General features: G+C 29.3%; 3 protein-coding genes across 4 annotated transcripts; 2 read left to right on the top strand and 1 right to left on the bottom strand.

Annotated features, from left to right (window-relative positions):
• Window positions 1–39,881: 39,881 nt before the first annotated feature.
• Window positions 39,882–72,066, top strand: LOC136974705 (homeobox protein EMX2-like). The gene is made up of 3 exons (XM_067269644.1): window positions 39,882–40,530; window positions 59,619–59,791; window positions 70,943–72,066. Exons 1-3 carry the CDS (start codon window positions 40,098–40,100, stop codon window positions 71,171–71,173), a joined length of 837 nt encoding a protein of 278 aa, XP_067125745.1. The 5' UTR covers window positions 39,882–40,097; the 3' UTR covers window positions 71,174–72,066.
• A 9,684-nt stretch (window positions 72,067–81,750) lies between these two features.
• Window positions 81,751–190,103, bottom strand: LOC136974738 (uncharacterized). The gene is made up of 43 exons (XM_067269684.1): window positions 190,064–190,103; window positions 189,695–189,868; window positions 189,478–189,627; window positions 180,245–180,429; window positions 177,012–177,195; window positions 172,653–172,813; window positions 164,473–164,895; window positions 164,156–164,390; window positions 161,879–162,055; window positions 159,499–159,725; window positions 159,280–159,436; window positions 153,095–153,183; window positions 150,720–151,027; window positions 149,152–149,320; window positions 147,218–147,446; window positions 140,400–140,590; window positions 140,172–140,331; window positions 139,598–139,760; window positions 136,610–136,806; window positions 134,899–135,165; window positions 134,672–134,820; window positions 134,422–134,587; window positions 132,926–133,092; window positions 127,948–128,070; window positions 127,751–127,873; window positions 125,638–125,746; window positions 124,092–124,174; window positions 123,881–124,011; window positions 118,371–118,494; window positions 114,761–114,928; window positions 112,406–112,634; window positions 111,818–112,050; window positions 111,014–111,238; window positions 110,244–110,345; window positions 108,695–108,810; window positions 102,080–102,245; window positions 101,720–101,998; window positions 101,524–101,650; window positions 97,141–97,427; window positions 96,938–97,067; window positions 88,452–88,699; window positions 88,213–88,384; window positions 81,751–83,249 (listed from the first exon to the last, which is right to left on the bottom strand). The coding sequence occupies exons 1-43, from the start codon at window positions 190,101–190,103 to the stop codon at window positions 81,820–81,822; spliced, it is 8,973 nt and encodes a 2,990-aa protein (XP_067125785.1). The 3' UTR covers window positions 81,751–81,819.
• Window positions 190,104–194,450: 4,347 nt separating this feature from the next.
• Window positions 194,451–270,966, top strand: LOC136974708 (uncharacterized). 2 transcript variants are annotated; one of them, XM_067269650.1, is made up of 14 exons: window positions 194,451–194,720; window positions 204,341–204,477; window positions 209,221–209,344; window positions 210,567–210,619; window positions 212,064–212,264; window positions 215,557–215,685; window positions 215,786–215,826; window positions 227,437–227,548; window positions 228,910–228,983; window positions 233,549–233,561; window positions 240,378–241,239; window positions 256,960–257,063; window positions 264,461–264,564; window positions 270,555–270,966. In XM_067269650.1, exons 2-14 carry the CDS (start codon window positions 204,343–204,345, stop codon window positions 270,562–270,564), a joined length of 1,962 nt encoding a protein of 653 aa, XP_067125751.1. In that variant the 5' UTR covers window positions 194,451–194,720; window positions 204,341–204,342; the 3' UTR covers window positions 270,565–270,966. The 2 variants fall into 2 exon arrangements, with proteins under 2 accessions (XP_067125751.1, XP_067125750.1); XM_067269649.1 differs by having other exon boundaries at window positions 215,771–215,826.
• Window positions 270,967–281,661: the final 10,695 nt, after the last annotated feature.

The raw sequence follows: 281,661 nt of genomic DNA, 5'->3' as shown, positions 1-281,661 counted from the left end.
TTCACTTGTGCTGAACACCTCCCGCTCGCTAAAATAATTAACATCACAAATGTATAGAAAGTCTATAGGGAGGTACGAAGTACTTAAACTATAGTGAATTACAGCTGGCACTTGTAAGAGTGAAGGTTGTAACATTAAGTTACTGGCGTGTTTCTATTCTCTGTAACCTAACAGCATGTTGTCTTCGATGTTAGCAAGCCGGCATCTTCCTCTGTTATTTCGATATGCTTAGATTATCTCCTGGTGTGAAGGAACACCTGCCTATCATGCATTATGCCTACTGCTGTCTTATACCTATCACTATCTAAGTTAATTTTTTCTTTATTCTCTCTAGCAATTTCATGGTATCATCATAAAATAAGTATGACTCAATTGGTTATTATGAAACGAGCTGATCTTTCGCCAGATCTTTAACCTGTTGTGTAGCAGGTGTGCATAAAATTCGTATCTATCTAAATGAAAAATATACATTAAAAAATAACTCTAAAATAAATTTAAGACCATGAAGGTATGATACTTTTATAATTTATTTGACTATATATTAATAAAAGTAGGTACTAGTTTATTAGGCGCTTATTAAATACAGTATAATACCAGTGCTACAAATTTACTATAATAGTTCTTTGTTTATTTTAATAGTGCTGCTATACATGGAATAGCTGACTACTAGTACTGTACACTAGTAGGATACATAGAAGGCAAGTAGTATAGGTAGGCATACCTATATTCTACTACTTACCTTCTCTATAAGTACTATCTATAATACGGTAATACGGTAATACTTAATAGTACAGTATCACTTGCCTACTGTATAGTACCTATACAGTAGGCAAGTGATACTGTACCGAAATCTATAATATCTTTACAGTATGCCTGTGGCATACGTACTGTCTGCTGTATAGCTATTTTACAGTACCAAGTACCTATATAGTAGACAGTACATAGTCAATACAATTTCTATATTTATAAAATATACTACAAGAAGTATTACTTTATTAGAATTACACTTAAATTATACTAGAAATATTAGAAGCACTATATAAAGATAGAGAACTATTAGAGGTTATTCTATGTAGGCTACTGTGAAATAAAGTATTTTATAATCTTCTATATACTTCTAAGAGAATATACGCTATCCTATGCTGTACCATAACAAGATATAGAACTATTATAAGAAATACTGTATAATGTAGCCCTCTACACACTTCTAAAAGCACTATACTGTATACTGTGAAGGATAGTGTGTATGTATTAAAGCATTTTATACACTTTCAGGATCGCTAAATAACTTTCATTAATAAATGCGATAAGATAAAATGTGACCTTGCCTGTATAATTTATTAATTCGTTCAAAACTAAAGATTAATTAAAGTGTAGAACCTTTATGGAAGAAGAAGAAGAAGATATTTTAGATGGCGTGAAATGATAAGAGTTAATGATAAACGTATTAATTTATTTGATGACGTTTATGGAGTGTTTTGACATCTTAGATTATATTATTTGACAAGTTAATTTATGTTATTTATTTATTTCCATAGTTTATCTTAGCAGCAGCAGCGGTTGCAATGACAAAATGGTGATTGATTAGCTCATTTTTGTAAGAAGTCTGCAACTCTTACTTTATATATAATAAATTATATCTTTCAAAATAAAATAATAATAATTCATCGGTTTTTTTTAAATATAATTCATTCTTCCATTCTTCCTCTTTTTAATTTAACTGATATTTAAATATTAATTAATTAAATTAGAGAGAGAATATTAGTTTGATGTAGGCCTATAGATTTATTATTTGTTTTAATTTCAAATATATCGTAAATGTTTAAAATTTAATCTAAAAAATTCTTATATTTTTCTAAAAATTGAAAATGTAGATTTATTGATATTTTTAGTTTTAGATTTATTAATAAAGTGATTAATTTAAACAATTAGTAACTTAATGTATAGGATATTTGAAAGAATTCCAATTTTTTCGGCTGATTCACTGGCTCTTTTAATGACTTTACAGAAAAATATATTATAGAACCTAATAAAGCAAGTAATATGTTTAGAAATATTATTTTTATTCATTTCTTAAATTTTATAATAATTTAAATACTAATATTTGGACATTTTAAGGAGCAAAATCGTCTAAAGTGGACAAACTAATAAGTGTTTCTTATTATATTTTCTCAAAAAATAATTTAATTTGCTATTTGTTTAATTGAAAAATTCAAAAAATTATCTGAATTTTCTAAAGCTTTTAAATAAATTAACCCAAAATCCTTTAATTAAAATCTTTAAATGGTTAAATATTTATAACTTAATTTAATTAAAATATTCATTTCTTTTTTTACTTTTTAGTAATATGATTTAATAATAATTGCTTTAAATACAATATTTTTTTAGCTATTATGTTAATCTAAATATTACTAACTTAAACATAATTAACCTTGTCTTAAATATAAAATTTATCATTTTAAAATTATTTTTAATATAAAATCGAATAATTTTATTCTGGATATTCTATAATATATTTTAATTAATTAATTTTTAATTTTATTATTTATAAAATTATGTTACATTGTATATGAATTTCTTCTAGGTTTTAACATAAAAATACATTTTATCTATAAGAAAGTGTATATATTAATATATAAATTTTTAAAAAAATAACCCCAAAGAATATAATTTAATTAAATTTTATTAGAAAATAAAAATATTTTTTAAAATTAATTATGTTTAATTTTAATGTATTATGCTTTGAGAGAATTGCATATGCACATCTTGCCTTCATACACTCAAATTTTTCAATTTATTTTTTTACGACTTTTTAATGGTCCTGCTATTATTTAACTAGAAAAAAATACATTTTTATAAATAATTTTACTTAATTTATAGAAATTTTTGCGTAAAACTTAGATCTATTTCTTCACACTTTCTCCTTGGAATTGTAATTACTCTTAGAAAATTTAAAATTAATTAATAAAATATTTTAACAAAAGTAGGTTTAAAAGTCTACATAGGACCTATATATTTAATTTTAATGGTTATTTTATATAAAAAATGTACCTTAACTAATGTATATATATCCAAGAATTTTAAAAGCTTCATTCACTGTTTATAACTTTAACCTACATTTATACATTAAAACACAAGGAAATAATCTTTTTAAATACAAAACGTCCTAGAAAATATATAAAAAAATATCAATAATGTGATTTTTTGGGTAAAAAAAATAATAAAAATTTATGTAAATCTAATTAATTTTACACTAATTCTTGCTTAACTTCAGTGTAACTTAATTGACTTTGCATGATTTAATTTAGGACTTTTATCGAGTTAAATATAATTTAATTTAATTTTTAAAATAATAAAAAAATAATAATAATTATTTGTTATAAATTATTTTAAATTATTCTTTAATTGATTAACTAAACTTATCATTTATTTATAACTTATATAAATTTATTTAATTAAAAGTTTCTATACGAGCAATTTTTATTTGAAATTTTATAATTTCTTTTTTAAATTTTTTAATGAAAAATTAATTAAAATGATTATTTTTCATTTTAAAAATGAATTTAATGTAGCTCATTATCCTAATATCCCTAAAATTACCTAAATTATACACCATAAAATTACTTCCTAAAAATTAAGTTAAGATAAAAGGATTTAAAATATGCAAATAAATATTGTAATGTCTTAAAATTAATTTTTATATTGCAATTTTATTTACATTTTAAAATAAAAATTCCTTATTCTCATCGATAGTAGCACATAGGCCTATACACGTGTAATATAACTTATATAAAAATAATTCATTAAATATTTATTAAAAATTAAAATAAAATTACCAATAAATGTTATGGAATTTCCATTAAATTCCATAACAACTTAATCGGATTACATATCAAAATTGTCTAATGAATTAAAAAATAAAGTACGAAACCCGGTCTAACGAGGGAGTAGAGGCGTGGTATATAATGCAATTATACTTCATATTTGACGAATCATAGTAAGGTTCATGGGCTTAACCAACGTCATTTCCTCCCTGCTGTGTTTAAACAAACTTCTCACGACGTTCGAGAATCGGACGGGAATATATACATACATATACACTCTTTTTTCCCCTCCCCCTACGGTGTATACCAGATCAAATATTAATGACGTAGACCTATTACTATAAAAATAGGAAGAGATAAGAAAAGAAATTGGCTCAGACGCCACTATGCTTCACAGTTGGCGCCGTTCTCAACTGTGCCTTAAACAAACACAATTAAGTCAGGTGATAATACCTGACCTAACGCGATTCATCATTCAACTTACCTACACCCATCCCGCCTCCACAGGGGGTGCACCAGTTAGTCACGTGCTCACAGTCAGCGGTGCGTGATTCGTTCGATAAATAGACCGTTAAATCTTACATAAACATAACCGTTAATTCGGTTGATAGTTTATGAGTCTTTATAACTACCCCAACCCCACGTTTTTTTAAATACTTGTTGCGATTTGAATTTATACCGTTGTACTTATAAATGGATTAATTTTACATTTAATCATGTGTAGGGTATCATCTATACATTTTAATTTATCGTATACAATCGTCATTAGTGCAGGATCTATTACGTCATAAATTGGTGTTTAGTTTAGGGTTTATTGTGTTATAAACCGGAACTTAGCTAATGACTTATTACTAGATAAGCACCAGTTTATATCACAGAAGCGTAATTATATTCTCCAATTTATTACATAGAACACTCTTTAATATTTTTCAATTTAAGCATAGAATCATCATTAGTATGTTCATCATTAGTATAGATTACTTTAAAATAGACTCATCATTATTGTGCTCCAGTATGTAACATAGAATCATTGATATAATACAATTTAGAGCATAAGATCTTGATCTGCTTCAACCTGTAATATAGAATCATCATTAGTATGCTCTAATTTATAAGTACAAAACTGCCAATTTATAGCACGTACTAGCACGATTTTTAACAGCTATTGCATGAAAATCCTCGAAAATTAGTGAAGAAAAAAAAAAGAAAAAATTAGTGACTGAAGAGAGCTAATTTTATAGGTTTAATGCTTTCATCTATGGGGATTTCCCCGCATTTTTTACAATATAATTAATCTACAAAATAAAATAAAATTTTAAGTCTCTAACCTCTTAATAAAAATCCTTCAAGATATAAAGTCAACATTTTATGGCATTGTACTGTAAATCAACATGTATGGACTTACTCAAAAATTAACCTTACATTTATGAGTTTTTCTCAATTAAGAATCAAATTTAAAATAAAAAAGCATCTTTTTAAAAAAAAAACATAAAAATTTCATTTAATTAATAGAATCCTCATAAATTTAATTCGTTGCTACACATTAATCATAATCATTTGTTTAAATTCTGTATACTTATACTTCTGTATATTTAATCTTAAAAATTAGTTAAGAGTGTGTAAAAGTATGTACAATCACCTGTCTTACAATCACGTGATACAATTGACATCATCGAAGATTAGAAAAAATCAGTCACACGACGTCATAACTAAGCGGAGAAGCTGTTACTTGTCAGAATTGCCATCTATATCTTTACGTTGAGAACAATCATTGTATTTTAGCTCTTTAACATTAAAGGTAAAAGAACTGTGGGTTGTAATTTTTGGTCATTAATTTTCTCGCCACTGACGGGAACACCGACGCACGTTCTACCTTATTTCACCCCCCCCCCTGACTAACGTCTAATGATATGTAATCTACTAGATGATTGTATTCGATACTGTACTACAACAATCGATGATGACAAAATTAGTTTAAGAAACATCAATAAAAATAAGGATTTTCTTTTATAATATATGCAAAAAATTCCACCTAAATTCCAAGAACAATACCCTTAAAAACACTGATAAAAACTATGTAAACTTGTCTGTTCCTTTTGAAGTTTTCACTTAACTTACTTTAAATTATATAAAATGATTTTTTTATTAAAATTAGCATAAAATATATTCAAATATAGGCCAACTATAAATCTTAAAAATTTTATAGAAAAATAAAACATAAATTTTATACTTTACAAATTTTTCCGTTTAGAATTTACAAGATGGCCCAAAAACCAGTTAAATGAAATTAAATTGCTCTTATTCAAAGTTGAATTTACAATTGTCGAGACTCTAAGCTATAGTATAAAAGGCCATTCTCTACTAAATAATTATAAATTTAAAAGCGTGAGAATTTGAATTGTAACGAAGTAGCGTAAGGCCTTGAGATATTCGTTTTGCTTGTGTGTAAATCAGGCCTCGTAAAGTAGCAAAATAAGCATAATTTATACCTCTGTAAAGTTTAATAAATATTGAAATAATGTATTTTTATTATGTAAATTAAAAATAAAAAAATATTTTAAATTTTTATATAATTAATATTATACCGAAGACACATAAAATTGATGCTATCCAGCATTACTGTAACCATAAAAATTACTAATAATACTGATATATTTAATAAATTTCCAATAAAAATTAATTTAAATTTACGTAGAAATGTGCTTTTTAATGAAAAATCTTAAACTCCCATAAATTTCAATAGCCTATTTCTTCGTTTGTTACATAAATAAATTATAGTGTATTTTACAATTTATGCACTTATAGGCTAAATAAAAACACGAATTTTTAAAAACAAGTTAATAAAAACCCTTATTTAAGAGCTAATTTCTTATTTTTTTATAAGTTAAATTAAATTCCTACTAATTATAAACGAAGAAAAAATTACATAAAATCAACGTACAAAGCATCGAAGAAATATTGATAAATCTTAATTTAATAAATTTCCAATAAAATTTATGCGCAAATTTCTAAGCATACATTACTAAAAACACTGCCTAAAATATATTTAGGCTTAGGTCAAACAAATTTTCTCCCTAAAATTAAAAAAATCCCCCCCTAAAATCACCTTGCATCTAATAAATAACTTTACTCCGCAGCCCATTAAAATATTATCTGAAATAATTTATGTAAATTTTTAAGCGTAAATTATTTTAATAAAAAGCCAAACTTAAGAGAAAGTTCTCCATTCTTATCCCTAAAAAGCCAAATTCAAGCTCGGTTACATAGGAAAAGAAGAAAAATTACAAGAAGAGAGGTAAGTCATATAGAATTGAGTATATCATATGTCAAATTACGTAAAAAAACTGCAGGTATATCTCTTGCCTATTATCAAACCCCATGATTAGGTACGGTTTAATTCAAGCGACTTTTAAGTTTACTTGATAGTTCGGTGATAAATCCATTTTTGTGTATGGTTTCATTGCTCCTTTAGAACCTCCTGATTACTTGGCATCATTTATTATATAGTTCTACGCCCTTTATCATAACGTGTAAAACGACAGTAGATAATAATAGTTTTTAGTTCCCATTAAAGTCATTTTGATTCTCCGTGATCAAAATGACATTTTGGGAATTGAATAGGCCATCTCTTTCTCTCTATAGGCCCATCATAATAATGTTTTGAAGCTTAAGTTGTGCAACCTATTGGATAATTTATATGATAGACAACGAGTGAACTATGTAATCGCCTATTCTTCAACCTTTACTTTATGATTGGTTAATGGTAATCGCTTTATAAATTGTTAATCGTGACGTACATGAAGATCAAATTTTTTTTTTTTGGTTTTTTTTTTTTGAATGTCAATAACTCTTTCGTATCGGCTCCAAGTTTATAAAGTCTTTTTCTTCTGTGTAATTTATCATGTTGCAACACTCAAGTTAAGTTGTTTAATTTGTTAAAGAGTCTCTCTTTTTTATCTTTGGCATTAATGTTTTATGGTAAAAATTGAAAAATGTTTTCGGAAATTGCTTTGGATATTGAAAGAAACTGAATAATTTGAGTAGAAAGATTGTAAAGTTATGCTGGACTAGCGTTAAAATATTGTTGAAATTTCAAGAAAATATGTCGAAATTGTCTTGAAAATTAAAAAAATAGCAGTAAAATGCCAAAAAATTTTTAAAATTTTCTTATAAAAATTGAAAATCGAGTTTACATTATCTTAAAAATTAAAAAACAAAACCAATTGCCTTTAAAATTGAAAAATTTCATATAAAAACTGATAAATATATTCAGATTTCTTTAAAAGAAGAAGTAACAAATAAAAAGCCGTGTAGAAAATTGAAAAATACTAACCATACACTCTATAGGACTATATGCTAACTTATACGAAGAATATACAGCAACCATGGACATGTATTTCTCTAAAATGCCGCATATACACATCCATAATACATCATTAAATAAATCAATATACATTAAGTATTTTCACACGCACATAAGCATACATAACAAAAAACATATAACCTATAACTTTATAAATTTTAAATATAAAATTAATTACTTAAGACGATAGTGATCATCTGATCCAGTAAATAGGATTATTAGGTATTTTATGTATCGGCATCAATAAATAACTATAAAAAACATAGATGTAAATGATCAGATATAGGTTAGGCTAATTTAAAATTTTTCAGCATCTCATACTTCTACAGAAAAAAATACTTCTATCATCAGTGTCTGTGTCCGCCAATGTAATTATGCTGTTAACATCTCTACACACTCAATAGACTATTTTATGCAATGAACATAAGATCACATCTTATCTCTTGTCTACTTTATAATGATTCCCTGTTAAGATAATGCCTCCTACATTCAAATGCAGCTTGATATGATTTGGTAATTATACTTTAAAAAATTAAAAAAAATTAAATTAAAATTTAAAAAACTTTGTAATATATTTTTTCTATTAAAATATCTTAATAGAATTTAAAAAAAAAAATTAAAATTTGACAGCTTGAAATAGCGCTAATTAGCTTTATTTTAAGCTATCAAATTTTCTTTAATTTGACTTTCAAAGAGTAAAATTTCTTTAATTTGTTCTTAAAAGACTTCGTAAATCTCCATGAATTCGCTCTTCCAAAAGCGCACAAAATTCATAAACTTTCTTTTTTTCATAATAAAAACACATTAAAATTCATAGAAAACTTATTAATTTCCTACTCTTCATCCTTTTTTTTTTTTAATTCATCTTATAGGGAAAATTATATTATACCAAATGTATACGAATTAGTGGTTACAAAACCATAGTTAATTAAACGAATTTACGCGGGGTATTATAATGATAATGTTGTAATCTTAACCTTCTTTCTTACTAAACTGACTGCTTTAAGTGGGAGGAGTGCCAACATTCCCTGGAGCAACAGTTTCAAAAATTACAGGTTGTGGCAGATGGTGATAAATATATATAACCCAACTAAGACACTCACACTTGTTATTAGACTCATTTTCGCAAGATACGACACACAATTGACTGCTTCCAGGAAATACCAGATCTTCTCCGATTGTGAGGGAGTTAAAAAACAAAAGCATGAAGCTTAAAAAACATTGATAAATTGATGTCAAAAGGCTCTTATACACAGATTTCGAACTTTGATACGTTCAAAAATAGGCTACGAGCTATTGTTTATGTAGTATAATGTATATTACTTTCTATCGTGTTTAACGTAAACTTATAGATCAATTTCCCCCCCTCCAAAACGAATTAGCCTCTTTACAGATAATTTAAAAATTTTCGAAATTAATTTAATATTCTTTTATCTTTAAAAAAAATGAAATATTCTACGTTCTCGCCCCTGTATAACCTATTGTTTATAGCCTATATAAGATTATGTATACTAACTATACAGTAAATGCCTACCTACATAGGGAAATAGGGAAAATTTAGAAAGTCATAACACTGTATAACGTTTTTTTTATTTAAAATTTAAATACTTATTTACACACACATATATATTTTTTTTAAATTAAATTTGTGTGTATATGTATTGCGTGGTGTATTGGCCTGTATTTTGCTTTATCCCATGGACCAAATAGTTTGTAATTTGGCAAGAATACGTCTATATATGAGGCATTGACGCTACTATATTTTGGAGATTATAATAAGTCAAGGAGAAGGGGGAGCTAGAAAAGTATAAAAGATCGTATCTCTGTGGTCCGACTTAATGAAAATTTTGCTCCAAGTTTTTTATCTTATTAAAAGCAAATACCATTGGCATTTATAACTTTTATAAACTTGGCCCTCTTCAAAAATAAAGCTCTCTGGTCCTTCCACCTGTTCGAGTTCCGGAAAAATCGTTTAAGAGCCGTTCTAGCTTTTCTTTATTTTTTATTTTTTAATTAAATTAAAAGTTATTAATTTTATATAAAATTATATATAAGTACTTTTTATAATTTTTATGCAAGTTTATATATTAAATTATTCATATAAGTGCTTAATGTCTACAACCGAAGCTTAAAAGATTGCTTTCCCCCATTTTTTTAAGGTAAATAATATCGAATTATGAATAATTCACATTTTCTGAACCAAAAACGCTATTAAAATGCTAAATATTTAGAAAAAAACATATAAAAAATGGAAATTTACATTTTAAATCTTTCATACTCTACACAAAAATATGAATAAAATTTAATTTAAATTCAATAATATTAACTTAACTTTCTTATGCATCGCATGATCGAATAACCCCCCTTTTTGCTAGAAACAATCAGATAATACTTCGCGTGTAAATCACTAACAGGACGTGAACAATTGCCTCATTTGTATAACTTAAAAACACCCTGCAACTCTATTATTCAAGCGATAATATAATAAATATTTAAAGAATTTTTATATTAGAATGTTTGATTTTTACAGTCACTTGATTAACAATACGTCAAATCTGGCAGTTGCCTGTATTGTTGGGATTACTTTTTTTATTTTATTTCAATGCCCCACCCTCTTTTGGTAGAGCCTATTCTCTAAAGTAAGCTTAACTTATAATAAAATATCTGGCTTAATAATTCTAGTTACATCAATCAAATTATAGATGTGGTCATTATTTTTTTTTTAAATAATTACTAAAAACGCAAAAAACTGTTGTATTTCCTCTAAAAATCATTAAAATTAATGCATTTTACATGCATTTAATATAAAATTAAACTACATTAAAAAGCGTAAAATTGCAAATAATTCTGAAAAACACCGCAAAAAATTGTTGTATTTTCGTAAAAAATTCATTAATATTAATGAATTGTCCACATTTTAATCTCAAATGTTAATAACTTAAATGAATTTAACATGAATTTAAACTGAATTAACGGGTTTAAAACACAAATTAATTTATATAGTCGTTATTTTAATAACGACTGTATTTGAATTTCTTATATTAAATTTACATTAACCTTTTCTAAATAGAATTCTAATGATTTCAAACAGAAATTTCTCTGTAATTTATAATAAAATTTTAATTTTAAACAATTCTTAAAGTTCTTAACTATGATTTAATTTAATTATTCGTATTAATTTATGAATGGATCTGTATATACAAGAGATTAAAGTGAATCTATTCCTTGGTATCAGCGTGAGACATGACACCATTTTGGCATATGAACCAGAATATATCTATTCTTCAATATAATTTAGATACATATCATCAAGTAAACTTAACTAGAATATCAATAAGTAGGCCCAAAGTTTAAACTGTTTTACTATTCAAATCATTGAGTCTATCTCTCAACCTAAATTACCGTTAATCTTCTTTATGTGACTAATCGAAAGAAAATGCTCAGATTTTTGTATAAAAATTTACATATATCTACATTCTAACATTTAAATTAGCAGATATTCTTTTTACAAGATTTAAATTTATAAAATTATTAAGAATTTAGTCTCATTAAGAGATCGCGATATACAGATTGAAAATAACATTTCTGAGTTAAATTTTCGTTAAATAATATGCTTATATGCTAAAATTAATTCAAATTCTAAAATTATTTAAACATTAAACACATACTAGTGCTAAAAACATTAATATTTAGCGATTCTGTTGCATAATTCAGCATAGTTGCAATATAAAAGTTAAAACCTTAATTTCTAATTTTAAGCTAAATTTAATTAAAAATGAACAATGTTAAGCTTAAAAATAATAATTTAACATATTAAAAATAACATAATTAACAATTTAATTAAAAATTTTTAGAATAATTTAAAGAATTATTCCAAAAAATATAAAGAGTATTTTTATATATACTTTACACGTAAATACATAAATAAAACTCGAATTTCAGTTAATAAAATCAAAAATTTCAACACCAAAAGCTACCTTTAGTAACGAAATGAAAAATAAATAAGGAAATAGTTTAAGTGATAACGTGAGTATATTGGGATACGAAAAGAAATAAACAGAGAGCGAGAGAGAAAGTTGGTTTTCAGAAATGATGCCTCTTAAATTCTTAAAAAGTTGTTTTTACTTTAACTAAATCTAACCCCCGCCTGTCTAAAACTGTATCTGTCAACACGCCACTCTCTTTCCATCACTTCCTATGTACAGTACCAACGTCACATCGATAATATCAACAAGAGTGGCCACACGATGTAATGGAACTTGGCGATAAACATGTCGTCCATCTCTTCACCAAGTTTTAAATAGCATTCGAGAAAATAGCCCACTAGCCAGAAACCTCATAACCAAATATCTATATTTATACATACAGTTCCTGTCGAGTATATCCTTGTTTGTCTTCTAGAAATGAATACAATGATAAAGCATTATTTCTTGATTAAATAAATAAGTTTTTAAAAATACAACGTTATAAACTTATTAAGAAATAAAATTGGAAATAAAAATATTTAAATAAAATTCTAAAAATATCGCATTTCATTTGTGTGATATTTTTTTAAATTCTAACGAAAAAGTATGTATTCTATTGTTAATAATTATAATTTGCTCGTTTATTGAAATTTTGGAATGTTTTTTAGCCATTTATAAATTTAAAATTTACAAAAATCCTCACTTAAATCTTATTTATTTTATTTGAAATATTTAGCTTTTTATGCCTCTTGATTATATTTTTAGATTAAAATAGATTTTTAAAAATACAAAATACTCTAATACAAATCTTATATTATTTATTGAAAAATAACTAAATATGTTTTAAAAAATTAAAAATTTTGGAATATTTTTGGTTAAGATATTCTTTAAAAATCTAGAATCTTTAAAAACAGATCGAATTCGTTCAGATGATTGGTTTCGCCAGCTAATAATAGGCGTGGTTACTAAACAATTGTTAATGTTACGATTGGTAAATTAGATATTCAATTAAACCAATCACTCTTCCAACAATCAAACTCATTGTTATTTTGTTTTCTACATCAATCCAATTAGATAAACGGATACATTTTATCGATAAAATATCCTAAATTATACAATAAACATAGCCGAAAATTTTCGTTAGGAACAACTTTCTAATTCTCTTAAATTTAACTTTAAAATTCTATTTATTATTTAAATTAATAGAGATATTCAAACTAGATATATACCATTTATGTTTATGAAGAATTACAGAAAATTATAATTTTCTTGTTTCAGATTTCCAAATGGTGTTAAATTATAGAAATCTTTCTGTAATTTCTATAGTAACATTTCTATACTTTCTACGGAAGCATTTTTATAGTTTCTATAAAAATAGGCCTTACATATAGGCCTAGTATCTATGGTAACATTTCTCTAGTTTCAACACCGTTTGAAAATTGCATTGACGACATTATTAAGATTGAATATCATTTTAAGATGAAGATTTATGTAAGTAGATTAAATCAAAGTAACTTAATGATGACTTACTAGAGAAGAATATTTACTTTCCTAATTTAATTTTTAAATCAGTTTTAATATCTAAAATAAGTTTTTCACTTTATTAAACCTTCGTGCTATAAGAGATTAATCACTATATAATCTGATATTATTAGCGGTTTCCTAAGTTAGATCATTACTCATAAGAGATATTTATCGAAAATGGCCTACTTGATGAAAAATTTTCACAAATTCTTCACAAAGAAAAAATCAACTAGAAAGTTATTACTTTAACTAGAAATTTAAAAAATAAGCTGTCTATTTTTTCATACAGTCGAACTTCCAATAACGGCCACCTCCCTTAAAAAATGCATATAAAATAACCTCCAAACGACGGCCACTTTCAACAACTGCCATTTTTTACGTTCCCGTCAGTAGCTGCTGTTCATAGGTTTGACTGTATATTAATTTAAATGAAATATAGACGTACTGTACTGTTCAGACGAATAGGACACTTACAAAATAAATTTCAATAATATTTTCCTTCAGTTTAAAAAAATAAAATAAAAAATATATTTTAAAATATCTAAAAATATCAGTTTTAACTTGTTTTTTAATGCCAAAACTATGTAATTATAATTTAAAAGTGATCACAATTTTAAAAATAATCGTATATCCCATAGTATACCAATAAAACTATTCAAAAATATGAAAAATTTAAAAAAACAATTTAATTTTTTTATAAATTAGCTTTTAAAATAATAGAATTTTAATAAATTAAATTTTAGAACATATTTACTTTAAATCCCTCGCCAAATTATTAGATCCATAATTAATTTTTTTTCTATTACAGTCGAGCCTCCAATAATGGCCATGTCAACCTCTAAACGGCGGCCATTTTTTCATGAATTTTTCTTTTTGAAATGCACACAAAATGACCGTTGAACAACGCCATTTTTAAAAAATTTCCGTTAATGGCCGTTGTTCAGAGGTTAGAAAAATTATTTTTCAAAACTTCACTCGGAAAAATCATATTTTATGATGACTTTTTTCAAAAATTGGATATTTCTACATACAAATACCGAAAAAATTCCATTTTTCAATATATTTTATTGTTTTATTCAATTATTTCCTTTAGCTTCTGAACGGAGTCTTTAATATTCAATTCAATTTTCATTCTAAATATCTTGATACTGGAGTTTTATATATTTTCATTCATTTTTTTTTTTTGGCTCATGTAGACGTTGAAGATCGATTATGAATTTATGTTGAATCAGTCGACACAAATTGTGCAGTTGTCAACTATCTTTTCTCTTTTCCTCCCTCTAAAACTCATCATCTAATGTCAAAAACTTCATTCAGTTGCTGAAAATGTTTGTTTAATTAAAGAAGAAACATTAAATTCTGTCCTAAATTTGATTCTTTTTTTGGAAAATTAAAACTTTACAAACCATCTCATTAAGTTAATAAGCTAGAATCAGTTAATATTTATTTTTACTGAATTTTTCCACTTAAAAATAAGGAGAAGTAACATATGATACTCTATGATGATCATGAATACTTCAACACTGTAATAAGTTTCGTCCACTGAAGCTCGTTAGTTGAAGTTTAGGATACTAATTTTTGGTATCCTTACTTTCGCGTGACACTTTTTGCATACTTTCTATAATCTAGACGTATATAAACACTAAAGAAATTATCTAAAAAATTCTATTTATTTCCCCTCTTTATCGGTGTTTATCAATGAGTTATGTTTAAACATAAAATATTACTAAAAATATGCCCCAAAATGCTATACAAGCATCTTTATCTTTACTCGTGTGATATTTTTTTCATGTTTTTTACAGTTTAGACTTAGTAAAAACTAAAAAATTATTTTAAAAATTTAACTTGTTACTCTCTTTAACTTAATAAAATAGTACAATAAAATAAGTTACAATTTTTTTTTTTTTTTGCATATTTTCCAGTTTAAACTTATGCAATAACTAAAACATTATCTATAAAATATAATTTATTCCTCTCTTTACCAGTATTTATCAATGAATGATAGATGCAATCAGCTGGAACTTGTTAAATCTTTATTAAAAATATGCTGAAAAAATATCTTCACCTTTACAAAAACATTTAAAAAATTCAGTTTAATTTAAGATTTTTAAAAGTAAATTATTAAAAAATGCAATAATGTTAGGATTTCTAAAAATTTTTAGCGAGTAAATTGATAAATTTCTTAAATTCTAAGGCCTCTTAAATCTTGAATTCTTAAAAAAAAACCTGATAATTTTTCTTACAGAATGATTACTCTTTAATAATTGATTACAGACTTAAACAAGATCGCAATCAAATTGAGAAATTTAAAGTTATACGACTGCATCGTTTATAACTTAAGACATAACTATTGTACGCGAAAAGAAACATAAATTGTCCCATTAAACTAGATAACAAACTCGAAAATCTTAATTGGATTCAATGGCACAACATTTTCTACTGATAGAAATGTTGAATGTTAATTCTTATTCCGTGGGTGTACAAGAAAAGATTTCAAACTTTAACGAACTTAAAAACATCAAATCTTTATTCCGGGTCTATCTTGAGACTACATCAACAATGAATTGTAGTTCTTGATAGGGTATAAGAAAGTTATATCTAAGTTAACTATTCAATGGTTGTTTGTTTCAAAATGGGGTCTAGAAAGAAGAGTACTGTACATTAAAGTACGGGGAATGATCGCTCCTGCAGAGTGACAAGGCGTTTCCCAACTTGATTCATGACGACATTTAAGAGACATATTACGTCTTACGTCACGGCAGGAGTTGCACTTCTGTTTTTCGCGTGTTCATTTTTGGAATGAAATTTCGTGCTGAATTTTTTATTTTTTCATTTTAAATATTAAATTACTATTTAATTTTATTCTTTCAAGTACAAAGTCTAGGATATATTAAAACAATTCAATACGATAATTAATTAATTTAAAATTCAGTTTTAGATCGAAACGATCAAAGATGAAATGTTTTTAAATGTCGATTTATAAAAGAATTAATTAAAAATATAAATAAATTGAATAAAATCCAAAATTTTTGGAATTTATTTAAATTATTTATTTGCATAAATTACAATTATTAGAGTTAAATGAACGAAAACTGTGTAATTAAAGGTTGTAGTTATGAATAGAGACAAATTTAGTTAAGATATACACACTTTTTTCTATAAAAATATTAAACTAAATAACCCCAAATTTCAAGATTTATTGAGAGATCTTATTCAAAATATTCTTTATTAATTAATATTTAAAGAGTATTCTATTATCTTCGCATTCTTAGATGAATTTTTTTAGCGGAAATTCCGTATAACGCGCGGTGTTATCATTACGAAACTCAAAATTACAGACAAATTTAAAAAATTAATTTTCCAAAATAAAGTGATAATATAATAAAATCTAGTCCATTAAACCTATAAACTGACAATAATAAGGAATATCTAATTAATATTTTTAAAGATTTAACTTAAAACATTCAACTTAAAACTAGTCTTTCAAGATCCGCATCATCAATACTAACATGTAGACTTAAATTGGTACTTATCGTTGATATTGTATAACATAAAATATTTGAATTTTTTAAAACGAGAGTGAAGTCAACTCCTGAAAATCAGATGGAAAAAAAGGGACATAAACCTATGTTGACTTCCAGCTGGTTTTAGCCCGGCAGCTATAAACTCCACCCTAATCTCCGAGACAGGTTTAGTACCTATCGCCATAGCAACTAGATCTTTTCCTCGTTAACCATCACCTCGTGATACTAGACTTGTCAGCTTGCGTAACCTTGACCGCTGTAAATCTGCAGCGCCACCTGACAGCTGTCACCAGCGCCTCCAGCGGCAGTTACTAAAACTACGACAGCGTACAAATCTCTTTCATGTTATATTGACAAATGTACGTAGATTTGTCTAAACTTTTGCTGCATTGCTTTTCACATCGTTTCCTACATCTATGATCTTGCTTTATACATTTATATAACACTTATCATTTTAAAATGCTATATTCCTACCCTTGATATATGTTTATTCATTCTTCCGATACATTTATATATTTAAGCTCCTCATATAGGAAGGGTCAAAAGTCAGTTAACCGCACTTTACTCACGTTACAGAGATGCACCTGTTCTTATGAATTCGTAAGCTGAATTTAGAATAACAACAATTTAGTCTTTAAAACGATTAACCATTCTATACATCTATACGAGTATCAAATTTCCTACTAAATTCATAAAAATACTATAAATTAAAATTAAAATTTGAGACTCCATATAAATTGACGAGACTAAAACAGTTCTCTACACGAATTCGTTGTCAGGATATAAGAATTTCAGCATAGTGTCAGAGGGAATGACACGAGTCAGTGGAGTAAAGTCACGAAATATCAAAACAAACTTCATTTTACCAAAGCAGGACCACCCGGTAGTATTCGATTTTCGCATCTTTGTAACTGGATTCCGTTTGACATTGTTTACTCGAAGAAGCGGTCACTGTAATCCTGGCATTTAACAGTAATCTCCAACTGGCACAAGAGAATGGATAGGGCCAAAACAGTTTCCTTTAATACGCTATACATTCTACTGTTAGAAAAAATATTTGTTACTAATTAAATTTAGTTCTAAAGCAGAGTTCTTATAACAAATAGGCCTACAAAATACAGCAGAAGTATAGATATACAAATATATCAGAAATATGAATATATAGCCTATACACGCATTTGCAGCATAAATCTAATCAGGAGGATCAATAAATACATATTAAGAGTATAAAAATGTGTAGTTGCATTAGAAACATGACTACGCAAGTACTGTGCTGTATATCAGAAGCATGACTATATAAATAAATTAATTTAGCTTAGGCATTAATTTATATAACAACAATTATAATTATAATTGTCTAAGAATAATTTCGAAAAATTTCAATAGAAAATTAGTGAAGTGAGAGTATTAATATTTTATTTACTTATTTTTTGTCTAAAACGATATAAAATTTGAATTTTTTCCCCCGATAATAATTTTAAAATAAAAAAAATTGCCTAAAAAATGTTATTTTCACGTCAATTTTTCTTATTTTCTTAGAAAAATCCGTGATAAAAAATAGCCAATACATAAATTTTAAAAGTATAACAAAAAACAATAACTTATGTAGTGTTATATATATATTGAAACGTTATCAACGTGAGAGTTTATTTGATGATCAGAAAATTTTCTGTCTCAATTTAGTTGAAAGAAAACAAGAAAAAATCCAATTAAGTTCCTGATCCGTCTTCTTTCGATCTTTGAACAGAAGGCGGTTTGAAGAAACCAGATGATAGGTTAAGTCAAACAATGGGCGTGGTGACGTCATACAAGAGCCCAGGGCGGTTCTATTTGACAGTTGGAACCACCTTCATCCCTGTGATTATTACTTCGCAGAATTTTTCTACTCGTCGACGATTTGTTCAGATGACTTTTTAAATCTAGAAATTAAATTTTTTTTTCATTTTTATTTTCTAAGTTTATTATTATTTCATACTCAAATATCTTAGAAGTTTATATTAATTAATTATGGCTTTATATAATTTAGAAAAAAATTTATTAAATATTATAAAAATGTATATATTTTTTAGCTTTACATGTTAATTTTTTAAGTTTTTTTTAAAATATATCTTCATATTTCCTCCTTGTGGCTTAGAAAAATAAACTTATAAAATAACATAAACATATTAAAATATTATTATATAAATAAATATCATTAAAGTATTAATATTTATTTATTTATTTTTATATAAATAAAATATCTAACACACACTCCAAGCGATAAACTTATACTAAGATAGCCTTAATTCTCACTTCTTAAAGCGCAAAAATTTATTTTAAAAATACGTAATTTTTATTTATATTTTAAATTTTAATTTTTTAGATTTATAAATATTTAATTTTTATTAATATTTTATAATTAGTATTTACAATATTCACTTATTAATGTATGATAAATTCAGGTTATAAATTTATGTTGCGACTCTAAAAACCTATTAAAATAACCTCATTTAATTCAATAAACGCGTAAAATTTAATGAAGTTTGAATAAAATTAAGCAAAATAAACAACTTACTAAAATTTAATTTTCTTAAAATATTTCAAATTTATTAATTTAAGCAAATAAGAATTCATACGTTCATTAACTTATAACTGGATCGTTAGGTAATTTATATGGATTTACACTTTAAAATGGGCCTAAAAATCTTAAAATTATGTAAACTTTTGAAGATATATAGGGCCTAATTCAAAATGTTATAGTTCTTTTTAAAATTATCAATATTCCTTATTATAATTAGGAAATTTACGATAGTTTTGATAGTTAAAACCTGTAAAACGTTGATAAAATTATAATTAAATTTAATTGAATAGTATCATTTATTCAGTTTTATCTACTTATTAAAACAAAGTATCTGATTTCATTTATTTTTATTTTTTAATTTGTCTTCTGAAATGATCCAGAACACGAAGCTTTTTATTTTTCGTTTTTTGGTAATTAATTTTTTGGTATTTCTTCTGAATTAGTGTTAACTGTGCACTTTATTATAGAATTTAATGTAGTTAATTATTGTTTTATAGTAATTAGAGTGTAAAATTTGAGTTACATCCGTAATTTTAATGTAAAATTGGACTTGGATGATACAAGAAAGTGAATAAAGTTTAGTAGTAGTTACAATGGATGAGGTGAATTTTTAACGAAAATGGCCATTTCAATCAACTTTAAATAAGTTATTTTGACTTAAAAATGTATAAAAATAAATATAAATAGTAATAAGAATAAATCAACTCGTAAATTTAATTATGATTAAATTATTTGCTCATAAAAGAAGCTCATATAGGCCTATTAATAGCGCAAATTTTATATCTTAGGCCTATGCTTACAATTAGAAAAAAAACACACATAATTTAAAAGTATAATCAGAAGATAAATTTGGTAATTTAAATTGAGAAAATAATACGTTATTTTTCTTTATTTTACGGAAGAAAAGTACATGTCTTAATTTAGAAAGAGCATTCACAAAAACCAGCACATGCGAGTATAAACTGTAGATGGGATGTATATAAACATAGACAGAGTTATCGACTCTCGTCCGGTGCACTTAACAGAATAGAGAGTGGTCCAATCATCACAGTTCACCAATCAACTTCAATAGTATGTTTTCTTGCCACTTGGCGCCGTTAACAGCAGTCGACTCGGCTTCCATTTACACCTGTCACTCTCCAGTAACTGATGATGTACTTCAGCAAATCGTTTCTGTTCTTTTTTTCAACATGTTCTTAAAGTTGAAACGAATAAAACAAACATTCTAACCTCCCCCCGGTATTGTGTTTGTTTGAAAGGAAACCGCTTAACTAATCTCTGTTGGACTGTTGACTAGTTACGATACGTAAACAACAGCTAAAGTAACTACGAAGTCGAATACGTATACAATATGATGGTGTCGTTGAAAATCCAGCTTAACAATGGTTTTTGCTATGTCTGTTGGTGTTTTGGGTAGCTTGTATTTTTCCCAAAAATGTCAAGAGTGTTCTAAAAATGCAGCTTTCTGTGAAATTTATATTGTTCTGAATTCATATTGTTGTATCATAGTAGCAAACAATTTTTACTTTTCTGTTAAATTATCAATAAATTTGCTTTGTAATTATGAAAATTGTTCTTTATTCGATTGACATTTTAAATATTTATAACAAATATAAAGCAATTTTTATTTCGTTAAAGCATCAAGAAATTCGAATTGTTTCTTATAAAATATAGAAAAAATTTGTAGTTTTTTAAAATATAAATTTAACAAATATTCATATTGTTTGATAAGAAACATCAGAAAATTTGCATTTTTTTTTTTTTAAATTTCAAAAGAAAAAATAGTTAATTTTCCATCTTTACATAGAAAATGTCAATTAATTTGTGTTTAAAAAAATAAAGTTCATATAAAAGATTAAGAAATTTGAATTTTTATCAAAAAATACAAACAAAAAAAGTTGTATATTTTATTAAAATATCAAAAAAATTCGTATTGTTTCGTAGAAAATATCAAAACATTTGCATTTTTAAATATAAAATCATCATTAAATTTAAATTTAAATGAAATAAATTAATCTTTAGTACCTAAGAACAAAACGATAAAACTTTTATAATCAATCTAAAATTATTATTCATATTCCATCGTTAACTACACAATTTAATTATAATCGAGAGCGAGGGATCATATATTTAATTTTGATGGAAATTAAACGAAAATAAATTTATCAACATCAATAAATTACATAGAATTGATAAAAGTGTCCTATATTTGATTAATATTCTTGACATGTAATTGGTTTAACCTTTCTTAACCTTTCGAAGCATCTCACTTAACAGATTGACCTTAAATTAATCTAAAAGAATCTTCAACCTATGAATATCGTGAATATCGTGACATCTTTAGTCACGATATTCAAGTTTTGATTCTTCCATTAGCGGATGCTTGTCTTTTAATTGAAGAAATTAGAGTTATTTTACTTGTCATCAGCAATTACACACATCAGATACATCTATTAAAGGCAAGTCGTGCTTCAGTGGTTTTTATACACATAAAATTCGAAAAATTTATAGTTATTTTTTTATCTTTTAGATATAAAAATCATTTATAAACCTTTCCAAATTGTATATTTGAATAATTATAGGTCTGGAGATAAATTTTAGCAGCATAAAAATCGAATTAAACAACATTCCTCCCTTCCACTCCATCACAATTTAGAATTGAAAAATTCGTGTTTGTAATAATAAATATGTAAAAAGAAAGCTTAAAATTTGTTTTTATGAATGAAAATTAATTAAATTAACCATATTTAGTCATTAAATTTAGCTTCTTTAATAGTTTAAATACCTAGTTTAGAAAGTACGAGCCCGATTGCTGCACTTTTGCATATTGAGCAGGCCATATACAATACGAAATTTTTCTTTAAAGACTAATATTTACGATCTAGCTAACTAAAAGAAACAACTGATTAAGTAGACTAACATAAAAGATAATCAGGAAATAAATTCAATGAGTTTTTGTAATCCCATTTCCTGATATTCCCTTAAGGAGAGGCTTGTAGACACACCAATTATTCACTTATAACCATTAACACACGTGTCTAAAGAACTACATTTCTGTATATCCTTATAGAAGGGCAATGTGGGGTTTAAAAAAAGGAGGCACAAGACGCTCGCCAGATGGCTAGCGCCCTTTTTTCTTTCAAAACTTCTTCTTAACCAATCGATCAAAGTAGGTCTCGGATATAGTAACGTAAACATACACCTATCTTTGCAGTTTGTCACACGAAGAACACATCTTAGAGGCCTTTTACCAGCCACTTGACATCGATACAAACTCCTTCTCGCTCACTTTACATAGTATCTGCGGCATTTCGGTTCTTGGCAGCTGCATATTGGGTCTGTCAACAAAGTCATTGACTAACCGATTTTTGTTTTCTTTTACTTATTTTCTTTACTAAAAACAGTAGTTTTTCAAATAAATAGTTATATCAGTAAAGCTGTCACTCTTCAAAATATATTGATAATTTTCTTGGATTCTACTCAAAAGTAATAGAATTAATTGTAGAAAATTCAACAAATAAATACATTTTTTGATATTTATATGAATAAAATTGATTAAAATTTCATTAAATGATGAAGGCCCTCTTCATAATGCAAGTGAATATGCGGCAACAAGGATGATGCTAACCTAATTAATTACTTTTCTGTTATTGCTTATAAAAAGTATTAAACTTTATTAAAAACACAAATATAGTCCGCATTTTTTACATGTTATTTTAGATTTTTATGCTCGAAATTTCCTATAGGCCAACTTATTTTCTGTATAACTAAAGATATGTAAGCACATCCCTATATTAAGAATTTCAGATGAAAATAATTAAATAAGCTAACGTTATATCCGTATAATTTTACTTAAATATTTTGATATTTAAGTTATGTTAAGTGATAATTTTAATTTTATACAATTAGTTACAATAGTTTCAAGCCAAAATAGCCTAATACGTAAGGATTTACCATTATAAGTTACACATCATCCTGTAACCCAATTCATACAGTAAATCAAGAATTTACTGCATGAATTAGAATGTAGGACTAAATTTACAATGTTTCTCGAGCTATAAAAGTGGATCGCATTATTATAGCATTAACATTATGCAAATAACAACTCAGATTTAAATATTATAGCCTAATGTTTAAGGATTTTGGCGTTGTGAACAGAATCCTGAGATTAATTGAGTAGACCTTTACTCTGTTTTCTAAAATTCTTTCAGTTCCTATAAGTAGTATTATCCGAATTTTAAGGTTCTGTAGGTCTATATTATATTATTTTCCTTCTAACATAGTACCAAAAATATCCTATTTTCCAAATGTATGCGTGTAATTTTAAAGAATTTAGCGCCTGTTATCCAACTTTACGCGTAATAATTTTTAATTTTGAAGTAAAATTAAATTAAAAAAAATTGAAAAATAAACTAAATATATATATAAAAAGTTCATTTATAATACACAGAAAACATTTCAGAAAATTTCCTTGCTTTAGCGATGAGAAATTCTTTCGAATACCATCAGTAGCACGCGTACTCCAGTTTGAATATTAAAGATGTAATAATTAAACCATCGTATCTATCAACATCCGTAAATCTCCTCACAAAAGAAATGAATAATTCTAAAATTAAATATATATAAAATATTTTAAAATGATTGCAGGTGACATAACAGAAGCATGTTATTTGGTGGTTATGATTCACAGTTTTGTTAGTGCCTAAGGGAATATACTTCCGGCCATTTCCCCAGGTGGAGTTCCATAATCGCTGCTGTTCCGAGTGGTTTTCATTTGATGGATGGGAGTCGCCTCCCAAAATGGGAGCGAGGAACCGCAAATTTTTTTCTATCATCGTTCTCATTAATTGCTAGTGTGATGGATTTGATAGAAAACCCTTCAAGCTAAGAGTGGAAAATTTACCACTTACAGCTCATGAACAACTCATTTGATAGCAGCAATTTTATAAGCCCACAATTGTAAAAAGTTTTTTTTCCCTACCCTAGCCTAGTATCGAATTTAATTAACCACACTTTTATCATAATTTTAAATTAAATCTTTCTCTATAAATAAATTTTAAAATTATTTATTAAGTCCCCTTTCGACCATTAATAATTTATAGTTTTTAAGCTTAAAATATTAAAATTTATAACGTTTACTAATTTAAAAAAATGTACTAAGTAATAATTTTGGAAATTTGGCTTATATAAATTGATAATTTGGTTATTTTTTTAGCTACTTTTGCAAGGTTTTTAAGGGTTGTTACGTGTTAGAAAAGAGCAAAATTCCATTGTAAAATGTAAGTTTAGAAGGTCTTGCATTTATAAGAAAGTGAAAAATTTGGCTGGAAGCGTATAGGATTGAAACTTTTTACGAAAACAGCCAAGACGGCGACCCACTTCAATAAGGGAAGTCAGTAAAAGTCTACTGAGTATCGGCCCACCTGCTGCTTTGTGATGGATGAGTCCAGGGAACAATGTAGATAGAGGTATTGGGGGGCAACCTTTCTTAACTATCCCCTTAAGGGAAATTTTGACCTAACGATGGACTCAATTACACATGGCACTTGTAAGTTTAGCACACCATTTGACAACTAACCGGGTTTCTTTTAACTATACCTTGCTTATTTGTTAAAAGTTCCTGCAGCCACAAGGTACGAGTCATTTCTCTTTGAAATGATGATCGAATGTTTTCTTATTGATTTAACTCCGCTGAAAACTTTTGATAAACATCTTTATTTGATTATTTTTAACATAGTTCTCTTATAGATATCGGCCTAAAGTATATACTTTTCTATATAATTTCGAGCATGTATTCATTATAAAAATTCATTTTTAAAGAATAAAATTGTGTTATAAAAATAAATATATATATTCAAATTAAAAATTTAATATATTTTTATTAAGATCGATCAAATTTCTAATAAATTAAATATAAAATTTAAAGAGAAACGAACACTTTAAATAGATGAATTGTTATTTTTATTTAAATCAAAATGATGAAATTAATGACTTGTTGCGACTATTAATAACCTATGAGGGCTATTAAGTTGCTCAAACAGTGAAAGATTTGTATTTAGAAGCAGTACTTCCTAGCGAAACGATTGAGATAAGAAAGAGCATCATCATCAATAGACATATATGAAACATTAGACACCGAATAGATCCGGATGTCCCCCTTAGAAACCCCCCTAACACTTGTCCAACATCTCATATTAATTTACGATTATGAATGAGTTGGTAGGTTTTTTCATAACGAAACTATTGTTCTTGTTTCTGGAGTGTGACAGACTTCCATTCGACTAATGCAGAAGCGGTGATGTATGAGCAACAAAAAGAAAAACAATAATTAAAAGTCACAGGAATCACTTTTCTACCTTGAAGGGGCGTCGACGTCTATCAAAAAAAAAAAAAAAAAAAAAAAGAAAAAAAGGTCCACACTCGATTATAATGATGGTATCTATATAATTGAATGGGGGGAGATATTTGTTACCGATTTCTCGTTTACTTCTACACATAACATACAATGGACGATGCTTTTGTTGCTGTGATATGATGAATTAGGATCTGGTTCGCTTGCCTTCTTCCCATGGGTGGCATCGTGTCTGACGTCGTTGGCCTGACGAGGATAATGGATTGGGAGATTTCAGCGACACCGGAAGTGACACTAACACAGCGGATATTATATACTCGTCAGTTGTTGAAAAATGAACCCGTTTTTTTTCTCCCCTCCCTTCTCTCCCTTTAATATCGATGTTGTTAGTTATTTCGGAATTACGAAAAACCTATGCCTATGTTCTATGATTGATTAGCAACACCTGGCTGGGTTATTCAATACTATGATTATAGTTATCATCGTGGGATATTAGCAACAATTGGTCGTGACTAAAATGCGTTTATTCGACCTGGATAAAATAAGGCTGTCATATATGATGAAAAACGATTCATTGAACTATGTTCCTCGTACGTACTATTTCCCAGAAGTATCAGAAATCTACGTAATTGCTTAACTGTTAGAAATGAAATTGTTTTTTCATGAAATTCTTAGTAATAAAACGATATTAATCAACGTAATATTCCAAATTTCTATACTTTTCTTTTGTTATTAAAGGCGAATCGAATGCAAAGATCGTTCGCTTGATTCGTTAATTAAATCGTTTTATATGTAAAATAATAAAAGAAAATGAATAAATTTTAATATAAATAGCTCGAGAAATGTTTTTCAAAATATAAAAAAGTTTTATTATTAATTATTATTATTATTTTACCGTATGAAGTTCTCTAGTTTAATGCGGGTTTCAGTTAAGTGATTCGATTCTTAACTTAATTTTATATACATTTAACCATTTTATAATTGAAAAGTAAATAAATTATTAGAAGTAAAAACATGTTATTTAGCTTATATCAAATAAAATTTGATATTTGTAAAAGGCCATTTTATTCAATAATCTCTTATACTTCTAGAAATCATTCTACTCCTCTAAGCTATAAGAGAATACTGGAGAAGAAGGTTCTTCTCTTCCCACATACTACTTAATGTCACTTATTCTGTGTTATTAATACTTCTTCTAATTCTACGTTTAATTATATTAATTTTAAGAAAATAAAAATTAATCTCAATCACTAATCTAACATATTAACCTTCACTATAGCGAAACACTCCATTAGATCAAAACACAAACACAGACATTTCTCAATGGCGTGGTTATCAGAAAACTTCTAATTTTTCTCACAACAGGCCAGTTCTAGATATAAATAAAGTCGGACACCTGTGTCCAGTGAGAAATACCAGACACTATAGTTCATAGGTCACGGAGAAAAGACAAACTTTGCGTGAAACAAGACTCCAGTGCAACAAGGGTGGTACGCGGCACTTGACTTCGTTCACCCCTAGCTTTCCCATAAATCTCCGTTCCCCAGAGGAAGCGCACGTCGAACCGGAAGTGATGGGCACGTGACTTGCCAAATTTTCGTCAAAACAAATTAAGAATTAAATAAAATAAAAGCCTTGCTTTTGTATAAGAGCCTCGTAATTGACGCGCATTGTTATCGGTTCCTTTAGGACCATTAATCGACCTTTATCTCCACCAAAATGATGTAAATGTCTTAGCTCCCGTCTAGGTAATGGTTACCATGACAACCAGCCAATGAGACGCTTGGGACATACGCTATAGCTTCAATGTAATATGGCATAATCATCATTACGATTTCTAGCACTTTGGTTGATTAACACGAAGCATTAGCCCAGAGGTAAAGAACCATCGAGAGGTACTTATCACCTGAGAAATTAAAAAAAAAAATAATAAAGTGTATGTATATATATATGTATGTATGTATTTATACCAAGAAAACATAATTATTTAATAAGCAGTAAAATTATAAATTGATTACAAGCGATTTTGTAATTACTTTAAAGAGATTAATTAAAAATCAACTTGAAAATTGCAATATAAAAATCTTCTTAATTTTCTTAATTACTTTAATGCAGATAAAAAAAATAAAAATTTCAATTAAAAATATAAAGTTAATTGAATTTTTTATGCGTTTAAATTCACACAAATGAATACTTTTTAATTTATTTTTTTTGTATTTTTTTAAGTATAAAACACTTAATTAAAATTATTTAATTTTTAGACATTTAAATACATACAAATTTAATTTCTTTTATTTTCTTAATAATTATTTAATAACTGTTTATATATAAAATGCATAAAAATGAATATTTTTTATTAAAAATTTTTCATTTTTTAATATATAAAACTTACAAAAAATTATTTAACGTTAAATAAATTTAAATTAATTAAATTAAAGATTTAAGTTAATACTTTTAAGTTTAACTTTTTAATTTTATTGATTATTTTTGTATTTTTTGTATAATAAATTAAAAAGCATGTGCTTTTTTATACAAATTTATTTTAATAATAAAAAATAAATTTAAATTAATTTAAATCTTAGAAAACTTCGATACTTTTACAGCTTCACATTTAAGTTAAATTTTTTTTTATAAAATGGACTTAAATATTAAAAATAAAAAAATTAATAATTTTTTAAAATTTAATTAATTAATAAATTAAACAATTAATTTTTTAATAATAATCATTAATTTTAATTACTAAATAAAATATAAAATATTAAGTTTATTAATTAATTAAAACGAAAAATAAAGTAATAATTATTATATTTAAATATTTACGATATAAAAATACACGTAAGTAAGTTAGAATGAGTGATATAATGAGCGTAAAATAGCAGAAAATAACGATAGAACTTTAAAATATTTAATATCTTTTCTTAACATAAAGTTATGATTAAGTAAGGATCTCGACATCAATTTTAGGATAAGAAAAAAATATATATAAATAAATAAAAAATAAAAAAATAAAAGAAGTATATATATAGCTCAATAATTCTTAAACGGAATGGCATCAATAAAGAAGTCCATTCGAGTAGAAAACCCCGAAGGAAGAACGGAAAAGAGTAACCCCAACTATATAAAACACACAATCACATTAAACCTTTGCTAGAACAGAAAATAACTACACCCGCGAGATGTATATAAAAATTTTGCGAGTTAGACGTGTAAGACACACTTCTAAACAAAAAATAAAAAAATAAAAATAAAAATAAAAAAAAGTCCAATTAGAATCATGTGCTTTGGATCCGCCCAAGGATACATGCACCTAATTAAGTTGTCACAGTCTTTACGGACCTTCTAAGAGCAGAAGGCTGATTGGATGTCTATTCTGTGGCAAATCAAGCTTCTGAAACGGTAGAAAGAAAAGAAAAAAAAATAAAAATAATTCCCTTGTGTCAGGATGGGAGGAAGACCTTCTCATCCCCTCCATCGTTTGATTGCAGGGGGTATTGTAAGTAATGCATTAGTTTATTATACGTATGTTGTCACGAGATAACGTGTAATTCGAAGGAATTTTATTTTTTATATATATATTCTTTACGCTTCTTAAATAATAATCATTAAATATTATTTTTCTTTTTTAAATTAAGTAATATAATTTATTTTTTAAGGTTTATTCTAGAAGTTCGGCAAGACTGCATGACTTACGAATGATACAGGTAAGTTACTTTCTTCTTTACTTTGTCTACAGAATATCTTACAGTTTCTTAGAATTATAGTTAATTTCGAAGTGAATTATATAAACTTTAAATAACAACAAAGAAAAATTATCAAAATATGTATTTAAATCGAAAAATTTGCTTGCAAAATCATTTCGATAACTCAATTTAAGTGGATCTGGGACATGTTTGAACGTTTTATTCAGCGATTTTACTTTATAATAAAAGAATTTATATTTTTAACTAATTAAATAATTAATTAAAACATTACTTAATAAGAATTAATTATTTAAATTACAAAATTTCAGATATAATTCCGAATAACAAACATTGAAAACGGTATAATTTTTTAATTAGAATTTATTGAAACATCAAATTTAGCAAAGTAATGAAGTAGAATAATAAATCAATATGTTAAAAAACTAAAAAAATATAAAAATATTACGGTTCTTTTAACTTATAAACGGAAATTCCAGTAGGATTTCCGTGAAGATGAGTCAGTACATAAATTCCGTTCAGGAATCAACTGGAACAATCATATTCGAGAAAACAGACTGAAAATAAAAGTAATGAGGCGTAGAGGGAAGGCGAGACGATCTTTGAGAAAAGAATTGTTGTCATGGTAACGTTATTGAGAGGGATTATTGTTTTTTTTTGCTTTTCCCTTTTGCGCCAGAGAAAGAGGAGGAGCTTAAAATCGACCAAGCCCATTTTGTTTTATGGGGCGGGGTTTGCTATAAAAAAAATGTTATTTTTTTGGATCGATATAATTTTCACTCAACTCAGTTAAAAGTTTCTAATAAATTCATTTTTAAATAAATATTTTAATTCTAATTAAATTGTAGCTATATGATTCTAGAATTCTAGAAACGGCGAGAATTTATTTATAAATTTATTTCTATTTTGATGGCAGTTTATGTATAGAAATTCAGTAAATAAATTATTCAGTAAAATTATTTAAATTACCTTAATCTTTACGAATTTTAAAGATTAAAAATAAATATTAATATGTACTATTACTATTTTATATTAATTTTATTAAATAATATAAGAAAATAAATGTTAATATATTATTTAAAATTATTTAAAAATCTGAAAGAAAAAACAAAATATGTATTAGCCTATACTTTGAGATAAAAATTCATTTATTTAATTCCCTGTAATATTTTATATAAAATCAACTTAAAAACTGTTATATATATGTTAAAATGATATAATAAAAATTTTAATTTTTTTAAATAAATATTTATAGAACATATTTATTTTAACACGCATTTTAGCAAAGAAATTTTAATTTGTATGCAAGAAAGTTTTCAAAAATTCATTCAAATTTATTTATTTTTTAAGTTAGAAAGAAAAAAAATGATGTGGAATTTGCACCGCTTTGATATAAGGCTTCAAAAATGTTAATGTAGCAGCTGGATACTGACATTCTCTACAATAGGATAAGCAATGATTGATATTAGATTGCAGTAGTTTTAAGTGTAAAGAAAAAAAAATCTAAAAAAAAGTAGAAGATAAAGCGAGACCTTCGATTTATCTTCCTTTTTCTTTTGTTAGTTCTTCTAAAAATCGTGCCATTTTATTTAAATAAACATTTGTTTTCTTTATAAGACTAGGCTTATTTATTTTCTAGTGAAGTGTGGTGATGACTTTAGATCAATTTTAAAATATGATTTTAACGTTAATCGAAAGATTATTTTTTATGATAAAATCCTTATTATGTGATGTATAGAATGTAAGTTAAAATTATAATTAAATGTTTTTAATAAAAAAATTATAGATTAAAAAATTAAATTTAAGTATTTTATATATCATGGTGTAAATAAAGCAATAGTAACAACTATATTTTAATGATTATTGAGCATATTCCAATAAACATTCGGAAAATTTATGTAAAAAATGTTTTAAAATTTAATATAAAAATTCAATATAAAATTTTCAAAAATCACAAAACTTTTAGATATTTAAAAAATTAATTTTTAAATAATTCTATTTGATTTCTTTTATAAAATTACAATTACAAATTATACTAAGAATAAAAACTAGATGTTTCTAATTACAGACAATTAAATTATTTTAAAAAATTAAATAAAGATGAAAAAAAATTCTAGAAATTTTTTAAATTAGAACATTTATTGTAATTGTTTTCCCCCTTCTGAACAATAAATCCTATTCATTAATCTTTCTATGAATTACAATAAAAGGAATTAAATAAAATTAATTTTAAATCAGTCTTTTTTTTTCAAACTATTTTAATGTCACATATTAAATAAACGGCTCCAACATCTAGTGACAGGTTGTGGGTAATAATATTAATGAATTGTCAATTATATAAGGGAATGTCAGATAAGGTCAAGGTGTTTGAACTGTTTGATAAAGTTAGCTATTCGCTTCTCGACATTTAACTGACAGGCATAATTTTACCTGTAAAAATTTTAGCATTTTATAATTGTATTCGTATGACATTTAGACTTATTTGTGTTCTTGAAGGAAGTAACAAATTTAACTTGATTTATGTACCTATATATAACCGTATTTTTTTTTTTTTTTTTTTTTTTTTAAATATAATTAATTACGTGCCTATTTTTATATAACTTATACAAAATTGAATGTATAATCCTAAACTATAGATGTAATTTTAGTTAATTGCTTAGTGTTTAAATCAATTCCAAATGATATTTATTGTAATTAAATGATAAATTAAATGTTAGTTCCTGGTAGGGCAAATAAAAAAACTTAATTTAGATTTAAATGAATTTTTGCACAATTTTGATAAAATGTTTATAAAAACAGATAAATGATTATATTTTCTTAGTATAGTTACATTATAACCGTGTTTTTATTTATTTTTTTAAATATATTAAATACTACTTTTCTACCCTTCTTCACTTCAACTTTGGAGGTTCATATATAGTTAAACTGTTGAGAATTTTTATGAAATACTTACTAAAAAAATTATAAAATATAATTTAATATCCTAATTTGCTTGAAATATTTATAATATAAACTTATTTTAACAATTTTCTAGATTTAAGAAACGCTTTTAAGATTTTTATGTAAGCTAAAGTTATTTTATAGAGGGAAAGGGCCTTTTATGTTAAACCTTAAGGCCTCAACATCCCTAAATCCAAGTGAACACTTCCACTCTTCATTACTTTCCAACTTTATAGACTGATATATACTTAAATTTTTATGGCAGAATAATTTAAATTTTTTTGTTTTATATAATCTTAAAATTATTTTTAAATTGTATTTAATTTAAATTATGTTTACAGGAAAAGATATTCATAGAACCCTAGTTAGAAATAAGGACTATCAAACTGTAAGTAGGCTATACTTTGACCTAAACTTTGATCTATATTATAAAATTTAATCAAGAAGCATTTAATTAACATATTTTAACGAAAAATTAATTAATATTTTTTATAAACTTATAAAACTTTAAATTATAAAATTAAATCTTATTTTATACGCAGAAACTTAGATACACTCACACGCACATAAATATATAAATAAGTTATACATTTATTAAAAATAATTTAAAAAATTTTTATGGTATAAAAATTATAATATTAGTCTAAAATTTTTAATTATAGTATTCATTAATCGTTAAATTCATTTAAAAATTTAAAAATATAAGCATTAATTAAGGCTTAAAAACAATATTTTGGAGTAACAGTGCACACCATCCGTAAATAATGCGGTAAAATTTAATGGTGTATACACCATTTTTCAAAAATTTTATATAACAAACTAAACTTTTAAAGATTAAATAACCGAACTTAAATATATAAAATATTAATTTATCGCTAAATTAATTTTAAAGAGTTAAAATATAAACATTAATTAAATTCTAAAAAGTATTTCGGTGTAAAGAAGATGCACACCATCTGTAAATAATGCGGTAAAATTTTAATGGTTAGTTCTATACGCCAATTTTTAAAAAGGGGAATTTTATACGATAAACTAATCTTTAAAAGATTCGATAACCAATTTTTAATCTTTTGCATTACTTAAAACAAAATCTCCCCACTTTCTCTCTCTATATTGACACAATGCTTATAAAATTAGCCAAGATCGAACCAGATATTGTGGATTGAAATGACTTGCTGTTTATACATTGGGAGAAGATAGTGTGTATGCTTGTGTATGATTACAAATACGACGTGTTTATATAAGTTTTCTGGAAGCGAAAAGGCTTTAGGATGTTTACTAGATGTTCCTTAATTTGAAACCCTTATCTGCTGTGCTTGATGATACGGCTTTACGCAACAAGCCCATTTCGTTAAACTCCTTAATCCCTACAGTTATCTATCATAATGAGGAGTTTATTGAAAAATTTTCCACCCTTTGTTTAATATTACAAACTGTGTTTTATTTACATTACGGATTTTCTCTTTCCTGTGATTTTGTTGGATTTAAACGAATTCCAAGAATTAACCTGGTGTTAGGCTTTAGATCTATAAGCTTTAAATGAATTAAAATAAATAAATAACCTGGTGTTATGTATGTATATAACCTTTTTTTTCTATTTTGTTTTCGAAACTTTTAATGTATATAAAGCTTATTATATAAATATAATAATAATTTTGTAGATTTTTCTATATTAGAATTTGTTTTAATTAAATTTTGTAAACTAAATTAATTTATCTTTTAATTGCGAATTGTTTAATTTAAGAATATAGGCTATATTTTTATAAAGATTTTTGTTTTTAATTTAAGAACTTTTAATTATAAAATTCTTACGCCTCGTTATTAACGTTAATTATTCTATATTTGGGACCTTTAACGCGTTTAAAAATGGTTAATATTATCGTTTTATCTGTCTATTTGTATATTTGGTAAGTTATATACAGACAGACAAATCTAAGAGGCTACCTTCTTACACTAACTTGAATCAAATGGACAAAGTAGTCGTTGTAAAAATCTTTAAAATATATGAATAAGTTTTAAATATTTATAATATAAATAATTTAAATTTCATTTTTAAATGATTTACATTTCTTTTTTTACTCCGATTACTTTCATGTTTTTAATTGTTTGTTTACAGTTAACTACACTAACAACGGCTTTTATAGAAAGTAATAAAATTAATTATTCTATTCAAAACTAGAATAATTTATTGTAAAAATTAATTATTCTATTTTAAGAACACAAAGAAAGATATTGTTAAGTAAATATAATGCTTTAAATCTATATACTATCCAGAATATTACATTTTTAACTTTCAAAAGAGTTGTAAAAATTCGACTTTTATATTTATTTCATATATTTTTATGGAAATAAAAATTTTAATTCGAATATGTTGTTAATGATCTATAATATAATTTTCTTAATTTTGAGCTTTTGTAATCCTTAGCATCTAAAGATGCGCCATTTTGATCTTGAGATTTAAATAAACTGTCTTTTTGTAACTCACTCTAGTTAATTTTCCTAAATACACAATTTTTTAAAATCTTCTTTCTACGTATTAGTAAGCATAAATAAGGAATATGGTAATTTTAACAATTGAAGTGACTCTTAAAATCTGCTTCTTCTTCCTCTTCCTGCTCCTCCTATGAAGGAGTAGGAGGAAGATTTTAAAAGTCCTCTGTACGTAGCGGTTCTATCAAGCTTCCTTTCCTATGAAGAAGAAGGAGAAAGCTTTATGGAATCTCTATCTATACAGGAAACCTTTAGATCTTTCTCCTATATATCTGTTTTGGTTCTCCTTATAATCTTCTTTTCATCTATAAATAAAATAAATTATGACTAATTTTATCCTGGTTTAGTTCTACTGAATAATACTTCAAGTAATTATAAAAATTGAATACTTAACGTTAAAAATATAAAAGAAACTTTAAAAAATTGTTATATATTTTACTGGAGATCTAGTAAACTTTTACTGTTAAAAAATTAATTTTAATTATAAAAACAAATTTAACACATTTGTATAAAATTTCTGCAGAAATGATACAAAAGAAATCGAACTTTTGACAATTTAAATCAATTTATGTTAGTGAACGGATTGAAATGTAATTTATAATTTAAAAAATGACAATTATTTAATTAAAATTTCCATTAAAGTAATGGAAAAATTCGAAACAATAAATAATCTTTAATCGATTATCCGGGTTTGCCTTCTCGATCAGTCGGTTGCTGACACATCGATGGTTTAGTTCCTTATCAAAATATTTTGAAACAGTTTGGGCTCATTCTGATACAATGTAAGGATATGTGTTATCACGTTTTCATCTTGTGTTGTTGATGGTTTAGCACACGTCTTTCATTCACATCACCCGCTGCCATCACGTGACCGAGACGATCTATGTCACAGTTGAGTACAGTTGGCAAAGCGTGTAATGTTTTCCTGTCACACCAACAGGTGGCGAATACTTCCGGTTACAACAATCCTACGTGTGTCATTTGTTGGACACTTATCCTATTATATCACGTGAATTTACTGATATAAAAATTACGTCATTAGTCTATGACGTTTCCTTGCATATATATGCTTTAATATGAGATCGTACCAATGAAACTTATTAAATTTTAATTTGTAAAAAGATTATATATTTAATTTTTCTTATGAAAACAGAAGTTTCATTTAAAATACATTTTTTTTCGGAATAAATATATAGTAAACAGTTTTAATGTAAATAGTTTTGCTGATCTAACACGCACCAATGAGCATGATATTTTTACTTTTTAAATGAATATTTCTAAGAAATCGAAAATTAAAATATAGATTATTTGAAAAGTTATCTTATAAATACATAAAATACTGTAATATATAAAACGTAAATAATTTGAGAAAATCGCCTGAACAACCCGTAACCTCGTTTTTTTTTTTTTTTTTTTTTTTTTACAAATGGCATCCTCCTCAAACAGTGGTTTAAAATTGCGGATAAGGTAATATCACTGTGAAAATTACCTCACTATAGTTCCAATGTAATATAAAATATAAAATTCAAAGAGAAAACCCCAACATGGTTCTTGTCTTTGTTCTAAAGGATCCTTATCCGAAACAGCAGGAGTTTAGGGAACAGCGTGTGTGGTCACCCCTCCCATCTCACACCAGCGGCTTCTTAGTTAAGTTTAAGGAATCCTGAAAACTGATCGTTTTACGACCTATTAGTTAACATCTAAGTAATTACCTTCAAATTGGAACACGCCTTACTTTGTGCAGTAAGTGAGGATGCTGTCTCAAATGCGTTACTCTGCCTACGGCTTCGACGTTACACAATAAAAATACGCACAAAATGATATTAAATTTATCAATTTTTATATATTAACATTATAATTTTACACATATTTAGCTCTTAAAATATTAAAGAAGACGTAATGATCATGAATTTAAATATAATCAAATATGTTAAGTAGAAACAATGACTATACAAGATTTTAAAAAGTAAAGTCATCAAAGATTTCTTGTATATCAACGTCAAATAAATTAATTTAAATAATTTCATAATTTTCTTATCGTATATATTCATTTATAAATCGATAAAAATTTGATTTCTGGAAGGATAAAACATAAAATTATCTCCCTTTACAAATTGTGATAATTTAAAGAGATATTGGCAACACTTCTATTTCAGCATAGCCCTATCCACGTCAACACAAACAATACGATATTCGATACCCTGCTTAGAGGCTAACTAAGAAAAGATCTCGCGATTGGTCGCTACAGAATCTCGTGCAATAAATCACCCCCCAGCTTGTATTCTTAACGCCGTCTGGCGAGAGAAAAACAAAACACTAACCTATCTGAAATGATGTGTACTTCTCCCGAGAGGCATCAACCTATCTAGAATTGGCATGTCAATACTCCCCAAACACAAAAAAAAATTTCTAGAGTCGAGTGTAAAATATTGCACAAAATATACACGATACAAAGACTATAACATTCTCTTATACGCAATTCTTTACTTTATCCTCTTTTATTTAATGTTGGGGAATTTTCTTCGTGTTTAACAACGTAACAATTCTTAAATTTAACATGTTACCCTCTCCTATATATAAGGGAGTAACATACTGCTTCTTCTATATATAAAAGAAAGAAGTAACATATTTAAATTATAAATTATACTTTAATAAACATAAATATCTAAATGTAGGCTTATAAAAATAAATAAATTATAACATTTTTGAATCAATTTTTTAATTAAATTTATTATTAATTTATATAAAAATATTACTTTAATATAACATGAAATAGACTGTATTTTATGTTATATTAAAGGAAATATATCTTATTTTTTGTTCTATAAATTTATATATTGAGAGAAAATTATATTGTATAAATTTATATGCATATATATTTTTTTAATTTTAAAGCTATAAATTAAATAAATTAATTGATTTTATAGACTTGAAATGTATCGTTTAGTGTTGATTAGTATCTACATTGATAGTTACACGATACTCTAACAAGATTTATATTCAATTACTGATAATAAATAGCTATCAGTAATTATTTTTATCTTAAATCTTATTTATTTATTTATTTATTTAGCTATAGGGGCGGCCCAAAAGTCTTGTTCTTTTCTAGCAACTCGCTATCGTATTTAAGCGTCGTAATTTGTAAGTATTGTACTTTAAATCTGTACAATTTTTGCAAAGGCTTTCAAGTAATAAATTAGTTAAACAAGACAATAATTTAGTATTAATAATGATTAACCGACTTTTGGTATGTAGCTCCATCACCACGTACTGTACTGTACTGTACAGTATAGTACAAAAATACAAAAATTTTATCAAAATTAAAAATACTATAAAAAGTAATAAATTATTTTGAATAAATAGACTATATTTAAAATTAATTTTTATTATAATTTTTAAACTTTTAAAAGCTTAAAGAAGTTTTATATAAAAACAAAAAATTCTATAGGGACAAGATTAATCAATTTTATTCGATTTTTTTAAAATTAAATTTAGTAAAAATATAATATAAATATAAATTTATAATAAAAGAATATAAAATATTAAGAGGTCTTTGAATATTTTTTAATTATTTATAACGTTAAATTTGTATGTTAAAAGGGGCCATTTCTTAAGAGAAATGTAGGCTTTAGGTTATAGAGAAGTATAAGATTTAAGTAAAGATATATTGAAAAAATATAAGAAAAATGAATAAAAACTGGGGAAAAATATAAGAAAAATAAGCGAAAACTGAGAAAAATACAAGAAAATTTCCCCTATTTTTTTGGTATTTTTGCTCATTTTTCGTAGATTAAAATTAGGCTAGCAAATGAAAATAAATATATTTATTAAACATAAACATATAAATACTAAAACTTCTAATTAGTACAATTAATTATAAGACTTTTAATACATAAAATAATTTTTTTTAATTGGCTTATAGTTAAAATTTTATGACAAAATCAGAAAAAATAAAATGAAAATTATTTATTAATTAATCAGGTTTTAATTGTTTAAAAAATTAAGATAAATTTAATAATACAATTTTTTTATTTGTAAATTGTTAATAATTTTAATTTAAAAAATAAAGAATTTTTTATTATAATAAAAAGAAAAATTAAAACTAAAAGTCATTTTAGAGTTTTTATTTAGTTTAAATTGAAGTATTTAAAAGTAATTTGTAATTAAATTATAATATGTATATATTTTTTAAATATCAAGTTATACAAGAATTTCATCAATGATATTTTAAAAAAATAAGCAAAAATTTGTCTTTATCATCGCAATATGCATAAAATAAAATATATAGGTTTAGCATAGGTTTACAAGGAAGATATGAGCGTATAACATCATCATTAATATTTATTAATTAGTATAAATGATAGGAAATACATTAAATATTTAAAGAATATAAAAATTTAGCTTATCATAAAGTAATTATTATCTAAAAATATGCAACCCCGTACAGAAATAATTAAGAGTAATGAAGTTGCAATAGTGTAAATGGTGTTATGTGTGAGTATCATTCACCTTCTGTTCGTATATAGGCTAGAAGAGAGAGTGACGCCACAAACTGGTCCAGCCTGACCAGAATTCAACCAATAGGAGTCAAGCAGTGACGCTCCGTTCTCTGTTCTCAGTTAGCGACAATTACCACAGCTCCGCAGCAAATAGCACGTTTCGTATAACGCATTTAGAGTTGGCTCGTCCAATCGGGAGTCTGCATTATCGTCTATAACATTCTTAGTGCGGTAATTAGCCTATCAAAATACCAGAAACGTCGGATAATTATCGACTTGAGCTAAGATGAAGTGAAGCTGAAGCTGAAATAACACACACACACATCAGGGCCGGCAACAGTCGGCATCGCATTACAGAATGATGCCTCTCGCACCCATTCCAGTTCTACCTGTATGCTCCAAACCGAAATTGGGTTTTTCTATTGAATCTATCGTTGGTAAAGAATCGGGAGAAACTTCACCCGTACGGGAATGTAATAGAAACGAAACTAAATCACTGAGCCCACCACCCGCTCACGTTAGGTCGCCAACGCATTGTAGGAATGAACAACCTGTGATTCCTGTACCGACTTTCCCTGTGGTTTCCAACACTCCCGCTGCATACCTGGACAGTTTGTGTGGAGTCAGATCGGGAATTTATGCTGATACGCAGTATGCCGGCCAAGTGGGACTTAATTCTTGTCCACCCCAACTTCAACCTGTGTCACCGTTTCTGCTGGGCAGAGAAACTTATCCCTTATATCCTTGGTTGTTGACGCGGCATCCGAGATTCTTACCTCATAGAATACCAGGTAAGTTCTCCTCCTTTTTTTCAATTAAACACTAAGGATTTTGCTCCAAATCCTTCGTGTCAGTAGGCTACTTTACTCATTAAACTTCACAGAAAAAAAAACTGCCTCACGCTATAGTATAATAAATGAATAAGTAAACATATCCTTATTGCCCGATTGACATTATAAATATTTGTAACTTGTAATGTGTTTCTTTTTTTTCGGTTATCATTTAGCATTAGTGCCAAGAAAAACATTTGCAACGTTAAAAGATAGGCTAGAAAATAGTTGCAACGTCAAAAATTCCCCTAAAGACGTACAGAAACGGCCACAAAACCAACAAAAATACACACTAACGACCATAAAATATATGAAAAACACTTATTAAATCGATAATTTATCCAAAAAATTTAAAAATATTAAGCACGAAAATCTATTTTTGTAAGGTTTGTAGTGGGATGCGAGTGACGCAAATAATTATAAAAAAATAAAATAGAGACTTTGTCACACGTAACCATTGTCAAAATCAGCATGAATCCTTATTTACCATTATATGGAAAAGGTTTTGTTACCATTAAGACGGATACACGCTGTTTGGTTGTGCATGAATAGCCGAAAATAATGAGAATTTTGGTAAGAAATACTTCGCAACAACGCTAGCGAATTAGCGAATTGACGCATTATTTCCGAATAAAATTTCACTTAAATACCGTTTTTTATACTCTATAATAATAGCATATTATATCTTTATACATAGTATTTTGTTATTATAAAATTTAATGAAATAGGCCTATAATAAAATGGTAAATATATCATAGAAGGAAAAGACTTTAACAAGGAAATTTTTATAAATAAAATTTTAAAAAACAATAATAAAATTATTAATTGAATATTTTTAATTACAATAAACATCATTAAAATTTTTAATATTTAATTAAACATATAAGAATGAAAATTAATTAATGAAAATTTATTTATTTTTATGATAAAAGATCTGTTAAATGATCTTTCTTTATTTTGTAATTTTCTATCATTTTAAGAAATAAAAATAACTTTTTAAAATTTTATAATATATAAAATTTAATAATAAATATATTTTAGTACTTTAAAAGCTTAAATATGAAATTAATTAAAAATTTTTAGTTTTTTAAATAGAAGATTAATGCAAATTATAATTTTTTAAGCTAAAAATTGTATAATTTGTGTGAATTTTTAAAGAAAAAATTACTGTAAATTATAACAATTTTTTAAAGATGGAAATTGTGTATATTTATATGAATTTTTAACGATTTTATAAGTTAAAATTATGTATACTTGTGTGAGTTTTTAACAAATTTTAAGTATTATATAGCCATTTAAAAAATAAATAAATAAACAAAGCTGTATATATCTACAAACCATAACATTAAAAATTTATTAATAAATAATATTATTTTATAACACAAAACCTGTCCTAATATTTCGCATTGCAATGTTTGTCTTTTATCTTCTGGATAATTTTTCTATTGTAATGTAAATGGCTTACTGTATAATTCAATAAGACATGATTGTTCTCACATTATATTAATGTCATAGGAATGTATAAGTATGCAATAAAATTTCTTTCATGCGCTTATTAAATAATAAAAATCGCATACAACTAATTCTACATACGAAGGCCTACGCTTTCTAAGGTTACATACTCTAATAGTTCTATACAATTTATTGTATATTATGCTAATTGTTCGAGTCTTTCAGGTTTATTATTTGTGAATTTAGTGCAAGTAAACTCGTAAAAACTGATTTAATTGCGCTAAATTCATCAAATGTTGAAAGTTTTCTCTTTAGAAAACTCACAGAAAATTTGTTTTTGAATATAAAAACGCATAATAACTTTTAAATTTAGTTTTTTTAATACAATTTTAATGTATTTTTAAACGAAAACATATATAATTTATGCATTTAAACACAATAATAATTTAATTGAAAGTAAGTTAATTATAGTTCGACTTATACCAACGAGAAGTGATTAAAAATCGTTAAAATTACATAAAAAATGTAGGATTTAAAGTAGAAAATTGGCTTGTATGTAGTTTAAAAAAAGCTGTAATTATTTGCACTTTGTAGAAATTGAAGAGTAATAGGCAATATAGAAAAGGAAATGAGATGTTAATGAAGAACGTGGAAGCAATCATACCTGCTGAGAGTCATAGATGCACTTTGATAAAAGATGCGCTAACTAACATGCTTTAATAAACAGTACACTTTTATTATACAGCACATTAAGGACCGGAAATAAAGTTAATTTTCTCGTTAACTTTTAAAACATTCTAACTGAATACGTAATGTTTTTAAAACAACTTTTCTAATCAGCATTCACCTATTAAATTAACATAAACTTAAGGAAGATATAGGTCTTACTCCGTTTTAAAACTAATTTTATCTTTATAAAATATTTAATAAGTGAATAATTAATTATATTTAAATAATCACATTTTAATAAATAATCACATTTTAATAAATTTAATTTCCGTGCTAAAATGATCAAATTTTAAAGGGTCGAATACGTCTGAAAATCCACGAGTAGCATCCACTGCTTTAGTATTTCAACGATTAAAATCGGAATTTTTTTAAAGCTTTCCTCTAAAGTCGCTTGTTAACTGCAACTAGCAGGTCATGACCTCCAAATTAGTGTGTAACACGTGGATGAAATTGATACCCGCTTCCGTTCCTGCTAAAATAACCCACCTGAGACCTTACGAAAAATTATCTCGTTTACCTCTGTTAAAATCATGAATATACAACACTCTTGTAGAAATAAGAGCCCATTTTCTAGTCTCTAAACCCCAGTATAAATCTCGAAACGCTAAAGAATATATAATTTTTATTTTTATCCAGAAAATTTAAATACTTATACTCTAATCTATAGAAAAATGCGGGATTTTATATTTTATCGAGGGCGCAATTTAAGCTCTGATTATACTTTTTCTAATTATTCTTATACTATCCTCTCGTAAATTATGTAAAATTTAAATTTAGTAAATAATTTTGATTATTTTTAATATAATTTTTTAATTTATAAGCCTATAATTCTAAGTATCCCAAAGCGTAATAAAGGTATAAATTGCGCTCTATTCAAGAATTAGTTTACATGTTAAAAAACTTGTTAAAAAACTTGTTAAAGTTTTAATTTTTTCTAATTTTTTAAAACTTATTAAAGAATATTAGTTCTTGATTATTGGTTATTGGAATATTGGTTTAAAAGTCTCTAAATTACAATTTCATTTATTTTCTAGCCAATAATCTCATAAAACACAAGTCTATAAAATCTAAGCTAGATTTCTGCATAAATTGGTCGAGATTTAAAGGTATAATTATAGAAAAAAATGCATGTAAATATATATATTTTTAAATGTAAAATTATTACTTTTTACATTTTAAAGTAATTTTACATTAAAAATTTACTTTCTTAATGAATAAAAAATGATTGTTTAGATGCGCTTTATAGTTCAAATAATGCAAATACATTCGAGTTTATCATGAGTATAATTCGTCAAGTTAATAATAAATGTTACTTTAAAAATTAATTTAGAATAATAAATCAATTTAAAAATATCGAAAATGTTAATTAATAATAATAAATTTTATAATAAAATATAATCTTTAATTTTAGCTTAATACTGTAATAAGTAAAATTACATGAAAAAATGTAGACTTCGTTATGGGAGCAAAATAATGTTACTAGGCCTAGTAAAGTAGCTTAGAAAGTGATGTACTGTACTGTACAGCATCTGTGGGCTATGAATGAGTAGAAACATCTATAGAAGTGAGCGCGGATATCTTACAGAAACAGTCAATAACGTTGTTACCCTACAGAAACACTATCAGTAACGCTGGCACCTTATAGAAAACACTATCAGTAGCGCTGGTAGTGTACCTTACAGAAAACACTAGCAGAAATGCTGTTATAATATAGGCTAAAAGCACTGTCAATAATGCTGGTACAATAACTTATAAAAACACAATATCAGTGATGCTAGTAGCTTACAAAAACACAATCATTAACTCGTGTAACGTAAAGAAATACAATCTTCCAAAGAAATATTATTTAACCACACCCTATATACAGCATAACAGCAGTCGATATTTCATAATATCGTCGCTTTATGCTTCATCATTTTAGTATAAACTGGGATGTTACGGACAAATTTAGGACAAATTATTATTATATAATAATATACCAGTTAAATATGCAATTCATATAATATAATTAACACTTCTGTTTGCATAATATATTAAAATATCCATACATTAAATAATTAATACTTTCTCAATATAAAAAAGTATTTACACAAATGCCATTTACTAATTTATTAAATATTAAATTATTATTATTTTAATTAAAAAAATTAAATAAATATATTCAAAGGAACTTTTTTCCTGTATATATATATATATTTTTTTTTGTATGGAAAAAATCACTCTTCCATAACCTATTCATGTTTAATGGAACTTAATCTTTTCACAGGATAAATTATGAAAATTTTTATTTGCTTAACTTAATAACATTCTTTCAACCATTCTAGGTTATTACCACTATCAGTTTCAAAATAACACCACTATTTTTATTGTTACCTTGGTAACGACGTAACATAGTCTATGTATTTTATAGAAACACCTGACCAACAGGCCAAATTATAATTCAGTCACGTAATGACACTACACTATCTTTCTATATATTTTTCTGCTGTTTAACGCAGTTTGTATCTTTCGGTCGTAGTGTACAGTACCACGATTGTTTTTTGATTAACAAATTCTATAGAATCATCTTATACACCTTGGTTAATCTCGAGGCATCTATTCATTTTTTGGTCAATTAATTGTAATTTTTTAGCGTCCATACTGCGTATTTTATTGAATTAATCAATCTTACAGTGTACAAAGTTTACTTTTTTGATTAACCGATAGTGATTTTCAGTTGTTGTACAAAGCGTATTTTTGGTTAACTGTAATAATTTCTTAATGCTTATACCATGCAGCCCAATATTTCCATGGCCATTTACATTATATATTTCCTAATTAATTGGATTATTTCAATGATTATACCACATCAACTATACTGCTTTATGTTTTTTTTTTTTTTTTACTTAACTAATCACAATTTTCAATGCTTTTCTAACGCGTGTATTTTTGGATTAATCCTTCAGTGCACCATGTTTACTTTACGCTTAATTTAATGCTGGTATCAGGTGTATTTTCGGCTTAACCACACAGTCCACTACTACTATGTTTTGCTTAACTAATAATGACTTTGTTCGCTTGTACCACACATATTTTTTGATTAACTGCAGTGTACTGTACCATGCCTGTTTTCCCTCAATTAATAACAGTTTTCGATTGTACGCATGTTTCTGGCTAACATGCCCATTTTTTCCTTAACTAGCAGCGATGTTAATGCTTGTACCACGTCTATTTTTTTAGAAATTCCTTATCACGTTCAGATTTTTTGAACAAATCACTCGTGAACCATCGAAAAAAAGCACATGTCGTAAGAACTGATCTTATCTTCATCAAATAGATTGAAAGACAATTACAATATATTTAAAGAATGCCTGGAGGTTTAACGTTATTTTAACTAATAAATTTAATATTTTTTTAAATGTTCCTATACACAGATAAGTCGTTATTATAAATTTACAAGAAACGTCCTTGAAGAGCCTCTTGTTCTAAATTATAATTAATGCTAAAGATCATAAGTAGTTTTGTGTATAGAAAAGAATTGATGCGTACAGATCACAATAGGTTCTTTTATGTTATGGACCTATATATTCATCTATAGTTCCTGGTAAAGTTATATAGGGGTGCAATCTGTGCTCATTATCCTTCTGTCTAGTCAAAAGACAATACAATATAGAGTTGAATCACTTCTAACTCACCTATACAAGGCACACAGTTGGAGGTGTTATTGTCTAATACAGGTAATTTTCCACCAATTAGTTCATTATACACAGGATATAAGAGAAACTCTGCAGTATTTTAATACAGTTTTTAGGCAATTAAACTCGAAAAACTAACAATTTTACACACAAAATCACCTTAACAAACTTTTGTGTAAAGATTAATTGAAGTTACACCTAATTGTTACTAAAAATTATACAAGAAGAGTTTTAAGGTATATTTTAAAAATAAATTTAAATCTATTAAAGTTATTTTGTTTAAAAATTGCAAGTAATTGCATATTATTTCATCATTATAAAGTAATTAAAATGCTGGAATGATGCAATTTAATGGGCATAAAAATGCTATCTTCATTGTTTAAATAGTGTTTATTATTGTTCAATATTGTTATTTTAAACAAAAAAAGGCAATACTGGATAAGAAACTTTGTCTATTGGTGACTGGCAATTATTGTGCTATCTACCTGACAGAACAGGGTGTGGATACTTACCTCCTGTGGCTACTGGGCCAAGGGTGGGTGTACTGGGTGTTTTATAGTCTCTTTGAAGAGGTACTTCAATTGATAGTCTTCATTCTGTAAATAAAAAACTATTTTAATTTTAAAAAATGACAGATTTCTGCCCCGCAAAACGAATAAAAGTTGATTTTTAAACTGGAATTCAGCTTTAAATGAAACAAAGTAGTAAAAATTCTACTGATATTATAAGGAAGCAACAATGTCATACGGTACCATAACGGTAAGTTCTGTATTATTTGCTCGTTATTTAATTTACAAGGCAGTCGTACACGTGGGAACACGAGAGATAACAAACCATAGCTGTGTACACAAGCAAAATGCACAACCACACAAAAGTGTTCATTCTCCATAGATAACACTTATCTTCCACACGTTTTGTGAAGTTCAAAGGTCAGGTCCGCAGGCCGTTTGCTCGACGAATCTCACCTACACCTATCAGGTTACGTGGGAACGCGTATGACGTCAGGCGGTCATGTGACGTCTAGGTAAAGAGGTTCCTTTGGATATACGAAAGGGGTAAAGAGTCAAACTTAATAAAGAGGAAATTTATTACCTCGTTTTAACAAACTGGAAAATGAAGCTTGACACCAGCGCATATATCACTCCCCTTTACATTTGCAACATTGGAAGATAGGAGAAAGTTGTTTTGACAGAAATTTGTCTTTTATTTTATAATTTACAAGATTTGTTAGATCATTAACTTTGCTCCAATCCACCAGTTTTCAATACATCTTTTAATCTACCCAATCAAAAACCTGTTTAAATAGAAACTTGTTTTTTTTAAAAAGTATAACAAGTTACAATATCATTTACAGAGTTAATTAACATAAAAAAATCGGTATTATTTTATCATAAAATTAGCAAAAAAATTAATATGTAAATTAGAAATAACACCGCACGACAAACACGGATTTTTCTTTAAAAAATAGCACACTAATACCTTAAAAATGCAAACATTTCGTTTAAAAATATAATCATTAATAAAATTTTTACGATAGAACGTGTTAAAAATGCCTGAAAGAAGAGAGGAGGGACCTAATCTTCGAGACAAGTACAGTACCTATTGTATAGGTCATATACGATATATTGTATAGTTATTAGAAAATAAAAGGTAAAGAAGCAGTTCCGTAAACTGGATTTAACCATTGGTTCAAAGTATACTAGACGTTCTTTAATCGTATTTTATTAAATTGTTCTTTTAAATAAACAATAGTAGAAAAGTCACGGGCTGAAGATTTTTAAACTTGTGCTTCCGCACCATTCTTTTGTGTTGTATATGCCACTGAATGAGTGTTTATTTTATATATATTATAAAAACCGGTTTGCCTGTTATTCTGATACAATACAATGTCAGTGGGTGTTAAGTTAAATGAATTAGTTTCACGTCCCTTCGAACTGGAATTACTCATATGGTCTGGTTTAATGATATAAGGTGTAAAAATAGTTGCCTATAGGCTATGAAAGACATTAGAGAAAGTGCTTTTTTAACTTTCTAAATCACCGTTTATTTATAAACATTATATAATTTATTATAATTTATGTCAATATAAGCCTTATAAATTGTTTTATTCTTTAATTCTTAATAGTAAACGTGCGTACTTATAAGCAAATTTTGGTTTCAATTGCTAAGATTATTCCAAACTCAGGATTATCAAATAAAATTTAATAATTCTAAAATCTGAATAAATTAATTAGAATTATTAATCAGATAATTTATATCCTATTTGTAAAGAATAAAAAGTATATTATTAACTATTTAATTAGCTAATTAGGATTCTATATTAATTAACATCTTTAATATTCTGTGTACTTAATAGATATAAAAAGTATTCCCTATTTCCTATACTTAATAGAAATACAAAAATATATCCTATTAATATTAGGTATCCTAATTTAATTACTTGACATAGTCTAATAGGATTACTGAGGATACAAAATATAAAATAATTTAAAAAATATGTTTACTTTTCCAGAAAATAAGTTCATTTGTATGCAGCAAGACAGGAGTTTCGCCCTTCGTAATGCATTTAAGACGATCTTAATAAATTATAAAGGCGAAAGATACTCGAAAACACAAGAGATAAGTTCATGATTTAATGTTAAAAACTAAGGGGAAAAAAGATTTATTTATAAATCTTTATATTAAATAAAACTTTATCAAAACATAAAAGAAGAAATGATGAGATAGTCGAGTTGTGTGTAAGAAGTTCGTTTCCTTTTTTTTTTTAAATTTCTAAAGTCGACCCCCCTCTAAAAAAACAAATCAAACAGAGTTATCACAGCTTTATTCAGGTTAGAAGACATAAAATATCGACTTGACACCAGATAATACATTATTTTGTCGTTTCTCTTTGTGATACAACACATTATAGTTTCGTCACAGGTGTTAGCAACTATCGCTAGGAATTCTAAACACTTTAGTTCCGGTCAATCTGTTTTTTCCTTAATCTGCTTGTCAACGTCCATCTTGATTGTATCGTTTCTTGCTATAAATTACGTTACACACTAAGAACAAAGTGTGTCAATTGTAGATAGATTCCATATTTTATATAAAGACTATTTTATTTTTTCGATTTAATTAACTAACTAATGACCTTTAATTAATATTTTAGACTTGGAAATTTAATAAAAATACGTCTGGTAGCTGTTTATTTGAATTTATGTTAGCGGGATACATCCGTTCTCCCTTTGATATCCGGATTAGATTCTTCTACTTGATAATATAATAACATCAGATTTTAACATTAGTATTTACTTATAAGTCTTTTGTATTTATTATCTTACTTCATGCTTGATTATTATTCACTTTTTTTAATTTCCTTTACTGCTTTTTTTTTCTTTTTATAAAGGAAACTCCTCCCGTTCTCGAAAATGTTACAGATATTATCATCGTCATCCTCATATAAGATTATACTACTTTGTACCGGTACTATTTTCTTGTTATGGTACCTTCTAGCATCTTATGTATTACTATAATGTCTCATAGAACCTTATATATTGTATATTATTGATTGTTATATTACTACATGTTATTATAACTGTAAGATACTAAATTATATAAGGTTCTATAAGGTACTAAATATTATTATAGTACACTCTTATAGTGAGTTATCATGATTTTCTTGTTATACTCTTATAGTATCTTTCATTCTTTACAGATTTATATAAACCATAAAAGGAGAAATTAGATTAAATTGAATTTTTCTAAAGTTTAAAAAATATGTAAAATGACCTTTACATTAACTTAGACTTAATAAATTCCATCACTATATTTGATTAATTATAATTTTTAACACGTAAATTTGTATTTGGTCTTATTTAAGGCTTAAAATCTTGTTTATACCGTGTGAAAATCTATAATGAAAACGCTCTAATATGGTGATGTAAGAATATAAGACACTATAACAAGAAAAATTATAAGGTACTATAGGAATGTAAAGTATTATAATTCTACACAGAGTTATAATACTGTATATAGACCTGTATATGCAGTATACTATAAGATATAAGCCTAATAAGAAAGTCACTATAACAAGAAAAATCATTATACGATATTATAGCCATGTAACGTATTGTAATGATATAGCCTATAGAGACTATAATACTGTAAAGTATAATACTGTCTGTAGAGTAAGCTTACTAAAAGATAATAATTATAAGCTTCTATAATGATATATATAGGGCACTATAAGATATAATAAGAAAGTTATTATGACGTATAAAAATATAAGGTACTATAGCAAGAATTTTTAAGTAGTAATTTAAGGTAGTATAACTGTATAAGAATATAAGATACAGTACTACAATCTAATACTTTTTGTTATAAAAGTAGGTACAGTATAAGAATTTAAGATACTAACTTACAAGCTAACTGTAAGAAGTAAACTCAAAATTCTTTTATAAATATAGATTAATATCAAGTAAATTTGAGAAAAATTAAGTTTAAATCAATAAACTATTAAGCTGCAAGTTGTATAAATCGATATCTTCACGATCAAATTCTCACGGTTAAACTGTTTGACCGTTAGTGACTTTCATAATCAGAAGAAAAATAAACAGTTTATATGTTGAAAATATTCTAGATAATCGCTTCTAAGAAAAGCTACATTCCTAATAGTAAAATTAAACGTCTCATCAATTTTTTCTTCAAAGCGCTAAATGATAAATTTACCACTTAAGAAAAGATATAAATTAATTACAATTAAGTCTATAATTGTGTGTTTATTTCATTAACAGAGTTTTCTATGATTTTGTTTATTTTTATAAGCTTTAAGAGTATCTCTTCGACTTCAAATAACACTTATAAAAATAAACACTAATAACACATAACCCGACAAAATGGATGTATTTGCTTGGATAAGTCTCGATTGGTAAATGAGACCTCCGAGTTTAAAAATATAATTTATTTTATTTTATTTTTAAATAGATTATGATTATGTTCATCATCATTCTTCATATATTTAAATTTTGGTAGGCCCCTACATAATAAAAATAACCATGAATAAAGGTTAAAAGTTATCAATGTCATCATCATTACTTCATGTAAGATATAAACTATAACAGAGAATTTATTATTGTTTTTAAGTTAAATTTAAAGATAAAATTGATAAATTTTTTACAAAAAATTTTAAAATAACGTTAAAAATTTATTTATTTTATACTTATTTTAATAGATCACCGTCATCATCATTATGATTTTTTGGACATTTAAATTTTATTGTAGAATAGTAAATAGAGTTATCAGTGTCATCATCATTACTTTATATAAAATGTAAACTACAACATTTTAAAAAAATTTTACTTAATTTAAAGATAAATATTTTATTAAAAATATATAAATTAACGTTTAAAAAATGTATTTTATACTCAGTTTAATAAACAATTATCATTGTTACTTTAATAAGAGATATAAATTTTTATAACAATATATTTATACTATTTTTTAAATTAAATCTAACGATAAATTTTTCATAAAAAAGTTATAATGTTGGAAAATTAATTAATTAATTTTATTCACAGTTTAATTATCACCTGTTATAGAATAATAAATAAAGTTATCATTCTCATCATCATTAACTTTATGTAAGTTTATAATATAAACTATAAATTTTAAAGCTAAATTTTAAGGATAAAATACTGTTTAAAAAATAAATAATTATATTTTCAGCGTAAAATAATGAATAAAATCTCTAAATCGAGTTAAAATCAGGAATAAAAATAATTATTTTCTGCAATAAAATATATAATAATATTTAAAAATAACACAATCAATTTTATTTCCGATTTTAATTTTAAAATTAAAGTTATATATACAGTATAGGCTAAATGCCCTATAATAAGGTATACGAGAGAAAATTTGTGCAAATCTCGATCGACCTCGATAAAGATAAGCAGTCGTCCTTGTTGTCAATGCCGGGTATTTTAACATTTTAAATTGAATTTCCTGTTCAAATAGCCCTTTAATTAACTGTTAGCGATCTCCAAAAAAGATAGAAGTAGTTGACCCTGAATAAATGTCTGTCTGTAAACTTGTTAAACGTTGATAGATAAAAACTAACAATATAGCTAGCGAAGTATATACCAGTGATTATAAACTCCTATTTATATATATAGTAAATATACTGAATAGAATATAATTTCTCTGTATATATAGTAAATATAAACCCCTCTATAACCTATATAACAAATACAAGTGAGTATCATATCGTAGTATAGTGAATAAAAATTCCTTTATATGTAACGAATATAGTAAATATCAACTTTATTATAGTAATTATTATGGATATAAGCACCTCTACATACAAACAATATAGTGAAAATATATATTATTTATAGTACAGTAGACCTACTTATATATATGTAATGTAATCTACTCTCTTATAAAGAATATAGTAAAACTCCTCTACGTATAGTAAATATAGTAAATAGAAAAATGTATAGAGAATATAAACCTCTATATATAATGTAAGCTATATAATTAATATATGCTCCTGTATACGTAGTGAATATAAACTCCTTTATATATAGTAAATATAAACACATACTTTCTCTATCAGATAATTTATCTACACAATATTTCACCTAGTTTTATCTCACGAAATATTGTTATAATTATCGTTTATGTTAAATTAATTTCTAAATAAAAAATTAATGAAATTTCCTATTCAAAGTTTAATCATTTATCTTCTACTTTTATAAAAACTGGATTAACTAGAAGTTAAAAAAAAACTTGTTAGAAACGTGTTTCTAGATTCAATTAAAACAAATTCTCTTATTGAACATATCATTTATTTCTTAATATATATAAATAAAAAACTAGTTTCGTTTATTCTACTTGGTTTCGGGTGTTTATAAAGTAAATTATTCCATTATTAAATTTATTTTTATGTAGTTATTAGATGTGGTATATAATATCTCTGTTACAGTTTTAAATCTAAAAATCTATTCTAAAAATTAAAAATTAATAATAATATTTATATTAAAATTTTTATAATTATTACACAAGAGTTAATTTATGATAAAATAAGTTAATTATTATAGTTTTTTTATATTAATCTTTTATTTTTCTGCTTAAAAACCTTTATTTTGAACTTCATTTTTATTAATTTATTTAGATTTAATCCGTTTATAATAAAGAGGATTAACTTTATAAGAGGCTAAAAGTAACAATAAATTATTTATAATTATAATTTATAAAACTAAAATAAAAATATTAAACTTAAATCAAGGTATTTTTCATTATAATCCTGTTTTTTCGACTTATAAAACAGTACCTTTTAAGTCTTAATTATTTATAGATTTAAACTAAATTTTTTAATATGAATTTAATTCACCTAGAAAAAGAAAATTAGTTTTATGAATGTATTATTTTACTAAATTAAAAAAAAATATAGGGTTTAATAATTGATCAAAGCACCTCAACTGTTAAGTTAAAAAAATCGCTCTCAAGAAACTTATAAAAATATTCCAAAAGTAACACTAAATTGTTATTTAAATAAAGAATAATTAAAATTAAAAACGATTTTCTAAAAAATTGATAGTTAATCAAAAAATAAGCAAAATATTAAGGTATTTTTAAATGATAATCCCTCATTTTTCTGCTTATAAAACAATTTTTAAGCTTAATTTTAACAAATTTAAACTAGTTTTGAATATTAATTGATATAAGTTTAATTAATTTATAATAAGGAAATATTAGCATTTATAAGCATGTTATTTTACTAAATTAAAAAAACAAGGCTTTAACAATATAAATAAAGCAAAATATTATATTTTTTAACGATAATCCCACTTAGAAAACCAAGTTTTAAAGCTAAATTTTAACTTATTTAAGCTAAATTTTTAAGCTTATTAATTGGCATAAGTTTAATTCATTCATAATAAGGAAAGATTAGCTTTATAAGTGTATTATTTTACTAAATTAAAAGAAAAAAAGTGGGTTGTAACAGTTGATCAACGCACCTTATCTGTTAATCAGCTCTTAAGCTGATTAGCTGTCGAATGTTTTAGCTTATAATTCATGAATTATTCTAATTGATTTAAACGTCTGACATCTTTTTAATATCAGAAATAGGCATTTCCAGTTAATTTACTTCCTTGTATCGCAAGCTCTCTTTTCAGAATTTTAATAAATCTTCCTTTATATTATATTAATTCCTAAAATAATAATTTTCCTATTACATATAAAATATATAACCTATGCAAGTACCAAAATATTAATTTTTATTAATAAATTTTAATTATAAATTATTAAATTCGTTCCTTTTTTATGAGGTAAAATTAGATTTTGTACTTCTCAAGCATGTATTAATTTATCAAGATAATTCTTTTTTATTTCTTAATACTAAATTTATATAGATTATAAATAATAAATATCTTAGAGATTTTCTGAATTTATGATATTTATATTTAAGATCGAAGGATTAATAATATTTGATAAATGATCCTTAATTAGTTTCGTGTTTAATCTTATGATTTATTGACGTTATCTGATGATTCAGAGGAAAAATTATAATTATTAATAGTTAATTCAATTTTGTAAGTAAATTTTTAGTAAATTTTTTTTAACTTACTACGTCTTTCTTTCAATATAATTAGGAAATTTAGACATTAACAGTAAATAATAACATAGTTAAACGAGGTATAGCGTAGAGCCTCACATTATATGAATATAATTTAAGGCTACATTCGTTTAAATGGAGAAAAGAGGCCTCTTTTATATTATAAATTAGGATCACAATAAGACCTAACTTGATCCCTATATAAACGAAGGCTTAAATTAAGGCAAATGCATAAAAAAGGATCATTACATTTCAAATGCTTAAAAATAAAGTAAATTACCTTAAAAATTGGAAAAACAATTAATTTTTAACATTCAAATACTTTATCTATCAAATTTTTAATAAAATTTTCATCCTGATGAGCTACTTAATCGTTTATAAATCGCAAAAACATCAAGTTTAAAGTAGTTTTTAAACTCAAAATTTAAAATATTATTTATAAAAAAAACTTTTTAAATAAGGAAGATTGGAATTTTAAATTACAAAATTTAAGAATTAATATTTGTATAAATTATAAACTTAAGATTTATACTGTAACATGTCGACTTACACAATCGTCATCTTATAAATCAAAATTGATAAATAGGTTAAGTTTTTTCTACGCTTAATATTATAATAACCTATTTATTTTATAGCATTCATTACATAATAACAGGAAATATTTAATCATTAGTTTAGTAATTAATTTATATTCTAGATTCGCGCTTAAATTGCATTTAAAATAAATGATTTTAATTCTATAAATTTGCATCGAGTCACAACAGAACGCTACGAAGAATTAATGTGTACAGTACATACTTCCTAGCATTACAATCTTATATAGGCTACTTGGCGTTAAAAGAATACGCACCGTTTGTACAGGTGCTTTATGACGTTACAAGAATAAGCTATATACTGCTTCTGTATATGCCTCCTGGAATTATATTACTTACATATATACGTGTTGGCGTTATATTGCTTGTATGTATGTCTCTTAACGTTACAACAAAATATACTGCTTGCGTATGTGTTTTATGAAGATTCAAGAACATATTCTGCTTGTATTGTTATGCTTCTGACAAGAAACATAACAATAAACACCTAAGAACTTTCTGTAATAGGAATGTATTCTGCTTGTTGTAATGTATACATTTATATAGCTTATCTAGATATGCTTTTAAGCATTACAACAATGCATAATGCTTATACATATGCTTTATTGCTTTTAAAATAATGTATATTATATGTATAGGCGTTTTTTGATGTTATAAGAATAAATAGAAGCAGTTTGCTTGTATATATATAATTGTTTTACTGTTTCTAGGCGTTACAATTACTATATTTCTCGTTAAAAAGCGAACTAATTGCAACACAAAACTGCATACTGTTCCCTTGTAACATTAACTTTCTAAACATTACAAAAACTCATAAAAAATCTAATAAAACTGACTAATATATATTATTAGAGTGAAATTATAATAAATATTCATTTATTTGCACAAATCCGCTTGGTCACGGTTTATTTAAAGTCACATTTTGTCATTTAACTGATTAAAATCAACGTCGTAACGCATAGAATACGTTTATATCGATCGTGTTAAAACGTAACATCTTTACACAAATGCGTTTAATCTCCACTAAAATTACATTAAAATACCTTACAAGTACCCATAGTAAATTATACGACCGAACTAAATAAAATACCTGTAGAAAATATTTATTTTATTATATGTAACGTAACTGACGTTACAAAATAATAAAAAATAAAAAAAAATCCGGATCCTTACGAAAGAATGTCACGTGTGGTGAGTGAACATACCATTTTCTGAGCACACACTGCTAATCAACGGCCTTACAATCAGTTTAATGGCAGTTCATCAGATGAGACCATGAATATAAAACAGAGCCCTTGGCAATATTTTCTTTACTAAAAACAGGGTCAAAATATAAAGAGGTATAACTTTTGAAGCGTATATACACATAAGATATAAAGCCAGACTTTATTAAGTCATAGTGTTTTATGTAAATAAACTGTTAAGCTTTCTATATACATGAATATATAATCTCTATATTTATACATAAAGTAGCTTAGTGATACAATTGATCAAAATATAGCTAAAGCTGTCAACATGTGATGTGCGTGGTTCTTGTACTGATGAGAGGCGTTGGCAATAATTCCAAAATATGTATTGTCCTTTACGAAAATTATTATATAAAGTATATTAAGAATGGTAAGACTATGTAATTTAAAATTTGACGTTTCCATATATTACACTATCTTGTTTGATGATGCTTAAAAATGATGAGCTTTTGGAAGTGAAAGATGATTTAGTCCATATAACTAGAGTTAACTTATTTAATAACATGACTAAAGGGCAATATGGTATACTATTGTTAAAACACGACCAATTTTTAGAAGATAAGATACTTTTCTTGCTTCTGAAAACACCATTTTTGGCAATTTTTGGTTGTTTTACTTTAAAAAATCGTTCTTGTGGTGTTATTTTTGTATAGAAGAAGCAAATATTTGTAGGTCTTTTGTAGTTAAGTTAATTTATTAATGAAAAATATTTTTTTAGATATAACAGAAGTGTATTTAATTTTTTTTATAAAATTAAAGAGAAATTTAAAAGATTTTTAGCAAAATTCGTCTAAAACAAAATGTAAATTTTGTTTAAAATCTAATTAATTTTTTAGTTGACTTTTTAGAAATTTTAACGAAATTTGCGCTTAAATTAATAAAAATTCGGCTGAAAATCTAATAAATTTCTTTATTAATTTAACAAAAAAAACTTATCAAGAATCTAATAAAAAAATTTTTTTCTTTGATTTTTAACAGAATTTCTTTTAAAAAATCTAAGAAATTTCTTTGTAATCTTTTTTGAATTTTTTAAAAAATTAAACAAGCTTTTCCTTCTATCTAAAAATAGTACTTCTATTGATACTAAGCGCAAAAAAAGGGCAGAAAAATTCGTAAATGTTTGTAAAGTCGCTACATAAGCTAAACATAAATGACTAGAGCACACAATAGCCATTTTGGAAATGCGTTTGTTGTATGTGTGTGAGTAAAAATACGTGAAGAAATCCGAGCACTTAGTGTTGTTATCTATTTTATCAAGTAAATTTTTCCTCCTATTGTTCTTTCGTTTATAGAACCAATGACGAGATGAACTTTAATTTAATGCCTGCACCAATTAAATTTACCGACTTTAAAGTAAATTTTTCTCTTTTTTTGGTGTTGTTTAGTTAATTTTTTTATTTTTATAAAAGATAAATACACAATAATGAAGAAGTTTTATTATTTTTAAAAAAAATCCTTTGAATTTAAGTAAAATTTTGTCACGTTTTTTGACAAAACGAAGCTTTTATTTTATTTTTCCTTTTGTGTGTTTAAATAAGAAAATTATGACTAGGATTTATATTATTTTTTATTTATTTATCTCTACTATTGTGCATTATGATTTTACACCTAAATTCCCACGATTTTGTAAGAGGATAAGAAATTTTTAGCATTAAAATTCTTTGTTAAACACTTCCATTTTACTATTATTACTTACATTTTTTAAAACAGTTTACTATTGATATAAAATACACATTTTCATGGTAAAAAATTGATTGAGAGAGTATTCTTTAAGTAATTAGTTCTATATTTAACACCGTTTTACACCTAAATTCTCACAATTTCGCATCGGAATACAAAATTTTAACATCGATATTCTTTAAAATTATAGTTTAGAAAATAGTCAACAACTTTATGAAAAATTTTCCTAATTTTACGACAAAATATGGGATTTTAAGGCCAAAAAAAAAAAAAAAAATTTAGAAAGTTCACGTAAAGTAATTAACTCCACGTTTGTTAATTTTAAAATAAATTTTAATGAAATATTAAGCAGTAAATTCTTAATTTTTCTTTAGTAATACTTAAATTCCTTAAAGGGTTTTATTATGATTTTAAGGATTGGTTCCTTAAGATCCTTCAAAATGCTTATTATTATTTTAAAGATTTTCTACTTTAAAGATAAAGATTACGATTTTTTTTAAAGGACTTTTAAGAATGTAAAAACATCCTTAATTATTCATGACATTTTACTCTGTATCACAAGCTAGTTTTATATAGAAATAAGGAGAAATAAATGCAATTATAAAATTTAATTTTCTTATAAATAAATTAATAAAAGACGACAATTTAAAATCCATTAGTTAATTTTAAAATATGTAAATATTTCTTAATTGATAAAGGAAATTATGATTTTGTCGAGGGATGATGAAGCTAAATTCAAATATAAACGGGGTGACAAAACCAAAGTTTGGTTTACTCTTCAAAATGGATAACACAGTTTTGCTTTTATGTCACTTTGCTCTTTATTAATAAATGTCAGCAAAGGCTGTCAAATCAATGAAATATTTCCTTCAGGGTAACTCTCCCTTCAAGTGCTAAGAAAACACACAACACTTTCCGAGTATTCACCATTAAAAAATAATAATAATAATAATATTTTTATTAACTTTAACACGAGAGAAAAAAAACCCTTATACACATTCTCCTCCGCTTGTAACTAGTTATAAGGTTAATGTGTTGTTGTTGTTTTTTTTAAATTTAATTTTAATGTGTTTAGGTCCGGATGGATCAGGTTTTCTTCTACATCCGTTCAGAAAGCCAAAAAGGATCAGGACAGCATTTTCACCCTCTCAATTATTGAAATTAGAACATGCATTCGAGAAGAACCATTACGTGGTTGGAGCTGAAAGGAAACAATTGGCTCAAAGTCTAAGTTTAACCGAAACGCAAGTGAGTTGGCCCCCTATTTTTTTTTTTTTTTTGCTTAAATTTTGGTGATTAAAATTAATTTTATATAAAATGGAATTTTTTCTTATAATTTCGAATATTTTCTATATTACTTTATCATATTTTCTACTGGATTTAGAATTGCTGTGGCCATATTACAGGCCCTTCCTTTTCAGCAAATAATGATGCATGTAAAAATGCGAGTCCCATAAGCTAGCTTACGTACAGTACAGTATAAATCAGGCTCTACGTAGGCCTGTGTAGTTGATGTAAAATTAAGCATAAATTATTAATTTTTATATATTTATAATCTTCATATTAGTTATTTTTAGTTTAAATTTTATATTTTAGATTAGAAAAAATGATAAATTCTAGTGAGCTCTCCAAATTGGCAGTTCTATACTTATAATCTTAGCCTGTACAGGCTACAGATAAATAAATAATCTCTATTTTATAGTTTTATTGTAAAATTACATAATACAGATGATCAAATTCCATTTAATCCTGGGTAAAGTAGATTAATTCGTTTAAGCACAACTGAAGAAAAAGAGGATGAAAAAGGATCACGCTTGAGTACACAATCGACAAACTTACAAAATAAAAAAATAATAATAATTAAAAAAAAAATGTGTTTTATAATTTCTAGTAAAATTTTTATAAAATAAAAGTAAAAAAAAATTAATTATACTTATAAAAAATCACACGAAATTATAAAAGAACCGTAAAAACAGAGAAGAAAGTAAACGAAACTTAAGCTTAGAATAGGGTTGAGAAATTCAATTTAATTACATATATATTTTTAAGTTCTATACTTCTAGTTTATATACAATTTTTATATATGAAAAAAGGCACTAATCCGGGATCAAAGTTCGTTTTTTCAAGACAGCTATCCAGAAAAAAACAGCTTAAATCTTTGATCAAAAGATAACAAAAAATCTAGAGGTGTTACTTCTTTAACCACAACGTGTCGCTTCTAACACCCAAAATTTCACGCATGTCAATAGTCTATGGTGGTCCCAGATTTCTTATCTTATCCCTGTCAATCTTTCTTTCATCTAGGTCTTATATGCTGTAATTAACTAACGAAATATTTGGAGTTTGGAATGTTTTGTTTGTATCCATCTTCTATACTTGATATACGATAAATAACTTTAAATTCCTTTAAAAATTTTTATAAAAATATATAAAAATTTATATTTAAGAGCTAAAACACTTTAAAAACCATTATTTTCTATATTTTTGCATACCATAAGGCAATGAATTTACACAATCCGGTAGTAAAGTTTCGGAAATTTTGATGATTCATTCGATTTTTCTCAATAATTTCTTTTAAAATATAAATTATATGTATATATATATATATGTATTAAATAAATATTAAACACTATAATTTGTTATTAATAATGTATCACTATAAAGTAATTCATTGTTTATGCTTTTCATATTTAGATATATTATACAATAGAATTATAGCCTATATAATGAAATATCAACTTTATTAAAATATAAGCTGTAAATTTTATTATTTTTTATATAATTTCTTCTAAATATTAAAATTTAATATATTTATTTAAAACAAAATAAAGCGTAAATGCAAAATTCGATTTCTAAATCGTGCTTCAATATGTCCAATTTTTAAATGTTTTTATTAATAAAATAATATTTTAATGATTTATTTTAATAAAATTTCATAATCTAAAGATTAAAATAAACAAATTTATTATAATTATTATTAATTTAAATTTTATATATTAAGTTTGAGTCATTCTGTGATATAAATTTGAACGTGATGAGAGTACTACTTAATACGAAAATTTTGCGAATGATTAAATTAAATATTTAATTTACATTTAAGTATTTAATTTAAAAAAAATATATATAAATAATCAATTAAGGAACAGGTGAAAGAATGCAGGTGTAACACTAATTTTTCCATATAAATTTGCACCTGTATCATTATACAACTAGCTTAAACTCTTTTAATATCATTTCTAAGATATCAAGGAGTTTAATTATAGACGCTTTTCCAACATCTGCTCATTAAAAAATTCAATTTTTATCTAAAAAATTGCCCCATTTTCTTCCAACTTAAGCAACTTTATCAACTCCAAAACCGCTTTAAAAAAATCAATAATTTGATTATGCATACCTCTATATAGAAACTAATTTATGTTCTATAACTACATTAACAGATACAGAATTAATTTATGAGAATATAAATCCTTGATTCATATCATAAAAGTGATAGAATGTCAATGATTCCACTTCAGGTAACAAAAATGTGAACTACTCCTCCTATAAAATGAACTAAGTTAAATCAATTTAAGCATTTAAAAAATATATTAAATTTATATAAAAATCCTAAAAATATTATAGATTTATTTATTTTTTACTTCCCTAAATTAATTACTTAAACAAACTGGGGGTTAGTACGCGATATGAATCAATAATATCTTGTTAATCTGAACGTTAATTAATAGTTACATTGAAGGAAGTAGCTTTACCTTATACACTTCCTTACTTTAGGCCCTTTTTTTCGTGTTGTTTAATTGTAACCTCAAATTGGCGATAATTTAAATCTTGTCTTCACCTGTCAGTAAATTTACCGAAAACATCGATTTTTTTAATCTACTTGATCTAAGAGATTATATTGATAATGATCTAAGCTATCTTTTGTCATTTTAATTATCTTTATATCAAATTTCCTCCAGATCACGTTGATATGATCGACGATAGTTATTGATTTTCTCACGTTTTTTTGTATTTTTACATGTTTAATATCTTAATATTGAATTTTTTTTAAATTCTTGCTTTAAAATTCTTCTACTTCAGTAGAATCTTCTAGTCCAATTTTAGAATTTTGCATCCTTATATACTTTTGTATTCCTCGTTTCAGAATACTTGCATCTTTATAAGTTTATTACTACTTGTTTTAGAATGGTTGTACTCTTGTGTTGTTCTCTATTCTTTGTTTTAGGATTCTTACACTCTTGTATAATTTTCTTTTCGTTATTTTAAAATTTTTAGATCTTGAATCCTTAGATTTTCTATTCCTTATTTTAAGATTCTTGCATTCTTGTACGATCTCTAGGATTCTTGCATCTCGAATCCTTATTTTAAGATTCCTGTATAATTTTCTCTTCCTTTATTTTATAATTCTTTCATCCTTGTAGTTTTTTCATTCTTTATTTTAGGACTCTTACAATCTTGTACGGTTCTGAAATCCTTATTTTAGGATTTTTACCCTCCTGTATGATTTCTCTTCCTTATTTTAGAATTTTTGGATCCTTATAGGTTTTCTATTCCTTAGTATATAATTTTTTCTCCTTATTTTAGAATTAATGAATACTTTCTACTTCTTTACGAGTACTTTCTACTTCTTTTATAATTCAATTCATTCACATTTTGTATGGTCCTTATTTTATAATTTTTAATTTTTTTCGACATTTTCTCTTCTTTATTCTACAACTCACATTAACTACTCCACATTTCACAATTATCATGTTAAAAAACAATCAAATTTAATTAAAATTACGTAACTTTAAACTAGAATTGATGATAATTAACTTGAATGAAGATTAAAATTAAAAAAAATTAAAAAATAATATTCAAAATTGATGAAAATTAGGCTAAATTTTGAATATATTTCTTTTTAATTTCTATCAAATAAATTAATATAAATATATTGAAATATTTTATAAAATATTAATTACGAAATTTTTTAATTAAAAAATTTAATTATTTTCTAATTAATTTGACATTTAATAAATATATTTAAACTTATTAAAAGTTTTCATTTTTCATAAATAATTTATTCAATTAATTCTTATCTGATTCTTGTTTATTTTTCGTAAATTAAATAATAGAATAAAATAAAATAAAAATTTTATTCTTTTATTTATTATTTATAGAATATTTTTTAAAATAATTTTTCACATCTTTATCTATATAATTTATATTTTTTTATAGATTATTTTTTCCATCAAAAATAAATAAAAAAAAATCAGTTAAAATTGTAAAAAATTCTATAGAGAAATAATAAATTTTATAGAAGAAATCATTTAAAAAATGTTTGTTTATAACATTATTTCTCTCCATTTTTTTTGTTTACATTTAAGTAATGGTTTGATGTATTAATCTTCATAATTCTCTATTTCTCTCTACATTAAAAATATTTAATCCATAATTTTTTATTTTTATTCATATAATTTTTTATATGAAATTCTATTTAAAATTTTTTTATATTTCTTTTTAAATTTAAGCATTTTTGATATTCTTATCGTTAAAAGTTTTTAAAAATTTACTTATATAATTCATTACTTTTTTATATACATTAAAAAATTAACCGTTTTTCATTATCTGAATAATTTCCCCATTTTTCTAAAAAATTTAGCCAATTTTTAAGGCATTTTTACCCAAATATTTCCTACTCTTTTATACATTTTTCTGAAAAATGTAACCATTTTTTAAAATCTATTTTTATCTATATAATTCACTCTTTTCTATACATTTTTATGTGTCTATCTATAGATTTTCTTTACCTAAGAGTTGCTTACTTTCGTATATCGATTCTTTTCTTTAAGTTTACTTTTTATTCCATTTTGAATTTTATATATATCTATATAGTATCAACATCAACACGAAAAAAGTAGAAAATTGAGGCATATGTTCGGGTCGTATTCTACCTTCCACCATACACAAAATTGCATGATTTATGCTTTAAAATCTTAATTTATACCCATAAAATTAATTAAAAAATTTAAATTTATTATAAAATTAAAATCTAATTACTTTTAAAGGCATCTTTACCTCACTTCACACGATATTTATGCGCCTTATCTAACTTCATCTTCTCGGCTTTTTTTTTGAAAGAATAATTAGATTCTTCTCATCATTAACCTCAATTTTCTACACTTAAAAGTGTTTAGATTATTATCATAATATAGAAATTTAAAATAGAAATCATTAATAAATTTAATAAATTATTCTTTACACGTCATAAATTAACGATAACTAATATAGTTAGCGCTAATTTCTTCATGTATAAATATAATCTGTTAAAGTTATTAATGATTTCTATATTATTTTTTCTTTGAAGATAAAAGTTTTACTCAAACTAATATTTCCTAATTACTATGTTTCAATAATTCTCATTAATTTTTAATGTATTATAGAGTTAATAGAAGGTAATCTATCAAAAAGTTCGTTAATTATTAGTAGATTACACATCTTTTTTTCTCCTGAATAAATGCTTAAAATCGATTAAATAAATTATATTTTTGTAAAAACGTTTAATGAAATTAATTTTTAAGCTATTTTAAAATAAAATTATATAATATTTTATATAAAATTTGTTTAAAATTGATGCTAAATTACTCTATTCTTATTGAGTGATAAAGAAATTCTCTCTCTCTCTCTCTCTCTCTCTTTTTCTCTCTCTCTCTCTCTCTCTCTCTTTTCACTCAATCAAATGCTTAAAATCTATAAAATAAATTATATTTATGTAGAAGATTTTTAAAGAATTAAAAATATAAATTACTTTTTAATAAAATGTGCTTAAAATTAAAGTTTAATTGTTCCTCTGAAGCTCGTTTATTGCTCTTACAAAGCTCAATGAATGTTGAAAGAATTGAATTTGTTATGGAAATTTTATCTTAATTTTATTTAATTCTTTATTATAATTACTAAATTTATGAGCAATTTTACATAATTTAAAGTCTTTGACTTAATTCTATACATTTTAATATACTTTATGCACTTTTATACGCTTAAAATACATACAATTTTAAACTACTTGTGTACTTTTATTCATTAAAATGCATACAAGTTTGTATAATTTTACACTGTTATGCATCTTTAAACACTTATTTACTTATTTTTGTATACAATTAAACAACTCGAAATGATATTTTAAACCGAAAATAACTTTCGTTAATCATCATTATTAACACTTAATTTTATTTATTTATTCTTTAATTATAAACTAAACAATTAAAAATAAAGTGGGTTGAGACGTTTTATATTAAAAAAATTATTTCCTGTTCTTAAAAAATTCTTTTATTATTATTATTTTTTATTTACTTATTTCCATTCTTTACTATCAAAACTATCGATCCGTAGAAAGTTTATCTTTATTTTTATATAAAAACTTTTTTAATTTGCCAGTTCTTTATCCAACCGTATCAATTATTGTTTTATGTATTAGTTAACGTGATTGGACGAAATTTGAACCTCTTTTTCATAGATATATATCTGTTTATATTTGTGTAATTGGGTGTATCTGTAAGGTATAGACTTTAATTATTAATTGTTAAATGTACCCATTGTTAATCGCCCATTTGAGCCCTTAAAAAAGGGCAATCTCATAAACAATCTATTAACATAATTTGGTTAAACAAAGCTTTATATTTTAATCAAAATAGCACAATTGACTAACTTGTTCGTGTTCAATCAACTCTGTTTTAGTTGTACTAAACTCTATAGAGGTTAATACACCCCGTTGTGATTACATCAATTGTATGCTTAGGCTGTATAATAGAGTACAAAAATCTCAAAATATTAATTAAATCAATGTATAAAATAGTCTAATTAATTGTTTATAATAATAAAAAAATATATTTATAGGTCCTAATTAATTTCAATTAATAATTTAGCTTACGCAATTATAATTAAAATAACGTCAAATTTACTTAATTCGTGCTTATTTAATGTTAAAATCTAATCGAATTTAGTTATATATTTTTAAAAAAGTGTAAAAATATACTAAAATGGCGCTAAAACTTGGTAGCTTCCAACCATTTTGATTAAAATTCTAGCTTAAGATACAGTAAATTAGACTATAAACCCACTAAGTTTCGATTAATTTTGTATAATTCTCACTTAAAACAGCGTTAAAATCTTATCAGATTCGATTGTATTTTTAGAAAACACTTTAAAAATGACAAAAAAAGACATTAAAAACTTATAATTTCGATCAATTTCATTAAAATTGCCAATAGGATCGGCGGGCAAACGATACAATATAAATTAGAATAAGCAAAGGGGATGACTATATGACCTGGTGTGCCCACCTTTGCAAGGTAAAAGACCCATGGTAAATGTTCCCACGCAGCTTTAGCCACAAGAGAAAGCAGCTCATTAATGACGTTCCGGTTCGTCTCTTAAACTGTCGTTGGCATTAAAAGTGTGATGCGAATCTCAAGCAGGGACCTTCGTTGTGTCCGGTTTTAGTAAAGACGAAAAAGGGAGTGAGGTATGATACCCCCTCGGGTCGGTAAGCACCGATCAATTAGGATGGTATGTGTTAAGAACCAAGAATAAGGGAAGTCAACAGTTAGTGGGTGGGTCGCATACTTCTGATTAACTATAATGAAGTGATTCCAGATGACGTCGAACTGCCAATTAAAGAATTATCGTATCTTCTACTCGTTGGTGTTTCATTCACTTCACGTTTCCTTAGTTTTTGAAATTGCTAGACCCGCAGGGGGAGGGACGAACTGATTTACTGCGTCTAAGTACTCGACCACGTACCCATAGTCACTGTAAAATTTGGAAAGACGATAAACTAGTCAGTTACCGGACCGAAGACTGTAAAGATAAGGTTACCCGGATGTAGAGGACCCTTCCCGTCATTCTTTGCTTTAAATTCGTTTGTTTCCCCCTTTTATGAAATTTCTTCTACGGAGAATCCTAAATTTACGTTATCTAATGCTTTCGTCTGTGTAAGATTTTATCAACTTTTTAAAGCCTTTATGAATTAAATATTATAATTAAAGGTTATTTATGAGTAAATATGCAAATTAACTTCAAAATTAATGATAAAAATCGCTTATATTTCCTTCTATAAAGTACACTACGCTATTCGGAGCTTACTCATACAGTTTTTCTACATTTCAAAGTTAATTTAAATGCTCATAAATAGATGAAAGTCAATTAAAATTTAATTTGTTTTTTTAATTTAGAGGTTTAGAAGTGTAATTTTTTAATCCTAAGCGAAAAAATTTACATTTTTCTCACTGAAGTAAGCATATTCTAATGCTTCATCCTTAACTTTCGTACGGGAAACATTATAATAATAATAGCGATATAATGTTAAATATTTAGTAATTTTTGCTTAATTTAAGGTTCCCAAACAATTTATTGTGTAATTTTCAGTATTTTAAAAAATAAATCCACCCAAATTGCCTACAAAACATCAAAATTTGAAGATATATTCAAGCGTTTCCTATATGAATCAAACACATCCAGACAATAAACATAGGAAATTTAGTGAATCACGATCATGAATGATATTATAGTAAACTGTGAAGGAAAAGTGGAGGAGGAAAGGAGCGCATTGGTTCCTGTTCTGTTGGTCTAACAACTGCATAGTTGTCAACGGCCAGTTAGATATCACAGGCAAGTAAATTGTCCTCGAGAGATGGGTAGATCCAATACTGTTAGAAACGAGAAGGGACAACGTCACACTCAACAGTAAACAATACCAAAATCGGTTCAACAGGACCTTATAGCATATTCTAAATCATTAATCTTAAACGCGATTAAATAAATAAACAAATTACACCCACACCAAAACCTGCATAAAATCGAGGATGAATTTACTTAAACAACAACCCATAAAAACTGCGTAAATAATTTTAAAAAATGCCGTTAATTGTATAAAATATTTAAATTTTATGATAAATTAAACAAAATTGTGCTTAAAGCAATGAAATTTAATTAAGAAAGGCGATAAAGAATTAAATTATTCGCTCTTTTCTAAGCTCAAGTCTCTGGTTATAGTAGATATTTGAGGGTACGCTTTACAAGATAGTAGGCTGGCCATTCATTTAGTTAGTCTGTCTGTCCGTGTGGTTCCAAGCTAACAAGTCATCGGTAACAAAATAAACATCAAGTACAGTGTTTATCTGCTATGTTATTTATTATACCTAATGGGACATAGTTGGAATATAGAGATTTATTATCGTAGAGGGTAAGGAAAAGAAAAATTTTCACTCAGTGTTAATTACATGATAGCAATAAAAACCTTAAATTACCAAGGAGTGATTTGTTGTTGGTCGTTAGTTCTTTTAAAAATTTACCAAAATTCTCTTCCAAAATTGCCCTTTTCTATCATATTAACATCATTGTGGGTGTTCTAATTAAAGCTTAAATCCGCTTAAAATACTTCCAAAATTTAATAAATAAATCAAATATTTTAAATTGTAATTAAATTTAAGCAATTAAATTAACTAAATATTAAAGTATTTTACGATTTTATTTATAATTTTTGAAGATTTAAGCGATTATTTTTGATAAAATCACACACTATATAGTGATATTTTCGAGTCGAAATAACCTAAAAATTTAATGAATTAATTAAATATTTTAAATTATAATTATATTTAAACAATTAAATTAATTAAATATGAAAAAATTTTACGATTTTGCTTATAATTTTTTAAACATGTAAACAATTTTTTTAAAAGTATAAAATTATACGCTATATATGGCATTTTCGACTTGAATTTTTGTTTATTTTTTGTCTAATAATCAGTGATGAATGGGCACTTTTTTAATGACGTAGTTAGTTAAGAGTGAAATTATTTATCAAACGAAAATATCCCAAACGAAAATAGAGTTAATTGGTATCGAGAATTGTATATTCTAATCTTATCAGTTGTTGATTTAACAACTCTAGATAAACTTTAACTCGTATAAAATTAGAAATGGTTAAAGAAAACTTTACCTATTATCTTCTAGAAACGTATTTTTTTTTTTTTAAATCAGAAATGAAGATGCTTTTGCTCATCCAAAACGGTCTTATTTATCCTTTATCAATGCATCCGCATCCTCCGCATCCCCAAACTGAATTAACGATTTAATGATAAAAATGATAAAATATAGAAACTTCTGGCAATTAATTTGTTTATAAATATCATAATTATGCAAATGTACACTTACAGAAATTTTTCTAAGCATTTTTTCCAGTAATTATAAGGATAAATCGTAATTATTTTACTTGTTTACATTAAGTGCATCCTCATTCTCCAGTTGAATCGTCAATTTTTATTAGAAAATTTAAAGATTTTTAACAATTAATTGATTTATACATATTATAATTACCTTAATTTACAATTATAAAGATCTTTTAAGACAATTTCTCAATAATTTCATGCATAAATCTCATTAAAAAATAGATCTCTTGCATTCAAAACTATAGACTTTGAACACGACAATTTTACATGCGATCGGTTTTATAATTATTACACTTATAGACTAATATAAATTCGTTAAAATTCTACCTACAGACCTATATTTATAAGCATTATGTTTAAAGTATTCACGAATATGGATCGAATTTAACAAAGTGCACATTAAACATTAAGGAGGATTATAGACTAATTTTTTTGTGCGATGCTCGCTTTATAAATTTTAATCTATAACCAAGAATTAAACTAAGACAGAAACTATTGTTTAAATAATTCATAAATTATCCAAACACGAAATTTATTATTAAGAAACAAGGGCTTGGATATCAGATTTACAGTACGTGATCACGGATAGGCTATTCGAAGTCTCATGATTAAATAAACAAAAGTATGTCCACGTTTCTATTGTTTCATCTTCTCTATAATAAGAATGTTTGTAGGCCAATCAACGAAATCGTTTCTTGAAGTGTTTACCATTTTGGGATCAACTCGAGAACACCAGCATTAGGGCCAAGTTCCGGACCGATGACATCGCTAACGGTCCGTATCACATACGTTACCGTCAGTCCGGACGTTGGACTAATGGACTACCGGTTTGTTAACTTCCGGTCCACATGGGTGACGTCAGACAAGAAGCTGGACACTAACTCTAGAACTGGACATAAGAGTGGACATTGTAGTGGACAGATCAAAGATATACAATTGGACGTTAACTTCCGAGATCAAAAACATTTTTCATATATAACTTGATAAAAATTACAGCTTTTTGACCATTCAGAAAGGGCCTAAAATACGTATAAATTGTTTTAAAAGTAAAAAATATATATATATTAACTTAATTCTAAATAGACAAAATTAATATTTTTACTCACTTTATAAGTTATAAAACTATATTTTTCTTCGATTTATTTATAATAAAATGCGGTATACTTATCTTAAATACCTTTTTTGTATATAAATTTAGGTTAAAGTATGGTTTCAAAATCGCCGGACTAAACATAAGAGACAGAAACAAGAAGAGGAACAAACCAGTCGACAGACAGATCAGAAATCATCACAGAATTCTTTAAATTCTTCCGGATCTAGTGACGATCACCAGACAGCTACTTCACCAAAGATACACACAAAATGGAAAACTGATAATCACGGCGAAGATTCACCCTTAGAAATCCAAACAACGACACCACCTCCGTGAGAATAAAGAATAAAAACATTCACATGCTTGCAGCATGCCCCTACTTAAAACCAACGGGCGGATGGATGGTACCCCTGTTTCCTCTTTTCCCCATATTGCCAGTTCCTATATAAGGCATCGTGTACAAAGAAAAACCAAAAGCTACACAAGTCACACACACACACACACATCCCCTCTTTCACCCCCATGTCTTGTCTACCTTTCTGGTGTGTTCCATGTATCCCTGTGTCTACGGTTCAGTGAATCTCTTCTGGTGACTGACATCTAAACTTATGAGACATCATTCTGCTTACGAATACAGATAAAAAACAAAAGTGTTTTTTTGTATAAGAAAAGAAAACACATCCTTGGACTTGTCATCAAAGTGTAGTCCTATATCCTTAGTATATATTTAAAGCTACATAGCTACGGATATAGAGGTGAAAACACAAATAATTATACCAGAAGTAGGAAATTTATAAGCTTAGAACAAGTAGGAATTAAAAAAAACAAGTGTTTTGTGGATAAAAATTGAATATGTGCAAACAAAAATTGGAAAAAAATAGTTTTCTTTTTTGTTACAGACTAGTCGGCCTTTTATAAATTACAATTTTGGTGTTTATATAATTAAAAAAAAAAAAAAAATATATATATATATATATATATATATATAAATATCTATAAATAAATTCAAAAGCAATACACGAAAATCCGAGTTACTACTCATATTTTAATCATTAATAATTTATATTCATTTATATTATTTAGTTTATAAACAATTACTGTCAGTTATCCAGATGTTGGGAGCGTAAAATATGAAGAAAAATTAAAAAAAAAAAAAAAAAAATGGTTATCTTAAAAACCTGATTGGATATGTTATTTATTGTGAAATAAAATGCAAAGAACCAACTGAATTTTATTTATTTATTTACCTTTATATACAGTATATTTACATACAGTTCTCACAGTATACAGCTCCTGCAAGTCCTCTCTCTTGCACACGTATATATTTTGCTTGTTAAATTGAGAACAAGATATTCTTTTTGGCATTTTACGCAGAAGGACCTATCTCTAGCAGTAAAATGCTTAAGTGATTTTATCTATTCATTCCACAAGTCTCCCGGTGCAGCCTATAAATATTGTTGAGTTACTTGATAAGCGTTTACGGTAATGTCGTAAGATACTATTAAAAAGTTATATATTCGTTCGTGAAATAAATCGTAAATTAGCTTAAATAAATCGTAAGAAACTCTTAATTTTTTTTAAAAAATTTTTATTTATAAAAGCCTCATTTATTATTTAAAATAATACAGAAAGACTTGATATACGCTAAAAATATGTTTAATTTACGTGTGGAAGGCCTACGTCTTTAGGTTTTCTGCATATGCAAAGATCTTTAGCACATACAGAGGCCTTTTTCATGTGTTAAAATCATTTCGTACAGGTTATTTTAGAAACCTTTTATACAAACAAAAGGCCCTTCTGTAATTGAAGGTCTTTACAGAGACTTCTGGAAGATTTTATACAGAATCAAAGGCCTACACGTAAAAAGACTTTTTATGCATAATTATTCTGTAACATTTATATTCTAGAAAACTACATATAAGCTGAAGGCTTCTACATACCATAAAACTCAAAAATTAAATTATTATATAAAATGTAAAGCAAATATTATTATGAATAAGTAAAAAAGTAGAGAATTTTCTGAGAAAAAAAGTCTATGAAAATAACATTTAAAACTAAATAAATGAACCGTTTACGTAACAATATTACTTAACAATTAAAAAAAATATGTAAGCTGGTTATCTATGACCCGATTGTTAGCCTAATTTTATCCAATCAGACGATTTCTATGCTAAAAGAGATTTGGTGAAGCGTAGAGGGTGTGTCTATCTTTCTTAAATTAACGAGCCAAGAGAAGCCTCATCAACATCTTAACCTCAACCTCTACTTCATAAGTACATGACGTCACGGACTATCTACGTCCCGGGGTAAAAATTACTCTCCTCCCAAAGTACATTATTCACTCTTCTCCTTCACCTCAAGCTAAACGAGGATCGTTGACGAAAGGAGTCTCATTCGTCACCTATACATTGATTTCAAATTGAAAATAACTTTAATTTGTCTTTATTTATTAAATAAAATTTATTAATTTTTTAAAAATTTAACTTAATTTTTTTTGTTTATTTAATGCTAAAAATATTCACCCTCTTCAGTATTAATCAAGCTTGTTTCTATGTTTAGTCTATGATGAAACGAGACTTCACTTTAAATACTTAAATTTTATGGCTTTCAGTTGGATTTTATTTTATTATTAAATTAAAATGCTTTAAATAATAATTATAATAATAAAATTGTAAAATATTACGATTAATTAAAAATTTTAAATTTTGTTTTCGGATTTTTTCCGTTGTTTTCACTTAAAAAAAATCGTACATAAAAGCATTATTTCTACATTTAAATTAATTATTTATGATTTAAATATAAAATAGTAAAATAAATATAAAATTAAAATAAAGATCTTCTAAAACTCGTGGCGCCATCTGTGGGTGGAATATTTCAAAATACACCGCAAATTTAAGATATTTTATACACATATAAAACACTACAAATCCTTAAATTATCGTAAAATTCACACAAAATAACTTCATCCCTTAAATAATATATTAAAATTCATAAATATCGATAAAAATTCCACGTCTTTATAAAAAAAGCAGTCTTCGTGTTTTTTGATCCGTTAAAGTCTTTTCAAAAAACACAAAAAGTCTTTTATCTCGAAGAATAATCGAACTTGAATCCATCAATTCAAACAATATATATATATGTATTTTTTTTTTTCTAAAAAAGCATTAACTCAGGCGGAGGCATGAATATCAAAAAGAAGAATCATTATAGGCTAGTCTGAAACAATGCAAGTATGACGCATTGTAGATTCATGATACGCACCATGGGGCTGTAATGGGTCTTTTTATTTCTTCCCCTCAATCTCCCAGAGAGAGTGAAGACATTAATCACTCCTTTAAATTTAAAAAAAAAAAAAAATCGCAAACGAATCAATAACAACAAACCATTCTCTCTACTAGAAGTAGGAGTGGCTAAACATGAGTAAGCCGCACCTATCGAGCCTCGGGCCAAACGGGATTGGACGTGTCAAATACGTAGCCATAGTAACTGAAATAAGTTGGAAAATGATTGGTTCGTCTTCTTGACTAACTTCTTATTTTTTTCTATACTTTTGTTGTTTTCTAAAAATAGAAAATGATTTAAAAATTAAAAAAAAAATTAAAGTCGCGTGCTTAATTAAGCTTGACACGTGGATAGTTTTTATTTTAAAATTTGAATGTATGTGTAAATATGTAAAAATTTTTAATTTCGTTTGCATATTTTTTTATTTTTATTTTTATTTATCACGGATCGTTAAAGACTTTAAAATTGTTAAAGTGGAACGATTTCTTTCATCTTTTTTATTGCTTTTTTTAAAAAAATTTATCATGCTATTATTCTTCTTTCTCGCTTTTATAAATGAGTATTTGCTAACTAATTAAGTCTGTAGTGATTAATTAGGTTAATCGCATCGACCTTACATCATTCGATTCTCATTTTTGTCTTCGACGTGATTTTTGTAGGAATGTTTTCTAAATTGTTAACTTTAGAATGTTAAATGAATTGACTCGAATCTTTAATAAAGGAATTTTTTGGCAATTTTACTTAAGTGGCAATTAAATTTGCTAATTAATAAATGATAATTACTACTATTTATCTGGGGGTTAATGATTGATGACATGTAGCTTCGCGCTTTTTTACGTATTAATTTATTCTTTACATTACGTTAATTTTTTCATAGTCACGATCTTTTCTTCTTTTTTAATTTTTCTATCAAATGTTGAATAAATTGATCTACTAAACTTAAAAAAATTGTCGTTTTGGGCAGTGTTTTCCGTTTAATTACGTTGATTTGTGTCTAAATAGCGCTACTTTTGTGTAAAATGTCAACCAAATCTGATTTCTGTAGAGAATATAATGTCGATTTTGGGGAACAGATTGGACTATTTTGTGGATTTTGAATGCAGAGGCTTGTGTCAAGTTAATTGTGTGGACCCTATGTTTTGTGAATCTACCCAAACCATTCGATGAATGGGGCTACTGATGCATAACGCTACTAGCATCCATAGTAGAGAGTGTTCTGAAAGGAATTAGTTGATTCAAGACCACAACACATGGCGGTCCTGTAAGTTTAACACTTACAGTAGGTGTATGTCACTTTTTAAATGTTGTAATTTATTCGCATATTTATACAAAATAGGATGCTATCAGTATTTATGATGGTGAATGCGTGGTCGTATCATAGTTAGGAAGGTGTAACTCTACACAGGATGATTCAGGATTATCTTCATTTTTATAATCTCAAATTATCTTTAGGAGTTTTATTCTATGACTACGGAGACTGTCCCCCAAGACAAACAGTCTCAACCACCTGGGGTAGTTAGTGGCAGGAGACAAATACCTGAACACGACCCTGGGTGGACTTAGATGCGGAGGCGAGGCTCACCATTCATCATTTCCATTAAGCAGAGGTGAAGTTTGTTTTAAGGTTCAGTCATGGGATTTTAAGGGTCAAGGCTTACAGGATGGAAGGGGGAAGAAACTTCTCGATAGATTGGAGAAGGATTTCCAACAGAGTAAAACCATTATTCATTTGGACTTAATAACTACCCGCCTGTGATTAATAAAACAAGAAGGGAGGGATGAAGAAGCAGACCTAAAAAAGGTTTTCAAAAAACATTCGGTAGTTCCGTGATTCCGCACTAGAGGGCAATCAATGAGCGATGACGTCATGCATATTAATTAAGCCAAATATTTGAAATTCCACGCGCTGGTGTGAAATCCTTTCGAACACTTCTTACGTAGCATTTCAAACATTTGTATTGTATTAACATAAAAAAGAAGAAAGCGTAGAGAAGGGCATTAAATCATTTTTAGACATAACCAGCTTTGACTTTTAATCAAAGATTAAGAATTTATAGCCTCTTTAAATAATTCTTATCACGAATTGTGTCGTATCTTTAACGATTTGATAATAATAAAATAAAATAAAGAACAAAAAGATACCAAATATTTTTTGACAGAATGCTTAATAGTTAATGCGTGCATGCATTTAATCCAAACTACTATTTTTTTTAAAGAGTTATTTGAAGTATTTTCCTGATAAGTAATGCCTTAAAAATTAAAAAAAAACAACTTTTATGACATTATCTACTGAAAATGTATACCTTATACCTTTTTTAAAGCATATTCTTATCGAAATTTTAAGTAATTTTATACTAGAAAACGTCAAGACAAGATGTGTATATCCATATCACGATAAGTGGAAAGCATTCAAAATATACGTTTTGAATAATTTATTATTGAAAAATTATAAAAATTTATCATGTAGATAAAGTCTTGATAGTCATTAGATTATAATCGACTTAAAAATTTCCAAAATTTTGTGGAAATTTTTGATTTAATTAGATAATTATATAGCTGTAGATAGGCTCAAATATTATGAAAAAATACGAATTCTCATCTTCGACCGATGATTTTTTTTAGATAATTGTTAAGATATTTTAACTGAAATTAAAATATTTTTTGTTTTATTTATGTTTTTTATTTTTTACACAAATTTTTATAGGAAGATAAATAAGGTAATAAAATGCATGATTTATGACAGTAGATAATGATGTTAAAATATATATAGAATTAATTACAGGCTATTAAATTTATTATATTAATTGTAATTAAAATAAAATTTTTAAGAAAATATTTATAATTAAATCTGCTGAAAATCTTCGAAAAAATTAAAATTGACACAAAAATATATTTTTAAAATTATTTTTAATTGTAAATAAATTCTTTAAGTAATTTAAATTTCATCTAAAATTAAATGAATTAAAATTATTTTGGAGATAAAATTTACATTTAAATTTGTTAAAAAAGCAATAAAATAAAAAATTAATACAAAAAATAACGTGTTTTTTATTGTTTTTAATTCTAAATAAATTGTTAAACAATAAAAAATTTTAATCTCTAAAAAATTCCATTTATTTGCTTTCTTAGAAGGAACTTGAGAACGTTTTTAATTTTGTTCTGCTTTGAACTTTAGGATTTTTACAAGTTTTTATTTTTAGTTTCGGACGTGGAGTTTATAGACCTAGATAGAGGAGGTCAAAGGTTAAACAGATAAGAAACAGAGGCAATGGCTAAGAGCTAGCATCCCTCACCTTGAATAAACAGTCGTTGGCACAGACTATAAACAGTCCATTTATGCCTGGACACACATTATCTATAGAAAGCGTGACACTAACCGTAATTGGCGCTAATGTTATACATTGAAGCAAGTAATGACTTTGGTTGTTGAACGAGCAAAAGATGTCCAAATAGTAGTTAGTTTATGAGCCACTAACTCACGATTTCAGTTTAACTTCGTTGAAAACATTTTATTTTTTTTCCAACCCTCGACTTAACAGCGATGTAATATTTATGCTTTTCAATAGAACAGACGAAGATGCTGTCTGGACGAACCAAACGTTTAGACACACAAACGTGCAGAAAAACGCAGAATTTTTAAGGCCATTTTTCGTGTTTTAACGCAGAAAAAAATGTTTTTGCGGTGTGTTTTTATTAAAAAATATTCCCCAAAAGTGAAACGTAGTAGAAGATAAACGTGCCGAAACAATAAACAATTCAGCATACCCTTATTGTGTTAGGGAAGCGTTTAGGGTCACCCACAGACTATTTCCCTAATGAACTTCAAATGGGCAATCCCTACTAGGATTATCTACTTCATCAAGACGACATTTACAGCACATTTTGTGTATTACTTGACGCGGTCAACTGTCAAGTAAAATAATTTATTACTATCAGACAATTCACGACATCCATTAACCAAAAACGTATTGTCAATGTCCAGACTGACCGTCTGGTTCTGTTACCTAGGATAATGCCCGGGGGGTGTAAAGCGAGGGAAAGAAAAAAGGGCCCATTCCAGACAAGAGAATTAGACAGAAACTAGTTCCACAGTTCGCAAACTTGGATCGACAAGTGACACAGATACCTCATAAATAATGTGGACGACTTGCTGTGAAAATTGGTAGGGAATGAAGGTAAGTCTAACGCCGATACCGCCGACCGTTTTGTGTGTAGGGAGGGTGATGATGGGGTAGTCTAGAATTGGTGCATCGCACGCGGTCTCTGTAGTCGTGTTAACAGCGCGAGAGAGAAATGATGCTAAAGTGTCTCGACAACTGCCAATTGACCGCGTGTCTCCCCAGGCCATATGTTGTCCTAATGCATCTCGTATAATGCCAATAACTAAATTTGCTTCCAGCTTCTCCAGGCGTAATATATAAAATTTTATATATTACGCTTACAAATCTTATACCTTAACGATATTAAAATACAAAAATTTAAATGAAAAAATGTCTTTAAAATATGAAAATATTCTCTAAAAATATAAAAAATTAAATAAAAATTTTCCTTAAAAATCCTCAAAACCCCAAAGAAAGTTAAGACGAAAAAATATAAAAATATATTACTTTAATTTGAGATTATAAACTAATTTTTTGCACTTTTAAGTGTTTAAAACATAACAAAAAAAAAAAAAAAAAAAAAAAAACACGTTAATTTATTTACTCAAAATGTAAACAGGAAAAATTATATAGGACAATATAAAAGCCATAAAATTATATAGGTGCAATATAAATTACATTAGATTTATGAGTTTATATTTTTACATAAATAATAAATAAATAAATAGGTTATAATGATAATAATTTAATTAAATGAGTCATTTATGTAACTAAATTTTTAAATTAAAAATTTTCTAGAAATCTCCGAAAAAGCCTGCCAAAATTTAATTAAATTAATTTTAGGCTAATTTAATTCAAAGAAATTAATAGTAAATAAATAAATAAAATAATTAAAAAATTACAATAAAAAATCAATTTATTAATTTATTTTATTCTAATCAAAAAAGTAAATTAAATTAATTTCTTTAATTACTTTTTACAAAAATTTAAATAAAAATTCCCTAAAATCTCCAAAAAAAACTTAATTAAATGAACTTTAATTTAATTCAAAAAATAATTATAATAATAAATAAAGAAATTTAATTTAATAATAAATTACAATTAAAAAAATCAACTTATTAAGTCATTTTATTATAATCTAAGAAGTAAATGAATTGAATTTTTAACATCATTTAAAAAAATTTTTTTAATTTGAATTTTTATCCAATTTTTCTGTCTTTTCAACATACCTAGTAATGAATGGCGATTTTAAGTGCCCTCTTTAAAATATGTAAACTACTTAATTAACAACGTTAAAATAAAGATGCTTAAACATAAATTTGACATTAATACACAATTACAGAAAACATTTAATAATATGTTAATTAATGAGAGAGCAAATGGGTTATTGCCAGAGCACAGTGTATCAGTTGGTACGAAGCGTATACCTTATATATATACATATATTGCCAAACCATTTGATGATATGGGGGACAGTCAGGGCCAATCTGTCCCTTGAGGGACTTAATTCTCTAGCACGTTTCGCCATAATGGGTAGCCCTGTAATCGTTTGGCGTGGCGTTACATCAGGCGGGATTAAGGAACTATCACAGACAATCGTACCAACCATTGGCCCACGGGTGCAATTGGTGCATGGTGCACGTTTCTAAGTACTGATTACCCGTTTGGTCATAAAACCGTAGCTTTAGTAGACGGTTGGGGATGTTGTTACTATGGTAACCACTGATGAAGTCATGATGGAGTATGTGGAGAGAGAGTCACCCTCCAATGTTTCGGAGTTACATACTCTCTATAAAACCAGGAAGGAAGAGGAACCATTGTTGGAAAATTGGATGGTGCTTTTTTCCTTCTTCGCTCTCTCTCTCTCTCTCTCTTTTTTTTTATTTTCGTCGTGAAATAAAACAATTTTATTACCCATACGTGCTTTGAAAATATAAAATGTGAACTTATATATTCTCCTTTTTGTTTTTTCCGCATGGAAATTAAATGCTAAGCACACATTTTGACATTTTTCGAATAAAAAATATTGTATTTTTTCCCTTCTAAGATTGATATTTATCTTTATTATTTTCACGATTTTGTGTTTATATGAACTGCTATTTAATAATAATAATAATAATAATAATAATAAAAATATATATAATTACATTTTGAGACTTAAAATTAAAAAAATATCAAGTTTAATTTTTTATCCAATGTTTTTTTTATTTTATTTAAATTTTAAAAAACGTAATTTATTTTTATTGAATTAAATTTTATATTATTTTAAAAAATTAATTCATAAAATAAAATAATTTTATATTAAAACAGCAGGCCGTTTTAATGGCGCCATCTCCCGACAATAAAACAAACTTTTTCTTTAAATTTAAATAAGAATAGAATTTCGTACTTATTTAATTCGAACTTTTTATATTTAATAACTAAATTTGAATAAATAATTTTAAAAATTTATTAAAAGTACATAATAAGTATTTATTAAATTTTATTTTCATCTCTACTTAAATAGAAATCAAATACATTAGTGTCTACATCTGGTATCGAAACGAATTATTATTATTAATTTGTCCGAAATTAAAATAATTTGCAATAGAAAACATTAATTCTAATAAACTTTTAATTATCAAATTATTTATTTTTAGCAGAAAAGTTTAAATTTTAAATACATGAAATGAAAGTGATTAATTACAAGCCATAAATTTATTATATAAAATATTTTATACTCTATTAAAGCATAAAAAATAATTGTGATTTTTGCATAAATTTTTGCACATATATAATTTATTGTGTATATTTATGCAATAAATTATTATACAGTATATATATTATCTTTCTCACGTGGGCATTAATTAGGCCTTTAACCAGGCCCATTGTGAGCACACAATAGGGAAAGCCAGGGGAGGATGAAGAACAGGGCCTGACATATCCGGACAGACAACCATCAAAAAATCCCGAGGAGTTTTTTGTCTGCACGGATTCGAACCCGGGTCCTCAGCCTTCCGGTTGGTAATATTGAAACATTATTTTAAATACAGTAGAGCGTCGAAAATTGGAGTCAATTGAGGACTGGGGTTGTTCCAATTAGTCATTTGTTCCGATTTCCGACTTTGTACGAAAAAATATATTAACCTGTCCGATGTTCAAATTTTTCTCCGTTGCGTGTCGCTTCGTGTTGAATTTTCGTCGATTTTAAGCCTAACAAAAATTTTTATAATAATAATCGAGGCTATCGTATCATTAAAAATTATTTCTGCATTTTGTACAAACAAAATAAATATATAGAAGAATATAAAAAACATGAAAATTATACTTTAGAAGTAAATCTAGTATCAAAAACGTTCGATTCAGCACGACACAGTCCGACTGAAAATCGTTCCGATTAACGACGCTCTACTGTACTTTTCTATTTTATTTTTGCATAAATTACTAAGTTGAATTAAAAACTTTAAGTAATTAAATTCTTAAAGCATGAAATGCATGCTTTTTTTCACACTTCACACACAAAAGAAGAGAGAAGAGGAGAGAGGAAAGAAGAGATCGATTTTATAATCTAATTTTTAAAAATTTTAGACAATTTGAAGTGGAAATTTCTTTAAAAAATAATTAAATATCTCCAAATTTTTTAAGAAACATTTTAGAATCATTGGTATTATTTTTCCAAATTTCTGGTTTTCTTTTATATTCACTTCGATACTTTTCATTTATTTTCTGAAAAACTAACTCATTTTCAAAGTAATTACTATTTATGAAATGCAATAATTTCTCTACTTTTTCTGGAAATTCTTTAATTTTATCCTGATCTTTCCTAATTCTATTTATTATCATGGGTTGAATGCGAGATCTACCAACCACAATTTTGATTTTCTCTTTGATCATTTGAATGATCTCTAATTCGTTTTGTTGCTTGCTTAAATTACTCTTTACTTGTTCGAAACTCTGAATTATAAGAGTGAGAAGAATATTTATCAGTACCATTGATGCTACGATAGAAAATATGAAGAAAGCTATGGGTACGAAGAACGGAGAAGCCTTTTCCATGTCCGAATATTTGAATTTTTTCAATAGCATGCTGATACAAGATTCAAAAGAGTGAACAAATGTTGAAAATTCTACCATGACAGTACCTAACAGTATCCAGAAAAGTATTACGAAAGCGCAAAAGACAATCATCAGACATATGCCGTAGCTTCTCAATTCCATGGCACACATCTTTAGAGTGCCGGAAACTAATTTCATTGTGTTATTGTATCGGAACAATCGAAGAAATTTAAGCGTTGCTATAAACATGAGAAAACCTATGGCATAACCATAACTGGAGTCCAGAAGAACTGCTTCTTGAAGTTTCACGTAACCGGTTCCTTTAGTTTTTGTGAAAATATTCAAAATTCTGTAAGTGAGAATTAAGCGATATATATTCATTCCTATACCCGAATATGCAAAGAAGAGATTTGCAATTTCCGCAAGATTCCAATATTCATCAAAGTACGGTTTACCTAATTTAATTATGTTTTTTAATTCTTTTATCGTAAAGTAAATATTAAAAATGACAAAGATAATTTCACAAGTTAGAGTAAAGAAACCAGATTTGGTATGATAGAATAAGAGTCGTATGGGATCAATGTGATAGTATGGTGTAATACCCCCGCCGGGCAAGAATTCTGCTAGTATAGTTACTGCAGTAAAGAGATTAACTTGAGCATTATAAAGAGCTATTTCAATAAAAATAGCTCTAGTATTTTGATTAATCCAATTATCGGCTTTTAATCTGCTGATAGTTTCATAAACTTTTTCCTTTTTCCCAAATAGTGGAACGACATAGCCTCCTCCACCGTACCAACCCATTTTCCCCCAGAATGGATATCCTTTCAGTTGAGATGCAGTCAAATATCTATATTCTGGTGGTACAGAAGTGTTAATTGTGTAATTTTCGTTCCATCCTCTGGCATATGTACTTGAATCTTCACTGAAGATACTTCCGAGTCCTGTGCATTCACTAATCAAACCATGTAGTTTTTTAGATACTTTGCAACTATCTAGAAAGTTAAAAAATTTATGTATTTTATTATATTGTCTAATATAATAAAAAAGTAATTTTTAAATTAATTTAAAATAATATATCAAGTATTTACAGCAATATAATGCCAATCTTTGTTAAACTTCCTAACAATCAGTTAAATTCTTGTTACATGAAACTACTGATTTCAATTATTGTTAAGATTCATAAATATTAATTTAATTAGATATTACATAATCAACTTAATACAATATATTAATTTTTCTTCACTGTAAAAATTAATAACTAAGACTTTTATGTAAAGGAAAAAAGATATGAACTAAGACCGGGATCAGTTTTGGATAAGGCCCATTCACAATGAGTTACGTTAAGTGTAACCTAAAACTTAATCACAGGAAGTTAACATAAATAAAACTTGGAGTTTACAAACTCCAAGTTTTTGTGCTTTTTACTCGTTTAAAACAAGAAACAATCGTAGTTGTCATGGAATTCCTACTGATGAATTTTTCTCTGGGTCAACAGATAAATCCCCCATCACCTGTTGCTTGCATTTTTAAGTTTTCTAATGCAAAACATTTAACATGTTTCGGCGTATTTACATCCATAAACTGCACAGCTTTACTAATTTTATATCATCAGTCGTCATGCAAACATCAATCTGTTTTATAATACTATATTAAAATATTAAATTACATTTGAATTTTATATTTTAAATAGGGTTGCCAACTGGAAAAAATCTCGAGTGATATTCTAGTAAAAATTGTGGACTTTTCACTTAAAATGCAGGACTTTCATATGAAACAATTTATTTCTTAAACATCTATTTACTTTGAGAACGTGCTTCATTAAAAAGCTTTTTATCTTTTATTGTTGCATACATCTCTTCACAGGATGCCTTTGAATTTAATTTAATTGTCAATTCACTATTTATTAATTTCATACAACACTTGTTTCGGTTTTTCGTCTGGAATATGTTCATAAGAGGGAAAAAAACTACAAAAGCATTAGTAGCAGGAACACTCGGTCAAAATGACAATAATTTGACTGAGTTTGGCAATGGTTTACTACAATTCAAAATTTTTACCCGTTTTTCTGGTACACTTAAATTTTCCATCATTACACTTGTGACTTTTTCTTTAACTATAGCTATCTCGTGGTATAGATCATCCATATTAATGTTATATTGTAAATTCAAGGCTTTGAATTTTTACATTTTTATCTATTCACGAAAGGTGTCTTTTTGATTTTATCGTCAAATCTCAGGTTATTTATCAAAGAGGAATGTTTTCTGAGTTGGCTACTTTTACTTTTCTGGCTGATATGTATACATAACAAGATAAAGTATTGGAATCGTGTCAAATTTCACCCTCCGAGTTTTTTTTTGCAAGTTTACACGTTTTGAGACCACATTAACCCAAAAAAGTAAAAAATTTAGTGGATATATATGTATGTATATGTGTGCGTGTAACACACACGCACACATATACATACATATCCACTGAATTTATAACTTTTTTGGGTTAATGTGGTCTCAAAACGTGAAGATGTGTTGGCGTCTATTTCGTTTAATATTAATATCTCAGACGGGTGAGGGTTAAAAGACGAAATTTGGCGCGATAGCTTGTGCACAAGAGGATTGATGCTATTAAATTTTGGTGGTGAAAGATCGAGAGACAGGGGAGATAGAGGATGGTCACATGTCATAACTCGCGTGGGCTTAATGAAGATTTTACTTATTGTTAGCATTTATAGATTTTTATAAAACTCATCTCTACCTTCAAAATTAAGGCCTTTGCTATTTTATAATAATTAAAAATATATAAAGTTTTTATAACAAAATCTCACAATAGATGGCCCACATATAATTTTACTTATTTATTTATAATTAATAATTAAAAAGTGATTTTTAAAATAAAATTTCATAGCAACCGGGAAAGTTATGCAACTCGTTGGTAATTTTTTAAAATTTTGTTTTCGCTGGAAAGCTAAAAACATCTGGCAACTTGAAAGCTTCTTGAAAGAAACGGATTATTATTAAATTCAGTGCTGAAATCACTGCTGAAAGTGTTTTAACAAGGCACACAGAGCAGCACTGCAATTTTAAAATGGCAGATTTCGCTGAAGCTGTTAAAATGTTCCATTTAAATTTAATGTAAGCAGCTTTTTTCTGCAGCATCAAGTAGATGGTAAAACATGATAAATATAAAAGTTTTGTCAAATATTTTATTTTACTGATGAGTATTTTAAAAGAAAAATTAGTCAAATAGAATATCGAATCAAGATGATCAAAACCTTACACTGTTATTGCCACAACGATAAGAAATCAACTTGGCACATTTCCACTGTGGAGGCAGCCATCTTGTTGCAGCGAGAAAAGCAACTGAAACAAGCGCTGCAGATTCCTCGAACCAATGAGACTGCGGCAAGATCGCTGCGCGCAGCGCTTCAAGAAAACGAGTATAGTAACGCTCTCAACAACATCGCTTAGTTAAACAACCCGAAAGTCTGATTCTGTATTCAAGTGGTGGCATAAATCCTTAGGGTCGACTATGCAGACGCAAATTTAGTAGCGAGTGATATAGTTTTCGCAAAGGAAAACACACGCAAGCGAGAAGCGAGAAATATCGCTGGCAAGAGCGAATTTCTGGTTCTCACATATATAAGACAGGGGAGGCCGGATGGCCGAGCGGTCAAGGTGGCAGCCTACCGCTCTGGGGGACCCGGGTTCGAATCCGAACAGGTCGAGAAATCCCCAGGAATTTTTCGGGGGGTGGTCCGTTCGGATATGTCGGGTCCCGTCCTTCACCACCCGGTCGCCCCATTGTGGGCCTGGCCGAACCCATAATGGGCCTACTAAAAGAGGCCCTCTTAGTGCCCACAGGGCGGAAAGAGTTAAAAAAAAAAAATATATATATATATATATATGACAGGATTTGATATTTATCGCGTCTCGATTCTTCTCGCTCCCTCGCGTCTGCATAGTCGCACCCTTACATTACAATGATTGATGTAAACTAAAGGTACGTTCGTTAAGTCAAACGAGTTAAACAAGAATGACGTCATCGTTATTCTTGTTTCGTTAGACTTTTCGAACGATTCGTTATAACTAAATGGCTGTTTCTAAAATCGAAGATACGAATGTTGCTAGCGCAGCCTTATCCAAAATATTTTTCTTAGGTTGCTTCGGATGGACAGTTATTTCAATCATTTCATTTTTTAATTCACAATTTAAACACTCGAGTAATCTAGAAACATCGATATTGTCGGGCGCCATTTTCTTAACGAAGTAAACTAACTCTTTCCTTCGTGAGCTTCGTTAGAGTTTCGTTCGATACGTCATCACCGCGGAGCATGCGCACTGAGCGAGACTACTACTTTTCGAACGATTCGTTACTAACGCGTTTAACTCGTTCGACTTAACGAACGTACCCTAAGTTTGCTTGTCTTATCTACATGACAGTCCCGCACAATGTGGGATAGTTGGCAACCCTGATTTTAAAGTGCATATCGGCCATCCTAAGAATTTGGCCGCCTGCACGCATGTACACCTATCAGAACCGGCTCTGACTAAGGCGAATTAGACAAGAAGCCTAGTCTTAACTAAGGCCGCGACTCCACTAGCGTAAAAATGGCCGTAAAAGCTTTTAATCACGTGACCTATTTGCGTTCGCGCTCGGATTGCGGTGAAGGTCTGGCTAGCGAAGCTTTTTACGGCGACAGTACTATTAGGGTTGTACACGTGATATATCGATATAAAGACAATGATTATATTCTACAGTTTTTTTCTGTGTTATAATTACAAATGTAGTAAAAATAATATCTTTACTTTCATAATATATGAAAGTGTGATCAGTGTTTTTATTATTATATTATCTTAATAATAAAAGCACTTATAAGCTTATCTTTTTTATTATATACTCCTCTAAAGGAAGGATTTTCCTTTGGCCGTCCATATCTCGTGTTTTAGGCATTCATTATTATAATCGGAATACCTCTTGTCGTAGATATAGGAATACTTTCGGATGTTTTCGATAAATCTTTCCGGATCTATTCTAGTTCTTTTCCAAGTAGCCACGAGAGAACGTACACAAAACCTCGTTTTCCGCCATTTTCGTACCGTGTCACAATGACCTAGATTTCACTGACTTTCGGATTGGTGGATGATACTGTTTTACGGCCGTATTCGCTTCGAAAGTTGAACACTGCTCAACTCGCTTTTACGTTGGTTTTACGACCTGCTCAGGCGTAAAATATCGTGGTCACGTGATTAAAAGCTTTTACGGCCGTTTTTACGCTAGTGGAGTCGCGGCTTAATTCAGTAATACCAAACGTTTTTTTGTATCTGATGGAAATGAGAGGTTTATTCTAAGTTAAACCAAATACATGAGATGCTATCTCATACACTTACGTGACTGGCATACAATTCGATATTCGAATGTGTTGCAAACAGTAAACTTGGTGACACCAAGAACTGGTCATGCTTTTTAAGGGATATCCATAAATGACTGAAAGGGAGGGAGGGAGTTATGACAAGTGGGACAGGGAGAAGAGGGGGGTTGTACTTCAATAGAGGTCCGTTTTATTTCATTAAATTTTATACGGTTTATGCATTTTATTATTAATATATAGATAAAGGTTTTGCGGGGGATTTGAGTTTTGTTGGACGTCCAAAGAGGGGAGAGGGTTACGGAAACTTGGACAGTGGAGAAGGGGGAGTAAAAATTTGAAGAAAAATGCGGACTTAATTTATGGGCAGTCCTTACTATTTTGCTAACAATCACAAGAAACATTTGAATCTTGAAAATTTATTTACAATAGATTTGAGGATAACGTTTTAAACTCTAAATAAATAAATCAGTGATGGTTGACCCTGCCTCACCAAGTCTAATTTTCACAACTTTAAACTTTTCATTTGATTACCCATTACATAAACGTGTTTGGGCAAACACCGAAAAACAAAAAAATATTTTACTACTACTTACTAGTTTTAATTCGTACTTGTCTCATAATGGCATAACTTATTTTTACATTATTTCTGTCATCAATAAAACCTCGCAAACCTAAAGGTATTCGATTATTATACCAGTTTCCAATCAATAATTCTGGAATCAAAACTTCAGTAGTCCAATTCCAAAATCGTCTATCCGTATTAACCTGTAAAGTAGCCAAAATTTAATATAGAAAAATACTAAAATAAAATATAGTTGTTTAATATTTATACCTTATTAAAATCATTCCAGAGATCTCCAGGTTTGATAAAATTATTTATCATGTTTAACCTCATATAATAACCGTTTGGATCTCTTTGACCATAGCTTATAATTACGAGAATCCAAAGATAAAGAGAATAAACGACGAGTTCCCTTATTATAGCATTCATTCGTACTTCTTTTTCACGTTTTATTCTAGCTTTTTCTAATGTTTTCTCATCCAAGGGTCGATAAATGTTCCTTTTAGATGTTTTCTTAGCTGATGGAATGGAAATAACTTATTTTATTTAATATAAATGACAAAATATCAACTTAAATATTTAAAAATATATTTCAATTTTCATAAATTATAATATGACGATTTTAGTCTCTGTAATCCAAATTCTTGGTAGACAAATCTCACAGCAATTTAAAACTTATTGGCAAATTAAATTTATTTTGTAAAGACTACATCAAATGCATTTCGGGCTGGTGTAATATCTTCCAGTCCCTCTTCAGTGAATAACCGTTGGAGGTAGTTACTGGAGGATATTACACCAGCCCGAAATGCATTTGATGTAGTCTTTACAAAATAAATTTAATTTGCCAATAAGTTTTAAATTGCTGTGAGATTTGTCTACCAAGAATTTGGATTACAGAGACTAAAATCGTCATATTAGCTAATATACAGCAAACCATTTATATATATTTTTCATAAATTATAATTTTTTCCCTCTCCTTTCATAAGCTATGTTTTCACTCTCTTATAATTTCAAAATCATAACTGCACATCTGCCTATTATTTATTTATTTATTTTTTTAGATTAAGATGACAGGTCATAATGATAGAAAATTTAACCTGAATACTGAATATTAGAATCTGAGATGCATTTTCTATAAACTTTGTGTTGGTAGCTTGAGGATAGGCTAAAATGCACAAAAGTAGAGAATTTAATGTAAATGAATATGTCTTGATCTCCAAAATAGCTGTACATGTTTTAAACACATTTGGAAAAATAAATGTGTGAAAATCTTAATTTTATAGAATAATTTCCAGTTTTGAAAAAATTTCTTTGGCGTTTATAATGATAATAGTAATTGAAATTTCTCAATACAGACACAATGCAGATGATATTCTGATCATTTGGAAGAGAACCTATGCTAGTTCCTTCATCACATCTATCTCAGATAACTCTTTGAGACTTATACCCTATTCACACTGTATATTTTAAGCCAGCTTAAGGTATGAAATATGAACAGAACTGACTTAACATTAAACTGGTTTAACTACCAACAACCGGCTCAGCTTAAATCGCTTTCTCAAAGAAGCTTAAGTTGCTTCAAGCTTTCCCCGAGGTCCGCCACAAGTTCAAAAATAATGGCGGAAGCAGATGTACAAATGTTCAAACAAACCAAGGTCCTAGAACCTTGCAAACAAACGATACTCTTCTCTGTTAGCATGTATATGCTGCTTCGGTACAAGAAGTTTAAATAATAATATAAATTTCTGTCAAAAATCCATTCTTATCACAATTCTGTCACTAAAGTGATATAAACATTGAGAGAATCGTGCTGCCAACAACAACGACATCACTGATAGTAAATGTTAATAATTCCTAACTAACGTCTTATGCATTTTAAATAAGTTATTTATATTTTAAATTACTAAACATAAATTAATTTTTGATCATTTATGAAAAATAAGCAAAAGTTTGATTTTATTTAAAAAGTAATATTGAGTACACCCACTTGAGGGCTAAGCGAATAATTCGCCTTAATTACCTAGTGTGAACAAGTACTTAATCTTGTTTTTGACAATGCGACTTAACTTAATTCTGCTTAAATCTTAATCCCGCTTAAAATGTACAGTGTGAATAGGGTATTACACTCAACATGGACCAACAGTTTTTCAGAAGTGCATTTCTTTAATCTTGAAATAAAAGACCATGATAGATATGACACACAATTGTACAACTCTGTAAAAGTAGCACATTTCAACCAATATATACACACTATATATATATGGTATATTCTGATTCTATATACCTTGATTCCTAAAAAACAACCATTACATCTTTCTAGTATACAGAGCTTTTGGTCTATGCTCTGATTGAAACATTTTATCTATTTTTTCACAATTCTAAATTCTGCATACTCATAACTTTTGGTTTCTAGAACAGATGGATAGAGCTATTGAAAAATCAGAAGATTTCCAGAGGCACTAGTAAGAGTGAGTCACTCCCCCCCTTTATATTCATAAGCACTGGTCCATATATTTCTCATGCTGCTGGAACAAGTCCTATCCACCCATGACCAAGGGCGTCGCCAGAGGGGGGCAGAGGGGCAGTTGCCCCTCCCTAGACATGCGAAAAAAATTATTTAAATGCTAAGTCATTTATTGCCTGATTTATAATTCCCGTGCGAAAAACCCAAGAAGATTATGTTTTAATTAAAATAATCTTCTTAAGCTTCTTAAAATTTATGAATCGTTTTTATTTTACCTACATACAATTCATATCCTCTATCAATTTATATCATCTTGCCCCCCCTGGCCCATTGGCTGGCGACGCCCTTGCCCATGACATTTAGATAGAAAGAGATCAGTGTACCAATTTCCACTCATGATATAACTCATCAAAACTAACAGAGGCTCCTATGATCCTCTTTATGGAAATACAACTGAAAACTATACAACTTGGGTCTATCTCTCTCAGCCAACTTGTTAATTTCTCATCAATAACCAACCTCTCAGCCTTAGTATCTATCAAGCACTTAACTTTAAAGTCGTTGATTATACTACTAATAATTGAGACTCTCTGTAAAGGTCGCCTTTGGCGGCCTGAGTCAAAGAAATCGCCCGACTGAGATAATTGCTCCCACCTGGAGCCGGGGCCATAAACGGCCGGAAGGATCAAAGGTGGAGCGTCCCCACTTAAGGGTCAATGTGTTGGCCACGTGCCGGCCAGCTTGAGAAAACAAAAATAAATAAAGCACGGACGAAAATGTGAGCTACGTCGGCGGGAGATAGGGCGGACGTCTTGGAAGGCTATAAGAAGGGGAAGGAAGTGATTGGTCGCAGGAGGCAGTGCCAGAATCCCTTAAATTGGAAGGGTGGCAAAAAAGCGAGGAGAAAGGGCGAGGGACCTGGTACGTGGCGGTCTCTAACAACAGGCAGACCTTTGAGGCGGATAGAGAGAGTGTTCTCCTCTTGGAAAGTCCTCTGGAGAAAGGTTGTTGTAGAGACGGACGGCCACGAGGTTAAGCCATCTCCAGGAGAGTGACTCGTGTTCCCAGGCCAGCTAAGTCGACGTGCTGCATCACAGCTTCGATACTGTAGCGTACGTAATGTTATCGCATAGTGTATATCTTTGTAAATATTTGTAAATAAACTGTATATAACTAATTATCGAGTGTGGAGGTGTGACTTTCAACGGACCATCAAACGGACAATCTCGAGGCGTAAAGAACGACTCGGGACGGAACATTTGTAAAGATCACGTGACGAGTAAGAAGGATCTTCACTGGCGCAGTCGACAGGATATTCTTGCAAATCTTCAGGAGATTCTCGCAAGACGACAGGAAAGTACTGAGCCCACATTCGAGATTTGGATACTTACGGAAGGAAGAGTAGCCGGAAATCAAGGCGGAACAGAACCCAACATTGGTAAGTTGTTCTTGATTATTTGCATTCAGAATGCCGGGACGCGGAAGGACTCAAGGGTCAAAAAGGGGTATGCCATGTTCTGAGGATCAGGGAGGTCGGGCTGATCTTAGTCAATCCCAGGAAATGGATACGGAGCCGGAAAGGGAAATTTTGGACCCCGAGGTCGAGGTTATGGACAACCGGAATGAAATAGAGGGGCACGAGTCTGACGAGTTAGAGAAATTACGCTTACAGATCAGACTAGCTGAAATAGACTCTAGAAACAAAGAAAAAGAAATGGAAACGCAAATTAGACTAGCCGAAATAGAGTTAGAGAGAGATCGTCTACGAAGTGATTCTAGGACTAGTAATAACTCTGAGCTGGGAGGTAACCTGGATAGTCTAGCTAGAAAAATCAGATGGGCTTTACCTAAAATGCCAGACAAGGAGGCGGAAGTACCGTCGTGGTTTCGGGCCGTAGAGGTAGTGTTACAAACGTACGATGTGCCGGAAGAACTTCAGGGGCAGCTAGTTTTAACGGTGCTATCGGAGAAATGTAAAACGGCGTTAAATAGGCTTACGGCAGACGAGATCAGGGATTACCAAACCTTAAAACAATTCCTACTAGACGAGCTGAGACTGTCTGCCGCTGAGTACCTCAAAGAGTTCACTTCCGCTGAAAAGGGAAGCAAAGAAACGTGGCCCCAATTTGCAGCTAGAATGGAGGATCTGTATCGGTATTATCTGAATAGTAGAGGCGTAGATTCTTTTGGGCAGCTAACAAAATTAGTGGTCTCGGATCACCTTAAGACTAAGTTAGATGCCGACACTAAGCGTTACGTTTTATTGCAAGAAGGTAAAGGCTGGCTCCCACCGGAAGAGATAGCCAGATACGCCGATAAGCATGCGGAGGCTGTGGGAAAGGGTGACTTTAGAGTTATATCTGAATTCGAAAGGGATAGAACAGTCACTAGAACTGGGGGCATGAGCGCGAACAATGGAGGATCAAGAATGAGATGCTATGTCTGTGACCAAATGGGTCATCTCAGAAGGGATTGTCCTTGGAGACATATTAAAGAGGAAGGACTGAAGTCTAAAGCAACGCGAGCGGTTAAAATAGACGAAACGGTAGAATCGGACGAGCAACTAGTAGCGAGGGTAAAGGTGAACAGGGAAACGATCAGCGGAAACGTACCCGTTAGTGTAAACAAAAATCTCCTGCTCGCTTATAAAGGTAATAAATTTTCTGCAATAGTGGACACGGGGGTAGATATGACGGTTATTAGGAAGTCTGTAGTGCCTGTTTACGTGTCGCGGGTAGCGAGAAAGGTTAAGTTGATCAGCGCATTTGGGCAGCAGGTATCAGCAGTGTTAGCGACAATACCTGTAAGACTAGAAGGGAGGTCGAGTAAAAAGAAAAATGATTACGCTCCAGCCTTGATAACTTGCGCATTAACTGACGAACTTAGCTGCGGTACAGATGCATTACTTTCGGCAGCCGATTATTGCGTCTTGAGGAGAGTCGAACGGACGAAAGCGAATAGGCGACGGAAACCAGTCGCGAAGGTTACGGTTGCGAAAGAAAGCGGGGAAAATAGGACGAGCCCCACGACAAATAAAAAGAGCGATGCCAGAAAATATTGTAAGGCGGGTCATAGTCGGCAGGCAAGCGTTCCCCTTCGGCTAGTTGACCGCACGCCTCTTAAGGAACAATCGGTCCCTAGGGCATTGGTAGCGCGGGATGATAAGGCAAAAATCGCGCACAGAAGCGGGAAAAATCGTAATGAGATCGACGTACTATCCAGACGGGAAATCAGGAGCAATCCGGAACCCCCAGATCGTACAGACAAGGCAGTTATGTCGGTATTAAGTCCTTCTGATAGATGTAATCAGTATCTACCAGGCGATTCTGAATGCAATGTGACGGGACAATTTGCCGAAGATGTTATTGACTGTGTAAAATATCTTTTTCTGTAAAATATTAAATACTGTATATTGTTAGTATAGTTTATTATTTGTAGTAACTTGATCCTTGTAACAAGAAAGGAGGAAGTGTAGTGTAACAAAATAATTTGTACGGTAAAGATTGCTGTGTGTCGTGGCAGTATTGTTTAGGTCAAACCGGCTTTTGTTGAAGCGCAGTTTGAACCTTGTCGGTGGGAGGTGTAAAGGTCGCCTTTGGCGGCCTGAGTCAAAGAAATCGCCCGACTGAGATAATTGCTCCCACCTGGAGCTGGGGCCATAAACGGCCGGAAGGATCAAAGGTGGAGCGTCCCCACTTAAGGGTCAATGTGTTGGCCACGTGCCGGCCAGCTTGAGAAAACAAAAATAAATAAAGCACGGACGCAAATGTGAGCTACGTCGGCGGGAGATAGGGCGGACGTCTTGGAAGGCTCTAAGAAGGGGAAGGAAGTGATTGGTCGCAGGAGGCAGTGCCAGAATCCCTTAAATTGGAAGGGTGGCAAAAAAGCGAGGAGAAAGGGCGAGGGACCTGGTACGTGGCGGTCTCTAACAACAGGCAGACCTTTGAGGCGGATAGAGAGAGTGTTCTCCTCTTGGAAAGTCCTCTGGAGAAAGGTTGTTGTAGAGACGGACGGCCACGAGGTTAAGCCATCTCCAGGAGAGTGACTCGTGTTCCCAGGCCAGCTAAGTCGACGTGCTGCATCACAGCTTCGATACTGTAGCGTACGTAATGTTATTGCATAGTGTATATCTTTGTAAATATTTGTAAATAAACTGTATATAACTAATTATCGAGTGTGGAGGTGTGACTTTCAACGGACCATCAAACGGACAATCTCGAGGCGTAAAGAACGACTCGGGACGGAACATTTGTAAAGATCACGTGACGAGTAAGAAGGATCTTCACTCTCTCTATCAGATAACAAAATTTCAATGGCCAAACTTAATAATAGAAGTAGCTGATTCAACAACTGGATCACTCTTAGTTTAACACTTTTTTTCATTTTGTACTATGTGCCAGGTAGCCAAGCTGCCTGCATTTAAAACACCTCCACATTCCCACAGGTTTCTGGGTTACCTTTTTTAATTTGCAAACCTCAATCAATGTAAACATAGACTCCTTCAATTCCTTGCTACTCCAACTTAGAGATTTTACTCGCAACTTCCTTATCAATTTTTGAATCAACAGCACACCCTTCTGTATTTGCATATATATATATATATATACTGTGTAGTTCTCTATCTCTATCTTCTTCAGAGAATATAATTGCCTGATCTAAAGTATCTGGTTGGTGTCTGAGACCCTGACACTTTAATTTGCAGAAGCAAGCCTTTACTATAACAAGTCTTGACAATGTTATCAAACAAAGCTTCTAAATTTTATTGTGTGCCATTGAGTAAACACATTCTCCTCTTCTTTGGGAAATTTTTAGGACTTCTTTAAAAGGATTCAGATCAGAATGTACACTCCAAATGAAACATTTGACAGCGTAGATTTAAATTAAAAGTCATCTATAATCCCATTGATCAAAATAAGTAGATAAAGAAAATTCCTTTAACACCTTCAGGCACAAAAAAGTATGAAGGACACCAAACTAATGGAAAGAGAAAGAGATATGCACTGGAATAAAGTAAAAGTAATGCTCCTGTAGAATCCTTCAAATCCTGTTGCAAATGCCATTGTGATAATGAGATTGTTGATTATACAAAGATTGCCTTGAATAAAAAACCATAATACAAAAATTATTTTTATTCATGTTTCACACCAGTATAATTTTCAAACTTGTTCAAACCAGTATATTTTATATATTGAACATTTTAGACCTGAAGTAGATGCTATTCAGATCAAAAACGTTTGTCATAATGTCTTTATATTAAATTATATTTGGTGGTATATTGTTGGTACAACCAGCTTTCTGAACATTTAGAATTGATTTATGTTTATTCTTTTACAAGTGAACATGGTGCTGAGTAAGGAGAAATGAATTCAAGTTATTTTGATGATGGGGAAGTCAGTGTGAAGTTATCAAAAGTCCATTTAAGAGGCTATATCCAGAATTCAAATATGGCAATCTGGATATAGCCTTTTAAACTCTTCAGTGACTTCATGCTAACTAAGGATCCTTATCATCAAAATAACATAAATTCATTCCTTCTTGTTCAGTGTCAAGTTTCATTTGTAAAAGAGTAAACAAACATCCCTTTGCCTTCCCTTTGTTCAAAACTCCAGTTTTACAAAATGTCAAAACACTATACCTAAACATGCTTACAGTACTATCTTCTTAAAACGTTTTCTAGTAAGATTTCACACTATTGATTCTGGTTATAACTGATAATTATTTAATTATTAGGTCTGTGTTATATTTGTTAACATGTTTATTATATTTTTGTATATGTTATTATAATTTGTTTATTATCTTGCACATTATATTATTGTTTATGTAACTAAAGCTATCAGTTTATCTACTCACTATTTTTATGGTAACTATTCAGTCCAACACAACTTTATTAGCATCTCTAGTAATGTGTTCTACAGATTTGAAAAGTGCTAAGATGTTTATGTATTTACCAAGGATCATCAAGGGGCTTGGGATTTTACCCTGGGCCATAGTAGTTACTACCACTATATATTAATGTTATTTTTACTAACAAAAAATCTTTTATTAATAAAAAAAACTTTATACATATTTCATTTGTTCAAAATAAACAAAATGATAGAAGGGAGCCCTCTGAGAGACAAAAAAGGCCTGCTATACTCCCTGCTCCATACGAGTGCTTATCGGCATTGTGTTTATCTAGTATTTTTGTGTTTTAATATTTATTTTTTTCCATTATTTTGAAGTCATTTTACTTCTGGATTTTAAGAATTAAAATAATTTGTTTTAGAAAAGAATTTTAAAATTATTTTCATACAATTAGGTCTGACGTGTAACCATTCTTCATCAGTACCAAGATTATGCTCTTCTTCATCTTCATCAATGTCATCTTCTTCATAATTCAATTTTTGACATATCATTGATAAAAGACATGCTGATAATAATATCTGAATAAAAAGTTCAAAAAATCAGTACATATACAAAAACAGAGTATAGAGAAATAATAATTTTTAGACTTACTTTCAATGGTTGTGTTAATAGCAGAGATGAAAAAAATGATATAATTAGCGATGTAATCCATTTACATGTTTTTGTATTGCCAAATTGTATTCCATAAGCCCATAAAAAGAAAATTGATGTGGCAATTGAAGCAATTACAAAGAACCATCCGAAGATTATGCACCACCAAGGCAATGAAAATTTCTTTTTTCTTTTCACAATTTTAACTTTTTCAACTTTAGAATTTTCATTGTATGGATCAAAATTATTTTCCTTACTTATTATAATGTTATTGAGTTGGTTAACATCTAAAAAATAAAATTTTCAATTTATTTTTATTAAAAATTTTTGAAATTGTAGCAAAAATATGTAGGAGAGTTGGTGCAAAGTGGGATAAAGAGGCAAAGTAAAAACTTGTGATATATGTGTTTTGATTGGATAATCTGACTTGCTTGAGCATGAATGTGCACAGTGACAGTGTATTTTGCATAAGTTTTGAGGTGATTAAGCAAGCTGTAATACCTACATTATTTTATAGATTTAATTGCAAGTATTATTTTCTAACAGCCATGTATAATAGAATGCAATTTTTGTTACCTTAAATTGGCATATGCTGTCTTTGTCTGAGCATGTGGCATTTTAATGCACGAGTAACTCATAGGACTGAGTGGAAAGGGACAAACTTAAAAATTTTCATCTTTACCCTGGTTTGTTTCTAGTTTTTTCTGCTTACAAGACTATCACAAGTAAATGCTCAATCCAGAAACAAGTTTTCTATGCATAAGTTGAAATTTATTTTGTGACAAATGCACCAACATTGATACACAAGTTAGTGCATTTATGACTATTTCAATGGTTTTTCTTTTTCTGAAGGTGTTTGAGTAACTAATAATGGTATGTAGATACATGAGAAAAATGGCACAACAATTGTGGTTGGAATCATTCATGTTTCAATTTGAAATGTTCGAAATGATATCATGAAACTACTAGCTAACTCATAAAAATAATCTGTCTTGTTAGCCACAGTGCAAGATGACTAATGGGACATCATATTTTCATGCCTTATCATGCCTGCAGAAGGTATTGCATCAATTCCCAAGGCAGATTTGAAGAAGGAGACATTAGGTCAGGCATGGCCAACATACAGCTCACAGGCCAGATGCGGCCTGCGACTAATCTTTCAATATTAACTATTTAACTTCCAATAATTAGTCGGATGGATTCGCAATACTTGTTTTTTTTTTTTTTTTTAAATTCCATTGTAGAGATTTACAACTTTTGTACTTGTCTGTGTGATAGTGCCAGAATAAAAAAAAATGATAAATTTAAAATAATAATATTTATCATAAAATAATATATGTTAGACAGTAATTCAACATATACAGGTGATATTCAATTTAACTAAGTAATTCGTGTGCTTTGCTAGAAATGTAATACTACTATATTTAAACATTTATTTACTTAAATGAATCGTTTTTGTATTTAACGTTTTTTAATTTTAATATTTCGTTTGGCCCGTGAAAAGAGTTTTCTCTCCAATTCAGCCTGGGGCAAAAACTGTTGGCTACACCTGCATTAGGTTGAAAGCAACAGAGAGGAAAAACTGTTATCCTCATAAGTAGTCTCCTTATTGAAGAACTGAAAGAAAAAGCAGAAAAAATTCAAAGTCAAAGAAGCATGTTGCACAAAACTTACTTCCAAACAACAAAACCAAGAAATAAAAATCATCTGCATGAAAGCAAACAGAACCACTTCTCACTCACTCAGCAGACAACTTCAGAATCTGAATAACCTGTTGATTACCAAAACTTCCAGATGATTCTACTGATATGGAAGATTTTACTGACAAACCAGATATTGTGCAGCACATTGTGCTAGAATCAGTGAAATTGAGGGATGTCAAGCCAGGAGACTACTTGGTCATGCACATGAAAGATGGTAAGAGAAACATCAAGAAATTCATTGTTATTGTTCTTTCAGAGGATGAGTCTAACAGTGAATCATACACCAAAGATGTTGTTCATATTAAATTTATTTGAAAATACAGAAATACTGACAACATATTGGTGTTTCCTGAAGTAGATGATGACAGTGTGATATATGAAAATGACACTGATTGACACAGGTATCATTTTTGCTAAGGCATCATGCTAAGGTAATGTTCCAATAAAATTAAGACCACTTGAATAAAAGTAAATTACACTATTCAGAGAAGAATTGCATGTAGTTTTCTCTTTGCCCCACCACAATTTTCACTATGCCTCTCTACTTGGGGCATAGTGAAAAAACTGAAAACATATAGAAAGTTGTCTGTTATACTCATCACCTATGTTCATTTCAGTAACCTTCATTTGTATAGGGACACTAACTCATGCAGTAACTATAACATATTTCCTTTAAGCATTGCAGACAGATTAAACATTCTGAGATATTTTGAAGGAAACATTAGCATTTCTGTTTTGCCCCAACTTCCCCTATATTTAATTTAATAACTTGTAATGTAAGTGTATAGAATGATTCAAAAGTCTTCATACATAAGTAAAAGGCTCACTTTACTATGCAGATGGCTTAAGTCACAAAATATGCTTTATGTCAGTATACTGAATGCACTTCTGCTTGCATTTTTCCATTCATGGTGAATGTACTTTAATATGCTCAGTATAATGGATGCACATGTATCACAAATGCATTTATTCAAATGGTTATTAAGGTTTTTATCCAAGCATGGTAATCAAATTGCACAATTTCAGTTTAACATGGTTGAAAAAATACAACAGAATTTAATTTCCAGCAATAGCATTTTAGTTTAATAACATATCTTAAAATTAAATATTTTCATTGATAAAGTTAATACTGTATTTAGACCTGTGCTAACTACAGTAGAGAGTCGTTAATCCGAACCCTGGTAATCCGAATCGCCAGTTATTCAACCGATTTTCAGTTGGACTCTGTCGTGCTGAATCGAACGTTTTTGATACTAGATTTACTTCTAAAGTATAATTTTCATGTTTTTATATTCTTCAATATATTTATTTTGTTTGTACAAAATAAAGAAATAATTTTTAACGATACAATAGCCTGGATTATTATTATAAAAATTTTCGTTAGGCTTAAAATCGACGAAAATTCAACACGAAGCGACACGCAATGGAGAAAAATTTGAACATCGAATAGGTTAATATATTTTTTCATACATAATCGGTTATCCGAACAAATCACTAATCCGAACAACCCCAGTTCCCAATTGATTCAGATTAACGACTCTCTACTGTATTATGATGTTTGCAAATGCATCACTGCTACTTTCAGAAATGGGATTCTCCATTTCTGAATGGATACTGTGTCTTAATGTCACACTATATGTATTAAATCACTCTGTATAAAGCAATTTATAAAGAATTGTATAGAAATAGCACAAATCTTTGATAACAGATTTTAATGAGATGAAATCATCAATGTTTTCAGTAAATTAATTAGAGAAAAACTGAAATTGAAAAAAATTAGTAACAGAAGATTGTCAATTAAAAAGAAGAGAAAAATTGTTTTGAGGCAGCCTTTGTTGTAAGAGTCCACTAAAGGGTTTGACCCCTGATATAATGGTATGACCAAAAGTGCCTCAGAACCAATGTTCCCTCTAATGTTTTTTGTGGATAAGTGGAACATATACTTCTCTGAGCAAAAAGTTTTTCTGAGTATATATATATACATACTCTTATCTTTTCTATAAAAATTAAAATAATTAATTATAAAAGTAGAGATTAAAATTCATTTTAAAACATACTTCCATACAAAATATTATCTTTTGTCAATGTCTTAATGTATTTAATCGAAATATACGTAGCAATAATCATGTTGCAGATAGTGAGAAATAAGTAAACAACAATTCAAATCAGTGTGCATGCTCACCTGCACAGCACATAAATTCTCGGGTGAGGCAACAATATGAGCAGTGCGTGGCCGCGCAGCTTAGAGGGAACATTGCTCAGAACACAATTCCTTAGCCAACTGGATTAGTGATCTTTCCATCCTACAGTGCTGACATGTCATGTCTACTTTCACTTTCCTCCAATAGGACTACTATACTAAATCAATAGTTACAAATTGTAGCTATTTATGTAGTATTGTAAAATAAACTGTCTTGCTATTCCTGAAGAAGGTGACTTTTTATTTTTGTTTTCAATATTACTTAGGACAAATAATTCCTACATTGGTATCTTCAGTTTCTTTAGCAACAAGCAAAAAAGATATAGAATAAAATTTTATTTTCATTCATACAAAAATGGAGCCCATTCCTTCATTTCCATATAAATGTTAATCTCAATTTACATAATTATGATTTATACAGAATTCATTTATCATATAAATTGAAAATTACATGTATTAGTTATTACTAATATGACTTACTCTGTCTTTGAATGGCTTCCTTAATACGAGAAGGATGAAGCTTTCTTCGTCTTGACTTTCGAAAGAAAAATATCATAACAAAAGTTGGAGGAAATATAATAAAATTAGAGACTACACCAACTGCAATCTGTACAAAAGTTAAGTAACACACTTGTATATAATTAAAAAAATAATTATTTTTATTAATTGAAGTTACCTGTTCGGGTGATAGAATAAATGGACCAAATTTAAAACTGTTACCACTTTGATGGTCAGTTGTTCTTCCATACCACATAGCATTTACTAGCATTGATAAATATAAGACTGCCATACAGCATGAAGTACGTTGTACTCGTGTAAAACGACTTCTGGGAGGTCTTAAAAATACTGATAACCACAAATGTCTATCCATTAATCCTCTTCTTGATGTAATTGAGAACAAATGATTGAATTCTGTCATCTGTTCCTTTCCAGCTACAGGTATTAATCTGTCAATCTAGTTAAATAAAATTCTTGGTTTAAATATTTACTAAATTCATATTTATTACATATTAATAAATTAAATTTATGTAGTTACCAAGCCATCATCTTTTTCTACAGCAAACCATTTATCAACAATAAATTCATATCTTTGATCAGTTTGAACATCTTTGAATACAACTGACTGGAGATACCAAGAAGCTGCTGCTCCAGTTCCAGAATTATCATGCCAAATACGCAAATAATTAAGATTACCTAAGCATCTGTATAAAATAATAAAATTAAATAATAACAATGAATATTTTTAAATAGGAAAATTAAAATAAATTAGAAAGAAGTGTCCACTTAAAAAATCAGAGAAAAATTATTTTGATAATGGTAATTAAAATGTTTAATTTGAATTTTAAATATTATTAAATAATAATTTCAAGCTAATTATTTCTATTAATTACTGTTTTAATAATATATCTATAAAACTACCATAACAAAGTTGGGCAAACGCTAAAGGATGGAATAAAATAACATATTTTCCATCAGTTCTAATAAAAATGAGAACATTCAGAATAAAATATGTGTCATTTATTACAAATTATGCAAAATTCTAAAATCCAAATGTTTCAAAATCTTTACTAGTGCAAAGTGGATAATCATTTCAGATACATGTCAAGATACACGAAAATAAAAAAATGCAAATATAATTATTATTCTGACAGAATTAAATACAAACATCCATAGTCCATTCACTGTAATTTTGTGCTTGAAACAAAGAAGTGGATATCTCATCACTGAATGCTATAAAATGTATCCCTCCATGCAGTGGCGTGCCGTGACATTTGATGACAGGGAAGCTGTGTTTCTGTAAGAAGCCGACTTCCAGGGGCAATCAGTTAATTGCGCGTCAGTGATGGTCTAGGGCAGTGGTTCTTAACCTTTTTATACTCGCGGCCCACCAAATATTTTATAATTTTTTTGTGACCCCCATTTTTTAATAATAATTTATATTTGATAATTTGATAATTTATCTATAATAAATTGATTTTTTTATTATTGCTTTATTTTTTATATAATAAATGTAAATCATAACTTTATTATTTCATTATCTATTTAAATAACATTCAAACTTCACAATTAAACATGAAAACTCATTAATTTTTAACAGAAAATAAAATAAGAAACATGTCGATAAATCGATCCAATGTCGATGCTAAAACTAAACTAAAACTAAAACACCCACTTGTCGTAAGGATTTTGCATATCTTTTGCAAAAATATTTAAATTTTCAAAGCCTACTATTTTTCCTAATTATTTTTAAAATTCCAAGCATTAATAGTTTCTTAAAATTGCTTTGGAATAAAAGAAGTAAATACTGCAGTGTAAGTAGCATATTTACATTTATTTCTTCTGTACTAACAAAGTTGTATGTAGGAAGAAATACAAAATAAATAAATAAAAACTAAATAGGAAAACTTTATCTTTCTTATTTCACTTTTCAATACGATATTCGGATTATACATCAATTTTCTTTTTATTATATTCTGAAGGAAATTTTGCATAATTTGGCGGCCCCGGCAAACTTCTTATGGACCCCCAGGGGCCGCGGCCCCCTGTTAAGAATCACTGGTCTAGGGTCCATTCGTATTCATTTGTTCGATAAGCCAGTAAAAACTGTAGACTTCTCTAAATGTATTTTTAATATCACAATTACATTCTGAATCGCTAGCCACAATATAAGGGCTAAAATTAAAAATAAATTATAAAAACTTACTTGGTGAAATAAAATGTGCGGTGGATATACATACCTGGTACAATGTATTGTTCGATTGTATTAATATACTTTTAAAGAAAATTATAATTAAAATATAGCTTTGTAAAGAAACGTACATAAAAATAACATAGTCTTTACTTTTTAAATCTTAAAATAATCCACTTAGTCAAATATCTTGATACAAGTAGCTAATGGATGGAACTAGTGACAGTCCAGGTAGGTGTGTAGTGAGTGTGCGCGTGCCAAATCCCGAGGGTGCTGATACCGGTTAATGTCAAATGCCTCTTTTGTCGCATCACTAGTATATCTCAAAGGACACCACAGAGCTGTTGTAAATTTTAAACGTTTCTCACCGTAGCTGTAAAAATCTAACTATGTTAAACTTAATAGTCATTCGTTTTCTAACTAATTCGTTTTAATACCAGGTGTACACGGAAATCAATTTCCCACTGTACTGAGCGAGTGATTGGTTCTGTTAAGCTTTTGTTGAAGTAAAATTCTGGCTCTTTCAACAGGATTTTATTTATGTCCCCATTCCCTAATCTCTTAATTATTTAGTCACTTCTTAAGTAGAAATAAGTCGAAACCAGTTACTTTGTACCTGAATATCTGTAGTCTTGGGAAAACAGTGGAAAGACAAATTTTTATGACAACGGATATATAAATCATAAATTTAAGGAAAATAAATTCTAGAGCTTTTTTTGTACCATTGTATGTACTGTAAGTCTCATTCATTAAATTTGGTTGTAAATGATGCTGCCAAAGTAACAGTTAATTTTTAACACTGTACTAGAATTGTACACGTTTTTTCTGCATCCCCTTACAGATGGGACATACTAAATCGTAATATCACCGGTTTAACATCGAAATCCGTAAGTAATATAAGATGGGAGAGCAGAATAAACGCAGAATAAATATATCAAATATTTTAATGGATTTTTTTTTTAACTCCTGTCAACTATACAGAACTATCATAAAAACATGCCAGTAAACTCCTATCGGTTGGGTTAAGTTATAAATCTAGTCTACGGTGGGCAACCTTTTTTATAACATGGGCCAGAATAAATTTTACGTTTTTTTCCGCGGGCCGTAGTAGTCAATTGACGCCTTCTTGTGACTTGTAATTTTTTAGTCTGCAAATATGAAATAAATAAATAAAAAGTTAATTACTACATTTATTTTTTTATCGTTTTCGAAAATTACAAAGAATTGGAAAAATAACTAATTAATAGTTATTTTTCCAATTTAATAATCTATTAAAGATCTCGCGGGCCGGATAGAAACTTTTCGCCAGCTGTAGCTGGCCCGCGGGTTGCCCGCCGTTGATCTAGTCTGCTTATGATTCACATAATTGGGCGAGGGTGGCTGAATATCTAGCAGGCGGCTAACAGCCCACAACCGCTCCGGGATATAAAGTCGCGTACTCTTTATGTGTGTGTCGCTTCTACCAGCTAAACTGTGACGTTGGTGCTCTGTAAAGCGCATGCGCCAATGCCTATAATCTGGCTGCTTGGAAGTTGACAGGCAGGCGGCTAACAGCTCAGAACCGGTCTGGGTTATAAAGTTGGACTTCGTACGCGTGTGTCGCTTCTACCAGCTAAACCGGGTGAGGTTGGTGCTCTGTAAACCGCATGTGCTAATGCCTATATAATCTGGCTGATTAGAAACTGACCCAGTTTCGACATTCCTTTCGCCACCGAATTATTCGAATATACAATAGCAATCTTATCGTTTTTTTTCACATGTAGTATAGAAATTTGTAAAAGATACATAATGCAGTTATAATAAAATATTCATTTTAATTAATTCAAAGTACGTTAAAATATGAAAATTTATATTTTATAAAATACAAGGGAAGGTCATTGGAAGGTAGAATCGGCGCTTCCATCGCTTCCAATGACGGCACGCCACTGCCTCCATGTTATCTAAGATTACCTAAGCATCTGTATAAAATTCTCATTGTAGATGCAACAGTAGTGTCATAATAAAAATATGAACATCTGTTAATTATTGGGCTGCAATTTAAAAAAAATTGTAGATCTATAAATTCTTACTGTCATCTGTCTGCCTGTCCTTCCTTAATCTCAAGAATGGAGTTAGATATATGAAAGTCAAGACCAGATATGGAAAGCTTGGGGAAAGGAGGCCTCAATTAACTATATACACACTTTTGATGTAAACCAGAAGTCATGTTATTTCAATTCAAAAATTTTCCTGTGAAAGGTGTTAGATGCATGACTCTATTGTTAAAGGAAAAGTATGATGTACAGGGGCAAACCATTACTAATATGAGGTGGAGAGCATATATTTTAAATTAAATAAATAAAAAATATCATTAAAAATTGCAGCCCAGCATTCTGATGATGTCACAATAAATAATTGTTCATTATAAATTTACTCCTGGAGACAATTTTTAAGAAAGAGTACTGTTTTTTGTGAACTATTTCTTGTGAAAGCATGCACAATGTTGGTGAATGACTGTATGTTAAACAAATTATAAATATGAAGTTAGTTATCATTTGTATAAGCAACTTGAATATAGGTATATTTTCTTTATTACAGTTTTGTAACAGAAAATCAAAGCTATAAAATGTACCATACTTCCTTTCTGTTGATAAAATTGAACTAGCCACCATAGTTAATTTAATAAAGTAATCAATACACCTTTAACAGTGGTTAAAGTTGAAGAAAAACTAATATTTTTACTTTCCCAGCTGTTATATATAACAGAGGGAATTAGTCAAAAAATGACCCCTCCCCAAGATTTTTACATTTTTGTACTTAGGACACCTTGAAATGTTCAGAAATGCAAAAAAAAAAATTGGGGGTTTTTCTGTATGTATCAATGTTAGTGTGTGGGGGCACAGGTTTGTTCACCCTGTTTGAAGCTTAATAACTCCTGTGATTTTTGTTGAAAATTTCTGAAATTCTGCAGGGATATTTGTTTATTTGGTGGTTACAGGTCGAGGAGGCGATAATGGGGTTGTGTGTATCTCCAGTAGGGTCAAACTTAATGACGATTTTACTTGTTATTAGCATTTACAATTTTTTACAAAACTCATCCCCAAAATTAAGCTTTTTGCCATTTTATAATAGTTAAAAATATAAAAAATTTTAAAAAATAAAATATAACAACAGATGGTGCCACCAAGATTTTAAATGTTGCTGGGAAGATTGAGCAATTTGTTGCTGGTTTATTGACATGGGCAACGGCCTATTTTCAAGCATTAACCAGGCATTGTTCCAATATTACACAGTGCTAAAGATGTACTGTTATTTTCTGTAAAAAGATGTTAATTATAAGTGAAAAGAATTCAACTTGTATTAATTAAAATATATTTTGTTTAAAAGTCTTTATGATGTAGCTGAGTAATAAATAACAGAATCCTGAGAATCGCTCGGCCTTGATAAAAATTAAAAAAAGTTTATTAATTACAGTTAACACTGATAGTTTCCAAAGAAACAATTGTACACACTTACTAACTAAGAAAATACAAAGACACTTGGGACCACCCGTAACAATATCACCAATTGGTCCCCACGTACTGACAAAACAAAGGACTTATTCTAACTTATGTCTAGCTTAACTGTAGTTTAACTAAATTTACAAAGTAAAGGACCCTAGAGCAAGATAAGGTTGATAAGAATTATACAGGAATTGTCAGAATGAAAAAGTTCAAAGGGGTGACTGGCAATAATAATAAAAAAACCTTGGATCCGTTCCTTAATAATTGTCTTTGTTAGCTCCTCGTCCTGCTTTCCTCTCTCCCCAGAAAATCTTCCTTCCTTTCATTCCAATCTCCTTCTCTCCTCTGCCAGTAACCCCTCGACTGATCGGGTGTCACCCTCTTTTGTTTTATTACGTTCAGACCACATGGGTCAACTAACTACAGTGTGGTTAGGTAAACAGAAGCCGGAAGTACAGTTTTACCACAGGAAGATGGTATAAGGAAATAAAGAAAAGAAAAATAAATATCAAGGCTTAATAAAGCCACAATGACATGCTATTTATTTGCTTTTTAAATTTAAAAATCTAGTAAAATTACAGATTACATGTGTAATAGGTACACATTTAAAATACTTAAAGGTATCTAATTCTTAATATTTAGAAATAAATTTAATAATTAACAAATTCTGAGTATAACTCTAAATTAAAAATAAAACTAAATAAAGTACAAGGTGGTTATAATTAAAGTTGCCCTACTCAGATCTGTGTAGAGCCTGTTCTTGTTGGCGTATTTTGATGAAACTTGGTACAGGTACTCCTCACTTTATGACCTATCTGCTTAACGACCACTCGCACTTACGACCAATCGAGCTTCGACCTGCAATTTGGGGAATCCCCTTTCTCAGCTTGAGTGTCGGTCAGTGGCAAATGGTGACATGCGCACTAAGCGTACTATAATAGGCTTGCTATCCGCTTTTTCAGTCAGTTTCATTCCAACAAATGATATGTACATATGCCTGTCTTTTTATGAATAAATTTGAAGTTTGTTGCATAATTTGTATAATTTTATAATGATCCTATATTCCCAGTGCATGCTCCTCGCTGATCGACCAATTCGCTTAACGACGTAGTCGTTGGAACGGAACTCGGTCGTAAAGTTTACTGTACTAGTAAAGCTCGATCTTTCTCTGTATAGGCATGATAAAGAATGATAAAAAACGACATCGACTATTGGCTTTTTAAAAGGTTCTTAATTTGTATAGTGTCCGCTGCATGCGCCATTTTTTCACCTAGTGATAGAAATTTGAACTAAATATTTCTTTGCATTTTCCTTTTCCCCATGGTCCATATAACATATATACCAAGTTTCATCAAATATGTTAATGAGAATGGGCTCTATACAGGTCTGAGTAGGGCAACTTTATAACCACCCAGTATATTGCAAGAAATTTAATGATCAAGAATAGTTTTTTTTTACAGCAATTTGTAAATTTGCTTACCTTGGTACAGCCATAACAAATACATCAATCGCTTTCCTTTGTAAAATGGGTCGTTTTTCATCTATTAACATTCGAACCCCTGTTTCATCATCATCTCCCGATACAAGAAAAGAGACCTACATTAATATGAATGAATATTGAAAATTAAACAATATGTTTTTGAATTATTATTATTTATTTTGAATTAAGAAAATAAATTATTATTAAAATTCAAGCAGTATATAAATTCATTTATTGATTAATAGCAAACTGTAGCATAAACCTTCAGGCTGTATTAAGTATTTTTAATGCTCTGGTTCAATTTGTTTAGAGGCATTATATAGATAGATATAGAACAAAAATATTAGTAATGAGCAGTGAGACGAGACCTCTAAGGCAAAACCTTGGCCAGATATACCCATGTATCAATATGAACACGAGGAACATAACTGATGGAAACATGTTTTGCAGCTCAGTTTTCTTTTGAATATACAAAACAATTAAGAAAGTCAAAAACTACATTCATCTTGCTTTCTTTTGTTGTTAAATAGTTTGAGAGTAAATAAATAATAAAAAATTTAAACATTCCAAAAAGTTTATATACTATTTTTATGTCTAGTCTCAAAAATAAAGAATTTCTTATGGATAAATGCTTATTATCTAAACTGACCAGATTTTGGTAGAGCCAATAAAGGACATCCAATGCCATCTTAATCCTTCATATGCACACATCCTTCTTATCAGAGCACTTACATATGTCATAGTTAAAAATAAGAAAGCTACAATTTAATAATAAACAGCAAATTCCAAAAACCTTACAATTTTATTTTTATTAATTCAGTTTAAACATATGCTGTAGGATTCTCAATAATGTAAGCTGCATACTTTTCAGATGAATGTATCATTTGCAGCAGTAATTTGCTAATCTGCAAAATTTGTAAAACCAAGCTGCTTTATTGAAGATATTTTATGATATTAAAAATAATTATTTGTATTATTATTTATTTCAGCAAACCCCATGTACAGCAATATATGGTACCAACATTCTGTTTTCCACTTTTGTTTGTGGAAAACTGCCTACTTAATTATGTAGCAAAGTGTGTACTACCAACCAGAAGGATTGGGATAACAAAACTTTTATTTATGTCTTACCTCACCTCTATATCAATAAAAATAACAACTAATGAATGGCTGCAATTGTTTACATATAGATATGCATGTTTTTAAAATGAATTGGAATTCTAATGAGAGACATTTTGACATCCAACAATAATTGTCAGGATGACAGGAAAGGGGGTCAAAATATGGGATATCACTTTTATATATATAATCTCTAACGTAACAAGCAACAAAATATTACAAACATAAATATCTTTCAATAATGGAATCATGAGAAAAGAGAATATTTACTTCTTAGTTGTAAAATTTGTTTTCAATTTTTATCACAAGTCCATTACTATCTTAATTAATAACTGAACTAATCATTTTGAAAAAAAAATTTAAAATACTTAACATCTCAATTACAAAAATTAAATTAAAAATTATATTTTTTTATTTTTATAAATATTACCTTTGATTTTGTTCCAGCATTTTTTTGATGTCCAGTAAATACTAATATTTCATAAAAGTATTTGTCATTTATATCATTGTCAGGTAGCGGAGTAACTCCTATCTATTGTTCAAAGTAAAAATTATAATTTATTAAAATATTTACTATCAGATTTATTGTACAGGATCTTCCAAAAAGAATTCTACTTTTTTAAATTACTGTAATTATGTTAAATACTACCTGAGAAGTATGTGATTATATCACATACTTCTCAATAGAGTAACTGTGAGTTTCATCTCCTATCTGCATTCAAACATTTTTTCTACTGCCTCTATGAAGTGCTATAAACAAAACAGAGAACAGATAACCCTGCAACAGAGAAGGCATTTTAGATTGTCCTGGACTTTTCCCCTTGAAAATGCATCCTTTCTCTTGAATCTGTCAATATCACTGAAGAACGGATTACGATTAACGGATCAATCTTACATGGTAGATCAATCTAAAATTGTCTGAAAAACTCATGTTGCACAATTAAGAGTGATTTTGGCTTTATAAACAGCAAAACACCAAATGCCTTCTCTGTTACCAACCATTTTCATTTACACCATTTCTTAGTGGCAGTAGACAACAAGATGTCTGAATGTAGATGGGAGATGAAACTGGAAGGCTATCCATTGATTCGTGATGCATCACATTTCTCATATAATAATTAAGATAACTAAGTATTTTAAAATGATACCATTATTTTTTGGAAGATTTGTATTTTCCCTGTATTTTTATTCACAACTTACTTTTTCTAAGTCTTTTCTATCTTTCCATCTTGCCCAAATGAGGATAATTATATAGATGCAGAAAGTGACAATTAATGTAATATAAATAATGATATTGTCACCAAAATCAGCGTGAGAAAAAACATAATCGAAATTAATTGTGTTTGGTGCAATAACAAATCCTCCACCAAACAATGTTAAATGATTACAATGACAACAAGTTAAAAGAACATTAGCTGAAGCAACCTGAAATATTAAAAATAAAAATAAAAAATTTTATATCAATTTATACTAATTAATATTAGTTAGATAAAATATTTAATGGATTCAGCAGTCTTAAAATCAATCTTAGTTATCATTTAAAAAATTCAAACGATTAAGTTAATCACATTTAATTAAAATTATTAATATTTAATGGTACTAAAAGTTAAACTTTAAATTTTAATCCACAGATAGAATAAAAAATATTTAAATTTATTATAAATATGTTAGATAAATAATACACTTTAGTATCTTCAATTAGAATCAATTGTTAACTTCAGAAAGATTTTTACCTTCATTATTTTTGTGCTTTATTACTTTATTTTAGACAATTGCCTTTATTGTCATTAGTATGAATTACTTCTAGTCATACAATTAATATTTTATAATTTTTTCTAGCTTTTAAGAATGGGAAAACTTTTATATGGATTCCTATAAGTTTTTAGACGTTAAGAAGTGTAAATCTAAATATATATATACATACACACAAACACATATTATTGGTCTTTGTTTTTGTTAGCCAGTTAAAATTTATCAACACACCATTATATGTTATGAACTTACTTCACATCCATTGGAAATCCAAGAATTGTTATGAAAATAATAGCAACCAGTTGTATAAATTCGAATATAATAAGTGAAAGATTCATAATTTTTCAATAAATAATTAACTGTTATACTTTTTGAATCTTTAGTTATTTCATCTATTTTATGATCTTCAAGAAGAACCAGACACAAGCAAAATGTCTCATTTGGCATTGGTTCTTTATTTATTCTTATCATCTGATGATATACATCTAGAAATATAATTTCATTTATAATTATTAAACAGTAATAAAATAAAAAGAAAAAATATACAGGTATGTGCCACTTAATGACATTCTGCTTAATGACAAAAGTTCCATAAGATTATGATGGGGCTAAAAAATTTGTAGCTGCCTGCACCTTTTCTATGTTTAGATATGTATAGATACATAAATACTTATTATTGTATTACATTTAGCTTATATGATTAGTAGATTATATCATACAGATTTGTCTAAGTACACTCTTTGTTGTTGGCTTAATGACATATTTCTCAGAACATACTCCCATCATTACATGGTGCATACCTGTTTATTTTTTAAATAATTTTAATTTTTTAATAATTACCATTTTCTAAATTTGTTTCCCTTAATTTATATAAACCATCATAGCTAAACAAAGAAGGTTTTTCACCAGTTTTGTATATTACAATAATCTTATCATCCATATTTTTTATAGTTTTTATGTCTATTACTACAGCAATGTTTTTAGTTGATACAGTTACGCAATGGCACATAATTGATCTTGTAACTTCAAAGTTTACTTCTTCAAATGGTGGAGAAATTTCTTTTGTTTTCTTAAGGGGGAAAAAAATGCAATTTAATTAAATATAATATTTGCTTGAATATCTTTGTTTATTTTTATAAAAAACTGTAAGCTATTAGAGAGAAATAGTATATTTAGAATTATAATTACAAAAGTAAAATAAATCAAACAAAATTTCCTATGCAAAAATAACAATTTCCTAATGGCAAAAATAACAATTTCCTAATGGCAAAACTTGACTAGTACAGTACCTACTTAACAACTATAACTTAAATATATGTAGCAGTAATGATTGCTCCCTTGTGAAATGTTACTCCATTTTAGAACTACATGTTAGACTTGGTGCTTATCGAAAAGATTGGTAAAAAGGCAGTTGGACTAGCGTAACCGGTTATGTAACAAAAGAACAAAGTATGCACAAAGATTACACACGGTCTTAATTCACGAAAGGTCAGCGCTGGAAAGGGGAGAGTGAAATGAGGTCACTTTCCCCGAGGGGTCAACAACGCCACCAACCTTTTATTACGTCAGAACATCTACAAAACATCGCGATCGTTGATTCCAACACTACAAAGTACAACAAATATGATTATAATTAAAAGAAAATATGTTTCACAAGAATTATTACAAATAATGCACTCCTCAAAAGTGAAATTGCAACACCAGGAAGGAATGTACATAGCCACATGCAAATTGCAGAACCAGTAGAGGTGACAAGGCTGCATATGAAAATGAATAAGTTTGCATACACATCAGATCATATGGTATTCAGTTTCAGACTATAAAGACTGGCAGCTGGCTTGGACCATAAATGCTATCAGCAAAGGTTCAAGGCAGCTGAATTTTCAAAGAAGCATATAAAATGCCATGCAGATGACAGTGAGCTGTATACCATCAATTAACGGCTAGGAAACAAGACCATATCCTTGATTTGTCAATGCATGCAGTTGCCACCAGTGTTGGGCATGACATGAGTACCATCCAGTAATGTGTGACATAATAGATGCAAAAATGTCTGCAAACATATCAAGGGAAAGTGAATTGCACCAGCTTATGACAGAGCAAACACATTGGAGGATTTTCTGAACAGCCTGTTGGGACTCATCTGTCTAGCACATGACATCTGAAGCCTTCTGTCACCATCAAAAGGTACATCTATGTCCATTCCAACCATTTGTAACAGGTTGCATAAAGTTAGGCAGCACAGACAGCAACAGGGGTGCCATTAATGCTTGACACACCTGGTGTGGTGTCATCGTCATTGCAACTGGACAACTGGAATGGCATCAGATATTGTTTAGATGAAACCCACTTCTGTCTGTGGAGGAATGACGGTTCATATGGAAAGTTCATATTTAGTTAATTGGGGCCTCTGGTGCCTAAGCTTTTTCATATCTAGTCTTGATTTTCATCTATCTAACTGTTCTTGAGATTAATGGAGGACAGACAACAGCCAACAGTGGGAATGTATAGATCTACAATATGAAAACTGCACTCTGACTAATTCCTTAGATGAAATGTGCACTGTAATGGATGCAACTTGGCAAGGGATACCTCAGGCAACCATTAATTGCCTCATTGATAGTATGCCTCACTGTATATTGGCCTGTATCGCTGCCTGTGGGGGTCATATTTGTTACTGAGTAAACAGGTGTCTGTTGCATATTTTTGTTTGTTCTTTTAATCATTTGCATATCTCTCACCTCTACCAGTCCTGCAATGTGCATTCCTTCATAATGTTGCAATTTCACTTTCGAGGAGTGTATTTCTGTTAAGATATGTCATAAAATGTTTTAATTATATCTAATACAGGTGTGTACTGTACTTGTTATTGTATTAATAAAATACTGTACCTCCAATAAAACCTATTACTATTTACTGTGTGGGAACCTTATATCTTGAAACCTGTTTATCTCAATTTTTTTTTTCGTTTCCATGAGATGTATGAATAAATTGTATAGAACATGTTAATTTTACAAATTTGTCATTTTTTTAAACAGTAATTATATTTATTTTTGCTTTTGATTAGAATATTCAACAAAGAACAAACTTGGTTCAGATCAAGTTTAGATTAGTAAGAAGGTACTATGTATATATAAAATAATTTAAATAAAAATAATTTATATTTATTAGAAAGTAAATGAATTTAACATTTACCACATCCTCCCATCGAGGAATACAAATTTCAAATGGTTTTGTAGTATTTTCAATATTGTAGACATTTTGATTTTTATTTGCAATTTCCAACATTAATGTTGAAGTACCATCAGGGAGATTTTTAAGATTTTTCACATATGAATTAGTTAAAGAATTCCATTTCATAGCCTAGAAATATAATGTAAATACAATATTTTATTGGAAAATTCAATTGAATAGAAATTACAATTTAATAATAAAGTATGTACTGTACATATTATCAAGAAACTATGTTCATTCCTTCCATTTTATAGATATTACATTAGAATATTAATAAAAATATGTAACTAACATATAAATATGATATATATTTTATATATTTAATATAACTGTATATATACAAACAGAATCACATGACATTTTTTGAAGAATAACTTCAGCAATTGAGAATAATCCAATTTTTTAATTACTCTAAATCAGGGATAGGCAACCTGTGGCCCGCATTCATATATATTGCGGCCCGCAATGCATAAAATGTGAATAAATATATCAATTTCCCAGCTTAAGGAAGTATGCAGCAAAAATTCAAACGTTATTTTTACAACTTATGTATGTGAATAGTTTTTCCTGCAATGAATTTAGTAAAAATTAAAACAAGAAACCGGCTAACAGACACGTCGAAACTAATTTAAAACTAGCAATGACAAATATTTAACCAAATATTTCCAATATATTATGTTTACATCTGTTCCAGAAGCTAAATTAAGTATACCTATGCTAATTTATAATTATATAGGAATAAATAATTCTGATTTACCAACATTTTTTTTTCTCTTTCTCTTGTATGTGGCCCGCATCAGTTCAAAAGTCTTAAAATGCAGCCCTTGCATAGAAAAAGGTTGCCCATCCCTGCTCTAAATAAAGATAATTGATAACAAGCAATTATTTATTAGTTATTTATTGTGACATTATCACAATGTCAGGCTGCAATTTTAATTTTAAAAAGTCATGTTTTCCAGATCAAACCAAAACTTCGTATATAGTTAATTGGGGTCTCTGGCCTATAAGCTTTCCAGATTTGGTCTGAATTTTAATGGTGTTTTGCCCCTGTATGTCATATTTCTCCTGATAACAATTGAGTCATGCCAGTCTTTATCTAACTCTGTTCCGGAGAAAATTTTGAATTGAAATAACATGTCTCCTGGTCCAGACTGGAAGTTTATATTTAGTTAATTGGGGCCTCTGGTGCCTAAGCTTTTTCATATCCAGTCTTAATTTTCATTTATCTAATTCTGTTCTTGAGATTATAGGAGGACAGACAGGCAAACAACAGTGAGAATGTATAGATCTGCAATATGAAAACTGCACTCTGACTAAAGACATAATTTATCAGAGATTTTTTTTATGCACTCAAATAAAGTGAGGAACATAAAATAAAAGTTTTTAAAAAAAAGGGACCAAAACTGACAGTACAGAAAAATATATTTGTGTGTATATGTAATGATGTCATCTGGTGTAGAGATGCCATCCCAGAATATAATGTGGTATTCAGGGCTTCCATCTGTCCTTGCTGCTTGGAATTTGCATATCCACCAATTACTTGAAGGAGCTCTTAAGGAAAGGGCCAATGTACATACCAGCTTGCTACAATGATCCTATAATTACAAGTTGGCCACCTTCATAATCCTCATTAAAAGAGGACAAACTCATTATTCCATTTGAACTGAGCTGAATAACCCAGACAGCCAGGGTGCACAGCTTCTGCAAGGACTTAATCTACCAATTATCTGATAAGTATACAACCTGAATAATGATAGTAACAATATAGATGACAATATCAACAACGTAGGGCAGAGAAACACTGAGCAGGTGGTAATTATTTACAAATGTCACTTGCATATGATATTTAAACACATAGCAAAACATAAAGGTGCTTGCATTGCATATAGGCATAACCCCGCTATATAAGTGCTACTAAGAAATGAAAAATAGACCATAAATAGGAAAGGGCACCTGGGGTTTATAAGATAATACTCTTGAAGGATGATAGATTTGACAGAGACGTAGTTTACATAAGTGCCACAAACAGATCCTTCAAGCAGCAGATAAAAGAGCAAAAATATGACATCAACAACATGAAACCTTTCACCATTCTGTCCATATATGTCTCAGATAGCAACATTAATGGTAAACTGGACCAGACAAGTTAAATATATTATACCTGTCATAATGACCATATCAGAGATTTAGAGGCCTTGGAAATCTTTAAAGCATGCCAGTTAGGCAACTGTATTAACCATAAAGATAAAAAAATTTTATGCGCATGGCAGATATCTGTCCTTAACACCCCACTCCTGCCCATTTACACTTTCCCTCTCCTGATTGGTTCATTCTTTATTTAATATAATCTATTCAAATTCATCAATATAAATTTGAATTCTGCAGACATTCCTTTGAAGCATTCCATTATAGAGCAGTTAGTTAGCTTTAAACCTGAAACAGATCTCAGGAGAGGGTTGAAAATGTTTATGATTCTTTTAATTTTACATTACTGAACATAGTTTTTTTATGGATGTTCAGTGTTATTATGAAAAGTATTTTATAACACTTGAAAATGTGTTGTAAAATGATTTTTAAGCAGTTTAGCACAAGTTTAGAAAAGGTTAGTATAATTTTTTCCAGAATCTTGCTCTTTGCAATAGTAATAGTGGCATAAAAAACATCACTAAGCAAGTTTAATATGCATTTACCATGAACATCATCCATTAAAAGGATGATCACCATCATGAACAATATACTTTTACCAGAAAGGTGTTGGCTATAAGTGCCAGTAGTATTTTAAAATGCCTGTTTAACATAAAAGTAAGTTTTAAATATTCTTGTAGTGACTTTTATGACCATATAAATTCTAATAAATAGTTTTTAAGAAAAGTATTATCTAATGAAAAATACAATGTAATTTGTATTATAAGAAAGAAAGGATTAAATCACACATCTTTATAACACTAAATTTTATTCTTTTCAAAAATCATAATTGTTCTGGATGTTCTGGATATTTTATCCACAATTAGAGTAAATATAAGAGATTGCTGTTCCAAAATTATGGTAATCCTATTCATTTTAGACCAAGAATTAATTGTTGATGATTGTATATTATTTGATATTTACTGTTAGAATAGCATCCTTGAAAATGGATTGTAAGAATCCAAGAGAGCTTGGAGATTTGGAATACTAATTGATGTATACTACAAAGAGCATTTAATAAATAAACATTATAAATATTTAGACAGACAACTTCATACAAGACTTGCCATCCTATTCATCCTATTCCTGATCAAAAATTTTCTGCCTATTGATTATTATATTTGTATTAATGTTAACAATTAAATTTCATATCTGGTTTTATTTATTTTGATCTATTTATTTTGTTTAAAATATTTGCAAAATTTAATTGCTTTCTTTTAGTGTCCTCTTGTGTTCTTGTTTTTCTTTTATTGCCCTTTATCCTCTCTGTTTCTTGGAAGTTGTACTACTGATTTGATAAATAAACTTGTGGGTATGTTACTGTGATCAAGTTTTCTTTGTTTATTAATTATCAATAAATTATATAAATTTATAATGTAAAACCAACCACAATTCCTATATCAGAGAAATCCTCTTCAACATCATTAAAGAACGTATCCAAACCATCTGGTATTTTAACAATTGCTGATCCTTGTGATATATTGAGTTCAGTAAGTTCCTCCATTCTGCTTCTAAAAAAATAATAATAAAAAAACAGGATAAATACTTGTACATCTATATAATATATATAAAAATTAATTAATTAATTGTTTTAAACTGTAAATGATATTTTGTAATTTTTAACAGAAACTATTCTATCTTTAAAATTTTATTTCTAAATTGAACATAAATCCTAAAATCAGAATTGAATGTATAGAAACATTAATACGGGAAATCCTCATTAATTCGAACTAGGATAGTTCGAAATCCTGTTAGTTCATAACTATACTTTTTTCCTGGCTGGGGATAGAGATTTACATGTTAAGGAATTCAGTTAGTTCGAAATATGGCTACTTCAAAATTTGAAGTGAAAATTCTGTCTTAACTGTGATATGTGTATGTTAACTCATTTGTTTAGATCGAAGTGCATCCATACTATAAGAGAACAATAGACCAAGAAGAACTCTAATCTGATCAACATAGCTTTGCTTTTACTGTAACATATTTTCAGAAGTCACCTTACTCATGGACTACCCTTTTCTCTCTTATCTCATAAAATATGGCTGGTTAATGGGATTGCAAAGTTGGGTTACAAGTAGCAGATTGAGATAGTTGTAGGGGTCTAGGCTACTACTTTTTAGGCAACTTTAATTCTGCTTTACTTTTTATAAAACTCATCTGGCAACCTGTGAAGTTTTCATCAGACACATACTGTTTACCTGCGGTTTATTTATATTATTATTATTAATTATTAATTAATGAAAATAGTATTCTGTATATTTAGCCATATTCCATTTGCTTGATAAATTATATTAGCTTTTATTATATTATGCTTAATAAATTAAATAATAAAATTACATGGCATTTGGCATATTGTACAGAAATACATAAATCTCAAATAATTTGAAGTCACAATTATTTTGTCCCTTGAATTTTTCCTTGAACTAATGAGGATTTCCTGTAATACTTTTACAAACTATGCTGAAGTATAATGGAGACATTCTTCTTAATTTGCCAGACTATGTACAGTACAGACTATTGAACTGTACAGTACACCTCAGGCAGAAATGTTTGTATTTGTTACGTGAAAGAAGCAATATAAATTGTTATTTACATGTTTAATGTCTTGCCAAATGTAATATAATAGAAAAAGTAAACATTGTCAGATGGTGTTAAAATCCTTAAAAATTGTCATTTGTATACATATGAAAGCCAATAGTTTGACAGTTTTGTAAAAACACCCAAAGAAATGTTATTTTAATAAATTTGCACAGAAAAACTCACACATAATGGTTTAGCAAACAAACAGAAAAACCATGAGAAAAAACACTACAGATGATAATTTTACACTTTAAGTAAAAATAAAATATCCTCTTACACAATACAGTTTACAATTATTAAATTAAACAAAAATACTAATCCATTGTTTGTTTCTTTTTTGTTACTTCCCATCAAGGACAGTGCTGGTGCATGAGGCGATAATATGGGCAGTTGCCTGGGGTGTCAAATCACAAAGGACACTTTTAGGCTCTCAACTTAAAGGAAGCAATGAACTTTCTGTACAGTTGCATGAATGGTACAGAAATTTTTGGGAAGAATTTAATAATCTGTACCTGGAAAAGTTCAGAATTTTAGTTCTTTCTTATTGATCATTGTTTTTTGTCCTCATTCCTCTTTCATCTTGCAATCCTTTCCTTCAATCATAGTGTTTTTAAATGCTTGTGTTATGTTCCTTTATTTAAATTAATGTTTGTTACATATCATTTAAAATATTTATTATTATTATGTTGTATTAATTTTTTTCTAGGTGAAGATTGTCTATTTTGTTATCTTGTCTGGGGCATTCATATACCTAGCACTGGTCAACTCAAAGCAGATGGGACAAAGACTCTGAAGCAAGTTAAGTAGCCTGCTTGTTTTTGACTTTCCTCTATCTTCTTTTGATTAGTATACTTCAAGACTGAAATGATCTGTTGCATGGTGGCAGCAGCACCGCTAGCTGTTTGAGCGCCCGTGTGCAATACCAATTATGCCGCCCCTGTTTAACTACGACTACCTATGCTGAGCTTGCCAGCAATACCAATTTGCTGCCACCTGGACGTGCCGCCCGCGTGCGGTGCACGCCTTGCACGCCCGCTTACGGCGGGCCTGCATGGTGGATTAGGGATGGCTTTAAGAAATAAGGTCACCATCAACAGGTTGTTATGCTACATAAAATACAGTCTAAATTAAAAACTGGCAAAAATTTCCACAGTTTAATGAATATCAGTATATCGCTGTCCAATGTACTCAGTTAAATAGGCAGATCTAAGTCTATGTTTATGTAGAGAAGGAAGCACTGTAGGTATAATAATGAAATTATATTACAGTTTTATATGCTATAATGTGTGATGTACACAGTGTTTTCAAACGAGAGCATCACAAGAATGTGTGCAGAGAAGCTTGTAGGCAAAGCATTAGGGCGATTTATAGTGTACTGGTTATATTATACATTATTCTGGGTTTGAAATACTGCCAAATAAATTAATTCTACAAAATTCGTATGTGATTGAGTCACTTTCAACTAATAGTTGAAAGTGATTCAATCACATAAGCTGCATAATTCTGTAACTAACCAGTATTTTGTGAGGATTGAACTTTTTCCCATAATACTCAATATGCAGATGATAGCAAGAACATGACACATTACCGTTTTTATTGTTGTTTTTTCAGTTTTATTAATAAAACAAGAAGTTTAATTCTCACAACATACCAGTTAGTTATAGAACTATGCAGCTAGGCCTATATTAGTTGAAAATGATTCAATCACACATACAAGTTTTGTGAAATTAATTTACAAGTATATAAGCTTACTGCATATAATTACATTTAGCAGTATTGCAAAATTGAAATAATGCATCACATAATCAATACACTAGACCAGGCCTACACTAGACACTTGTTCCTAATGCTTTAGCTACAAACAAACTTCTCCACACAATCAGCTATGGTGCATTTCTTTTGGAAAACACTGTAGAGAAATTTTATTTATTTTAATCAGTGTAATCATATACTGTATATATGCTTAAGAGTTGATGATTGTAAAGAACATAAAGAGTATACTGATTACTAAACAATGAGACATGCTTTCTAGGCTGATGGGAAGTGAAGATAAAGTTTAGGACAGATCTCAGGTAAATAGTGAGTGATCAGTTATCTGATCACTGATTTATCTGACTGATCATTGTTAACTGATCACCAATTTATCTGACTGATCATCATTATCTGATTTGTTAACTGTTAAGAAATCGGATAACGAACACTTTTGCAAAAGTTTTTTATGTTTGGACAATGAACATTTCACAGAACAAACAGAAAAAGAAACAACATAAAACAGTGAATACCAATTGACAATTCGAAACCTTTTGGAACTCTGAAGACAACAACATCGGCACTTAACCCAACACCAATCAGACACCATTCCTCCAAATTTTGAAACTCTCTCTTGTAATTTCAACGTTTTGTTTATCTTTCTGACAAATAATTTTTTATAGTCTTCGCAAGACTGTCAGGCGGGTATTTGTTAAGTTTTGCATCGGTTTTTATTTATGAAAGGCGAGAGTTTAACTGTCCCATCAGATATTCGTTAATGTTTTAATACCAAATTTCGAATTTTATCTGGGCCTTGCATTTAAATAATTTTTTTTGTGTGCTAGTTGATTTCTGTTCTCTAAAATTTAGTAAGTGCTTTTCTGAACTTTTTATTTAAAAAAGAAACTGATAATATTATGGAGCCTAAAAAAGTGGTGTGTCAAGAACTGTGCTCACCATAGAAACCAAGCAAGAAATAACAATCAAGGTAGAGAGTGGGCCCAATATGTCTGATGTTGCTAGGCAGTATGTCTACAATAGGCACAATCTTAGCTATGAGAGATATATCAAGAAGTCTCAAGCAGCTAAAGGAGTAATGAAAATCACATCTGAGAAATAAGAGCTCATAATGGAACCTGAAACTGATCTGATGACAGAACACCAAGAAACTCAGTGAGATGTGTTTTCTTTTGAAAAAGAAGACAAAAGAGGACCAATGCCAAAATTTATTAAAAATCTTTTGAAGAAGTGGGAGGATATCAGAACAACAGTCATCCAAATGGCATCCAAACCAGAATGAGGTTAATAGGCTTGGAAATCTCTACAATTACAATGCTATTAATTTCGAAAAATCCTGAAGAAGAGAGAAAAGCAATTGACATTGGACAGATTCTTTAATCCCACATATGGAAAAAACATGAAAATGCAAGACTGTGTATATATATATTTTTACTATTACATATAAATAAACATAGTAAGAAAGTATATATTTTTTATTTTTTGGAGTCTCCAGAATGAATTAATCAAATTCCCATAAAAACCTATGGTAAATTGATAATTGGTTAACAAACAAAGTCTTGAAACAGATTGTGTTCGTTAACCGATCACTCACTGTATATGAAAATTAAGTTTTTTCTTAAGCTTTTGTCTGTATCTTTCATTCATTATTTATGAATAATATGCTAAAATAAAGATACAACAAATTAGAGAATATTTCTTAATATATAAATTGTTTCTTTTCTTTTAAATATAACACAAATTTTATATTTAGTTACAAATTATTTTGAATTTTTTCTACTTATATCTATATTTTCTGTAAGAACTGTTTTCAACATTGTTTAATAATTTTTGATTACATCTAAAGTATAGGGTTACCAACTTCTGAAAGAAGGTTGATTCTAGAAAATTCTGGAAAATAATTTTAAAAGCAAAACCACCAAATAAAATAACCATGAAAAAATACCTAGAAAATGAGAACTTGTTTCTATTCTTTAAAAGATTAAAAAATTGCTTAACTAACATAGCAAAGAAAATGTGAATCAGGAAAAATGATATTTCTGTCTTATTAATAAAAAAATATTGACTAAATAACTGCTTTTAACAGGAAAACAATTAAACTTATTTCCTTGAACTTATAAAGAAGCAGTTATAATATAACTGATTCCTAAAATAATGCTTCCTTTTAAACTCATAGTGGGTGAGGCAGTTTATTAAGTAAACAGAACTGTGAGATTCCGGTGGGAGAAATAAAGATTATTCTGGAGATTGTTCAGAAACCTTTTGCCTCTCTCCTGCAGTATTTGTGGTCTTCAAGAACAACAACTTAACTAATTCTCAATCTAATAATATATCTCCTTAAGACAATTAAGATAATCATGTTGAGCAAAAGCAGAAAAAAACAAGCTTCAAACTGGGACAGAAGAATTTGGAAATGTTTATCAAATTCTGGAAAATTGTCAACTTTACTAAAGCATTGTAATTTATTTATACAAAATAAGTTTTATAATTAGTTTTAATACAAATCAGTTAAATGAAAAAATTTTTAATTTGATATTTTATTAATTTTACCTGTTAACATATAGATTAAATCCTGATTCAGTATTAATTAACCAGGGAGGACTAGTAACTAATAAAGTTTCTAAAATATCTAGTTTTAAGAAATTTAATATATCATTCATTTTCTCCATTGTTTTCTCAGACTGAAAATAAAAAAATACAATTATAATATTTCATAAAACTATAATAAAATATAATATACTTAACTAAGTTTAAATACTACCAATTTGTCAGACTCATTTATTGATTCATTTGTATATTTTTCTTTCAAATCTTGTTTAGTTTCATCTGCACTTTTTTCTTCAACTAACAAATAAAAATATCATTAATAAATCATTTTTTAAACAAAAGTTTTCAGAAAATTTTATTGAAATTTAATTAAATTTTATCAATGACAAAGCTAAATTTATTTTTCTCTTTGGATAAAATTTTAATATGTTAATTCTTTTGATCATGGCATAACTGAATGATTAGTCTAAACCAGTGACCAGTGGTTCTTCAAAGCATGCCATTAGAACTACTAGTAGACTGCAAACATGTGCTAGATAGTCTTTGGACTTGCCTAGTTATTTTTTTTAAATGCAATTCTATGCTGTTTAGCCACAGAAAGGAATCATTTTTATTCATAAATTACTTCTTACATTAGGTTATTGAATAAAATTAAGTTTTTCAAAATTTTTCAGTAGACACCTAAGGTAATTTTTACAGGATAATATGTGGATGAAGATATATGTGATCTATTGTGATTTGAATTACCATATTTACTCACATATAGGATGAGGTTTTTATTCATTTTTCACTGCTTCAATAACCTAGGTCGTTCTATATGCACAAGTGAAGAATTCATTTCACTTTTGCAATAATTTTTGTAAACTACGTATTTGCATTTTTTACTGGATTCTCACCTTCTAGTGTTTAAAAACAAAAGTATTTTATCTGGGTCATTTGAATCATTCTTGTGTATTATCAGGGATAAAGATGAATAGCAATAGGAAAAGCAAAGCTTTTGAATTGAATTCCAAAATTACATGGGAGCCCGATATAAGTTTTAATTCATTCCCATGTAAAAACATGATTATTTGAAAATCAGAATCCGGAGAAACTCATAAGTGTAATCGACAAAGAGTGAATTCAACTGTTAAGAATTGGCAAAAAAAGGTTCCCAATTGTCCAGCTTTACATGAACAAATTATCTTGTCAATTTTACAAAATTTTTCCTTGAAGTTTAAAATGCCAGTAATTTTTGTGGGACAATGTGTGCATTTACATGCATTTGATATTTTATTTGTGATTAAACAAAATAAAATTAGAATTGTATTAATAAATCTAATTTTCTTTATTTTGATCTTTAAAGTCACACCTCATTCTATATGTGAGATCGTCTTATATCCGAGTAAATACGGTAAGTGGTCTGTTGACTATATAACTTTGAAAACCATTGATCTACACAAACAGCATCTACTCTTACTATTAAGAGTATATTTTATACAAGGTTGATTGAACAAAAAAATTATTAGTTAGGAGTGGACTTAGTGTTATTGTTCAGGAGTTTAAAAGATAATATTTTAAAGTCTATGGTAGCAAAGAAGAATGAACAGAATAAGCATAACAAATTTATGACATTGTTAAGTCTACTCCAAGTAAACTTTTCATTTAATAATTTAACATATTAAGATTTATGTTAGATGTTAAAAAATATAGATCTACACAAGAGTAAATATTTAGCTAAACAAAAACAAAAAGTTCACAATTTGAAATACACTTCTTACCAAAATATATAAAAGGATTTGGTTGAGTGGCATTAAATTCAAGATTTTCTTTGGCTTCTTCTAAATCACTTCTCAATTTAAGATTGCCACTTTTCTTTTTAGCAAATGTCTAAAAAAATTTTTTTAAAGTGTTAATTGATTTTAAAAAATTTCATTTCAATTACTACATAAGTGGTGATTCTCTCAATAGGAAACCCAAACATTCTGCAATAACTGTTTTATTCTTTTATGGTCTTCTATGAAAATTCACCTTCTGTCTTGTATAACAAGGTCTTTCTAAAGCAATGTTGAAAAAAATCCCTTAAAAACCATAAAATAATAAAAAGTTATTGAGGAATGTTTAGATTTCTTAGTGAGAGAATCATCCTGTATAACTAAAATGAAAATATAATAAAATATTAGAATCTCAGTTCTGATATACATTTTTTACATTTAATGACTCTATAATCAACATGTGCCTTTTAAAATGTCTTCAAAAAGATTATATTATATTGCAGCATTAAAATGAAAGCATACTATGTGTGCAGAAAAGCACGAAATAGTGCAGCACTGTGAATATAGACACAGTGACTTCTTAATTTATATGAGGGTTATGTTTCACAATGTTTCATGCAATTTAAATTTAAATAAATAATATATAGAATCTATATAATTGTGAGAATCTGGAGGCATAAGACAAGAGCCCATTCTTAAATTTGGCAGTTTTTCTAGATTTTATTTAATTAAAATAGTTTTTGGGAGAGATGAATCATATGATTGTTCATTCTGACATGAAATGGTAAGAGAAAAGGACATAACACTTCCCATCAGTATATTAACTCTCCATGGAGAGATCTTATCTTACCCATTGATGAGACAGCTGCCTGTGTGATGCAGATTTTGCATCCTGTCACATGGGAAAGACTTATCCCCCCAATTGGAGGAGAACAGAAGGTGAAAAGGGCAGAAATCCCAGACTTGGGGCAGACTCTCCCCTTAAAGCTTGTAGGCCAAGCTCTAGTCTGTCAACTCTTTCATCACCCAGCTCTCGTCCATCTCTTCTCTGAAAGCAATCTCCAAGGAAGATCCTCCTCGAATGTTGTTTTGACGTTTGAATAGACTGGATCCAAAAACATCTGCCGATTTATCAGAGGTATTACACTCAGATTGATGTAAAGTCTCTCTCTCGAGTTATAAGTAGCTAGTTTGTCGATAGTTATATTTTAATTTCCTTTTGTGTTTAACCACTACTTTATTTTATTCATTAAACCTTTGTTATTTGTTAAACTGACTCTGCTCTGAATGTATTTTGATGGCCGGTCACCCTGTTGATGGACTCATAGACTCTTCCCACTTGAACTATAACCACTCCTATTTGAATGCATCTTTAATAGACTTGTATAATTGCAAATCAGAATGTGACTTTTAACTATTTTAACTAGTATCAGGAGCTTGACATCTCAAAGACTTCCCGATCTTGGAGACAAAAATAAAATATATAGCCATCCACTGACAAAGTGAGCGGGCTTTATGAGTCTGACTCTGCGAAAAGGATTTAGAGTGATTGCACTCTAACTGTGGATTCTCACATAATTATACACATTATAATTATATTATTATATGTAGTTTAATCATATTTTCAGTTTAAAAAAAGGGTGCAGATCTATACAATTCATTCAATCAAAGAAATATAAAAATACTTAAAAATATTAAAGAGTCTTTAAATGTTTAATCAAAATTAAGCATTTATTTTGTCAAAATGTCTAAAAAACAGCCATAAGCCTAAAACGAAATTTTATTGACATGCTTTAATTCAAATGTTCAAATAGTGCTGTTAGGATACTTTTTTAAAATTATTCTTTATTAAAATTATAAAGTTGTTCTTTTGATCTGATGAGATGAAATGTCTTGAAAACATTTCATTTTTGATTAAAATATTCAAGGACTTCTTAATATTTTTCATTTTTCAGCATTTTTATATTCATACTTATTTTAGCAAAAAATGTAAGGCATTCAATATAATTTATTTAATTTACAGTTAATGAAAAAATTCAACAAACTGTTAAGAAAAATTAAAGAAAAAATATTTAAACTTAAGTATATTAAAAATGTATTAGATATATCAATATCTTACCGATACCATCCTGTCTAATATACTGCAAATTTTATTATATAAAATATCTTTGTCTTTCCTGGGATAATTTTTGGCATCGTTGAAAAAACTAAAACATTTCTCAATTCCTTCAAGCATATTTGTCTAAGACATTAAAAAAACATTATTATTTTTAAAATCATAAAAAAATAATATTTTTAATGTTTAAAATTCTATACCAATCCCTCTTTATTCATGGGTGCATCCATTGATAGCATACTAAATGCACCAGAAATTACCATTGAATCTTCTACTGTTACTATAGGTAATGATAACAACGATTTCATTACTTCATTATTTTTCTGCAATATGAATTAATTAGAATTTATTATTTAAATTTAAAAACTTTATGATAAATGTAAATTATTATAAATTTTGAATTATGTTAATAAATATCATTTACATCATTATTTTTTTTTAATTTTATGGTTTAAGATAAGTTAATATCTCAAAAATCCTTTGTATAATCAGATAATATTGGAAGAATGTATTGCTTAACAATATAACTGGAAGAATTATAAGTGAATTCATATTTAGTTTCAATATTTTCAAGTAATCCAGATATTTTATTTACATTTCATATTGCAGCTGTCTCTTGTTGACTTGTATGATGAGCATATAGTCCAACAAGCAATAAGGTTTTCTAACAAATTTTATTAAGAATTTCTGAATAAACAGTTTCAATTCAATTTACATAAAAAAAAAACTAAAATTGCCTGTTAAGGAAGCAAAAGTAAAAATTTATTAAAAACATTTTTGGCCTATACTAATATTATTATGAAGAGTACAGTACATCTACTGCAGTCTAGATTCAGGATAGCCAGATGTAACTGCTGAGTCCAGTTCATTGTGGGTCAATGTAAATTCAGAAAAAGGCAAAAGAGAGCAAAAGTATAAATAAACAAAGATTGCATCATATGGATGAATAATAAGCTGAAAACATTCCTAATAAATTCTTATTTTTGGCTTCCTTTACAAGCTATTTAACTTTTCTTTTATTAAAATATATTGTCAAGTTTTGTTCATTTCTAAGTCAATTTGATTTATGTTTGAGAAGCTTTCTTAAAAAGAATACTTTTCAAAGTCAAACAATTGCTAGATTATATCAGACTATATTAATGCTACTATTAATGATTAATCATTAAGTATGTGACCAGAGGGTCAGCACCTCTTTGATGCTGCATCAGGATGACATCACCGTGTCCCGTTCGACACAGAAGCTGCAATGGCAAATTGTTTTGTTTTTGAAAGTAGGTCATGTGAGCGGCCGCATATGTAAGCAATCGGATTCCAGATGGAGGACTGTGAGACAGAATGATGGAAGTAATGCACTTAGACATCCCTTGAGAATGGAGTTAGATAGATGAATGCCAAGACCAGATATGGAAAGCTTAGGGGTAGAGACCCCAATTAACTACATACAAATTTTTAATGAAAACAAAAGTCACATTATTTCAATTCAAAAATTCCCCTGAACAGAGTTAGATACATAACTGGCACAGTTCTATTGCTAACAGGAAAAGCATGATGTACAGGGACAAATCAGCACCACACAGGCAAGTGCTATGTGCTACCTGTTGCAGTAATGGCATAATGGCAAATCTATTTTGAACTATATCATTGTCAAAGTAATTAAGTGAATATAATGAATACAGTTGACTCTGCATAAGTTGACCCCAAGGGGAAGTGGAAATGTGTTGAGTTATCCGATATGATGATTAAAGCAAAGTTGGAAAAAAAACCACAAAACTACAATTAGGAAAATACAGAAGTGCGTTATACAGTAATATAGGCTTACAATACATTGTGTCCTCCATTTACAATTACTCTGTGAATGAAAAACTGAAAAATTCATTTAGTGTTGTTTGTTTTGAGCACTTAACTGGCTCAACTTTCTTTTTCAACGATCACGAACGCCTTGAAAACATCATCTTCGCAATTGTCAATTGTTGGCAAGTAACGTCTAAGGATTCTTAATGCCTCTGGCATGAGAAAATGCAAAATTGGATTCTGGTGTGACGTTGATGTAGATTGTATATTTTCTTTTTGTTTATCTGTTATTATTTTATACATAAAAATACATAAAATGTTAAGGCATTTTTATTAATATGTATATATATATTAATAATATTAATACATATTATTATATTATTAAATATATTAATTATATATTAATAAATAAATCGACTCCCCCTCCTGAAAAAAAAATGAGTTTGCACCACATGTGCGGAGTGAATTCATTTTTTTGGGAGGGGGTAATGACTTATCAGAGTGTGGGACAGCAAAAGTATGTCGACTTATCCAGTGGTGACAAGTTAAATGGTGTCGAGTAAACCGGAGTTTTTTAACATTAATGCCTATGTAAGTCAGCCAGGACCACAGAAACTGACTACCTAACCAATGGTGTCGAGTTATCTGGGTGTTGACTTATGTGGACTCGACTGTATATATTTAAAATTATATTCTTTTTTGTAAGAATTATATTCACTTTATTAATTTATTAATTTTTTTGCCAATAGATGCCTCTACATGCAAAGCCAGAAAATTGAATGTAGACAGAAATTAATTAATATATAGATATTCAATCAATATTTTGGGATGATATTTATGACATTATCTAAGTTAGAAATATGTTAATATAACTTCTGAGTTTTGTAGCAATTGGGTCGAATGGCCTAGGTATGCATAACAAACAAACATCCTCATTTATATATAATAATTACTTTCTTTTATATTTGCAGAATAGGTTAGAAGTCATAGATTTTTTTCTTTGTTGATAATAGAATTTGGGGCCACTTTGGGGATTACGAAAAGGGCAACTCAAATGAAAAGAAGAACCTGTGCTCCAATGTATGGATGCTCCTGGTTCACAGATTCCTGCTGAATAAAACTTGGGCTGTTCTGACTTGAAGAATTCTTCAAGTGCAGTTTTCATCATCATTAGTGAATTGTTTTCCATCCAAGAAGTATTGCATGGAATGGAAGAGTTGGTAGTTAGATGGTGCAATGTCTGGGCTACAAGGGGTAGGCTCTAAAACCTCTCAGCTGAGCTCCAGCAACTTGGCAAACCATAACACATGTGATCTGCATCATCACGAAGAAACATCTTGTAGATCTTTCCAATGGGAATTGAGTGATGAACTACAGTGGACTGGTCACAACCAAGTGTCTTGCTTATTTCTCACAGGTATGGGTTGTGACTGCATGCCCTATTTTGTACAAGGGTGTCGCCCGGGGGTAGGGGCAGAGGGGCAGCTGCCCTCCCCTAGAAATTCGAAAAAGTTATTTAAATGCTAAGTTTTAATTAAAATAATCTTCTTAGGCTTCTTGTAAGTTAAAGAAAATGTTTTATTTGAGATATTTCTTTTCCGGTACATAGTAAATGATTAAAACTTTATGAATCGTTTTTATTTTACCTACATACAATTCATATCCTCTATCAATTTACATCATCTTGCCCCCCCTTACCCATTGGCTGGCGTCGTCCTTGATTTTGTATATATGTTAATTTAAGTTTTGTTTAGTTTTCTTCTTTATTCTTTGTTCCATTGTTCTATTCCTTCTAGAATTTTCTTTCCTAACCCTTTCCCATTGGGTGGTGATGACCAATTCTTAGAACAAAAAGAAAAGAAAGTGGCCCTGAGGGATAAGGAGTGGGTAATAAACACTCTTGACTTGGATGTCAATAGGAAAGGACATGAAAGATTGTGCTTCAGGTCGTATTTCTGCAACAACTGAGATAAGAAACGGTCCATAACATAGAGAAGATAACATGGCAAGTTTGGCAGAGAGAGAAAAAAGAGAGAAGAAAAGAGCCCAAGAAAAAAGATCAAAGTTGGCATCCACCCAAGATTAATGGAAAACCTAGTTACCCACTTTCTTCTAATCCAATTTCTTATATTTTTTATATCTATCACTTCCCTTCTTCCATAGTTTAAGTTAGCTTTTAAGCCTTAGTCATAGTTTGTTTTACTTTGATCATAAATATTATTGGTACATATATTTTATGTTGCAAACCTGGTACCAATTGTCGTTCCACCACTTTTGTTACTAGCAAAAAACTGTATTACTATAATTTTGATTGAGGGGTTGGAATCCTAAAGAACTTCGTTCACCACACTCGAAAATAAAGATACTGTTTCTTTTTATGTATATTTGTATGTTTCCTTTTGTCAGGGTATGTACTTTCATGTGTACATCACAAGGTTGGCTTCCACCAACTGACACGGTTTGTCATCCAATAGGATAGAAGGCCTTCTTGAGTATGGCTTATCTTTGACTTCATATTGCTCAGCTTCAAATTTATTGAACCAATCACAGATTATAGACTTGAGATGATATTCTTGCCAAACAATTGCATTATATAGCAATAAGATTCAGCTACTTTTATACGAAATTGATAATTGTAAAAAACATGTGCAAATTTGATCATGAGAAAGCATTGGCAAACTTGACATATTTAAAAAATTGTATCACTATACAGATATCTTTTCACTTATGATTGTGCATCTCAACATCCTTTATTTACACAATCCATAAGAAACTTCCAGAACCATCTTTCAGAGAACAATTTTGAATAATCTAGAGAAATTTAGAAAATTTCAGAAACATTCGCATCAACCTAATACAATATCTTTGAATGGAGTATACATTAAATGTATTAGTGGCATAGCCAGAAACTACAAATAGAAAAATGCAAAAATTTTTACCTGTTTTTTATTATAAAATTTATAAGAAGACCAATTACTTTTTTATAATACTATTTCCAATCATCTTTTATTCTTGGCCATTATGTTAATCACCTCACTGTTTTTTCATTTTTTTTTAAAATTTGACAAGTGTTTTTTTAAAATTTTCTTTCGGGGGTGCACTCACCCATTTACCCCACTCACTCTCTTCTGATTGTACTATTGAAATGCATATTTACATATTTTGTATATTCTTCATTCAATATAAAATGCCTATTTGCATATACATTTTGTAAATTTTATTCAAAACAAAAATGCTAGTGCTAATATGATTCAAAAATTAAATTTTTAATTTATTTTTTGTGTGAATGATCCTATTTTTTTAATTCTATTATAATAAAAATTAATTTAAAATTTTATTATTTTCAAAATGAATTTTTAAATAAATTTAAAAATATATCTTATTTACCTTTATAGCTAATTCAAGAAAATTGTTGTTTGAATCTTCTATCATTTCTGCAATTTCATTTCTTGCTTGAATTGTAGTATAACTTGAATCTATTCCTGTTAAGTTTTTATATTTATCCCATGTCTGGTTAATTCTAATCTCTCTTCTTAATTTTCTTTCTTTGTCTTCTGTAATAAATTTTAAGTATTTACTGTTTGTATGTGTTGCAACTGAAAGAGAATAACTTTATATCTATAATTTATGTATGTACAAATTAACTTAAGTAAAGACCAATTGCTACATAATGAGAGTTTCAGAAAAAAGTAAATTTAAGCCTATAACATTTAAGGATAATGCATATGTGATGTAGTAACAAAAACAGAAATTGATAGCACTTTGTTGTCACAATCATGATATAAACATGTACAGTACACAACATCTACAGCTTATTACCATATTTATTTGTTTTAAGGCAATATCCTTAAATTCATAGCCTTTCTTTTCCTGCATAAACTAAATAATAGCATTCTATCTTTTGAATAAATGCTTCTGTATTAAATGACATTAAACAAATCACCTCTCTTAGGTGTCCTGGTTCATAGCAATATTGTCAAAGATTCTTCTATTAAAGTAGCATATGATTACAAATGATCTGTTTGTTATTGGCCATCAGAAATGCAACTTGCTGATACACAGCATGAAAGCTGAAGCTTAGCTATCTCTTGATGCTCAAATAAAAGTGGTGCAGAATTAAATTTTGTGGCATCAAGTTTGTGACATGCTTATATCTGATGATTATTGATGAAAAGGAAGGGGGAGTCTTTGATGATGTAAGATTGCATTTATCAATTTTTTTCTCCCCAATCATCATAAAATTGAAAATAATTCCTGTGTATTTGCAAATGGTTTTAACTTCTGGTTTGATGATAATTAGATGAAGAGGATATCTTGATTTCTGATGACTATGGTTGATGATAAAGGGAGATCATAAAAAGGCAAATTTTTGCTGATGTAATATTTGAGCAGCCAAAGTTATATATGTGAAAAGTAAGCAAATTTAAGTGACTCACTAAATTGATAAATCTTCACTTTATTATTACATAACTATTTGGAAGATAGTCAAAAATTGATGTTGAAAACATTAGTATTCTTTAAATTTCACTCACGGTTAAAGGAGCATTAATCAATTCAGAAATGTTTAAATCTTTCTTAAAATCTAAATAATAAATATCATACCATAAATAATGGTAATTTCTAAATATTATTTTGAAATTAATCACTAAAATATAAATATGTAATGATTTTTCACATACATCTACCTGCATTCATGGGCTTGCCTGAGAATGAGAACCTTGAAAATATTAGAATTTAACTAAAACATTTTTTCTCTTGATCTCAAAAAAGCAGATAAATGTACTTGTTTGAGAAATTTGAAGAAATAAATTTATGTAGATAATCATTTTTAAATTAAAATATTTTTTAAAAACAAAATATGATTTAAATAGTAATATATTTACCAAAAGGAGGTTTGTTCAAGTTTACATTTTCATTATATTCCATAAAAACTGATACATATGCTAAAATTATTTGAGTTACACGATTAATATCCGAGTTATTGAAGGCTAATTCAAGAGAACGAGTTTCATTCCATTGTTTAAATTCATCTTTTGATGGGAGAAGTGTCTAAATATCAAATAATAAATATCTCAGTTTTTGTTTAGTTTATTATTTCTTTATAAAAAAATAACTTTGATATAAGATAAATACCTTTATTGACTGAACAAAAATTGTTGTTTCTGCTCCATAATGATCCACTGCACTAACATATATATCAAGTAAACCATAAGGAAGAACAAGTACAGTATTTGTAGAAACTCCACTCCATAATAAATAACGAAAGTTGTTATTTTTCCTTGCTGAAATCAAATTATTTAAAGTTTATACAATAAATTTTAACAGAAAGAAAAATAAAATATAAGAAATAATATACTTACAATAAACATAATAACCTTTTAAAGGTAATTCATCTGGATCTGACCAATCAGAACAAGTAAATATGTAATTTTCAATAAGAGCATATCCTGTTTCGGGCTTCAGTTTACAATTGCCTGCTGTTGGTGGTCTGTTAATTCTGAGTATCAATTTTGCAAATCCTATTTCTTCATATTCTTGTATGTAAGCTTTCACAGTTACATTTATAAATAGGTATTTTGGATATAGTTCATAAAATAATTCAGTAATAGCAAGACGTTGATGATAAACTATAAAATAAAACGTGTGTCAACTATTTAAATTGTGAACAATGAATATGCATTTTATTTTAGTATTTAATTATTTTATCTATATATATAAAAACGAATGTGTGTGTGTGTGTGTGTTTGTCCTTCATGCATTACCACACCATTTATCCGATTGCCATGAAACTTTGGGAAGTTGTTTAATACATTCCCGCAAAGGTTTGTGGCATATGTGAAGATCTCCATTTCCCCCCTTTCAAAAATATATTTATATATGGATTAAGGCTTTTATGTCCAACAGATGGCGCTAACTTCAGACGACCTAAGTTTGCTTTTCTGTGAGGCATTATGCTTTTCTGTGAGAATGGATCTAAGCAGATCATTTTCTACCTATCTATATAAATAAAATACAACGTTTGTTTGTTCCTACAGATTCCTTTGAAATTTTGACACAACGTTGCATTCGAATATGCACGTGTTTTTATATAATATACATGTCGAAATTCTCCCTACGGGGAGGAGATGGACGGGATTAAGGCTTACCGTGAAGAACTCTGCTTCTATTTATACTATTTTACCTGCGGTTTTTTGCGTTTTTAATTGCGTTTTAATAGGTGACGTCAACAGAATATACACTAAAAAGGGATTTTTCGATATTCCCCAGCGGGGAAAGGGACAGGATTAAGGCTTACCGTGAAGAACTCGGCTTATATTTATACTATTTTACCTGCGGCTTTGCGTTTTTAATTGTGTTTTAATAGGTGACGTCAACAGAATATACACTAAAAGGATTTTCGATATTCCCAGCGGGGAAAGGGACAGGATTAAGGCTTACTGTGAAGAACTCGGCTTATATTATACTATTTTACCTGCGGCTTTGCGTTTTTAATTGCGTTTTAATAGGTGACGTCAACAGAATATACACTAAAAAAGGATTTTTCGATATTCCCCAGCGGGGAAAGGGACAGGATTAAGGCTTACCGTGAAGAACTCTGCTTCTATTTATACTATTTTACCTGCGGCTTTTTGCGTTTTTAATTGCGTTTTAATAGGTGACGTCAACAGAATATACTGTAACTTGAACACAAACTATATGGTGTATTTTCTCGGACACATGGCAAATTTCATCACTAAGTTTTCCTCAGTTGAGGAAAACTTAGTGATGAAATTTGCCATGTGTCCGAGAAAATACACCATATAGTTTGTGTTCAAGTTACTTAGTGATGAAATTTGCCATGTGTCCGAGAAAATACACCATATAGTTTGTGTTCAAGTTACAGAATAAGCACCGGCACGGTTTCATAAACACTACAACAGAATATACACTAAAAAGGGATTTTTTGAAATTCCCCCCACGGGGAAGTGTTACACATTTATAATAGATACATTTTGAGCCACAACAATGCGTGGCCGGGTCAGCTAGTTTTAAATAAAATTTTATTTTAAAACAGATTAATTCTTGAATTACCATATACAATATCAGAATAATTTGTTAGTATTATAGTTTCTCCTGTTTCATAATTTCTCATTATGATTTCCCATTCATATAAAATTTTAGTGGAATTACGGCAAGTTCCTTCACAACGAGCTTGAAATTCCACAGATCTTGGAGGATTTAAAAGAAAACTATTTGGTAAAGGATTGCACTCAATCTCATTTCTGCATCTATAAATACAATTAATAATAAAATAATTAATCTAAAATTGAAATTATTATGTTTTAAGTTTTCTTAAATTAATTAATTGTTATCATTTAGAATACATTTATTTAATTATATTCAAACTTTAATTTTACATAATTATGTTTTACAAGACATATTTAAATATAAGAAACAAAATTAATATTGTATATAGCTGTGGTGACCATACTGTGGCTTTTAAGCTGCATGCTGCAGCTCCTATATACTTACAAAATTTCTTTTTTTTTTATAAACTTGAAATATACTACTTATATTTATATAATGTTTTTGTAAGTTTGCTGACTATTATGTAGTATGAAACACACAAGGGTTGTAAGCAATAAAGTTTGCCTGTTCAAGTTGCAACTTGAACAGGCAAACTTTAAACAGCTATTGTCTCAACTACAAATCCTAGAACCTACTACTAGTAACGATAGAGAAATATTGATATGTTTTTACATAAAAAAGAAACAAATTTATAATAAACTTATGTTTTTCAAAGTTTTTTACAACCTCTCTTTTGTACATACCCAAACATACATTCTTAACCTAATATAATAGTGATATTTACAACAGAACAGGTGACAGTGATAATTAGTGTTTTAAGTATAAGTATAAAGAATAATCTGAAAGAAAGAGTAAATTTGAAAAATCAATCAATTTACTAAGTATTTACAATAGCATGATGCAGTTTTACCAGAAAAGCTCAGAATGACGTGAGATTTTTTTTATAATGAGAAAATTTTAATACTAGTACATTAACAGTATTGAAAACATTCACAATCTACAAAGTTTTACATCTGGTTAAAAAGGCATCTTTAGGCATACTAAAACAGAACAGCCAACAGACTCACTGTTGCTTGGAAGTTTCTCTTAAATCTATTGCAACAATCACTGTCATCTTAGCTTCTTTCCATATAGATATGTGAATTGCTTTTGGTCCTTATGTTACAATATATGACTATGAGCACTAATTTCTGGCTCTATGGAGAACTTATCACACACTATTGACATTGTTAAGATAGTAAATAAAAACATTACCTTTTCTTCTTACTTACTTCTTTACTTAACTTTAATAACAAGCAATACACATTTACATCTTTACTTTCCTCCATACAACCTTAATCTGGACAACAGGATGAAAACTCACTGACCAACAACTTTTTTACAAGTGTCGCCAGATGAATGTACATCAATTAACTCAATTAACAGACAGTCAGAGTAATCACACAGAGGTCGGTAGACACATGTTTATTATGACAACAGTATGCATTTCGGACAGGTTGTTTGTCCATCTTCGGCCGTATTTGTTACAAATTGTAACAATTAGAATCCTGACAATAATCTTAAGAGTCCTTTGTTAAAGATTTACACAATAGAGACAAAAAGTTTGAATTTGAATCCTCACCACCCTCATTCCTCACAGAATTGAAATTTATCAGAGATCTTCGTTTCACTATGAAAAATGTTGCAGTCACAAACTACTTCCTGTAAAGCCATAGCAGTTGCAAACTACTTCCTGTTAGGATGTAGTGATCTTGTTCTATTTCCTGTAAAGAGGTAAAAGAGCCAAAGCAATCACATAAGAGGATAAGAAGAGACAAAAGAAAAACCCTCACTTCTGGACTAGCTGTCTCGTCATTCAGATGGAAGAAGCTACACTCCATAATTTGTTACTACCTCATATTGCAAAGAAGTTATGTAAAATTGGAGCGAGTGAGTTATCTGCTAATAACTGTTATGTTTTTAATATTGTTATGCCACGTCAATTTGTTATACGGACAGTTGGGAACAACCCAACGAAGTACTCCCTTGAACCTTTGTTTTCCAATCCACTATAATAGTTTTTCACTTCCTCTCGGCTCAGCTATTTGGTTTGTGGAAGTGGGGGGGCGTGAATGGCTTCCTCATTCACGATCCACACTTCACACATGCTACCTTCTTGAAAAATTCTCTTCCCATCAATCCTTTCTTCTTCTGTTTTCCTGGAAGCTTAACAACTGTGCCGGTCATTTCATCATTTCTGGGGAAACTCATTAGGCTTAAGACACAATGCTATAGCTATAGCTGTAGCATTCCTATTCTGCTTTAGTCTGCTTAAAGATAGACCATTACTGATTTGAAAACATTCATAATTTATTCTACAAATGTATCTCTCTTTAATCCGAAAAAAATACAAGAATTCCGATAGACTATCTTACAGCCTTTAGATCAGGAACATCCTTTATTGAAGATACAGGTTACATATGCATTTCAGGCTTATTTTATCTTTAAGTCCAAAATGCATAGGAAACATTATAAAGAACTTATAATGTTCCTTTACATTATAATGTAAGAGTCATACACTGTAAAGTACAATGTATTGTGAGTTTAAAAAATATTAATGTCGCACTGAAGAGAGGCTTAAAGATAAAATAAGCCCAATATACATATGTAACCTGTATCTTCAATAAAGGATGATCCTGACCTAAAGACTGTAAGATAGTCTACCGAAATTCTTGTATTTTTTTCAAACTAAAGAGACATATATTTGTAGAATGAATAAACAGCTACCATAACAGATATTTGAAAGAATATTCATAATTTACATTTTACAATTAACAGCTAGAAGTGTTGTGTTCATTTATGACATATTTAAACTTTATTAATAAAAGTTTAATAAATCTGTTTTATAAAATTTTATATTTTGTCTTATTAAATTAATTTTTTCCATATTTTCTTACTGTTTAAATTATATTCAAATTAGATTTAACTGAAAAACTGTAACAAATTTATTACCTTAATGTTATTGGAGGTGAAATTCCCTCAATTAATTCTATCTGTAAATGTCCTCTTGCAGTTTTGTTTTCATTTTGCAGAACTGCAGAAATTCTGTAAGTAATGTTTGGACCCCAGAGCCATTTTGTATCAAAATATAATTCTTGATCCAAGATTATTGAACCTAATAAAAATAAATATGTTAACTGAAATAATTTATTACAGCATTACACGCAACAAAGCTTACAGAATTAAATTCATTATGGAAAACAAAAAAAATCAAAAAGTTATTTTATTAATCAATTATTATGTATTAAATTTACATAATAATTATTTATAATAATTTTTTTGAATGTGTATTTTAAAGATATATATTTAAAATTTTCTATCCTAGGGTCACTAGAGGAGCTTTTTTCATGCACATCATAGATTAATAATGCTTAAATGATGAGTGACAGACCACTCTTGAAAACTTGTTGGGATCTAATCCAGACTCAAACCTGAGATTTTTAGTGGTGCAACCCATGTTTTAATCATCTCAACTTATAATGTATTAATTTAAATAACAAATTTATATAATAATAAATTTTCTTACCAGGACCATCTCCAAAGCATCCACCTTTATCTTGTTTACCTTCAATATTTTTTCGATTAAAAATTGGAGATGACCAGTTACCTTTTACGTAGGAACCATTATCATAAACAAGACTCTCCATTGTATCAATTCGATAACAAAACCAATATACTTCATAATTCTAGAAAAATATGCACATATTTTATAACACATTTTATTTTATTAATTTAAAATATTATTTAACTATACCATGTTGTCTGGATTGTCAGGATCTACAGAGAAGTTAAGAGGATTCATATAAATCAACTGTCCAACTCCTCGTTTGATATATGATGTTCCATCTTCCAAAATTCTCACTCCAAATGGTGTGTAATTTATCTTCAAGCATGTATGATCAGAACCATTTCCCATGTATAAAAAATCACCATTATTCTCTAATTCTATAGAAAATATAATACGAAATCTTTAGATCTATTTTCCTTATTTGATTCTTAAATAATTAGACATTAAAACTAAATTACAAATTTAATAAAATACTTCTTTATTGGAGAACTCAGAACAGTGAAAAATATTATATAACAATGACAAGAAGTTTAGAGATAAGGTTGAAACAATGTATTGAGGATTGTAAAGAAGGAAGAATAACAACAGCTTTAATAGAGAATTTATTAGAAAAAGAAGTAAATTATTTTTTGAGTGAAAGGAAGTGAGATTATTGTCATAATTTAAACTAATTTATCATCATTTCAATAAAAATCCTTTATGTTTCTACTAAAGTGAAAATATTTAAAAAAAAAAAAAATTATTTAAATGTAATTTGTAGTTAAATAAAATGTTAAATAGTTCAAATGTATTGTTTAGAGAAATACTTATGTTTTAAAATAATTGTACTGTCTTAAAATTTTGGATATAAAGTAAGTTTTAATGAATACTATATATACAGTAGAGCGTCGTTCATCTGAAAGCCGGTCAACTGAAACGTCAGTTAACTGAAAGCTTTCCAGTCGGACTGTGTTGTGCTGAATCAAATGTTTTTGATACTAGATTAACTTCTAAAGTATAATTTTTTTGTTTTTATATTTTTCAATATATTTTTGTTTGTACAAAATAAAGAAATAATTTTTAATGATACAATAGCCTCGATTATTATTATAAAAATTTTCGTTAGGCTTAAAATCGACGAAAATTCAACATGATGTGACACGCAACTGAGAAAAATTCAACACGAAGTGACACGCAATGGAGAAAAATTTCAACATCGGATAGGTTAATATATTTTTCGTACATAATCGGTTATCCAAAAAATTAGTTATCCGAACAACCCCAGTCCCCAATTGATTTGGATAAATGACTCTCTACTGTATATACACTATTATACACTTATTACTATACACTATAATAATTATTAAATTATTATAGTGTATAGTAATAAAAATAATTTTCTTAGATTGTTTGAAAATAGTTCTATTAAAGTTATATTCACTTGTTTATTTTATCACATTTTATTAATTTTTATTACAAAATAGATAGTAAACATTACATTAATCTTTATAATAATAAATATTTAGTGAAGTTCAATAAAGTCAGAACTTTTTATACAAAATAGATAATAAACATATAATTTTATTTTTTTGGTTATTTTAGTATATTGCATTATAATAAAATTGTAATAAGTTTTGATGATTCTTAATTTAGATTAAATTGCTTTATTTTGGGTTTTGCTTTTATTTATTATACTTATAATCTAATAACCCTTATTCTTTGATTAAAATTTGACCTTCCTTGGTAGAATAAAGGGAAGACAAAGAAATTGAGAAAGAGAAACTAAAAGGTGAGCAGCAAGAGTGAATGAATATAGGTCTATAAATAAATATTTTAATTAAATTAATATAATAGTGTGTGTATAAATGTGCATAGTGATTAAACTGCTAGAAACAAAGTGTGAAAGGTTTTTGTCTTTCTTATGTAATTCTGATTGTTCAATGATAAGACATTTCAGAAAAAAAAAATTATAGATGTTTTTTCTGTTATTTCAATAAGCAGATTTACATTAATTACTTATTGATTTGGTATTAACCTACTCTCCAATATCAAACTAGAGTTATTTGCTTTTAAAATTTTGTAAATAGCTGTATATTTTAATGAACTCTTTGTACTTGTTTTAAATATACTAATCTCAATGTATATCAAATTTATACATATAATATGGCCCTTGCACTATAACACTCAAGAGATTCCCTTAAACATTATTGTTGATCAAAAAAAATTTATGATGATTAAACACATTAAATACAAATCACTTAAATAGGGCCAGCCAAAGCCAGTTGATCGCTTCGCTAGTAAGGCCATCTGCTGTAAGGAAAATTGCCGTATTCACACTGTTTCCATTTTTCGCCACTGCGAAAGATTTTGGCGCTAGTTAACGATGAGATTCACACGTTCAGTGAATTGGTCGTTTTGTACTTTTGTGTGCAGGTATAGCTATTTTATGAAATTGGGATAATTATATATAGTTATAGTTGTATATTGTTATATTTATTCGTGAGTTATACACAGTTGATGGGACTTTCTCTTCAATAGCAGCTTGGTATATAGATAAAAATACATTCATTGTTGTATAAATATAAAATTGCAATGTTTTAACAAAAATACTTGTTTACGTTTTTCATCCGTTGTTTGCTCCAGTTGACAGTCCACAATTTCACAAACACGGAGGCGACCTTTCTTTAGAGGCTACTGCCTCCGCAATAAAATGTAAATATGGTAAAAACGTCCTCTGGTGCTATTGCCATTTTCACATAAAATACACTCTCAAGTAAAAATAAATATAAAACATGGCCGACGGTATTACATTTAATTGTATAAATATAAAATTGCAACGTTTTAACAAAAATACTTGTTTACGTTTTTCATCAGCATCTCTTACAACGCAAATGATTTTAAAAGTTGGTATCTTAAAGGCTGCACAGAATGGAAATGAACCATGCTCTTCTTCCTTCTCAAAGTTGTTACCTGTTATGACAGAAACCAATTATAATGTTGAAGATAAAGTCTGTAAATTGCATGATTCTTCACTGTCTATTTTGCAAAAATTGCAATCTGTCACACAAGACTGCAGTGTTCCTTGTACAATTGAAAATGCTTCTCTGGCAGTTATCAGTGGTTACTTAATTAGAGTTCTTGAAGAGAAGGTTGCATGCTATGAGTGCCTTGAAATCCTCAACCATCCTGCAAGTAATGGAGCTCTTTTTTGGCTTAATATCAAACCAAGATAGAGGACAGCTTCATTATCCAAGACCAGCATTGGTGGGAGTGATTAGAATTCTTACTGATTTTTTTGATGATGTAATGACATACAGTGGTGCCTCATGTAACGTACTTAATCCGTTCCAGGTGCAAGTCCGTTAAGTGAAACGTCCGTTATACAAAACGCATTTTCCCATAGAAATACATGTTAAAACATCTAATTCGTTCCGCAGCATAAAATAACCGTACTATATCATTAAAAAAATGAACATGGGGTGCGTTCTTTTATTCCTCCGCGTAACTCTGCGCGAGCGACATCCGTTTAAAAATTCCTGCAGAATGTGTTCCTAAATTCCGGTGGGAGTGGGCACTGTCAAACGGCAAAAACGGCCGCTTGTAGCAGTAGTTTATGGTGGAAAGCAACATGGCGTCCTCCATAGCTCAGATAGTTTCATTTCCGGGTCCATTATGTGGTTTTATGAATGAAAATTTAGAAATTGTGAAAGCGCGAGTTAGCGCACGTGGTAATGTGTCTTTACGAATTTTTTTCGAATGGTAACCAGCATTCTAATTTTTTTCGTGGCTATTTTGAATGTTCTTTCAACAAATAATCCATTTTATGGTTAAATTTTACAATTGTGACCCTTCTTTTGCCTTTAAAAGCTCATATTTTAGAATTATAGATTCCTCCATCACGATACTATCGATAGTGCGGGCGCTGCCATCTTTCTTTCTTTCACCGTCGTTCCTAAATGCCTATGAACAGCAGCGCACTCCCGTAGTAGCGGAGACGCAGAGCGACTGCTATTAAAGAACGCACCCATGGAGCAGTCACCAATTATATAGTCCGTTGTTCGCAGCCAGTCCGTTGCTCGAGTCACGTAATGGCCAAACAGAAAGTCCGTTGTTTGCAGCCGGTCTGTTGCTCGAATCACGTAACGGTCAAACAGAAAGTCCGTTATTCGAGGCGTACGTTATACGAGGCACCACTGTACACAAATCCTTGCCAGGCTGGTTTGAAAGTTAAGCTGATATAGGTCATTTTGCCATACTTGAAAAACTGCCCTGTACTGTGGTGTAAGGCTAACACTGATGGTGCACATTCAAATCAGAATAATTGCATGTGCAATATTATAGCAACAAAGTTTGTTAGCCCTTTACTAACCAATTGGACTAGACAATTAAGTCAAACTGTGGAAAAAGTTCTCAGACTGTATCATAAGCCCACTTCTAGAAAAATATTAAAAGTCTAATGTAATTAAATGTAAATATTAAGTCTAATTTATACTGTAAATTTCTGATGAGGAGGAAGCTTAGTACATTTCTGTTTTCTGCAGTTTGTAAAATTCATTCAAAAACAGTGTACACTTTATTCAATAAATTAATTTTTTTTATGTAATAAACTTCTGCTTTTTCTATAAAGAATTTTATTTATATTAGAGATGTAAACTGAAGCAATGTTACTTTTACCATAGCTATACTTTTAATTTGAACTTTAAAACAATATATGTTGCTTTTGTTCACAATTCTATGTACTTCTCCAATATTAATTATAATAAATTCTTACTTTCAATATCACCATATTTCCGCAAAAATTTTTCGAAACTTTTTTACTAATCTAAAAAAATTTGCTTATTTTTTTGCGAAACAATAAGCAAATTTTTTCGAAAGGTTATATCGATATTTATTCTTAGAGTCTTAATTAACAAAAGTAATAATTTCATAACAGATTTAATACACAGCATTTTAATAAATTATCATATATGGTCCGAAAATGCGAAATTTTTTATAGTAGACAGTGTATACCAGCGTTTCTCAAAGTAGGGCAATAACGTACTTTACTCACTGCCCCCTTGTGGGCAGTGAATAAATTTAGGGGGGCACTGGAGGCAGGGTACTGAACGGTGACCAAAGGCAAAAGTTGAGGTCACTGACAGCAGTTCCCTTTTCTCTGTTAAACTGATAAGAGAAACATTGCGTTTAATCGTTTCCAGATGTTGAGAACAATGTACGGTAAGGGCACAAAGTATGAGATTCATAGAAAAGTTTTCCTAAGAATATTTCCAATCCTTTCTCACACAAGAGAAAATGGGTTAGGGGGCATTGGGTATAACTTTATGGAACAAAGGAGGCGGTGGATCGAAAAAGTTTGAGAATCACTGGTGTAGCTACTATAGGTAATCTAGTTTTGCTAAGTTTGCGTACTTTTCGAGTAAAAAAAAATATTTAAATTAACGATTAACTACTGGTATCTTTAAGAATCGAAAAGAGATCATTAAATAGTATTAGTGGAAAAAAGTTTGTATTTTCCATGCCAATAATACTCGGTTATTATTTCTTCCTAAAAATGTCTTATAAAAATAAAGGTGTGAAAAATACTGTATTATTATTTCGCTTTTTTCGAAGCATTTCCACGCTTTGCTTTTACGAACTAGGGAACATCGTTTGCAGCAGCTCATTTTTTGATTGTCAAAAGTTTTCATCCTGCATTAATGAGAAAAATACTTAAATGCAACGACGTCTCCAAACTCCTCTATACTGAAACGCTGATGATGGATAGTTACCGATCGTCAGCGCCACAAGCAGAGAAAATATCAACTAGTGTATATATGCTCGGTATAATAGACAGAGAGAATTGGTGGATGGCCTTACTAGTGAAGCGATCAACTGGCCTTGGGCCAGCACTACATGGGCTGAGCTTCTCTAAACTCTTGTTCTCTAAACTCGCTCTGTGCTTTAAAGGTCCCACAATCCATGAAAAGCTCATCACAAATTTTATGGTGTCTGTGGTTAGTAACATATGTAAACAGTAAATTCAATTTACAGAATATGTAGTTAAAATGCTAGTTAAAAAAATTAATTACGAAAACTAAAAATATGTAGTTTGCCTATCCTAATCTAAGTTGTAAAATAAGTTGTATGTAGGTATGCAGTACTGTTCAGAGCTTGCATGGTAGAGTGTGCTCCATTTGCCTTTTATGGATCCCTTTTGCCACTAAAACCACTAAAAGCACCTAAGTTTTCTTCATACCTGGGGAAAAATTCCCATCTCCTCTCTCTCAATGCTCCTGTAGGAATGTACTGTACTTGCACTTTGTACTAAATTCAGAAGAATGTATAAATGCAATTTTTTTTGCCCTGCACAATTTTGAAACCTGGCCCTGCAAAAGTTTATGCTAGTCTTCTTTTAAGTCATGGTTTATCCAGCTTATATTTTAATCTAACACTATAATAATATACATAACCTGATACATAAGTAATACCAAAAGATATGCCTGATTTTTATTGAGCCATATTAAGGTTAATTAATAATCCAAAACAAAGCAATTTGGCTAGAGGAAGGTGGTTAAGCTGCCAACTCATGATAATTTTAATAATTCTAAATAAATTTTAATTTAGTATATTCTGGAGTCACAATTCCTGCTTACTGTGCAGATGTGTTGGAATAATAGTTCTAGATGTGGAGATTAGACAAAGGTCCAGGTAGTGTAACTGGAAACACAATTATACAATAAGCAGGAGTTTCAGATTTGAGTCTTGTTCCAGATCACATGGTTTTAATCTGAAACAAAGCAATTTAATAATAGAGGTATATGGTTAAGCTGATTACCTCTATCATCTATTCCTCTACTGTGGCTTAACTGTCTAGTTCTAGCCAAATTGCTTTGTTTTGAATTATTAATTAACAATAATAATATCTGATAAAAATCTGGCAGCTCATTTAGTATCAATAGTTGATCATTAAGTAAAACATTGAACTACATAAAGTATTTCTACATACTAATTTATAGTTTAAAACTACATTTAAGACGATAACTTACTTTTAATAGTTATAAATACTGTAACTTTATAAAGTCCAATTTCAAAATATCTTGGAGGAATATAAAGACATTCACTTTTTCCTTTTAGTAATAAACTAGTATCTAATTCTCTTAAGGTATGTCCATTTGCATCAGCTTCAAATATCTTCCATTCACGAAAATATCTATATCTTTCAGTTAAATTGAATGTAGTAACACTATGTAAATTTATTGCTTGACTCCTTAACCACTATTAAAAACAAAAACAAACATTTATTTAAAAAAGGAAAAATAATTACTAATAAAATTTTAATTATCTTTTTAATAGATTTACAAAAGTATAAATGATGTATTATACAAAACATTTTATAGTATGTTCAATGAATTGAAAAAATTTAATTAATTTGATTCTGGAGATTACATTTAAATTGTTAATTATATTTATTTATTTTTGAAACATTTTAATATAAGATATATATATTAAAATGTTTTAAAATTGGAAAAATATACTTGTTACTTTTACTTCATAATCCAGGAAACTTCAATTTTATAATTCACAGGATGATCATAAAAAATAGGTCTTCAGAGAACCTTTTTGTAAACCTTAAGTGCTGAGCTGCCATTTCTGTTTTGTTGACAGAAGAGTTTAACAAGTAATGCACAATCAGAAAAGTGAGCACCATGACAGTTCACCTGTCAAAGTATTGCAAAGAACATTTTGCAACTCCTTTTATACTCAAAAATTCATTAGAAAATATATGTAATACAAACACTAAGGGAACAATAGTACCAAATCTTTTCCTGGCAGCTAAATTTTGAAGTAAGATTTTTTCACAAAAATTGAAATTATATATTCAGGACAACATGTATATCAAATTTGGTTGAGATTTATCCAATAGTTGCTTCCACAGAAAATTCTGAACACCTATTCTTTAATTATGATCATCATAAATAACTCACCCCACTGCATAACACACATCTGTTTTAAATTGCCTTGTGATTACACAAATTACTGTGATGTAATCACAATAGTTTTTCCTGTGCTATTAACTGTAGAATGACCCAATCTTACATGCCATAGTTGAACTTCAGTTTCTTTTTATAAGTATACTTTTGTTGTTATCCACTTTAGTTATTTGAGATGCACACAAAATATTCTCTCTGGCACTCCTTTTCATGTGTAATGTCTTCAACTTTCACACTTACTCCTGATTTTTTCTTTCTTTAATGATCTTTTGTCTCTCTTTTTATTCTGTTTATTATTTCTGCCCAGCAAGGAAACCTGAACTTATAAATTATATTTAGTACTATACTAAAAAATAAATCTTCTATACTTGATTATATTTTACACAGTACTCTATTCATTTCTTATTTTCTTTAATGAACTTTCTATGGAAAACACATCCCCATTTAAATGTTAGATTTGTGAAGAAAACCTGGAAATCACCACATGACCAGACTGTTGACCAGACTGCTAAGCAATGCCATAACACTTCTTACTTTTATTACCAAAAGTACTAAAACTACAGTATCTCTATATTGATAAAGAAGTAGGGGTGCTTCAAGAAAAAATTATCAAGTTGAGGAGTTGCCACTGTTAGAAAAATGTTGAAAAAATGAAAAATATCATTATTATTATATTAATATAGATACATACTTCACTGTTAAAGCTGTGCACATTTTCAAATTGATTTTTAAACACAGATAACCTGCTAGTTATCTGCATTATGGTAATCAAAAATTCATTTTTCTCAGTAAGTTAAATTTATGGAATTCTTTATTACAATAATTGTATGCAAAAACAATTAATTCAATTATAAAATATTTAATTAAAATTGAAGTTTTTATAAATTTGATTAACACTTACTGTCTAATACTTAAGAGGATATTTGTAAGATAACTTAATTATTAAATATTATCATTATTATTAATGGATTTATTTATAACTTAATTACCATTGCAGGATTTTTGCAAGTTCTTTTTGCAGATACAATTTTTACTATACTCTCCAATTCTTTTGCCATTTCACAGCCTATTCCCACTTCTGTTGTTTCTTTTGAAATACTATTAAATATTTCTACCTTTATATAAAAATCTCCTTCTTCTTCAAATTGGTGATAATACCTAAATTTATAAACAAGATATTTACAGTAGGCATATTAAATATTAAAAACATATTTCATATTTGTATTTTGATATATTAGAAATGATTTTTTTAAATTTTTAATGGAGAATGTAAGTAAATAATGAAATAGAAAAATAGATATTTTTATTTTTATGTTAATATACAGGGTGTTCTGCTTGAAAGTACCCAATTTTAATTTGCCATAAGAATGGTTTAAGATATAGCATCTACTGGGAAAACTCATCAAATTTTATAGAAATTTTTTGAAACTGCAAAATGGCACAGAAGTGAAATTGTGAGCATTATTGTCCAGTCATGGCTTTGCCACAGAACATGGTCTGGTATGCCTGTTAGCATGACCACTAAGATCTGATCTATATTTCTTTCTGTGGAGTTATGTAAAAGATATAGTTTATGCGACTTTGGTCAGAGATCATCAAGATCTTTGGGACTACATTGCAGCCATCACCACTGTGAGACAAGACATGTTGCAGTATTCTCAGCTGAAAATTGCCTACTGCTTTGATGTTGTCACTGTGACTGTTGGAGAACACACAGAGATGTGATTTTTTTTAATGAAATTTGGTGAGTTTTTCTCTCACATAATAGTTTTGTTGAACTTATATCTTTAACCATTAATTTTTATAGCCAAATCAAATTGGGTATTTTCAAGAAAAACACCCTTTATTATGTGTGATGGAAGCAATTAATTAAAACTAAATAATCTGATATTTTATTTAATTAATGTTGTATTAAATGATTCATTTTTCATTGAAATTTTGTTAAATAATTCACTCCTTATTCATACTTCATACTACTGCTTACTAAAGACACAAATATAGTGCTGGATTTCCCATTGGGCATGTGAAGCACATGCCTATGGGCTCTGGAAAAAATAAAACAATTATTTACAAACTATGATGTTTAAAGCAATTAAATATCATAATTTGTAAATAATTCTATAGCTATAGTTGATAAGGTACTCATTGACAAGCTACACTTCCACAATTCACCTCAGATAATGAGGAAATACAGTTAAACAGATCTTAGTTAATCAGGACTCCATTGTATATACAAATGCTCACATTTAAATTTTAATATAACTCAAAAAATAAAAATATCAAAAACAAGTAAAAACACTTCTAATCAACTTAAAATTAACTTTTAATTTGAAGTTGAAGCTTAAATCCTTTAAAAACATTTTTATAATGTTAAATATAAACTTCTTTATTTATTAAAAATATTTTTATTTCTTTTTGAGATTGTACTGTATATCTTAAGGATTTGAAATATGTTGGTTTTCATTGTCATTTATTTTATCAAAATTGCTATATTTTTGAATTAATCAAAAAGTATAATTATAATATTAGAAAATATTAAATTTAAAACTGAATTTACATCATATTAGATGGTGGTATTTTGCCTTCATGATTAAATGCATTATTATATGAATAAATGCAAACATCTTCATCACCAAATGCATCAGGAACAGATCCATCTTGAGCATCAATCAACAGACAAGAATATTCATCATACTGTTCAATGTAAATGGTAATATTTGCTCCAAGTTCAACATCGCAAAAGCCATTATTAGTGTCATTTGCATATAAACCTTTCACATAATCCAATATTCTCACAGTTTTATTAACAGGACCGTTTTTTCCATTTCCATATATCAAATAAAAAGAAAAATCATAGATACCAACCTGAAAAAATAAACATTTAAACTTATTGTTTATAATTATATTTTAAATCTTAATTTAATCTAAGAGTATTTAAAAATAGAATAAAACCTTAAATAAAATTTTTATTTATTAACAAGATTACATTAAAATTACTTTTATTGTATGAGTTATTCTAAAATTATTCAATAATTTGTAATTAATATAAAACAATTTTCTTTCTCAAAACTTATATCTGGTAAATTTTTTAAATTTTTAATAGATTTTAATATTTTTCCCACATCCTATAATTACTGGAAAATTGAATGCTGCAATTACATTAGGGAACAGGCAGGACATATGCCTTGAGTATCAGTTAAGGGGTTAAACTTTATATTATATAAGTTATATCTTTTTACAAATGCAAAGTCAGTTGAATATTGAGTCATGTTTCGTAATTTTTGTTGAGTAATAGCAAAAACATACTTAGTCTGGTATGTGTTTTATAAAGAATACAACTTTCTAGACAATGTAAAAATATTTGTTCAAATTATAAAAGCTATTTTCTAAAAGTATAGAGCACATTGAATATGATTAGCATAAAATTTTGGTGTGAAATGGCCTTTATAGGTGAATATATTTTGATATCTAAATTTACTGAAGTGTCCATTTTCTAAGAAATTTCTTTAGATACTAATTAAAAAGTATTTTTAATATTTTACATTTTATCAACAGTAAATTCAGGGTCAAAGAATTGAAAGAGTTGAAAGAATTTTACCAACTCCAACTCCACAACACAACTTGAGGTTGACTAATATGTCAGCGTTAGAGTTTCTCATTTCCCGGTCTTTTGCTTGTCCCAGGATTCTGGGATAAAAGTGAACTGTTTCCCAGGATCCTGGGAAATCCCGGGAGAAAATTAATTATTTCTAAGATATACAAAATATCATGAAATCAAATGATATAATTATTTTTCATTTTTTAAAGTAATTTAATACATTCTGTAACCTCCAAAATCATATTAATAATGCTGTGTAAGATATATATTAAAAATTACCTTTGAATTACGTAGAAATTTTCACAAATAGAAAAAATTTATTAAAGTTGCTGGAAACTGCATACAACAACCAAAAAAAAAAAAATGCTTTTGAATTGAATTGAAAATTAAATAAATAAATAAAAAAAAACAGATTAAACTTCTAACTTAGAAGGTAATTTTGTTTTTTTTTTTTTTTAAATAAAATATAATACAAACAAAATATTGTAAATTTTTATAAGATTTTAAAAAGCAAAGACGGTCAATACTCTGATCAGTCAATCTAATTCTTATTTTAGTAATGAAAAGTCTTGCTACCGAGAATGCCTTTTCCAATTCAATTGATGTGATTGGAATCGTGTTTAATGCATTTAAGAGAAAACAGATGTTATGGTTTTTCACTTGTAGCCTGGAAAATTTCTAGTTCATTTTCGAGATTATAGTATTTCTTTTGTTCTCTAGTATTTTTGATTTGTCTACCTTGACTGCTTTAATAGAAACATCATAGCTCAATAATTCGGCAGTTTGTTTGTCTTTAATAATCAGGTTATGAAGAAAAACTTCATACTTGCAGACTTCGTACTCATTTGTATCCTTGCCCAATTTGCACAACTTGGCATTACGCAGTTATTAAAGCCATTAGGCATGGTTAAAAATTAAGACAGCATAAGCATACTTATTCCAGATATTACTGGTAAAGAATTTTGAGAGTCCTGCCACAAATAAGCTACGTATTGATTATTGATCATTTGTGACGTGCCATAACGAAAAAAAAATTTTAAAAACTAATAAGTAGGTTTAAAATTAATAAATACAAATTTATTCTGACAGTTTATGAGTTATTTATACTTTCTATTTGCAAAATTTTCCTCAACCTTAACAAAAAAATAAGAAAAAAGTGAATTTTTAAGAAATTTGCGGGATTTCCCGGGATAAGAAAAATTTCCCGGAATATTTCCCTGGTTAAAAAAACAACTGGGATCCTGTTTGAGAAACCCTAGTCAGCATATGTGATAAATATTTTAAAATAATATAATTTTATACATTACATATAAAAATTAGTTTATTAAACTTACTTCATTAAATTTAAAATTTATTAATTTTTCACTGCTGTTTTTCACTAACGTTCCATTTGAATATTCCACAAGGAAGTAATTATAATATTCTGCAAATGTTAATTTAAACAAATTTAAGTGTTAAATTAACTTTAACTTATTTTAATACTTATACGCCATTTATTAATCCATGATTACATGCAGTTTTTTTAAAGCACTGGTGTATGCATAAGGCAGTGATTTTCTGCTGATTTTTCATATGTAATTGCCATTCCTCAAATTTGATGATAATCCTGTGATGTGTCTTCTTCACGTGCCTAATTTCAAAATTGTTTATGAGATGTTCAATGATAACTCAGGATATTTTGTCTTCAAGTTTGAAGTTTAGACTACTTATGAAAAAATATAATTTTTAAATAAAATATTACCTCTAATGAAAGGCTGGCACTTGATCGTTTTTAACGTTATGGAGTTTTTACCTATTTTTTACCTTTTTTGTGAAAGAAGTTTATTCTTCTAAAAACACCATTGTAACTGTTACTTCTATGGTAGTGTGAAAAGGATTAAAGATAGACTCAAAAAATATTATATTTTTTCGTAAATAGTCTAAACTTCAGATTGTTTATGAGATATTGTTTTGTTCACAGACGATTGTCCTTAATTTTTCTTTCATATGAATCCTCTCAAACTTTGCAATAGTATGAAATAATGTAAAATAAGTTCAAGTTTGGAACAATATTCATGTTCTATTGATACCAGAAGATTTGAAAATAAATATCTCTAACTTGTACAATATATACCTGTATTTTTTTTATAGATGTTTAATTTGGAAAATATACATATTGAAATCAGTTCAACTGAAAATGATTGATGGAAGGGCTGAGGCATTTCTCAGAAGGATCAGAAAATGATTTTTCTGTATTTTTCAAGTACAAACTGAAACTGCAAAAAATTTAAATTATTGAAAGTTATAGTACTGTATATAAACAAGTGTTCAAGATCATAGTGACTTGCAAACTGCAATGTCATGATGTGACTTGAAAAAGTCCACGAAAAAATCCATAACATCATGACTCACTTTTGATGCAATCTCAACAAGCCTCCAAGATGGATGTCATTGAAAATGATGTCAGTCATGGAGGCTTGAAAATTACCATCATACATATATGATCATATGGAAAAGAAATCACATGAGAACAAGCATAAAATGGCAAATTTCCATAGCAGTTTTTTTGAGGACCTGTGATAAGTAAAAAAGAATTTTTTTAACCAAATTTTTACACAGTCAGTTGGATAGCAGGTAGCATAAGGATATCATGGAAGCACATCTAAATAAGTCAATTTGTGAAAAGCTATCACAAAAAACTAGTTTGCCATGTTTCGCAAATACGGAACACGGCGAACCAGTTTCATAATATACAGAAGTGCAGAAAACTGCCACTACCACATGCAATCATGGGTTAATAATATACTTTAACATAATATATATATGAATGTGTGTGAGTATCTGTAATTTTAACTAAACTAGGAGCATGTGAAAGAGAAAAGAGGAATTGATAGAAATCAGACTCTACACAAACCCAAAGGGTCACCAGCACTAAATCACATAAAGACAAGTCCTTGCTTAATTTCTTTTATCAATTTCTTGGATTGAGTACTGTTAAAAATATTGTCCTTTAATACAAAATAGAAAAAAAATCCAGCAACGAGTTGCATAACTTTACCAGGAAAAAAATTTAAAATTGTGATGATGCTATCTGTTAAGCTATTAATTAATATTTCATTTAAAAATTTTTTATATTGTTAATTGGTATAAAATGGCATAAAAGCTTAATTTTGAGGGTAGAGATGAGTTTTATAAAAAATTGTAAATGCTAATAATGAGTGAAATCTTCACTAAGTCCAACCCACTCAAGATATGACATATGACTCCTGCATCTCCCCACCTCCTTGACCTTTAATCATCAAAATTTAATAGCACCAATCCCCTAGTATACAAACGTCTTTGTAAAATTTCAGAAATTTTCAACATAAAGTACAGGACTTATTAAGCTTCAAAGCTTCAATCAGTGTGCTTTTCCTCTGTTATATATAATAGTCAGGAAAGTAAAGAAAAAATAAACTATTTTCATTGTTTGTACTATTCAGAGATGGCCACTTTTGTCAGTGATTTGTTATCCAACCCAGAATGTACAGTACCTCTCATCCTCTCTAGATTTTAGTTCTCTACCCAACACCTGATCAGACATTCTCATTTTTACTTTCCCAGCTGTTATGTATATGTCACTGTGAAAGACCGAATATTTAATTATATTATTAATGTTACGTTACATTAGGTTAGGTAAAAAATGTCCCTGAGAGAAGCAGCTGCAACTAATTCGAGAACTGGAAGGCAAGGCTATACATGCTGTAATTGTAAAAAAAAAGTGTTCCACAACTAAATGCTAGGAACAATATTTTTATTCAACGTTCACATCAGTGCATGCTGAATGTTGGTGTAAGTGAGAAATATTGATATTTAGCAAATATTTCATACATACATGAGATGACTGTGTGAATGCTGACATTCACTAGAGAATATCGAGATTCTCCAGATATCAGTCTTTCACAGTAACATATACATATCAAGGGAAAGTGCTGGAATAGTATCAAATTTGACCATCCAAGTTTTTTGCAAATCTTCATGTTTTGAGAACTTCTTAACTCAAAAAAGTTAAAAAATAAAAGAAATAGTAAAAGAATTCTGGATGTGTGCATGTGTGTTGGCATCTATTTCATTTAATATCTCAGGATAGGGTAATGATGAAGAAACAAACTTTTGCATGGTAGCTTGTGTATAAGGGGCATTAATGTTAATTAAATTTAGGTGGCTAAAGATCAAAGGGGTGTCATATGTCATATCTCAAGTGGGATTGGACTTGGTGAAGATTTTACTCATTATCATCACTTACAATTTTTTATAAAACTTGTCTTTACCCTCAAAATTAAGCTTTTTAACATTTTATAATAATTAATAATATATATAACTTTTGTAATAAAATCTCCTGACAGATCTTGCCACACTCAAGTTATTCATTATAATTAATAATATAAAAATTATTTTTTAAATAAAATCTCATACAGCTGGAAAGTCATGCAACTGTTGCTAGATTTTTTTGTTTGTTATGTCCTACTTCCTCCCTTTGTTTTCTTTTTTTTCCATTTGTTAATTTAAAAAATAGTCCTCTCACCCTGTTTCCACTAAGTGCTTGATAGTCAAATAAAAGATAAAGAAAGAAATATTGAAGAGCAGAAAAACAGGAAAGTATGAGAACAAAAAAAGTAAATACATGTATACACAAATACTTCATATTGTTACAATATATTGCATTATAAAAAAATATGAAATATAGGTAACAAATAGGGCATATTTGACACCAATTTCAAGTGCAATGATTTAAAGCAGAAGAACTTTAAATCATATCAAAACTTATCTACAAATATTTGATAAATATTTAAAATTATTGATCTGTAATGGTCTTTCTGTTTACTTATGATAAATACACTCATTGACAAAAAATTGTGTGTTCAGATAGAATTGTTCAAATACTAAAAAACATGGCATACAGTTATGACTCAAACAGGTACGTAACTGAATATTGTTGTGATTTGATTGTATGCTGAGTAATACTACCAGAATGCCTTAAAATTTCTCAATATTGTTTAAAAATACAGAGGCTCATGTTCAGAATTTTCAGTGTATCTGCTGTTTAGAGTTTTTTGAATGCCAGGAATGGCTGTATAATGCAGTCAAATATTATATACAGCTGATAGAGTTTGAGCAAAACTGCATCATCAAGCTGAGGAAAGCAGGATGGCCATTTCAACAGATTGCCTACCATCTGGGCTGTTTGGCGTGATTATGAGGTGTTGGGGCTGGTGGATTTATGAGAGCATACATATACAACATGCAGGTTCTGGACAAACTATCAAGAGAAATGTTTTTCTGATTGTCAGACAAGCATAAACAACTGCAAAGGCTTGATATAACAACTATACTTCTTACTGTAGACTGGATGAATTATAATTCTTTCTTCCATGAAAAACCTTGACAATCCAGTGTGTTTATACAACTGCTAACGTTTTCAACCCCTTCGGGGTCTTCATCAGGCACAGCACAAAGGTAGTTTCAAATGCCCGTGAATGGAACCAAGAAACCAAATGGTTTCTTGGTTGCCATTCACGGGCATTTGAAACTGCAAAGGCATTTTTGTCCACCATCCAAGGGCAGGTGGAAACTTTGCTACAGAACCATTTCTTTCTGTACATTGGCATAGGCAAATTTCTTTCTGTACACTAACATAGGCAAATTTTCATGCATGGTGACTGCTATGCATCCTGTCATTGACTTGAGGAAACTCAAGTACTGTCTAATGTTGCCTTTTATAGTAGGAATGTAAATGGCTATTTTCCAGCAAGATAATGCTCTGATTTTATCTTCATGACTAGGTGCATAGATAGACACAGGGCATTTCTACATCATCTTTATTCGGAATCTCCTACAGGCCGATATGTGTTTCGGGCATATAGGGCGGCCTATAGGAGATTCCAAATAAAGATGATGTAGAAATGCCCTGTGTCTATCCATGCACCTAGTCGTGAAGATAAAAACAGATAAAAGAAGACACAGTTTCAGAATACACAAAGATAATGCTCACTTACACATAACTATGGTTTCCCAGAAATGGCTCTGTCATAAGTTTAATAGAATCCAAGCCAGAATACCATTTAAATACACGAAGAAACTCATCTTTGAATACAATTCTGGTCTTGTTTCTTTCCCAATAAACGTTTTCATTTCCTTTGATAAGCCACTTCAGGCCTGTGAAAGATTCTAAATATCAATGTTTTATATTTTTAAAAAAATCTTAGAAGATACATCAATGTTTGAGTGGATATTCCAGCTTCAGGACGAAACATTGGCATTTAGAATCTTTGACAATCCAAAGCAGGCTTATCAAAGAAGCTAAAAACATTTATCAGAAAGAAAAATGAGACCAGAACTGTATGCAAAGGTGTGTTTTTCAAATTTTTCTGTCATATTGTTACACTTCCTTGACTTTCCTAGTCTCTAAATTTTTAACTCATTGAGCATTTGTGGAAGTAGATTGTATGCCAGTTTTGGTCTTCTATAAGTGTTAGGGATCTGGAATGACAGTTGCAAAATCTATGCGTAAATGTGTTAGAGGACGGCATAAGAATGGTGCCTATATGCCTCTATGTCTGAGTGTATTGCCATATGTATCCAGGCAAAAGACACTTATTGCCATTGTCATTATGCTTGCACTAATAAAGTTTGATTTAATTCCACACTTCTTTCTCTTTCTCAAGTAATTTTTCTGTCAATGAGTATATTACAGCACAAACTATATTCTATATTTTCTTGTTTAGCAAAAATGAACATAATTTTAAATAGTACACATTTCTGTTTATTGGAATCTAAAAAAATATGATATTTGTATTTATGTAATTAAGTACTTTTGGGCTTATCTGTCCATCTTCAAAATCCAATTTGTTAAATTCTATTTGAACATCTTTCTATACTTCAAAATCAAGCTAAAGATGTGCATACTGTCTTCCAATGCCAAATTAAACTATATGTTTTTTTTTTTACTCTATGTCAACATTCTTCTATCTTTTTTCTTTTTTATTCCATTACCACCCTCTTCCACACTGCTAATAAATTATTAACATCCCTCATTCTCTCACATTAATCATTCCATTTTTTAAAACTTTTTCATATGCTTTGACTTTTTCCATCATCCACAAATTCCTCTCAACTTGAACTGACATTATGATTTTTCAAGTAAAACCAGATGGTAAAGGCATAAAAAAAGGAAAAAGACAGAAAAATGGTTGGTATAAAGTAAAAGAAAATATAGCATAATGATTTGGTATTAGAAGAGAGCATGCACATCATTAGCTTGATTTTGAAGTTCTCTATAATATTGTTACTGATCCCATTGGTTTTAATTTTACGAATACTCTGAAAATGTAGAAATGTTTAAATAGAATATAACAGATTGGTTTCTGAAGTTGAATATATCAATCCAAAAAATTAATGTGCTTAATCATGTGAGTATAAATATATTTTTTAAACTCCAATAAGCAGAAATGTACAGTTTATTGATCTATGGAGTTAGGTAATAATAATTTTAAATACTCACCATTTTCAGGCTGCATTTCAAAATAGAATGGTCTATCAATGGGAGCATCATAGCTATAGGGGCCAATTAATTCTACAGCATCTTGAGGATCAGATTTCTTGTTTGGTACAAACATAGGTTTAACAGTGAAATTTATAAAGCATTGATTAAGTGTGACCTAAAACATAATATCTAATATTAATAAATTACATGTTAAAATATTTAAAATAATTTACTAACATTTAATGTAAGACATATGTCACTGATTTCATTTTCAATTATCATTGTTACATTATATTCATTTAAATATCGATATGTATATCCAAAACTTGTTTCCCATGCTCCTGTTCCTGTAGTTGGGATATGAATGTTTTTAAAAGTATTATCTGCACCATAATTAATTCTAGCTATGCCATCTGTTGGAAAATATTTTCCTTCAGGATAAGTTAAAGTAAAAGTTATATTTCCTATAAAGAAAAAAATTATTTGTAGTATTATGTTTATAGCAGAAAAGTTTATAAATTATAATTGATAATTTGAAATAATTTCAAATTTTTAGGTTTTATTAAATATTGATAACTGATAAATATATTTATTAAGAAAAAAACCCTAAAAACATTTTATGCTCTAAATTACCTATTATTTGGGTAATCTGTAAAAGCTGTTAACAATTATAGATTATCCATAACATTCCTTGATTCTTTGATATTGATCATGAACTGAAATCAATGTCAAGTGAACTATCAATAAAGTTTTTTTTTTTTTCTGAAATGTCTAAATTTCATCTTTTCACTTTAACCTGATATATTAGGAAGCTGTCATGATCAATATATGAACATTATGAATTTTTGTTTAGATATTAATACTTTTGTTTACAATATATTAAAATCACGACGAGTTTTCATTAAAATTAAAACAATACTCAGAAAAAGAAATACTACAGTCCATGCAGTAAAAGTGTAGAAACGAGTCAGCCTGAGCTAAAAGGATCTACATCAAATCAAAGATATTGAAGGAGACCAGGGGCACCCATACATTGGGGCATTTGGAGCATATACCCCTTTGTCATTGGGTTGCCCTTTCTTTAATTCCAGAAAACTTTAAGGTTTCATTTTATTTTTAAATTAGTTACTCATTTTTATCACAGAAAACTTTTTTACTGGTGACAAAATTGAAATAATTATACTTGTTATTAACTGAAAATTTTTTCTAGTGGGTTGTGACTGTTCGATTGAGTACTGAGGTACTGCTATATTTGATTAAGATGATTTTGATATATTTTGGTTATGTCAAGGTGTGGAAATCACATTAACCCATAGTGGGGCTATTACATGGGTGTGTATGTTCGATTACCACAAGATAAAGAAGACAGATGAATTAAAATCACTTATAATTAAGTTTATGTACAGGTAATATATACAAAAGAATTTACATGTTGTTCTCTAGGCCACATATGGAGACACCTATGTACAGTACCAGATGAATTTGTCTGTATAATGAGTTGGTATGATACAAGTCCTTTCTGCTAATATACATGTGAATCTCTCCCAAAATACTTCTTGGGCAATGTCCACTACTGGCAATTCACTAATTTTAACACAAAGTTCTAAGCGTCCAGTGAGTATTTTTGTGAATGCAAATGAATTTTGCTTTCAGTCTGATAATACAAATTAGTTTATAGCTTCAACAACACTACACAGTTCCTAAGGACACCTTAACACAAAAATGTAGACCTTTCCTTTCTTTTTGACTTGGCTCTCACCAGCCAGAAAAAAAAATGTTGTTGCCAATCCCTGCTTCCTTAAATACCCTTTCCTTCTCATGCCAACAAGCAAAAGAAAAAAAAAAAAAGAAAAGAATATGTAATATGTAAGCCAAAAAACCTGCAATGGCACAAAGGGATTATATCAATTATATCTTCATGCATAATGTATATATGATGCCCTTTTTCATAATTTGTGTCCTCCTTTTTTAGTACATGGGCACTGCTGAAGGAGACGTGAAAATTAATACTTGGATTTGATCATTTTCAGCTGTTTTGTTTTTTATATTTTTATAACATTTTTATACTGCCTTTATCATACATAATTTTATTAATTTTATTTTACTTTACAAATTTTATTACTTTGATCCATGTATCAACTCCCACATCTCCTTCCATACTTTACATTTGTCATAGACCCTTTCAGCTCAGGCTGACTCGTGTCTACTCTTTCCACACATAAACTATAACAACTAATAACATTTAAAATACATTACAAAAATAAATATTTTAAATATGCTAGATGATTTTTTTAAACCTTGCATCATTTAACATTTAAAAGGAAAACAGAAAAAAATGTTCTGAAGCTTCTTTGTAATTTACAGAAAATTAATTTTGATGTAATTGTTGCAATAATTTAGAAATACACACATATAAAATTAAAAATTATATTTAGTAATTACCATCATAATTAATCTTTTTTGAGTCAAAAACTAGAATATAATGGACAATTTCAGAATGAAAATTTTAGACAAACATATTCTCAATTAATTGTTCTTTATCAGATCACAAACAAATACAAGGTGAAATATTAAATATATTTTTAATTAATTATATTTATATAACAATTAACCTTACCAGGTGGAATACATTGTGGTGAATCAGATTTAAGTTTCCAGTCATCAGTAACAGGATATATGCATGTGAATGCCACAATATCACTCACACTGCCATTGTCATTGGAAACAATGATTTCTATTGTATGATCTCCTTTTTCCAAACATACAATATCTTTTGAAAAAAGTGGTGGAATAGCTGAAAAAATAATCGTCATTAATAAGAATATAAATTTATGAAAAATAATTAAAATAAACTTTTATTTATTTAAATTTTTAATTAGAAGTTTTTAAAGAATGAAATAGTTTTTAAAAATATATAGTATATGTGTAAACTTGATACTTGAAGATAAAAAATTTGTTTTTATTTAATTATGCTTAATTTTATACAAATTAAAAATATGTTAAAATTATTATTATTAAAATAGAATATTATACATAAATATATATATATATATATATATATATTATTACTAAAATATAAAAAACAAAATAAAATGGATAAAAGAACAAATATCTAAATATTTATCACATTATTAACTTTTTTTTGGCCCTTGTTAATGATATTTTTGCAATTAAATAAAATTTTAAGAGAGTTTTGATCACAGTTATCAATAATTCTGCATACATAAATTTTTATTGACCATATGATGTAAGTGAAATAATATTGTTGAAAAAAAAATGAACAAACTCCAATTCCTTATATATAAAAACTCAAAACTAACTCAATTATTTTAGCCAGTTCATTGTTTCTGCCAATGATGGACTTGATTGCTCAATATTATTTGAGAAAGTGATACTTACCATATTTGCCAGTGTATAAGTAGCATCCCATTTCCAGACACTTTTAAGGAAAAAATGCATCTTATAAGCTGGCAAATATGGTAATTTAAGTTAGTGAGCTTCAACAAAGCAGAGAACTTACATAATAATATTGTTATCTTGAAGTCTTGATAAATGTTTTATGCATGTAGCATTAGTGATTGATAAATCAATAATCAGTATTACATTATTCATTAAATAATAGTTTAATATAGATATTCATTATTATTTTTAAAATAATCTCAAGTGTTTGTAGAAAACTATTATCAATAGTGCAAGTCTAAAACATTATTTCTGTTAACCATCCTTTTAAACTATACATTTTAATACGGAAAAAAATTCTTCTTAAACAAGCAATAAATGATAAATATTTTGAAAATTTCTTGATATAATTTAAAAATATGCTATTGTGATATACAAACCACATTCTATTAGATGCCATTTTCTTATAGACTGTCTTCAGATATGTTACACTTTATAATTATAAAAAATGGTATACAGTGGAACCTCGCTTAACAAGCACCTCGCACAACGAGTATTTTGCATAACGAGTAAAACAAATTGTAAAAATTTGCCTCGCTTAACAAGTGATGTTTCGCATAACGAGTGAAGAGGAGAGGGAAAGTCCCGAATTGTGCGCATGCGGCATGCTCCATCAGTCTGTGTTTAGCACTTGTTCCGCTAGCATCTTAGTGTCGCTTGTGATCACATATTTTTCCAAATTTGTGTTCACACATATTACTTATAAACATCAACAACCATAGTCTGTTATATAATAAACACGCCAAATGATATGCCAAATTCTTGGGTCATTAAATTTAATGACCGATTCCAAATTAAATTTTAGAAATGTCTGAATTAAAAATTAACTATTTATAATTATTAAATTTAATACGAGATGGAAACATAACTGCCTACCTCTAATCAAATTAATTAATTTCTAATATTTAATTATAGCCTTTACATAATCCAAGAATTTGGCATATCGTTTGGAGTGTTTATCAAACATATTAGCTGTAATTTTTTTTTTGTTTCTGCAAATCGAATTCTCATTCCAGGAAGGTTCATTCCACGCTAGAAGAAAAGATGATGATGATTCATGCTCCTTAACAGTGTATATTGTACAATTTTTTTCGAATAAATGTTATACATAAAACATTTGAGTATTTTTTTGGCATAGAATGCATTATCATATTTTACATTAATTTCTATGGGAAAAATTGTTTCACTTAACGAGTGTTTTGCATTATGAGTAAGACTCTGGAATGAATTATGCTTGTTAAGCGAGGTTCCACTGTATAGTATTTAATAGTAATAAATTTAATGGCCAGATGGCAAATTTAGTAAAATCATCAATTTGTTACTCTCTGAGCAAACTCAAATCTAGATCAGATTTTCAGAAATTTTCATATTTATAATATTCTAATTTAAGTACACTTGTAATATATAAACTTATAAAACATTTTATTAAACTTACAACTTATGAATTCTTGTTCTGTTGTCCCATTTTTATAATCCCAAACTAAATCAATATCAATTCCTCCTGAAGTAATAATTTTAATAGTATATTTGTCACCAACTGCAATTAATGTTGGATGTACAGATACATTGAAGTATCCAAAGTCTGAAAATACTATTATTTCTTTTTCAATAATATTGATGGAACCAGTGTTTGAGCATGAAGTTTCTGCAGTCACATTATATGTTCCAAGCTAAAACAACATAAATATAAATCATTTTTAAATTTAATTATTGTAATTAGTCTATTTTATTATTTTATAATTAAGTACATACTTCATTAAAAGTATACTTCATATGATATTCAACTGGTTCTGTTGCAAAAACTCTAAAATAATGTCTCACATCAAGAAAATTTCCATTTTTATCAGTATCAACAAACTCATCTGAATTGAAGGATGATGTTGATGGAATAATTGATGTTTTTGATGAAAATCCAACAATGTCTCCTGGTTCAACTTCAATTAGTTCATCAATATCAATGCTATTATATCCAATGTCAACACTAATTGTTTTTTTGAATTTTGTTTCAAAAGAGACATCTTGTGGAACTGATTTAGTACAAGAGACTTGGATCAAGTATTGAAGAGTGTGGTTTACAATGCAATATTCATCAGAATTTTCATAAGTATTACAATTATCATAACAAGATTCATAATAAATACAATATTTTGTATCCAAACAAACTGGTTTCAAAACCTGTGATATAAAAAATACTATTATAATTATTATATATTTTAATATTTAATCAATTGATGATATTCATGAGAAAAATAGCTAGCATCATTTTTAATTATACTTAAAATATATGCTTATGATGTTAAATATATATACAGTAGAGTGTCGTTTATCTAAAAGCTGGTCAACTGAAACGTCGGTTAACCAAAAGCTTTCCAGTCGGACTGTGTTGTGCTGAATCAAATGTTTTTGATACTAGATTAACTTCTAAAGTATAATTTTTTTGTTTTTATATTTTTCAATATATTTATTTTGTTTGTACAAAATAAATAAATAATTTTTAACGATACAATAGCCTTGATTATTATTATAAAAATTTTTGTTAGGCTATAAATTGACAAAAATTCAACATCGGATAGGTTAATACAGTACAGCATTGATTATGCGACCCCCGATTAACCGACTTATCAGTTAACCGATCACATTTTAGTCGGCAAATTCAAATGTCCGCTAGTGATGTGGCACTACAATATTTGGTTGTGTCTTGGCTACTTTAATATTATTTTTGTTAAATTTTTGCATGTTTTAGCTGGCAGCACTGGCTTGACTATGAAAGGGAGGCTAGTATTTAAACCAGGCCTAATACACTATACTAATAATGTATTTTTTCATACTTTTCGGTTATCCGACCAACCCCAGTCCCCAATTAAGTTGGATAAACGACGCTCTACTGTATATATATATATTTTATCAAAAAAAAAATTATATATATATATATATATTTTTTTTTTTTGATAAATATATATATATATATATATTTTTTTTCTTTTTTTTAATGTCAATTTTAATGATTTTTTTATAAGAAATGTATTTGAATAGTTGAAATATAATGACAATAATGTTTATCTAAATATTTGACATGAAATATATATTTTACTTTATATATCTATATAGAGTAACTGAAAAGTCAGTTAACTGTTTTAAGGTAGAAGACTTTTAATATGGTATGAGGTTAACACAAATGATCTCTGCACAAACGTTTTCTAACTTCTTCTGAGTTCTTCAGGTGTGACAGAACAGTTACCTGATGGAATGTCCTTTGGAACAAACATGAATTTATAAAAGTTTTTAAAAGAATGTAATTTCATGCTTGTTTCAAAGTACATTCCATCGGGCAACTGTTCTGTTGCACCTGAAGAACTCAGAAGGAGTTAGAAAACGTTTGTGCAGAGATCATTTTCATTTATACATACTAGAAATTGGTTCTGTGGTAGTTATTACATTTATCTTGGTATGGTGTAATGTAATTTATGAGGTCAGTCCCATCATAATACCAAAGAATGTGTATGGCTCAGATAATCAAAAATTCAGTGACTTGTGTGGACACAGTGTTTGGGAACAAATAGAAAAAAACAAAATTGTTGTTCAGAAGGAAAAAATTTTATGTTATGTCAAATGGAACCTTCAAACCTTGAAAATATAGATACGTCAGTAATCAACTCTATTGTGTTAAAACAATAAATGTAATCAGAAAGACAGGTAAGAAAAACTCCTCTGGGAAAAAGAACTGATCCCTGGATGACTGTAAAGTTTTGATGACAGTTCAAGAATCCAATTGAAATGAAAGATGAACTGACTATCCAGCAACAATGATTATGACTTATAAGTGGTATCCAAGAGAAAGATGTTTAAGAGATCAGAGTTAAATGAAAGAGAGAGGCATCTGAGCTATCAGATGAGAGTTATCTCCATCCTTGCTGCTCCCCATGGACTAATCCAGAGAGTTAAGTTCAAGTGGTCATCCAGGATGAGTTCTGTTATCATTGATTAGATCAAGTCTTTTTAATCATTTGTAGAATCATCTCTTGACAGAACAAATAGTATAGATCTAATCACCAGAGGGAAACAGATAAAATATGCTCATTTCAAGATTCCAATGAACTTTTAACTCTGCTGAATGTGCAGTCAGAATGTTTCTTTTGGAACCACTCCAAAAGACTCAGGTATTTATTGATGACTCTCTATTTCAGAACTCTCACACATTCTTTCTCCCTGGGAAAAATATGCAGCCAATGCACTTGCATATATTATGTGCAAGGAAGGATGCAATGTAAGAAAAACTCATAAAAATCCTGTAAAAGAAATTCTGTTTTTCTTACACTGCACATAGATACATTCATGACTCAGTATGTTTGATCTTGCACCATCATACTGACAAGTAGTTGTATGACTGATCATGATCCACTTTTAATCTGTTGTTTTTGAACATTCATTTATGTATTCAGATTTCACTTTGTAAATGGCTGTTTATTTAATGTTAGAATAAAAGTTTCACTTCATATAATACAGTCTGACAGTTTTCTTTCTTGTTATCTGTATTAATTCTTAACACATGTATACAGTGATTTCTTAATTTACATTTTTAAAATGTGCAAAATTAAAATACTTTACCAAATATTTGCCAAAAGCACTATGAGAGGCCAGCATGTTAGCACACCATCTTCTCATTTTATTTTATTGAAGATTTTTTATTGTAGCTATTGATTGAAATTATTTGTTGATTGTCTATTGTAAGTGCATAATTTTTTTACTTTTGTGTTTGTCTTTTACTTAAGGACTGTAATAATAGAAATCTGTAAAATTCAAAACATGTTAATTTTTTGTATATTACTTATAATTCTGTTTGTTTCTATAGAAACAATTTCAAATAATTAGAATAAGAATGATGTTATCAGTTTTATTAAAGTAAATGTGCTATTGCTTTAAACAATGAATGAAATAGACCATCAAAAAGCAATTATTGAGAAATGGCTAGAAAATCCAGAAAAACAAAGACATTTCATAGCAAAAGAGCTACAAATTTCCCAAAGTATGATGGATGGAGTGTATCATAAGACATTGTCCATTTTTCAATGCTTGAAGAAGTTATTCCAAAATCTCAAACATGAATCAGTGTTGAAAAGTTTGGCTCAAAATATCTGATATGGCAAGCAATTTGCCAGTTTGGATTGAAAAGTTCATTATTTGTGACAAAAGGAAATATTACTGCTGAAATTTATATTAATAAATGTTTAAAAAAGTCATCTTCTTTTTTAAGAAATCATGGTGGCCATGCTTTGTTTTGGCCAGATTTGGCAACAATACACTATGCAAAATCGTAGGCACAAAAATCCTTACACACGCTGTTTCTAGCAAACAAATTAATGAGCACAAACGTTTTCGGCCGTTTTGAAAGGCCTTCTTCAGGTGCACTGAGGACGGTTGGAAAGTCGGATAGCAAATGTTTACGTGACGTCATTGTTTATGAGGGGTTTCCTCTTACAAGTGACGTCATAGCAGAGAAGGTTTAAACGAAATTGACCTTGGAAAATATTTTAAGATTAGCCAAGCTGCGTGAACTATTGTCGAAGATATGCGAATTGTGAAAGGCGGAAAAAAGGAAAAGAAAAGGAAATAGAAAGAAAAAGGAAAAAAGAAACCTGATAAATTTAGAAAATGCACGAGAGAACGAAACGGACAAGGATAGGGTGGACCGGCCTATTTAATTAAGGGGGTTATCGAGGAGTGACCGCCAGGCAGGGGAGAGCAAATCTGCATCCCTGCTGTTAATGCAGTTTCCTTTGAGGGACTCAGTAAAGATTTCTATAGCTTCGATTGTTCTAAGTTTGCTAGAGTCAAGAATAGGAACGGTAATTCTAGCATCTTTCCATTCGGCCGTTATACTGGGTTCGCTTGCGAACTGGGCTAGGGTGGAATTAAATTTTTTTGTTGCGCGCGTCGTACCTATGCTCAGCTATCCTTTTGGTAAGCGATCTGTTGGTTGAGCCTATGTAGGTTAATTTATTGCTTGGCTTAACTCTATTGTCCACCAGCGGAACAGAGTAAACCCCTGGAATCCTGGCTTTGCTGCATTTATCCTTGTTATTTGTTAGAAGCTTATAAATCGTAGGGCTGCGCTTGTACGTAAGACCAACTTTGGCTTTTTTGGATAAGATTTTATACGCTTGGCTCAACCTAGGGTCGAAATCAACAACAAATTGCTTACTTCACAGGTTACGAGGACTGGAACTAACAGCTTTGTTAACAATGAGATCATGCATTCTCTGGGCCAGCACATCTATAAATTTACTGTTGTAACCGTGGGCTACGGCGATGCGTTTGATGTGCTGGATTTCACGAAGCGCGTCATCAGTGTTAGAGCAATGGGTATAGGCCCTACGGATCAGGGCCCTGTAGACAGAAATTTTATAGGTAAAGGGGTCGTTCGAGGTTGAGGGGATGAAGAAAGGTTGACGATTAGGCTTATGGAATACACTAGTGGTTATACAACCGCGGTCTAGGAAGATACTGAGGTCAAGGAAATGGGCCAACCTATCTTCTTGCTGATCAAGCTTTAACTTAAGCCCAAACGGATTGTTATTAACAGTCTGCAGCAGCTTACCAACGTCCGGTTCGGATCTCCAAATAATAAGAATATCATCAACATACTGCGTGTAGAGTACAATGTCTGCATTGAAGGTTTGTAGGACTTCGCTATCTAATTTTCTAACCACTAACTCACAGAGGTCTCCAGACAGGGGGCTACCCATAGGGACCCCTCTTCTTTGAAGGTAGATTCGCTGGTTGAAGGTGAAAAAGGAGTTGTAGCATACCAGGTCGGGAGACCGCATCGTTGCATTTCCTAGGCGTAGGTGTTTAGCTAGAGGTGAACAGGTAAATCTAACAACCCTATTCTGGAGCTTGTCTAAGAAACTTTCCGCAATATTTTGGCATTCCGTAGACCTGATATATTCCTCGAGGAGCTGAACGTACGTATGCTTCTTCATAAGAACGACGTTTCTGCTTTTATCCACCCTAGTAAGGGTGATATCGTTAGCCTGTAACCATTTCTTACTCTTATCTACGCTTGTCCAGAAAACCTTGTCTCTGTCGTCAACCTCTTTAATTCTTCTGCTGAGCGCTGTATTCCATCTAAAGAACCTTTTTCACCTTCAACCAGCGAATCTACCTTCAAAGAAGAGGGGTCCCAATGGGTAGCCCCCTGTCTGGAGACCTCTGTGAGTTAGTGGTTAGAAAATTAGATAGCGAAGTCCTACAAACCTTCAATGCAGACATTGTACTCTACACGCAGTATGTTGATGATATTCTTATTATTTGGAGATCCGAACCGGACGTTGGTAAGCTGCTGCAGACTGTTAATAACAATCCGTTTGGGCTTAAGTTAAAGCTTGATCAGCAAGAAGATAGGTTGGCCCATTTCCTTGACCTCAGTATCTTCCTAGACCGCGGTTGTATAACCACTAGTGTATTCCATAAGCCTAATCGTCAACCTTTCTTCATCCCCTCAACCTCGAACGACCCCTTTACCTATAAAATTTCTGTCTACAGGGCCCTGATCCGTAGGGCCTATACCCATTGCTCTAACACTGATGACGCGCTTCGTGAAATCCAGCACATCAAACGCATCGCCGTAGCCCACGGTTACAACAGTAAATTTATAGATGTGCTGGCCCAGAGAATGCATGATCTCATTGTTAACAAAGCTGTTAGTTCCAGTCCTCGTAACCTGTGAAGTAAGCAATTTGTTGTTGATTTCGACCCTAGGTTGAGCCAAGCGTATAAAATCTTATCCAAAAAAGCCAAAGTTGGTCTTACGTACAAGCGCAGCCCTACGATTTATAAGCTTCTAACAAATAACAAGGATAAATGCAGCAAAGCCAGGATTCCAGGGGTTTACTCTGTTCCGCTGGTGGACAATAGAGTTAAGCCAAGCAATAAATTAACCTACATAGGCTCAACCAACAGATCGCTTACCAAAAGGATAGCTGAGCATAGGTACGACGCGCGCAACAAAAAAATTTAATTCCACCCTAGCCCAGTTCGCAAGCGAACCCAGTATAACGGCCGAATGGAAAGATGCTAGAATTACCGTTCCTATTCTTGACTCTAGCAAACTTAGAACAATCGAAGCTATAGAAATCTTTACTGAGTCCCTCAAAGGAAACTGCATTAACAGCAGGGATGCAGATTTGCTCTCCCCTGCCTGGCGGTCACTCCTCGATAACCCCCTTAATTAAATAGGCCAGTCCACCCTATCCTTGTCCGTTTCGTTCTCTCGTGCATTTTCTAAATTTATCAGGTTTCTTTTTTCCTTTTTCTTTCTATTTCCTTTTCTTTTCCTTTTTTCCGCCTTTCACAATTCGCATATCTTCGACAATAGTTCACGCAGCTTGGCTAATCTTAAAATATTTTCCAAGGTCAATTTCGTTTAAACCTTCTCTGCTATGACGTCACTTGTAAGAGGAAACCCCTCATAAACAATGACGTCACGTAAACATTTGCTATCCGACTTTCCAACCGTCCTCAGTGCACCTGAAGAAGGCCTTTCAAAACGGCCGAAAACGTTTGTGCTCATTAATTTGTTTGCTAGAAACAGCGTGTGTAAGGATTTTTGTGCCTACGATTTTAAATTAGTTCTAGCATTGTGTGCAGAGATATGCAAAATCCACAGTAAGTTGGCTGGAACAGCATGGAGTCAATTTTGTACTTATAGACATGACTCCACCAAACATACCACTATGCCAACCAATAGAAAGATTTTGATCTATTGTGAAAAAATAAAAGAACAAACAGCAAAAGAGATTGAAGTGGAAAAAAGCAGTCACAATGACTGAAAGAAATACTGTCAAAATCTTATCAAGAGTATTCAAAAAGGATGAAGCAAAACTTAAATGTTAAAATTATTTAAGTCTTAAATGTAATTTAAAAACAATATTATTTTATTTACTTTTAAATAAAAGTAAAATCTTTCTGATTACATTACAAATAAAAAAGTTATTATCTTTTGAATTTTACAGATTTCTATTGTCAGGATCGTGTGTTAGATTTTCTCAGTATGATGCAAGTCTTCGAAATGCTGCCTCTTAAATGTTTTTTATGCCGCCCCCTTATGGTGCCGCCTGATGTGGCTGCCTCTCTGCAACATAGCACAGCATAGCTCTGTCTTTTGTTACAATCCTTATTTGGTAATGGTAAATTAGGATACAAGACTGACTCTCATAGACATGTCACATTTTTTATACTTATTTACATTATAAACATCTGCAAGTTCAATAGTTATATATTAAAGCCAAATGATTGCCAGATTGACAATTTATCTACATTATTTAACATATTCGTTTTTACATAAATAAAACAAATATAATCTAAAATGGATTAAGTTTACTTCACCAATGTGTAGCTGTTTTTTAAAAATTGGTTGGTTTTATATGTAACAACATTCTAATTAGAGAGGGAACATGAATTCCAAAATGCATTTTAGTTAATTTTCATAATAATTGTAATTTTTAAATTACAGAGTTTTTATGATAACCAAAATACAATAAATGTTATAAATATTTGATTGCTGGTGTATGATAGGCCCTAATTTATGGTTTACAACTGCTTTGTTTATGTAAAAACAAGTATGTTAAATAATATTAATGTAAAGGAAAAAAGCAGTTATTAATAATGGCTTATTTACATTGATATCTTCAAAATCACTTTAATCCTATTATAGGTTGATTTTTCTCACAGCAACATTCCATTTTGGGCTAATGTAACATTATAGCCCCTCTTATACAGCACTCATACAACTTAGATGGCTTATTTACATTATGTGGGAATGTATCAATAAATTATTTGAGGCAGTGATGAAGATTATGTTCCAGAATATAATCCTCATCACTGTGGAAATTTTAACTTATTTAATTAACAGATAGAATAAAAAAAATGGTCACCAGAATATCTATATCACCAGATTTTAGAGCAAAGAGCTCTAATCCTATTATCCTTCCTATGGGAAATTTAGCATAATGAATATAAGCTTCAGTGTAATCTTTCTTCATGTCTAATGTCATTTCTTGTGGAATTGGAATTCCATATGCAAATATATGTGGCCCTTGAAATAAAAAAAATTTATATATTTTAAAATGATACAATTATAATTATTGAACGGTTCTATTACTAATAAATTATGAAATAGGAAATTTTGAGATCAATCACTATACTAAATATTTTAAAATTTCATTTCATTTTCTATTAATGTGTAGCCGTTGGCCATATTGTTCTATGTATTTTAGTTATATTTTTTCTTTATATTCGATTCTTCCCTTTTGTCATAACTTCCTTCTAGAAGCTTCTGTCTTAAATCTCATTGCTTCAAGGAGGGATTACCCCTTCTCAGAACTCTTGGTAGAACAAAAGTATAGGGGGATTATTTATTCTCTGAATTTTTGAGGGAAACAAAAGGAAATCAAGGACCTGAGGCAAAACTGCCAATGGAAGAGTCATTCTTGGTCAAGATCTCAGAGTGGACAGCAGGACAAGAGAGTGCTCCAAACTTGAAAAAGGGACAAAGGGGACTGTGAAGCCAAGGAAAACCGTAGAGGTCGAAAAGAACAGAAAGAGAGGATCGTAAGGACAGTGAGTATGACTGGAGATCTACGAGGCACCATTTTGTTTGTTTTCGAAGGAGGGAGGCATCTAAAAGCATAATATTGAAGAGACACCTTCCACATTGGTACCTACCAACTTAAGAAGACCTGGGTATTTTCTACCTTTCTCTGACATACTTCCCTAAGTCTCTGTTTCTTCCTTTTCTTTTTTCTTAGGTTTAAGATAGATATAAGCTTAGTTGTAAGTCGGTCGGGTTGATATTGTATGTATATGTGCACATTACCTATATGCTTATGAGAGGACAATAGACCATACTTTTATTAATTAGTAATATTAATATCTGTAAAGTTGGGATCTGTACTAAAAGAACTGGTTTGGAGAGAAATAAAGGACATTTTGTTTGTACATCTGTTTTATGTATCCCTCTTAGTAACATTTGTTTGCGGGCATTACTATCTCTCAGTATGAACAACCACAAATGAATACAATATCAGAACAATAAAATCTTAAGAATAGATTTTTATTTATTAATTAACCAAAATCTCTAAAACTTATAAACTTAAAAACTCATTAACTTACATAAAGTATTATCTCAAGCACAGGGTGGTCATAAAGTAACTCAACTAACTAGTGGTGATCTTGGGAGTATCAAAAGCAATGAATCCATTGAAACTTTTGCATGACAAGTATAGGGTGATGTGCTTGTGAAACATGAAAATAGGTGTAAACATGTAACACAGTTATAGTTAATGTAGCCATATATTGAAAATTTCCAATACAAATACTTGAAATTTACAATGTCACGAGATTTCGTATGATGGAAAACAACATAAGACATCAACAGAGAATACATACATACTTGGTATTGTATTAGAGAAATAAACAATGAATAAATGCTATTTTCAGGAACCAAACAAATTGTTTTTAATCAGAAATATTTTCGTCCTTTTATATGAACATTCTTGGCAGAAACTCTTTTAAATTGCAATGGAATAAATACATTTTTAGAATGTCTTTACATTTCAACATTAGATTAAATAAATTACAAAAAGTAAATAAATAAATAAATTTAAAACTTAAAAATCTAAAAAGTCCTATAACATAAATAATAGTTAAGCAAATTAATTAAATAGTACACCGAAAAATTGAAATAATGGTATAACACAAAGATGTAAGCTGCTTACTACCCCTTCTTTTGACCTTGAATAACTTTCCCTCATTTTATCTCTAATTACTTTTCTAGTTAAATCTCAATATCACTTTTTGCACAAAAGAGTTGTAATTTTGAGAGTTTAAAATGTCAACCCATCTACAATCTAAAATCATGGAGTCATTTGCATTAATTACATTATTTTGTGTAGAAAAAAAAATTTATAACATTATTCTATAATTTTTAATGTACATATGTCTGCCCAGCTTTTTATTATAATAAGCTTTACCAACAAACTTGTACTTCATTAGCAAGTGCCCATTTTGTTAATGCTGTAGCACATTTTTTGTCATTTAATACAGATTCATAATGCTCTTTTAGGCATTTATGAATCTGTATTAAATGACAAAAAATGTCATTGACAGAATGACATTTTTTGAATTAAATGACAGAAATCCCATTGCCATGGGGTTCTGTATATTGATCCTATATAGTAGAAGCTATCGTTCATTTTTTTAAGGTTGACCATAAATACTCTTGCCTTATACATTTGTTTTATCTCTTCCTTAATTGTAGGAAGTAGTTGCATAATAGAAGGGAGCTATCTAATAGCTAAAGAAATATTATTCCTTTTAGCATAAGTATTAATTAAATCGACCATCTTTACTCCTGTAATTACACATCTTCTTATTAGTAGCTTGATCTTTTTTCTTATTTTCTTTATTATATTCTTTATTGGGACAAAAATCATTCTTTTCTACTGCTGCTTTGATGAGACTTTTAATAACCTTACTAGGAAAACCATGTGTAACTGCTGTTTGCATAATACATTTGAACTCTTGTCTCAGTGTATCATCAAAGAAGAATGTGTTATAGCTCTTTTTATTAAAGTTCTGAAAGTTCCTAGTTTATGGGCTATTATATCATTTGATCTCCATTGTATGTATGAGTTGTAATTAGAAGGTTTTTTATATACTTTCATAGCATAGTTATTTCCCAACTTGAAAATGTATAGATCAAGGAAGTTAACTCCTTCTTTGCTAATTTGATCCAAATTAAGTTGTATTCCTACAGAGTTGTTATTCATTTCCCTTATAAAGTTTTGTTCTTTTTTTTTATCATCATTCTATATTATGAAGATGTCATCTACATATCTGCAAATAAGTTTTATAATGCTGCCATATTCTTTAACTGTCAGCTCTTCTACTCAAGTTACCACTATTTCTGCAATATTGCTAAATACTGGTGAGTCCATTGGTACTCCCACTTCTCGTTTGTAGAATGTATTATCCCAAATGAAATACGAGTTTGTCAATATTAAATCTAGGAAATCCATAAGTTTCATATAAAAGTTTTTATTAATGTTTATTTTTTTGGCAAATTAGATATATGGTTAAAGCAATAGCTGCCTCTATTTTGATAGATGGGAAAATAACATAATCCATAAGGCATTAGAATGATGTCTGTAGAATGAAAAACAACAGAGATATTGGTGTTTGAACAATGGAAAGTGAGTGAGAAATTCAAACAAAGCATGCATTTTCCCATTTTCTACTTTGGTTATGTATTTCACGGAAAAGAAGAAACAGTGGAATGGGACTTTTCTATGAAATGCATAACCAATGCAGAAAATAGGCAAATGTGCATTTTGAATTTCACTTGATAGATGATTTTATATCCCACAGCTGACATCACAGTAAACTTCAGCTACAATGCTGTTGCCTCATCTGCAAACCTCTACGAGTCTTCTGTAACAGGTATTGGCTTTCTCACTTCCTATTTTTCAAATATTAATATCTATGTTGTTTTTTTTTGTTCTACACACACCATTACAATGCCTTATGGTGTTTTCCATTACACAGAATTCTCACAACATTGTAAATTTTCAGTGTTAGTATTGAAAATTTTCGATATATGGTTACATTTTCTACTCCTATTTTTGTGTTTTATGAGCATATGCCACCCTATACTTATCCTGCAAAAGTTTCAATGGATTCCTCACTTACTGCACTTCCAAGATTGTTGCTAGTTGGTCAAGTTACTTTATGACTAGCTTGTACTTTCAGAAGACTCCAAATTAATTCACTGTAATTTCTCCTAACTGGTTACTTAAAAGTTATTTGTGGAAGTGATATTTGATATAAGAGAGTTCTAATACTATGTAAAATAGATTTTTAAGTTTAAGAATTTAATATTTTATGTACAATACATATATAAATATCTTCTATAAGTTATATTAAAGCCCAACAATTGCCAGATTAAATTGGACTATATTACCACTATTATTAAATACATATTCATTTAATTTTACTTATTAAATTTAATAAGAGATGTCATCTAATGTCTGCCTGTAGTGCCAAATTACTCAGTATTTAATTATTAATGGTAATAAAGCCTGATTTAGTCTGACAATTGTTTGGCTTTGATATTTTATGTTCCCATGTTCTTAAAGATTTTTATTAAGATGCAAAACAAATGTTGATAAACTGAAAAAATTGTACAAATTAAACAATACTTTTATTTAATAAATCAGTCATAAAACTTTTTTTACCTGAGACAGCAGGAAAACTTCTATCTTCATAATTATCTGCCTTGAAAATTAAAGATAATGAAGAGCCTCTCCATATTTTATATTTACAATCTGCTGTTCCATTTTTAATAATGATTTCTGTGCATTTTAGTTCTACATCAATTGTGCATTCATCAATCTGTATCTTTTCTCTCTTGACTGAAAACTAGAAAATAAAGTAAAATAATCAATAATATTGTAAATTGGTCCTTTGCCTTTCATACCACAGCAAAAATGAACTTCCAACTACAATGCTGATCATTAGGCATCTTTCCACCTTCCAATATTAACATGTCTTCCATCTGAGTGTGCTTCTCTCATCCACTACATATGTTTCCTTTGCCTTTGAAAAACTATCTGACTAGCCAAGAGGTGTAGGTGTAGATATGTCATACTCAAATCGCTCATAGAACTAGAAAACGACAACCACCAATGTGACCTGCTATTGCTTGCCTATATCAACACTTGATTCCGTGGAATCGTGCCACCATAAACAGCACCAAAAAAAGTTCCTAGTTGCTCAGTATGCAGAAATGTACCAAAGAAGCTTGTCATGTGTTGGAACGATATAGTTTCCCCGTACTATATACAACTAACCACCAAGTATGGCCTGTCCTTCACTCCTCCCCCTAAGTTCTTACCAGAACCCATCATCCTGGAAATAGAACACCTTACTGAAGATATGGATGAATTACATTAAAAATTTTACAGATAAAAAATCATCTTTATTGTTGGATGCAATCCCACCATCAAGAATCCAAGAAATAAATAAATTCTAACTACATCATCACCTTGAAAGCTGACAAATCTAAAGACATCGTTCTTATGTATAGTTTTACATATTGCAAATTCAGGATTATATTTATGACACACACACTCCATTGCCCCTGATAACTACCTCCTTAAGCTCCAGTCCAGGGTTTTGCAATTCACCAACACCACTCTGGCAGGTTTTCTTCATGGAGTTGCTGTTCAGAAGTTTTCACAATTAAAAATCTGTTTTACTCAAGTTCATTATTAAAAACAATAATAATTAATTAGATGGTTGATGTTGGAATAATAACTTAAACTCAATGCTTTTGCTATCCAATAAATATATTGGTTTTATACTAAAATCTAAATTTCCATTTAATTTCAATATTATATCTAAATATAATATTGATCTGTGATGATCGCTCGTCATGTTTCTCCCTATCCTGGCACAATGCCCTTTGTTTGATGCATTCCCAAATGTTCCATCGTCTGTTAGACCCAGAGGGGGCAATGAATCCAGTGGGGAAAACAGGAGAATATAAAAGGCGGAAAGACTGACGGAGAAAGGGTTTTTCTTTCCATCGGGGACCGAGCTGGACAAACGAAGAAGTCAAGGAAAAGGGAAGGTTATCAGCGATCGAGATCGAGAGTGAACGAGCAGTAGGAACAAAGTTTCTAGAAGGACTCATCCATGTAATTAATTGTGTATGGTAGATATATTAATTGTATGTAATTATGTGTATCGGGAGAAATTAATTGTTGCGAAAACTGAGAAATTCTTGTAGTACACGTCGAATTAATGTTAACTCAATTTTGGATTGAGAGAATAAATCTTACAGATCTAATAAAGTTTATTGGACCAATTAACTACTAGGTTCTACTGGACCTAAATTTCCATGTAAAGACAATATAAATTTTTTAATAGGATAAGCAAACATGGAATTGTAAAGACTTTTTTATATTTACATTTATATCAGTTTACATAATAAAGTTTTTATCAAAACTTTTATGATAGTTTGTACTATACAAAATCAAGTATTTCATCAGCTAGTAACAGGGAACAAGAACTAGACCAAGACTGAGTATTTGTGTATGCATGTAGGGTGACCAGACCTCTTGATTTCCAGGGACTGTCTCCAGTTTCACTTGTTTTTGATATTTCATTTAGAATCAATCTTTGAATAGAGCAATTTTATTAAAATGCCAATATGATATCATCAATTTATAGATCAATAAATAAATAAATTTAAAAGATTAATTTAAAAAACAAGTTCAAACAGTTTAGACCTCATTTTCACTGATTCTGAAATACAGTATGTTTCTGATTGGATTGTAAATTTTATGGTCAGTCTAGTATATGAGACCCCTAAAAGCATAAGACCCTTAAGAAAATGCTTATACCTAAAACTATTAGTAAGATGTAAACTCTGAAAGAGGGATTTTCCATCCCAGAATTATGGATTTCCCTTTATGAGCAAAAAGTCAATGCAACCATACCTGTAAATATTACCCTTTGCAATATATTTGCCTCCAAAGACCAGTTTTTATTATGAACCAGTACTAGTGCCTATTCTCCATGCTATGCATCAGTCAAAAGCAATAGCTTATGATGACCAACATGAAGCATGTAGTCGTGTGCTTTGGTGCAAGCAATAGCAAGCACCTCATCACCAACATGGGGGTGAGTCCTCATACCCTCAAATTATATATCATCAAGTACTTCACAGTCACATGGGCTACTCAAAGCTGGCATAGTCATGTGTGCTAAATAGTTAAACATAATATTCTTAGTGGAGTGACACAACTTCTGGATCACTTGTGTCCTGGAAGTAGGCTGATTTTGGGGACTGTATCACACAAAGGGTCACATTTAGAGGTATGGTCCATTTGACTTGATCCTATGAGTATGGTCTATAGCTCTGATAAAGTTCCAACTGTCTCATTCAGAGGTATAATTGTACCAAACTATGCACATACTTTTAGCTACTGTTTTAAATTTTTATAAATTAGTATTTTGTAAGAATTTTCTTGTATCAATCTATACAATTCTTAAGCAATTATTTATGTTTATATATTTTATAATATTCATAGTTAATATAATATAAAATTTATTTGTCATTCAGTTTATTTTATAAAAGTGATAATTTAAATTTAATCTATGAACAACAACAGAATCATGCCAGTCATCTATGTAACTCCTTTCTGGAGAAAATTTTTGAACTGAAATCATGTGACTTCTGGTCTCTACTAGAAATTTGTAAATAATTAATTGGGCCCTGCCCCTAAGCTTTCTATATCTGGTCTTGACTTTCATGTATCTAAGTCCATTCTCAAAATTAAGGAAGGATAGATAGACAAACAGATGAAGGAATGGACAGTGGAAATTTATAGGTCTACAATTTTTTCAAATTGCAACCCAATAAAAATATCATAAACTTAACAATAATTAACACTGTACAAACCTGATCATTTCCAACTTCACTTCTAGCAAATGCTTCAACAAAATAGGTTCCAGGAATTTTATAAAATTTACTAAAGAATAACCTTGATGAATTAGAGCTTATTATTGGTGTTCCATCTCCAAAAGACAATATTAATTCAAATGAACTGTTTGATTTGACAGTTACTTCAATATCCACTGGCATCCCTAAAATATTAAAAACAAAATTATTATTATTAGTAGTCTAAACTATAATAAATCTTTAAAGGCTGGTTTATAATCCAATAGTAGTATAGAGTTTCAAAGTCGCTAGCTATTGCATGGAGTTGAGAAGAACATTGTCCAGTTTATAGTCAAACTTTGGTCAGTGGCTAACTCAGCAAAACATGGCATTGGCATCAAACATTAAAGATAAACATTGTTCAACTTTGGAGTTGTGTTGCTAGACCAGAAGTGTGCATCTATATACAATTCAACATCTAGAGGAGTGAAGGGCAGCAAACATAGTAAAACTCTGTAAACTCTACTGTTACAGCATCACACTGTCATTGAATTGTAAACTGGCTCTAACTGTACTATTGGTACTATTGTCTAACTCAAAGCCCAAGACATGAAAGGTAGAGGAAGGTTGTATGTTGGTATTAACCTAAAAATATATAATAAAAAAAAATGCATTGTTAAAGAAAGCAAAACTTTGGTTCAAGATTCAGATTCTGTTCAAATGTGTTAAGCTTATTCTTAAATGATGTATAAATAATTGTCATTAAAAAATCGATTGGAAAATTTTAATAATCTTTATGAATTTGATAAAGATTTATCAACATCAGCTTCCAATTTTCACAATTTTTATACCTATCTTTGATGTTCAGCTTTTCTAAATAAGGTTAATTAATCATTCTGGTAAGACTTATCCAGAATGATTAATTAACCTTATTTAGAAAAGCTGAACATCAAAGATAGGTATAAAAATTGTGAAAATTGGAAGCTGATGTTGATAAATCTTTATCAAATTCATAAAGATTATTAAAATTTTCCAATCGATTCTTTAATGACAATTATTTATACATCATTTAAGAATAAGCTTAACACATTTGTTAAGGAAGTTTCTCAATCATAGATCCAATTCAAAATGGCTGCATTCAGCAGACTCAGCAGAAAAATACTCAAAGCCGTTGAGTATTTTTCTGCTGAACGCCCTCTACAGTAGTGCTGTTTCGGAACATGTTTGGTGTTTTGATATCACATTTGGTAGCATCTTTCATTTATGCTACCTATTGCTACCTGAAACAGACCAATGAGGCTTTTTGTTCCAATGCATATATCACTCATCGTTCAGCAGATTCAGGTTGCTACGTAACAGCTACCGATTTGCTCAGTTACAACTGTTGAGTCTGCTGAATGTGGCCAATGCTTTTTTTGGAGAAAAATATTTAGAAACTTCAAGTGTTTTTAATTATTATGCCTTTGTGTCCTTTTTAACTCTATTTAAAATTTATTTTGTATACTATCTATGTATATTTTGTATACTTTCTATATATTAACAGGACTTATAAGTCCTGTTAATATATAGAAAGTACTAGTATACAAAATAAATTTCAAGTGTTTTTGATTATATTATGGCCATTGGCCATGTTAATGCATATTTTTGTAATTAATAATTCTATAAATTTAAGTTAGGCTTAAGATTTCTTTTGTTTCCCTTCCCTGTTGACTAAAAAGACTTCCTTTTTAATTACTTTACTATCTAATTGCTTTACTACCTGGTGGGGAGTGATGCCTCCGACATGAAAAACAGCATTGTTAAAAACAAAGTAATAAAAGAAAGGAGAAGAAAGAACGAAGAGAAGGGATCTCGGCTCTCGACGAGAAAGTTTGAGGAGAACGGGCTCTGAAGCAGAACGACGAAAGATAGGAATCGAGGTTTGACAAGTGAGGTCGAGACAGAGAAGTCATCTAGTCTGTTAAAGTAGGCAAGGAACTTCTCACAGATCTGCCAATTTTGTTGGACTGATTCGGCAGTGAATTATCGATAAAGTGAACAATAGAAAGTTACTAAATTAGATTAAAGAAAGAGCCTAGGAAAGCCTCGTTGATAGGAATGGATGATCGGAGACATCAGTAACCCTGCCCAGTATCACGGAGCACCCAGAGCAGAAACCTGGGTATTTCCACCCTACTCTTATTCTGTACTTAAATTCTCTCTTCTTTCCTTCTTCTAGTTTGTAAGTAGGTTAAGTATAGATATAAGGATATTTGTAATATTAATAGTATTGTTTTATGTATTCCGGATTTTGTAATTTTATCGCCTACACGTTGGGATCCAGTGTACAAAGAACCCGATATTGTAGCGAATAAAAGTATAGTTTGTAAATTAACAAAGTGTGTTTGTTAATTCTCGCTTGTCATTTGCTGTTGGTTATCACAATATGTCAATATCAAGAATCAACTAGAAGGATAAAGATTAAGAAAAGATGCCATATTATTACTAACTAAATATGCCCTATGCTAAGATGAACATAAATAAAACAAGGGTTATCTTTGCAGCTACTAGAAACATGAAAGAATTTGAAGATTCTAAAAATCTTTTCATTGTGTAAAAAGTAGTTTTTGAAGTAAATAATAAATTTAAATTACTCAAACTACATAATCACCAGTCAATACCAGCACAAATAAGACAAGTACTACAAAGTCTTCAATTCATCACAGGTATATCTCCACTCTTAATTTTCTGCAACCCAACAACCATCTTTTCATCAGTCTTATGTTTAAGCTAAGGGAATTATTCATACAACTACTCTAAAAAGTGTCTTCATTTCTGTCAATCATTCCCAATTACTTTTGAATAATTGACAGAAATGAAGACACTTTTTAGAGTAGTTGTATGAATAATTCCCTTAGCTTAAACATAAGACTGATGAAAAGATGGTTGTTGGGTTGCAGAAAATTAAGCATCTTTTCATCAGTAACCAATTCTCCGTAATTCTGAAAGTAACCATCACAAATTTCGTATCTTCTGCACCTGAAGCTAGTCTACTCAGAACAAAACATAAACTTCCTCAACAACATAAAATACCATCATCTTCAAAATCCTCAACTTGGCAGATTCAGCTCAAGATCTACAATTATACAAATATCTCAAAGATTACATGCAACAAATTTGAAAGATAACAACAGACTATCACGGCTAAAAATTATCCTGCACTATTCTCAAGCTGCAGAACACTTTGTATTAATTGTATTAATTATAATGGCTTGGGCTGTTATCTTATAAATTACTCAACCTAAACTGTTTTTGTCTAGAATGAAAATTTTCAAATTCTCAATTACGTCTGATTTAAAACTAAGATCAACCTCCACAGGTTGATTTAAGTTTTATAAATAGCTAAATTCTGCTATTTAGCTCTATAAATAGCTAAATTCTGTATTATTGGAGATCCAATGTAAACTAAATAACAGTCCAATGAGTCTCAAGTACTTTTGATCCTCTTTGCTCATTACAAAAAATTCAAACACCAAAGCTTGTAAGTCTTTCTCATTACATAAACATCCTCAGAAAACCAATTACAAAAATAAAGATCAGGGACTCCTCCAGAGAGTATTTAACCTAAAAAGCTTCTAGAATTCTGAAGAAGATCATGACGAACAATTCTCCCATTAACCTAAAAATGTCTGAGTTTTGAAAATTTTCATTTTAGAAGAAATAAGTTAACATTTCAGCTTCCTTAATAAAGCATTTTTCTATGCTTTTTCAATTCTCATCTCTCATTTATTAACTCCTTTAAGTATTTTCCACTTTTTCAATTGATTCCTCAATTTTTCTTTTTCATCAGCCATATCCAACTTTGATATCTCTTTTTTAATGGTTTTCTCTTTATTCAATTGTTTCTTTTATATTCATCAATTCAGAGTTTCTTTTTTGTATGTATCATTACTTCCTTTCCAATACCATGATCATTTTATGGACAAATATTAGAAATCACTTAACAGTGCTTACACAAACAGCATTTATATTTTGCAAAATATTTGTTATATGAAATTTGCCAGAAATGTAACCAGTAATTTTTCTTCTTATTGATTAGGGATTAATAATAAGAGCATAATCTTACAAAAGCTAGAACTATAATTATTTTCTAACAGAGGCCAGATAATTTTCATAAGATCAACTGCCATTTTTTTGTGAGAAAATAATATATAAAAGATAAATTGGAGAGAGATCGAACTTTCAATTATTATAATTTCTTATTCTAGATCGAACTGTACACGAACGTATTCAGATGACAAGTGATACACCTCTATCAGTGAGACCAATTGAACGAATTCGTACCACGTGGTACTGTACATTAACACATTCCCGTCAACGCAGACTGTGGACTGAATGATTTGTTAACGCAAGACTCCCAAGCTGTAAGCTTGTTTATTTAGAAACATTATTGTGAACATAAGTACCGTACATCTCTGGGGAGAAATAAAGAATGACATCCTGAATCAAACTATTCACGAAAATATTACAAGAATCCGAATCGGATTCGAACTTGGATCCTTCCTTGCGTGGCTTGAATAACTTGAATTCTACTCTGAATTTTTATCTTATTAAATAAAATCTAATTATTAATTTAATATTATAAGGCTTAAAAATACGACTGCGACACGACAGTCGTCACCTCCTTGGGAAAATATGCTCCATTGAAGCCACTAACCTTTCCTTGTACTAAGTACGGCTCTTGGTGCAGGATGATGTCAATTTCCCCTCGGCCACTTCTACCCTGAGTTGGGCAGTTGCAGCACGGCACTTTTCAGCATTAAACTGCAGTATTCTGCAGCCATGTCTTTCGTCCCTCTGATTGTGTGTGTAAGGAGAATCGAACGAAAGCCAAGTTCCCTTTAATTTACTGACTGTAGTCAGTCCTTGCCCGAACTCTTTCGAGTTCCCGCGCATAGCACGGGTAGCTGGCAATTATGGTGGAGTGGCCGGTACCCAGCAGTAGGCCTAACTTTTTATTTGCCCTTGTTCAGTTAATGCATTTGGGCTCCGTCGCCTTGCACTCCTTATATGAGTGGTCATTTGCGCATTTGCTACATGCTTGAGCCGCAGCCGTATAGATCTTTGCTACGTGATTGAATCCGTAGCACTTGTAGCACCGGGTGATAGCTAGCTGTTCCCTCACCCGGTTGCGAGTCCACCCCACATGAAGTTTCTCCTTCTGCAGGAGAGCGTGGTCGACCATCGGAGAGACCTCTAGAACCCATTTGATGAGGCATCCCTTTCTCTTTAATGGGAAACGAGGCTGCAGCTCGATGCTATTTTGAACGCAGATGGTCTCCACAAGACTTTCGCGTTTGATGTCTGGGCTGACATCGAAAAGAATGATCCATGGCCCGCGCTTCTGGGGCAGTCGGCAGTTGACCGCCTCTCTTAACGCCGGTGGACCCTCCGTCAACTCCTTTTCTTGATATCTTGACCTTTCGAGACCTCTATCAAGATGCCATTGTTAACGGATGCGACAAACATTCTCAATCCCGACCCCCAACTTGGCCGGATTAATGTTCGTTTTTAGCAGTGTACGGGTCTGGTCACTGCTCATCTTATTGTACTTTGGGTACATCAGGAGCTTATGCTCCGTGGACTGCACCCGTTTGGCGGTTGCGGCCGTTCTTGGATATATCGGGCCGGCCAGGCGGCAACCGTCGCGTAGGACACGCGACTCGCTGCAGTCGTCCTACTGCTTTCCGCTTGATGTTTGGGCGGTTGTTGGCTGCTTACTACCCCACACAATGTTTTGTTTTCGGCCCAGAGAGGGGCTATCTTGACCTCCTGGGCGTTAAGGATCGCGGTAACCTTATTGAAGAGGTTGTAGATCACCGCGTAGGTGGCTTTCTGACACCGACTGCCAGTCTTGGCGAGGAGCTTTGTCAGCTCATCATGCACGCCATCAAGCGCGGCCCACGAATCCTCGACCGTGTTTCACCCTTGTTTTTAGCAGGGGGTTTTCTCTCTGCCACGGCCACTACAGCCTTGGTGGATTCCCCTTAGGCTTATCGCCTCTGGGTTTCGCCACTTTGGCTGTAGCCGCCTCTTGCCGCTTTTTCCGCCGCCTTTCACGGCTGGTGGCTGGAGCGACCTTCCAGTCACTGTTCTCACTAGAGGAGGCAGTGTTAAAGACATCCTCTCGTTCAGGGTCAGAGTCCGAAGCTACCCTCCCTGAGAAGAATCAAAATAGTGAGAGCGTTAGCGTCTGGCCACTTATCCCCAGACTCCTGGGCGGGTCATTGGCGGACTTGTGTTTCCGCAGACCGACCTCTCCAGCGGTTTGGTGACCGCACCAGTCTCTTTTCTGTTTTGATGTGAGTCTGCATGCCACTATGCAGAATTACAGCTCTGATTGCCGTCTATCCGAACAGGGATAGGTTCCAGTTTAGGGAGTTGTTAGAAACCCTGACCGCATCTCCCGCCTCCTCTCTCTCTGGTTTGTTGGTGGCCTTTGAGTCTTCGGCAACTTTTTGTGCATTGGTCACACACAACGCACTATCAAAGCATTCGCTTTTGCTAATGTTTGTCACCGTTAAATATAAAGAGAGAAAAATTGGGTTGAGGCTATCCTAACCTTTCACGGTTGTCCAAAATCCGTTCGGGAATCAGAGTATGCGTTTAAGAGCCTCCGCACAAGTGGTTTGGTCCGTTGCCGGGACAGCTACCCATTTAAATGGCCGCCTACCCAAAGTCATCCCACCCGGCTGGTTGCTTGGCTTGGGCCATTCCATCATCCCTACTAGGAAACCTTTCCGTTTCCAGGACCATTATCCAACGCATCGTCAAATATTTATGCACCGCTCATTCCTCAAGACATAGTGGAAGTTAGCCCTATGCCGTAGAGCGGCTCTGCCGATTGTCTGTCAGGGTAGATATCCGTTAGCAGGATCCTGTAATTCACTACAGGCACTATCTCCCTGGCCACCAGCAAGGCTTCGGCAATGGGAGTACGACTCCTCGCCCCACTGGCTTCGGCATGCAGGCCGTAGCTCCCAGGCCAGCACTGGGTGTGCGAAGCCCAGTCTTTTTCCTGGAAAACTGATTCCCCTTAACCAGACAGAAGGATCTTTACGTGGTCTGCGTTACCAGGGCTAAGGCAGGATCGACTGTATTCGGCCGCCTTTTGTGTTCGATACATCGGCCCCATGCCATTGGAGTGGATGCGGGAGTTCTGTTTGTTTGTCTCAAATTCAGGAGGGTCAGGATTGTCAGATCCATGGCCTCCAGTCTCTGTACCGACGCGGGAATTAAATCTAGAAGTTTCGGCGTTCTCTGTGGCTAGTCAGAGATTTCACTCGCCAGCTCAAGGTACAGTATCCATCTCGCTACATGCAGATGCTTTAACCATCGCGAGTAGGTGGTCTCGGGACCGTTCCGCCGAAGCAGAGAACCGCTACCACGTTTCAGCAGCGCCCCTACCGAGTGCCACCTCACCACAGGCCAACGAGCGCCTACACTTCCATTGGCAGGACTACCAACTTGCGTCAGATAAGTCCAAACGACTACACTTCACTTATCTCGTCTGAAGAGAAGACCTCCCTGGGAATCCTGTTAGTAACGGCTACAGCGATCATCTTCCGGCCCCGGGCTTGCTGAGGGACCGTCTTGGCCTCTTATTGCCGAAACCGAACAGAATAACCGCCGTGCCTCGACCGCACCAGTCTCTTTTCTGTTTTGATGTGAGTCTGCATGTCACTATGCAGAATTGCAGCTCTGATTGCCGTCTGTCCGAACGGGGATAGGTACCAGTTTAGGGAGTTACTAGAAATCCTGACGGAGGCCGCGGATAGGGACACAGCACACGGACAAGCTTCATTAATGCCTGGTACACAGACCCAAGGCCCATGATACTCTGACACTTCTGGATCCTTAGGCCCGAGTCTAAAGACTCCATCAACGGCCGAGACCAAGGCGGGACCTTCGGATCCTCTAAACCTGCCGCTAGGCCCTTCCCACCACGTCAAGGCCGGTTCCCTACCTTGGGGAAGTGGTCTGTCAGGATATGTCAGGCCCGTCTCTCACCACCCGGCGATCTCATTATGGGCCTGGCCGAACCCATAATGGGTTTGCTAAAACAGGTCCTCTTAGTGCCCACAGGGCGGAAAGAGTTAAAATAAAACCACCCGGAGAAAACTCCTAGGAAGTTGCTCGATCGGATTTGATTCCGGGTCTGGTGCTTTAACCGTGTCGGCCATTTGGCCGTTTTGTTAAAGTATTTTTGTTTTTAAGTTAATTTATTCAATGCAGTCTTTGTTATTTAAACAAAAATAAACTGTTAAATAAATTGTAAGTGATTAAAATTTATATAAATAAACTCTAAATTTGTGTTACGACGCAAGAATTTTATCACGTTTCATAAAAACTTTTATTAATGTGATTACCTGCATATCCATTGTAATGATTACAATGAATATCGCGCGTAAATATATTTATTATTTGTTAACATTACTTAAATAAATTTTTACAACCAAAATGTATTGAAATATGAAATAATTTTAGAAAACTTTACTATAAATTTAATCTCAAAAATGTTTTACCATCGAATACACCTTAATTTAATTTTTTAAACATAAATATTTTGGAAACCTTAAACACACTTTTTTTTTTTTTTTTTTGTAACTCTTTCCGCCCAGTGGGCACTAAGAGGGCCTCTTATAGCAAGCCCATTATGGGTTCGGCCAGGCCCACAATGGGGCGGCCGCGTGGTGAGGGACGGGGACCGACATATCCGGACGAACCACCCCCCGAAAAATTCCTGGGGATTTTTCGACCCGTCCGGACTCGATCCCGGGTCCCCCAGGGCGGCAGGCTGCTAACCTTGACCGCTCGGCCATCCGGCCGCTACCTTAAAGACCCTATAAATATTAATTTAACGTTTTTCAAGTTTTTCTAAAAGTTATTTACTTTGATTATTTATTATAGTTACCAAAATATGGCGATAAAACATGATGCTATGACAAAAATTTTTAAAAAAATTTTACAGTCTGATATATACTGTATCTCAATTAGTATAGCATATTATTAAATAAAGAGCATTTAGAATTATATTAAAAATGTAAATAAAATGATTTTATTGAATTTATAAAATTGCATTTGATGTTTTTAAATCAAGATTGATATTAATATTAAAACACTGAAAAAGCAACTAAAATTTAGATCTATATTAGTATGAATTTTATTATACTATAAACAGACCACTTATTCATATAAAAACAAACGTTTAATACCTGTGCAATTATATTGAATATTGAGAAAAATATCAACAATCGGCGGAATTTCTTTAGCCAATATTGCAGTATAAAATATGGAATTCGAAGAGCCGCATTCTTCATTTTCTGTACATCTTGCATCACATAATGCATTTTCAACAATTTCATCTGCAAAGATAGTTTTAATGAATAATAACATAAAAACACAAATAAAAATAATTTTAAAAAATATTACCTGGCAATTCATCATCACAAAAGCAATATTTTCCAGCCGTAAGTGCTGCATAATTATAATTTTTACATAATGATTTACATTGTGATTGATTTATCGAATCGACAGAATATCCTCCAGGCGATATTCTAAATTCATAAGCTTCTGTATCTATTTCTAAACATTTCGGATCATTATCTGAAATACAGTAAATGAGATTTAAAATCATTAATGACTTTGACGAAGATTTAAAATTATTACGATATCTAAAAATTTTTATGAATCATTTAACTTACTTTCTTGTGACTCTACTATAACCTAGAATGCATATAAATATATTTTTTTTAGATAAAAAATATATAAATAAATAGCTAAAAATTATATATAACTTACAGAATTCGGGAAGAATAAGAATAGAATAAAGTTTAACCATTTTGCGGGCATATTCTATTCAGTACCTAAAATTTAACAGCAAGACATAAAAGTATACAGTTCTCTAGTAACTTCATTTGGATTTATAAAATCAGCGTATTCAGTTTAGTGTTTTTATTATTTATAGTAATAATTAGGAAATGGAATTGTTTTATATATGAATCATCTATACAATTCCCAGGAGAAATATTTGTTTTATGCACGACATTTACATGTTGCCAAGAAACCCGAATTTATTAGTTTACATATATTGTAAATAACTAAAGATAGGCCTAAATAAAATATGAAATTAATTTCTTTAATCAATTTTTACTTTATTTTATATTGTTAAGATCATAATGGAAATAACACTAATTTTATTATGAGCATTTTTCTAGTAGTTTGAATACACGGCCCGACCGGTCAAAGTGGCAACCTACCGCTCTGGAGGACCCAGGTTCGAATCCGAACGGATCAATAAATCTCCAAGAATTTTTCAGGTGGTGGTCCGTCCGGATATGTTCGGGCCCCGTTTCTCACCACCCGACCGCCCCATTCTGGGCCTGGCCGAACTCATAATGGGCTCGCTAAAAGAGGCCCTCTTAGTGCCCACAGGTCGGAAAGAGTTAAAAAAAAAGCACTTTGAACCAGAAATAAACGCTGCAGAATATTTATAATGGAGACCGAATTGAGTTTTATGTTTTTTTTTTTTTTATTATTTTGTTAAATAAATAATGCATAATCGTAGCAACTTTTGTCGACTAATTTCGGAGAAAATCAATTTCCTTGCTTTTAATTAACTAATGGAAACAAACAAAATATAAAATTTTGTTTAATTCACGCTAAAATCATTTGTTTTAAATTCTTAATGAAGTCGCTTTTGAAATTTTTTATAATATAATTAGCAGATGAGCCCGGCGTTGCTCGGGCAAAAAATAATTAACAACAAACATTACGATTATTTGATTCTTTCGTACTCAGTGGCGTAGCGTGGGTGTCAGCCGCCCGGGGCGGAGGAAAATTTCGCCGCCCCCTTATTTAGGTATTTTTACAAGATATTATTTATTGTGAAATTTTGCCGCCCCCTAAAAGTGCCGCTCGGGGCGGGCCGCTCCTGCCGCCCCCACTACGCTACGTCACTGTTCGTACTATTCTATTATATTATAATATTTGATTTATATAACTACGAATTTTACCTCTGAGAAACTGTTTCATTCACAGCCGAATATCAAATGGTCATCTGACAACGAATGACATTTTTCGATAAACGGACTAAATATTTAAACTCGGCACCGTCGAAAACAAATCATATTTTGTACTCGCCAGTAACTTTGTATTATGTAATTTTCTTATTCGAATGCCACCATACCGCTGGTCCCATAAAAATTCGAGACCGTTGCGGAAGGGGATTGAAGTAATTCTAGCAAAATTAGTCGTAAACCACTAGTAATTAATACTGGTCTACTATTAATATTTGAAAAGTGAACCGTGTTAGACAGGTTGTGATGGTTCCGCACATGATCGAGTTGCTAATATTAATGTCCGAAAGACTCCGTATGACTTGTTTAAATAAAAAAAATCATGTAAAAATGAGAGAATAATTGCTTTTATGTTATACGTACGCAAAAACACCTTATCTCACTGAGAATTATTTAATAACCGTAACGAACGTTTTCAACCTTTAACTAACGTTTTTTATTTATTTTATTATTTTAAATTGTATATATATATTACTGTAATTTATTATTTGGATTCAAATAGCTCAATATACCAAATAATTCTGTATTTTAAATGAGTTCTTAACCGTTCTATACAAAAAATAACAGTTATCAATATTCCATGATTTTTAAAATCTGAAGATGGCCTGTAGAACAAGTTGAAAACGTTCGTTACGGTTAATAAATAATTCTCACAAGTCAGTGAGATAAGGTGTTTTTGCGTAGGTTAGAACCACCTAGCTGGTTATTAATTAAGTATTTTAATGTTTTAATAAAGTGTTTATATTTTTGCAAAAGATTGTATAAAATATGTGGGAAGTATGTTCTGGTAAATTTTGCATTTTATAGAAAAATTATTGGGCCACAATGTTTTCCAAATTGTAGCTCAATAATTTTCTATAAACCTGTCGTCCCTTGATGTCTGTCCTCCTCAATCTCGAGAAAGGAGTTAGATACATTAAAGTCGAGAGCAGATGTAGAAAGCTTAGTGGCAGGATGTCCGGATTAACTATTTAGGAACTTCCAGTTCGGAATGGATGTCATGTTACTTCGATTCAAAATTTTCCCCAGAACGAAATTAGATGACCAGATAGATAAATAGATAGATATATTTTGTTAATTTTTTTGTCAATAGATGGCGCTATGTGTAAAACAGCGGATCAAATGGAGATGAAAATTAATTGATTTACCGAAATTCAATAGATATTTTGGGGTGGGATGTTCGACATTATGTAAGTTAGCGGTATATAGACGTATGAAGTTTAGTAGCAATTGGTCGAACGACTTAGGCGTGTATAGCGAAGAAACATTCTCATATATATATATATATATATATATATATATATGAGCAGCGCTGGATCCAATAGGTGCGAGGCCCGATTGAATTTTTTTTTGCGGGGCCCCTCAAACTTTAAATAACAAAATTAATTAACTGTTAATTTACATATTGAAATATGTTGTTTTATTTTTAATAATAATATACCTAGATATTTATTTTTGTAACATGTACTATTTTTAAATATATAAATTTTGACGTGACGTGGGGCCTCTTCAAGCGCGGGGCCCGATTGGCACCAATTGCTCCAATCGCCTAAAATCCGGCCCTGTATATGAGAATATATATATATATATTCTTATATATTCATATATATATTCATATAAAGAATAATCAAATTATTCTTTGCAAGCTAAACAACTTTTGAAATCTATTCGGGTATCGATTTCATAGCAAACAAACGCTTACATGCAGTGATGATATTCAGCGGGTTCTCACAGGTTCGGCCGAACGCGTTGTTAAAATTTTCAGTTTTCCGAACCTTGTTAAACACACGGAACATTTCTTAGTGGTTTTGTTTTTTTTTTTAAATATATATTAAAATATACGTACTACCACTAAACTAGTAATACTACTAAACTAGAGCCTTATACCCCGTTCGCACCGAGCATTTCAATCTAGATTGTGAGCAAGGTCGGGGACTATGTCTTGGCGCGATCTCTCTCGACCGTTTTAATCTCGACCGAAACGAGGTTTAATCGCGATTGATTTAAGAGAGTTCTTGAAACTAGATCCAGTCATAAGAGAGATCCCACAATCTCATGCGCGAGAGATAATACAAGATGGCTGTGGAACACGTGTTGGGCTATGGACAGCGAAATAAAAAGGATATTGTATTTGTAGAGATGGTGACATCTGTCTATTATCAGCAGTGCCATTCGGGGTAAAAAATTTCTCTGCCTAAAAAAGAAAAAAAAAAAAGGTCGACAGCACTAATATACTATTGTTACCTGGTCTTCGCCCAGGGCTCGTTACGTTCCAAATACGCCACTGATTATTAGATATATCGCAAGAAAAGGTATTGTATTTATTTCTAGCCAAAACTTCGATTTCGTTTGTCGGTGATTGTCAGGGAAAAATTTTCTGTTAGCGAACCCTTGTTAACTATTTCGAATATCACCACTGCTTACATGTAACTATTCAATTTATTTTTTTTCTTTCTTGCGAAGTCACAATGCAGTTACAGTTGATTTAAAACACTGGGCAAATTTTCATTCTTCATTCGGTTGGAACGCATTTTACATCGCGCTTTTCGGGCCGATGCCTCTTCAGCCAACTTTTATCTTTTCTTGGTATCCGTTATCTTGATGTTGAACCATGTTCTTCACTCAAATGATGATATTCGCCATTTCTATATTAATAATTTAATTTTATCTTGAGGAAGATAAAATTAAGTTTCCTCAAAATAAAATTAAATTATTAATATAGAAACGGCGAATATTATCATTTGAGAGAAGAACATGGTTCAACATCAAGATAACGGATACCAAGAAAAGATAAAAGTTGGCTGAAGAGGCATCGGCCCGAAACGCGCGATGTAAAATGCGTTCCAACCGAATGAAGGATGAAAATTTGCCCAGTGTTTTAAATCAACTGTAACTGCATTGTGTCTTCGCAAGAAAGAAAACATAAAACACGGTTTCCTCAAGAAAAAAATATTCAATTTATATTAAACTACGGATAATCACAATTTCAAATTTCAAAATACTCTTTTATTACTTCATAATTTAATAATATCAATTAACAAATAAATCTTAATTAAAACAAATTATTTAATCTGAGAATTTATTTTAAAAAATTGTAAAGTATTAAATTGGGTAGGTGGCGCTTTAAATCTTTGGAAAGTTTTTCGTCTCCTTGGAGATGCAAAGCCTTTAAGTAAATAATATTTTGATAATTATTAAACAAAACAACGAAATTATATTTAGATTAACATAAACACCATTATGCATATAATTCAAAAGGTGTTAGAATATTTATAACATTAAAAAAATAATGCTTAAATTCAATCAAACCATACTGAACCTATGTCCGTCTTAAGCCTAAACTAAATTGGCCTACTGTTCTATTAAAGATACAAATCCTGGTAGGTGTTTTTTCTCTTCTTTTTTAAAAATCTTTCTACATATTTGTTACAAAAATACAACAAAAATTAACAATATTTATATATATGCAGTTATATATTGAAAAGTTTAATTCGTTATTTTTTTGTCGCTGTTATATAATTGTGCATTATGTATACATCATTTATAACGGTCTTATCTGATAAAATCAAAGGAAAATTTTGATAAATAGTATCACAGATATGTTTAAAATATATAATAAAAAATGAAATTGTTTAAAATATGTTTTATATATTAGTAATAATGTAAATATGAAATTTGTGTTTCAGTTTAATATTTTTAATAAAATCTGACTTTTGTATAATTTATGATGATGAATATATATATATTTAAGTATGTTTGTTGAGGGCTTGTTTGGATTTTATATCTTTTATCATTTTCTTTTTAACAAATGAAATACATATAATATTACTTTATTAATTGAAAGTGGCTTTAATGAATTTATTTTCTGTTAGTAATTACATAGAGGCATGAACCACTACAGACTATTGAAATATATAATCTATACATTTTTTTATATAGTAAAAAAATTAGTTAATTTATATCTAATATTAGATTAATTAATATAAACAAATTTTACGTATTTAGAGTTAATTTACTCCTACCCAGACAATTAAATGGCTAAATACAAGCAGGGAAAACCAAAACAAGTTATCCATAATAAAAAAATTTTAACAGTTTCAAATTTATCCTTTTGAAAATTTACAATAAATTTGCACTCTTTTTTTGTTTATACCAATACTAATTTATCACAATGATGTGTTTAAAATATTTATTTGCATGATGAATAAATTATTTTAATAGAGTTTTCAAAATGTGTTAAAAGAGCAGAATAATACAAAAACAATAAGGTACAAAAATTAAACATTAAATATAATGAATTATAAGAAATAAAGTAGTATTCATATTGCAAAGAGGTAATCTTTGAACAAATTTGAACAAACTTTTTTTAAAGATTTTACTGCTTAAAGATTTCCTCTTTGTATTTAGTAGTCAAGAAGTTGTTTTATTGCTTTAGGTAATATACAAAGTATAGATTTTTGTATATAAATCAGATAGGTATCTAATGAAAGGAAAAAAAATAATATCTAGACAAGAAAAACATGTTTAGAGTAAAAAATATTACTTTAATTTATAAAATTTACATGGAATATATTTATTTGTTAACAATAAAGCTACTTCACAAGGACAATGAGTTATAGTTTTTTTTTTTAATTCTAAATATTCTAACAATTTATTACATTATTAATTATTAAGAATTCAGCAATATCTAAAGATTATAAAAACGTTAATAAACAAATTTTATTTTATTTCTTGTATATTATGACTATCAATTGCAATGCTGAATGAAATTGAATATTTCATTTATATTTGTTCATTATTTTAGCATTTATTTTACATAAAATATTAATTTAAAATAATGTTTAGCTTTGAGTTATTTTAAAAGTTAGTTTTAGTTATAATAAAATTTTGATTGTTTTATATAGTTTGGTTATATTTTATTTGTTTCAAATTGTATCAAAGTTTTTCATATTTATGTCATCAAGGAGATATAATTTTTGGCTAATTACAATTAGATGCATTGTTTTTTATTATAATAAATGAGTTATTTCTGGTTTGACCACTATCTCATTTGCAATAGCTTTATAAAAAAAATATTTACATTTAAGCCAGTCAAGATTTTTAGCTAAAAATAAAATCAAGGCTAGCTGAAGGCAAACACTGAAAGAACTATAGTTTGTAAATGTAGTTTATTTGTATTTACTCTATATAAAACTGTATTATAGGAATTGTTCCTTTATGATATTGCTGGTAACAGTTTTTCTAATAAAAATAAGAACTTTTAATATTATGTTTTATTGTTTAGTTATTTTTAATATTGTAATTCTTTTGTGCAATAGTGATATTTATCTCACAAATCTCTTGCTATTAATCAATAACTAGTAAAAGCATTCATAAATCATTTGTTTATATTATAGAATAGTAATATTGTTAACTGTAACAGATTTTATTGTTAGAGAAGTTTTTTTTGGCATCTTTATTAGTTAAGATGAAAATAAAACATCTAGTAATATAATACAATCAAATAAAATACAAATCATCTGTTTGTATCATGAAAAAATTTTGTAATCTATTTTATAATAGCTTTTAATGAAAAAAATGTGTGCTGTAAAACTCGTTAAAACTCCATTTAATGTGTTTTGTATTGAAGGTATTTTTTTTAATTTTTGCAGATTAGATTGTTGCTATTGTTCTATGATTTGTTGTTATATTAAAATTAATATTATACATATGGTTAATATGGAGTTTCATTATTATTCTCTATTTTTCTTTGTTTAGCATTAATCACAAGCTACTGTCAGTTGTAGTTGTAATACAAATTATTTTAGTGATATTATCTTGATACTATCTTAAGCATCTTGCTTATCCCCACGTTTCTTTATGCAGCGCTTGAGAAACACTTAACAGAGAACACACTGAAACTGGTTTCTAATTGGCCAACACTGCTCATGACATCATTTCGCTACAATCTCGTGCATAAAGAAACGCAGCCTATTTTAAAATTATACAAAATTTTTTAAAACTTTTAAACAATTTCTTGACCTATGTTGATCATAATCGGTCTGTCTAAGATTGGAGTTGACAGATTTTGAGCTTGTGCTTAACTTGAAATTTTGGCAAAGTTTTATTATTATTTACATACTATTGTGATATATATTTGGATATCAGAAGTTAAGAAGAACCTGATGATGTCACGATTATGAAGGTTAGAACCCGTTTTTGGGAATGATCTGCGTTAGAAAGGTACTTCTTATACTAACGGCTTTGTAATGGTTCTAACGGTCGCTCGACTGCTTGACGTCGTTATTGCCTACCAACTAAATCTGATATCAACCAATCGGATGGTTACTTCTGGTGTACTGTATTGTTAAATCTTGGGACTCTGCCTTCCCCATCGGGTTCCCTCGACGGTTTTGGATTGCGTTCAAACGGTTTTACCGTTATCAAAGGCTTTCCGGGACCACGTGGTCAGTCAGCGTTCGGCGTTATTCTGGCCGCTTGGAGTGAACGGTTCCTCAGCCTATATCTTCTGGACGCAGTACTTTCCATTACCGAGTCTTCTTCAAGTGCCCATCGCCCTACCTTCCAGTGTTGCTTGTGTCGCGCCGTTCAGCTCAGTGGTAGTTATTGGCTTGTATTTATACATCTAAGTAATCATCTCCTTACTTTGTCAGACTTTCTCGTGTGCTGTGACTTCAAACAATGGAAGATAGTTTGAACAACAGCTTTGCTGAAGAAGATCTCATATCTTCAATTAACCAAAACCTGAGCACTATCTTAGGTTCCTTACCTTCGGAAAGCAATATTGCTGTTTGTGTGGCCGATCGTTCACGTGTTTGGGTTGTGGCAGTCCAGATGCATACTGCTGCTAACCAAATTTTTGGCATGGTCTTGGCGCTCAGGGAGCGACTCAAAGAAATCTCTAATTCCACCAAAGCTTCCAATAAGTGCCTCTACTCAGAGGTTGTCAAGAAAAATCCCTGTCCATTGAATGCCACAACAAAATTTATTACTGTAAATACAGCTAAACTCGAGGGGAAAGAAAACCCCAAGAAAAAGGGACATAACGTCGTTTTCTCACCCATTACTGGCTCGAACGAACCCCCTCTGATTCCAGAAGAAACAATGAACCTAGTTCAGGATCATATAAACCTGTAGCAATTAGGAATAAAAGTTAACCAGATCAGGCCCCTCCCAAGTGGGGACATCAATATTCAAGTCCATAGTGAGGAGGACTCAAATACCCTAAAACAAGCTATTCAGACCCACTCCCTATTATCTCGTAAACTTAGGATCTCAACCAGAAACAAAAAGCAACCTAAGGTTATTCTATTCAATGTTTCTTCGACCATTGAGGACTCAGAACTTCTCGATAATTTATATCTTCAAAACTCTTTCCTACAAAGCCACCTTAACGAGGAGGCCTATAATCAGGAGGTGCAGATCAGCCATAGCTTCAGCCCAAGAGGCGCTCAGCAGGCTGGACACATGGTGCTGTCTGTACCCCCGGTAATCAGGAACGCGATTATGCAGCACGGGAAACTCTTTGTTGGGTGGTGCTCCATACCAGTCGATGACTACATCTTGATCATGAGATGTTTCAAATGCACGGGCTTTGGACATAACTCGCACCACTGCGAGGATAAGCAATGGTGCAGTCACTGTGCCAAACAGCACAAATTTAGGGAGTGCCCGAACTCACAAAAAGATTCGAAGTGTACTAACTGTATACAACACAACAAGACTGTCCCTGATCACAAAAAGTTAAGAACAGACCATAATGCCTTAGACAAAAACTGTCCTATTCTAAAAAAATACAAGACAATACAGGTTAATAGCACCCACTACGAATAAATTGCTTTCCATTCTCGTTTTCATCATGGATAATTCTCCTCCAATTCATAATCTGATTTCCAGTACTGTTAAGGATTACCATCACCTTAAAATTCTACAAATTAATCTTCAGAAATGCAAGGCGGCCTCGTCAGCTAGTGTCCGGATTATGGTCGAGAGGGACACAGATATTCTCGCCTACCAGGAGTCTTACACCTATGACAACAAGGTAGCTCTCTTAGGCCAGGGTCATCACTTAACTAAGAAAATTGACAATTTTCCCATTAAGACTGGCTTTCTAATAAGGAATAAAAATCTAATCTGTCAACTGGTCTCTCAACACTGTACTGAATACACTACCACTATCAGTGTCAATATGGATTCCACAACCTTTCACATAATCAACACCTACTGCCCACCTTCAGAAAACATCGAGACCCCTCTCCTTATCATCAAGACTATTGTCCAGGCCCTCCCACTGGGCCCTAAGATTGTCTGTGCCGACTTTAATTCCAAATCCCCAATCTGGTTCCTTTGAAGACCCTAGGGGTCTGGCTGTGGTTGAACTCATGACTGAGCTTGACTTGCATTCTCTGAATAAGAGTCGGCTTCCTACCTTCTCAAATCACAACGGTGAGAGCTGGATTGATCTCTGCCTGGGGAACAGTACTGCCACCAGGTTTAACATCGATTGCTAGACCTTGGCTATCCCCTCAGTGAGCGATCATGCCTATATCCAGACCACCATCAACAGGACCTCCTCTCATGCTAACTACTTTATTGCTAATAGGACTAACTGGGAGAGTTTCGAAGAGACACTAAAAACAATTTGGAATTCCATGGGGCTGATTCAAATTAACACTACTCATATGCTTGACAATGTAGTTTTCACCTTACAATCCGCCATTAAGAGGGCCTTTCACTCTGCGACCAAAGTCAAGGTCTGTAGACCTCTTCCCCCTGGTGGAATAGGGAATTAACTGCCAAACGGACTGCGGTACGAAGGGCAAGACGTAAGATCAGGACTACAGACGACCCGGCATTAAAATCTCTGAGAACCAATGAATATAGAACCCTTTTTAGGGACTACAAGACGTTAATCAACAATACAAGACGAAAGTCTTGGCAGGAGTTCTGCACCACCTCCAACCACTATGGACCATGGTCAACTCCTTATTACATGGCCATTAGAAAGAAAAAACTTCTGACACCTCCGGCTACCATCTCAACTGATACTGGCAAGACAATCAACCTCAATGAAACTTACCAAGTCATTTTTACCGACCTCTTCCCACATGATAATCCAACCAACAATAATCCCAAGCAACAAGAAATTAGAAATCAAAGCCTAATTCCCTTTCTGACTGACGACGATAGACCTTTCACCTCAGAGGAGATAAGTAGGGAATTTCATAAAATCAAAAAGCATAAGGCCCCTGGCCCTGACTTGATTAACTGGCAGATGGCACAACATGCCTATGAGGCCATACCTACTACTTTCTTAATTATCTTCAATAAATGTTTGGACCTTAAGTACTTCCCAACCATCTGGAAAGAAGCGGCCGTAAGGCTAATCGCCAAGACTAAGGACACCTCCCCACCAAGCCCTCTGACTAAGTCCCATATCCCTCCTGGCTGTTTTGGGAAAGGTTCTGGATGCTCTAATGGGAGGACGGATCCTCCATCACTTGGAGAAAACGAATGCACTTCACCCATCCCAATATGGGTTCAGGATAAATAAGAGTGCCCACCAAGCAATAGGTAAGATCCTTGATTATGTTTGTGACGTCAAAAGCGACGGGAAACACACGATGATGGTCTCGATTGATTTTAAGGGCGCTTTCGACCACGCGTGGTGGCCTGCTATCCTGACTAATCTTGCAAATTTCAACTGTCCAGCCAACATCCATGGACTCCTCAGAAGTTATTTATCAGGGCGAACTGCCCTAGCAATAGAACAAGGAACCATAATGTACAAAACTGCTATCACTAGGTTCCAAATCAGGTCCAACGCTATGGAACATTCTTTACGATGGGCTTCTCAATTCTATCAATACCTCTGACTTCCCTGGCAACCCTTATCTGCAAAAGTTATGCAGATGACACTGTCATCCTGCTTTGTCACCAAAATCTTGAGGTTCTTCAACAGCACACTAACAATCTCCTACAAAGTATTCTCAACTGGAGCAAGGACAATTACCTCATCATTAAGAATAATAAAAGTTACTGTATGGTCTTTCCTAAAGAGAATCCATTACGTAAAAAACCGACCATCCGTATCAAGGGCCAAAGGATTCAATGTGTCAATAGTATGAAATACCTTGGGGTAATCCTTGACCCCAAACTGACCTGGAGGGATCACACTCAATGTGTGTACAATAAGGCATTTCGTGTCAACCACTCCCTCAGGAGTATTGCCAGGAACTACTGGGGGCTTGATCATCGGACCAGCCAGCTCATCTATACGGGTGCAATTGAACCGATTCTAACGTATGGAAGCGAGGAGTGGGCTACGCAGCCAACAACATCCATATCAGACGGAAACTGCTCTCTGCGCAGCATAAAGCTGCGATTGCAATCACCAAATCTTATAGGACCGCTCCAACCAATGCCTTCCTGATCATCGCTGGGCTCCTTCCTATTCACCTGGTAATCCTTGCAAGGTATCTAAGGAATCTACTTATGAAACTTCATTTTCGTAACATCACTGAACCTGAACTAAGAAAGTTGATCTCCAAAATGCATTTCCCCAACTCTTTCAGCAAATTGATTAATGACATTTCTAACTACGGGATAGACCTCAACTGCAATATTAACCGGTTCCACCCTGCAATTTCTCCCACCAATAGGATTTACTTTAATTTACCACCCTCACTTACTGGAGTAAATTTCTTCACTGACGGCTCAAAAACCTGGGATGCTGTGGGCGCCTCTGCTTGCCTGGTCGATAGCACTAAGAAACATCATTGGCAAACTGCTCTTCGCCTGCGCAAACAATGCTCTAACAACCAGGCGGAATCCCTCGGCCATCCTTGCCATGCTGAAGTATATCAATCAAAATATCTCCTGCTTTTCGGGAAAAACTGTTAACATCATCACAGACAGTTGTGTGGCACTCCATCAGACAAAGAATCAGAACTAAAAACTGCCCATCATTGACAAAAGTCTTAACCTTCTTAATGAAATCAATAACTCAGCCTACATCAATTTCTATTGGGTTCAGAGTCACTCTGGGAGTCCTGGTAATGAAAGGGCTGACAGGCTGGCTAAGAATGCCCACAAGATAGCTGACTCCTATGCTTATGAGGCCATCCTTCTCTCTACTCTTCGCAGAGAACTGCACGAACTACTCACTACCATCTGGCAAAAAGAGTGGGATACGGGCACCACCGGCCGGCACACGTACAAATTTCTCCCAAGTGTCAGCACACGTCTTAACTTATCCTTCTTCCACACCAACCATGCCATCACTCAGCTTATGACGGCGCACGGGAACTTCCGGGCGTACCTTAATCGTTTCCTCAAGAAAGGAAACGGTAAGTGCAATTGTGACATCGTAGAAGAAGAGGATCCATTCCACGTTTTATTCACCTGCCCTAAGTACACCTCCTACCGCGGAAATCTGCGTAACGTAGGGCAAGCGGAAGGTCATCATTGGCCCTGCAACTTCAGTGTCCTCCTCTCCTCAACACGGATCTTCCATGGACTAAAAAACTTCTGTAAGCATCTTCCAATAATGAACTTTTACAACGAATGCAGAACGATAACCTAGTTGTCGGACTTATTACTGCTTACATTATAAAGGCTAGCCCCTTTGTGTCCTCCTCCAATCTGCCCCCGCTTATCAATCCTGTTTTTTAGTGGGCGGACATCTGTTTTTTACTGTACAACTGTTACTTTTCAGAGCGTACTCTTCTCTGTCTACTACATGCTTATTTGTACTGCTCGCACCACTCTTTATTTTCAGGATTTCATCCAATTGGTCCCTGCATATCGCTCTACTGTTCTCTTCTTCCCCCCTTTTTTCTCCCCCACCCCATTTCCTTCCCCCCATCCTTCTCTCACCCTCTCTATCACCCCCTTTCTTATTGGCAACACCCCTGGGTATGCCATTTCTTTCGCACACTATCTTGACCTATGTTAGTGAAATTAAAATATTAATTTTAGTTTTTGAAGTTTTTATATTTAAAAACTTATCATTATTTTTTGTTTTTGAAAATGAATTCTACATCTTTAGAACTATATAAGTTTAGTTTAAAATTACAATTTGGAACAATAATTCTTTTGAAATTGTGAATAAAATCAAGTTATTTATATGAAATATTTTTGTTTTTAATGCAAAAATTATAATGTTTTAATGTATAAAATAATCATGAGTTTTAAATAAAAATAAATGGAAATGCTATAACCTTGTTTATATAGCAATGTTTTTAATAACTAACGAATTTAAAATTTTTGTCCATTACAATAAGGATTTGATATTAAATGTTTAAACTAACTATATTTTGTTAGCTAATGTTTAGGTTGATTAATTTTAATAAGAATAATAATCAAGTATTAAAGATTTTTTAAAACACTTTCTGTAAAAAACATACATTCAGATTTAATAAGGTAGAATATTTAAACCATGTAAATTTGTATTAAAAGTTTTTTGAATTATCTATTTTTATTTAAAATTATATTGATATTTAGAAGCTTATTTCAAATTTTTTTTTTCAAAATAAGCCTTCAAATGTAAAACAAATTTAAAAACTAAATGTAAAGTACAAAAGTAATTTTAGGTTAAATTTAATTCTTGTTTAGTAGATTTCTTAAAATAATAATTTTAATACTAACAGAAAGAATATGTAATTGATTTAAACAATATAAATATTTAATATAAATTCTGTTTTAACATATTACAGATTAATTATGTTTTAAAATGCAAAAGATTTCTAAAGTATTTTATAAAATATAAAAAAAAATATATTAATTAGATGTTTCTACTAACTTAAACCAGTTATTATGTTAGGGCTTATTACTGGTGTGATAAGCCCTAACATAAATACATAAATAACCAATTTAAGTTAGTAGAAATGTTTAATAAAATTTAAAGGCAAAAAACAAAAAATAATACATATAAAAATATATTTATTATATAAGTAATTAAAAGAACTAATATGTTAGATTTTTGTTTATTTTATTTTAGTCATGGATTCTCACAGTTGGGACCAAAGTGCCTTACGTCATATATCAAGACCAGTTCATAACAGATCAGAAGAAGAGAATTCTGAGGGAAAAGAAAGGAAGATCTATATGAATGAAGAAGAAATGAATAAGAGAGATGTAAGAATATTAAAATATATATAAGAGCACTTAAAATTTTATTACATTAAGTTTTTTTAATCTGTTTTTAAATTTTAAGAATAATGTAAGAACTACTTAATTTTCCAAAAAACAGAAAACACTAACGAACATTTAAAGAGTGACTTGTAAACATTTATTACATTCCTATTTTATTTATGGAGTCAATTTTTATAAAGATTTAACAATTTCTTAATCTGTATTAGTGAAGTTAAAATATTAATTTTAGTTTATTTTTTATATAAGTAATATTTATTTAATTATATAAGTACTTAATGGTATTGAGAGTTTTTTTTTTTGTATATTTTTGAATATAAAATAATAATGAAATTGAACTATAAATAAAAATCTTTTTATGTAGATTTATGAAATTATAATTAGTAATATAGATCTTGAGTGTGATATATTAAAAAATGTTTTTATTTGAGAAAATTTATTTTCATAAGATCATACACATCATCATTGGGTGTTCTGCGTACGATTCTCTCCCAATAATAGCAATCCAATTATTGTATTTTTATAAGTAGATCTGAGTTGAAGTTTCTGATTTAGTAAATTAAAAAAAGAATTTATTAAATTTTTATTGTAATACATATTAATGTATTTGAATGAACTAATTTTAATAACTAGTGAATTCATATTTAGATTTAAAGATATTTTTATCATATACCATACCAAAATACGGTCAATGTGGGTAAATATGAGACACTTTTTCAAAACTTTTGTAACAGCATTTGTTAGGATCAGTATTTTACAAAAAGAAATACATAACAAGGTTCTACAGATGGTGTTAAAATCTAATGGAGTATTCATTTTTTCTGTACGTATGAGAAATGTTGAGCTAAAAGTTTTTCCCATCTCATATTTTACCTTCAAAAGCTAAAATATGAGACAGTGGAAGGTGAAAAATGAGACACCCATTATATCACCATAAGGACTTGCCTATGCCAACAGAGAGGTTAATAATCAGGTACTACAGGTTAAATGCAAGACATTTTTGTATAAAACATTGCTCCATGATATTTAGTTTCCAAAATATATAATTTTTAAAAATGATTTTTTGTACAGCTTATTTTCTTGACATTTTCACATGAAATTTTTTAATTGAAGTAAGTGGATAAGATTAAACATTCATCATTGAAAATTACCCTGTAGGTGTGGACAATATAAAAGTGTAAAATAAAACAAAATTTTAAAGACATAAGCCTAGGCTTAGTGATTTTATTAATCTTTTTGAACAAACTATTGACACTAATTATTTTATATTAATAATTGTAAATACATATGGTATAGACCTAAATTAAATGTTTAAAGAATAAAAAGATAACTAAACTGGGTTAATAATTCAGTAGGCTATAAAAAAGGAGAAAAGGAAAGGAAGGAAAAGGAAAAATACAGTATAACACAAATTAGTAAATACACTTTTTTCACAAATATTTCAGTGTCTCATTTTCTGTCTAAAGTGTGTGTCATTTTCTATCTCATTTTGAAATTCACAAAACTCAGATAAAAGATGATATATGCAATAAGAACAACTAGCAGCTGAAAGCTGCATTTACATACTACGTACAAATTTCTAATTAAATGTCTTTGCAGACATATACAGAGCAAAAGTTAGAAAAGTTTTTGCACCTATTTTTGTAGTGTTTCTTAAAAAGACAGAAAAGTTTTTGCACCTATTTTTGTAGTGTTTCTTAAAAATTAAAATGACTCAATGAAACCATGGTCATTTTCATTCAGAAATGTTATATGTTAAAAAGCACTAAATAAAACTTAATATTGTATTAGTACAGGACATCAGACATAGATTAAGCCAAATTTCACAACTGTCTCGTATTTTCCAATTCTTCTAACTGTCTCATATTTACCCACATTTACATAAGTTATGGTGATTTAAGGCTACGTGAATGCAATAGTTTCTACAGTAGCAATAATCATAATGATTTTGTTTTGGATTGTGAATTTTTTTTTGACTAAATAAGATCTTTAAATTATTTGGATGGCATGATTGGTAATATAGTATTAATTTCTCATAACATTAAATTCTAATGGAACTAGACTTTAAAGTTTCTATAATTTGTAATTCATTACTTTTATTACTAGTTGTATCATTAAATTCACTCAGTAACAATAACAAGATAATTAATATTACTTTACTTTTCATTTTTAATGTAAAAACTGTTTTATACACTGCTGGCCATTAAAATTGCAACACCGGGAAGGAATGTTCATATGAATGTCAAAATCATATGAAAGGAAGAAGAGGTTGGGATATGCAAATGATTAGTATTTCAGTGCATTTAGACGATGCAGGGGGACAAACATCTGAAGCACTGCATAAAAGAAAAGTTGTGCAGTGGATTTCTCATTTGGAAATAGCTTTGTAAGGTTGGGGTTTCATCAGAATATCATGTTATGCCTCAAATAAGAAGAAGAAATGCTTACCAGCAAGTGTTGGAATTCGATAGAGGCAGGATCGTTGCCTATCGAGAGTGTGGATTATCGTTCCGTGATATTGCCACTTGCACTGGTTGAAATCCAACCACTGTCATGTGAATATGGAATCGATGAATTGCTGAGGGTCATACTGAACGGCATGCAGGATCTCAATGCCCTCCCATGACTAATGTTCGAGAGGACAGACATATTGTGAGGTCGGCCGTGCAAAACCATACAACCACATCACGGACTATTAGTCAGGAAATGGGCTTGTTTGCAGCACGTCCAGAATCCACTCGTACAGTGTGACGACATTTTCAGCAGCATGGACTGTCAGCACGCTGACCATTACTTCAGCTTCCCTTGACAATGCAGCATAGAGAGAGACAGCGACTATGGTGCACCCAACGACAAAGCTGCATACAGGAATGGCACAATGTCGTCTTTTCAGATGAGTTCTGATTCTGTGTGTGCAGCATTCTGATGGCCGTAAATGTGTCTGGAGGCTCTGAGAAGACCACTCGTCGCCTACTTGCATTCGATATCGGCATAGGGGCCCTGCACCTGGTGTGATGGTATGGGCAGCCATCGGGTACATAACACACACATCTCTAGTTTGGATTGACGATAATTGAACAGAGATCAGTACATTTTTGATATCTTATGTCCAGTGGTTGTCCTTTCTTCGAGGCCTGCGAAACACCATCTTCCAACAAGATAATGCAAGACCACATGTTGCATGTTGTGTTCTGACCTTCCTCGATACAGAGGGTATTCAATTGTTGCCCTGGTCTGCACGGTCTCCAGATCTCTCACCAATTGAAAACATCTGGTTAAGGGTTGCTGAGAGACTGGCCCGCCATCCCTCTCCAGCTAATACGGTTGATAAAGTATGGCATAGACTTGAAGCAGCATGGAATGAGTTGCCCATTTCTGTCATCCAAGCCCAGTTCAACTCCATGCCTAACCGGATAAGGGCCATTTTAACTGCCAGGGGTGGCAACTGTTTCTACTAATTTTGCACCCCTGTAAACCCCCAAACTGCTTGCAAATTTAATCATTTTGTCTTCATGCCATACTGTTTACATACAATAAATATCTTTTTTTTATTTGCTTTCCTTCTTGGTGTTGTAATTTTAATGGCCAGCAGTGTATATTAATATGATAAAATTGCTATCATTTGTTCTATATTATTATGATTTAATAATAAAAAAAGTTTGTTAGTGTGCTATTTATAGGAAAGAGGTTTTATGACATTCATATAAATACTGTACTGTTTTAATATCAGTTTCAGTTTCTTATTTTGTAATAATTTTATTTGTATTAAATTTACAATTCACTTTTTCATTCTTTCTCTCTCTTTAAAGAATGATTTTACATTAATCACTACATAATGTAATAAGATGCTGTTTCTAAAAATATATACATATTTTTAATCCACAAAGTTTAAAAAATATTTAGATTTTTCTAAAAATAAAAAAATTTAAATAGGCATCTTTTCTAATTACATTCAATTAACATGCAGTTCAGATTTTCCATGAATTGTAAAAATATATTTTTTAAGTAGTATATAATGTACATTAAGTTTTTGGAAAATGTAGGAAACATAATATGGAAATTGTGGCTCAGAATTTATATATTTTATTCATTACAAATAATAAAATTTGTAATGAATAATTAAAAACTGTATATTGTGCAGTTGATTTGTAATGATATAAGAATATTTTAATGTTTTTTGATGAAGAGTTTTGGAATGAAATTCTGCTTTAATAATTGTAAATGATGGATATTTTTGACTCATCATAAGATGTAATTAAAATAATAATATTACCATATTTTACGGACTATAAGACGCTACGGAGTATAAGACGCACCTGAATTTTGGAGGCAATTTTTTGAAGAAAAAAGTGCGTCTTATAGTCCGTAAAATACGGTATATATAAGTGAAAAATAAATAATTTTTGCATTATACATTTTAAACCATTTTACATATTAAAACAGATTAGGAAATAAATTCAAGATTTAAAATTTTAATTTTAATTTTCAGGTTTATGTATTCAAAGTAAAAAGATTTTGAAAATTTATATATAAATAATTATATTAATTATAACAAAATTAATTAAATTTCTGTGTAGAATATTCTTTATTAAATTCTTTCTATTTTAAGGTCATATTACATATTTCAAATTATTAATTTTATATATTAAGTTTTTAATAAAATAATAATTAAATTATTTTATTAAAATTATATAAATTTTTTAAAATATTTTTTATTTATGTTGATAGGTAATGGTGGTAGATGATTGTATATTACATGTATCGCAAATTCAGAAATCTAGAGAACAATGTATTGATGAACAACAAGAAAGGATATTATTAGAAGAAATGCATCAAGATGAACAACTTAAAGGTAATTAATTATTTTTCATAAATTTTGGATATATATTCTGCAAATTATTTTATAATATATCGCATAGTAATTGAAACAGAAAATTATTTTAAATATTTTGTAATTATTTTCAAAAGTTTTGAAGTTTTAATTAATAATGACAATTTTCAATTTAAGCAGTAATTTATATAAATTTATGACATGTAAAAATAAATTTTATTACAGAAATTATTCATATTGTATACAAAATGATACTTGAGAGATAAAAAAAAGAAAACTAATATATTATTACAGAACTGTCTTTATTAGTTTTCATTAAGTTTTCCTCATTCATTATCAGTTTTCTGTGTTAAATGTTTAAATGTAATATAGTATGATTTATTAAGAACCTATTGATGTAATGTTATGAAAATACATTAAGCCAATACAGTTAATAAAAAATTAATATTGAATTTTATATCTAAAGGGAGAATAAATGCTATTTAAAATATTTTAAAATATTAAAATAAAAGATGTGGTAAGCCATGATTAATTATAATATGGATATATTTAAGTAATATTGCAAAGGATGGTGTTATAAAAAAGGTAATGATGTTATAAAAAAGAACATAAAAAATTTTAATAACTTTTTGTATTTTCTGTATTAAAATTATTTGGAAAGTCTGTTTAGGAAAAACATGGGAAGTTTGTATTTTCTACTAATGCATTTTATTTGAAAGATAGTTTTTTTATTTTTTATTTTTTTGTGTGTGTATGTGTATGTGAACTAAATACTACAAAAATTTGAGCTTCATTCATTAAATACATTGAGATTATAATAACTAATTGTATAAACAATTTTCTTCATGTCATTGGTAAATATTATTTATAAGTACATTTGTATAAATAGAACATAATGAAAATTGCACAAAATCTGTCAGAAATAATTTTCTAAATTTAGCACTTTAACAAGTTGTAATTGCTTTTAGACTAAAGAATTAAATTTTGAAATTTGATTTATAAATTTATCACATTAAAAACTTTTATTTTAAATGAAGAAATTTTATAATTAATTTGTCTGTTTTTTGTGTTTAGTTTGTTTCTTGTTAAAAAAATGATTCAGAATGAACTTTCCTTTATTTTTGAGATATTGTGCATGCTATTGATTGACACTTGAAATATAATTGAAACTTTAAAATAATGATAATTTTTATTTATTTGATATGACATAGCATGATTTATTGAATTGAAATTTTGTTTATAGAACTTGGTCTTTATGAAGAAGGAATGAATAGAGAACAAAAAAGGCAGCTCTTAGTAAGTGTTATAGTAATAAATATATCTTAGAACCATAATACTGTTTTTTAGTTGAATTTAAGATTTTTAAATAATTTCTTTTATGTAGAATTTAATATATTAAATATAAATGCTTAATTTGCTATGAAAATATTTTTTATTAATATTTGCTTTTCTCAAACTCCTTGCATTCTTTCAGAAATAACTTGAAATAAAGTTATTTATTAGTCTGATTTAAACTTTTATGATAAAAATAGATATATGCCATGTTTTCTCACTTCTCATGCACCATTGAATCTAATGTGCATCCAGTTTTCAAGACATCAAAACTCAAAAAAGTTAGCTTGCAAATGTCATACACATGCTATATTACAGAACATGAAGTTAACTTATTCAAATGGCAATAAATGTATTTTTCAAAAATGCTTAATTGTTAGGTTTACAGTGCTTCATGATATTCACATTTTCAAATTCATTCATGACTCCATTATCATGTACAGAGGATCTGCTGACCAACACAAAATCACAGTCAAAATTACCTACAATCAAAGTTTTAACAAGAGATTTTACAACTGTATGCATCAATATTAAATTTTCTACTGAAATATGAAATATGCTGGTCTCCCCCTTTTGTGTGTGACATCCCTGTCATTCTGCAAAAATATGGTAAGTACAGTATTGTATGTAAGATCTGTAAGTTGTATGTCTTGCATTTCAATTTTGCTGTAGATGGTGTTATTGCTTGCTCACAGACGTTCTGGAATGCCTATCCACATTCACCCAGATACAGTTAACTGAGAAAAGAGAGTGAGAGTGCAGGTCTGTGTTGGCTAAGTGATAATGGTGCTGATGATTGAGCAGTAAATATTCAGATGGAGCATGTGTTTTGTAATAATGGAAAATTCACAGATATCATACAACAAAAGTTTGCCCAGCAATTTCCAGATGCACAGGTGCCCCACTGAAATGGGTAATGTTACAGATGCTTCCCAAATTGGTAGGCCTTCAACCTCAAAAGGGAAAATTTTTTAAATCCAGGAGATGATGCTGAAGAGCTTTACTTAAAATTTTTTATTGCACAGTAACTAACAGGATACCTTTTATATCAATTGCCATATTTAAATTTTAAAACATTTTGAGATTTTAAAAATACTGTGTTAGTTATGCAGTATGAATTTGTTAGAACAATCTGTAATATTCTTAAATTAATAATCTAACATTGATAAAATTTTTTTGAAATATTTTAACTCTTTCTGAACTTCCCAATTACCTTTTATACCTTTGGTTTGAATGTTGGTGTTGATGAACTAGTCTAAAAATGAAAACAAAGAGGCAAAAATTTATAAATAATTGTAATTTAAATGATATCGTGTATCATTTTTAATTTTCATTTTAATAATTTTGATTTCATGTGTGTAAATTGTATAAAAGATGTTGAAATTATTTTTATCTATTATTTAAATAGGAAGTAGTTGCAGCGTCTAGAGAAACTGCTAGAGAAGAGGAAAATAGAAGACAGAAGTCAGAATATTGGGAAAATCAGTCTATGTTTGAAGGAGAAGGAAAAAAAGAAAATTATGATAAATTAAATTATCATTTTGATGATAATGGAAATCATCATTCAAATTCTTCAGTTTCTCTTATTGAACGAAATAGTCCATCTAAGGTAATATAATTATCAAGTAGAATATTTTATTTGAAATACAATTGTTATCTTTTTATAGACACAATGAAGTTAATTATTTGTTTTCTGACTTTGAAATTGATGAAAAGGACAGATATTCTGTATTTAATTCATTTAAGTTTTCAAAATTATTTGATAACCACTTAATATACAATAATATACAATATAGATTTAATCTTTAAGATTTAAATATGTAGATTATGAAAGTTTTCTCTATGGTCTTTATATTAGATTATTTTTCTTATTGTTTTCATTACATAACATTGATTTTGCTTTACTTTGATTTGTTTATGCATATTGAAAATTTAAAATTATTTTCAAATAAAAAGTAAAAATTAAAAAAAAAGTAATAATCTGATTTATCTATTTCATTTATTTTGAATAAAATCAAAAAGTTTGTTAAATGAAAACAATTGATGTACTGAATTTTAGCATCAGTTTAACTCTGTACAATGTGTCCTGTAGAGTTACTCAAAATCAAAGAAAAGTTTAATTGGAGTCAAATATAGGTCAAGAGTGATTTTTTTTTGCTTCTTTAAAATTGGGAAAAAGCTTTGACTAATATTTGAACCAATATAGTACTTAGACTAGCTCTAGCTTGAATCTGGCTCTATCATTTATCAATCAGGTAGTATCATAAATGTTATTAATTTTGAAATATTAATGATTTATTGATAAGGAAATGATTTAAAATATTTTCTTAAAACATTTATACAAGTTATTTAATGAAAAAAAAAAAAAATACAGTATACACAAGTAAAGCCATATTGTTCAAGAATCAATGGCATTTACTGTACTTGTTAGGCCATTTAATTTATGCTTTGACTTTCTGGAAGTAGTTCTGTTTCTCAGTATACCTTTTTAAATAGCAAGAGTTTTAACAATGCAGATTTTTTATTTTAATACTAATTTTTGTATTTCTGATGTAAATTTTTATTGAGACATAAGCATACATGGATAATTTGCAAATCAAATAATCCCCACACAGATAATCAAGAGTATACTGTAGTATAATTCTGATTTAGTTTTATATATATTTAAGTTTTTATATGTGTGTGCACATGCTTATATTATGTAAATACTGTTGAAAAATTATGAAAAATTCAAGAAAATGTTCAAATAAAAATAATAATTTTTTAATATTGTGATTGTGCCATCACCAGAGGTGTTTTTTTTGTTTTTACATATTGAGGCAGACAAGTAGCCTCAAATGAAAGGTTGACTCTGCTGTGGAACTGTTATTTTGCTCATGTGTGTGTGAAAGGATAAGTGAGAAGACACATTTTTTGTATTTGTCTTTTTTTTAAGAATTTTTGTCCTGGCAATTTTTATCAAATATATTTATTTTTTAATATTGTGATTGTGCTGTTGCCAGAAGGATCTTTTAATGTTTTTACATATTGAGGTGGACAAGTAGCTTCAAATGAAAGATCGACTCTGCAGTGGGACTGTTATTTTCCTCAAGTGTGTGTGAAAGGACAAGTGAGAAGACACATTTTTTTGTATTGTCTTTCTTTTTTTAAGAATTTTCTTAAATTTTGTAAACTTAATATTAATCTTTTCATTTACAAAATTTATGGTTTATCTGTGATACTAAACTCCAGCCAAGTTGAGACCTGTCATGTTGCACCCTGCAACTATGTGTGGGAATTAAGGGTTTTGCATAATTGAAAATAATTAATTAGTCAATTGTTTCCAAACAACTAAACTTAAATTATTTTGATTGTATTCAACAGAATCAATCAGTTTTGGAACTTCTACAGAAATTTTATTTGGTAACTTTTTTATTTTACTCCTGAGAGTCTTTACTAATCAAGCAATTATCAAAAATTGAGGGGAAGGTTACTGAAAATTTACCATGAAATTTATTCTGTTGTAAAGTGTAAATTTCTATTGTAATTATAAATTTATGTATTCAGTATGATTAAATGTTTTAGACAATTATAAAAGAAATAAGACAAGTGAAAATGAAGCAATAAAGTTTCATTTTCATAAAGTTTCAGTTTTATTTTCAATAGTTATAAAACTGCTTTTTGGAATATACAGAGAATATACAGAATTTACATGTGAGATATACAGAGAAACAAAACAAAGAATACAAATTATCAAATTGGGAATAGAAAAACTGAAAAAAAATTTGGAACACAGATATATTAAAAAATCCAAAAACATTAAATTAGTGTAACACTTTAGTTTTTTTCAATTGCAATGTATAGATCAAAGACCTGGATAATAGATGTTTTATGTAGGAAACATATTGAGATATTTGTAATAACATGTTATAGAAAAATGCTTTGGATTCCATGTATAGCCCAAAGTAACAATCTGTCCATTTTAAAAGAACTTAAGATTGTTGGATCCACAATGGAGACATGTATTGAAATATTTCAGACACAGTTTGAAAAATTGGAACAAGCTTTACCGCAAGGTAGGGTTGATGTCGACCACAGAAGAGGATGTCTCCTTTGAGATACATTAATCAAATTAGGAAGATGATGGGTCTTACTTATTATGGTACTGACTGCAAAGAGAGATGAGGATTGCAAGGATTGATGGAAGACAATCCAAGTCTTAATGCTTGAAATGAACAAAACTGAAAATGGCAATGATGGATGTAATACGTATGATGTTTTTTGTATTTTAGTATAGAATCTGTTTGTTGATAAGTTTTACTTGCTGTATTATCTAATTATATAAACTGTAATAAAAGTTTTATGAATTAAATTCACTTGTTTTTTGGGACCTGTTATTAAATGCAACATTTCAATAAGGAATTACAAACAAGAATATTATGGCATTCTTTAAAAATATTAATTATTAATGAAAATATTAATTATTAACCAATGCATTATTCAGTTTATTATTGGTTCCTCTCTAATTATTCTATGGAAATTTTTCCATTAAAAATTTTATAAAAAAAAAAAAAATACAAATAAACTGTTTTGTAATTATTCTTCAATTATTTTACTTTCTAAAAACACAATAGTTTCACCAAGTTGATCTTTAAAGATTATACTTGCTTTACAGGTGAAGATTTTTGATCATTGAATGATCAAAAGACCTCTTACAATGTATTTAATTGTTAAGATAGTTTATGTTTTTAAAAATAAGCAGTATTATAATATTGATATAATTTAATTTTCTCAATAAATTAATTTTACATGTTATATACTATATTTTTAATTTTATAATTTCTTTCTAATACTTTTATTAAGTATTCTTTATTTAATGTTACTTTAAAAAAATAAGAAAACTTTACATTAATTAAATTCAGGAACATCATGAATCTTTACAACTTTCTAAAAGTCAAACAGCTTCTTCATTGTCTGATTTGGATGAAGATACTCAACCACTTTGTTCACAAGAATTATTTCATACACCTTTTCACGATGAAATTGATACAGTAAGTTAATATGAATTATTGGTTATTTGACATAATTCTGGTATTTTAGTATTTTTACAATTTAATAGTAATAATTTATTTTAAGCTTTATTTTCTTCAGAATAAAGAAAATCAGAAAATAGTTCCTGAAAATCCTATGAGGTATGAATTTTAATAATTAATTTTTAAAATACATATTTATTATTTACTTAATTATAAACATTTTAAAGCATACATTTTAGCAACATATAAGAAAATGTTTAAGAAAATTGTTTTAACACTTTTTACTTAGTTGTTATAATATAACATCAAGTAATGTTTAAAATAATTTTTATTAAATTGAACCATCAAATTTTATCTAATACAAAGATATTACTCTCAGAATAGTACATTGTCTATTTTCTGTGTAAATTTAAATAACTTTTATATTAAATTTATAAACAAGCACTTTAACATAATTTGAGAAATGAATTGATAATTCTTGTTTCTTATAATAAATATTCAACAAGAATTCATAATTTTAATTATGAATTCTTGTTGAATATTTATTATAAGTTTTGTTTCAACTATTTATGAAGTTAAAAAATTCAGATTGAACTTCATTTTACTCTGTAATTGAAAAGAAAATCTTGTTTCACTTGAAAGTATAAGTACAGCTTCACCACTACTGTTTATAACATCCATTAGATCTTTTGCAAACTTACAATTCACTTTACAGTTTGATCTCTGTAAAGAATGATAGAACTTTCTAAAGGGAATGTGACAGATGTCAGTTTTGTTCAAGAAAGTTAAAATCCAAATGAATAATTTTATTAAACAAAGTATTGCTTATTTATTTTTATTTTTTTACGCATACTGGTTTCACCCACGACGCGGAGAATACAAACTTATACAAATTAGAAAAATTAATACACAACAGTAAAGAAAACTACAGTAATACTATAATGAATTATTACAGAATATATATATATATATATAATACAAATTTTACAAAACCAACAATAAATAATAAATTAAACGAAATGTCAAACATAATCAAAATGATCAAGATCAAAATCATGGGGAAAACTATCAAAAGAAAATAGTAATAAATTATATATAAAATAACCACACCCACTTAAAAGCAGAAGAAAAATTAATTATCACATCAAGACAACAGATAGTCTCCCAAATTCCTTAGGCTCAAACACACATTTAAAGAAAAAAATAATGCCACTTGTGTGCAGAATCAAATGATTCCAAATGCAATGCAGAACAAAATTAAGTGCCAATCTATTCAAATGACAACTGGAACAAAATAATCATAACATTACCTAAAAAAATAATTTAACTTTCTGGATAAAAAATAAATAAATCAATGTTATGTAAATTACCAATAAGGTCCAAAACTCTTTAAAAAATAAATAGAAACACCAAAAATACTTTCACATACTATTGAAAAATTAATACACTTAGCTATCACGTGATACACATCTAAAGACTGATCACCTTTGCAATATACCAAATATCTCTGCAATAATTCTGCAAAAAATTAAGAGAATTACATCTCACTTGCATTAAAATAGAACTAATATTAAAAAAAAAAATTATTATTATAAACAAAACTATCAAAAAACAATTTATTTAAATGCTTATACCAAACATTATAAGAAGTCAAGTTAATACACTTATTTAAATTCAAAATATAATTATCAAAATAATTTAATTTCAGTAGATAGCAACAGTTATAATTATTTAATAGTTCATCAAAATTAATACCTTTATTAACACAGTTATTCTTTAAATCTTTTGTTCACAAAAAATTGTTCTTATTTAAGATATAATATAAACACCTCCTACTCCATCACTTTCATCCAATTCCATTGTTTTGAAAATCCAATTTAAACACTTGTTTAAAACTACAAAGGGAAAAGGCAATAATGAACACTCCATAAAAATTAAATATCTTGAAGTACACTGAGATAAACCAAATAATTTTTTAATAAACATAGCCAACACTGAATGTAAAACAGCGGTTCCCAACCAGTGGTCCGCGGACCACCAGTGGCCCGCAAGAGCTAAAATATGGTCTGCGAAAGATTTAAAACTTTTATTCATTTAAATTATTATTCCCACATTGATACAAACTGAATTTAAGTTTTACTAAAAATGTTATGTTTTCTATTATAATAGTACTGTTAAAGCATGTTACTCTTGAGTTTAACTATTACTTATGTTAAAAGTTTTGATTACATTAATTCACCACACTACACCTTTATTTGTTGCTGAGATGGTTTTATTGAAAGAACATTGTTGAGAGACATGCATAAACGCGAGGGACGCAGACAGCCTACTGACAGCTTGGAAATTTGTAGTCAAGAAATTTAGCATGACCTCGTAGGCTTGCCTTGGTTTATATTTACATTTTTTATCAATTATTCCTTAACAATTTGCTACTATGTTTGTATAAAGTATTACCAGTAGATTTATTGTTTTTTATTTTTTTACTTCTTATTTTTACTATTTTGATTTTATTGTATATTTATATTTGTATATATTGTCTTGTTTTTCCTTTTTTCCATTACTGATGCTTTGAATTTTTAAACAAATGTATTCTTTTAATGGAATGCCAACGTTCCGTTTTCGAAAGTTAAGCCTGATGATGGCCTATTGAGTAGGCCGAAAACGTTAGTTCTTTCAATAAAACCATCTCAGCAACAAATAAAGGTGTAGTGTGGTGAATCAAGCTAATTATTTGCTGAGCACGTATCTGCTTTATGATTTGATTACAGTTTATTTTTAGATTGACACAGTTTATTTTTCTTAAACCTTGTGGTCCCTGCTAACAACAATGAAATCAAAGTTGTCTCTGGTCAAAAAATGGTTGGGAACCACTGATCTAAAACATCAGATTGATAACCCCATACCTCAGAAACATATAACAAAGACGAAGTAACAACTGAATTAAAAATCCTTGTACAGTTGCTCACATTATGTAACTTAGCTGATAAGTTTATAACTGTCAGTTTTAATATAAGCATTTTTTTTTGAAATCTGAATGTGAGAGTTATATTTTCCATTACACTTAAATATTACACCCAGATATTTATACTGCGAAAGCATAAATATCTGGGTCCTACTTGTATTATATCATTTCTAAACCATAATTTATCATAGAAAATTTACTTCCATTATGAAAAACGACTTTAGATTTTAAAAGATTCAAACTCATATTATTTTCTAATAAATACTTACCTAAAATATTAATAAATCCCTGTAAACCTCTAATGGAATTGGCAATCAGAACAATATCATCTGCGTATGCCAATATTTCAACACTAGTACTGTTCACATTGATACCTTCATAATCAGAATTATTTATCCATTCAATTAAATAATTTAAATATGAACTAAACAAAACATTACTCAAAACACAACCCTGTCTAACATTGGTAGCTGTAAAAAAAGACTGGGAGCTATCCAAAACAGCCCCATTTGATTCTAACATTTGATTGTCTATCTAATTCTGCAAGCAAAGAAACAAATTTAAAACTCAGGCCATATTTAAAAAGTTTTCTCCACATTAAATTCCTATCTACAGTACCAAAGGCCAAAGACAAATCTACAAAAAGGGCATATACTTTACAACTTTTTCTCATTAGCATCTTAGTAATAAGAGTATGCAAAATGTAAACATTATCTATGATAGAATATTTTTCTCAAAAACCAGCCTGATTCTCAAATAAAATATCATGTAAATTTAACCAAGTTACTAACCTAAAATACAGTATTCTACAAAAAATTTTTGAGACTGGTTAACAAGGAAATTCCTCTGTAATTACTAGGAATCAATTTAGAGCCACTTTTATATACTGGACACAAAAGAGCACTCCCCTAATCATTTGGCACTAAGCCAGCCCTCAAGATTCTATCAAAACTTCTAAATAATGTCAGAAAAACAGAACCCATCTTCCAAAATTCCAAGGGAATACCATGAACACCAGGCACAGAACCAACTTTTACTTTACTTAAAACGTAACTCGACTCAGATTCTGAAATATTCGCATCCAAAATTTCATCAGACTAAGATGAACACTCATTAAAAACTTTTAAGTCTACAGTATAATGGAGCAAAGAACCATATAGAGAATAAAAATATGTAAACCACACTTTCAAAGAAATATTCACTTTACTATTATTTCTAATTTTACACAAATTCCAAGACCATCTATTATTTTTGCAAAAAATATCCAAATTCTGTGCCATATACAAAAACTTTTTCTTCTTGGCTAAACAAATTTTCTTAACTAAACTATGAGATAAAACAAATATTCTATGATGTAATTTTGATCCACTTTTCTTAAAAACCTATCAGGCTCTATTTCTATTCCTAATCATTCAATCAGTCTAAATCAAACCAATTATTAATATTAATGTGATCTTTTGGTTTAAAATTCATATTATAGCAATTAGCGGTCTCAACAAATGACAAAGAAACAGGCGCTCTCCCTGACATATTTCTCAAGATCACGCACAAAACTGTTCACCACCTTGCAGTTTCAGAAAATTCTTTTGTAAAAAATGCCGCTATTATTCACTTGAAGTTGCAACAGATTGTCCAAACACAATACCGACAGAAAATGATTTGAAAAACAACAATCATCAACAAAAAAAGACTTAACACAATCCCAAACACAGAGAGTTACTAAATGAAAATCAATAATTAAAGATCCTAAGTTAGATATAAATGTATGTTCACATGCTTCATCACCTAACATTCTTCCATTTAACATAATTAAATTTTTATTGAGGCAAATTGTAGCATCTTCTGACCTCTACTATTCACGATAGCATCCTTGGATACCCTACTTAGCAAGATCAATACCAAAGGCATCACAAATGCAGTCAGGGACAATATTTCTTTCACCCACCTGAGTATTAAAATCCTCAAAAATAATCAAATTAGAATATTCATTAAAGTAAAAATTAATTAAAATCTCAAAAATTTCCTGCCAACTTTGTTCTTGCATGTAAACGAAACATATTAAAAATTCACTCATGGGAAATATGATATTAATCAAAACTAAAAGTCTATCTTTATAAATTACTTTAAAAGTCAAACTTACTCTTATAAATAACAACCATCCATCCTTAAATCTACACCTATTACAATCCCTAAATGCATTGCCAATAATACAATTATAATCCAATAAGACCTTCAAATTACTTTTGATACTATTAGAAGAATATCAGGTTTCAGATAAAAAAATTATATTGAATTTCGATAAATACTTCCAAAAAGAATTTGGCTTATTTTTAATACCTGTGCAATTCCAAGCCACAATAGAGATAGACTGGACCAGTGGTTATGTAGAGATTAGGAATAATTTTACTCGATTCTTCATCAAATCCATATTTCAATCCATCAATAATTACTTTATCAGAAGCTAAATGAATATTACGAACACCCTCAGATTTCTTTTGTCTTCCAAACATTCTTAAATTATACCTAATGACTCTTAATCATTGTGAAAAGTCATCATTTACAAATGTGTTCAATTATGAATCTCAAAAAAATGCTCTTTTAAACATTAATTTATCATTAAAAGAACCAGACTGACAAATTATTATTCTAGGCTTATCTCCAAATTTTTTACATGCTTTCTAGCATCTATGTACTGCAACAATGGTAAATTCAGCTTATTTGTAGCAAAAGATTTAACTACTTCCAAAGTGTCTATGGCTGATTCTCCAGCCCCTGCCTCTAATCCATGTATAACTGTATTATTAATTCTTTGTTGATTATCAATATAGAAATTATCTCAAATCATCTCTTGTTCCAGATCCGACAATTTCTTATGGATATTATCAATAGGGAATAAATTCCCCTTCTCTGACCCAACCGAACCCACCCTTGACTAATTTTGTCTCAAAATCAATGAGTGTCTCATCCACATTTTAATCTATTCCATGAGATGTTCAAGTTGACTTATAAACTCTTCAACTTTACTATTAAGAGCAACATGCATGCGCAATAATAACCAAACTCCTTCTGTTACATCAAAGCTCTGATTTTGTAATAATTCCTCAACCTCCTCATCTTGGCCGGGACTACTCATTCTAGGCCTACTTGGTGTTCTCTCCAGAACAGTTGAGGAAAAGTGTTTCTCTTTACTCCTTGAGACATAATAAATGGAAGAGCTCACCTAAAAGCAGAGGAAAAATTAATTATCACATCAAGACAATGGATAGTCTCCAAAATTCATTATTCTCAAACACACATTTAAAGAAAAAAAATAATGCCACCTGTGTGCAGAACCAAATGATTCCAAATGCAAAGCAGAACAGAATTAAGTGCCAGTCTATCTGAATGACAATAAAGCCCAAAAATCTTTCAAAAGAAATAGTAGAAACACCAAAAATACTTTCACATAATTTTGAAAAATTAATACACTTAGCTATCATGTGATATGCATCTAAGATTGATTACCTTTGCAATATATGCAAATATCTCTGCAATAATTCTAAAAACAGAAGAAAAATTATCACGTCAAGACAACGGATAGTCTCCCCAAGTATTGCTTATTTACAAATGATATATAGAGAAGTCTTCCCATTGAAGTTGTAAGAGCAAGAAAAAGCTAAAGACAAGTTTATAAATCATATGCTTTATAAGTATTTTTTCATATATAGTCTAACTCGGGTCGGCAACCTATGGCATGCATGCCAAATGTGGCATGCAGATGATTTTCACTGGCACTTTGATTGAACAGAAATGTTGTAAATTTTAATTATTAATTATACATTTAAATGGGATTCATAATTCACTGAAGACCGTGGTACATCAAAAACGAATCTTTTGTATATTTCTATTACAGCATATGCATTTATGCTTCGTGTCAACATCTGTGTGTTGTGCAAGTGCTTCACATGTAAGAACATAATTCAATTAACAACTTAACTTCAAAATTATACATTTTTGAAATCTGTTATAACTGGACTAATTTTGATAACATATATAATAAACTTGGTAGAATCATGTTGGCACTTGGAATAACAGTATAACTTACATTCAAACACTGCTGAAAGGTTACTGACTTAATCAGTCTCAAAATTAATAAAAATAATTCTTTGACAATGCTTTTAATTCACTGAGAAAATAAACCAGATAAAATAACACTTTCTACTTTTCAGGTAGTTTTATGTAGTGGCTAAATTGAGTAGAATAAATGCAATTATTGACAGTTCTAGAAAAAGTATTAAAAAATTCTTGAGATGATTCAGGTTTGTTGAAAGAATTAGTAATATCCTATTTGGTCAGTAAATAAGCTTTGAGTTATTTTCAATGAATACCTTATTATATACTATCATGAGTTAGTTTAAAGCTGAAAATATTGTAGGGACACATCAAATTACACAATAATTTCAAACAGATGGATATTATTTTCTTTAAATCTCTTTCAATACAATTTTTAGATATTACATCTTATATAGTAGACTACTTAAGACTGATTGTAATCTTTTTGGTTATGTATGCAATTTCCAGCCGATGGCATTAAAATTTTAATGTTTTTTCTAGAGGAAAATCTTTTTCTAAAATTTTCTGAAAACAGTAGTTAGATAGAATCAAGTAGAATTCTAAAGCAAAAAACTTTAATTTATCTGCTTCTATTTTTAAAAATTTTTGGAAAAGGATTTTTTCATAGAAGAAGCATTAAATTTTTAACACTTGCTGGAGATTGCATGTATAACTAAACATGATTGTTTACAACTAGTGTTAACTATTTTTGTATTAGTTTTTGTTTAACAATAGAAATGTTTAAATTATAATTGTACAAACAACTTGAGTAATCACTTACATTTGAATGATGATTACAATTTTTGGTTGTAAGCTAGAATTACATAGTCTGCAGCACATAATATTTACATTAATTTTTGTTTATTGGAATTCTTGATCATGGAGAATCTAAAAGCATTTGAGATCTTTCTAATTTCATTTTATTTTCTTAAAGTCAAAATTAAGTTATTAGATTTGTAAAATATAATTCTAAAATATTGTATAAATTTAAAATACTTATGAAAACTTAATCTATATTTGATGTGCATAATTTTATAAAATGAATTATTTGTTAAATGTGTCTACATAAATATTAAGTTATAAACATAATTATAAAATATTAAAACAATTGAAATTATTTTAAACCCACAAAGCTTTTCATTCCATAAACAGAGTTCAAATAAGATAATTTAAAAAATGCAAATACTTCACATACCGTATTTTACGGACTATAAGATGCCAGGGACTATAAGACGCACCTTAATTTTTAAGCAATTTAAAAAAAAAAATACCTATAAGATGCTATGCACTATAAGACGCACCTGAATTTTGGAGGCAATTTTTCGAAGAAAAAAGTGCATCTTATAGTCCGTAAAATACGGTATTGAATTTTTAATGATTAACTTTTTTAAAATATACTATTTGATAGAGAAAATGCTACACTATGAAGATTTTGTTGCAGTGCAATGCAAACTGCAATATACATTTTGACAGGTGAGTTATCTCACAAATTATTTGTTTTACAATCCCTCACATGATAGGGGTGCAAAATAAGAGAAAAAAACCAGTATGTTAATCTAACTTTTGTGTGTTTCTTATGACTGCAAAAAGAAGATTTCTTTATACTGTTTTCTGTATTAGAATAAAATTTAAGAGATGGAAAATGTTGATGAGAACTTTTTAATGAAATATTCATTTACCAGAGGTTTCATTATAGGACTATATACAGCTAGTTGGTCTCTACATCTTAGTTTCTGGAAATACATGTTGCAACAACTGTGGGTCAAATTTGGAGACAGTGGTTAGAAGATGGAAATGTGAATTGTCATTGAGGGATTTCAGCACGCAGATGAACATCAGAATGCACTGATTACCACATTCAACAAATTCTACGGGGAAATTTGAATGTTCCAATATCAGCATAGACTATTACTTTAGATTGGATTGTAGTCTCACCATCCTCTGTGCCTTCACCCTGAGCCATTGTTGTGAATGATTACACTGGGTATCATACCAGAGTTGCTTGTTATGATGAGTGGAACTGTCATGTTTATTTACAAGTCTTGCCTGAGTGCTGATGATCACTGATTGAGAATCTGGAGAATCTGAGCCATTGTTATGAATGATTACAGTGGGTATCATACCAGAGTTGCTTGTGATGATGAGTCGAACTGTCATGTTTATTTACAAGTCTTGCCTGAGTGCTGATGATCACTGATTGAGAATCTGGAGACAATGCAGTCATTGAGTTGATTGTGCTGCCATTTGTGAGTGTTACACAGCTTGTCAGTGTGATGTCATGGTTTGAGTTTGTCAGCATCAACCTGATCACCTCTAGTATATGTAATATACTAGTGTAATATACTAGAAGTGAAAAGCTTTGGATATATAATAATGACATATGGAATACATTAATGATATACTGCAGCTTGCTTTGTTACTGTATCTTTAGAGTATACCAAATGCTATTTTTCAACACAATGCATAGCCACACAGCTAACATCATCAGACAGTTTCTGTAAGGTGTTCAAGTATTTCCTTAGGCAGCATGATCCCTTTCCAATTGAGAATCTATGAGACATTATTGACCATTGAATTAATGTCTATCTGGTGATGCACTTGAAATGAAGATGCTAGCCAATACTACATGGTCAGCAGTTCCTCAGGACACAATTTAAGAACTTAGAGATTCAGTGCCCTGCTTTGTGCAAAATGGTATTGCCAGATATGGAGTTCATAATACTTATTCAGTCTGGCTGTTATCCTGTTTGTTTGGCCACTAGATTGATATGAAATCTCAAAATTAAAATTATTTATTTACAACTTACTTTTTCAAGCATTTCTTTAAGATGTGGCATTTTCTCTGTTAAGTAGTGTAGATTGTCAGCAATTTTTTTTTTTTTGACTAAAAGCAAATGCATGTACAACACATTTAAAATAATTTAAATTAAAAACAAGCTTGACTTGGATTTGAGTAATGTTTCAAAGAAAGAGTAAGATATATTTTTAATATAAGGCATAAAATAATGAAATTAAATATGAAAATTATACTATTTAGTTTTTAATTTGTAAATATTTTCATTAGTATTTAATAATAAATTATATTTCTATAATTTATTTTTAATTTTTTATTATTCAGTGTTCTTGATTCAATATATATAAATGGTAAATACACTATATTAATAATTTTATTATAAATTTTACAAAATACAGAAAATCAAAATATTTGAGTTTTATTTTATATTGAAAATATTTCCAAAAAATTTTAAAGTATTGAAAAAACAAAACTAGAAATTTATTTTTAAAATAGTGATAATTGAATATATCCATCTATTTTTAAAAGTCAAGTAAGAAAAACTATAAGAGAACTAGTAACATTATAAATCAATTAAAACAAAAACCATAATAAGGTTTTCCTAGATAATTTTAGGAAAACATTAACATCTTCAGGGTTTTAACGACAAAGTTTCATATTGATGCTTATGAGTTACATTTAAGCCAATCTCACAGCAGATCATTGCTTTTGCTTTGAGTGGATGAATTCAAAAATAAGTAGGTATGTAGTTTTTTCAACCAAGACCAAATATCTTTTTTTGTAGTAATAAGACTGAAAAACTACAGTATTTGATTGTAGAATTACTTTACAAATTTTGAATTTTATAATTAAATTTTTAATAACAAAATTATCAGTTTAGTTTTGAATTTCATCATCTCTATCTCTAACATTGTCCAAATGTTAAACTAAGAACCATAAAATACAGCATAATTGTGGATAGAAATAAAAATGTAAAATATTTTCTGAAATTTTTGCTAAAATTAAACAGAAATTTGAGTAGAGAATTTCTATTTTTTGCATATTGGAAAATTTTATGTTGGTGCTAGCCAATAAAATAATTTTTTTATGATGACAATTCCATTCAAATAATGGCAGCAAGTATCATAGTCAGTTTATACGTACAAAAACATGAATAATCTGAAATTAATCAGATATATTTGATAATATCCATACTTGTAAGACAAAACTTAACATAAAAACAATTTAACAGACAAAAAGCAATATATGTAAATACAATATATGGATATAGTAATTTCATATTTGTATTTATATACTGCGTATGATGCGTATGCATATGCATGTATATTCTCTTGGTCAAAAGCAAATTCTGAAAACAGAACTGAAAGTGCATTTTTAATTTCTATTTCTGTATTGTGATCAACTGTATTTGATTTTTACACATATATATTCTTGATCTTGTTGCTATGGAATCTGAATAATTGTGATCTACAGTTACCCATTAATACACAAGTTAAACATTGTTATTAAAACTCTGAAAATGAGTACTGTATATTTATCCAAAAATATTTGGAAAGTTGTCACTATAGCTTTATTTTTATTTGATTAGTAATATACATAGTTTACTGCTTTATTAAATACAGTATTTACAGTACTGATTTTTGAGAGAAAGTATTTGTATATTTGTTTGAAAATATTATATATAAGAAAAATATTAATTTTTCTGTATGTATGTTTACTATAACAATTTAATTATTAAGAATTTAATAAAAGGTGTTAATAAATTGTAAAATTTAGTTTTTTGTTAAATATTTTAATAAATATTCATAAAATTTTCAAAGTATGAGATCAGAATGCTCTCTGATTTATTGATCCATATTATTTGTTAAATAGATATACATTTTATAAAGCTAATTGCAAAAAATCTTTTCTTATTTCCTAGTAATGAGGGTGATTATTCAAATTCCTGTTTTCCTACAATACATCATATCAAAGGCACAAGTAACAAAGTATTAGATGATACACAGTGTACTAGTTGTCAAGCTTCTGTTCAGGTAGTCATATATAAATTTTAAAATAGTAAAATTTACTTTTTTGTATGACTTATGATTATATTAAAGTATTGGTTGTTAATTTAATAAATTTTCTTTTTTTAGCATATATTGTGTTATAAAATAAACTATTTTATTAGCAACAACTATCAATAAAATTTTATTGAAACTGTGATATTAAAATCTGAAGAAATCAAATTGATATTTAACTTAAAATTTTACAAATACCGGCTTTTTTTACATTTAATATAAGCAGAGAGTATAATAGATCTTTGTATCATCTTTCAGACAGGTAAATCTCACAAAATTGAACAGACTTTCCTAAAGAAACCTTGTTTATTAATATTACATTAAAAAACATTATTACAGAACTTAAATATCTAATGAATTGGTTTAATAACTAATTGATTGAATGTAGAGAAAGAATGAATGTCAGTCTAAATGCTTGTATAAATGATTTATTAATAATTGTTTGAAGTAACTGATAATTAAATAACAAATTTTTCATTAGATTATTGTTTAATCAGTCACTGTAATATGTATCAGCAAAAAAAATGTCTACTGCTGATGTTTTTCTATTTTCAAACATATGAGTAACAAATTTTGGAATTATATAGCAAATAATGTCTTAAAAGATAAATTTTTTTGTTTAACTAAAAATTTAAAACTTGGCCAATGGTATTTACATTATAAAAAATATAAAAATATCAAAGGGCATCTTTGTATGTGAAAATTGTTTTGGACTGTCACTGGTGTGTTGAAATGATGGAAAATAAAAACAGTTTTTTTTAATATTGTGATATTTTTATATATTTTTTAAAAAATAAATTTTTTCTTGTTAAAAAATGTATTAAAATCTTGTTTAGTTTTATATCTGAGTTTTATAAGAAATTTGATCATTAATAAAATTTCAACGTATATTCTATACATATCAAAAAAGTTTTCAAATTTAATATGTAAAATTTTTGTTATCAATATTAGTAGTGAACTTTTGAAAATGATATTTTATTAACTAGTTGAATCTGAAATTATTCAGATAATGTAATATATTGATGTATTATAGATACATCAATACAGATTAAATTTAATTTAATTAATGGAAAATTTAGCTACATGCTAATTGATTTTAGTTTAAGTTGAAAAAAAAAACAATTAAAATGTTAACTAAGAAAATGTAATGTGCATAAATTGGAAAATATATTTTGCATTCAATAAAGGTATTTTCCTTTACGAAACTGTGCATAAATTATTTTAATTGAATCATAATAAATTTATCTATTTAATATTTAGTTATACAATACAGAAACATTTACAACCCTTATAATTTCAGGAAATTATTCTTTTTCTTTACTCTGTTAAATTAGAATTCAACACAGGAGCAGTTACATGTCTGGCCATCTCCTGATTCTCCAGTGTCTGTGTCATTGGTTTGTCCAAGGTAAATATTCTTTTCATTCATTATATTTTGATTTAATAATTAACATGTTCACTGTCATTACTGCTTTTATATATCATGATAAACTCCTGTCTGATGATGATATATATATCATGTTCATCATTTTATATATATATGTGTTGTTTAATTTTTTTAATATTTTCCAATAAAAGTTTATTTGACAGTACTGTTAAATACTAATGAAAAATGGTTTTTATTTGAAAAAATAAAAAAATATTTAATTTTGCCTCATACTAAGATTGTAATTAATTGATTACTAATTTTTTATTGTGATTCATCGTAAGAATTTGAATACATCATTTTGGTAGTTGACATTATATTGATGGATTTGGTTAAATTGTATTTTGTGGTGCAGTTACATTAAATAAATTTTATTGTAAACTTTTGATTAAAGTTCAAATAAGAAATTGTTAAATTTATATACAGTCAATTTGCATTAATATGAATTGCTAGGGGAACTGTAGTTAGTTCACTTTATTGAAAATAGCAGATGAGCTGGTGTTGCTTGGGCAAAAAATAACAATAACAAAGGTTAAGATTATTAGATTATTTCATACTTCTAACCCAGTGATTCTCAAACTTTTTCGATCCACCGCCCTCTTTGTTCCATAAAGTTATACCCAACGCCCCCTAACTCATTTTCTCTTGTGAGAAAGGATTGGAAATATTCTTAGGAAAACTTTTGTATGAATCTCACACTTTGTGCCCTTACCATACATTGTTCTCAACATCTGGAAACCATTAAATGCAATGTTTCCTCTTATCCATTTAACAGAGGAAATGGAAACGGCTGTCAGTGACCCTAACTTTTGCCTTTGGTCACCGTTCAGTACCCTGCCTCCAGCGCCCCCTAGATTTACTCACCGCCCACTTTGAGAAACACTGTTCTAACCCTTCTATTACATTACATTATAGTAATTGATTTATATAACTATAAAGGTTATTTTATGTAAGAGTTTATCACACCAAGTTCCCAATCTAACATTTTAGAAATTCTTTAAATTGTGTACAGTAGAGGAATATAGAATTTTAAAAAGGTATTAAGATTGACTTAATACCTTTTTAAGACCCCGCTTAATGCGGAGATGCGATCTTAGATAACAAAGCGCTAAGCGAAACAGCATTAAGTGAGGTCATTTTAACATCGAGTAAATAGGAAAAGGGGAACATGGGACCAAAAATTAACAAATTTTACTATAATTTTAAGTTATATATGCAAATTAATATAAAAATATGTTAAATAACACAAACATATGCACACAGAAATCTAAAGTTCATTTTTTGTGATGAAGGTCCTAGCTCTTCTGAAATTCTTGTTTTTTGTGATAAAGTCATGTAGTTTCATTTGTCGCTTTTTTCTTTCCTTAAGCAAATGTCGGTTGCAAGAGATTGTATCCAAAACACTTTGTTTTGCTTTTGCACTCCTTTCAAAATCTGGATCATTTGCTACAGTTTGATCAATGATTTCGGTTATCATTATCAAACTTTTACTAAGGAAATCTGTAGATAAATTCTTTGGGTTCTTCATTTTCAGAATCACTATTTTCCAGTTCTATATGAATTCCTTATTCTGCCAGTTCTTCATTCTTGCCAGTTCTTCAAGGTCATCATTGATAATGCTCTCACCAGAAACCTGCAGTAACTTCTCAATATCCCGCTTGTCTACATCTTCTAGTCCTGCTGTATCGATTAGGTTGACAATTTGAGTCAACCTAACGATACAGCGATAGGCTCTTCTCGTCAAGAATTCTTGGATACCTTCAGCCATAACTTCTTCCAAACTCTGTTCATTCATTTATCAGTTAATTCTTGCCAAGAGAAATCGATATTGCCTACGGTATCCATGATGTTATATTTTTTCCAAAATTGCACAAAACAAACATAGATTTAAGGAAAGTACAGCACCATGACAAATTGTCACATCTTGCTGATTGGTTCATGTTCGGAAATAATTGTGAGATAAGCAGAGGGTCACAGGTTAATGCTTGCTGCCAACTTACTCTGCACAGGTTGGCAAAACCCGATCTCTTTGTTGTTGGATGGCTAGAAGGGCAAAAAAAAATGAGTGGGGAGGTGTGTCGGTAAGTCGACAGGCATTTTGGATTGACAGGAGACAGGTTAACAAATAAAACATTTATTGAATAACTAGAATAAAATACAAAGGCGATTACAAACTATCCTAAGATAAACTATGTGATTAAATGCAGTTATATGTGAGTAGATATAAAGCTCTTCAAGTTATAAACAAACAGGTGGCTATGAGCTAAGCCTAATTCCGTGTCGGGGAAGTAAGAGTTTACAAAGTCCCTAATAAAATACCTCTTGGTGTGAGAATTGACGATATAATTCGATGTATAGTGGTCGCCGACAATGTAGAAGAGTTGCTGTAGGTCTTCTCCGATGGGACTTCGTTCCTGGACATGGAGAACGATAGACACAAGTATAGAAACAACTTCCTATGAGAGCGTCTAAGTTTTTGGTGGCGCGAGTTTTTATAGTGTTAGTGTGGGAAGCGGTCGGTTGTTGACAGTGACTTGCCAATTCTTGACAACTAAATGTCAACTTTTCCACCTAACTGTTGATAGTTAATGGAGACCTCTGCCCCGATTCTTTGCGAGGAATTTTTCTATCGGTGATTGTTTACAATATTTTTGAACAAAAAAAAGGAAATTTTTTTCATTTACAAAAATTTTTCACTAAAATCCATGGTCTCACACCATCATATTATATACGAATCAATGAAATGCTGTGATAATTTGAATCAACGTAAATTTTGAGCATTTTTTTTAAGGCTTCAAGCAGACTGCGTCATATCAAAACAACGTTAAGCGGGGTCTTACTGTACTAGCTTCTGATGAGATCATCATAGGATTGTTTTTCTTTTAACTTGTTTGATTCTTGCACAAAGCTAAAAGGTATCCATGTTTTTTCTGTTGAAGAATTTTCAAACATTCTTGAAAAAGTAGTTTGAAAAAGTAGAAAATATTTTTTTGGCTCCAAAAGACTAAAAAAAGGAACCAAATTTGGCACAAAGTAATAAAACCTAGCATCACTGTGTGCACACTCTTCTGAATCCAAACTAGCATGTTTGCATGGGACTTCATCTCTTTAAAGAGGTGGGTGTTTTTAAACTTTAACCCCTATTTTCTGAATACAGTAGAATGGTCTGCTAAAACCAGATGTTTGAGTTGTTTTACAACTGGAGGTTGAACCTCTCTGTGCTTACTAGGAGAAGAAAATTATTCTACTCTAAATAGAAAATTTATTATAGTACCAATTTACTTTTGACACTTTTGATGTGAATAATAAAATCATAATTGGAAATAGGGTTATTTCTGGGAATTGTGAAGGTAATTTACAGTTTGGTTTAATGAATTCTGGTAAAATTTTTGCTTGCTTTATCACTTGAAAATTAACATTGTGACAATTGCATTTTGTCAGGGCAATGGCAAAATTTGCTTTAGCACCAGAATTCATTTTTATTGGTGTTCATTTTAAGGTGAACTGACTGTATAGGGTTTACTTAAATGTCTATCCAGGGCAAGATATCTTTTCAACATAGGTTAGATTAGGTTTTGGACTGCAGCATACACAAATACACCAGGTACTTGTATTACTTTGCTATGACATTTACTCGTTCTGCTGCTATAAGCAAAGAATACAACATTCACAGGATGCCATACAATGATTTGAGTGATGCAGTGTAATGTTAAATTTACAGCATGATAAACCCAACTCCTTCAGCATGTTTTATAGACTGACAGGACATGCACTTTTTCTGCAGAATAGAGTATATAAATGTGACAATATGTAATTGTACAAATTTTGTGAAAACATAAAATTGTTCAAAATTTGGCACTTATGGTAATCCAGCACTATTCTCATTCCATAAATGCTGGATTAATGAACTTCTAAAATATGTTTTTTTTTTCTACTTATAGTAATATCATAAAGGCATGCAAAAAGCTTTGAGGATTTATTCAAAATAAATGGAAATTAGTAATAGGATACTAGATATGATTTTTCATTAATATCCATATTATCAAGTTTATGTATAGTTCTGTATAGAAGAAAAACATATTTCCATATTGTATACATAAACAATTACTTTATAAAATTATTTATATGATTTTTTTAAAATTTTGATTTCAATGTTTAAATAAAAATATATTTAATTCTTATAAATACTGAATCATTATTTAAAGGTAAAAATTTAATTTATGTTGAAAAATAGGCTAATTTGAATGTATTTGTGCATAAAATATAAACATTTTTTAAAACTGTTCAAATACTTAATAATTATAGCTTATAATTATTAAATACTTTTAATCTTATTGAAAAATTTTTTTGAAAATGTTTCACTTGTTAATTAAAATTTATATATATTTTAAATAATAGAATAAAAAATATATCAATAGATTAGACAATTTGACAATATTAGTAGAGAAATATAAAAAAAGTTAATTTATAATTATATTAAATTATTTAATTTAAAATTTACTAATAATGTTTCCTTTCTTCTTTTTCTTTTCATCTATAATAAACAGATTCTTGCCTCATGTAAGTATTTAATTTCTATTTTAGTTGTTATACTAACTAAAGTCTGGTTCATACTTTTTGAGAATGGAAAAGAGAAAGCAATATGTCTTTTCTTTTCTCTGCCCATAAGTGTTCATATAGTAGAATTCCAATTATCCAAATGTCAATTGACCAAATGTCCAATTATCTGAATTACCATTTGCTCTCTTTTCTCTCTCCCATGATGTCACAGTGCAATTTCTTTACATTTACTGTAATACAATTCTTTTCATCTCTGAGAACTCACTAAAATGAAAATGTGTTGTTCTTACCATGACATAAAAATTGAGATTGTCAATGCATTGAAAAAAGAAGAATCTGAGAAATTTATTGCTGAAAAATATGGTATAGAGAAACTGTTGTTTTGAACATTAAGAAAAATGATGACACACTACTGCAGTTTGCATCTACACTGAAAAGTGAGGATGGCTGTTTTAGCAAAAAGACAATGAAAAAAGAGAATGATGCTGCAGTTGACAAAGCAACACATAAGTGATTCATGCAGAAACTTTCCACTATACACAATATCTGGGCCAATTTTTTATGAGAAAGTTATGATGTTCAACAAGAAATTGGGCTGAGATGAAAACTTCAAAAACCTGGCATTTGATGCCTCACAACTTCAAGTTACAGCATGGAATCCAAGAACTTGCGATTCATGGTGAGAAGCTGTCTGTGAACTTAGAAAATGCTGAAAAAATTTTTTGTTGAATTGACAACCTGTATCAAACAGAAATACAGTCATCACTTCATCTGTCATACTGATGAGACAGAGTTAAACTGGAAATCTCTGCCTCAAAAGACACTGTCATCAATGCAGGAATATGTTACTCTAGGATGAAAAATGAGTAATGATTGAGTTTCGGTGATGGTGTGCACCAATGCTACTGGAAAACAAAGATTGAAACTGCTTATGATTGGGGAAAATAAAGTAAGTGTCCATAAGCTCTAAAGAACGTGAGAGTACCAGTAACATGCATGAACCAAAAAAATGTATGGATGCCAGCAGACATTTTTATTAAATGGTATGATGAAGTCTTCAATTTCACAGTGAAAAATTATCTAAAGGGGCTGGAAAATATGGCAATTTGCTGTTAATAATTGACCTTGTGCCATCCCACCCTAGCAGCAAGCACTCACAAAAGATGGAAAACTTAAAGTTATGTTCCTTTCTCCAAATGTAATGTTGTTCCTGCGTCTAATAAATCAGGGCATTATTGAAACTATGAAACTCCAGTCTGTGAAAAAACTGTTGTGATTGTGCTGTTTTAAATGTAAATTATATTTATTTAAAATATTATAAATGTAGTGTTAAAAGCTAAAGTTAATAAAAAATGGAAATGATGTGTGGAAATTTCACAAGTGTCTTAATGTTAAGGAATGCATGTGTATGTTGGTTGGTTCAAGGAATTCTGTTAAATGAGAAACTTTGAACAGAACATGGAGAAAGTTGCTTGAGAGAGATGCCATGTTCGAGTTCACCAATGAAACATTTTGCAATGACATTTATGAAATAATAGAGAACATTTCAGCTTTTTCATAGTGCAGAATTCAGGAGATGGGAAATTGGTTGAGAAGTGATGCAGTGATAATGGTTTTCAAATTTTGAATGATCAAGAAATTGTAGAAAGCATGTGAGGAGACAGTGCTTCCAAAGAGGATGTGGTAGCAGAAGAAGAGTTAAATAACAATCCTGGATCATCACACAGTGAAGCTTTTAATTGTTTTGAGATAGTAATGAAGTGATTTGAAAGGCAAGATGAATTTACTTACTTTAAGTGCTAGGCAATTGTTTTTGCTGCATTTTTTTAAACCTGAAATGAAGCTTTCTATATAACCTTATTTACTGTGACAGATCCAAATGATTAGTAGTATGCTACTTGCACATTGATGAATAAATAAATACAGTATGTATGCAATACTTCCTGCTATCCTGTAATTTCATTCCTTACATGTTAATTCACTTATCTAAATTTTCATTTATTCAAATCACCTGCAGAATGAATCAGTTTGGATAATTGGAGTTCTACTATACTTCAAGACAACAAAAGAGTGTGCATTTTAGATATATACAGTTTAAAATATGGCATCTCATAGCTACAGCCAAAAATGTGCTTTGAAAGCATACATAAGTCATAAAATTAAAAAAAAAAAAAGAGCATATATGTGGTTAATTTGAGAAGTAGAAAAGAAAAAATTATTTTATAATCTTATAAAAGAAATTAAGGAAGATGCACCTGATATACATTTTTATTTTAGGTAAGTTTTAAATGTATGTAAAGATAATATCTATTCATTAACTTAAGTTATATAAATGATGATTTATGATTCATCAAAGATAATTCTATTTTAATTCTAATCATTTCAATTTTATCAGTCTTCATGTTGAAGGATGCAAAGAATTGTGAGCTGCCAACAGAGAGAAAAGTAAAACACTCAACTTCTTTCTCTAACCAAATGAGAATGGAAATATGTCACTAATAATGTGCAAAGTGTTGCATGTTAAACGTATTTAGTGTCTTTTTCTCTTTTCTTTTCTGTTCTTGTAAGGTATGAACTGGCCTTTATTTTAAAATAATTTTTAAATGTAAATTATATTTATTTAAAATATTATAAATGTAGTGTTAAAAGCTAAAGTTAATAAAAATCAATATTAACTCATTTATGATAATACTCTAATTATAAATTCTTATATTTGGGTATATAAGTTATTAAACATTATCAAGAATAGAATTAATTCTCTGGTAAGCCAGTCAGATTTATTCATGCAGTTTTGAGCTGTTCATAGTATTTAATACAGGGTGTTTCACTTGAGACTGAACATTTACTTCATTAAATACCTTATGATTGTACAATTACATTTGAATAACATGTGATGTAAAATATACCTGGGTTGACTGCTTCATCATGAAACAAAGAATCGTTACATTCATGTTTTATGCTCATTTTGTCATTTTACATTCTATATAATAAGTGTTCATCCTGAGTGAATCATCCTGTGTGGACTTATTTGTCTTACTTTGTCTTTTATCACTATTCTAAGATTAATTTATATATATTTTATTATTATTAAACCAAAACTTTTACATTTTTTAGAAGAAGACATTTATTTAAACATTTCAATTTCAGCTTAAAAATATAAAGGAATTCAATTTTATTAGTGCTATTAAATGTATATACAATAGATATTAAAAAATAAATTAATTAAAAAAACTATAATCCAAACCTAATATATTAGTTTGTTTTATATTACAGTGGAACCTTCTTTATCCAGCTCAAATGGGACCAGGCCCAATCCGGATGATAAAAAATCTGGATAATGTGGAAAATTCATTAACAACATAAATAAGAATTTAGATTTACATTTTATTTTATTTATTGCATATTATATATACTTTTACAACAATAGTAACAGTATAAAGCAAAAGACATATCTACATACACTATCAGATTGTTGTTTTCTATCAGCTGGTACAGTACACATACATTCTTGACCATATGTGTGGGGAGAACTCTTCATGAACTTTTCTAAGGTCAACTGGCAATTAACCTTAGCTTTCTGTAGGGAAACCAAAGGAATAATTTGAACTGAAGTAATTGTGGTTTACTGCACTGTATTTATTTTTGTTACCAGATCCTCAGTTATAAAGTTGCAGGTGTTCAGAATTGGCATTGAGCCAAGGGAAAACAGTATTCTTACAGCTGCCACATTATACTCAGGCAAGAATGTACTACTAACAAGTTAGTTCTTTGATTTGTTTGCATACATAGGTTTTCTGTATGTCTGCCTTTCTTATTCTGGATAAACCAGAGATCTGGATTAATTAAGATCTGGATAAATAGGGTTCCACTGTATTTATGTTTTTATTAGATCAAATAAAAAAATGTATTTTTGAATTATTTTATTGATTTTTGTTTAAGTTAGTTAATGATTAGGTTAGTTTGGCATTAAAAGTAGGTTTGTTCCTACCTTTTTGATATTATTAATCTGAGTTAACTCTGGTAATTCTAAATCTTTTAGTACATCTTTTGGTAAATATATGGATTACTTAACTTTTTATACAGAAATCAATGAGTACTTGATCATATTTTGTCAGTTCATTAATCCATTTGATTATCTCATATATACTCATATATGTAAAGAATATAAGATATTTTTTCATTGTATTCTTTATATTTTTATGTATAATCTTTGTCATTGTGTATATCTGTATAATCAACTTTAAAACTGTAACAAATATATTTTTATGAAATTCATTTTATAAAAATTAACAATGTATTGATAAATGAACATATTGATCAGTATTTAAGAAAAGTTTGGTTATACAGAAAAAGTTGTGTTTTCTTTAATTGTAAATAAAATTTTTGATAGATTATTATTTAATTATTAAATAAATTATAATAGAAATAACTATTCATAAGTTTATTTATATTAGTAAATTCAGTATAATACAGTGCATAAATTAGCAGTACATTATACACAAAAAATTAAATAAAATTACAGTAGAGCATCATTTATCTGAAAGCCAGTTAATCGAAATGTCGGTTATCCGAAAGCTTTCCATTCGGACTGTGTCATCCTGAATCAAACGTTTTTGATACTAGATTAACTTCTAAAGTATAATTTTTTTGTTTTTATATTTTTCAATATATTTATTTTGTTTGTACAAAATAAAGAAATAATTTTTAATGATACGATAGCCTCGATTATTATTATAAAAATTTTCGTTAGGCTTAAAATCGACGAAAATTCAACATGAAGCGACACGCAATGGAGAAAAATTTCAACATCGGATAGGTTAATATATTTTTTCGTACATAATCGGTTATCTGAAAAAATCAGTTATCTGAACAACTCCAGCCCCCAATTGATTTGGATAAACGACACTCTACTGTAGTTATAACTACTTTTATTTAATTGAGCAGTTAATGAATTTAAAGTTGAGAATACAGAATAGCAGAACACTTATAATGAAATAAGGTCTTTATGACTATAAGAGTAAATAAAAAGCATTATTAGTGAGTTTGTGAATCAGTATCTTCTGTTACAAAAAACTTTGTTATAACCTTATGAACATTCATAACATCATAAGAGAAGCTTCTATTATAAGCTTACATTATAAAATAAGGTTGTAATGGTGGTCAATTGTAGTAGTCTTTTGCTTATAATGGGACCAATAAGATATAGCAAAAGATTGACATCATTATTTCAAACTTGGTAAGTGATAAGATACAATTTCATTTTTACTTAACTGGCTGTTATGTATATGTAACAAGGGAAAGTATGGGAATCATGTCAAATTTGTCCTTCTGAGTTTTTTTTTCAAATCTCCACTTTTTCAGACCCCCTTAACCCCCCAAAAAAGGGCAAAAAAATGCCATGTGTGTGTGTGTGTGTGTTGGCATCTATTTTGCTTAGTATCTCAGGATGGGGCAAAGATAAAGAAATGAAATTTGGCATGATAGCTTGTATATAAAGGGCATTAATGCTATTAAATTTTGGCTGTGAAAGGTCAAGGGAATGGAGAGAGGGAGAAAGGGTGGTCATGTGATATATCTTCTGAGGGATCAGACTTAATGAAGATTTTACTTGTGGTTAGCATTTATAGTGTTTTATAAAACTCATCTTTACCCTCAAAATTAAGTCCTTTATATATTTTTAATTATTATAAAATAATAAAGTTTTTATAACAAAGTCTCATAACAGATGGTGCCATACACAACTTTAGTTATTTTGATTAATAATACAAATGTTATTTTTAAAATAAAATCTCATAAAAGTCAGAAAAGTTATGCAACTCGTTGCTAGATTTTTTTGATGCCTAAAGACTTAAATCAATTCATGAATTGTAATTTGAACATACATCTGATATTAGCATTTGGAACATTTTTGATATTAAATTTGATGGTTTGGTATAAGCATTCCTGTTCCTTAGCAGCTCTCTGCACAAATTTATGCAAAATAACTTTCCAATTCTTCTGAATTCAAAAGCTTGCCAACTCTTGAAAAGTTGATTTCAGGAATTTTCCTTCCAGGAAATGTGATATCTTTTTGCTCACAGCAATATCAAAATGTTGCCACCTATACATTAGTCTGTTTTAATATGTAATCTAAAAGTTTATCATTATGCTGAGTAAATATGGGAAGAATAACCTCAGTTTAGGAGTCTGAGAATTTTAAAATTTTTGCCAATTTCTAGGAGTCTCCAACAAATTAAGCAATTTTCATGGTTTGTATGACCTTCATATTTGATCATTACAATATTTCTCAGTCATCAGTTTTGTTTCATTATATTACTTGCTTCCTTTTAAGTTCTGGCTTCATCTGTCAGTAGTCTTTTTCAAATTGTAATGCTATAAGTTTAACAAGTTTTTATGAAAATGTCACCTATAATGATGAATTTAACACTAATAGCAAACATGTATGCATAACAGAAAATGACATTGCACAAACTTGCTCTGTTAGATGTTTAGAATTATGTTTTAAATAAAATAAATAACTTTTTACAACTATAGTCAATAATTGATTAATTTTACATATTTTAATTTTGTAAAGTTAAGTGTATTTAGAGGATTAATGTGAAAGTACAGTACTGGTTTTCACTTAATTTTTGTGTGTTTCTTTGATGATATGATCAATATATCTATTATGCTAAATACTGTTTTGTGTTGTTTTCGGTTATATTAGAAATGGTGTGTCTGTTTTCATTAAAATTTAATTTAAATAAATTTGAATTTTTATTAACAATTTAAATGTTTATAAATACAATTTTGTAAAATAATATCAAATTTTTCTAGATGGTTGAAAAAGTGCCTTTCTTTTGTCCAAATGGAATGGATCCAAAAGATTACACATCTAGAATTGTGCAATCCATTAACCAGTATCATACACAACTTTGTAAATATCAAAGAAATTCTTTAAACCGTTGTAATTGGGCTGATCCGGTAGTTGTCGGAAGACATCATCCGAATTCGTTAGATGTAGCTCAAAGACGAGTGCCTATTAAGCATGAAAATGATAATGACAATACTTTAATGATGAGAAAAATGGTAGCTGAACATTGTATTGAAACAACAATTGATGACGATTCATATAGTTTGCCAGATCTTGAAGATTGGACTTCAGAAAGTGCCCCTACAGTTCAAACAAACACTAAAGAAAGGCTATATTGCCAAAAACACATTTCTCTTTCGGCCTGTGCCGATCGTAATGCTAAAGATTTTGATCTTTCAAATCATTGTTTAAATTCACCCAAAGAAAATTTTGCATCTAAAAGTGTGGTCAAAAATGCACTGTTACATATTATTGAAAATGAAGATTATTCCATCCCTGCAAACAAAGAGACTGAAGATTGTATAATGGAATGCGAAAATAGTAACAGTCATTCAGTTAGTTTAGTTATGTGTGATAAGAAAGTATCAACAGAAGACCATATGCCTATTTCTCACAATAAACAGTTAGACTGTACTTTAATTAAAACAGATTTAACGTCACTTGTCCTGACAGAAACAATTTTATCTACTCAAACTGAAAATATAAGAATAAGTGATTCTAATGCAAAGAAAACTGAACAAATCATTGAGAAAAAAGGAGATGAAGAAGTAAAAGTAAATCATGTATTATGCTCAAGCCTGAAAGATAATTCTGAAAGCGTTCAAGGTCAGTGAAAATTGATTTTCATCATTGAAACTTTTTAACTTTTTTATTCAAATAAATTTACTATTTTATTTGTATTTTAAAAAAATATAAAGATGATGTATTTGTGAGTAAGTTATTTTCAAATTTCTTTTTCAATATAATTTACATTAATATCAATATCAATCTTTTGTATAAAAATAAATGTATATCTACTTGTTTTAACATAATTTAATCAGGTATTTTCTTACATAAGTTTAGACTTCAAAAATTTTAGAAAGTTGTGGGTTTAAAATATTATGGCAAAGTATTATAAATATAACAGTTACAATATTGCAGTTTCTAATTTTTAAATTCAATTAATCAAAACCACTATTGTTTTATATTAGAAAGGGGTATTTACCCCTTTCTAATATAAAACAATAGTGGTTTTGTTTAAGAAATATGCTATAATGGAATTATGTATCAAGCAATTTCTCTCCTAAACAGCACACAGAACATTTGCTTTATAGACTAATAAGCATTTTTATTTTGTCAATATTTTTTCTTACTTGCTAACATATTACTGTATGTTAGCATTATAACATGTTTTATCTTATAATGATTAAAATAAGAATTATAGAAATGTGAAAGCAAACTAGCAATAAGCTACAAAATTAATGTGCTTATTAGCTATGAAGTAATTGCCCAAACCAATATTTTATGATCTATTTAGAATGAGAGAATGAGTTGGATTGTTTTATTTATAATTTCATTATAATGAAGTTTTTTAAATTATTTCTTTTATTCTAAATGTAAAGAATTAACTGAAAACTGGAAAAGTTTGATTTAGCAAAGTCATGAATAGTAAAATCATAAATGTTATATTTGACTTTAGCTTACCAAAAAGCTAAAAATTAAAAATTTAAGGCAAAATTGTATCTAATTTCATATGTTTTCTCACATCATCTGAGAACTGTGAACATGATTTAGATGATATTCTATATAAAGTGAAAAAATTGAAAATGGCATATGATTTTCAAGTGGCATTTTCTTATTACATATAATTAAGTTTATCTGAATGTTTTTTTTCTCTGTGAATGTGGTGGTTTGATAAGAAAAAATCATCTGAAAATCATATACTGATTTTATCATGTTATGCCATGTCAATTCAAAATTTTGTTGAATGATATATAAGATCAGCAGAAAAAATGAATATTTGAAATTTATTGTTTGAGAATGATTTTCATACAAAGATGAATGCTAATTGCTAAGAATCAATGCTTATATAATTATAATTATATATACAATGATTATAATTATATAATTATAATCAATGTTTATATAATAATGCAATAATTATAGAATCAATGCTAATTTATCTGAAAGAATATAAAACAACAAAATGAAACTGTTAAGTCATATATTTTAAAACAGATTTTAAAAATAAGCAAGCTTATTACTTCTGTAAAACATCTGAATTAACAAATTTCTCAAAGCTATTATAATCTTAATTTTATTATCTTTTGACTGATGCAGCTTTGATATTTTTATTTGATATAATAAATAATTTATTTAAAGGTTTCAGAATTTTTTATAATAATCCTAGGATAATATTTATATGTTAGGGTAAATTGATTGGTGTTAAACATTTGGAAAAATGTTTTGCTCTAATGACAGTTTTTTAAAAAAAATCAGTTACTGAAGATATATGAGTTTTTGTTGATATGATGACTAAAATCCTTGATATGCCAAAATCTACTTGATGTTTTTATTGACCTAAAGGTTAACAACAACAATTATATGATTGCATTTAGTAATCCGGCCCGCGGGCCGGCTTTTGCCCACCCCTGATTTAAAGCATTAGCATCTGGCTAGAACAAATATTCATTTAATGCAACTTATGTTTATAGCTATTCAATATATGGTAGATCAATAGATTGAATAGATTTAGCTATATTGTCAGCAATAATTATTTTTATATGTGATGACAATAGACATTTTTATTTTGCTGTGAAAATATGTAGTATATTCTTTATACAAATTAGCCTAATTAGCAATTGATTGTTAAATGAATAATTAAATATTGCCAGATTTTTTTTTCAATAGGTTTGTAGGTTAGAAATTAATTTATTACAAAATATGATGTACAGGTAATGGAATTGCCATTTATTTATATTTAAGCAAAATGTTTTAAGCATTTTAATATTTTGTATATAAGAAGACAAACATGACATATATTCACTATGATCAAGTTTAGGAGTGAGTTTAATTTTATTAAACAAATATTTTTTTTTCCATACTATTATACAATAGTAGCTTTCATTTAAAAGTTTTAAAAGTTTAAGAGAAATTAAAAGTTTTTCCATTCACTCTCTTAGATAAAAAGAATATAAAAACAGAATTTAATTGATAGAGGAAAAAACTTTGAAAAAATATTTTGTAGATGAAAAAGAAAATACTACGGCAACAACAAAAATAAAATTTCATTAAAATAAGTATTTACCATAAAAAAAAATATATAACATTTTCAACAACCAATGCCAGTTGTGATTTTGTTTAATGATTAATATAAGAAATAATGATGAAAATATGGCTTTTGATAGCAGAATGGTTTTGAGTTATATATTTAATTTTCTTGTACTGTTTATGAAGTAAACCAGACTGAATTTAATGCAGAAGTCAAAATGGAACAAATGTTGCTACTTTTGTTTTTCATTTTTTGTTCTATTACTTTTGCTGTTTGTGAGAGCAAGAAAACAAAAAACTTACTGTCGGATTCAGTTTATCATTTTATTGTATTTGTTTAATAGTACTTTAAACAGAAATACTTTATTTGTAAAAAAGGGCTGGCAGAAATTACAATTTAATAAATTGATATTTTAATATTTTAATTATGCTTACCTTGTATTGTAACATAAAAGTAAACAAAGTTAAGCAAAATAAGAATAAATAATAAAATTAAATTTAAAAAAAATGAATAAAACAGTAAAATATTATAAGTAGTATTTTAATGGAGACTGTACAAAAAGTCAATTGGCTCAAACAGGTTTTAAAAAGAAAAGTATGTTAGTATTTATTGTTCTAAATTTCAATAATACTTTTAACTCTGATATCTTAATATAAAGAATAGTTATTCAGTTAGTTATCAATAAATTTTTTTATTATATTCAAATTCATTTATAGAATTTGGAAAAAGAATTATATTTATATACCCTGAATGTTATATAGAAGAATTCAAATGAATTACAGAAAAATTAAAATTTCATATTTTTGTTTATTATGAATTAAACTTTATTGTAATCCTCTGATTATTGTTTGGTTTTGTGTGATGAAATTTTTTTATATTTTTATTGTTGTTTATAAATGTTATAGTCTCTGGTTGCTTGTAGCAAAGCTGAATGATATTTTTGTCAATTTTTATCTTTAAAATGTTTGATTTATTTTATGATCCTATTAGAATTCACCAGATATATTGCATATATACTCACACATTGTTTTTAGTTCAAGTTTATCAGATTTTCAAAAGAAATGTATTGGGAGTATTGCATAATAAAGTGGCTTTAATACGACTGGATAAGCAAACCAATTACATAGCTCATTTCATTTGAGACATTGTCATTGGTTTACTTATCTAGATGTATTAAAGCTACTTTATTAAACAATGTGCCCAATGAGTATGATTGGAAAGTTAAATAATGATTGGAAAGTTACATAAACAAACATCATGAAACCAAATAAATTTTTAAAGCCAAACCATCACTGGATTATATCAGGCTACTTTTCTGTGATTATATTTAATTAATTAAATAATTTGTCACTAGAGGTGTAAGGTGCCATCTATTAAATTTAATAATTATAATTAAATTAATATTTATAGTCAAACCTATTTATAATGGAACGCCAAGGCTGTGAACAACTCTTCTGTAGTAGACAGGTTTTCGCTATGTACAGGTTACCTACTATAGGTATCCCTTGATTAATGTGAGTAATAAATTTCTCAACATTACCATATATATCAAAATCACATTAATCAAATACAGTGGTACCTCGGTACTTGACTGAACAATCACCACCCACTAGAATAAATTTTAGTTAATAACAAGTATTTTTATTTTAACTTTAATTTTTTCACTCACTCATAAAAAAATTTTCTAACATAAAAATGAGTAACCAGTTTAAAAAGAAAATAAACAGCTGTCTACCTTTGTCAAACAAAATTATACTCAATTCAGTTCGTTTTTTCATAACTAAATAAAAAACAAACTGCATGTGGAACACAATTATCAGCATGTTTTACAACCATTTCAAGTGGATGAAGTGTTTCAACAATGTGTCTGTGACACACTAAGGTTTGTTGCAAATTCATGAGTTGTTATTTGTCAATGTAACAATTTCTTCCTGCAATTTCCCTTCAACAGCTGTTGGGGCCTGTATATTTGTATCCTTTAGGGCAAAATTTCCCAAACGAAACTTTCAAAAGTACATTTGACACATTCAGAATTTAGAAGCATCTTCCCCATACATGGTATGTGTATTTTTTTACTGTTTGTATAGTGTGATATCCTTTACAAAACTTACAAGCATGCATAATATGCCCAATGTGCATTTTATCTGCAGACATTTTGACTTGATTTTATTCAAATTAAAATGTGATATAAAAAAGTTTAAAATAAGCTTCAACACAAAGAATACAATCTCCTATTAGGAATAATGTGTTAAATTTTACAACTTATAACTACATCACATATTTATGTTAAGTGAAAACAGCTATTAAAAGAAATATGCAAAAACTTTCCATTCAAATCCCAATAAAATTACTGTAATACAGTAGTCGTATTTTGCTATTGCATATTGCATATGTGTATTTTTTGACTTTTTTATGATTTAAACATGCTTTAAACTACTTGTTAAATTTGTGTTAAATCAGATATTGATTTTTTCATTATATGGCCTGATTTTCCTTTTCATTTCCACGTTAGACAGTTTCTGCTATATATAGGTTAATTTACATTAATTTTTGCAAAAAATTCAAGGGCTCGAAGAAATTTTCTGTTAATGACATGTTTTTGCTCTATAGGTTTCGTTATAGACAGGTTTGAATGTATTAAATAATTTAGAATATTCTGGAAGAAAAGAATCGGCCTGGAGTGGGACTGAAATCTGCAACTCTTGCTAACTGGCAATGCATCTACACGGTAAGTGGGGAGTTGTGAGATTCAAGTTCCGTTCTGGGTCAATTCTTTTCTTCTAGAATATTCTAAATTATTTAATAAATATTAATTTAATTATAATTATTAAATTTAATAAGAGATAATGCCTAATGTCTCCCTCTAGTGATAAATTATTTAGTAATTAATTAAATATAATCAAAAAAAGTAGCCTGATATAATCCAGTGGTTGTTTGGCATTGAAAAGTTATCAAGCAAGTAAGTAAGTAAGTATTATAAAACAGTTAAAGCATTACAAATTTGCAGAATCAAATAAAAGTGTATCGATAAACTTCACATATAGTAAATCATTTTCAAAATGCACAGAAGTTTTAAAAAATAGAAATGTGTTTTGTAACATTTAAATTTTATTGAAAATTATTTGACTGTTAATTTATATTTATTTATAATTTTAAGATTTTTGTTATTTGAAGGTATGTTTGTCTTTAAATCAAGATAATGGTCTGTTTTTGTTATCTGTTGTATTGTTTGGTGCTGATTTTGTATCATTCAAAGAAACTTATAAGTTGAAGATAAATTTTTCTAATTCTTCGATAATTTATATTAAAGCAGAATAGAAGTTAATATGGAAACTAAAAGAATAACTAATTTTTTGTGCACAAAGCAGAATAATATAGTATACTTTTGCTAATTTGAACCAATTATTGTATAGAGTTGTTTGTATTAGTGAAAAGTTTAGAGTTTAAAGGTTATTAGAAAAAAATGGAAGTTAAAGAAGGCTACAAATAAATACTAGGCAGAATCAACAGTAGATCTTTAGGATGATTTTTTATTTATGTATTAAAATAAACAATAGTACAGTAATTATATTTTATAATTATTACAGAAATTTTTATCACCATTTCTTTAAACCAATCTGAAAACTAAGGTTTTAGAAGTAAATTATTTTATGAGAGAAATTAATTCAAAAACTATAACAAGCTTAAAATGAAAACTTAAGTTTATAATAAAACTCTCAGGGAGGGTATTGTCATCATCATTAATCTCATGGATCTATGCATTTAGTACTGCTACTTTTACTACTATTATTATTGTTCTGTGGGTGCTAAATGATCTTTATTCAGGTGCATTATGGGTTTGGCCAGGCGCACAATGGAATGGCTGGATGATGAGGGACAGGGTCCAACATGTACAGGATAGACCACCCATGAAAACTTTTAGCATTTTTCAGTCCATATAGATTTAAACCTGGGTCTGTAGAATGGTAGATTAATGCCTTACTAACCTTGGCAATTCAGCTGAAAGGATCTGCATCTGAACAAATACATACTTTAAAAATTTTTATAGCAGATATGTCATATATATTTAAATTAAAATGTGTAGTATATGTTAATTTTGCCATTTAATATTTTAAAAAATAATCTATGATTTCTTTGTTTTCGACTGGAATGTTTTACTGAAAAATGACCAAAATTGATTTAAATTAAGCAGAGTTCAGATTTGCAAAAGTGCACTATAATATAAAATGTCACAAATTAAAGTATGACTGAATTAGAATGAGTTGCAGTGCTATACACATTAAAAATATAAGATTTGGAGTAAGTGTAGTTTTTGCTTATATCCAGCTTACACACAATCATTAATCATGTAGTAAATCATTGCATGTCATAAACAGATAAGTAACAAAAAAGTATAGTACTTAAATGCAATATTTCATACTATCAGAGTAGGAAATTTATATTGGTTGTGAAGCAGGAGATTGTAAAGCAAGCAGGCCTTAAAAGTATACATATATGAAAATAGTGTCTATATATTTTTACTTTCATAAAACAAATTTATACATAAAACAACAATGTAATTCCTATTAGTTCGATATTATAGTTAGTGACATTTTTATTGTTGAATTGTCATATCTAATGTTGTACTCAACTTTAGTTCATAGTCAAATTATTTTGTGAATAAAATTTTTAAACATTGTATTTAAAAATTTATTAATTAAAATAATGCATTTAAAAATCAATTGTATTATATTGTTTTTGTTTTTAATTGAAATAAAATTAAATTTAATTATTATTTTAAAATCTGTTTATTAGTTACTATTTTCTTTCTCTTAAATTCTATTTGAAAATTTATATTAAAAATAATTTTCATAGTAAAATGATCTCGAACACACTATATATATAATCTGTTTATGTTTGTCTATTATTTCACTTGATTTTTAGTTATCAAGCATGAAAACTTTACTCGTAACTTTATACATGCAGAATTGACCAAGATGAATAAAAATTCTGCATATTATCAAAAGAAAGTATTAATCATAGATGTTTTATAGGACTGAATCATTTAATTAAAAAACCATTTAATCATTTCATTATACTAGTTGAGAAGTGTTGTAGGAAATCAACCAAAATTAAGTAAGAAAAAGACGTTTGCAACCTAATACTACTATAAATTTACTTAAATTCCTGTAGGTCATTTTTGTGATAAAGTGTTCCAAATCTTCATTCATATATTTTTACTATTTTTTATTTTGAAATTTTGGCATTTTATTATTCTGCTTTTATAGTTTTTTACTAAATTTTGTGATGAGAAAAAATTTTGTAAAGCTGTGGTCACACTTTGCGACTTCCAGCTGCGCAGGCAACTGCAACTGGGATGGCTGTTCTTATTAACTAGTAAATCCCTTTCGAAAACTGGCACAATTGCAACCGTGACTAGAAACAAAAAGTTTGTTCTACTCGCGCTGATTGCAAACACGCATCCAATCAGCAAATGCCTTTATGCCATGTCATATGGTGACAACATTGAAAATAGTTCATCATCATGGCAGAAAGTTAGAAGATTGATACTTTTACAGGATCAAGATTGATCGAGCTTATTCAGGCTCACAAACGCCTATGAGATTTTAATTCTTCGTTTTATCAAAGATTTTAAAACTTCGTGTATTCTCGCTAACACTATTAAAATGATTGCCTTTTTTCTTTTATTCGTTGCAGAAAAGGAACTGCTTGCCATTTTAATAGTAACTAAGAAAAGTGGCTAAAATTCTGTAAAAATACTCTGATGTAGAATGTAAACCATTGGTAAACTCACAAAAGTAGTCAAAAATAAGCTACTGTAATTTTATTGGTTTATTATAGGGTCACGTATTTCTGAGCTACAATGCCAATGAACAATGTGTGACCATGAGAATACGCATGACTCGCACTTGTTGCAGTTCCGGTTGCCTCTGTGGCTGGAAATCGCATGGTGTGACCACGGCTTAAAAAAATTAGATGCACTTCTTTAATCTTTAAACTTGGAGATAGAAATAACATTAAATGGATCATCAATTAATTAGTGCTTAAGACTTTCAGACATAATTAACTTGTCACAGACGTTTTATTTTATACATTGTAACTGTTCTGGTTATTTTTATATTAGAAACTTTATTTTACAAACAATATTGACACAAAATCTATCCTGGAGCATCAGTATAATAATGATCAATATGCTTAGTTACAATTTCTTAAATATTTTTAATATAACTATAATCAGAACCATAATTAAAAAAATTTTTGATATTGAGTAATGATATTTATTAAAATTTTTATTGAAAAGAAATTTAAAATCATAGCACCAAAAGAAAAAAGTTGTATAATTTTATAGTAGTTAAAATTACATTAAATACTTTTAATTCTTTAGGTTTACTTCTCTTTATTGGCACAGTAGTTAATGCTGTGATATGCAATAGTAAGAACAAGTCTATGTTAGAATGAGAAGGATACATGAATTATATATTACAGACACTGTAAATTTAACAGGATGTGAAACACATCTCAGATCCTCTGGCATATATTTTGTTTAAGTACTCCAGAGTCCCATTTATATAATGTGCAGCTTCCAGCCAAGATTTATGAAATTACTTGTAATAAACTTTGATTACTGTTATGGTTTGTCAGTTTATAAAACCCAGTTTTTTTGAAGAAATTTATTTAATTTGAAAACCGGGTTTCCCAACTAAAAAACTGGTTTTTGAGCCTAGACTTAAAAATTAATTAATTATTTGATTAAAAACATCAACATTTTGACACAAAATTGTCTCTGGCATAAAACAGAATATTGTTAAATACTAAGTTTCATAAAACTAACTACAAAAACAAAAAATCTCCCTATGCCTAAAAAGCATCAAATTCTCCCTACAGTAGGGAGAAATCTTGCAACGTCGGAAAAATGATAGAAAGATTTGTGCACTTAAAAGAATGTGTTGTTTTATCTTTGAATGACATCAGTACTTCTTACATGTGGAATGAAGCAGAGTATTGTAAAATTGTAGAGCTCTTTAAAGTTTTAGGACCAATACATTTAGCAGCTGATGCCTTAGGACAACATCCTTTTTATTAACACGTGAAGGCACATTTGAATTTCTGTGATGTGAATTGGAAACTTTGAAAACTGAAATTAGTTTCAAGTTGTTACATGCTGTAGAGGTACAAATTCAAGAGAGAAGACAAACGGGATCAGTAACACTTCTCCTTTATTTATAAAATCCATGGAACATTTGGACAAATTCTTCTAGCATATTTCTTCCACTAGCTGCAAAATCTGATATCATTAAGTTATTTGAACAAATATTATCAAGATTATATCCAAATAATTTTATAGAAGATGACTGCAATGATGAAAAAATGGTGAAAAAGAAAATCAAGCCATAGCTTTAAAAAATGCTATGGAAAAATCGATACATAAATATCTTCAAGAACCCAAAGAAGTGACTTTGTTCAGCCCTAAGACACCAAAAAAGGAGTTTTTTAGTATTAGAGGGTACAAATAGAAGAACAAAAAATTTAGATTTATTATTTAATGCTTTAAGGACCCAGCTCAGTATCAAGTGAGAGTTTTTTCTATTTCTGGCAATTTTGTGTGCAAAATAAGGATATGGTTGAGCAGTAAATCTATAGACATTCTTTGCTTTCTAAAATCATGTTTTATTAGGAAAAATAAAAAAGAATATTTTGTAGGGCATTCATTGTTTATTTTTTTATGGTTTTCTATGAAGTAAATTTTATAGTTTAATGTGATAATCTAGCATTTTCTTTGGTTTTGTTTTGTGTAGACATCAGTTGATTATATTTGTTATATTTTTAACATTTTATAAATATTTAATAAATTAAAAACTTTTAAAATAAGTTGTAAATATTCTTATCTTAATTTTGGGGGGGGGTGCAAAATTCGAAAACCTGTTAAAACCAGTTTTGTAGAAAAGTTGAGATTCAAAAACCAGTTTATTAAAATGCTGGTTTTTGTATAAACCCTAATTACTGTGGTAAATGAACATTTAGAAATTAAATTTGTTGGAAATGTATCTATACAAAATATAATTTTAAACAAGCATCTAAACAACTTGGACAAATATAGTCAAACTTCTATATAATGAAGTCACTAATTCCTGAAAAAAATTTTGCTATAGAGAAATTTCATTTTACAGAAATTACACTTTTTAGTACACAAAGTGTTATTTAAAATTAAAACTATGTTTATATTACTTTAAATAAGTTTATATTTGTGTGTTAAAATACTTAAACTTGGTTTATTTACACTTTTGAGAAAAACTAAGTTCTTGTTGTACGGAACAATTAAAAAAATGTTCCCTCTTCATAATATACTTCACACTTATCAACAGTATTAAAACTGCTTCATCTACATTGATTTAAATGCAGGTTATAGTATGTTTTCCTATAGGTCTTGCATCATTGGCTAATTTCAAAATTGATTTGAGATTTTTTATTATGGTTGATAAATTACGTACAGGAATTCCAAACTTTGCTATAATGTCTAAAAAAAAGTCTGTATCAACTTCCTACAACACATTAATTTTTTAGTAATGCTTAAACACTATATTAACAGTTCTTGAAATTCCAACTGCATGACTTATTAAATAAAATAAAATCTAACTAACCTCAAAAATTATTCCAGCAGTTGTCGAAATTATCACCTTTCTAACATTTTCAACATTCATTAATTGTAAACCATTTATCTGTCAATGATGGCATTTGAACCTAATTTCTCTCTTCCTTCTTTACAACTGGTAGCCTGGGGAGGGGTAGATTACATGATGGTTTTAAAAGTTAATGACCAGTATTTCTCACACCTGGGCTGCAGTTTTATAAAAGATTTACAGGATTGATACAAGATTGATACCTGAAATTGAACCTAAATTTGAATTCATCCCAGAAGGAGTAATCAGCTTTTAATGATCAATGGTCCTTACAAATTAAAAAAGAAATTGATACATAGAAATTTAACTTTGTTATTTAGAAGCAATTTTACATAAGTTTTGGCTGAAAGAGCAGTGTATGATGCAAAAATTCATTATACGAAGAAATTTGTTATATAGAAGTTTGTAATATGGAAGTTTGACTGTATATAAAATATATATGAAAAATTATTAATAATAAAAAACAGCTTATATCATCAGATCTAGTAATTTTGGATTTTTTAATATTTTAATAAGTAAATTTTTTAAGATTATAAATAAAAATAACATACGTGTTCTAGAATAATTTCATTTGCTATCTTTCTTGTCTGATGTAAGTTACATATCAGATAAGATATTTTATCAGATTGATTCTATTTTATCCTTAATCCTGAGATGCAAAATCCTGTTTTGCATTCTATTTGCATTTGTAGCCAGACAGAAAATTCTGAAATATATACTATAAGATTGAGTTCTGATTTACATGAACTAATTCAGCCAGTCAGTTTATGCCAAATTCTCCTACATTTGAATATATACTTTCTTCATGTTGCTAACCTTGTTATCATATAGATAGGAACTAAAATTGCTTTGTCTACTGATTAAGTACATTTGAACATTGATGGTCAGATAGCCAAAGATATGATGCCATCACACAGTTGCTCTGAGGTGTCTTGGACCTTGGGAATTTTACATGAGTAGTCTGATATGTGGGTCCTCTTCTCATATCTAGGATACACTGCTTTGCCACTTACCATTGTGAAACCATGGTAAACAAAGGCCTTTGTAGTGCTCAAAACACCTACTGGATCTCTTTACTCAGATTAGTTAGAAGAGGAGATTCCCAGTGTAATATTTAGATATAATCTCTATCTGAAAGCAATAATTAAATTAAAAATATACTGTAAACAAGTATAATGTTTATTAAAGTATTTCATATTATTATTATTTATTTAATTTTTCTTACATTAAACAAGTATAAACAAGTTTTACCTTCATTATCAAATTCTACATTTTTGATTTACTTTTAATTAGTCAGAAATTAGAAACTGTTTCTGTTTAAGTAAATTGCAACAAAATTATATTCAGCTTAACTTCTAAAACTTAAAATATTGATTGTTACATACTTGAAATATTAAAACAAAGAATGCTATAAACTAGTTTGTCATATGCTGCATTTACAAATAGATTTAATAATTTAACTATATAACAGAATTTTTCTTGTTGCTGTCATGTTATCATGAGATTTCAAGCAGGATAAAATATATTTTGAAATAATAATTAGCATAATTAATGATAGAAAAGAAACTCATAACAAAAAAAAGGCAAATTTTTTCAATTTTTGATGACTGAATTTGCAGAATAATAATTAAAAAAAGGATTTAGTTTTTCAAGGTAAATGGTTAGTCATGAACAAGTATTTAAGATAGTAAAATAAGAAATGCACATTGCTTATAAAAGAACTGCAAGTATTTTTCTGATGCTTAATGAATAAAGTCATTGAAAAATGAAATAAGTTTTCCTTATCTGAACTTTAAAGACTACAAATCTATAAAATAATTTTTTTTAAAGATAGGTAATATAACAGAACCAAAGATGTCTGCACATTTTTAACAACAGGTTGCTCTGCTTTTTTTTATTGGTATATTTTTTTTTATTAATTGTATTAATTATTGTAGTCATTCTTATTAGTTTTTCTAATGAGAAAAACTAATAATAAGAAAAAGTAATAATAGTACAGGTCTGCAAAAAAACATTTTTTTCCAACTGCATGGGATATTTTTGCTGAATTATATGTTTTGAAGATTGGAGGTTCTAAAAATGACTTCTGTAACATCCCATCACATATAGGTTTTTCACAAAATAAAAACTCTTATTTATTACAATGAACTAAATGTATTATATTTTCTTACAAATCAAAAAATTGTTTCTGATATTTATAAACAATTTTATGTATACTCTTTTTTCTTATGAAACCTTTTCTTCTTCTCTTTGATGCTTCTTCGAACTCGTTTCCAATTTCCTTCTATGGTTTCTCGATTGAGCACCCAACAGTAGTCAGCTAACATATTGACATCCCATTTTCTATGGTAACGTCTCTTGATATCACGGACATCCTGGTGAAATCTTTTACCCTGTTCTTCACTGTAGGCTTCCAAGTTTTTGGGAAAATAGTCAATATGGGAGTGTAAGAAATGAACCTTTAAGCTCATCTTGCATGCTTGAGCTTCATATGCTGCCAGCATGCATTGTACAATGGTTTTGTAGTCAGGGTCCTTAGTACAGTATTCCCCAAAAACTTATGCACTACATTCTTGAAAGAGTCCCATGCTTCTTTTTCCTTTTTTTCCATTTCTTTGTTTCTAAAAAGGGGATCAAATAAAATTCTCTTATGTTGGGGCCAGGGAAAACTCCTTCTTTTAACTTCGCTTCAGACAGTTTCAGGAACTTGGAACACAGATATCTGAAACAATCCCCATTTCTTGGCAGTGATTTGACAAACTTCTTTATGAGCCCCAATTTAATATGAAGAGGTGGTAATAACATTTTTTCTGGAGGAATCAATGCCATATTGATGATGTTTTTCTTGCCGGGGTTAAACTTTCTCATGGTGGCCAGTCAGTTTTTGTCCAGTGCAGCTTCTCGCTCTACTATCCAATAAACAAAGAAAGCAAGGATATTTTGTATAACCTCCCTGCTGACCCAACAACATTGTTAGTATTTTGAAATCTCCACAAACCATCCATTGATGCTCTTGATATTTGATTTTCTCAAGAATTGTAGCCAAGTCAGTACAGTTTTCTCCCATATGAACCAAGTGTCCCATAGGAAGAGATGCAAATACATTTCCATTATGCAGCAAGACTGCTTTGAGGCTAGTTTTAGACGAATCAATGAATATGCGCCATTCTGATGAATCATATTTTATTTCAACGCACTTCATGAACCTATGAACATCATTACAATAAACCAGATTTCCCTCTTCGGAGAAAAACTGAGTAAATTCTCTTTCTCGATGCCTGTACCATGAAAATGAGGTCCCAGATGATAGCAGGTTTTTGTCTTTTAGCCTTGATCCTTGCAATTCAGCTGCATCTTTTGGAAGACCTAAGTCTCTTACTAGGTCATTGAGCTCACTCTGAGAAAAAAGTTGAGGTCCTTTGTCAACAGAAAAATCTGAGCTAGATTTGTCCTGGGAAGCTAATGTGTCTGAGTCCTTTGACTCACTCAGGATGTCATCTAAATTAGAAGGTGGCTGTGGAACTGGTATTTCAGAACAATGAGACACTGGACGAATACTGAGTCAAGGTTAGGGTAAAATATTTTTAAAATGTTTTTTGTATTAAATCCTTTAACGTCTACCGAATAGAAGTAGCAGTCAGTTGTGTGATTTTTCTGTTCATGCCATATCATAGGAATGCCAAAACAAAATGAGTTTTTCTTACCCTTAAACCATAAACAAAGATCTTTCTTGCATCTTCTGCACACTTTATGTGGAGCCCATGCTTTGTCTTGATCTCCAAGTTTTAATTTGAAATATGCACAATAAACTTTCTTCACAAACTCACTTATGTTTTTTTGTTGACTTTTCACTGTGTATTCACCACAAACATAACAGAACCTCGGGAGAAATTATACAATCTCTGTGAGCCATATTCCAGAAATAAAAATACAAGCACAGTAGCGTTCGAATGCAGGATATAAACCGAGTGTAGTATTAGATGGCCAGTGAGATACTGAACTTATTTAGCTCCTTGAAATATGATCTAATCTAACAGCAGGTTGTTTATATTTATTCCTAGTATTCCAGATAACACGTCAAAACATGTTCACCTCACCAGTAATATTACTCACTATCAACTTTTACCCTGTTTCTACACGTTCGTGCGACTTTCCTCTAACACTAAACCTACTTAACCCACCTCCCCCTATCACTAATCTCTTCAACCATTACCATTTTGTTTTTATTTATTGCCAAGTCCAGCTATAATTGATAGAATTAATGTGAGAAGTCTTCATTTTAAGGCCATTTTTTAAATTAAAAAAAAATACTAAATGTTAAGTTAACTAGGAATTTTATGCTAAATACAAACAAAAACTTGAGTGCAACAAAAAAATTAACAAGATGAAATTTTTTTGGTATTTTTTTCGTTTTTACCAAGTAGAAATCTATAAGAAAATGTATAAAATCCTATGCAGTTTTTTACTTGCAGACCTGTGTAGTAATAATTATTTAAAGGAATGTAAATAAAAAAGCAATATATTATATACTTTTACATCTTGAAAATATATGTTATTAAATTTAGATTATAGTATTTTATAAAAAATTTGAAGTTTAAATTATTATTTTTCATTTAGGTCCAAAAATTAGTGAATCAAATATTCAAATAGAATGTTTGCCATCCAAAAGAGATAAAAAAGCTTACACGAGAGGAAATCAGCAAAAAGTTAGAACAGGAAAAGTAAGTAAACAGAATCAATTAAATTTGTAAAATATATTCTTACTGAATTTTGTATAAAGAAAAACAAACACTTTTTATGTATTTTATATTTAATTTATAATAAATAAAATGTTATTTTTTAAATAATAATTTATTTATTATAATGTTAAACAATTAAAGTAAGTAATAACATTTAGTTTTGTTTAAAAAAAAACTTCAATATATATAGATTCTTTATTAGGAATCTATTAAAACATTAAAGATGAAAGAATTGTTAAACTAGCCAATTAATGATTTTAAATCAGAATTATATAATTGTTTAACTGTATGATTAATTATTAACTAATTGTTATCAGTTTGTTTTAAATATATATTTTTTTCAATTTTATTTTAGATTTTATACAGCTTTTTTTTAAAATTTTAACCTTTTACAATAATAATTTTGTTTAGTGTCTGTTAATTAAATACGAGGGCTGTTCGGAAAGTTTGTGGCCTTGCCTATATACGGCACTGCAATCAATTTAATTTTTGGTGGGAATTATTCAGACATCTTTGCTAAAGATACAATACCAATTTCCACTTGATTTGTCGTAAAGTTTTGCCACGACTGCTTAGCAGATAGTCAGTATGCAAGTGCTTTGTCAAAAATGGAGAAGATGGAGACTCGTGCGGTCATAAAATACCTGACGAAAAAAGGGTTGACCCCATCTCAAATCAAAGCTGACATGGATGAAGTTTTGGGAGAGTCTGCTCCTTCGTACACCACTGTGAAAAAATGGACAGCCCTTTTTAAGTCTGGCAGAGAGAGTGTGGAAGATGACCCTCGCAGCAGACGGCCGTCAACTGCTGTCACTGAATAAAATATCGACAAAGTTCATGATTTTGTGTTAGCAGATCACCGTTTGAAAACGTGTGAGATAGCTGAGACAACAGGCATCTCTGTCGACCGAGTGCACCACATCTTAACCGAAAATTTGGGTATGACGAAGGTCTCAGCAAGGTTGTTGCTGCATCTGCTGACCGCCGAGCAAAATTGTGTTTGCAGTTTGATGTCAAAGAAGTGTTTGGACTTCTACCAGAAAAATCCACAGGATTTCTTGCATTGGTTTGTGACTATTGATGAAATGTGGATCCATTACTACACTCCTGAAACAAAAGAGCAGTCGAAGCAGTGGAAACACCACAGTTCGCCACCACCAAAGAAGGCAAAGACAGTTCCATCAGCAGGGAAAGTGATAGCTTCGGATTTTTGGGATGCTAAAGGCATCATCTTTATTGACTACCTAGAAAGAGGAAAGACCATCAATGCTGTCTATTACTGCAAACTTTTGGAAAAACTGAAGAAAGAAATCGAAGAAAAGAGGCAACACTTGAAGAAGAAAAAGGGTTCTGTTCCACCACGATAATGCACCTACATATTCCGCTAGAATCACCGAACAAAAGATAAATGAACTCGCTTCCAATTAGTTCCACATCCACCGTACTCATTTGATTTGGCCCCTAGTGACTTCCACCTTTTTCCAAACCTAAAAAAATTTTTGGTTGGAAAGAGATTCCACTCAAATGACGAAGTCATCTCTGAAGTGAATGAGTATTTTGCACACCTCGACAAATCGACCTAGTTGTGATGGCATAAAAAAGCTAGAACATCTGGCTGGAATAAGTGCATTGCTAATAAAGGAAACTATATTGAAAAATAAAAAAAGTTTTAACATTATTTTGTTTGTTGTTCTATTTGAGGCCGCAAACTTTCCAAACAGCCCTCGTATGTAAATATTTTATTATTTATTTCTGGTTTAAAGTTGTATGATAATATTGAAAAATAAATTACATAAATCATCCTCAATCAAGTTGGGTATTAATTTTAGTAGTCAGAGATTCAATCTGTACACAAAGGAGAGAAATGATTTGATTTTTTTTTTCTATTTTTTTCTTGTCACCATTAGTCAGGAAGAACTGCCACAATCCATATTGGTTTATTCAGTAAGCTAGCAAGTATACAACACGATTGTGCCACTGAAATACAAAAGAAATTAATATATTTTTATATTTACACAAGAAAGGAAATTAGAGTCACTTGCTTAGTATTCTATCCACATTTTATTCTATCAATAGTTTGTCTGTTTGCTTGATATGTAAGATATTAGCATAGAGAACATTATGATTTGCTATGTAATTAACTTAAAATTGATTCATCTGGCACATAAATAATAACTATATTCATTGGCTACATGGAATTCTTAAAGATGCTTGGATGTTATGCATTCTTCCTTCTTCTGCTCCTATAATGTTGTTTCCTATTCTCAGGTTACAGATATAACTACCTAACCTATCTGCAATAGCTAGGATCACCAACCAAACTGTCTTGTTCTATGGGTCTTGTCTAGTTTTGAGGAATGTACTATGATAATTTACTAATAACTTAGTAAATCAAAATTATTGCAGTAAACTATTTCTGAGTTTCTTGACACACATTTTAGATAAGAAGCATTATCTTTTTTTTTTTTTTTTTTTTTTTTTTTTAATGTGGAACATGGATTATGTACTTTCTTGGCAGTTCTATACTGTACTGAGCAAGTAGGCCTATGACTAATATTTTTGGCAGTCACATTTTTCCATTATTAATTAATAAATTAATTGACTTATGCCACAATTTCACATATCAGACATTCATTTGAGTGAAATTTAGCCAACAAAATAATATGAAATAATTGGCAATGTAATAACAATCTACAGTTGACTCCGCATAAGTCGACACCCCAAGGGGAAGTGGAAATGTGTCGAGTTAGCTGATGTGACGACTAAAGTGAAGTTGGGAAAAAAACCACAAAACTACAATTAGAAAAATACAGAAGTGTGTTATACAGTAGTATAGGCTTACATACATTGTGTCCTCCATTTACAATTACTCTGTAGATGAAAAACTGAAAAATTCATTTAGTGTTGTTTGTTTTGAGCACTTAACTGTCTCGACTTTCTTTTTCAACGATCATGAATGCCTTGAAAACATCATCTTCGCAATTGTCAATTGTTGGCAAGTAACATCTAAGGAATCTTAATGCCTCTAGCATGAGAAAATGCAAAATTAGATTCTGGTGTGATGTTGATGTAGATTGTATATTTTCTTTTTGTTTATCTGTTATTATTTTATACATAAAAAATACATAAAATGTTAAGGCATTTTTATTAATATGTATATATATTAACAGTATTAATGTATTATTATATTATTAAATATATTAATTATATATTAATAAATAAATCGACTCCCCCTCCTGAAAAAAAATGAGTTTGCACCACATGTGCGGAGTGAATTCATTTTTCAGGAGGGGGTGACGACTTATCGGAGTGTGGAACAGCAAAAGTATGTCGACTTATCCAGCGGTGACGAGTTAAACAGTGTTGAGTAAACCAGAGTTTTTTAACATTAATGCCTATGTAAGTCGGCCGGGACCACAGAAACTGACTACTTAACCGATGGTGTCGAGTTATCTGGGTGTCGATTTATGCGGACTTGACTGTATTTGTTTAAAGACAAAAATTTTTTTTCAAAGATAGATAGATGTCACTGAAAATTAATCAATCAGATGTGGTAATTGACTATGAATGAGAATGCAGCTTAATTCTGAAAAGATTTGTATTTGTAAAAATTTATTAGTATTTCAAACTGAAACATTTTCACTTTGTAATGGAACATAGTAACATTAGAATAGAACATTTTCAGTGTGAATAAAACATTTCAGAATGAAAACAGAGATACAAAAAAGCTAGTGGTTTCTAATGGAACTAAATATGTCACTATGATTATTAAAAACAATACTTCAGAATAAATTTTCTTTAAGCATTATTCATTTTTAATGTTAATTTAATAATACTTTTTCAATGGAATAATTATTTACCATTTATTCTGATTATTGGATTATTAATCAATAGATGTGCCAATTAGTACAATTAACAATTAGTAAATGATTAATCAGTATATCAATACAAAATATATCACAATTCTGTAGATTCATTTTAAAGATATATTTTATAATTATAGGGGATTAGGTTATTTCAATGAATCCAAACGTTTTTGGCATGGCTAATACAGTGTTGTATCTATCACATTATGAATTATTTGATACATTTAGGGACTTTTTGCTTGTTAAACTAGTCATTAATCTTTGACTCAGAACAATGACTCTTATTAATTTCATCTTATTGTTTCTTACATTACAAATAAAACATTAATTAATTAAAACATTCCAGGACGAAATTAATACATTACAAATTTAATGCACAGAAGTATCATAAAAGTGTCTTCTTAATTTTTGATGTTCTTTTACATGCTTTGGGAACAAACAGTCCTTATGGCAGAGTCAACCTTCCTTTATAGGCTACTTTCCCCACCTCAATATGTAAAAACAGTAAAAAATAATTTAAGGCTTTTGGCATAATCATATAAATTAATTTACAATTAATTTATATGATTATGCCAAAAGCCTGGAGTTATTCCTGAAGTGTGTAAAAGAATGTCAGATATTAAAAAGACACGTCTGTGATACTTCTGTGCATTAAATTTGTAATGTTTCTTACATTTTTACTGTTCTCAGAGCAGATTGCTGTAGTCATTGTGTGACCAAGCAAATGCTGTGAAGACATTCTAGTCTGCTTTCCTGCAGCTGACTAGAATTTGCCATTATGTTATTTGTTAGAAAACTTTCTGAACAAGCTTATAAACAGAACAACAATGACTAATTTCAAAAAAGATCTGAACTAAGAAATTAAAAGCTAATAATGTCATTCCAGATATGAGAACTCATTGAAAGAAATAAAAGATCTTTCTGAAACACTATTAATTCTGAAGAAAAAATTATGAAAATTATTTTTTAAAGCCATGTACATAAGGAAGTATGATTTACTAAGAGTAGTATTATTCGGTCTCTCAAAAATCACTATCTATTTTGACAAATAATTGGAGTGATTTAAACATGAAAAATATATTTATTTCAAAGTGTCTACTGCAAAAAATTAGTGCTCCACATGGTGACCATCATTGTCTCTACAGTACTCAAAGCAATAAGTTGCTTCCCACAATACACTTTCTTGCATAATAACTCATGATAGCCTTGTCTGTTGGACCTTTCCAACTTCCTCTCAAAATTTTTCTCTGGTTTTTTCTCATTTCAAGCCTTTTATCTTGCATGTTACACAAACACTCATTCTTTCATGTTCATAATGAGTGATATGGGTCTGGATAGAAAATTTAACAATTACACAAAATTCAACAAAAACCAATTAACATTTGGTAAATACACAAATTTACACCAAGGATACACATCTTTATGACAGCAAAACATATTAAAAAAATCTAACGTCATCAAAATAGATAGTGATTTTTGAGATACTGTACAGTGTTTTTGTGGACTAAAGAGAAATGTCGGTTTTGTATCTTTTTCAAGTTTTTAAAATAGAATATGGTATTTTTCAATTTAGATTCAGATTGAATGCAAAAAATATGATGATTTTGTCACAAATATTTTTTCTGAGTGTCTCCATTGTTCATAAAATGACCTTGAAAGTGTGATAAACTTTTCTTGGCAAAACTTTATTACCAACCAGTTTGAAGCAATATTCAGCCCAGCTAAAAAATAAACAGTGTCAACAAATGTCAACATTATGCTTGTGCTTGTTTACATTTTCATTTAAAGTAAGTTTTAATTTTCAGTTACATACATATCAAAGACATCATATTGATCTATGTAGTCATGTCCTATGAAGTTTTTTAAGCAACTAATTCTTTTTCAAGTGGCAAAGATGCTTGAATTGGTGAGAACAATGCTCAGTTTGAACATTTTAAATAGCAGTTAAAATCAGTGCCATATAAGTTACACCAGAAGAGTTTAAATGAACAGAAATACTATGTAGCAGTAATAACAATTTTTGTTAATTAATGCAGAACTATGTAAAAATGTTGGCAAAATAATCATATTATTGCTTTGCCTACATTGGCAGTACATTAATAAAAATATTTTGAAACACAAGATATTTTCTTAGTTTAAAAGTATCATTTTTCTCCACGTAACACACATTTTAAGATCATTTTATGGTCATTAAAGTGTTATCAGAAAAAATGTTTGAGACAAAAATTTTTATTTTTTCAAATTTAGTCCAAATATAAGTTAAAAAAACACGATGTTTTATTTAAAAAGTTTGACTGTTGGCCTCAATAATCCACTTCTGATTAGTTCTGGAAGTTGAAAATATCATTTGATAGGGAATACCTGATTTACTTATTAAACTTTTTAGAACTTTTAATGAAACTAATATTCATTTTGAAATGAAGGAAAGTGAAAGTTGTTTGGGCCAGTCTGTGTAACATAATAAGACATAATCTATAAACTTTTAAAACACAAATATTGAATACATATTACGTAAAATGCTTTAATTATGAATATTAATCAATAAAATTTTAAACATCAGAATGTATTATAAATTTATAACAAAAGAAATTTGAATCTTGAAATTTTGTTGTTTGTTTGATAATACATAAAGTCAAAAAAACTATTCCAGCAACTGTTTTTAATTTATCTAACTCTTTCGGCTATCTGTGTAGCCATCCTCAGGATCAAACACTTTTGAATAGAATTTTTTAAAGTTTAAATAATATGTTCTAAACAAGAATTATTTAAATATGTAAAATTGATAAATTGAGAATACAGGTAAAAGTGTACAATGATGAAAGTGTACAGAATAAAGTAAATAAATAAATAAAAATAAAATAAATAAATGCATAAATGAATGTCTGATAATGTAAATCTTGAAGTGAATGTATTGGCTAATGGAATAAGAGATTGCAAATGTAACTAATTTTACCTAATTTATTCATATTAAAATTTTAAATTTAATTCTAAATTAGAGATTTTTTTATTAGTTATAACAAATTTAATCTAGTGGTTCTCAAACTGTGGGCACCATTCTAGTGGAGTGTGAGACTCCTTTTAGAGGCATGAATGAATATTATTATTCATTTTGGAGTATAGTTCTCTCACAAATATGATATTATATGTACTAGTTTTTAATGAAATAAACACACACGTTGTAAGTTCTCATTATAATAATGACTGTATAACAGTCATACACAATAAATATTTAATTTAATTTATCAGTATGTGTGTCTGTGTTCTATTTTACTTCTCTTTTACTTGAAGTAGGGTCATCAAAAAGTTTTGTTTTATTAGAATAGAATACATCCTAAGAAAATTCAATATTCTTTTACAAAAGTGTAAGAAGCACAAATATTATATTTTTACAAAAATCACACTTCTCTTTAAAAAGCTTGAGAACCACTGGCTTATTCAGTATTTGTTGATTTTAATCAAGTAAGTTAGCCTGAATTAAGATAGTAATACAAGTATATTTTTAATATTTAATAGACAGTTAGAGAAGAAAGACAGAGAAAAAGAAAATTTGATGAATTAAACCTCATACATGAATCTGTTAGATGTCAAACCAATGATACTTTTTCACCAGTAAAAAGGTAATTTGTTATATCTTGTTTGTTTTACAAAGGATTAATTATTATAAGTTAGTAAATATATGGAAAATTTATTATTTATTTTATTTATAATAGAATGTTTATAAAATTCAACAAGAAATAAATCAAACAACTTTGTGTTGTGTAGTAAAACTTGTACCCAAAGTACACACTATTGTACAGTGGACCCCAATATAACGCGCAGGTCGAGCGGGAAACAACACCCACATTATAAGGTGAACCGCGTTACACTGAGCGGTTCACCTTATAATTTGAGGTGGTGACACAATAAATTTACTCAGAACGATTTGAACTATATACTGAAACCTCCCATCAATTACATACATATTATGTATTTTAATAAAAAACCCAATTTATTTATTAAGTGTTTTATTAAAATTCACATAATATAGTTATACATCTTAATAAGTACATACTGTATAATTGTTACTGTACATACTGTAGCTTGTCTTTTCTTTTACTCATCATGCATACAATAATTAAACACTATTCAAAATACATGCAGGAACTCAATACGCAGTAACAATAAAATGTGCTACTCACTAATGCTGCACGGACCTGTATATACGTGTTTGGGCTTATTGCGTCGTGAACATTGCCCGCGCTATAACCAAGTGCGTGGTATAGCGAGCAGCACTATAGCGAGGGTCCACTGTAGTTACACACTTGTATTAGCTTCTAGGATTACTTTGACAATAGTATGGATAGTAATTTTGCGCTGCAATTTGAAAAATGTAGACCTATAAATTCCTACTATCTGTCCTTCCTTAATCTTGAGAAAAGAGTTAGAGATGACAGGCAAAACTCAATTTGTTACAGGAAAAGTATGATGTACAGGGTCAAGACACTACTAATTTGAGGTGGAGAGCATATAATTTAAATTAAAGATTGCAGCTTGCCATTGTGACAAATGTCACAATAAATAATTGCTCATTTATGATATCTTTATGGGGTTTTGTTACTGCAGTTTCCACCTCTTCTACTGAGTGGAATTTGCAATTCTTCAACTTTTCTTTTATTTTAGGAAACACAAAAAGTCTTCAGGAGCACAATCAAGAGATAGCAGTTGAGAAACTATTGTTATTTCTTGGTAAGATATTCATTAACTAGGAGTAACTGATGAAGCAAATGTGGAAGTTGTTGTATGAAAACCTTTAACCTTCTAAAGCAGTCCTAGCTGCTGCTTTATGAAGGATAAATAAATAGATGCTGCTCTTAATATATTATCACCTTTTATTACATCAATTCTTAAATACTTTAAAAGTTAATTTGATTTTTGATTCTGCCATATGATAATAGACTGATAATGTATGTATTGATACATATAAAATCTATTGGTAAGATTTATTATAATTTCAAAAATTTATAAACTACGTCTGAAATTTAGAAATTATAACAATTATGTAGTTGAATAATTTCCTAGTTTAGAAAAATACAGGTATTTGATTAACATGTAAAATTAATTGCAACAGAAGTTTTAATTAACACAGCTCTACCAGCTGTATTTGATTAATATGATTTTAATATATGCAGCATTAATCAAGGGATTAATTACTGCATTAACCAAGGGATACCTGTAATGCATTTCTGTTCATTTCTTAAATATACTAATGAAATTAGAATTCTGTTAAACTAAATATAGAGTAGATGTACCAGTTTTGGCCAGTGTACCAGTTCTGGCCAGAAAACAAATTTAACTTAAAAATATAATCACCACATATTCAAACCTGTCCAATGAAACAAACTTTTATTGTTAACTGTTCACACAGTTAACAATAAAAGTTTGTTTCATTTGTGATTATATTTTAAGTTAAATTTGTTTTCTGGCCAAAACTGGTACATCTACCCTAATGTACAATATGATATTTGAGGTCTATTTCTGTTTATGTTTACCTTATCAACTGCATATTACATACAAATTTTTACAAATATATAGAGTCGCAAATCACACCTAAATCCAAATTTTCCAGCAAATAAACACAAAAAACTTACAGATTGAACATTTTCGGCCACAATTTATTGGCCTTCTTCAGGAAAAAATAAACGGAAAAAGCGTTCTATAAATATAGACAGAAATTGTCATTATGATATTTTTGTCATCCATCAGAATTTATTATTCTCAAATATTTACAAAAGAATTTTGTGTATTTAAAATTACAGTAGAATCCCAATTGAGGTTCTGCATTATCAAGCAAACCTATAAGTGAATACACTACTTACAATTCATAAAAGCTTTGTCATGAATGCACTGAACATATACTGTAGTACTTTTAACCTCCATTGTACTGAGCAAGTGGTTGATGCAAAAATAAGTGTAGAACATTGCCGCAAAAGGAGAACAATTTTAAAATAAAATATTCTAAAAGCACTTAAAGTTTATGATGATAACAGAAACAGCTAATTTTGTAATGTGTGTTAACTTTGGTTTATCTTAAATAGTATATGTGAATTATTTCATATTAAACTAAAATTATTGTATATTTTAATGTTTTCATGAATTTAATCATATATAAAAAGAGGCTTAAAACATTTATGTGGTATTTGTTTTATATTCTTAACTTTTAATCTGAAATGGCCATGGCTGTTTGTTTTATCCAAGTTTTCAGTTACCTAACATAGCATCAGTCCTACTATGTATAAGAAACTTTTCTATAATCATCAAAATTTTGTCTACAAAATGCATCTCAAACTATTGGGTTGTTCGGAAAGTAATTTTGTTTTTTCCATAGAAAAATAAATGCAATATTCTTATAATAAATATTTTATTGAATTATATATTGATCATTTTGGTCAAATACCTGTTGTCATTGTTTCTGGTAGTAGCATGATTTCACATTCATAAAAATTTTGATCATTGTTTACAAAAAACTGATCCAAGTGATTTTTGACATTATCATTTCAAGTAAATGTCTTAGTTAAAAAAAAATTTGTACAGACCGGAACAAGTAATAATCTGAGTGTGCCCGATCTGACGAATATGGGTGGTATGATAACACATCCCATCTAAGCTATAACAATTTCTGACGAGTTACCAAACTTGTGTAAAATTTGGCATTATCATGGTAAAACACTACACTTTGTTTGTTAATCAATTCTGGCCTTTTCTGTTTGATGATATTACTCAATTTGTTTACTCGATGGCAGTACACTTTCGAATCAATTGTTAAATTGTCTGGTAAAAGCTCAAAAACAAATTTCTTTAAAATCCAACCATAGAGAGCATCTCTCATTAATAACATGTAGAACCCATATATCAAGCTTTGAAACAAAACCAATTCGTTTTAAGTAATAATTAAATCTGTTAAATTGAACCGTTTATCTCTTAGTGATTTTACATGTTGTTATATGGCAGATTGCTTCAATCAGTACCTTTATTTTGTTTTCATTGGCTTCAAATGGCCATCCAGAATGTGGTGTATCTTCGATATTAAAATTGCCAGAACGCAATTTTGTAAACCAGTTTTGGCACTGTCTTTCTCTCAACACATCATCTCCAAACATTTACCACAATTTTTTGCTTGTTTGAACAGCATTTTGATTTTTTAGTTATAAAAAAGCAAAATATGTCGAAAATGATGCTTTGGATTTTCCATATTTGACGGGGTCACCGAAAAAAAAAAAAAAAAAAAACAATTGTACAGAATCAAACAAAATTTTTTACAAATAAGCCTTAAAATGTCAGCTGTCGAAGTATATAATGAAAATGTGGTTTAAAATAAAATTGGCTGGTAAAAATACATTAATTCCGCTAGTAATAAAAAATGAAATTACTTTCTGAACAACCCAATACAACAAAGATTGTAACTGAAAGAAAATATGAAAAATGTTAAATTTGATAAAATAAATTTGAATTGTTTTTCTTATTTATTGAACTGTTTTATTTTTTAATAAAACAGTTCAATAAGAGTATTAAAGAATTTACTAATCTTTTTAATAGTACAAAAGCTGAGTTTTCTTCTGAATCATTTGTTTAAATTTTGTACTGTTTTTTAAATATATGAAAGTGTAGAAGTAAAATATTTAAAAGGCATTAAACATCTAAAGGTGTATTAGCTAAATTAAAAAGAAAAGTAAAAATGTTACACTTTGTTTTATCATCCAGTTTGATGCAGAATAAAAATAGTTTTAAAAGTCTCTTTTTTCCTTTTTGAAGGATCATATCTTAATATTGTTTTCTGATATTACCAATATCAGTTGTTTTTAAATATATCTTCTGAAGCATAAAATTTATAACATTGTTTGAACACCTTTTATTGTGTGTGCAGTACTAAGGCATTAATTACACGATACCAAGCTTACTTTCCTCAATTCTTGAATTAAAGAAGTGTAGACTGTTGACCATTGTTACAAGTCTAGTAGCCAATATTGAATAAACAAATCAATAAATTAACAACTTATCAGAAATTCTATTTTTGTAAACAGTAATGAATTATAAATTTAAAAATCTTGTTTTGACTATATTGATGTAAATAATATACATAAGATATTTTAGAGAAATTGTCATATGTTTAGGAGAAATAGGTATTTCATAAAATTCCAAAAAAAAAAGTAAATCCATACAAGGAGTTTTTAGTTGTTTTAAAATATCTTGGAATTTACAATGAAATATTCTTGTTTTTGAATCAATGGATAAATCTGGAGTAATCAATAGGCTGAATGTTTTCTATGCAAATTAGATGAGAAATGATATTTTAAAGATCTATATTTTGCCAAAATCATCAACAAACCTTCAAAACTTTACTGCAAAAAGCTGATATTGCATTAAAAAATAAATCTGTTTTATTTTAAAATTACTTGTTTTAAATAGTAATAAAGTTGGATTTTTTCAGTAACAATCCTGTGACTTATTGCTATTAATTAATGTCAAGTGTTATTTTGGGTACAAAAGATATGAACAAACTATTAAATAGATTTTAGTGTAAGTGTACAAGACAAGACAAAATTTCATGCAAGACTCATCATACGAGAAAATGTTTACATCAAAAATGTGTTAATGAATTTGAGATTAATAAATAATAAATGTAATAGTTTGCAAGCTTAATTTATGTAGAGTTTTTAATTTGCCATTGTTAGATAAGTTGAAGGAAATCAATATAATCCTAAGTGGATAAATTAAATCTTTTAGCTATATATAATGTACAGATTCAATGTATCAAGAAATGAAATAGATAAAACAATAAAAATCTGGTAATAAATATTAGCCTGTTAAAATATGAATAATGCTTACAAGTAAAGAAATGGTCTGAATAAAAGCATTATTTAACTAATTTTCTGTCAATACATACACACAAAAAAAATAAGTAAAATCAAAGAGCATTAAACGTATAAAAATATATTTGTTTTTTTAAGCTGAATTCTTTTTAAAGAATTATTAAAAAAAGTTTTCATTTTTGAAGGAAATTGCCCATTAAATGAATACATTTATTCATCAGCACCATTTGAGTTTTAAAAAAACAGCTATTTGTTAAATATAACCCAAAACAGTGACTAAACAATGTGGAATTTGGCCATTATTTTAGATTTACATTTATTAATTTTTCATAGGTTTACACAACTTAATATTCATCTAATAATGTGTTTATACTGATACAGTGTATTGACTTTAATTAATAGTTAATACAATACACATTGAATTCTACACCCATTATGTGAACTCCACTAAGTGAATTTACTGGTAATAATAATTTCTTTATTTTTAGAATGAAATGTAGTAACATATGATGTAGTACCATATAGGTTTAACAGATATTAGAGTCACTTTTTTCCTCCTTCAAAAGATAATGTTTACATATGTAATGTAACTTATTTACAATAAAAAATAAAATCTGAAATTAATTTCAGAATTTGAAATAAAGAATTTATGAATGAGGAATGAAATATTGTAAAAAGCATTCATATATGATGAAATTAAATTTTATTTATGTTAAAAATTTTAGAAATGAATCATAATAAAATATTTTCTTTCTTTACAGAAAATCCTGAGGTTTCATAAATGGATACTTTATGCTATACTGCATACGTGATTTTCGTGATCTAAAGATGTAATTGTGATCTTGTGATCCAGCATGTGATTTGTTTAAAAAAAAAATACTTTTAACAATCTGGTACTTTATTAGCAAAGTAACAATCTAAGGACATTTTAAAAGCGATTGTTGGTGTGATAAAAAAGTGCCATATATTTTTACATAAACGCACAAAATAGAGACTGATGTGATCCTAGTCCATACTTTATCCACTGTGTATATATACTTAAATTTTCATGGACCATCATTATTTAGATGTGCAGTTAGGGAAAAATCAGGTATATGGACATTCACAAAATATATGCAGCCATTAAAATGAGTTTAGTGGCTAAATCATTAAGAAATAAATGTTATTTCCTTATATGATTATCCCTGGTTCATTTCTTTAAGTTTATTTTTTAAATTCTTGATTATATCATAACGATGTAATGAATTCATTCTGAAGTTATTTTTGCAAAAATATTTTTAAAATTTATGGGCAATAAAAATAATTTCTAAATTTGGATAACATAATTTTTTCCTGTGATGGATTTTCTCACTAGTTCAATTCCATTCACAATTCCAAACAGTTCATTTTTTAGATATGCCACACTTGAAACAACAATCATTTAACCAATATAACTAAAAATCACATTAACATTAGATTGATATGACATCCAACTGTCTGATGACATATCCTTTATAGCAGGGATGGCAAACTCTTGTGTTCATGTGCCATATTGTAAGCATACTTAGCTTTAAATATGTTAATGTGCGCCAAAGTTTCAGACTTTGAATAATGATATTTAAAGAAATTAAACGAATACGCTTTAATTAGAATAACTGTAACAAAGCTGATTGAAAAAAAAGATGATCAGATGATAAACCAAAAGGATGATTGAAAAAGACAAATCTTATGATATATTGCATGCCACTTTGGGCATGCATGCCATAGTTAATCCTATAAAGCAGGGTGGCGAACCTAACAGCATTTTTCAATGTTGCCCTGCATTATTCAAAACCACACTAATCAATGGATCAGTTGTATTTTTCCATCAATTTCCTATTATTTGAGAGACTTGAAATTTTTATGCACTTTATACTCAGTTAAGTATACCATAAAAATACCAATGTAAAAGAACATGGCAAACTTGTGTGCTGTTTAATTTTCAGATCATCATTCTAGTCTTTTGCTTGGAAGACTTCCTGTATCACTGTCCTCAAACCAAAGTCTTTTAGGATGTTCAACTAGCAAAGAGCAGCTATTTCTTCTATGACAAAGCCATTAAAATCACAGTGCATTCTGAAGTTTTTACCAAACAATTTTCGCAGCTGGATGCTGCTACTTTTCACGAGTTATGAGTGTTTTCCATTACGTTTTCAAGAATTTGGAAAAATGTCAATATTGGTGTAAAAATAGAATCATTTCTCATTGTAACTTCAACTGCTTGTGAAAGTTTCAATGCCTATTCTAAAAAGTTGCAATGGCACCCTGATCCATAGGCTATAATGAAGTCATATTTGGTGATAAAAAGACTGACTTGCAATAATGTGCAGGTTTAGTTGCTAATTGATAATGCACCTGGCTATCCTAAAAGGAACTTTGAAATTTAAATTACTCTCATTAACAGAAAAGTTATTAGACAAATTATCTGAGTGCATAGCATTGTGCTGAGTTTTGAAGCTGTCTCTCAGACAGGAATGTAAATGATTACAACTGTGGATCAGTTGCACACTGTTTAATGCCACAAGAGTGCCTTAAAAATCACTAGTATCTTAGGCATGCCAGACATTCAGACTTGCTGTACAGTGCAGTCAAAGACATGCACGGTTGATGGAGTTTGAAAAAGGCCACAGGATGGTCATTTTGGAGAATTGTTTGCTGTCTGGACTGTTCTGAACTGACTGAAGAGGTGTTGGGAGTAATTGGTATGTCAGAACATGTCACAAGAAAGTACTGGATGTCCCAGACAGACCACCAGAGTTGATCATCTGATTGTGTCACAAACACAAACAACTGCAACAGCATCTTTGTCCACTATACAGAGACAGAAGTTTCTGTTGCAAGAATTCTCTTTCTTCCTGTACAACAGAGGCAAATTAGTATGCATAGAGATCACTACATATCCTGTCATTAGCACCACATCAATCAGCTTCATTTGCAGTGCCATAGGCTGCCAGTTTGTAACAGTATCACCTTTAGCAATGAATCCAGATCTGTTTGGAAATTTGAGAACAAATAATAGAGAGGTTGAGGCCAAAGTTTTAAATGCGAAAACGTATGTCGGACATTCAGTGCTGCTTTCCCCATAAGCCTAGAAGTTTGACAATGGCGTTTAAAATGTCGAGCACGATTCCTACTGACTCTCCAAATGCCATTGTCAAACTTCTAGGCTTACAGGAAAGCAGCGCTGAACGTCCAACGTACACGTTTTTGCATTTAAAACTTTGGCCTTAACCTCGCTAATGTTAGTATATAGGACTGTTGGAGAATGCTTCAATCCCATCTTTACCCAATTGTCATAAAAAGATGGTTCCCCATACCCAAAAATGCTATAAGCAAGCAAATTCATCAAAAGGAAGTACAAGGGACATATGATTACATTGGTGTCTGATTAGTGTTACCTTTCTTGGTAGTGCTGCAAACAGCTGAACATTATTTTGGTGGAAAATGGCTAAGGTTTCTACAAATGTCTCCAGGCAAGCCAAGGTAGTGATGGTCTCCAGATTTATCACCAATCAAACATTTATACAACCAGATATAGGTGGCCACACCTACATCTGGTTGCAATCTAGCAATCCCTGAGTGTGAGAGATCTGGAACAGCAGTTATAATACCTATGGGCAGCGCTGTCCAACTTATCATAGCTTGTGGGCCATATTTTCTTCACCAAACATTTCGGGGGCCGAGAAGGTCAATAAATGAAAAGTCAGTTTATGTTAATTAAAAAAATATTTTATTTATACTAAAAAGAAAACTTTAAAATATTCGTAATATATTAATGAGAACATTGTGGCTGTAATTTTCACATAGTAAAATAATTTTATTATTAATAATAATAATTTAGTAACATAAATTTATTCATAGTAAAATGTACTCGCGGGCTGCCAGTTGGACAGCCCTGCCTATGGGTATACCTGTTGCGGAATAGAATATGTTGTCCACATGCCTGACCACTCTTGCGTGGAGGTTCTAAAACGACTAGTACACTTTAAAAGAACTTTTATTGTTGCATAGGAAACTGTCCTTTTGCACTGGTAATTACAATACCAGTAGCAAGTCTATGGAGGTGAAATGTGGAAAAGAATAATACAAGTAAAGATCTTGTGGGTATTGCTTGCAAGCATCAAGCTTATCTTTACCAAACAAACATCTGAGATGTAAAAAAAATTACACAAAGTAAAAATTTGACAATTTAGAAGACATTAAAAACCGCTAAGAAAAATTTTGACTATTATTAGAGAGGTTGCAGCCAGCGTTTTAAATACAAAAATATGTACATTGGTCATTCAGTGCCACCTTTCTGTAAACCTAGAAGTTTGACAATGGTGTTTTGGAATGTCAAGCATTCCACTGATATTCCAAATGCCATTGTCAAACTTCTAGGTTTACAGGAAGGTGTTGCTGAACATCTGACATACATGTTTTCGTGTTGAAAACGTTGGCCATAACCTTGCTATTATGTCAAGACAAGACAATGAGACACAATTCTGTTGATGCTTAGTGACTGAATATGCTTCTGACCAAATGCATAAATTTGAGCTTTTATAATTCTGAGTAACATTTTGAAAAAATTGCATGGAAACAAATTCTAATCTTTTATAGCTTAATTTATACTTATAAACTGAATTAGTTCTATGGAAACCTCCATGAACTTCAACCTATCAACCTGGAAGTTTCATAAGCCTCTCTCATCACTGAGGTGCTCAAGTTTAAATTTAAGCTTTCTAGACCCAGTTGTTTTTCCTCTACACGCATCTGCAGTGCTGAATGAAGAAGCAGCTTTTTTGGCAATTTTTGCACTTCAATTGCTTATATTTTGGCAACCGCATTACAGAAAATCTTGAGATTTTGCACACTACCTAAGAAAACAATTTTCTTAGGAACAAGATATTTGGAATTACTTCAGGTGTTTAGGGACAGAAATCAACCCTCAAAAATTTGTAACTCTAAAAAGTCAGTCACTCTCAGTCAGTGACCTTTTTACTTGGTGAGGAATCAAATGGAGATGTTTCCAACAAAGTTGTGCACCAGGAAGAAATTGTATTTATGTTTTTAGTTGACTTAGCTTGTTGAAAGTGTGTCAGTCTGTTTTTCACAGTTTTTGGTGCCTACTAAACACATCCTGATCAATTTTTATGGGTACTATACCTATTAAAAAGAAAATCTACCTGAATTTTGTTACATCTTTAATCTTAATTCTCTTTGCATTGTTTATCATTGGATGTTTAAAATGATTAATGAAATAAAATCTGAAGTTTATTCCTCTATCATTCAAGTATGCATTGTACTACATATAAAGGATATGTGCATTACTGGTTCAATCATAAGCATGTTTAATACTCAATTTGACTGTAATTGAGTGGTGGTGATATTTTTTATTAGATCAGAAACATAAATGAAGAATTTCTTGTTAAAAATAAGGATATCAGATTGCATGCATATTTGACATTTCCTGCATCTCCTCACATGATAGATTTATGTTGAAGCATCACAAAATGCATCACAAAATGCATCACAGTAACAGGCCTCGGAGTCGCTCACTTTTCTCACTTGTACTCACTTTTCTGAAGTATCCTCACTTTTCTGGTCATTTTCACGTGCTTAATTAAGATGTGGGGCAAACCAAAAATAATTTTAAAGCCAAACGAATTGCCGAATTATCGGACTATCAGAATAGAACTTTTTAGAAGAAAATACACGGCCCTGAGCAGACTCAAAATTGCAACTGCCCGCTCAGTGTCGTTAGGTTATAGAAAACAAAAATTTATTTAACGTATTTAAAAAAATCTTTTATGCACTTAAAAAATCCCTCTCATTACAAATTCAGAAGCCAGTGTTGAGTAAAGTTATGTACTCATGCCATATTTTCATTATTTGCCAAAATCTACCTTATCCGAATTGCATTTCCTTCTACAGAGTTTAAAAATAAGTATTCTAAGCATCCCTGCAGTTTGGGCTGTTTTCTAAGAAAATCACTAAAGTCCTTTTGCAGGGGAAAGCACATTACGCAGAGGGATTAATCTCTCAAGCTGACAACACTGCTGCCGCTTTTAAATTCAAAATATATAATTATTAAAATTAACACGAGATAGTAGCGTAACCTCCTACCACTAAAAAAGATTTCGTTTCTGACCATTTAGTTATCCTGGTTATAGCCCAATAATTTGGCAGATTATTTGGTTTTAATTAACAATCGGGTTATGGAGTTGTCGTTTACAAAAATATTTTTTTACTTGATTTATCTTTAAATAATTTCATAAACTTGAGTTTAATAAAATTACTTTAATGATTTCATAGCATATTGTTAACGTTAAATCACATCTACATCTTCCCATAAATGTATGTTTAAATTGACTACAAGTATAATTATTCCATATAGTAAGTGTTATTTTCATAAAATGTGTGATTACTTTGCTTGTGAAATATCCATTTTTTAATCTTCTCTTATGCCGATTATAATTGTGCATTAATTGAGAGACTAAAAAAGTAAACGAAAATGTAAATTCATATTTACATATAAAATTTACCAAATAAATTAAAATATTCGAAGTGTTGTAAAAAGTACAACACGTAATTGCTTGTGAGAAAGATTTTCACAGGCTTCCCAAAGGTTAACAACTTTGCAACGATGTTGGTTTTTATTCATCTGCAGGAAAAAGTTTTTTGTTATTTATGAAATCATTAATAAAATATTATTTTACTTATATTATTTGGAGTATATTTATTTCAGATTTATTATTTTATTTGGAAATCAATATTTACACATCTCGAAGCATTAAAAAATAAACAGTTTCTGATAATGATAAATATCCGAGAATAGCCAAATTAGTGAAATCAGCATCGAAAATCCCGTTCCCATGAATGAGAGGATCAATTTTATGCCGGGCACTTTCTCCTGATAGAGCATCAGTGTTGGAAAGAATGCTTAATTCACTTTTGATTGTTAAGGAGGGACTAAACATGTATGACCAAAGCCCACACCTTGTACCTATTGCAAAGGACGACTGAAATTAGCTTCCTCGGTGCATAGAAATTATCAAGAACGATTGGAAAATGAAAAGAAGTTAAAAGAATAAGAGAAACGGAAAAAAGAGCACAGAAATGTTTTGAAGAACAACAAAAGAAAGCTGTTCGTAACATGAAGATTATGGAACGGCAACTGAGTTTAAACCAGAAAAATGTAGAAGAAAATGAAATACATGCGACAGTCTAAGTTTTGTTAGAAGCAGCAAACAAAAAAACTGGAGAAGGCTATTAACAGCAAGAACATGAATGAAGTACAAGCAGCACGTGTGATGCTTATTAGTGTTAAGTGTTCAAAAGCAAGAGGAAGCGAAATAGAAGGAAGTTGATAACATGCAGAATAATCTTAATAAAAGAACATCATCTTTCATGACTGATTATTTACAGAAGCCAAAGACATTTCAAGTATTCATGGTTTACTGGAAATACAGAAGCCACTGGTTATCGGGAAACAGAAAAAAAAACGCGATATAACCGAGTAATAAAAATTCTGGGCTTTTACTAAACAGATTATACATGCTATGGAATCTCTGTTCTTTCATCAGCAAGTGTTTCTGATATAAAATAAGCTTAGTTTTTCAATCCTGAATTTTATTCGTAGGTTATATCGAATTAATTGACGTTTACGTAAACATCGAAACCATGAACGCCCATTTAGCATTGTTTCTTTAACAATGACATTGAAAGACAAATACTGTCGATATAAAAACAAAACATCAATTGCGATTTTATTATACAGTACTATATAAATCGCTTATTAGAAATTCGTGTAGTTTATATTTTTCAATAAAAATTATAAATGCTGTAATTGAAAATTTAAAAAAAAATGAATATTGAATATATAATAGAACATCAAAACTTATAAAATTACAGAGTAAAAATTCTCTAAAAAGCAAAATGAAGTTACTACTGTATAAAAATTTTAGAAGTTTTCGTTCAGAATTAGAGAGATCTTTTCCTTACACGTTATGCGGTGAATTCGAAATTTCACACCTTTATGTGAATTGACGCAATACCGTTAATTCACATAAATGTATGAAATTTCGAATTCACAGAAACTTGTAAATGAGGAGACTGTACTTAAAACTAATAAATAAACAACTTTTATATCAAAAGGAAACAAATGACAATCGATCTATCCACCTGTTCTGCATATTTAGCTCTTTCTCGTATTTCGTTGCAAATAGAAATTCAGTGGTAATTGGTAATTTAAAATTAATTGACTCAAATGCTTTTAAAATTTAGGGGACCAAAAAAACGCGATATAACGAGTGGCTACTATATTACAGTATATACAGAAATTTTTAAAATGTGTTTAACCATAACAGAATAAAAAGAAATAACAATTTTTACTGCTGTTTTGCTGAGTTTTCCTTCTGTGTTTTCACTTTGTTTTGTCACTATTGCACTCACTTTTTATTCACTTTTTCTGTATTTCAACTCACTTTTCTCACTTTTTCAAAGGGGAAATAGCACTCCTAGGCCTGCAGTAAGAAACCTGAAAAACACTTTCCAATACTTTCCAACTGAAAATGACATCAGCATTGATCTAAATGACACCAAAATCCTTATACCAGAATGGGATTTTGTAAAGTTGAAACATGTAGAAAAATTAATTTCTACAAGGCTTCAATGGAGTGCAAAGCTATCAACTATAAGGGCATGAAATTCTGATGTAAAGTCCAAATCTTAGGACAATCCATATGCTTTGCATCCAGACACTATCCTTTCTAACCCTCTTCAATATGCTTTAAGTACACATTTTATTGGCTACTGTTTTATGCATCCATTTGTTCCATTTTAGTTGCCTGAATTGAAAATATTTGGTTAAGTTCCAATTAATGATATAAACCTTGTCATTGCTGTTAAATGTAGTTGAGAACAGTTTTAGAAATCCAGCAAAAATATTTTGGTTGTCAATACCAGACAGAAATTAACAAAAGTTGTTCTTTGGTTTTTTTGCAAAAATTCACTGAGATCTTTATCATCTAACTTTTCTCCTAAGGAAAACATCTTGATTAGTTGTCTGTTGCTTGTCTTCCTTTATCTAAATGTCTCAGTTGCCAGATATTATCCTGAAAAATCTGAAAGCTGTTCAATATATTGAATTTTGACTACTATTCAAAATAAAAATCACAATAAATGATAAATTTAACTGCTTAAACTGTGCTAAAATTTCAACACAACTTGGAATGAAACCACTTGAATACACTAGCAGAAATTAAACCAATAACTTGTTTCAAGCATAGCTTGTTTGAGAGATAAATTCAAAGGCTATTTTGGTGAATTCTTGTAAAAGATTCTTAAGATAGAAAAATCTTATTCTGAGAACTTTTTACATTATACAGGATGATTCATAAGGTGTTGCAAAGTATTGTCAGGAGGAATGACTAGGCTTTGTAATGCTAATGTCTATATTCGTTAACTTTTCCCCTACACTTGAAAGGATGCAGAATAAAACTGAAATATGGATTTCTCAAAATTAACCAAATTTGCAACTTTTCCCTAAAATTCAGTTTTATGACTGATTTTGGCATCTTCATTCAATTCCTAGGCAAAAAAAAAAGTACCCCTCTTTCAGAAAAGCAGAAGTAGAGAATTCAAATTTTGACTTTTCTAACTTTCAAGAAAGCCATACTTCAATTTTTACCTCTCCACATTAATTTTTCAAAATTAACTTTTGATCCTTTTAAAATGGCAAACAATATAGCCACTAAGCTAAAGTTCAAAGAAAATAAACTGTTGTCATTCTTCACAAAATGCTTTATAATATTGAAATGACAAAGTACACAATATTTACATGTAAACTACAGTAGAGCGTCGGTAAGTGGAATGGCCGGAAAGTGGAACGATTTTCAGTCGGACTGTGTCGTGCTGAATCGAATGTTTTTGATACTAAATTTACTTCTAAAGTATAATTTTCATGTTTTTTATATTCTTTAATATATTTATTTTGTTTGTACAAAATGCAGAAATAATTTTTAACGATACGATAGCCTCGATGATTATTATAAAAATTTTCGTTAGGCTTAAAATCGACGAAAATTCAACACGAAGCGACACGCAACGGAGAAAAATTTGAACATCGGACAGGTTAATGTATTTTTTCATACAAAGTCGGAAACTGGAACAAATCATTAACTGGAAGGACCCCAGTCCCCAATTGGTTCCATTTATCGACGCTCTACTGTAATTATAAAATACTTAGTTTTTCTAGTAACTAATTCATGCTTCATTTCAAACTTCCAAATTAAACTTTCTGAAATGAGAGCAACATTTTTATTTTGTTACACAAGTTCTTGAACAAATTAATTCTCTCCCACAATACCAATAAATCTCAATTGCTTATCAAAATATGACTAGATGGAGTACATTGAATAAGATTAATTCTTGCTGCATTAAATCAGAAAAATAGCAATCTAATTAAAGTATGGGTAAGCACATTAAGTCCTTGTTGCAATTGTGAAAAAAAAAAACTAGACAAATGAACAGATCTCATTTCAGATTGTTTATTTTAAAATTTTACAGTCAAAATCAGGTATTTATTTAACAGTACAATTCTTTTTTTAGTCTTAATAAACTAAGTATTTAACATATAATATCCCCACACAATTCAATACTCAATCAAAATCATTAATAATTAAAAAGAAATATTGAGAAGAAAAAGCTTAAATCACACTTTAAAACACTTTTTTGGAACTTGAAAAAAATAAAATGCTGAAGACTGCTAAAATAATTTGATTTTCCAAAAAGGAGTCTTCCAAACAGTCTGAGTTTATTTTCTTTTTTTATCCTGTAAAAAAAGAAGTTGGCAAATTACAATTAAAAAGGACAATGTTGAAAAAATATATGTAAAATTAGTGAGTTTTTTAATTTTCCATTCATATGTAAACTACCATACTAAAATGACAAATTGAGTGGTCCCTTCCACTGATATGAAATGATTTATTGTGCAGTATTAGAAACTCATTTTCTACAAAACTTCTGGTTTCAAAAAAGGAAATAAATTTTCGTTTTGTATACCGTAATATAAGATACACAGGATAATCACAATTAAAAAGATCTTTCTAGAGCTCTGAACACTTAACTATTAGTCAAACCAAATTGATAAAAAACTTTCAGAAATCAAAAATCACAGTAGCAAGTTCAGCCACTAAGGCAAAAGTCTGTATTTCTGTCCCTTTAACGTGCATGTTACATATTTTTTCTAAACAGAGTAAAAAAAGGAATTCCAAACCACTTTGCAATTCTTCCATAGGCAAACAGCCATTGTGCTCACTTTGCCTGATTGCATCACTAGTTAAACTTTTCTAACAACAAAAACAGCTTGGCGCTTTAAAAGGTTATGAAATCCTCCCTCTATTGGAAATTTTCATAAAATAATTGCATTTTCAAGAGAAACTTGCTGCAAAATCTGACTGAAAAACAGTAGAGATTCTACTTTGTGCTGCTCCAGGTTAGCTACATTCTCCATTCCATAAATATTTGCAGTAATTTTAAATGAATAAAAAAGGATGGGAATATATTTTGACTTATATAAATGTAGCTTAGACCAGCAGTTAGCAACCGGTGGTCCGTGGACCATTGATGTCTGCGAGATAATTTGGGTGGTCTGTGGAGAAATTTGGACATTGATCAACTGAAGGTTACGCGAAGTAGTATGAAAGAAATGCAAAATGCTTAGTTGCTTTTTTCACTTATTGGGTTTTTTTTATTCAAATCTAAAACCAAATACGAAGCAACTTATCAATAAATAATGAATAATAATATTGTGAGTGCAATCATTGTCCTTTGTGGAGAGCACTAAGAATCCATAAACTTATTTCAAAC

This window comes from Centruroides vittatus, unplaced genomic scaffold (genome assembly GCF_030686945.1).
Source record: "Centruroides vittatus isolate TY-2023 unplaced genomic scaffold, ASM3068694v2 contig_355, whole genome shotgun sequence".
Taxonomy (NCBI): Eukaryota; Metazoa; Arthropoda; class Arachnida; order Scorpiones; family Buthidae; genus Centruroides; species Centruroides vittatus.
This window is presented reverse-complemented; position numbering and strand designations above follow the sequence as displayed.

Coding starts and splice junctions, on each gene's coding strand:
- LOC136974705 (XM_067269644.1), top strand. CDS start 40,098: ATGATGCCTCTCGCACCCATTCCAGTTCTACCTGTATGCTCCAAACCG. Junction 40,531..59,618: donor CTTACCTCATAGAATACCAG/GTAAGTTCTCCT, acceptor TAATGTGTTTAG/GTCCGGATGGATCAGGTTTT. Junction 59,792..70,942: donor TAAGTTTAACCGAAACGCAA/GTGAGTTGGCCC, acceptor ATATAAATTTAG/GTTAAAGTATGGTTTCAAAA.
- LOC136974738 (XM_067269684.1), bottom strand. CDS start 190,103: ATGGTTAAACTTTATTCTATTCTTATTCTTCCCGAATTCT. Junction 164,896..172,652: donor CTGGTGATATAGATATTCTG/GTGACCATTTTT, acceptor TTTATATCACAG/GTTTTGAAACCAGTTTGTTT. Junction 124,012..124,091: donor TAAATGAGTCTGACAAATTG/GTAGTATTTAAA, acceptor TTTTATTTTCAG/TCTGAGAAAACAATGGAGAA.
- LOC136974708 (XM_067269649.1), top strand. CDS start 204,343: ATGGATTCTCACAGTTGGGACCAAAGTGCCTTACGTCATATATCAAGA. Junction 215,686..215,770: donor TTCACGATGAAATTGATACA/GTAAGTTAATAT, acceptor ATTTATTTTAAG/CTTTATTTTCTTCAGAATAA. Junction 257,064..264,460: donor AAAAAGTTAGAACAGGAAAA/GTAAGTAAACAG, acceptor AATATTTAATAG/ACAGTTAGAGAAGAAAGACA.